Here is a 288,358-nt window from a genome sequence, read left to right as displayed (position 1 = left end):
CACATCAATTCTTATCTATTTTTGTCTGTCATAAACTGTAGAACAACAGAAACTGACATCAGCATTAAAGTTTGTTTGAAGTTGCAAGAGTAGCTGCTTTAGCATTTTTTAAAGATATATTGACCAAATTTTTGGTCAAACAAATAGCTGATTCTATAGCCATTAGGTTCTATAAATTCTCACTACTGAGATGAAAACAAAATTAAAAAGGCTCTTGACTATAACCTTGACAGTCAAAGTTCAACAATTTTTTAATTCTATAAAATGCAGAAGAAATTTCTCTAGTGGCAGGACATTAAACTTTAAGGTAAGAGAGCCGGCAAGTCTGAAATTTTATGAACCAAATTATTTGTTTGCTCATGCAACCTTATTTTGCATTAAAAAAAAAAACAAACATTTTACACATGTATAAAATAAATACTGAAGTCACAATTAGTAATACAAATAATACTTGTAATTTTTGTTTTCCGATTTGTGAAGAATTGCTAATTTTCACAGCACCAATATGTTTCATTTTCCAGTATTTTCTGTAAGCTTCTAAAGGCAAAATAAAAGCACAAATCATTAATTTCAAAAAAAAAAAAAAAAAAAAGTGATTCAAACAATTAAAAGAGAGAAATAAAAAAAAAAAATACCTTTGATTTCATCAGGGGCGATTTTAATGTCTTCCTGTAAAAGAAAAATGGATGTAATAAAATAAATAACATATTTACAATTCTAATAAATCTACTATATTTTAAAGAAAATATTAATAAACTTTTATTATAAATGAATGAAAAAAACTTTAATAGCTTATCATTAAAAGCAAAGATTCAATCAGTTGTGAGTAGGGGCTAGAGGCAGTTCTTTTGCAAATGCGCCTCTGAATCCCCAAGGAAAACAAAGAAAATAAACTGATTAAAAGTTGCAATAAAAGATGACTATGAATACACTACCAGATAGATTTTTGTTAATTTCCAAAAAAAAAGGGCGCCTTTTCTTCTTTTTACTTTCAGTGTGCAAATATATAAAGTAATGTTGGTTATTCATTAAAAACTCTTGAACTTCTATTGCACATGTAGTCTGGAACTCTACTTGAAAACAATTTATGGTTGCAAAAGTCAAAAAAAGCATACTGGAAGGGAAAAAGTACCATCGTACGATGTTCCAAAGGAATTATTACTTCTTTAGTAGGGTCACGAGCACTTGGAACAGCTTAAAGGAAGAGGTGGTAATGAGCAAGGGGGTGGATAGCTTTAAGAGGGTTACTGAGCTTCATTGGGGACTTATAAACTGAGTAGGACCAGCCTAGCTGGGCCCAGCAAAGCCTGTTGCTGGTAGTCACATTTGTATTTGTATATTTGGTTACTTAACATAATCTTTTCACATTTGGCTCTCTACTAAATTTTGCCATCAAGAGTGAGTGCATGTTATAGAAGTAGCTCAATGCATGTTAAATGAATTTGAAGCACAAGTTTTAGGTTGCATAGATTGCCTTCTTTTCTAGTTTTAATTGACAGCCATAAAAGGACTGATATTTTCAAGAACCATTGAGTGAAGCAGTTCTAATTTTTTTTTCTTCCAATAAGAAAAAAAAGCGTGAAATAAAATGCTCAAATTTTAAGAAAATGTTACTGGTTGTCTCCGAATAACTAAATAAAAAGTAGGTTATATTCAGTTGGCTTATAACGACTTCTATAATTCAGATAAAATTGGTCACTGTAATGAGCAGGTTTTTATAATGCAAAATTTAGAAGATATTGCATGTTTTTCAGTCATATTAAAAAAAATATTTAAGTAATTTCTACAAGCTTTGCTTTCTTTCAAAAGAGAATAAAGAAATGAATGAAATTATAAATACTTGCCCACATGATACTTTAAAAATACATTTAACCACAAAATTCACAGATCGACAGATTTTTAGATTTAGAAATGATGGTTTACCTCAACTTCGTTATTATTATTATTATTTTTTTTTTCAAAATGTCAGTCTATCCTCTTATTTAGGTATTGTAGAGGCTTTCCACTTATTCCACGGGTCTGTCCAGGATTTTTCACAAAGTCCGTTTTTTGTGAAAAATCAAGTAATTTTGTGAAAAATCAATTATTTTTGTGAAAAATCAAATAATTTTGCAAAAACAAAATTTTTTTTTTGTAAAAACGTAAGTTTAGACTTTTGAAATGGTGGAAACTGAATCATTGACACTTAAAGTTGAGTGTTTTCTCTCTTTTCTGTTAAGAATATCATTCTTGAGTGTTTTTCTAGTATTTGGGGAGAGGGGGGGGGGGCACCCCTCAAGTATCAATATTTATCTACCATTCTACATCATGTTAAATTATACTAGAAATGTTATTTGTATAGTATTTAAAATAACTGTAAGAAAAAAAAAATTCAGGCAGGGGTTCAGCATTTAACTTTTTAACCCAAGACACTGTTTAAGAGCAGAGTTTCATTTAAACCTTATAAACTCTGTGATTTTTACAAAAATAAAAAAATATTTTATTTGTTTACCTCTTAACTAAGCGTACTAAACATTGAAAATTCGAAAAATCAGATTTCCACAGCGGATGCAAAGAGATTGCAATCCTTAAAGTGAAGGCATTAAAAGTATAAAAACGGCTTGTAAAATAAATTTTTTTGATAAAATTATTTTTAAATTGCATTTTAGAGTTCTATGATAAACATATCATTAATATCTGGACACAGTTGAAGGAAAAATAAATAAATAAATAAAATAAAAAACAAACCATCGATTCAGCATTTTAATTATTGACTCATAAAAGAAAATGGAATTCCACTTTAAAAACTTGAAATAAGCTTTGTTACAAAAATAAAGAGATTTTCCATTTATTTGCATCCTAATAAAGCGAAGTTACTGGCTTGAAAAAAAGAACAAAATATGATTCTCATATTGGATGTAAAAAGATTGTGTTTTTCAAAATGTAGGCATCTATAGAAAAAAAAAAAACGGTAAATAAAAGTTTATTTAAAGTTAATTATCCTTTTTAGCATCGAAAAACCAAACCCATATAACTTTCTCCCAAAATAACAGTTTAACATTGCACCACCAGACACTAAGTGGCGATTGGCGATAAGTTTGAATTTTGTAACCCTATCTGAAGTGATCACATCCCCCCCCCCCCACCCCTACTATCCTTTTCAGTTCTAAGTTTCTTTCACTGTACATTATTGAAGATTAAATTATGAGTGGGGAGAAAAGTGCTAACTACGCCTATTCAGAGAATGTTGACGCTTTTTCAAAGAAGTCATCAACATCGCTGCATTAAACAAACAAGCAAAATTATAAACCAAACTGACTTTCAGCTGTTAATTTCTTTCAAAGAAACCAACAACAGGCATTATATTTATTGGCCGTAGTGATTATTTATGGCTTGCAGAAGCATCACAAGAGTGCCGATATTTTTTCTTTTGCAAAATTAGCTGAATTTGTACAAGTTGTTTCCTCTAATATAACTTTAAAAAAGGTTCCAAACATTATCGTTTTTATACAGGAAATATGCTATATTATTTTAATTTGAGATTTGCTCTTTCAATAAACAATTTGTGAAGGGTCCATTTTTGTTTATCAGAATTTTGTGAAGGGTCCGTTTTGGTTGATAGGGATTTTGTGAAAGGTCCGTTTTGGTTGATCGGATTTTTGTGAACGGTCCGTTAACGGACCCAAATTTGCTCTGGCCAGACCCCTGTATTCCAAAAATTATTTTCATGAAATCTATCCATTGTCTACATAGGTGGCTCGTACAAGGGCCATCTATTCGCTTTTTAGAGTTAAAAATTAACAATTGATTAAAAACTTGGTGGATTGATTTATTTCACGAAAATAAAAACTAACCCAATTGTTCTTAGAAGATAAACATCCCTGAAAAAAAAAGAAAAGAAAACATCTCGCAAAATAATAAGAACTTGAGGAATACGATAATTAAGAACAATTAAAAATCTAAATGACCAAACAAACACAATAAAAATAGTTTAACTTGAAGAGAAATTTTCATTCTATTTTTTTTATTAAACATTGTTTACAACATCTGAAATAAAATTCTAATTGTTTCGTTTGTTTTCAAACATAAATAAAAATATTAAAATAGAAAATAAATCTATTCAAACCTTATCTGGCTTTTTCGAGTTAATTTTATTGAAATCAGTTTCCCATAGCTTAATTTTCATTTTCAACTGATTTATTTGTTCTTCTTGAGACATATTGAAATATACGCGTCTATTCAATTCATTAAATGATCAAATTATTTTATCGGAAAATGGAAAGTTTGAACTGAGCGTATGTTGTCAAATGTTGCTGAGTAAAATTGAAATGTTTAAAAGTTTCTGCAAGCAAAAAATTTGATTCAGAAACAAGTTCGTTCAATTTTAGAAAACAATTATGGGTGAAATCATTAAAGGTTTGAAACATTATCGCTAGCTATATAAAAAGCATATGATTCTTAAAAAATGTAAACAAACAAAAATAAAACGCGCGCCAAATTAAAAGCTGTCAAAGTTACAGTCAAAGTTGCAGTTCTTTCTTTTTGTTATTTAAAATAATATTTTCTGTTCAAGTCCGGAATGTTCTCTTCAGCGTAATAGTATGAAAAAATATGTTCATTCAGTCGAGCAAATTTTCCAATATTATTGAACTTGAAATAAATGAAAGCAACGATAACCTGTGAATTTCAACGCAAGAAGAAGAAACAATCTCACTTGTTTACGTTTCCCTCCCAATTTTCGGCATGTGTTTCGTCTGGTTGATAGGAGTACGCCTACTTTTTTAAATATTTTAAATGTACGTCGGACATAAATAATGTCCGAAAATCAAGAAGCAAATAAATTTTGTTTTGCTATTGACAGAGGTGGAACGTTTACTGATATTTTTGCCCTTTGTCCTGGTGGAAAAGTAAAAGTCTTAAAACTTTTATCAGATGATCCTGCTAACTACAGTGATGCACCTCGAGAAGGAATCCGACGAATTCTTTCTGAGGTAAAACGACTACAGCTTCGAAAATAAATTCACACTCATTGTTTTCGCGAACATATGTTCTCATTTTCTAACTTGAAAATTCTTATCCATACTGTTAAAATTTGTTCTCGTCTGTTTGTGTGTCAGTAACCCTATCTGCTCAGGACTGGCAACGTCTGCCAAGTCAATACACCCCTGCATATCCTCGGGACATCCAAGTAGTAAAAGCATTAAAAACATCAATTGTCACCCTCTGCAGGTGGCGGGCTAGCACGCAGGGGTCAGTGCCTCTAGTATCTTATTGAAAATATTAAAATTAATGAAAATTTCTTTGATCGTAGAAATAATATTTGCAACAAGGTGTTCCTTGTCCAATTTCAAAAAAAATGAAAAAATGCAGCGATTGCTGAGGCCCCAAATTGTATCATAATTAAGGGGGGATGGGGACACGTTGGTCCGCGTTTTTACTTATAATTTTTTATCTCATCAAAAAATTTTATGAGCAGTTCCATTTTTTACAATAAGTTTCATTGAACACTTCTCAACACCACAGATTTTTTTTTGGAAATGTTGAATTGATAAACTTTTTTTGTATTAATTTTTTAACGGAACCTCGTAAAGTGAACCAACGTGCCCCACGGGTGGGGTACGTTGGTTGTAATTGCTAAATCATCTTTAATTAAGAACAGCAACCAAGCATTCACCATTAGTACACAACTAATTTTTAAAAATCAAAAGAAAAATCAATTATTGAATATTCAGGAGACAATTAAAGTTAACTAAAGATGCAATGGCGCCCATATGCAAAATTGTAAGGGGGGGGGGAACTTAGATATTTTCTACATGTTTTAACAGGATATTTTCCCCATAGAAACTGATTTCAATGCCGATTAGAGTTATTAAAATATGACATTTTTAATAACTTATTCATTAACGGCAAAAAGAGAAATGCTTTTACATTTTTGCAAAGAAAAAAGTATAGTAAGGAAGTTTTAAATTCTAAGGGGGGGGGGTGGCTTGAGCCTCCCCTTGCTCCCCATATGGGCACCCTTGCGAAGATGTGTTAATTGATATCTGGGAACATCAAAGTGCTACTTCCAGAGCTTTGGAAATAACACTTTTATTGAACTGGGTTTTTTAAATGATATAAGTCATATGTTACTTTTATGCGAAGTTGCATCAATGTTTGTTAGGGGGAGAAAGCTCTTTTTTTCTTCAGTGCGTTGCATGAAACAACTCCAAAAAGAAAAGAATCCTGTTATACTAATACCATATATTTCAAAGAAAACGTACAATAAAATTCACAGCTTTAGGTTAGCATAGCTTTGTGTTCTAAAATCAAACATAAAAAATGATATTAGATAATCTATAATAAGTAAAAGTATACTTTTTTATTCCTTTAATCCAATCATTTGCTTTATTTTGTTTCTGGGTAGAATGCTTGTTTAGCAAAAAAAAATTTGTTTAATACGGGAACTTTATTATAGCATGTATTGCATATTTTACTCTTAGAAAACAATTGTTTGCAAAATTTAGAAGTATATTTTAAAATATAAATAACAAAAAATTGCAGATATGAAATAAACCTTTTGGTAAAATAAATTTAGTATATAATTTTTTTTTATAATTATGAAATATATTGCTTTTTTGCCCTAAGTATTTATTATTATTTTGAAACATATGTAACTTGAAATCAAATGAATCCTACTAACACTTAGAGTATTGTTATAACTATTGAAATTTAAAAGAAACAAAAAGTATTTAAATTATGTGGGGTATGTTGGTCCGATCTAACGGGCTCCACAAAGAGTGGACCAACCGACCCCACGTACTTGGTGTGAAAAATTAGTGTCATAATTTTTTTCTTTTTGACAAAAAATGAAAAAATTGCCAATTATTGTGAACTGAAAAAACTTACTTTAAGAAAGGAGTTAATTTTTTCCCCCACAATCTTGATGAAAATTATTTAAAAAAAAGTTATACTGAAAATTACTCAGGACTACTGTAATAACGCTTTATGGAATAAAATTTGTTCAATATAACTGTACCATGTGATTTTATTATAGGATTTGTAGGACCATAGTGTTATTTGTTGCTCATAAAGTAAAATAAAAAATATTAATAGCATCAAAATAATTGAGACTAGTCCAATGTGCCCCACACGGTCCAATGTACCCCGTCTCCCCTAAGTGTTCATTTTGTCAATCGTAATGAGCCAATCTATCATGTTTAACCGTTTACCCGCCAATGTTCCAAAAATGGAACATCATATTTAAGCGAAAATTTTCCCAAGAAATAACGTTAAAATAAAAAAGTTTTTTTTAACACAGTTTAGTCTTATTTCAAAGTATTTTTTGATTTCCTGCTTGATTATTTATATGTTTTCAATTATTTATTGCGATTTTTCAAAGATGAGTGTTTTTTTAGCTTTTTGCAACTTTTTCTTATAAAATTTACCAAAAATTGTTTTTTTCAGAAAATGTGATGATATTTATTATAGTTGTGAAAAATACTTCAATGTATGATTTTAAAATGCTTGTAGAAATGTACAATGATATTTCCGAAAGGTGTACCCCTTCAAAATAGCATGTTCCAATTTTGGAACATTGGCGCTTTTAGGGAGTCAAATTTCCAAGAAGTAAATCGTTCGACTTCCAAGGGGAAATTTCATTTTTCGTAATATATGTTTCTTTTTTTTCTCATTTTGAATGTACTCTGATGTAGATGTTGGCAAAACCAAAAAAGTTTATATTTTGAAAGGATATGACGTTTCGTTAGCAAAGAAAATAATAAGTCTTCTGTTTGACGGACTATATGGCTCCGAATCCACACCTGCTCGGACAGCTGCATTGTCACGTAATAATAAAAAATAATATTAGTGAGAGTTTTATTCTTCATATTTTAAATGCAGTTCAATAATTCGCTAACTTTGTTTTCGGGCGAAACGAAATTCTGTTTGACGTATACCAACTGTTCATAAATGTTAAAAAATGTCTACAAGATTTCTTACTGCAGAACAAGCTGTGGCTTATTTAGAGACATTGTCAGATTCGGATTTGTCAGATGTAGATATATGCCAATTACCCCCTGATGAACTAGGCAATATCACTGAGGAAGAATAGATGTTGACAGAGATGAAATCCTACAATTTTTTGGTTTGTTGCTATTGAGTGGGTACCATTCTGTTCCTTCTGAAGATATGTATTGGAGCAGTGCAGAAGATACATCTGTGCCAATTGTACTAACAGTTATGCCTCAAAATCGTTTTCGAAAAATAAAAAACAACTTTCATTTGATGGACAACCATGAATTAAAACAAAATGACAAACTAAGAAAAGTTTTCCTTATTTACGAAGAATTGTGTAAAAACCCTCAACAATTTGGTGTATTTCATGAAAAATTAAGCATAGATGAATCTATGGTTCCCTACTACGGTCGGCATTCATGTAAAATGTTTATTAGATGAAAACCAATAAGATTCGGCTTCAAAATTTGGATGCAGTGCTCTTCAAGTGGATATCCATATTCCATGGAGATTTATTCAGGCAAAAAAGAAGGATCCCCTGATGTGCAATTAAGGATCCAGAGTTGTAAATGATCTATTATCAGTTTTGACTGACACGTCTAAGCATGAAGTATACTTTGATAACTTTTTTACATCATATGATTTAATTTCTCAGCTATCAAAAAAAAAGTGTACGAGCAACAGGAACAATTCGTGAAAACCGAACTGGCCATTGTCCACGGAAATCCAAAAAAGCCTTTTCTAAAGAAGATCGAGGAAATTTTGACTATCGATCTGATGGATCAGTGTACATGTGCAGCTGGAAAGATAATGCAGTGATTACAGTAGCATCTAATTGTTATACACATAAGCCACTTGCATCTGTAAAATGTTACTCAAATGCGCAGAAATGCAAGATAGATGTGCCACAACCTCATCTTATCAAGAGATACAATGAAGGAATGGGGGGTGTGGACGTCTTGGATAAACTTTTAGGGAACTACAGACCTCATTTGAGGAGTAAAAAATGGTGGTGGAATCTTTTTAGTAATGCGCTGAATATTTCAGTTGTAGCTAGTTGGTTACTTCATTGTGATTTACACGAAGTCAAGATGAAGTATTTAGAGTTCCGAAGAGAATCCTCCAGGGCCTCGTTGTCATTTACATAAACGGTCTAGAATGTCTGACGGACATTATATTGTATCTGCATCCCAAGGATGTTGCGCGGTGTGCAAAAAAATACGACTAAGAAATGTTTCCATTGCGACAAACGACTTCACCAACAACGCTTCCTTTCATATGATGGGCATTAGATATTTCTGTATTGGATTTTCTGAATTCTGATATGTACACAAATACAATTTAAAATATCAATTTTTCCGCAATAAAGTATGCTAAGATAAAAACCGCATTCAAAACCTCTTAGTTTAAAAAAATTCTCCGAAAAAAAAACTTCATGCAAAACGCCAATGTTCCAAAAATGGAACACACTGAAAATCATAGTAAAAAATTTTTTTCTGGAAATTTTATTTTATTTCTGTATTTACTAGACATAAATAGACATAATTTCAAAAAATTACTCAAATTTGATCATCCGACAATAGTTCGGCGGTTAAACGGTTAATAAGTATACATTTCAAAAATGTAAGTAAAAGTTTATTAGCTGCATTACTGTGCATTGTTAAATTTGCTTAGCTAATATATTGTTTGTTTCAATGATTCACATTAATATATCATTTAATGGACTAATTAAATCATGGATTGTTCAATCTTTTATATAGGTTACTGGAAATGAATATGATCCATCCAGTCCAATCAAGACTTCAGAGCTTAATTTCATTCGCATGGGCACAACTGTTGCCACAAATGCACTCCTGGAAAGAAAAGGTGAACGAATAGCCTTGGTGATAACTGCAGGCTTCAAAGATGTTTTGCACATTGGGAATCAGTCGAGGCCAAAGATATTTAGCTTGGTGAGTATGTTATGCTTCACATGGAAAGAGTTGCTGATGAAATTAACTGAATTAAATTTATTACTAATATCAAGTTCAACAGGGCCATCCCAAGAGAGTACGTCACCTGGGGCAAATATTTTCTGACGCCCTGTACAGAATGGTGGGCGTTATTTGGAAAAGTATCGAACAATTTTGTATCAATTATTACATAATTAAACATGTAATCTGAAATATAATGTGTTTGATTTTGAAAACTGTTTTTTAAAAAAGAATAATACTAAAAAGAATGAAATATTGTCAGAGCTTATTTTATGGCACTCCTTCATATCTTGGCGCCCGGGGCGATTGCCCCACTCGCCCCCTCTTTGGACAACCCTGAAGTTCAAGTTTGCCTGAATCCTTCTAATTTACTTTATTAAGCATTTTCTTTCTGTAAAACATGTTTCTCTCAACCATTTGCCAGGACTGAGGTTGCTAAACTTAAATATAATTAGGACGTGATACTCAAAAATCAAGTTTTCCTTTGAATCAAATAAGTAATTTATTTTCAACTAAAACCTTCGGTACAAACGCTGAATAGGGATATATCTGTTCTTTCAGAGTTTGAAAAAAACCCCAGCCCTCTCGTTTTTAATAAAATGCGTGTTTTTTTTCCCCGCAATATTTGCTGAAAAATTAGGCCCTTTTTTTTCTGAAATTATTTAAATTATAACCTCTATTTGTATAAAACTACTGCTTTGCTACTTGTATTTCTCTTTGAGATATATATTATTTTAAATCATGCATCTACTTTTGATCAAATGTATTTTAAAAATGTTAAAATTAAAGGGAAAAAAAAAACAAATGAATGTAGTGAATAACCTTTTGAAAAATGTTCTCCTTGTAACCCCAATACACATCATGTCGCAATATATTTTTTGTAGTTTGTTCTCACATCCTATGATGTAGTTTTAAGATAAAGGAAGCAGCATAAATCATAAATTTGAATAATACCTAGTTTTAAAAATTTACTTGTAGGAAATTGTTTGTCCAGATGATTTATATGAAGAAGTAATTGAAGTAGAAGAAAGAGTTGTTTTACAACAGGACCAATGTCAGATCAAGAAAACATGTCCTGTTTTGATTGGAACAACTGGAGAAAATGTACGTGTTGTTTAATTAATTTTGCTTGTTTGGTTTTTCATTATTCATATCTATATTAAATAAATTTATTTATGATTTTGTTTCATCAATAATATCTACATTTTATTTTCATATGAGGCAGTGAAAAGCATAGGGATGTAAGTTCCAAAATGAAAAATTTAGAGTTGACCAGTATACATGGTAGATGATTCTCTCCTCTGTTTTAGGGCAGGAGATAGTACTAGTAGCCCAGGTCGGTGCTGTTAAACAGCATAATTTAGAAACACTTTTCAATGAAAGACTACCTAGGACCGAAGCTTTAACATGTTTTACTCAAAACTTGAAAATGTCCACTTACATCCCTTTGCTTCTCAGCACCTCATATACAAAATAAAAACTTATTTTATATTAACTTCTTTACTAATAATAAAGCTGAAAGTCTCTCTGTCCGGAGATGTCTGTAGGATGTCTGTGACGTGCATAGCGCCTAGACCGTTCGGCCGATTTTCATGAAATTTGGCACAAAGTTAATATGTAGCATGGGGGTGTACACCTCGAAACAATTTTTCGAAAATTCGATTTTGTTCTTTTTCTATTCCAATTTTAAGCCCATTTTTCACAGAAATTTAATAAAATGGGAAAGAATCTTTATCTTTATCTTCTTCTTTACTAATAATAAAGCTGAAAGTCTCTCTGTCCGGAGGATGTCTGTAGGATGTCTGTGACGTGCATAGCGCCTAAACCGTTCGGCTGATTTTCATGAAATTTGGCACAAAGTTAGTATGTAGCATGGGGGTGTGCACCTCGAAGCGATTTTTCGAAAATTCGATGTAGTTCTTTTTCTATTCCAATTTTAAGAAAAATTTCATAAGATGGACGAGTAAATTACAAAATTATCATAACGTGGAACCGTAACATGTGCACAAGCCAATTGGCGAGATACGAAATTACCATAACGTGGAACCGTAAGATGGGTACAAGCCAACTGACAAGAAAATTCACCATACATTATTTGTAAATATACAGGCGAACCAAAAAATCTTTTAATTTTTCTATTACGGGCAAAGCCGTGCGGGTATCACTAGTAATAAATAAATTAGTGCCTGCACACTAAAGCGTTTTTTATGTAACTTTTGTATTAGAGTGCAGAGAGGGAAAAAAGAAGACATTTTTATGTGCAGATAAACTACATAGAATTTTTATGCCTGCATTTAGTTAAAGATGAAAAGTTTAGTGTTTTGCAGTTGAAGTTAGTGTTTCGAAAATAACTGTCATTAATCATTTGAATTATTCCTACATTCATTTTAGTGGACATATTTACTGTAATTTTCGTATTATTTAAACATATTTACTGTGTATATTGCATACAATTTTCTTCTGTAGTAAAGTCACTGAAGATTAATTTATGTTGATCTTATAGATAGAAATCTGGACCTCTTTAAATGAAGACAAATTAATGACTGATCTTCAGAAAGTTTATGACAAGGGCATTAGGAGCTTAGCTGTTGTTATGATGCATTCCTATTTGTAAGTGCTATTTAATTATTCAAAGTTGAGGTAGGTTTAGTAATGTAGCCAAGTAAAGCTGATGTGGAGGGTTAAAATGTACATTTGTAAGCTTCCTCTTAAGAAGCTTAATTAGAACCAATGATTAGTCAATTGGGAAAATCTGATTAAAATGGATGAGTAGCAAGGACAGATCCAGGAATCCTTCAAGGGAGGGGCGAAATTGCATTTTTAGAACTTCAATTTTGAAAAAATTGCTAAGTTTCCAAATCCTCTCCCCTAAAACAATCCAATATTGTTTAAAATTGTGTTTTTGGAACTGCAGTTTTGAAAAATTAGCAGAGGAAAGAAAACTTGAATCTCATTCCTTCCTCTAACATTACTTAACAAGGTTTAAAATCACATTTTTCGGACCTCAAGTTTGAAATATTCCAAACATTTTCCGGTTGAGAGTTCCCTGAAATTCTTTGCAAATTGACTGAAAATTACTTTTGGAACTTTAATGTCTAAAAATTGCCTGTAAAGCCCCTTGAGGGAGGGGTGATCATCCCCTGCTCCCTTGTATCCATTCATGATGAGTAGAGGGGCGTGATAATAAGTAAAATTATGTGATTGAATACTTTTTCTCTCATACTTTTTGTGATTTACAATGGAAATAATCAAAAATTGCTTTTTGTTTTTGTAAACAAACAAACAACCTAACAAAAAAGTGAGTACCATAAAAGGTACTACTTGATAAACTGATGTTTGTTTTTAAGTTAAAGAGCTAGATTTTCTGAAAATGGGATAGCCAGTAAAAATGAAGATTCAGTTAAGGCAATGCTGTTTAAAAAAAAGTCGATTTAATATGAAAATTTCACAAAATATGTTTTTAATTCATAAGGTTTCACAAGCATAAATAAAAGTTCATTATTAAGGAAAATATTTATATCTTTATCTTTAATAATAATTGTTCCAAACTTTTTTTGATATAAATAAAAAGTTGATAAAATTTAAAATCCTTAACTAAGACCTTCTATCTTTGAAAGTTTAGCATTGAGCTCTGTAAGATGTTTATCAGTCAACTGTGATTTCACTAATATTGTTGTGGTGTATAAAGGTTCACTAAAATAAAATGCACCAAACATTTAAGCTATATCAATTTTTTTACTAAGAAAATTTTAAATTGATTTTATTTTGCACAATTTTGATTTTGCAGAAGGAATTCTTTTTTAGCATTCAATTTTATTTTTGGTTGAAAATAAATGTAAATCCTAATTGTTTAAAAGTATAGATGATAGAAACATTTATATAAAAAAAAAAAAAAAAAAAAAAAAAAAAAAAAACTTTTTGAAAAAGTTGATTTTCAGTAGAGAAATGAAAAAAAAGAAAAAAAAAAAAAAGAGTTTAAAGCATGAAAACTTTTAAAGCTAAATAGTGCTTTTAATCATGTTTCCAATTAAAATGGTTACAAAAAATTGAATATATTGTCAAAAGTATATACCTAATGATGAGTTTTATTATATTTTCTCCCTAAACTAAAAGTAAACGGTTTCATGAATTAAAAAGAAAATATATATGCATACAGTGATCACTTATACGCGACCTCTGTTATATGATGCATTTTTCTCATGGGCACGGTCATCGATATAGGAAACAATGTTAACTCTTATTAATTTAAATGCAAAATCTAAAATGAACCTTTCACTTATGTGCAATAAATTTGTTTCAAGTTTTGGTTAAATTGCCTATTTAAGCTTTGCTAATAGCAAGAATGTATCCTTCTTGTTCTGTCTCTTGAAATGCATTCACACACCCTTAATCCATTGTTTGGATTCTTCGGAGAAACGCTTTCTTTGTGGAGTGGCTTGTGATTGACATTGAGAGGGGAAAGCGGGTTACATACGAAAAGGTTGATGTTTCTATAAAAGTCGCTGCCAAGCGGTAAGGCCAGAGATAGCCTAGGAGGATCTGTTATGTCCTCATAGACTACAGCACAGATTTCTGACCATGCTTTAGGTTTTTGAAAGTTTGTTTGCATACTCCACAATGTATAAAAATAGCGAAACGTACAACTTCGTATTTTTACATTCTTATTAAATTAGGATACATAAAAGGGTATTACGTGCATATTTATTCATTAGTATCGGTATAAGTAATGTCAACTTTTCGCGTTTAAGCATTTTTTTGGATTTTTCCCTTCTAAGCAAAAATTTGGTTGTCCCGTTTGGTTGCGTATAAGTCAGAGGTCACTGTATATAGATTTTGTTTTCGTAATGTAAATTTAAATAATGAAAAAGAATGTCTAAAAGTAAACAGTAGGTAAGAAAAACATAATGAGAATATGTATGAGTAACTGTTATTGACTCCTGTAAAGTAACCGCAATTTATACTAAACAAATTTTTTATTTGGTTTTTAAGTGACATTCTAGCACAGTGCCAACCACTTATATGAATCACGTTTGGTCTAAACAGTTTTGATTCCATAAAGCAACTGATTCAATAAAGCGACTAATTCAATAAAGCTGGATTTTATTCTGTTTTTAACAATTTGATTCATTAAATGGGTTGATTCAATTAACCACTGATTCCAATAATCGGCATCCACTGTATTATTTCTTTTGAAGGAAGGTTGTAGTGCATCAGCAATTTAGTTTACCTAATGAGCTATTTTATTTAATTCTATCTCACTAAATATTTTGTAAAGCTCTTAATTAAAAGAAAAAAAATGTCTTAGATTTCCAGATCATGAGCAGTACGTTGGTAAAATCGCACAAGAAATTGGTTTCGAGCATGTGTCCTTGTCTTCAGAAGTTATGCCAATGGTACGCATGGTTCCTCGTGGGCATACAGGTATGATTATTCCTAAGAACATCTGTGATTGTGTATGATTGGCTCTGTATTGATGTTAGAAAGTTTTGTAGCATAATATATTTTATTTTGTTTTAGCTTGTGTGGATGCATATTTGACACCTTGTATTAAAAGATATGTTGAAAATTTCTCTTCAGGGTTTGAAGAGAAGCTGAAGGTATATGTTTTACTATATCCATTGATGAATTTCACTTTCAAACTTTAAATGAGTCATTTTAAAGTGTCCAATAATTTTATTGATATTAATATGCTGTATACAAAAATTTCCCATTACAATAAATGTGTAATATTTCTTTTACCAATCCTATTTAAAATTTGCTAATGAATTCTATGTTAGATTATTATAATTACATTTTTCTTACATTAATATTTTGCCTTCTTTTCAGGATGTCAATGTTTTGTTTATGCAATCAGATGGAGGTTTGACACCTATGAACTTGTAAGCATAAACTTTTACCTTTATTTTGTATTAATAATGTTGGCAACATATTTTTATGATTTTAACATGTATCTGTTTTAGATTTTTCGGTTCCAGAGCTATTTTGTCAGGCCCTGCTGGTGGAGTTGTGGGTTATAGTAAAACTACATATAACAAATATTCTAATTTGCCTATTATTGGTTTTGACATGGGAGGTTAGTACAAAATTTGAACTGATTATGTTAGTACCTTTCTTAGAACAAAAAAAAAAAAAAAAAATGCAATGAAGGAATTGAAAACAAGAAATAGAACTTTATTACTTGTGTAGATAGTGTGGTATGTTTTTGTGATCAAATTTTTAAAACTGCTCTTTCTATTCTGGCATTAACATGACAATTTTTATTTGCTCTACTCTAAATTCAGTCCATTCGCGATAACTCGAAGTCTGATAACTTGAATATTACTATAACTTGAAGTTTTTATCAAGTTCCAATCCCTTTGTCTTTAATTCCATGCTAATTATTCTCCATATTTCAAAGTTAACTTCCTTAACTGGAAGTTTTTTCAAAGATGACTCGAATTTATTTCCGAAGATTGTAAAAAAAAAAAAAAAAAGAAACAAATAAACAAGTGACTATGAGAGAAAAATTAATTCACCTTCACTTGCAATTGCTGCACATTAGACCTCTAAAGCAAGACCGCCTGTTGAGCAAATGTGCGATAAAGGAGTTACATGTGCGGAAATGAGTATAGCTTGTTTTCTTTTGTTCTACTGTACTGTTCACACTTAGACATATTGCTGGGCTATGAATCTGCTTTTAAGTTGTCAACTCAACTGATTATACCTTTATTCAAAGGCTGACCTAAGTTAAGATGTGTTCCCTTTCATTCTTTAGTTCGATCACTTGCTGATGAGTTGCCGAGAGAGAGAGAGATAGAAAGATGTCTTTACTTTTAAAGATGTCTAAGCGAAAGCTAAAATCCTTAGATTTAGAAAGTAAAGTAAATCTTATTTATGACATTGAAAGGAATCCGACAATCAAAAGGAAATAATCTTCAAAAGCGGTACAAATTCATGAATTCAAATTTGAAACGAATGAAGATGAGCACCTTTCCTGAAGTAGAATCAGCTCTGTTCAAGTGGTTCCAGCAGTATCGAAATCAAGACCATGCCATTCCTGTAAGTAGGTCTTTGTTGGGCTAAATGCCTTTATTTTTGGTTCTTGAAGGATTTCACCAATATTGTTTAAAAGAAAAATCATTTTGTGACTTACCTTTTGCCATTCCGAGAGAAAACTTTGCGCGAAGAATCCCATCCACCTGCCGCCAACACTCAAATGTCCGAGTTTGAATTGGAAGTGTTTGGAAAACATGCGGCATGCTATGATTGGTTGTTATTCGGCAGATGTCGGTAAACTTCCGAAAGAGCACGTGTCAATGACGTGATGAAATCATGTTGAGGTGTTAAGTGCTGAATGCCAAATTAAATAAGAATTGTGCAACCGGCAAGCTGTGTTTTCTCCGGGTTGTGTTGTTTTGGCAATATGCAAATTAGGTAACGTCACATTGTTTCTGGAAAGGCCGAATCTGGCTATAAATACGCAGACCGGCAGGAGCTCGATCGCTTGGGCTTCGCTTCGTTTTTTTACTTCTACTCGTCTCCTCGTCTTGTGTTGTCTGTGTCCCGTGAACGTGTTCGTCAAATGTCATCCTAAATTTTTGTTATTGGCCTCTTGGTGAGGTCTGGTTTTTCCTGGAAAAGCACTGATGATGTTTTGAGTTTGGAACCCGCGTGTTGTGATGACGTCTACAAAAGCAAAGAGTTCTAAGTTTCCCTGATGTGGGTCTTTTGTTCTCCTGCGGAAGAAGATCGCGTCCATCCCTGGTATACCTTTCCCTGATGTGGTGAACTGTTGCTCACGCGGTGTGAATCGACCTGCCTGCAATTCGTGGAAATTGCCATGCTGTCCAACGACCGGTGAGGCGTCACCTTGGAACACCAACAGGACTTTTAATCCATGCATGGACTCATTGTAAGATCTCTTTTTCTAATTTTTCCCGGGGAACAAATCATTGTGTTGTAACCAATTTTCAATATGTGTCAAATAAATGTTTTTCAGTGTAAAGAATGATTCATGTTTTATTTTCTTCGGGCAGACCACTACCTCAAATTTTTAGTTGGAAATGAGTTGCCAAATTTTCAGCTTAGCTGTAGGCCATAAACCTCAAATTATATCCAACAGGTGGTAGCAGAGCGTGGTTGATCTGCCCGGAGAAAATTGAATCATTTCTTTATTATGGAGAAAGATTATAGAAACGTTGAGAAGTTGGGCTCCCATAATTGGGCTACCTGGTCCAAAGATATAAAAATGGTGCTCATAGAAAGGGATTTATGGGAGATTACCCAAAAGAAACCAGAAGGGGAGTTAACTAGTGCTGACAGAAAAAGATGTGGCCAAGCTTTAGCCATCATCTATTTAAACTTGGAAAAAGATACAAAAAGGTTAATTGATAATTTGGAAGATCCTAATGAAGCCTGGAAAGCCCTTAAGGCAAATTTTGAACCCCCATCTTTGGCCAGAGTAGCCGCATTGTGGGAATCCTACTTCTCTTGCAAAATGCAAGAAGGTGAAACGGTGGGATTATTCGCCGCAAGGTTGGGGGGAATTTTTAACCAATTAGTCGAAAATGGATATATTATGGAAGAAAAACTCAGGACTTTTCAATTGATACGGTATCTACCTCATAATTTCAGCAGTATTGTTCAAGCCATCTACAGATGGGAAGGAGAGAGATTTACTTTCTCGAAGGTAAAAGATGAACTACTAGCTGAGGAAGGTAGGATTAGGTATTTGGCCGAAGAGCCTAAAATAGAAAATTCGGCAATGTTTTCAAAACCCGGAAACTCCGGAATGGCAAATGGTAGGGGTAAATTTCTTGCTAAAAATAAAGTTTGTTACATTTGCAAAAAGAAAGGGCATATTGCGTCGAAGTGTTGGAGCCGTAATAAAGTAAAACAGGATAGGAATTTTAAATTTCAAGCCAAAGAAGACCCTCAGGCAGGAATGTTTTGTTCAGTAAATGAAAACGAAATTTCTGCAAACACTACCTACCCAAAATGTGAGGATACATGGCTATTGGATAGCGGCAGTACATCTCATTTTTGTAGAGATAAATCGTTATTTGCCGAGCTAGAGCCTGTACAAAACACACAAATGGAGGTAGCTGTAGGAAATGTGAAGAGCCAGGTAGAGGGCATTGGGAAAGTGATTTTTAAAATTGAATCAGATGGAAAATTAGTTACCATCACATTGAATAACGTTTTCTATGCTCCAACACTGCGACGCAACCTAATTTCTGCTTCTTGTATAGATAGACAGGGCTATAAGCTCAAATGGTTGCCCGGAAAGATCTGTGTCTTTAATCAAGAAAATGTTAAATTATTTACAGCAAATTTAATAAATAAACTTTATCATGTTAAACCAAATTTTTATATTGATTGTGAACATGTTAATTATACCAAATTTTTTAAGACCAAGGACCCGTCTGAAGGGGCCAATATGGTCAGTATTGATATGGAAAAATGGCATAGGAGATTTTGCCATATAAATATGGAAAGTATCACCAAAACGAGTAAACTTGGTGCAGTCCAAGGACTGGAGATTAAGAAGGGGCAAAAACCCAATTGTGACCCTTGTCAATTAGGGAAAATGAGGAAGTGCTCGTTTAAATCTATGCCAGAAAGGCGTACTAATTCTGCACTTCAATTGCTCTACATGGACCTGATGGGACCCCTTCAGACCGAGTCCTTGGGGGGAAAGAAATATATTTTTATAATTATAGATGATTTCTCAAGAAAGTCATATGTTTTCTTTTTAAGAACAAAAAATGAGGCATTTAATGTTTTTGTAAATTTTCAAAAAAGGACTGAAAGATTCCTGAATTCAAAAATTTTGGCTATCCGTTCCGATAATGGAACAGAATTTGTTAACAAAGATTTTGAAAACTATCTCACCAATCAGGGAATAAAAATAGAGCGGACCAATTCCTACACCCCGCAAATGAACGGGGTAGTAGAAAGGTATAATTTAACCATAATGAATGGTGTGAGGTCTATGCTCAAGGATTCTGGATTGGGGGATGAGTTTTGGGCTGAAGCCGCTCTTTGTTTCAACTATGTAAGGAATCGGACTGTAATAGGAAATATGGACAAGACCCCTTTCGAGCTGTTTTCTGGACGTAAACCTTCAGTGAGGCACCTACGTATTTTTGGGTGTACTGCCTATGTAGGTCAGCCTAGGTCCAAACTAAAAAAGTTAGATATGAGGGCTACCAAGGGGATCATGGTCGGATACGCCTTACGTACCAAAGGGTACAGAATCTGGGATCCTGAAACCAGAACAGTCACAGAAACTATTAACGTAAAGTTTAATGAAAATGAAAGATGGGGGGAATTAAAAGTCCAAAATAAAAATGAGAGAAAATTTAACTTTATCAGGCCTATAAGTGAAGTTCAACTTGAACAGGAAATCCAGGAGAGCGTTGAGCAAACTCCCTGTGAAAAGATTAAATGGGTTAGAGAAGCCAAAAAGAGAAAGACCGGGGATAGGACTGATATTTATTATACAATTGCCGGTAAAAATAAAGTAAGATTAAATTCATTAAAACAGGTTCTAAAATATTGTAGTGAAAATAAAATAGAGTATAAACCAAAACTTTTTGACTTTTCATCTAAAAATCCAACAGTAGGGGAAATCTGTGACGACAATGAAAGTTCGGGAGAAAGTGAAGAAGCAAGTTTGGTAGAAATTATTATACCGAATTCGTATAGGCAATGTATGGCTACCCCCGAGGTGGACAACTGGAAACTGGCCATGGAGTCTGAATTAGATGTCATTAACCAAAGAGAGGTGTGGGACCTTGTACCCCCACCAGAGGGGAAACCAATTTTGGGAAACAGATGGGTCTACGACCTCAAGATAAATGACAAGGGTGAAATTGTAAGATACAAGGCCAGATTAGTTGTAAGGGGGGACCGTCAGTCAATTGAGTCATATTCTGAAGTTTTCAGTCCAGTAATTGAGTTTTCACTTGTAAGAGTTTTCTTTTCTATTTTTATATGTCTTTTAAAATGGTGTCACTCACAAATTGATGTAAAAAATGCTTACTTGTATGCTGATTTAGAGGAACAAATCTACATGAGACAACCAGAGGGTTTTGTCAGTAAAAGCCACCCTAATTTTGTCTGTAAATTGAAGAAGTCTCTCTATGGACTACACCAGTCCGGAAGAAACTGGTTCTTAGAAATAGACAGTGTTCTTCGTGGTTTTGGTTTTCAAAAATTAAAAGGATGTAATTGTGTATACCATAGAGACAAAAATACTTTTCTTCTTATTTATGTAGATGATATAATAATTCTAGCAAAAAATGAAAATTTAATTAAAAAGGTAATTAATGAAATTAAAAGTATGTATGATATTAAAGAAATGGGGAAAACCAGAAAGCTCCTGGGGATTGAATTTGTGGAAGATAAAAATAATCTTTTTATTCACCAAAGCTCTTATATTTCGAAGGTCTTGGAGTTATTCTCTGATTACTATGTGCCAAATTCAACCCTCCCAATCTCAAAGGGTACAGTTTTGTCGAAGGACGACTGCCCGAAAACCGAGGAAGAAAAAAGGGAAGCAGAAAAGCTCCCATACAGAAATTTGTTGGGTTGTATGGCATACATAGCGGGGAAGACCCGACCTGACATTTCGTATGCGGTGAATATTTTTTCCCAATTTCAAGCAAATCCCGGAAGAAAGCATTGGGATTTTCTATTAAGATTGCTAGGGTATTTAAAGTATACAATATCATACAAACTAAATTTAAGTTCAATCAATAGTGTAAATCTACGGGGATTTTCAGACTCCGATTACGCCGCTAATCGGGAGGATAGGGTCTCAATGGGAGGATCAATTTTGTGTATTGATCGGGTCCCGATTAATTGGAGGACATTTAAACATAAATGTGTTGCGTTATCCACAATGGAAGCAGAATATATTTCACTTGGTGAAACTGCAAAAGAAATGGTCTGGCTGAAGAGGATAATCACAGAAATAAGTGAATTAAATATTGAAAACCTCCAGCTTAGAGATACAATTATTTATTGTGATAACACTGCAACAATTGATTTTTCTAAGTCTCCCATTGAGAATTCCCGTACAAAACACATTGATGTAAGGTACCATTTTTTAAGAAATTTAATTGAGCAAAAGATTTTTTTGATTAAATATGTGAGGACAAATATAAACATCGCGGATATTTTCACTAAACCCCTATCTAAGAATTGTTTAAATAAACTTTGTAAAATTATATTTAATTGGGATTAAATGAGGGGGCGTATCAAATTTTTGAACTGTTTTTCAAATGTATCTTTTGTAAATATAATATGAATGTAGTTAAATGTTTTAATGTATATACTGTGTTTTTTTGATGAAATTCCTTCAAGAGGGGGGAACTTGTTGGGCTAAATGCCTTTATTTTTGGTTCTTGAAGGATTTCACCAATATTGTTTAAAAGAAAAATCATTTTGTGACTTACCTTTTGCCATTCCGAGAGAAAACTTTGCGCGAAGAATCCCATCCACCTGCCGCCAACACTCAAATGTCCGAGTTTGAATTGGAAGTGTTTGGAAAACATGCGGCATGCTATGATTGGTTGTTATTCGGCAGATGTCGGTAAACTTCCGAAAGAGCACGTGTCAATGACGTGATGAAATCATGTTGAGGTGTTAAGTGCTGAATGCCAAATTAAATAAGAATTGTGCAACCGGCAAGCTGTGTTTTCTCCGGGTTGTGTTGTTTTGGCAATATGCAAATTAGGTAACGTCACATTGTTTCTGGAAAGGCCGAATCTGGCTATAAATACGCAGACCGGCAGGAGCTCGATCGCTTGGGCTTCGCTTCGTTTTTTTACTTCTACTCGTCTCCTCGTCTTGTGTTGTCTGTGTCCCGTGAACGTGTTCGTCAAATGTCATCCTAAATTTTTGTTATTGGCCTCTTGGTGAGGTCTGGTTTTTCCTGGAAAAGCACTGATGATGTTTTGAGTTTGGAACCCGCGTGTTGTGATGACGTCTACAAAAGCAAAGAGTTCTAAGTTTCCCTGATGTGGGTCTTTTGTTCTCCTGCGGAAGAAGATCGCGTCCATCCCTGGTATACCTTTCCCTGATGTGGTGAACTGTTGCTCACGCGGTGTGAATCGACCTGCCTGCAATTCGTGGAAATTGCCATGCTGTCCAACGACCGGTGAGGCGTCACCTTGGAACACCAACAGGACTTTTAATCCATGCATGGACTCATTGTAAGATCTCTTTTTCTAATTTTTCCCGGGGAACAAATCATTGTGTTGTAACCAATTTTCAATATGTGTCAAATAAATGTTTTTCAGTCTAAAGAATGATTCATGTTTTATTTTCTTCGGGCAGACCACTACCTCAAATTTTTAGTTGGAAATGAGTTGCCTAATTTTCAGCTTAGCTGTAGGCCATAAACCTCAAATTATATCCAACAGTCTTGCTGCATGAGAAAGCAATGAATTTTATTATATTTTTGAACATAGATAATTTCACGCCAGTGCAGGATGACTGGAGAAGTTCAAGACCAGACGCAACTTTGTCTTCAGAACTCTTTGCGGAGAAACTACACATTGTGCCAAAAAACTTTTAAGTTCTGTAATTTTGTCCGTTAAATGTACATATTAATTAAAATATTTGATGGTTTTTGATATTAAAATATCAAAAACCGAAACTAGTGGTAAGTCGCACTTCCGATAAGTCGAAGTTTTTCATTGGTCTCTTGAGATTCGAATTATTGCGAATTGACTGTATTTTAAAATGAGTTGTAATTTTCATGCACTCGGCTGTCGAGAAAATATTTGTGTCCAAAATTTGACTTTTTCTTTGATCAGATAAAGTAGCTAAATCATATCACCTCTATAGTCATAATTCTTGTAATGTTGAATGTAAAATTTTTAAAATAATAATAAATCTAATAATGAAACAAATTGCTTTATCTTTTATATTTATGAGGTGTTGTACCCTATTTTTGAGAGTACATTTTATTTTAAAGGTACTTCTACAGATGTGAGTCGTTATGATGGACGATATGAACATGTTTATGACACAGTTGTTGCTGGTGTTAGTGTTCAAGCTCCACAGGTAGGTTAAGTTGTATGAAATATTCAGAAATTTATATTTCTTCTTTGAAATTTCTGTTGTTACAATTAATAGAACGCATATCCATTTTACTATACAGAGAAAAAATCAGAGAAATAGAAAAGTTCTAATTAACTGTGTGCATCTAATCTTGTACATTGTTCAATTCAGATGCAAGTGTTGTGTAACAGCCAAGTGCACTGTTAATGTATTGCGATGTAGTTTGTTAGCATGCAAATGTCTCCAAATGAAACATTCTACAAATTAAGATAAATATATAAAATTTATAGTTTATTAGAAAAAAAATCTCCTTTAATTTTTTTTATTTTCTTATGATGAAATCTACTCTAATGAAATATGTGTAAGTGAATAGAAATCCTATTACAAGTGATATTTTCAATCTGAAGTGAAATAAGCTCAAAGACAATTTTGCGAGTAAAATGTTCATGCAAATTTTTGAAATAGATTTTCAGTATGTCATGTATAGGCTGTTTCAGTTTTGAAAATATGTATCTGACAGTATATCTTTCAATGTGTATTTTTTAAAATCTAGAGCCGGCCTTAAATCATTTTTATTTTATTAATTGTATGCTAACTTTTCTTAATAGCTAGATATTCATACTGTTGCGGCAGGAGGTGGTTCTATGCTGTTCTTTCGATCAGGACTATTAGTTGTTGGACCGGAATCTGCTGGAGCTCACCCTGGACCCGTTTGCTACAGAAAAGGTGACTCCTTGCTATAATAAGTTGCATTAAAAAAAAAATGCATTCCAAACTTTAATGCAAACTAGCTATAAGATCAGGCAATCTAGTTTACTCATCAGGTTTGTTTTGAAGCCATTAGGTTGAAGTTAGTTCCCTGATTTTGGTTACTGCATGTCACTTTTTAGCTCTGCTCAACTGCAGCAATATTGTCAATTTTTTAAAAGTAATTTGCTTTGTATTTACAGCCTCTATATTTCTTGTGTTTTCTTTTTTTATAAAAACAAGTTGTTGAATGTGCAAAATAAGAAATATACTGAGAGGAAGATGCCTGGTGGCTTAGTGGTAGTGTGCTTCCACGCTGCAGACCCGTTTTCAATTTCCGGGTTTGGCACGTTCCAACTCAGCCTTTCATCCCTTCAGTGAGTCAGTAAAATGCAAATCAAGCATGATTGCATTTTATTGGCCCACTGAAGGGATAAAAAAATCGAGCATGATTGGGAACTAAACACTCTGGTTCTGCGATCAGTTGACCACCTAACGGAACATTGGCTTTGCACCTCAGCAGACTTAGATAAAATGAAAAGCTTTCTGCAAACACAAATCCTAACTGGAAAACTTTCTGCAAATAATTATTTTGCCTAATTCACCCTTGTGAATCAAGAATTAAATTTATATTCAAATATGAAAGAGACAAAAAAAAAAGTGCTTTAAATTATTTAATATTTTTTACAATAACATATAGTTAGTTCTTATTTTTCACCAACTGAAGAAAACTGCCAAAACCATTACCTTTTTCACACACGTGCTTTAAAAGGCTTTAGGAGAAAGGCTTTAACAGAAATGAACTGGGATTTTTTTTTTTTCTAATTTCTTTTTTAAAAAATTATTTTTTTATTAACGTTAGCAGTTTCAAAAAAATTTCTGCAGACCCAAAAATTTTCTGCAAACGCCGTTCGCGCGTTCGTCTATATTATGCAAGACTGCACCTCAGAGCCTTCCGTCATGAAAACTGAGATGGGCACAGTAGATTTTGGCCTCCTTGGGCTGTTGTGCCACTGATTTTAGTTTATACACAGGAAAAGAATTTTGATTCTATTAAAAATTTAAATATGTTCGTTGACATGAATTGACATTTCGTTGTTGACATTGGAAATAAAGTCCCAACCAAAAAGGATAATTTCTGTAACAACTGAGCTGGCGGTGTATTTTATGTCTTTATCACTAGTGTTTAAAAATTTTGACTGCCTATTGGTGCCGTTTTTAATGAGAACTTGCTAAATCGATATATTCTGATTTCATTGAGGGGGAAAAACTATTCTATGTTCAAAAAAACATTAATCTTATTTTCAAAGACTAAATTTTATACTCATAAGTAGGAGCGATGAGATAAAAATGTATGTTTTGTGATAAGTAAGAACAGTTCCATAGTTTTTGATGTGTATATAAATATAACGTCCCTCCCCCCAGCAGTTATGTCTTTTAAATTAAATGTATGTAAAAAGTACTTCAAAAGCTTAGTTGAAAGGAATTACATATACATTTAAAAACAGTAAATAATTTTGTTTCCAAGTTTCAATTCATTCTTATTAATTTTGCAAATAATTTAGGTGGCTTCCTGACTGTAACAGATGCTAATCTTTGTCTTGGTCGCCTACAGCCTGATTTCTTTCCAAAAATCTTTGGTGAAACAGAAAACTTGCCTCTTGACAAAGAAGCTACAATGGTAGCATTTGAAAAATTAACGGAAGAGGTATATTTTGATAAAAATGTAAAACTTTCTTGTCTATGTGTTATATGCCTAAAGCTTTTAAAAGGTTATAATTACAGTAGATCCTCATTTCACGCTCAGGTTACGTTCCATTCAAATGCCATGTAAATTGAGACCTAATACTAGTATTAAAATAAGGGTTTTGTTCCGTAGATAATAAATACTTCATTCCAGTAATGACTAATTGTATGATGAGCTTAATGTGTACTTATATCAACTTTTATGCATAACATGCATAAAGAAAACAAATTAATTTCGTGTTCTGTTTATAAAGAGGAGCTGGCAATGATAGTCTTTTGGCAGTCATTAAGAATTTTTCTCTGTAATTCTTTGCAGAGCATTAATTCATCCATGATCACTTGCGTCATTTCCATGATAGAATCTTCCTTCACTAAAAAATCAGAAAAATCATTTCTATTGTCTAGGAATGGCTCAAAATTTTCAATGAGAACGTTTTTGGTTGTGCGTCTCCGACGCCAGTATCCTCATTGGTTTTGGCCTCCTTTGTCACTCCTAAAAACTCTCCTTCCAGTGAGTTTTGAATTGTGTGAATTTAATAACTTTACTTCTGGAAAGAGCTCTGGAACCAATCACATGAAATGTCTCAGGTGGCCCAAGCTTGATTATTAGCATGCAAAAATGCAGTTGATTACGCATAATATGCGATATTTAGGAGTTTGGATTTTGAAAGAGGGGAAAATTTTATCTGTTTGCATTGCGGCATTCGCGTAAAACCGAAACTCATCCGCGTAAAATAAAATAAAGGTGTCAAATCTTAAACCGTGTATAATCAAAACCGCATAAAATGAGGGTCTACTGTAATTCAGTTGTGTTCCAAAGACTCATTATCTTAAAGAAGAATAACTAATCAGATTTGTTTTTAGATAATACTTAAAGGTGTGACACTCATAAAAAAAACTCTTTCAAAATATTACTATGCAATATTCTCTTCGTAATAATGCACTAATTGAATAGAATAAGAATTATATTCAAATGAGTATGCCAGGTTTAGACAACTGTATGCAGAGCAATCTTTGCATGGGACAATGACTCTCATTTTGCAGTTTTTGAATTTCTGAATCATCACTTAAGACTGGGGATTTTTCTTTTGGAGTGCATATTTTCTACATTTTAGTGCTCAAACCTTTTTCAGAGCAGTGTACTGTTGCTATTCTCATAAAACAGCTTCACTAGCGTCTAGCATAACCCGAACTTTTAGTGACTATGTCATAATTACTTTTCAGATGCAAAATAAGGAAATTGCATGTACCTCATATCTTTGATTAAAGGACCGCCATATGAACTGCACATCACATAAAGTGCAGTTTACATGTACCCCACTTAAAGTTTTGACTGCTCTATCTTAGCTATATTACAGCTGCCAACTCTCTTGATTTGTTTGCAAGATTCCCGAATTTCAGTGCCTTCTCCTGAACTTCCTAATAAAGTAAATATTTCGAAATTCCCTGAAAAGAGATTTTTTAGCTGTTAGTATTTTGGGAAAGATCCGTATGGGAAAATGATTGCGATCACAAAAACGAAACCATTTCATGCATAAGTATGAAAATTGTATTCATTGTATCATTTTTGAAACTTATTTCATTTTCCTTTTTTTAAAAACTTTTTTTCCTACAAATGCGGGAAAAACATTCCTGTTTTTTCTCTGAACTTCCTAATCTTGTACTTGCTGCAAGGGAATGTTTATTGTCCCTTGTGAGAGAGAGAGAAAAAAAAATGCCTCCTGCGAAATTAAAAAAAATTTTTTTTTTTTGAAACCTAAATTTTTTTTTCTTTTTTTACACGAAAAAAGTAAAATCCAATTATTTGCTGTTTTTAGTACCGATTTCATTTGCGATGACTACAAGCAAAGCTCAGGGACAACTGTTACAGGTCTATGGATTAAATTTGGATAGTCCACTCTTTGAATCCGCACATCTGTATTTCACCTGCTGGTGTGTCAGAAAACCTTCTGATTTATTTGTGTACTGCCCTAATAATAAAAAAAAGAACATTAATCTTGCAGCAATTCAGTAAATAAATTACAAGCACTTTATTTCTTTGGGTGACCTTGCAACACATGCCCAGTACAGGTTGTAATTTGAAATATGCTACATACATTTCATAAAATTTTATCCACACATTTAGAAAAAGATTTACATTTATATTGAATATTATCTTTTTGTATTACGTATTGAATATTAATAATACATGAATTCTTTTTTAGACATACAATAACCTAAAAACTTCTTTTGGCTTTGCAAATAGCTCATTAATAAGAAACTTAATTTTTTAAAACAGTTGTACGGACATTTCTGTATCATACAGTTTTTATCCCAGTGATTCAATATAGTAATTGGCATGATCTATTTTAGGTCAACAGTTTCAGAAAGTCTCAAAATGTAGACCAGAATATAGCTAATCTAACAGTCGAAGAAGTTGCCTTGGGTTTTATTGAAGTTGCCAATGAAGCCATGTGTCGACCTATTAGAGCTTTAACACAAGGAAAAGGTTTTGACACGTCTCAACATATCTTGGCTTGTTTTGGTGGCGCAGGTAGCCAGCATGCATGCTCTATTGCTAAAAATCTTGGAATATCTACCATTTTTATTCACAGGTATGTTTTTTTTTTAACTTTGCTTTAAATTTTGTACTTTTTTATGTTAAGTGTAATTTGAACAAAGAAGAATTTGAACAAAAGAGCTAGAATGTCGTGAGGCTTTTCAAAAATGAAATGTTTTATTTTAATGAATTCATAAAATTCTGGACTTTTGTAGGCTACTTAGCATTTATTTAGAATCACAGTGGTGTGTCTAGCATGAATGACACCTGGGGCGGCAATTTTTGGTGTCACTCCCCATCCCATAGAGACACAAAAGAAAAAAATATATAAACATGAAAACATGCAATTCAGAAACTACATTTGTGTTATAACGAAATTTTAAGTTGGCTAATGTACGAAAAATAGATAACAGTGGGAAGTCTGGGGGTTTACTCCACAGAAAATTTTTAAATTTGTAGTCTTAAAAATGCATTTTAGCTTCATATTTTTCAAAAACTTGAAATTCCACTCAGCGCGTCACCCCCCAGGCGAGTGACACCCCGGGCGAATTTCCCCCCTCCCGTAGTGATGCCACTGGTATTAAAATTATTAAACTCAAAAGCACGTTAGGGTTTCTTCTTGTTCCTATGCTAAATGAAGGAAATTCAGAATGCAAGTAAAGTGCGGCATGTCATACTGTGCATTGTGCAATTGAACACAAAATGGTATTCCTATTTTAATAATTTATTGTTCATTTTTATTCTAATTTGGTATTACTTTGGTACATTCTTTGACAAAAGAAACATATTTGCATAGTGTATGCTTAACAATATGATGCAAACTTAATAAAAAGCAGATGCAACTTATTTGTTGTATACACGTAAAATTGTGTCAATTTCAGCCCATAACCCCTCCCAAAAAAGTATTTTTTTGAGTCGAGCATTTTTTACAGGATTTTGGACGCTTTTGAAGATGAGAATTTTAAGTTATTTTATTTAACAAAACACTTTTTTTTTTTGCCAAAAGTATGTGTATTTTTTAAGGATTCATTTTTATATTTATATACATAACACATGTGTAAATGCTTTGGGAGGGAGGAGCTGAAAGTATGCCTTATATAAATTGAATAAATACCTTTGTGCTTGAAAAGTAAAAGAAAATGAAATGGCATAAAAAGGCAAATTTTGTTGGAAAACTGCAGACATGTGTTTTGGGATTTCAAAGAACCCCCCTTTTTTAATGCGAAACAAAGTGAACCTTTGAATGTAAAGACATCCGATAAAGGGCTTTTTATCAAAAGGCACTGATGCATATTAAAATAAATAGCAGTCATGCCCAAATTTTCCCTTACTGACCCTAGTTCCCCGTAAAATAATTCTATAAGAATTTTAATAGTTGTATAAAAGGACTAATTTATTAGTAGGTTTTTATGTGATGTAGTAGTTTTTGGCTAATGGATAATCTACTTATGTCAGGGACGGATTTAGGGGAGGGCAGGCTACCCCGGGGTCTCCACAACATAGGGGCCCCCACAATAAATTCTTAACAAAATATCCTAACTTTCATAGGCCAAAAGTATAGGATATATACATATATATCAAAATGTTCAGATATATATCAAAGTATCAGATATTTTTGAAAATATGATCTTTTCGAACTCTGATTAGGGGCCTCCTCTCCTTCGTTACCCCTGGGCCTCCACACTTCCGGCCCTGACTTCTGTACTGTTGATATTGTCTGATGTATCTAATTAAGGAAACATTACTTACATTAATTGCCATTGTGATGATGCTACTGTTAGATAATTTGTCTATCTCATTAAATTTCATAACAAAGTGCCTAAGAAAATGTGACTCTAATGCTGGGATTTGTAACTGCAACAGTTGTTATTGAAACTTTATTGACATATTTATATAGCTTTTCAATGTGAACCAGCAAGTGCTATTATTTTTTTTCTTATGAAATGTCATTTACAATTCCTTTTTATTTGCAGGTATGCAGGCATACTTTCAGCTTTTGGGATGGCATTAGCAGATGTAGTGTCTGAAGCTCAAGAATCATGCGCAAAAATTTACTGTGCTGGTAAAATATATTTTAAAGATTTTTGCAGAATATTCAAAGTTTTAGCTTATGCCTTATGCACAGCCTGATTTACTATTGAACTATGAGGATTTGCCTAGAGACTTCTCAGCTAAGTGGCCCTCAAAATATTTAGACCATGAAACAAAATATCATTTAAATTTGTTTATTATGAAACAAGGGGGCTAATCCCCCTAATTGCTGCTGATCGCCGATCCCTCTGAACTGCTTTCATAATTTCTATCAGATCTCTTCTTCAGCTCACTTTGCTCACTTATCAGACACTACATTATTTAATGTTTAAATTGTTTGATTTAGCACCAAGTTGACACAGTGGCTCAATGTTCTGAGTGATGACTTGGTACATGTAAGGTGGTCAATTTGACTCTGAGGGATTACTGAGATCGAGCTTCCTCGTTGTTTCTGAAAATTTCACACTGTATTCAGGAAATTTTACTTGAGTCCACTATCACCCCTGTTTACATTGTAAATTACCTGTATGAAGCAAATCCTCATATTGACTTACTTCAAAACAATTTCTGGGTGTTACAAAACTTAACAATTACCAAATTTTAGATGAAATTTTAATTAATAAAATAATAAGCTTAGAAATATTGATAAAAAATTTGTAACTAAATGGGAATTTTATTTAGTATATAAAAATATATTTAGTTTTAATCTTAAATGTTAATAGTTTACGTTTATTATAAAATTGTACTAAGTTAACACACTGCCTTCATCAACTACAATTTCTCCATAGAAGGAATACCGCTATTTAAGGGGCAAAATATGCACGCCCCTTAGTGTCCTTTATTGTGAGGTTCTACTGTATTAGAATTGTGTTATTTAGCATTAAACAATTTTCATTAAGAAAGCTTAACGTCTAGATTTACATGGGAACAATTGGTGCTGAACAGTTTAATGTAGAAAAGTCAAGGAAAGATAATATTTTTAATCTGAAAATTGTTTTGGAATATGTATCAATTGAAACATACTGACTGTTTCCCCTTTATTTAAATAAGTTCCCATTTGAATGCTTTTTGTTCCAGAAAATTTTGAATACATTGATTCAAGAATTGAAGAATTATCAAACAGATGTCGGGAAGCATTACAGAGTCAAGGATTTTCAGAGTAAGAAATTCATGATTGGTATATAATATAATTACTATTATGCTTATTCCTTCTAAAAACTTGAAAACTGTATCTTAATTTGTTTTCTCACCATGAGAGATTCAATATATGAAGGCTGTGACTTTGACCATTTTCATTTCTTTAATAATTTTCTTTGCTTATTTATTTTAATGATTGAAAAGAAAAATTGTTGATAATAACTGCTATTTATTTTGTAGAAAAGAAATCACCCTGGAACTGTTTCTTAATTTACGGTATGTAAAAACTGACTGTTCTCTCATGTGCATTGGACCCTCTGTTACCTCTCCTCCCTATTGCTTGAAAGAAAACTTCTTGACCTGTTTTCTGGAAAGGTATTTGAATTTATTTTTTTGCATTATCAAGTACGTTCTCTTATTTGACTTTGAGTAAAACAAAGTATCTTCACTTGCATAGAGCATTTAAGTTATTAGCTCAGTTAAAATGTAAAGAAAATAGATGCTACCTTGTTGGTGTATACTTCAAGCGTAACATATTTTTTGCACTACATATTCAAAGTTTTGTGTTTGAATGAGTATTCAAAGCGTTTTTTTCTTTTTTTACAGTGAGCAGTTGTTTACAGTTTTAAGTAAAAGGGTTTGCTTTATATAAATGCCATTATTTTAGCCTGATTTCCCAGTAAAAGTCAGAGAAAGAAGAAAAAAGCATGAAAGAAGGCTTAATGCATCTTAAAAATATCGTTAAAAAAAAGTCGAAAATAAATAAAATAATTAAATAAATGTCAACAAATTAAAAATTGGAAAGTAGGGTATTAACATAGGGTAAAATTACTGCTGGTCTGTCTGTCTCCCTCCCCCATAGATCTTTAAAAGGGATAGATAGGCCTTTCTCCTACAGCGCAGCGTATTTCGCCCGGAGAAAGTGGGGTCATCATGATTCTGCCGAGAATCACGTGATCAAGGGACATCGTGTCTCCCTCTTCTCGGGCAGCAGTGATATAACAATGCGAAGCGTCGTTAAAAGTCTAGGATTGTCTGAAGATTTTCATTATACTTATGTGAGAAATCTCTATATGTGTGAATCTGAGATTTTCTAGCGAAAGAGGGTTTGATGAATTTTATTAAAAAATAAAGACATAGTGAGTAACAGAAATCTTTCTTTCTGTTAAAGGCAAAAGAAGTCCCCATGCTGAGTCGAAATTAAAAATATTTTAAGCAATTTACTATAGATACCGAGCATTATATTAAATTACTAAAAACAAGCTATGGAAAATTAGTTGTAGTACGTCTGCGAAAAACTGGGTTTTTAGGTTTCCTAATTTCTATGAAAAGTGTGCTGGGAACATATGAAAAGTATGTAGGTGCCCGAATTCCAGTTCTAAACTGCGTAATGACTTATAAGCTTACTCAGGATCACCTTGAAACTTTTTCCAGTAAGATCAGGTTGTGAGGGGGGATTCAAAAATAATCGTCGGATAATTTCGAAGTGCAAAAAAAAAAGATTATTCATTCGTACGGAAATTAAAGAGTCCAGTTCTTCAAATTGCGCTGATTTTGACAATCTTCAAATGATAAGATTAAATTTTAAGCGTAACAAAAATGCTTTGAAAGAAAGCCTTTTCTTCCGATTCCTTTGACGACGATTTGGAAAATTCAGAAATCATCTCGATTAACATGACGCAGTTATATTAATGATGTTTCTGACTACGCTGGATTTTTTGTCCGGCAAGTGCTGCTGTCCGGAACTGCGACGACTGCAACGCAGTCTTAACTACAACAAATCAAAAAATAGACCTAATAAAATTTAAGAATTTTGGGACACATTCAAGTATGATAACTTATTGCAAGATTGCAGCCATTGACCACAAAAATATAATGTTACTCATGAGACCACAAGAGTTATGCGAAAAATTTCAAATTCCGTTTTTCTAAGTTTAAATAAGCATATGTTGGAAACAGAAGCAGCAGATTTTCTCGTTAAAAAGTTTATAAAATTAATCGTTACTAAATATTTAAGCGTTAGAATGTATCGCGCAGTCAATTCAAACAATGAAAATAATTCACAAAGACCAATAAGTAGGAAAGTAACAAAATTAATATTGTTAAGGGACAATAATCACTAGTTTTCTTCACCCTCGAGTTTAAATTGTCAAAATTATCATAGTCTGTGGGACGAAAAAAAAAAGAAGAAAAGAAAAATTGGGGAGGGGCGGAAGTCAAATGACCATTCATGTAGTTTATAATTGCAAATAATTTATTTTTTGAGTACTTAAGAAAAAACACTGAAGTTGCTTAAAAATTAGGAACAAACAAAAGTTATTGGTTTGGCTAATATAGTGTTGGTGCGAAATGCATGCGAATATTAGAATATTATTTAATTGAGTTGATATTCGATACTATTTACATTTGTATTTCTAATTGGTTTATGGTTTTAGATCGGGTTTTATGTTAAATTGTTGCACTGGCTTCAAAAGTTGTGGGAAAAAGCACGCATTGAAACTATTTATCTGTATTTGAAAAATTTGATTGAAATAAAAGAAAATTTATATGGTCAATTTTTGTTTAAGATTTTTGAAGATGTCTTTTTCTACTCAGTATTTAAAGCACTTGAAAAACTGTTTAAATAGCTTGTGCGCCTGCTTCAAAAGTTATGATGGGAAAATATCTAATGGATCATTCCATGAAAAAGCTGTCATTTTATCCCGCATTTCATTAAAAAGTAATAACTTAAAAAGGTAACAAAAAACATTTTTTGTAAAAGTACAACAAATACATTTGCGATTTCTTAATGAAAAAAAAAATGTTACCTTTTTTTAATTATTACTTTTAGTGAAAAATATGAGGTGTTACGTGAGGGACAGAGTGTTCTGTTTTTCTTTAATAATGGGTAAAATGCTTTAATTTAACCCATGCTTAAAGGGGGGTTTAACCCATGCTTAAAGCATTCAACCCATGGGTTAAATGCTTTAATTTCCCTTAATTGTGCAAATGATCGCGGCGCAAAGTTATTCTCTTCGATAAGGGAAAGTTTCTTATGAGGGGAGTCCCTTGATCACGTGATGTCCAACGGGGGATGTTGACGCGCGCTCTGAGGAGAAAAGTGGGGAGAAGGCACATCTATTCTATTTTAAGATCTATGCCCTCCCCCCTCCTAATAATTTTTGGTCCAAAATTCTTTTTTTGTTTTAATCATCTTGGCTAGGACACCTTATTTTCATATTTCATTTTTTGTTTTGAATAATTTTTTGTTCCATTTTGAACAATTCAAAAAAACTTAACATTAGCGTCTCTGGCTCCTACTCCGTAGCTTTGTCAAAAATTTAGACATGAAGGAAAAATAACTGACTCTGACTCTTGGAATTTTAAAGTCTTTGACTCTGACTCCAAGGTCCCAAACTAATTATGACTCCGACTCCGCGAACATTGGCAGTGTTGCAGACTTTAAGGGAAAATGACTGATTCCAACTCGGAGCCTTTGAATCAAAAACATTCGCTCTTGTACCCCAAAATGAGAATGATTCTGATCCCGGGTTTGATGCCAGCCCGTGAGGATCTTCCATGTTCGTTAAGGATGACTGGGGAACATTTAATATGTCATGGTCACAAAGTCCTCCAAGGGAATCCATATCTCTTGGAGTGCTGGACCAGAGATTGCTCTGCATCTGGTCTGGATCAAAATTAAAAAAAAAAAAATGTGCAGATCAGTTTTCAGGGTCAATCCAAGTGGTTAAATCACAAATAGTGGTAGGTACGGGAGACCCTGGAGTGAGATGTGATGTAAACCCATAACTTTCTCTATTTACATATTTGCCCATGCCTTTTAATTATGTATCATGCATGGGTTTTCAACGAATTTTGTCATTTCATAATTTTAATTTAAGGCATTGCACTCTTCAGTTTTGTTTATTCTTATGCAAGGTTCTTGATTTTCTCTTTAAGTATTGATGAAGATCAATTTGAAATATCATAGCTATAATCTTTCTTTCTAGGTATGAACGAGAATTTGGATTTTGCATTCCAGATCGAGACATTGTTGTCGATGACATTCGTGTGAGAGGTATTGGTAATCAACATTTTGATTTTAGCTGTGAAATTGAAAATGCTGTAAATCCACCTGAACCTAAAGTAGTGAGTGTTCAAAACAATATTGTGATTTATATTCTTTTTATCAACAATTATTAAACCGAAGTGTAATAGTGCCCCTTTTAAGGATACCACTATTTAAGGGACAAATTTTTCTAGTCCCAGTCCCTTTGAATAAGAACTTTGAATCAACATTTGCCTCTGATTAAAGGACACTCCTTTTAAGGTAGTCACAGAGAAAAATTACAAAAAGTAATGCATAAAAGATGAATAAAAAATATTGAATTTGCTGGAATTCAAGGTTTATTTTTTGTCTTATCATCAACTGGTGAAAATTTGACATTAAGGTGTAAAAAGAAGCAGGTATATACAAAAATTCTTTCTGAAGTTTTCCTCATGATTAATTTATTCATGTGAGGTCAGTATCAAATTGTGCCCATTACAAGCTTTGTATGGGAAACTTTAAATGTGAACTCTAATTAAATTTAAGTTGTATTGCATTCTAAACTGCATGACATCGGACAAATCCATGAAAGAAATTTACATCAACTTAAAATAATTTTGAAAAGTTACAAAATTAAATATTACTAAATTTTTTATTAAATTATATATTTTAAGAATGAATTTTTAAATACAAATAAGTCTGAATTTTATTTAGTACTGTGTATAAAACATAATTAGAATATGATTTTTAATGTTAGTAGTTTCTGTTCATCATATAATCATACTGAGTTAATACATTGCATGAATCAATTCAGATTCCTCTAAAGAAAGGAAACCCCTATTTAAGGGGCAAAATGTCTGGTCTCCATATTGTCACTTATTAAGAAGTTTTACCATTTTAATATAGATCAGTCATAACTAACTTGTAACCTATTCAGCTCCAGTCAAAATTTTGGCAATCCAAGTATGTTGTTCTTGGGTCCATCAAGTACACCCTAACAAAGCTCTTTGTTCTTTTTTTTGCAAGCAATTGTAGTTTGGTTTGATCCTAAAAAAAACATTTCTTCCATTCATGATAGGAATTCATCTTGAATTTTAGCCTTTAAATGTTCATTTCCCCTTATTTGTTATCTCAATTTAATTTATTATTATTATTTTCTAAACTAGAAATTGTTGGATTATGAATGTTGAATACGTTTTTTTTTTTTTTGTCAATGCTGTAGCGCATAAATGTTTTTTTTTTCTTTGTGAAGGAAAAAAAAAATCTTAATTTTACTGAGACAACTAGCATAAGATAAATTTATTCACGTTTTCAAACTTGCCTGACTTTTCTTTCCAGTGTTGAATAATCATTGAGGTTTTTATGTTTACAGGTTGAAAAATGTTATTTTGATGGTGGCTACCAAGATACTGCTATTTATATGTTGTCTGATCTTCGTTGTGGGCATGAAATAATTGGACCAGCAATTATAATAGATGTTAATTGGTACAAAAAGGATTTTGTTGACTCTAAACAATTTATTATTATTTTTTTTTTCCTTTTAAGTTGTGCATATTTCATATTGTAGTATAAATGACATTAAATATGATTTTCTGTGCATTTGTTATAGAAATTATAATTTTCTATGTAATCTGTTTAGTTGTAAACCTTTCTTGATCTTGAAACCTTTCACTTCATTACTTTTCAAAAATCATATTTTAATTTTGAAAGAATTGAATTTCAGTTTAGCCAATTACTTTATTGTTATGTTATTTTAATGAAATGTATTATTTTTAATATCATTACTTTTCTGAAATTTCAGCACTATTTTGGTTGATCCAGATTGTGTGGCCTCTATTACTAAAGATGGTAGTGTTCTAATTCAAGTAAGTTAATATTTTTCCCATATGCTTTGATATTTTTGTTTATAATCAAATAAATACTACTTAAACATCTATGTTTTAACGAGTTTGCTTCCGGATATCACTATTTTACTTAGTAGAAATGTTTACTGAAGTTTAAAATTATAATTACTTTATTTTTAAGGCATTTAAATCAGTGGTGCCCAACCCAGGGTTGCCAACCTTGAGGAAACAAATTGAGGAGCATCTGTGTTGATTTTGAGGAACATTTTGAAATTTTGCAGAGCAGCTCAGTATTTTGCATGAAATTCATTAAAAAAACCAAAACTACTTATTCAAAATTTTTTTGAGCTTTAAAAATCATTTTAAGCACTAGCACAAAAATCAAAAACAGCTTTAAACATTATTTCATGATTGAAAACGCTTGGCCACAAAATGCGGAGCAAAAGAACTTTTTTGTGGAGCTGTGAAGTTTCTCTATTTTTGCAGAGCAACTCCATAAAATGCGGAGCAGTTGGCAATCCTGCCAACCTTTCTTTTCTGGATAGTAGGGCTCGACCTATGGCAATTTTTGGCTGATGGGCTGATGCAGATTGTTTGCGATTGTTCAAACTCAGGCGGATGGCTGATTATTTCTCGTTTCATATGGCCGATGGCAAATGGCGATGGGCGATGGAAAGACTTTACTAAAGACGGCTGATACGAAGGTTTCAAACAATTTTAAATCATTAAGTACGATGTAGAAATCAATGGCAAGTATATATTTTTTAATGAATGGATAAATAATTATGATGGCTGAATAGGAGCTTCTGGCATATTTATCTCTCTCTCTCTCTTTTTCAATGAAAATATTATATCGAAAATCACAGAAAATTAGAGAAAAACACATGGGCCGTAGGAATATGTTTCTAACAGAAGAAAAGATAAAAGAGAAAGATAGAGGAATTTAAATAACAATGAAAAGTCACACTAGTGAACTAATAGTTTAATATTCAAATGTAAAATTGCAAGTCAAACAAAACTTTATCTAGAAATTTATTGTTTTTCAATTATTAAAAATATAAAGAGAGAAATCAGAAATATTTGTATCAGAAAATATAACTTTTAAATGTTTATAGAAAAGAAAAGCCAAGGAGAGTGAAAAGAAGCTATGTTTGAAATCATTTCTTTCCTTAGTGGCACCAAACGTGGCCTGTAATTGCATTTTTGGAACTTCTTACTTAAAAAAATCTCTGGAGTTACAAACAAAGGGCTGCAATCGCATTTTCAAGCCTATAATTTTGAAAAAAATCCAGAGGAGAGCCCATAGGCCTCTCTAGGTAACACTTCCGAAAATCGTTTAAAATTGCATTTTTGGAACTTCAATTTCTAAAAACTGACATGGGAGAGTCTCCGAACTCTGTCTTTTCACCTAACGCTACAAAAAGATGGTCTACAATCACAATTATAAGCCTTCAATTTCAAAATGTTTCCCGGGAGCGTCTCCAAACTTCCATCTTCATTCCCCCCCCCCCCCACGCCTCCAACATCCGCCGATGCCTAAATTTTTGAACAATGGGCTTGGCCCATGCATCGGTTGAGTCCTACTGGATAGTTGCACCTCATATTAAAATGATTCTTGGTACATAGATTAAATTGACACATATAAAATCTCAAAACATTTAAAAGTTTGCTAAATAATGTAGAAAAACTTGGAAAAGGAAAGAAAATTACCAAAAAAAAAAAAAAAAAATTTAATATCATTACTTGATGATTGTTTTACTAATTGTATCTTTTCAGAAACCAATTTCTAGATATTTGAGTCAAAGTTTGTGACATTGAGACCAATTGTGACTTTCGATTCATAACGTTGGACAAAACAGCAGACCACATGAGTCAGCCATGTGAACTATAATGTGACTCATAGGCTGTAGATTGGGCACCACTGACACATATATTTTATTAATTACATAATGAAAATTTTGATCTATTTAATTAGAAATTTTCATGCTTTATTTACAGAACAAATATAAAAAATGTATAGTGTACAAATTGGTTGAATATTAGAGTCAGAAATACTCATGATAATTAGTTTTGTAAAATGAAATATAAAATTAAGCTTTTTATTGTTTAGTTTTTCAAAGTCTACTTATTATCTTTTGCTTCAGCATGGAAGTCAACTTTTTATCTTTTGTTTCTACATCAAAGGACATTCAATTTGTCTATACTAAAAGTGACACTTTATTTACTATCAATCTCATTTTTTAAAAACATTTTCTTGTTTTAATAAAGGTATTATTTGATTCTTTTCTCATGTTTGAACTAACTTAAAAGAAGTCACACTTTGAAAACTACAGGTTTGAGCTAGTGCACAAACTTTCTAAGCAGTTATAATTAAAAAAAAAAAAAAATGATGAAAATAATTGTAATGTTATGCAAAGAAAAGGAAAAAAAAAGGCTTTAAAGTAAAACTTGTTCATAAATTGAACTGTTGCTTGAAGGAAAGTTTTTAAAGCATGAGCAGTTGAGCATCAATGTGTTCACTTCAGTGCAACTTGAAACATTTTGCTTGTATTCTTTTTAAATGGATTGAATAATTTCCGTTTTCTTCTAATTAATATATTTATTAAATTGCAGAGCCAAAAAAATGTTGATTATTTTTCTCATTATAGGTGTTAAAATCTGAAATGAAATGTGTTGGTACTGAGCTTGATATGATTCAGTTGTCTATATTTTCTCATCGCTTTATGAGTATTGCAGAGCAAATGGGAAAGTAAGCAAATGTATTTCATATTAATTTCATATTATAGTAAAGTATTGAAAATCGAGAATAATTGTCTCACTCCACTTCCAAGTACTGAAAATTTAAGTTATCCGTAAAATTATTTGTCATTTAAGTTTTACACTATTAGGGAGAAATAAGAAAGGGCACCTTTTGCTTTCTTCTTCAAAGAAAAGGAAGTATTGTCTTCACCAAAAGTTTATCAATTAAATTGCTTTATTAAGTTTAAATTTAATTACCCTTGAATGAATTTTGACTGTTCTTTTCTTTCATACCTCACATAACAGAAAAATAGTAAGTCATAGAAGGTTTAATTTCATATATACAACTTCTACTGCATCAAGTGGACCTCATTTTTGATTGCAACTAAACATTCCAAGACTTGTTTCACATTCTTTGTGGCAAATTAATGTTGATTTCAAATCATTTTACATTTCAAGTTATCTTCAAGGTTATTATCCCCTTAACTAACATATGTTGTAATAAACATTTTGTTCCACTTGGCTAGTGTTGTTGACGTTAACCACTGAATACCTTTTTGTTACACATTTCATGTAGATAAAAAAGTTTTACACTTTTTGCTGTTGAAATGTGCAACTTAAAATATAAATAAAGCACCTCAAATTGAACAAAAACATATACTTTCAAGACTCGTGTTTTTGAGACTTTACTTCATCTGCAACATAGTTTTTGTTAATTCATTAATCAATTGATTTATGCTGTTATTATTTTGCTTCTTTTAGGGTGCTTCAGAGGACATCGATATCAACTAACATAAAAGTATGAAATTGTTTTTATATCATACATTATATATTTCCTTATTAATATAAGTAACTTTAAATTTGTAACATGTTATTGAAAGAAAGTTATGCATTGTTTGAATTTTAGATTATGTTGGTAAACAAAAATTGAACGAAGCCTTTCAGGTTAGGTTGAGTGGTTAGGTCTGAATATAAAAACATTTTGTTTCAGTCATTGTTTTGATGTCGGGAACTGATGTTGAAGAAAAATTTCCAACTAAATCAGAGGTATTGCACCGCCATCAATTTAACAAAAAAAAAAAAAAAAAAAAATCATTCTGCTAAATAAACTAGGGAAATCAATTTTGTCTTTCTACATTATTAGCATTTTTTCTTTCAATGTAAAATTTTGAGAGCGTCTCTAAATTATATGTGTGCTTGATTGAACTACTAAAACTGAGAAAATATTTTGAAAAATGATTTGGTACTAATTATTAGTAGATTTCTGAAGTAAACAAGTGGAATAACATTATAATCAATAGGAACGTTTAGACTTCTCTTGCGCTCTTTTTGGTCCTGATGGAGGATTGGTCTCCAACGCTCCACACATTCCTGTGCATTTGGGAGCGATGCAAGAAGCCGTTCAATTCCAGGTGAGCCAAGCCACTTAAGCGTGTTTCTTTGATACTTTATAATGTTCATTGTTTTAACGAAAATATTATTATATTTTAGCATGATTGTTTAAAAGCAAATGTCATTTTCAATGATACACAATTTTCAATGATACAATGCTTCTAAAAACTATTTCAAATTCCTACAACCCTATTGAAGCAATAACTTTTCTTCATTTCAGAACTAGCTTGCGATTTGAATTATTAGAAACAGCAAGGTCCTCATGAATGACATGAAAAACTGCAAGCAATGATGTTTAATGAAGGCCCCCTATGAGTTCTGCCTTAAATAAAAAAAAAAAAATTGCGCATGAATATCTTCCTTTTCAATAAATTAAAACAGCTGTCATGTCTCCCCTGATTCATCTTTGCTCAAAAATGCATATTAAGCCCTTTAATCCTGGAATTGTGTTCTGAATCTGAAATCTCCTTACTAGGTTAGTAGGTAGCTTTTGAACCTTTTCCAATCAAGCAATATATTTTGCTAGATAAGGTGTCCTAAACTAAGTAGTGTACTCAGATTAGTTTTTATCAAACTACTGTACAATTGCAGAAGGCAAGAACTTAAAATTATTTGAAATTGATCTTTCGATAAATACAAGCACTCTTTAATAAAGAAGTGAAATAGTTTAAATGCTTTGTTCAATGGTTGAGTGAGTTCTTTCTGTATTTAATCAAACTGGAGTTGTGTCAAAGATGGTTATTGATAACTATGTTTTGTTTATTGTTCTTTAAGTTTAAAAAGAAAAATCTGCTTTTTTGTTTTACAGATGCATTATTTGGGAGACAATATTCATCCAGGTGATGTTTTGTTAACCAACCATCCCTGTGCTGGAGGAAGCCACCTTCCTGATTTAACAGTAATCACTCCGGTAATTATCACCTTTCAGTCGCATTATGTTAACTTTTTTAAAAAATGATCTTAATTTTTTTTAATGACTTTTAATATTTATTAATATTTTTACATTAATTTTTAAAGTCAATTATTGTTTTAATGCTTTCTCATTTATTTTTTTGTTTCAGTTTTTAGTCCATTAGCAGTCAAAAATCCATTGTAGGAATATTTATGATTTAAGCTTCAGTAAAAAATGAAGTATCATTAGCTGTGAACAGATTTCATCTTTGTTTTTGAATTGATGTGTCTTAATTAGGTTACTTTTAATCAAGTTTATAATTTTTAAAAAATCAATATATGTTTGCGCCCGTACTTGCAAGGAAGAAATATAAATCTTTATTTGTATTATGTGTGACTGGAGAACAACATAAGTATTTAATTTTAGTTTTATTGTTCATTGTTTTGAGTTGAAACACTTTGTTGTATTCTTTTTAATGCTTTATCCTCAACTGTTTCTATATAAAGACCCAACTGTTTCTGTATATAAGTATCAATTGGACTATACATGTATTTATTTAATTATTTATTATTATTTTTTTTGTTATAAATATAACACAATTATTATAATTTTGCAAACTCAAAAGTTTTAATAGTTCTTAAATAAAACTTGATTGTGTAATGAAGGACGTTACATGTTTGAAACTGGTTATTTGAACGCTCCAAAAAGTTCAAATATTGTTAAATTATGTCTGAGGACTCGATTCATAAATTTATTGTTTAGCACATTTTGACAGACCTCTATTTTAGAGCATTATATTTACTGGACTTATAACCAATGACAGTGCTAATATTTGAAGGACCTATTCAGAAAAATGTTTGAAGGGACGTTTTTTCCAGATGTTATACTTTGCACTTCATGCTGTTGCAGCCTTAACAGTCATTATAACCTACGTATCATGTAGCCTGTTGGTAAGAACTGTAGTATTTTCCCCTTGATGACCAAAGTTCACTCTGCAATATGGGAGGAAGCCAGGGCTGCAGAGCTCGAGTCAGACTGATTTTGGGATAAACAAGTCATAGTCGGGAGTGGAAGGTTTAAAATCTCTTGAGTCAGAGATTTTCTTTCAAGATCAGCAACTATGCCAGTGCTGTTAGAGTCAGAGTCAAACTTATTTTGCTGTAAAGTAGGAGCAAAGCTGGAGTCAAAGGTTCTAAAATTATCGGAGTTGGTTATTTTCACTCCTTCTCCAGAGCCCTGGAGGAAACTAAAATTTTCCCCATGCTTTATGGCAATCCTAAAACTACAGGTGAGAAGGAGTTGTAGAAAAGTAATGATAGCACAAACTATATAAAATTAGAGAGAGAAAGATAACTATCAAAATACTCTTATGTCTGAAGAAAGCTTACCAAATTGTGTAAGTTGTTAAATGTATCAATTGTTTAAGCATGGAAGTTTTTTAAGTTTTTAGTCACTGACTTGTACTTACCAAAACCAATGCTGTATTTACTTTATATTTCTTACTGTTCTGACCCCTGGAAAAAATAAAATAACCACTGTGGTTTTTATTGTCTTACAGGTATTTTATGGAGCAAATTCCAAGCCAGTATTTTTCGTGGCCAGTCGAGGACATCATGCTGATATCGGTGGTCTTACCCCTGGATCTATGCCTCCTCATTCAGTATCACTGCACCAAGAAGGAGCCACTTTTGTGTCTTTCAAATTAGTGAAAGACGGAACTTTTCAAGAAGAAGGCAAGATATACATTAACTTTTTATATGACCTAATTTTGATCAGTTATGATTTTGTTAGTTTATCTGAAGCAGAACGTTATTATTTGAAATAACATGGACATTGCACCCAATGAAGTACTAAATTTGTGCAAGTACCAGAAAATAACAATTGTAACTTTCATAATGCTAGCAATGGCTAAATAAGTTTAGGAAACAGTACAAATCATGTTGCACCATAACAAGGAAAGTGACACAACTCAAAATTTGGGAAAAGATACTAGCTATCAATTAAGAAACTAAATTTAATGCTCTCTCTTTCCTCAAAACTTGCACCAAGTTAGCTTACATAACTGCTGCTTGATGGTGAAAAAATGGTATAATTAATAGTGACACTTCATTAAATTTTCATAATTCAGGAGAAATATTTTCGAATTTTAAGTATGCATTTTACATTTAGACAATAAAATCAAATAAGTATACATCACATTATAAATTTTTATGCATATTGTAAAATTAAGGAAAAAAACTACAAATGTAATAAAACTAAATATTGTGTTTACTTTCGTAAATGTAAGTAAGATTCTATCTTATGCAGTTTGTTTTCAGAAACCTAAATCAACTATATTCATGTGTATTCTATCTACTGATGTTAAGTAATAAACAAAAAGGATTTAATTTTCTCAAACTATCTTGAAAATTATTCAGAAGAACTTAATATTACTCATACAATAACACAAGACAATGATAACAAAGAAATATTAAACGTAGTTCAACTTCAACATAAATAGATCATCAGTAAAAAGAAAGAAATTTTTCAAATTCAGCTTTTTTTTCTGCTCAAAAAGTTCTTAATGAAAGGATGAAAGTTTTTTAAAAATATTTTTTAAAAACCCAATGAAAAAGTTATTTGCTATTTTGTTTTGTTAAAAGTACACTTTAATGGCATTAGTTGTACTCATATTCAGGCTTCTTTTTTAGATTGGCCAACTGAAGGGTTTGCAGCAACAAAGAGTTAACTCCATGTTTTGGTTGTTTGGTTCAACAATTAGTTATCTCCGGTTGATAGTTCTCGAGTTTGTTTGCTCCAACAAGGAGTTATCTCCAGTTGATAGTTCTCAAGCTATAGTGAGCTAGCTGCTTCATTTGCTTGAGGCAACATAGAGTTAATTCCAGGAGATTTCCCAACAATTAAAGAATAGAATTAACACCTTGTTGCTGCAAACCCTTCAATTGTTAAATTTAAATACTGATATTACATTTTCTTTCTCCTATAATTTTTCAGAAGTTACTGAAATTTTAAATGCCCCTGGTAATCTTCCTGGCTGCACTGGAACTAGAAATCTAAAAGATAATCTTTCAGATTTAAGAGCACAAGTGGCCGCCAATCAAAAGGTACCTTTTATAATTCTGTCAAGGGTTTGATATTAAGTTACTGAAACCCTTCATTAACGGATATTCATTGGACAAATGAGTTTGTACCAGGGCATAATTTAGTTTTTAAAAATCATGTTCAAGATTTGCTAGTGCCAAAAAAGTACTAGTGGCAAAGCTGGAGTTTATAAGAGCATTTTTAAAGCAGTTACACATTAGTTAGCAATGCAGAAATTATCAAAAATAATGTTACTGTCTAATAAATCACAGTAAAAAATGGTTACTTTAAAATATTCATCTTAATATATATATATATTACTTTTATGCAGACTTTTGTAACCATAAGGCTTTTAAACGACTGGACTGATTTTGATCACATTTTTTGTGTGTAATTAAGTTTTGGCAAGCATGGTTTAGAAGCGCAATGGATCAAATCGGAAACGTTTTTCTTAATTAATTAATTTAAAACATTAGATGGTTATATCTCTCAAATGATGAATATTTATTTTAACCTATTGTTGAGCGAGAACTGAAATAAACATTTAACCCGTTGCCAAAGGACGATAAGAATGCCAGCTCTGCTTTTTGTAATGAAATTTCCTGCTGTGATATATCAATTGAGGATAGATAAAATGTAGAGAGAGAGAGAGAGCGAAACCTTCATTTCTGGAAAACAACTATTTTAGGTCCTGTGATATATTTTAAAGTAAAGTACTGGAAGGTTCACGCAAAACATGTATTCTGTCATCGTAGTTGAACCATGTGACTGAATCGGTTCTTTAGGTTTTCCTAACCAAATGATCAGAAAGTGCCGTACCTAGCAACATTTGTTTCTCGGCTCAAATCCATCTGAGTTTTGGCACCAATGTCAAGAATAATTTAAGAATTATCAAACTAATCTGTACATTATTAAAGGAAAAGATGATGGAATTTAAAGACAAAACAAATTTTATTTTCATCCAGATAAATTACAACAGGGTAGTTCTGTACACAAAAGATCAGTGCAGTGGAAGATCTTTATCTTTGGTCGAAAGAACAAATTAGGCAATATATGAACTTTTAAAAGTTTTCGTTCAAAAGATCGGACTGCTAATCTGCCGGAGTTGGCTTCGCTCACTGATCGGCTGGATTACAGTAACGTTGTGGCTTGGCGACTTTGGCTATGAACAATAGAGTTGCGTGATCATTTGTTTACATTTTAAAGCTGCTGTTAATGTAATTTATTGTATTTTTTGTTTATTTGGCGAAATATTTCAAATTGCAAAGAATTGCTTTTCTTTTTTAAAGAGTTTTTAGTCATTTTAGTTGAAGAATGTGTTTATTTTGCATCGGAAGGAAGGGGGAAGGGAGATATGAGTGATTTTCGCCTATTCAGAGAACTGTTTTTACCTTTATCATTTTTTTAAAACGATATCCTTTCGATTGTTTTATTCTTTTTCATATGGGGAATGTTGCAGCAGGATTTCCCATTTGTTCTAGATGGGTAGTTAGTTTTTTACACTTAATATGTGAGGACACTTTTTATCCTTTGAGTATGGTGAAGGAACAAACCATCAAGTACAGGAGAAAAAATAGTTAATAAAACAACTAACTGCTCAGTGGGTATTAGATGAATCAAGTTGTAATAAATATACACATTGTGACACCAAGCAGCTTAAAAATTTCTTTTTACTTATTTTTTTCAACAAAATGGTTCAAACACTTGATAGTTTATTGAAATCTTTTAACTTTTCAATTTACAAATTTTGAATGGAACAATGTCTGTCAAGTCCTCTAGTACTTATATATAAATTGAAGCATTAAAATAGTATGACCATTGGTTCATAGTTGTACCATAAGGAGAGGGAGGTTGTTGAGGTCAACCCCTCAGAGTCCTTGGTTTTAACACTTATGTCCCGATGACAGTATGACAGTTAAAATAAAGCCCCCCCCCAGCAGAAGATCAATGCTCGCTGCTCTTTTGTTGGTTCATACAGTTTCCATGTTACAAGATTACAAGTTACGTATTATTTCGTTAAATGAAAATCGTATGCTAAATTTAGCACATTTGACAAAATACTGCCTTACAGTTTTGTTTGAGAAAGTTTTATTATTGATGCAGTTTTGGTTCAAACAACTATTATATTAATTACACTAGTGGCACCCGTACGGCTTCGCCCGTAATAGAAAAATTAAAGGTCTTTTGATTCGCTTGTATATTTACAAATAATGTATGGTGAATTTTCTCGCCAATTGGCTTGTACCGACGTTACAGTTCCACGTTATGATCATTTCGTATCTCGCCAATTGGCTTGTGCCCATGTTACGGTTCCACGTTACGATAATTTCGTAATTTATGATAGTTTTTTTTTCTTAAAATTTGAATAAAAAAAGAACCACATCGAATTTTCGAAAAATCGCTTCGAGGTGCACACCCCCATGCTACATACTAACTTTGTGCCAAATTTCATGAAAATCGGCCGAACGGTTTAGGCGCTATGCGCGTCACAGACATCCTACAGACATCCAGAGAGACATCCTACAGACATCCTCCGGACAGAGAGACTTTCTGCTTTATTATTAGTAAAGAAGATGAACAAAAAGACATTATTTTAGCAGTGTCTGAACGTGTTACATCACTCTTCAAAGGTGCACTTTTAGACCCTTAAAGTTTGAACAAGAACTTTTTTAAGTGATTTGTCATTTGTGGAAACTAAAAACTTCATCTGTCATTGAAGCAAACAAAGTATCAATGGTTTTCAAAACATCATCAATAACTGCAATTGTATTTAATTTCCTTTTTCATTTTTTTCTTTATTAAAAAACACTATATATCTTTGAAATCCAAAATGAATTAATTAATAACCACAATTCTTTTCAAAAGTAGATAAACCATGAGATTACTATCAAATTTTGTTACTTCAAAATCTTATAACTATCATTTGATTTTTCAACTATCAATTTGCTTCTTGCTAGTCAATAAAATTGCCCCCTGTTTGTAGCCTTGGGACGCCCATAATAAAACAGCTCCTCTAGAGAAAAACTCAACATTCATTTTGTGTTATTTTCTAACTATAACTTGAGTGCATTTGAAATTTAATTTACTTCCTTTTTATTTATTTCATTTTGGTCATTATTGTGATTTATCAATTTTGTAATTACTCTCTGGCTTTTGAATAGGTTCTAGTACTAGTTGTTATAAATTGAGTTCTTATATATTTTACTCAAACTGATTAGAAAATGAGAAACCTTTTTCATGCCCATGTTTCTTTCTTATTCTGTATGCTTAATATCAAACAAAGAAAGTTGAATGCTAAACAACTTCACATCTTATGTAGTTATGTATCATCCGTAGGGCATCAACCTTGTTCAAGAGATGATTAAAGAATATGGGCTTGAAGTTGTGCAGATATACATGCAGTACATCCAGGTAAATATTTATGCTAAGTTAAAAGTATTCTGAGCGCATTCTAGTTGTTGACTATTTGTGATTGGTAGTGCTGTAGAACCTGTAAAGAGCTGTGGGGGCCTGATCCGCAAAGCGTCAGACTCTTAACTGGAGGCCCCATATTCGATGCCAGCGGGGTGAAGAGCTTCGGTGTTCATTAATGATGGCAGGGGCACATTAAATATGCTCAAGGACAAAGATTTTCAAGTTCCCTTTCCAAATCAATACCTCTGGAGCTGCTGTTTGGGGAGTTGATCGGCTCCTGATCTGGATCAAAAATCAGAGCTGTCTTCAAAGCTCTATCCAACCGGTTAAACATTGATTAATGGTAGATACTGGAGACCCTGGAGTGTGAAGTAAAACCTGTAAAGGTGACTACCCTTATAAGGGTGGTCTCCTCTCGATCTTGACCACCAACATGCACCAAATATGGCTGAGAATCTTGTAAAAAACCCTATGTAAGTCCACTTGTCAAAGTTGACTACTAAAGTACTGCACTGCAAGAAGTCAACTTACACAAGTTTCACTGTAATATAATTTAATACTTATCAACATATTAACATTCTTGTGCCTTTTAAATTTATTAAATTTCGCTTTAAAAATTTTATAATGCTTGATACAGTTAGGGAGACTGCTGTAAGCAGGCTATGCTGATGATGGCTCCAATCTTGTTACCATGTTTTGGCTGCTCCATTGAATCTGATACTCTTATATTTCTATGCTATCACTCTACTTTTCAGCAGTTTTTTTTTTTTTTTTTTTTTTCAGATTTTGTCAAACTTGCTAATAGTAATGTGTGAAATGTTACAATTTTGTTTTAAATTCTGACATAAAACTAATTTAGCAAATCAACAGGATGTAATGTGTATAACTTTTTACTACAGTTTCTCCTTGTTGATTAAACTGGAATAAAATTGCATTGTTTAACTGCTACAGTATGCAGATATACTGTTACAGTTTGTATTGACATCTATGACATATCTTTATATTCATTTTTATTTCTTTGCTGGGACTTCAGTATTAGTAAATTAAATATTGTATGGCTGTGATATTTTTCTATAGCCATTTTTTTTTCTTTAAGCAAAATGCGGAGCTTGCTGTGAGGGACATGTTAAAACAAATAGGTCAAAATACTCTCCAAAAAAGTGCAACTACTACCTTAATGGCTGCTGACCACATGGATGATGGCACGATTATTCAATTGAAGATTGAAATTGATATTGAGGAGGTATCTTATTTTGCCACCTTGGAATAAAATATTAACTTCTATTGTATGTTAAGACCTTTAATAATCTATAAAATATAACTATTTTAATAGTAGCAAGTTCTTAAAATACTTGAATATTGCTAGCCTTGGTTCTATTTTTTGCAGGGCTTGAAGTAATTTATCAGTAATGTTGTACAATAAGTTATTTACAAGAAATGTCTTAAAACACATTTCTTTGAAGAAAACATTTTTTCCCTTCAGTCAATCACTTAGTTTACTTACACAAAAGTAGTTCTAACGTGACTTTTTGTTTTATTGCCTTTCCCTAGTGCAAAGTGTACAAAGATATACCTTTTACTACTATAGGACTAGTAAGATATGTTAGTTTTTTTTTAATTGCCAAGGAAATAACGCCTAGAAATTCGGAAGATTTTTCTTATGGTATAAATTTAAAAATATTTTATGTTGCTAATGGTTCTAGGTTTATTCTTTATGTTAACGTAAAAGCAAAATGTAATTACTATGCTGACACTAAGCGTTATAATAGATTAAGAAAGAAATATTGGTTTAAATGTGATTGAAAAATACTGATATTAATCAGTTAATTTGAATCTTTAGGGAAGTGCAATCTTTGATTTTGATGGAACTGGATATGAAGTATATGGAAACTGCAACACCCCTCGTGCTGTAACTCTGTCTGCAATAATATATTGCCTTCGATGCATGGTTGGCCATGATGTTCCCTTGAACCAGGTAATTTAGAGAAATATGATTTCTATAACTAAGGTTTGCTATTGTGCTTTTCTAATTAGGATCTTCATATCATTTCATTATATTTAGATGCAATGTAAAATTTAATTTTTGTTTAGCTTTTTTTATATGGTAAATGAAGCCTGCCTAATTTCCTAGATGCAAGGGTTCAATTTTTATTAGACCCGTATCAAACTTTTGAGATAAAATATTTTAAACGAAATCCTCAGTTGCACAGAAAATGGACCTTTCTTGCAAACCTTGATCCTAAAAACTGAAACTTCCAAAATTCGCATTTTTCATCCTTAAAACCAATTTATATTGCTTAAAATACCATTCTTGTAATGTTATTCTATGTAATAAATTTCTTATGAGCTAGTATTTAAAGTATGTTTTATTTTATTTTATTCTCAGTTCTTAATCCATTTTTTCTTGAAAAAAATAATAAAAAAATACACAGGATTGTATTTTCTTAAAACAAGTAAAAATTCCGAAATTCATCCAAGTAAAATTTTCTCACATCTATGAGGAATAGGACATTTTCAATATTAGTTTTTATATCTTGATTTTTGAAAATGAAATATGGTTACAAAGTTATTACCCCATTAATTTCTAGTAAATATTTGAAGCCTAGTAATAATAATCATAAGTGGATTTATAGGGTAGCAGGGATAGCAAATATCTCAATTCTTTGTGCTGCATTTCCCATTGTTTATTCATGCCCTTAATAAGTCAGTGATATAACTTATTAGCATACTGTAACTCTCAGTGCTTTTATTGGAAATAGTTGGATATTCCATGATAATTATTCACTTGGAAAGTAATGAATTTAATGTGAATTGGAATGTATGTTTCAACTCTGTCTAACTGGCTTAGTACTTGGTTGCTATTGCAAGGTGTATGTTTCTAATGTTCTTTAATTTAACAATCTTGAAAATCTTTTTTTTTTATATGGATGATTCGTAAATTAAAAAATAATTTTCTTATGTTTCTTAGGGCTGTCTAGCTCCAGTGAAAGTGCTTATACCCAAAGGGACCATTTTGCACCCCTCAGAGACTGCTGCTGTTGTGGGTGGAAATGTTTTGACGTCCCAGAGAGTTGTGGATGTCATATTTAAAGCATTTAAGACTTGTGCAGCATCACAAGTAAGACATTTTGTTAGCCTACTACTTTGCTTTTTAACCAACTTCCTTGCTAAAGATTAAAAGAGGAAACAAACAGGAAATTGAGCTTAATGTATCAGAAAAATATCATTAAAAATAAGTCTATAGTTAATTTTTTCTAGAAATATTGAAAAATAAAAAAATTCAAAGAAGATTATGAGAGTGGGAAATGTTTGTCTGTGTGTGTGTCATTTTGCCCCCCCCCTCCCACCTATAATTTTTGAGGAATGAGAGACATTTTATTTTAGTTTGCTTAGATCAGTGATCTTTCATTTTTCTCTCCAGCAGGTCTACAAATGAGAAGAAATGTGTTTCAACTAGCTTTACTTGTCATGTAGAAAATTACTAACAACATTTATTTATAAAACTAACCTTCTCAACTTTTTTATTGAGATGCAATTTAGTTGTTTCTATTATCCCGTAAATATTGTACTCTGGAGTAAATGAAATTAAAGATTTTCTTTCTTTTTATGTTTTGGACGATTAAATTTTGATGAAAATTACACTTTTGTGTGGATTTTACACAATTTCATTGCACAGTTTAATTTTTTGTACGACTTTTCTTTTTAAATGAATTGAGACTACATTTGGAGGATTCCGTGGGTCTCATGAAACCTATGGCGTATAGATTGAGCATTGTTGTAGTAAAACTTTTTAAGCTTCTAAACTGATTTTAAAGCAAGAAACTAGACTTAAATTTATAGTTTAAATGATTGAACCGTTTTATTGAATTTGTATCGATGGTGATCATTATCTCAATATTTTATAAGTAATTCATGCAATTGTTTACTCATTTAGAGCTATTTTTGTATGATTTATTTCTTCAGTTCCAACCAAGTTGGTTTGTTTTAGTTGCCTATCTCAATATTTTTCTGTGTAAAACTCTTGCAAATATGTTTTTGAGCAAACAATTTGTTTTGACTGGAGAAAATTAACAGAATTGTTTAGAAGCAGGCAGATTACAGAATTGTTTTAGCATCATGCAAAAACCTTAGTTGAAATAAAATGTCTATGTGACACCAATAATGGGTGGCATGTTTGTAACAAAAAGTGCCATCTTCAAAATGGTAATGCAGTTGATTATCCATTTGTTGAAGCAATTTGAAACTTTGGGTTGTTGAATGCTGATTTTTTGTGCTTACCTTTCAGTCATCAAAACAAATTGTCATAGTGTCAGCTTGAAACAAACTAATGCTGAGCTCAAAAGTCTATCATCTCCCCCCCCCCCACATCTTAGACAAATAATAAAGGCTAATTTCAGTCAAAAATTAAAAATAGTTCAAATCTTATTTCGCTTCAGACCTCAGACTACCGTAATTTGTACATGTTGCACAAATCTAAATTCACCAACTGGAGTGTTTTCAGTTGTTTCAGATGATCAGATGATTGGTGCTGTTTTGTAAAACTAATTGAAAAATGATTATAATGTATGCCATTATTTTGTTCTTCTAAATTGAGTGAATAAGAAGTAAAACCTTTTTTTCTCATCCAGTTATTTTGTGTTCTTAAAAAAATGTTTTGCTCAAAATTATTCTTAGCACTTAGCTTAGAAATTTTAAATCACTTAGCAAAAATTTATTTCATTCTGCAGGGCTGTATGAATAACATAACATTTGGAGATGAACATGTTGGTTATTATGAAACAGTTGCTGGAGGAGCAGGTGCCGTAAGTTCTCTTTCAAATTGTTGCAAAAATCATTATGAGTGCGTATAAATACAGTAATAATAACCTACAAAAATATACAGTTAAATGAAAAGTTGATGAATCGAAAAAGTATTTTTAAGAACTCGTTAAAGCTAACTTTTTGCTCTAAAAAAATCATGAACTCTTTTCAAATTTTAATGTGGAGAATAATTTATATTTTATAGAAATGGATTTGTAATATACATCCTTCAATTATATTTTGCCTGAATAAAACTATTTCTCGTTAAATATGCAATAATAATTGGCATCTGTTGACTTGTAATAAGTATTTTTGAATTTCAGATTGATTTTAGGATATCAAAGCCTGTTGCTGTGATGATTTCTTTTAGCACTTGGCAAAATGTTATTTAATTTTCTCTCTATATCAGGGTTTCCCAACACATAAGCCGCGGCTCACAAGTGTGCCGTGAACAGCGTGTTACTGGGCCGAGGATCTGAACCAAGATAAATCTTGGGGTCTTAATTTCTGTGTTTTGAGAAAATTCACTTATTAGACGTTTTGTCATTCAAAAGCTCTCCCCGGCTTATAGCCAATAGGGAAGTTTTCCATATTTCTTATGGAAGAATTTTTTTCGTATATCGTCACCTCAGAGCAACAGTAAGACATCTAATCCCAGGAGCAACAGTAAGATATCTTACTGTTGCTCTGAGGCGATGATATATCTATATAAAAGGTTTTTCATATTTCTTAGGAACTTTTCCTTTATTGAAGATGAAATGAATCAGAAACTCTTTTAAAGAAAATTGCCGAAGAAACTAGTATTAGCTTTAAGCTTCAAGTTAAAAATGCTCCTCCTTTGTTGAACTGACATGACTAATCAGTAAACTGAGAGACTTGAGGGGTTTTTCGACAACCTACCTATTTGTACGAGACTTTTCATTGCAGTAAAAAAAAAAAAAAACACACACACTCAGAGAAATGCATTGAATGTTGCAAGTTATTTGAGACTAAAACTATCTAATTTCAATCCAGATATCAACTCCCTCAGAGAGGAAAAACTTCAAAAATCCCATGGAGCTTTAACTTTAATGTCTTCTTTTTGACTTTTTTTTATAGCTATGCAGAGCCTGATTACCGCACAGGCCAACTAGGCCTAGGGCCCCATCTTCTTATGGGGCCCCAAATTTTTTAAATTCTTACGCATAGCATTAAAAAATTATGCATTGTTGCGGAAATAATAAAAATTAACGATTTATTAATTGAAAACATAGATATTTTAAATATTGTTAAACATTATTTTACCTTATTTTGTGCTCACTTACAATGATAGACTAGAGAGGGGGGCCTCCATAGCATTGTGGGCCTTGGGCTTCACTTTTAGTTAGTTGAGCCCTGTAGCTATGCCAGCTAAGTGATTGCAATAAAGTTATTTCCTTTCTTAAAAATTATTTTGAAAATTGTTCTTGTACAGTACTTTTACACCAATGGTGCAGCATGAGGGGAGAAGGGGATTAATATCTCCAGAACTCTTGTTTTTAACACAATTTTCAATCCTTATACGGTATAATATTTACACTTAAGGACAGTTATAAGGAGAAGCTCCCCACTTCTCTAAAAATAAAATAAAATTGGCTGTGCAAGTAATATATAGCAGTTAGTGGGCCTCATTGGTGTTTTCTACAAAACTTGTGGGCCGCACAACTAAAAAGGTTGGGAACCGCAGCTCTCTATATAAGCCATTGTGTCTGAACTTTTTTTTTTTGTCATAGTATACTTTTATGAATTTGAAAACTTGGCAGCACGGTTGAAGTGTAATATATATATATATTTTGGCTGATGTGCTCATAGTACAAAAAGAAAAAGAAAAAAAAAACATGCTGGAGTAACTTTTAATGGAATCTGTTTTAAAGTTTTAACTGAATTGAACAACACTTTACTATAGTATTTCTTGCTAATATAAGATATAATAAGGAAGTTGCAACCTAATAATACATCAAGTAGGCAACTATAGAAGTTAAAACTGTATCAGAAAAAGGATTGATTTAAAGCTTCGTTTGGGTTAAGCGCTGAACTAGTCCTAAAATGTAATTATAATGGGAATTGGTTCAGACCCCTTCCTCTGGCAAGTTCAAACAAATTGAAGTGCTAATATGTTTAATGTTGCTCTTCTGTGAGTGAGTGTTTGCAGTGGTTGCACACTTCAGTCAAGAATCTTGTGGTCCATTAAAGTACCATTAAGATAGTTAAGAGTCATTGAAGTGTGACAAATGCACTGAAGAATTTAGTCTATGTATCAATCTTCTAACGACTATTGTAAGTTTTAATAATGATAATTATTTTGTCTGTAAAGGAATAATAACAGTGAGGAGTTGTGAGTTGTCTGTTAGGTTATTTCATTCAGTATTCCATTCACACTGTATCACTGAAGAAAGAGCTCGTGATTCATCCTGACCGATTTTCATTCAGTGAATACCAATAAGTGGGTCTTTCTCTGTTTTATTCTGGTAAAAGAACAGCTTTGTTCTAGATGACCACGACCTTGACGATTGCCTTAATGAGAGGCCACTGTGACTGTGACTTCCCAAACAATTTCCTTATTTGGTGAATTTTGTTAGACGACTTAGCAAATTTGGAGACAGTATTGCAATTTTTTTTTTCAGATTGTTTTTGAAAAGCATGCCTTATGTCTGTTCTCATTAGGTGTGGTATGTTTGCATGCTTGTATTTTATCAATAGGTGAAATTCAGTGTTTTGATAAATTGAACATTTCTTCTTATCAAATGTTTAAGCCCAGGTTGCCTCTAGGTCCCTAGGCATGCTAAGAATCTACCTTTTCTAATGCACTATATTTAAATTTTGAGTAATATCTTAGACGTTATGCATATGTAATGTTGGCTGGTATCAACATATATATATATATATATATATATATATATATATATATATATATATATATATAATTTTGTAAAATTCATGCACCTAAAATATAACTCAAAATATGATCGTGTTTTTAGGGACCACATTGGCATGGCAGAAGTGGTATTCATACCCATATGACAAATACACGAATCACCGATCCAGAAATCTTTGAAAGAAGGTAGTTTTGATGAGAAATTGAATATTTCTTTAAAATTAACTACTATTTGTATATTGTAATGCCATGATATGTTTCTTTTTATACTGTTATTCTTATTATTATTATTATTGAAATGTCAGTGATACTTATATATAAAGCATTGATGAGGGCACTCTGCGTGTATGTATAGCACTTTTTTACCAGTCATGTGATGGCGAAGAAAATTTTCAGAACAGTCCTGTGTTAATGGTAATTTTAAGTTAGGTAAGTTGCACATCAGTTCTCTGCTAGGGCATATTTGTATGCAGCTTTACTCTTCCTTACTACTACTACTTACTTACTCAGCTTTTACTAAATGAAAGTTCTAAAAAATCTTTTAAAATTTCTTATGATTTCTAAAGTTTTAATTGGTTTGAATCTACTAAACTATTGTAAACTAATTACTGATATTTTAAGCGTATTAAATTTTAAAAGAATCAATGTATAAATATGTTTATTTATCAATAAATATGTATGAATCGGTTATAAGGTCACTCCACTTAAAAGGTCAGTTTCTTGAAGTCTTGAGGGGTGACCTTATATCGAGGTCCGACTGTAAATGCAAACTTATATTAAAGATAATTAACGGCTAATTTTAAACATAATTTAATACTGAACTCGATGCGAAACACAAAATTCAAATATTTGCAGTACAAAATGTATTTGATCTCAGATACGGAGCAAGCACAGATACAGAGTGGTTTGTATGTAAAACTTTCCTGGCCAATCATTGTTGTTGTTCTTGGAACCAATCAAATGTTAGTAACTGCTAGCAGTATCTCATGCATTTATAGTTAGAACAAGTAATTGTGCTTGCATCTATTGAAGTAGGACATTTTCTTTTGTAATCAAATTACAGTTATTGCTGCATAAGTTTTTTGTGTTGCATATATTTAATTTGAATTTTGCTCTACAAATTTGTATTTTGAGAAATTTAACTTTTTTCCCAAGAAAAATTTGAAATGTGAAAAAGTGTCCAAACATTACCACCACTGTAGTTAGGAATTATAAAGAACACCTTTTTTCTTATAAAAAAATTGACAATTCTCTGAAGTAGTAAAAATTATTTTGTATTAAAATTAAACTTTTTGATTTTGATTATGTGATTAAAATTTTCTGTAATTCAATGCTTTATGAAGGCTGGAAACATATCAGACAGTGAGAAGCAAAGGGGTATAATGCAATATTAAATATTTGGAGATAACCAGTACAAAAGATAAGAAAACCTTTCCTCTGCTTTGGGGCAAGAAATATTACTAGTAGCCCTAGTAGTTGCTGCTGCACAGCTTGATTTAGAATTTTTTTTAATGGAAGCTTACCAAGGATCTGAACTTTAAACAAAATTTATTCGAAACTTTGAATAGTCCACTTACATTCCTTTGCTTCCCACTTCCTCACATGGGCTAGGTAAAATTATGCAACGCATAATGTCAATAACAACCTAGGTATTTGATTTTTATTTTTTTGACTTAATAATTTCAATCACATACTAATTAGGCTTTAACTTTAATTCTTTAAACATTTTCTCTTAGTTTTAGTTATTATTTTGAAATATAAACTGATCTGATTTTTATTAAACCAAAAGTTGTGATTCATAATGAAATAAGGCTAAATAAGCACAATACTTCATTTTTTCCCCTGTGGAACTTGAAGCTCATAAAACTCTATACATGCTTTTATCTTTTTGTTTCTTGTAGATGATGGCTATAGTTTCTGTTTTGTTATTACTTATATCACAATAAAAACTTGTTAGATTATGTCTCTGGAGGTTAGGTAAAGTGTCCCCAAAAGTGTTCGTTAACATAAAAAATTGTATTGAAAGCTCTCAAATTCAAATGTTCAGAGTTCAGATAGATTTCGTAAACTGCCTAACTGAATTAGACAACTATAGAAAAACGCAGTTGCTTAATTCAATAAAGCAACTATATTTTTCGTTGTATCTTAAGAGAGTTTGAGTTTAGGTTTAATTTCAAATATGTTTTAAAAAGCAATTTTAAAAATGTTATGAACAAACATAGAGATAAATATACAAATTATATTATTGACACATAGTATTCAAACTAAGGATAATTAAATTTGATCATTTTCTAACTTTACAAACTTGAATGAAAAATAAATAGTATAAAATAAAGAATTGTTTAGCGCAGTATAGCCTTTAGGGGCTCTTGCGCCATTAAAATTTAATCAACCAACCAACCAATCAAATAAATGTTTTTAGAATAATTTTCTGCTTAGTTTTCGAATCAGTTTTTGCACCATTTATGCTTGAAGCATGCATGAAAAGTCAAGCAAACAGGTAGCGCAGCTGAGCAATGAGCTATTGTGGAGAAGAAAAGTTTTATGTTTAAAATATCGATTTTTTTTCTTAGGTATTTAAGTTGTTTATTTCATAAAAATACATTTTGCTATGAAATTTATCATTCAGAAATTTCTGCTTAGCTGAACTAGTTTATTTTTTAAAATATAGGAATTTTTCTAAGTTGTGGCAAAAAATTCATTATATTCAAAAAGATTGGTTTATGCTTTTGCTTATAATGTGAAAAGCATCAGGTTTGTTGTATTGCTCAAAAATAATTTGTAACACTTTTCCATTAACTAGAAATATTTTGACATCTTAATAACTTTTCTTTTTTATGTGAATGCGTCATAAAAAGGGAAACAGGTAAGCTTTAGGTAGTTCAGATTTTGAAATGTGTGACAAGCAAGTAAAACAAAAAAATATTTTTTGGTGCTTCAGCATATGATTTTTCAAAACTTGGAAATTTCAATTTTGAAAATTTGTACTAATTTCATTAAGTAGATTTTAATATTTAATTTAAACATAGAAATCATATACACGAGAGTTATTTTTATATTATTTGTTTATTAAACTCATTTATTTATCTTTTTTGAGAAAGAATTTTGTAAATGTGAGACTTCTTTTGTGGTTCAATGGGCAGGATCTTGAATAAAAAGTATGAGTATTCTAATGTGTTTTGGAATGTTTATAGTGCTTAACAAGTTGAAAAAGTATCTAATATTAAGTTCTTAAAAATCTGTTAAAATAACTTGATTTTTGAAATAGTTCTAACAGTTTTCTTATCAATGTTTCAGTGTAAAGATGTTAGAAATTTAAATCATAATGAAATATAAATTTGTTCAACCAACAAACCAAAAAATCTTGTTTTCTAAAATATCCATTTTTGTTGTTGTTGTTGTTGTTGTTAAACTGAGTTTATATGTACAAGATGTTCTTGGGAAGATGCAATAAACTTGCTGGATATCTAAGAGAGACAAAGATAATTCAAAATCACTTTAGACTGCAGGTTTGAAAACACCGTCATGTGGTAGTGAGCACATGGAGTACTACGGAATTACGGAGAGAGAAAAAAAAAATCTCTTCAAAGGACTGAATGCATTAGGAAAAGTTTGTTTCAATACAGTTACAGCTTGACTGTTAACACTGAACTTATAGAATAAAACAAACTTCTTGAATGTAAGTAAAACAAATAGGCTTTTCTCTCTTTAGTGATTGCTGCTGAGCATTGGGAGCTCAGACTTATCTTTTTCTTAATCAACTGACAGGACAAAGGGAGAAAGAAATATTCTTTTTCATTACTAATGGAAGTCAAAAACATTTCTGCCTTCTCCACTAGTGCAGCCAGAAATACGGTTTTTGATCAAAAATACCTTAAGAAGGGGATTTTTTAATACAAAATTCCGTTATAAAGGGGATTTTTTGATCAAAAATACTTTCTGAAGGGGATTCTTTGATCAAAAATACCTTCTGAAGGGGATTTTTTGATCCAAAATACCTTCTGAAGGGTTTTTCTTAAAATCAAAACTGTCCTTTCATATGGCAGAAACTACTGTATTATAATTTGCATTTATGTTAAAAACAATCCCTCTGGGGGGTGTTTTCACCCCCAAAACCCCCTTTGCTGCGCCACTGGCTTTCTCTTAAAATTTGTATTTTTGTTTTGTTAATTCCTTATCATAAGCTTAAGCCAATGTTAAATGAATGTTTGGTGTCATATATGTTGTATATTTTTTGTAATTCTTTATTGTTTGCAAAAGCTTTCAGGAAGCGTCATTTCTTATTTTAAGTAAGTTTCATATCAAAGTTTTGATTGCTCCATTAAACACACCACTGATTGGCTTAATGAATTCATTTTTATTTTCCTTCATAGGTATCCTGTAATTTTAGAATTGTTTCATTTGAATCGAGGGACCGGTGGTAGAGGCAAATATCGAGGTGGAGATGGAGTGTTGAGGAAGATACTGTTTCGAAAGAACTTTGTTTTGTCTGTGCTGACTGAACGACGGGTATTTGCACCTTATGGATTAGAAGGTAGTTGCTTTATGTGATCTTAAAACATGTAATAATGTGTGCCTAGGAAAGTATTTAACTTTTACGATAAGTGTCTGTTTTAAATTAGCTTTTATGTTAGAACATTTCAGGCACATATAAAATGCATATTCTTGTCAGCATATTTCATCTTTATTCTGGCTCTTACCTGATTCTACAAAGATAATATTAACTCTAGAACTACAAGCCCATTTTTTGAAAATGTTCGTAAATTTTTAACCCATAGGATTTTTTCTCTTGTAAAATCGTTCTGAAGCTGTAATCTGACTCATAAGAACATGATTTTTTTTTCATGCTGAAGTGAATGGTGACGAGCAAATTTAATTTTATCAAGGTTTAGTATGTAAATACGATTTGAAAGGCCTGAAAATCTTGTTAAAAGCGCTGAAAACCCAGTTTACCTGGGGTAGATATCTACCCCAGTTTGTAGTTCTAGAATTAATGCTGAAAAAGCCATATGAAATTATAATAAGTTATTTCAGTAGAATTAGGTATTTTCAATAGAGGTCGCAAGTGAAGTATTTAATCATATACTAACGATCAGGAGCTATCCCACAGCCAGTAGTGACTTAAAATGTAATTAGAAAACATTCTTCCCCAAACATCAATCAAAATAAAAGTAACTTATATTGGCATGACTCTCTTATTGGAAGGGGGGGGGGATGGGTTGCAAATGTGTCAATTGTTGCACAAGACACCCTACAAAGGCTTGACACCCTTGTTTTCTTGCATAAATTTTATAAATGTTATGGATTCTCGAAATGCGTTCACTACTGAGCCAAGAAATATTAATTAAATATTGTTTCTGAAAATTTTTTAAGCTTATTTGCTTTAAATAGATGTTGAGTCCAAATTCTTTATAATGTTGAGACAATGATAGCAATGACTCCAAATATCTTTTAATATATTAGGAGACTTTGTAGGATGTTTGTTTTATACAAAGGCAAATGCATCTTCTGGTTTTGGACCGAGTTATTTCAAATGGGGGGGAGGGGGGGGGGGGTCTGACCCTCATGATCTCCTTCTGGGTTCTTGCCTGGTTTTGTGCGACAGTTGATACGTATGTGTAGCATGAAATTGCATACTTGTTTATTGCATAGTGGTAAATGCATCAGATTGCTTGTAAAGTTTTATATATATATATATATATATATATATATATATATATATATATATTTATTTATTTATTTATTTATTTCTAAATCTTGATATAGGAGGAGATGATGGACGTAAAGGTATGAATTTATTGATTCGCAAAGATGGCAGGCTCATCAATCTTGGCGCCAAGAATTCCGTAAGAGTTGCAGCTGGGGTAAGAAAACAGTATAATTTTTAATTAAAAGACTTTTTAAAGGTTTTCATTTTATGTTTGTAAAATTAAACTTTTTTATTGGTCGAATAAATTCATTCGTGAAATCCCGAATCTTGTTCAGAAGCAACAAATTTTTCATTCTCTGCTTTAAAATTATACTGTTTCTCTTCAAAGAGGCCAATACATTTTACATTAATGACTTGTTTTTAGCTGTAACTGTATCCTTTAATTAATTTTACTTAAATTATTTCCTTTTTTATGTCAAATTATTTCTGGTTTAAAGGTTTTTTTAAAAATTATTTATTGAGCATTTTAACTTTCACTGTAGCATGTTTCCAGGGTTAGCCCCGAGCTAGTTTTTGGGAGGGTAGAAATTCTCAATTTTTTGAATGAAAATCAGAGTTTTACCGAGTGATAAGATACGAGCATAGATACATACATCTTATAAGAAATATTAGTCAGTTAAAAAAATAACAGTAACACTATCATCATCATAGTTGATTCGACAGCCCACTGTGGGCCTTGACCTTCTCATACTTTCCAACTCTGCTGGTTTTTTCAGGAGGTTCCTTCATTTTAGCATTCCTCTCAATTGAGTATCTAATATGTGGAACTTGCATTTAATTGTACTTTGATATATATTTAAAAGGTTCTATGTTTTCATAAATAACTTTAAAAAATGTGATATTGCTGTGTGCCTTGATCATCTGCTGGATTTTTTTCCAGTAGATGTTTACAGGTATGCCTTTTAAAGACTCAGCCGGGCTGTTCTCCTCTTGGCTGTGAACCTCCAGTCTTTGATCCTAATAACATTGAAATCTTAGTCCAAACAGTCGACCCATCTCTTTTTTTCGTTTTCCCCTTGGTCATTATGCTAACCAGGCTGCATTAAAAACTTTCAAAGCAGTAGCCAGCACTTTCCACTCTCATGAGATGGCCAGCCTATCTGTGCTCAAATCTGCCAAATCGTCAGAGAAACTTACCAAATAAGGTATTTCCGGGAGGTCACAGTGACCTCCTATCGAAGTGGCCCATATGTTTCTTTTAAAATTATATGGATTTTGTTTTTCAGGATGCATTTCTCTTACAAACTCCAGGAGGTGGAGGCTATGGTTGTGATAAATAAATCAAGAATATTGAAGAATAATATATTTTGTTACAATTTTTAAGAACTTTTATGCTTAAAGAAATATAGGAATTGTTATAAATTTTGGAAATTTATTAAATGTTATATTTAAAGTCATTCTTGTTTTGTTTCTTTCTTTAAAATATTGTTTGCCATCAAATATGAGTTCAGTTTGTAAACGAACTTCCATTGTGGCATGATTACAGTCAGTGGTGTAGTTAGGAAAAAACATTTGGGGAACTAACACAAGTGTTTTTGCAAGGCAGATGCCATGGTTGACAGATTTTTGTTTGGCTAAAAAGAAGATCAATTTAGCTCACTTAGCCAACTTTAAAAACCAGACATTTATTTCTGATAAAAATAGTGGTTTGAAACTAATTTTCATTGAACTTGCATTAATTAGACAACATCACACCAAATATTTTTGGAAACCAGAATTTTCCCATTGTACTCTTCCCCCCCCCCCTTCAATTACAGCACTGGTTAGTCTTTTTATAGTCAACAAACCCTCAAAAATTTCTGACCCCAAAAATTCAGTACCGACGGGGGGGGGGGGGGGTTCTGTCTCAAATCCTCCCTTTTGGCTGCGCTCCTAGTTATAGTTGTAGCAAGCAAATCACAAGCATTGTTACATCAAGCATTGTGTGTGTTTCACTGCGCTTGCAGCACTCTTACGAGTGTATGGTACTGCTACTGGTTTGCTGATAGGTTATATCATCACAAAATGTGATCTGCCTTCTAAAATCCCACCAAGTGCAAGGTATGTGATGGGATCAATTCTTTTTACCACTTAGCCCTTGAATGGAAGACATCTATCATCAATTGAGGCAGTGAGATGCAAATTAATGTTGAAGGACTCAAAAAGTTTTCAGAAAAATGCCTGCAAAGTTTAAACTTTTGGTAGGCTTTCATTGAAAAGTTATTCTAAATAGTACTGTATAGCAGTACCTACCAGGACTGCTAGTTCCATCCCTTGATCTAAAGTAGAAGATGGTGGGTGTCTCCTAAAAATTGTACTAGTTATGTCCTCATTTTTAATTTTGGCTATGAACAGTGAAAGTTAAAAAAAAAATATCTTGCTACCTGAAGTTCATAGTTTTTGTGCACGTGTCTCACAGCTGCCAACTCTTTTGATTCGTTCTGGAAACTCCCACATTTTGATGCCTTCAACGAATTTTTATCAAAACAGCAAAATCCCCCCCCCCCTTCCCAAAATGGGATTTTCAGTGATAGGAATTGAAGAAAAAATCCCTACATTAAACCAATTACAGTCGTAAAAATGAAACCTTTTCATACTTGAGCATGAAAATTATTATTGTCTTGTAATCTGTGAAACATTTTACTGTAATTTTCCTTTTAAAACCTTTTTCTCCGAAAAATGCAATAAAATGTTCCTGACCTTTAAAAATGTTTACATGTTGCAAAGGAATGTTCATTATCTTTTTTAAAAGTAAACAAACTTATATCTATTTTAAAACATTCTCCCTCTAAAAGTTGTAGATTTTGGGTCCTATTCAGGGTTAATCGAAGAAATCCCTAATTAAATTTTAAAAATCCCTTTTACATTCAAACTGGAAAATTACCCATCAAGGTATGATGGGTGAAAGTTAAATCTTCATTTGAGTGAAGCAACTGTCTGTTTGGGGATATTTTTGTGGTTGAAATTTTGAGTCCATAATTTTGGGTAATTCATTGTTCCTTCCTGGCAAAATCAGAAAGGTCAAAGTAGATAAACTCTTTTTGATGCCAAAAAATTGGCAAATGTTGAGACCCCCCCCCCCCCAAGAATCTCGGCTATTGAAATCTTTTCGTAAAAATATATACAAAATTCAATAAACATTCTCAATTGCATAGTAATTCATTTTAAAAAATAACATTGTTGCTGGTGATGTCAGAGCATTTCTTTATCAGTGATTTTGACTAATATATATATATATAAATATATATATGAGCCGCTCAGAAGCCAATGCGGTTAAGTCCAAATCACAAAATTTGAGAAAATTAATGTTTTTTGATACATTAGTTTTTAAAATTCTTGGTGTATTAATTTAATTAGAAAAGTGTATAAAATCTTTTTTCGAAATGAAAACTCTGCAAAAAAACAAGATACGTTCAGGATGTGTAAATAAAAACGTAAGTATTTATTGAAATAATGACAGCATCTTAAAAATTTTAGGACTTATACCTTTTGGCAGATGAAAAATATAAGAAATTTATGTAAAAATAATAAAATAACATTTATTGTCAAAAGTTTTATGTTTATTCATCATAACAAACACCATCTTCTTACGAGTTATTTAAATGTAAATCTTGATCTCCATCTGTTGTCCTTAATGTCCTGTAAAAGGTGTGTTTAATTGGAGGTGTATACTTTAATAAACATATGATGTCTTTTTTTTGTTTCTCTTGAAATTGTTCTGAATATAGGTTGAGTTATAATTTTTAAATTCACTGGCCACCTATTTTTTCTTTTTTTTAATATCAATTACATGAAAGGTATCATCCTCGTCAAAATTATGTTTGAACTTAATGCTGCTTGGGTTTGACCTTTCCAATTTTATGCATCTCATACTAAGCCAATTAATTGACTGTTAGTCCACTTGTTGATTTTTTTCTGTTGGTAATAGCTTCTTCCAATGGTTTTGTGGAAAGAAATTCTTCTGGATTCTGTCCTGAACATGAATCTGAATACATTATAATTTTTTGAAAATCCTTTGCGTACAGTCTAATGTGTTCAGTTAAACACGATGACACTTCTTGTGAACCCCGCGATGCTTGGGTTATAGGCCAAACATACATGTAGCCCTCGTTAGTCTTTAAATCATGGCAACCAAGTTTGTATATAAATTAGTTTCTCTTGTAATAAGCCACATATGTGGATAGTTTCGGAAATGGTAATGCTTTTTCTAAATCAAAACTAAACACGTATATTTCGTCTGAAGCTCTTAGTCGATCATTAGCCATACTATTCTATTACGGGCAATTTCTGCATTTCGCAAGTGTTTGTATGTTTAACTTCAGCTGCATTTTTTCTTCATCTATTGTAGATTGTTTTTTATTATCAAATAATCAGATTTTGCACAAGTATCTTTTGAAGGTTGCTTAAATTGTAAGTTAACTTTTGTCGCAAATAAATGGTAATAAAACTTTTCCTTTACTGCTACAATTTGCTCTTCATTACATTGTTCGACATACAGGTTATACATTTTTGCAATAGAGAGATCTGAATTCAAGTATCTGCCACTGGATTATGACTTCTTGTACAATGAATTTCTTGTTTTTCAGTGTTGCCAACAAATATCGAAGGAAGAAGAATAATTTAATTTTTATTTCAAAGTTTATGTAAAAAAACATTGATAAAAGGTGGACTTATTCACAATGGCTTCTGAAATTATTATACAATATGTTCAGAAGCTATTAAAAAAAGTGCTGTATAACCATGAAAAAAAATAACCAACGAGTAAATCTTTTAATAACTAAAAAAATTGATATTTATTTCGTCAAAATTTCCAAAAATCAGAAAATATCCAAAAATGGACTTAACCGCATTGGCTTCTGAGCGGCTCATATATATATGAGGATGCTTGTCTTTAAATGTGTTCATTCAGTGTCTCCCTAATTTTCATCTTTCAATGTTAGCAGCTGTGATGCAGGAAATCATCATGACAGGAGTATGGAAACCTCGGTCTAAGAAGGAAACAGGTCCAATACATAACAATTAATTTAACGTAGTTAACACATTTTATTGAAATGTCATTCAATTGCCTTCAAAGAAACAAATTTTAACAAGATGTCGATGCAAAATCTTTAAAAATAAATTTTAATTTAATTTATGTTTTGTGATTCCTGAAATTTTGTAAAATGGAGCTGTCCTCCTCTTGGACCATGGTTTTCATATGAGACATTTGGCATACATACAGGGGTTGTCCAAAATGATGGGAAAACCTCGCTAAAAATCATGATTTCCACATGTGCTGGTGCAAGATTAAATTAAATATGTAGTTTTCCATTTTTTGTACGACATTGTTGCTTATTAAAGTCAGACCAAACAACGTAAGTAGAAGCACACTACAATATTTACAAATTTGTGCTTCTACTTACGTTGTTTGGTCTGACTTTACTATTCAGCACAAAGGTATTTATTTTTCTTATTGTTGCTTATATCAATTATGTGCGTAAGTGTAAGTTAGATATTTGTTTGCATAATTTTGTTCCCGGTGAAGCCTAACTGAGTGACTCGTCAGAGTTCCAAAGAGGGCAGATAGTCGGAGCTCGTCTGGTCAGTGTATTGGGAACAACAGTGCACAATTGTTGGGGGTATTGATGAATACCGTGTCAAAGGTCATGAGTAGTGATTGCAATACCAGTATACCAAATACCGGTATTGTGAGCTATTTTGCAATTTCGTAATACCGGTATTTGCTGAGATAAAATACTGGTATTTTTGGTACTAACTGAAAATTATAAATAGTTTTTATAATAAAAAAAAAAATTCAATTGAACTATTTACTGTGCTTTCAATTGTGCATTTCTTTTTCGATGAGATAATACCAAAATCAATCTATTGATGCAAAAAATTGGCTTCAAAAGTGCGAATGAGCAGAATATTACTAAATAAAAGAAGTGGAACCTATATATAATGATTTTCATGTCTGGATGGTGTGATAAATAGCATCTTTGTGTTTTTATGTGCACCATATTTTTATTTCTTCCACTTCTTTAATTTCTTCATTTGACTTTTGGTAAAAGTTATTTCAAGTATAATTACAAATCAATGTATTCGTACTATGAATAATATATTCCAATAATCAAATTCAGGATTACTTTATGATATATATTTAAAATATTTGCCTCAACTATACTGAATTTTGAGAACCTTTTCTTGTTAGAAAACAAATGGTAATTTGTTTTTCCCGGCAATGGTGTACTGTCCTGTCTCACGATTTAACTGCATATTTGGCGAGACAATATTTAGCAAGTATATAGTATTTTGAAAATCTGCGTAGAGGAAAACTATAATTTTTTTTAAAAAATATTCATATTACAAAGAATATTGATAAGAAATCAAAAGTGAATAAAATAAACAAGTTCAAATTTAGTTAAATTTGTCGTTAATTTTAAACGAAAGGGTTAATATAAAGCTAACACAAATCTATCCTAATTAAGAGGAAATCGTTGATGATAATGTTAATATTGGAAAAGAATCGTGTTTCTAAGATAAATTGCAATTAGCTCTAAATAAATAAATTCTATACACAATACACACACAGAGATACACACAAAATGATGTAACCAAAACCAGCATGGAAGAGTTCGAATTATTTGAAATGAAGTGCAATTAGAGAAAGTGTTTCGCGCATTATTAACAATGCTAGCGGCCAGCGTGAATTCAGAAAAAGTATTTTCAACTACAGGAAATTTGAGCACTAAAATGAGTTCCAGATTTTGTAACAAGTCAAATGCATTATATTTTATACTAATATTGGTTTCTTATTATAATAGTTGATTCATCATTTTATAATTGTTTACAATAAATTTTCATAATTAATGCACGTTTTTCGCAAAACTATGAAATATGACATCAAACAATATGTGTTTGGAACCTTTGTTGAGAAATTTGCAATACCGGTATTACTACCGATATGCCGGTATTAGGTTTTAAAAATACCGAATATTGGTATTGCATTTTTGGTCCGGTATTGCAATCCCTAGTCATGAGAGCATACAATGTTCACGTCAAAAAAACATTTGCAAGACAAAACTGGAAAGCAAACTCGGTGAAAAAAACAGGCGGACATTAAGGAAGATTTTGACCAAAAAAAAAAAAAGACCACTGAGCTGAATGAACATCTACAGAATCCAGTATCAACCCATACTGTGCAAAGGGAATTACATAAACACAATATATAGGTGAAAAACACTTCTTTTTGCGAGAGTTTTCCATTATTTTAAACAACCCCAGTATATATCATTGATAAATCCATAAATTTTCAAGTACCGGAACCCCTATGAGAAATAGCTGAATCCTGACAGGTGCAACCAAGTGGGTTTTTAAGACGTATTGTCAATTCTGGTATAGAATTAAAGGTATGTGTAAGGGCAGTTATAACTACTTCCCATCCTGGGAAAAAAAAAGATGTCACTGCTAAGCCCTGAGATTTTAGTTGTAGATTAAGGGGCTCAGGCTATTACAAACAATTTCTCAGCTTCTGTAGACTAAAATACCCATATGTTAGTCTGTATAATAAGATGACGTTTTAACTTAATCATATGATATGTACAGCGAAAACCCATTTCAGAAGGTAGACATTTCTATGAACAAGTGATGCATCATAGAGTAAAGAAATTACACAGAGAGGCCCCGCTGTGCTACGAAATTGAAGCCAGAAGTTGCACCGCTGTATCCCAAGATGCTTAGCTTCTCACTAAATATCTTAAGATATATTTTGATTCAAAACATTCCATTACTGCATCGCAACTGGTTGAAAATTTAAACTTAGATATTGTTGCAAGTTTATCAGGCACGTTTTTGAAGTTGCATTACAACATGAATTAAAATGTAAACCAATCAGCCAGCTACTTTATTTGGATGGTATCATAACCCCACCCGTAATTGCACTGCTGTATCCCATAATTACAGCTTCAATTTTATCTCCTTTTTACCATAGGCGGGGCCTCTCTATGTAAATTTCTTTACTCTATGTGATGCATGCAGAAATAAAAATATCTTTAGTATTAAGGTGAAATTAAACTAGCACATATTTTATGTGAAAGAAAAAATTAATTTTCCCTTGAAAAGCAATAGTGGAACAGCGTTCCCTTGCACAAATTCATCCCTGGTATATGTGTGTAATGCGTTAGGTTTTATTGTAAATGTTCTCCTGTTCAAGTTCTGCTACCTTGAATGTTGTAAAATTCAACCTGATTTTTATAAGTATGTAAGTAAACGAAAAATTTTTGTACACACAAAAGGAGAGAGAGAGACATATAAAAAAGTATGTTCTAATTCACTATGAAACTTGTTTTGTACATAGAATTCTGGCAGTCCAAAAAGGATGAGACTTTGACTGACAGGATGAATGCTTCACCTGTAAAATTACCTATAAACATGAACGATTTTTCAATAATTTTCACTTTTATAATAACATCTTTTTAAAGATACTCTTGCTTGCTAAATATCGCTGGGGCTAAAAATGCTACAGATTTCCTCCTGCGTCAGCGAAGAATTCAAGGCAAAAAGAATTAAGCGAAGGAAACAAAGCTGTCCAAATCATTGACTTTTTAAAACATTTTTTTTTCCTCAGCAGCTCCGTCAATAGAGGATCCGCCATTGCTGTGTGTGGAAGACACGACCTTGACTGCTAATTCTCAATATATATATATAAATTAGAAATCATTGGAAAAGGAAAGGAAAAAAATGGCAGACGCACCATTTCTTCTTCTTGTGATTTATATTGAGCAGGGTAAATATCTTCTTCCATTTCTTTTAAAAACAGGAAAAGTTTTGTAAAATGTCTGACAACTACTTGCTTTTTGCGCTCAATCTAGAGAAGTTCAGTGTTTTGTCATTGATTCAGGTCGAGTAGCACCATTTTCAGATCGTGGCAATGGAAAAGCAGTTTATTGCTAACGCGCTGGGGTGGGCATTTCTTAGAAAGAGATAATAATTGAAATGTATAATAGTTAAAAGAAAATAGTCAGTCGTTGTTAAGAAACATTTTCCAACACACGGCATGTTTCTGTCTTGTACTTCTACACTTAACGTTCTATTTCAAATTCTACTTCAGTATTATCTACTAAGCCAGTAGGCTAATGTCCCCAAAATTATCCTAGTCTGTAAAGGAAACGCCTTAAAGGTCATGCAATTATATCGACTAGATGCGTCTAATCCTTCCTACGTTGAATGATTTGACAGGCTGATATGAGAGAGATGAAAACGTTACTTTGCGCCCGCAGTAAACAATACTAGACACTTAAAAGAAAATAAATATTAATTCTTGCAAACAGTTATGATATAGTTTTCTTATTATTTCTCAAGACTTTTCTCGTCCATATGCGCAGCAGTTAAATTTGACATGCAAGGTAATGGTATGATTTTCCCGGAAGGAAAGAGAAACATTTATATGTAAAAGTCTAACTATCGTGGCATTCATAGCTGAAATCGTAAAACTAACTTACTAAATATCAAGAATTTTTGAAACTTAAATAAAGATCGGTAGTTAGCTCATCAGTTTTTTTATATATATATTTTATTGTTAAAATTGCAATGCCACTGACTCTTAATCTGGTATCAGACTTTAGAAACTTAAAGCAGGTTAACTTTTTTTAGGGGAATCAGCTATTAACATTTTTTTCTGCTGACGAAGAAATATAACTAATTTTTGCTAATGGCGATCAGCCAAAAATATTAATATCACCAGCTCCTAATTAATAATTATCGATCTATAAAGTAATTTAGGAAAAATATGGATGTCTTGTGCTAACTAAATATGCTTTATTCAATTTATTGTATTTTGAAACAAAGCTTTAAATTGAATAAATTCACGAGTTTTTCTAAATGAAGGAAAATAAATGTTTTAAATTTGATTGTTGTCGTCACGAATTCTCCGGATGCGGTATTTGTGTTAAATCACAACCCGGAACCATTACCAATTCTAGATCTCTATCGAAATTTTCGGAAGAAACATCAGAAGCGTGTTGGATTGTCCCCTTTCCACTCCATCAACATGGATGCCACTGAACGGATGATTCTAGAGTACTGAGAACAGAGCAGCCGCATGCATGGAGATTTGATTGATCGCCCACCCGCAGCTCAAACGGAATGTCTTCACCTTCAGTCCTCAGGGTCGAGTATGTAAGTCGGAAGAAAAGATGCTACTTTGTGGTCAAAGGTGGCACGCATAGAACACACGCACGCACATCCTCAGCCATCGAAGATTCGTCCTGAAGAGAAGAGAGAGAGACTTTCCACTCAGGTGTGTGGTGATATGGACTCAGCGGTGCACGATGACGTCCGGGGCCGACCTCGTGCTGTCGAAGCTGGGAGGCCTGGAGTCGGGGGCCCCCACTTCATCCGGGGGGCCCCGGAACTTCTGAGACAAAGGCACCACGGTGAGGGGGTCGTCTTCTTCATCTGCCTCGTACCGGAAGCTCGGGTTGTGCTTCTGGCAGGGGGGATTGTCGGGCTGCGGGGTCCGCCTCACGTGGGGCGGTGGTGGGGGCGGGGGCAGGGGCGGCGATAGGCTGCCCCTGCGACCGTGCTCTCGGCATAGCGGGTTCACGCCATCCGGGTATGAGTTGCTGATCACGTGGATACCGTTATCGCGACTGATCACATGGCCACCATTGGGGCTCTTGTGGAAGATGCTGAGGTCCACCTGTAGGTAAAAAAACAAAGCATACTTTTGCCATAGGTCATGAACAGTAAAACATGATAATAGTTTAGAAAGCGATTTCAAGTTTTCATCATAATCCTCTAGTTATTACTCATAACGAGAATAGTGTGTACTAAAGTCGTGAATCGTAGAATGAAGTAGCGACACGTCCGCCATCTTGGGGCTAAACGATGCTTTCTCCCTATGTCTGCTGTGCTGAAGTAGCGTGTTTTGATTCTTGTTTGGGGTTCCTTATTAACTCTGTTAACCCACAATCAAAGAGGCACCACAATGAAGAAGCAAAACACGCTACTTCATTATATCAGACATAGAGAAAAAGTGGCATTAAGCCCCGAGATGTGGGACCTGTCGCTACTTAAGCTACGATCTAGGGCTGTAGATTATACGAGGGCTGTCTGGAATGTAAGTAGTGATTTGAGAAGAAACATGTAAAAGCATATTTTTGGAAACTAAATTTAAATGTAGAGGAAAGAGAGCATTGCACAGACTTTTGTTGTTAGCGGAAAACCATCTTCTGTATGCCCTCTTCATAGAATAACGCAGCCAGCGAAGACAGGCACTGTTGAATATCCTTTTTCTGCGTCGTCATCGCAGTTCTCTAAAATCGCGTTCCAAGAACAAGTGGAAGTCAAGTCTGAACGTGCGAGATTGAGGTTGTAACGCTCGAACTGCTCTTAAAAGCTTTGTGAATAAAGATGTGATCACTTATTGAAGTTTTAGATATTGGATGTGAGAGTCATTTGCAGAGTGAAAAGCTTCAAACAAAAACCTTAAATTAAGAAACTTAAACAATTATGTTGGCCAAAACAAGTAAGAAAATTTATGAGCTTAAACCGATCAGAACCGATTTTTGAAAAACAAATGCAGTTACTAAAATAAGCATCAAGTAATGTATCAGCTAACCGGTAATCTACACTGGTTAATTCTAAATTAAGGAAAAATCTCAAAAATGATGATTACTCAAAAGGTTATTTGTAGAACTTCATGAAACTTACCCACAGTATGCAACACATGGTAAGATATAAAAAAAAAATAAAAAGAAATTATCAGACCATTATGGCATTATAAAAATTAATACATCCCTAAAATGAACAAATCGAAAGTGTCAGTTTGCTATAGGGAAAAAAACCTTAAATATGAAATATGTTTCCCTCTAGAAGTAATACAGCACATACAACGATGTGTGATGCTGTCAATTATGAGGTCTATTATCTCCACAGGAAGCGGGAGCCATTGCTCTTGCAAAGCTGTATCAAGCGCAGCAAGGGTCTGAAGGGGCGGATTGAGAGCAACTAGACATCTCTCTAAAGCATCTCAAACGTGCTCGATAGGATTCAAGTCCGGGGATCGAATTGGCCACTCCATGCGGAGAATTGTAGCCTGTTGAAGATAATCATTTACGAGGGCGAGTTCTGTATGATCTTGCGATATCGTCCTGAAACAGGAAAGCATCACCTTTTCCCCCGGCATAAGCGTCAAGGATATCATCTCTAAAAACCTGAGCATTCGCGGTTCCCCTTGAAAGACATAGAGGTCTGTGCATCCACCTAAAGAGATGCCACTCCAAACAGACACTGCCTCTTTCATGTCCATCTCTTACGCGGATGTTTTACGGATGATAACGGGTTCCAGGTTATCTTCATATCAAATAACGCCTACTATTGCTTCATAGACTAAATCTAGACTCATCCGTAAAGAAAAAAATCCACCAATGATCAGGCGTCCAGTGGATATGTTGTCGTGCCCACTGTAAACGGCCCCTTCTATGGCGAGGTGTGAGTGGCACACAAAAGGCTGGTCGTCTCGCATTACAGACGATCTTCGTAAAGCCTTCTACGTACAGTTGACGTTGACACCAACCTTCCGATGGCTGCAGCAAGGGATGATCTGAGATGAGTCGGAGTAGCGGCTCTATTCCTGCTCGCACATAACCTCAAAAATCTGTCATCAGCGCTCGTCGTAGCCGTTGGCCGTCCTTGGTTGAACCTCCTGGATGCCGAATCTGTCGTTTGAAATTAGCTCAAAAGTCTATGAACCCCAAAAGGACTCACATTTAGCCATCTGGCGTCTTCTGTTTCACTTTGCCCTGCCTCTAGTCTCCCAATGGTTCTCCATCGTAGTTCTGCAGGCAAATGATGCCTGGAAGTCATTGTTACAAAATGGCCATCTCGGATTTGTTATGGCAGTATCACAGCGCAGTTTATAGACTTGCTCTCGAACATGGACTTTTTACGGTCCTCCCTGATGACCCACTCTAATATCAGCGCCACCAATTTGCATATTGCACTTTTATTGAGCAATGCTTACTCGGCAATATATTCAAATTTTACCCGGTTTGGCCTATTTTTGAGGGAGTTATCGCTATTTTTGTGATTTTTCCTTAATTTATGATAACCAGTGTATTATAAAACGCTCTTGAGTAACCGGTAAGCCCGGGTTAAACGGTTGCTATATGACAGTGGTACCCAACCACGATCTTCGGCCTGTGGGCAACATCCGGCCCGTGAAGCTGATTTGTGTGGCCCGTTGTTCTGTTTAATGTTATAAATCGTAAACCACGATAAGCGAAAATGTCACTAACTTGGAGCAAATATTCAGAAATCGATTTCTGAAAAACAGATGCAGTTAATAAAATAAGCATCAAGTAATTGATAACAACAACAATTGTTTGTAATTTTCCCTTCCTTTTCCGTATTTACCCATGTTATTTAGAGAACAATGAAATATTTTGAAATTTTAGTTTTGTTTTGGCCCGTGGAAATTATTTTATTAGGTGCGGTCCTAGGGCAGAAAAGGGTTGGACCCTCCTGCTTTATTGGAACATACCCTACGACGACCCCTTACGAGGGCGTTGTCCTAATATTGCTCCAATGGGGAAAACATGGGATATAAGGATTAAAAAAACGTCTCTGATAGGCAAAAGTCCGATAGGATAGAATCAGCGTTGCACCCTCGTAAGCTACGTTTTTGCCCGTTTAATTCGAGAGTAGTGCGTGTAATAGCAGCCAATATGGCTGCAGCTACGGAGTTGTGCATCCAGTTATAAGAGCCGCTGTATGTGCAAGCCGAAGCCATAAGCCATGTTGGTGTAGCATCCATTTGACGTTTAGCCGTTTTGGATCGGATTTTTCATTGTTGCGGAGCTAGGGTTACCAGAGCAAAGTGTACGATTTTGCCAAATTGACCAAAAATATATTTTTTAATAAACCACTCACGTGCCGCTAACTCTCAGTGAAAAATCACGAAACGGGATAACTTGCCAGAAAAGACAACCACTCAAAACGGTCTCTGATCCAAAATGGCTGATCTTAAACTAATGCGTCGGCTCGTACTGTTTAACCACGGATTGTATGGGATTGGCAAACGTGCAGTTAAGACGAGTCCATCTGAATGAGGGGGAAAAGTAAAAAATATGATGCGCGTGTTCCGCTCATTTGAATGGGACTCTGCTTAATTTAAAGGCTAACATACATCTTCAAAAGTTGGCATCCCTGAAAACTAATAGATGCGTCCATATCCGCCTGTAAAACGGATGTTTGCCTTTCCATACAATCCGTGGTCAGGCAGTATATATAGTAACCTTAAGTTATACTACATGTATGTGAATCAAGTCGTGAGGATCGAGTAGCAGAGCTCACCTCGGGCACGTAGCAGCCGTTGGACTCCTCTTCGTCGTGCATCCAGCGGTGGGGCGGCGCGGGCTTCCTGCTGCGCGCCGCCCCGATCTCGGCTGCCTGCGCGGCCAGGGCGGCCTCCAGCACGCGGTCCATCTCGCCCTCCATGCTGACCTCCTTGGAGCGGCGCAGCTTGTACTCGCGCTTCTTCTCGCGCCGGTCCTTCACCTTGTTGTAGCACGTGATGACGATGGACGCGCACATTGCCAGCACCAGCGCGAAGAACACCACCAGGATGGTGATCATGTGCTCCGATGTTAGCATGCGCGACGCCGTCATCGCTGCGCGGGAAAACAAACACCCGGTCAGGATTATTTGGTACCGAAAATTAGGGGCGCCCCGAACTTAAATGTTTGGAAAAGCGGGAATTCTCAATTTGTCGAATGGAACTCCAAATTATGCCGAATGAGGATAATTTTGAGGAATATATTTCCATATTTCGCCAATGATGAACATTTTTTCCGAAAGGAACTCCAAATTTCGTCGAATGATGATAGTTTTTCCGAATAGTCAGATCAAATTTGCTGATTTTTTTTTGGAGGTCACGGTGAGCTTTCATCGGGGTGCCCCTGCCGAAAATACATTCAGGAATTCATTGAACATCAAAAGCTCTGTCATTGGCAATGGCGAATTTACCAGTCGCAATTGCGAGCTGCCCCAAAGGGAACACAAAAATGCACATGATTAACGTTTTACATGTGAGAGACAGAGGGGCCCGTACATAGCGACGGGCCCCAAACCTGTAAATCCGCCACTGGTCATTGGTTATCGAAAAGAAGTACAGTCATTTAGGGTATATTTGCGCCAGTCTGGATAACTTTGCGCCACTTCATTTTTTGTTATAGTACATTATAGTATATTTTAATTATAATATATTTAATTATAGTATATTTTAATTATAGTGTATTTAATTATAGTATATTTTAATATCATTAAAAGCAGAAAGGTATCTTATTTCCTGACCTAGCGAGCAAGAATGTATCACCGAGGCTTCTATTTTTTTTTCCTTTCAGTCAAATAAATTTAAAAATGCGAAGTTACCCGTAGCTGGCTCAAAGATATCCTGAATGAATTTATGGATGAGAGTTGAAATGAACACTCAGAGAAAAGTAGACCAAAAATAAACAAATGAGTTGCCTGTTTTTTTGTTTATTCTCGGTATTTTTGGGAAATTTCTCTGCAATGAAAGAAGTTTATCAATATTCGTCGTCTGCTTGGCTCTGATTTGTTATTCCTGCGTATTATCCGTGGATTATATGTTAAAAAAGTAAAATTAATGAAGTGCGGATTACCTGCCCTTTTTTTTCTCAACACCAACGCATTGATCCTCAATTTTCTGCAGGATTCACCAATAGGGACTGTTTCCGTAGCCTGTATAGTTGTTTATTTTACAGAGACTGAGTTTTTCTCCTCCGCGTTTCAAGCTGTGTAAAATAAACAACCATACGGTGATACTGGAAGCAGTCTCCATCTGCTGCTTTGTCTTGACTCGTAATCACGATTTAAAGAAGAAATAATTATTTTTTAGATTAATTTTTATCATACCAGAAATACATTACTGCTTCATTTTTTAAATTTAGTTGCTGAAATTGAATGTTAAATCAAGACAACTTCGTATTATTCGCGGACTATAAGAAGAATTTTTTTTCTTCAGGCCGATTTTAGAGCCTGCGGATTATTCACCGCCACAGATAATACGTTGGTGGTAATTACGTAAAATGTTCTTAAAATTGAAATAGAAAAAGAACAAAATCGAATTTCTGAAAAATCGCTTCGATGTGCACACCTCATGCTACAAACTAATTTTGTACCAAATTTCATGAAAGTCGGCAGAACGGTCTATGCGCTATGCGCGTCACAGAAATCCAGGCATCCAGACAGACTTTCAGCTTTATAGTAAGGAAAAGATGCGCACTGTTGACGATGTAAAAAGTTTGAAAATCAGAGATCACTGTTCTGCAGTTTTGGCAGAGTAAAGGTTCAGAATTTCTTATTTTAAGCAATAATACTAGCACATATGAGGCGTTCGGGATAATAATAATGGCAGATCACAACAAAAATCCATTTTAAGAAAATGACTTTCTTAAAAAAAAAAAACTTTCTTACAGCTCATTTTTACTTTTAACAAATTTTAATGTGAAATAAAGATGGCAGGTATACTGTTATCTTTATCGTGAAAGAATGTCAACTAAAAAGCTTTATATGCAAATATTGACTTATATCAGTGCCAACAACCTCAATGTAAAGCAGCCTCGTTGCACTACTCAAGTCACACTGGTCAACAAAGAAATAATGCTTCTGTAGGGAAATATAATGGATGAATTGTGATGTGACCACTGAGTCCGTTGGACAAGAGGGTTAACCCGTAGTTGTCTAATTTGCCTTTTCTTTTCGTGTGCTGAACCTAATAGTCTGTTAGAAATTTTCGTTAAGTAAATAGTATATTTATTCATACTCTTATCATTGTATTTTTTATTCAAAGATTATTGTAAGTTCAGAAGACTATCATTCATTTCAACAGTATTGTTTTTTATGTTATGACCAAGCAATCAGATCATTTCAACGGCTGCCACTTAAAGAAAATCGCAGTTTAAGAAACATGACAACTGTTTTTTAATGCACGAATGAGGTTTCTAAAAAAGCTTACCATATGCTTTAGAATCAATAGTTATGATTCAACTTACCCGGTGTGCAAAGAGCGGGATCTTCGTCGTACCGGTATTTGCAGTTATACATCTTGTTGCATTTCAGAGATTTGTCAATGCAAGTTCCATCATCACAACTGAATTCTGTTGGAATACATTTATCTGTGGAAAATGAGAACAGTTTGATGAATTAGTAATCAAGTCGATAAGCTACAATCACAAGTTTGAAATTAAAAGTACAAGGTTGTTCTCTTCTATTTTTACCTCCGATTTTCCCAATAAAGTTGTCGACTACTATGAGAATTTTTTTTTAGATACACACACCCACAGAAATATTAAATGACATTGTAATTTCGTAGTATACGTTTATAAACTTATCGTTGTTAGTTTTTGCACCCGCATCCATTTGTATTCTTTCCAAGTACAACAACTTTCCAAGTACGCAATTGTAGTAAATAGTTGGAGGGATTAACACCTGTATTCAATAGACAGTTCAACTGATTCGACCCTTGGTCAGACATCCCAACCCCCAGTCGAAGTCTTTTCCAACCAATAAGAAGGCTCCAATCCACGGTTCAGGGTTCTGACCAAGATTCGTATAATCTGTTGAATGCAGGCGTTAAACTGTGCTGTTTGTCAAGTCTTGTGGATCCACCTGCAATTTGAGTCACCTAATTTCTCACACATTGAGGTATTCTTATGGTTTATTAGAAACATAGCCACCAAATCTCTTAAAACAATTATTGCTTTTTTTCGCCAGTGCTACTAAAATCTTGTACTTATACATTTCGTTGTATTGTGTTTTTGCAAAAACAACTACCTTTTTCCACATTATTTTGTGTCAATTCAATACGTACTCAAAGTTGCTTTTGTTAAAGAGAATGATTTCGGATTCTTAATTTACAGAGTCAAACCGTTGAGAAAAAATATAGATGTTGCGTGTCACCTGAATTTAGTAGACATTTTCTACAATAGCCCTTTCTTTGTTACATTCACTTTCTCCTCACACAATCTCTCTTTACTCTTCTTTCACACCCGTTTATAAAAATTTTAGCCGTTTCTGTATCAAAAAAGTGATCCTACTTGGAGTTAATCTTAAGAGCCCTAACACTTTATGCTTTTTTAACGGACAGCAGATATTTTCATTCATTTTTGGGAAGCAGAGTAAAAGAAGAAAGAAGGAATTTGTTAGTTTTAGAGTTAGATTACCATCGTAGGATGTTATTGGAGAGGAAATCGTAATCATTCATTATTTCTTATTGGAATCTTGTGTACTACGGGAGTTTTTATTTTTCAAATGTGTTTTATATACCAGAACAGTTTCTTTTTTTGTGTCTCTATTCCCTGAAACGTTAAGCTGATTTATTCCAAGGAACTTAGCATCTTAAAACGTTCTAAATGTGTTTGAAATCGAAGTGACTTCTGACAAGGGTAGTCCAGTCAAGTAGGTTCAAGCCTAACTAACCGCCATCTTTGAGATTATGGTGCAAACTATGTAAGCATGATCTTTCTTAAACCAGACATCTCAACCCTATTTTATCAAAGGAAATCGTTTCTCTCCCCAACATGTCAAGGCTAAGTTATTACAGGGACGTCACTGCGATTTATAATGGTTATTGTCACAAAGTGACAGAATTGTACTGTCTCACAGGAGTCAGGCTGTGACATATTTGTGACATGTTTCATGTGACTTCGTTGCAGCACTAAGTTTGTAATCGGACACTTTGTAAATTGTTATTTGTAAGTTGTTACATCCTGTTAATGACTTTCAGTGACATTTTGAGACCGGTCACTTTGTGAATTGTTTGTTGTAAGTTGTTACATCCTGTTAATGACGTTTCAGTGACGTTTTGTCACTGGTCGCTTTGTGAATCGTTATTTATGAGTTTCTGCAACTTGTTATAATGACTTCTCAGTGGCATTTTATCAGCGTAGCGCAATGAGAACCTTAATGTGGTCGTGTGCGACTAGAGCATAAGGGTTCTATTTTAGCCACCGTGCTGTTAGGGTAATCCTTCTTCTAACGGAGTTCATGTGATCCAAACAGTAGGAGTATAACTTTCCAGTTGTTCATGTAATGAGCCAAAACAATAAATCACTTTCGCGGCATGCATCAAAAACAGAGAAAGGGATACGATTAACGTGAAAAATCAACGTAAATAAAGCACAAATTCTCATGAAATTGCAGCATATAGCTATTTCAAGGCTACGATGGAGCATCTTCATCAGTGCAAAAAAATCACCACAGAACCAGAAGTTCGTGAGAGAACATTTCTCTCTCTTTTAAAACCTCACTGATGCTTTAAAGAACAGTTCTCTCACGACTTTCTGGTCATATGGTGAGTTTTTTGTACTGATTAAGAGGCTCCATTGTAACCTTGAAATAGCTATATGCTGTACTTTCTGGAGAACTTGCACTTCCTTTGCGTTGGTTTTTCACATTAATCATATTGTAGCACACAGCTTACAATCTAAAAACAACAATTTCAAAAATTCAAAGTACTCAAATTTAAACATATCGCGAGTCAAAATGACTCCGACTACGTGGTATTCAAATTTGAGACATTCAAATACACATCAAATACTCAAATCAACATGTGTGCTCATTTTTGAGGTATTGGTGCTCATTTTTGATTATGTAATAATTTCAAAACTGAGTATTATGTACTCATTTCTGAGTATGAAGTAATTCAGCACACTATTTGAAAACATGGGTGAAACAAAATTATTTGGAACAAACAGTTTCAAGAAAATTTGAAAGCATGAATGTACTCATTTTTGAGAACTTCATTTTTCTCAGTGTATTTGACAATTTCTCATTTAGGGAAAGGGACTGCTCATTAGGTCATACCTGACTCCCTGAATGCTGTGTAGACGATCTCGAACTTCCCATCGAGCGCGTCGTTGTGGGCAAAGTATCGGACGTAGACCCGATTCCCATCCGACTTCTGTGGTTCGGTGGCCGTGCCGCAGAACTGTGCCATGCGCGTGTCGTCGCTCAGCTCCTGCTCGTAGATGTCGATGAAGTTCAGATCGCAGTTGTTCGGGTGCTTTAGCTCGTACTTCTGGAAATTCACGTACATCTGGCGAGAAGAGATTCACTGGATTAGGAAGGAGATTTCTCAACCTCAACATTATATGAGGTGCTGAGAAGCAAAGGGATGTAAGTGGACATTTTGAAGTTTTAGTAAAACGCGTTTAAAGATATCATCCTAGGTAGGCTTTCATTGAATTTTTTTTCTAAATCATGCTGTATACCAGCACCTACCAGGGCTACTAGTGCCATCTCTTGCCCCAAGACAGAGGAGAGGTTCACCTACCATGTGTACTGGTTATCTCCAAATTTTAATTTTTTCCACTTACATCCCTCTGCTTCTCACTGCCTTATATGATCTCCAAACAAAGTGCATTGAAACCATTACATGGGTGAAAGTTGCAAAAATTCCCAAGAAGGAGAGTTTCGAAGTAGAAAGGGGACTTATGGTGGTTCAAAAATACATGTAAAAAAAAAGTTTCTCCTAGATATCAGGACACTTCTCAATATTTTTAAACTTGCGGATAATAATATACAGGAAGAATTTTAGCTTCCTATTTCAACTGAAAGAGGGTGCTCAACCCCATCCCCCAAACTTCATACGCATGGGTAGGGGGATTAAAAAAAATACATTGAACTGAAAAATATACATGAAAAATATAAATTGAAATAAAAATATCTAATTGTCTCACTTTGATCAAGAGTAATTTGTTTTTATCATTGGATAACGAATAGTGGTTCTTTGTTGCAATTATACAAATCAAATAAAAATACCCATTCTCTGAATTTTATCCATACTTTAACTCATTTAGATTATTTATTGCTTTGTAACTTGTATTTTGTTCCGTCTTACTCCGTTTCAAACTGAAAACTTTCATCTATGAACCGTTATTTAGTAGACACTGCCGACACAAAATCCCTAGTAGCACAACGTATCTCTGCGAGTCACAGCTGTCACCAGTCACTAAGTGACGATTGTCCAATTCTGATGTCTCACAGAAGTAACGCTATGGCGCATTTGTGATAGTGATATGTTACTTACCTGCAAGAATCAATTTCTGACCAGTCACGTTGGGTTACTTTGAAGAAGGTACTGCAACGCCACTTTGCGATATCGCTCCGAACTGTCAACAACCGTACTGGTTACTGCAATCTGTTGCTGACTTTACAGTGACAATCAAGCGATGAAAACACTTATGTGGTCGTCACGAAATTATTACACGCAGAATGCAAATAGAGTTTTAGTCACTGTGACACAAACTTCTTGGTGACAGGACATGTCCAGTCAATAGTCAATGCTATGTTTCATTGTCTAGCTCCGAATATTTGGTATTGCTGCAAGAGGGTAAATACGAAATAGTCTACTTCACATACGAGTTGAAGAACCAGTATATCATACTTCTGCACAGACCATTTATTTATGATTTTTATAGATCGAGCCAGTTCCATCTAGCGCTTTCCATGTCGCTTCTTTTTATCAACTTTTATTGTACTAGCTCTCTCTTGGGTAAGTTGATGGGACAAAGTTTGTAATTGTTGCCAAAAGCAAAAATGAATAATAGCAATTACAAACTTAATTGCTGAAGATATTAGTAAATTAATTTCAAGGTTGAAAAGCAAGCACAGATTAGTGGGATAGGGGCATTTGGAACCTAGCGAATAATACCGGTTTCCTTTTCCTAGATTCACTTCATCCCTTTAACAGCTTTTTTTTTTTCACCATATCCTTGTTTTACCTATTCGTTTCCACCCCCCAAACTCATTGTTAACCTTATTCCTTTTTTAATATCGTTCTACAAGAATTATACCTACTTTTTTGCATTAAGTCTTATGACTGACATATAGCAGAGGGAAATGGCAGGTTTTGCCTCTGTACCGGGTTGTGTGAGTAAAGGCAATGACTTTTACCACCGAAGCGCCTTTAACACACTGAAATTATTTTAATGCTTCAGTGAATGTCAAATGTGACTTAAGATGTAGGAGGGAAACTTGACCATGTTACAGGGTGAGAAAGGTCAACACTAGAGACGTTTGACAAACTGGTCGTATAAGGACATTACAAAATAAATACCTTGGTACAGCAAAATAACAGTAGGAAAAATTGTGAACTTCTAGGTGTAAAGTCATCCGAGAAGACTTTACATACAGAAGCTCACATTTGAAAAACGGGTTACTTGAAAACCTGAAACGCGTTTGCATTATGGTGCTAATTTATGCTACAACAATTTTATAACAGTTTTATAACAAAGCAATAAGTTTTCCTTAATATTAATTCGACTATTAGATATAAGGGCAGTTTTCAACAATGGCATGAATATCCCTTTTGCCCAGCACCCCGAGTAAAGTGGATTCGGTACTAGGGCAAAGCGAACAACTACATTATTTCTCATGGAATTAAACATTAAAAATAAAATAACCATCGAAAAGTAAAGGAACATATCCAAAAAACGTTTCTTTACAACAATACTAAGTATTGTAGACTACAATAATTGTAACTACAATTTGTAATTATTACAAACAAAGAAATTGAGTTTAAAAATAAAAAAAATTAAAAATTAATTTCAATTGTGACATCTGGAATTCAAGTTATGTTTTTCGCAATCACGAGTGTGTGTGAAGGCGTGTTTTGTGTCTGTGTGCAGGCATGAGTGTATGTGTGTGTGTATGTGTGTGTAGGTGTGGGTATGTGTAGGTGTGTGAGTATGTGTGTGTGTATGTGTAGGGTGTGTGTGTGTGTGTGGGTGGATGTGTATTTATGTGTGTATGTGTATAGGATAGGATATGGACGCAACCTAGAGACTGTTTTCGCTAGAGGAGCATCATCGGGAGGGGCCGGTCGACGGTGGTGCTGCAGAGGGAGGCAAGGAAAATAAAATCATAGGAATTTAAAACAGTCAAATGAGAACAATAAGCAATGTGATTGCTCAATAAACATCGAAAATTAAACGAACATACTATGAAAAACATTTTTGCTACAAAACGAAACGAATTATTGCAGTTATAATTATAACAAACAAAGAAATTAAACTTAAAAAAAATCAACATCCAAAATTATTGGAGCATATTAAAAAAAAATATTTTTCTGCTACAATACTAATCATTGTAGTTATTACAAACGAAATCATCACCGTTTTCAAATGCTGAAGAATCTTCATAATACCACTGAGTACAAATACGACATTGTATCCAGTTTTCCGTTGGCTGATCATCTTTTTCAATGTACATTTCATCACAGAAAATGCACCTTACATCATCATATTTCTTTACTTCCTTCTTCTTATTATTCTCTTTTGCAGTCTTATGTTTTGTTGATTTAACAGTCTTTTTGCCAGTAGTCTTTTAAATCTTCTGAGAAGCTTTAGTCGAAATATCTCCTAGTCCAATGACTTCATGTCAGTCTTTATTGTTTTTTTTTTTCAAATTATTGTTTCTTATCTTCCTTCCATGGAGTAGGGGAGACCGGGGCAAGATGACTATGTTAACAATTTTCGTTGTTTATTAATTTATTTTTAAGGATGGTAAAATTAATTTTACATGAGCTTTTACAATAGTCCTTTGCAGCATTAAATATATTACTATTTAATTTTTAAGATAAAAATAATAAAGGATATTTTTACTTTCTCATAACCTTAACAAATCGTCATCTTTCCCCAATACTGGGGCAAGATGACTTTGACGTTGGGGCAAGATGACAACATTGAAAAACATAGGCTTGGACATAGTTTATGATTTGAATATGTTATCTAGTTTAACAGATGATAACTGTGTTTTTACATCTTACAAAGTATCAAATTAAGCGTAATACATTGCAGAGTAATGTTGAAGTATTAAGTTGTGCAGCTAACAATGGGCACAAATAAAAATTGCCGTTGTCACAATTGGAAAATTCCTCATGCCACCACTCTTGGCTTTTACAGCACTGGATCCATTCATCTGTTGGATAGTCACAATATTCCTCTGGACAAGCAGGGCATATTATAACACCATCCTTTGAAGTTGATGCAACTGGATTGCTTGGCACAAATAGGGAAGTTTTCGATTTTTCAATTTTATTTTTATATGATAGAGTAACATGTATGAACATCATAGGTGAAAAGATTTTTGCGATACTAAGTAGTTTTTTTTTAAATTAATTTTTAAAGTTCAAGCGCTTGTGACGTCAAATGGCATAGGAAGTGACGTCATGCGCTCTTCCGATAGGGGAGAAGCCGAAGGTCACGCATTCGACTTCGAAGACGAAACGTAAAAGGTTTATCTCCTCGCATTTAACTCCTCGCGTTTCTGGAACATTAAACCTCTCATCCTCTCGGAAATATTCGAATATCATCATTGATGTTACATGAGAAAGATTATTTAGATAGTGCTTTAACGAATCCGGTCTCCATAGTGTGTTCAAAAGAATTATTGAATACACTATGAAAAATAAAAATATTGAAAAATAAGAATATCAGCGCGCTCAAAATGTCCTTGGCGAAAACAAGGGATCTTCGGCGGAAGGCTGCCCATTCGCGCCCTGTGACGTAGGCGCGTGACAATACAGAATTGCGCACTTTTGCGCGTAGATTTTTAAAAATTCATTAAAAATCAACCACGGTGTTTTAAAATTCGGCGATGGTGAATTTTTTTAGTTTTGAGGGTCAATTAACAATATCCAATAGCCAAAATATGAACATTTAATAGGTTGCAACTTCCCTATTGCCATAAGTTCTGCTTCGTCTGGAGGGTATATATGTTGGTTCTCTACTATCAAGGTCTGAATATTAGCAATATTATTCTCAGTTTCATCGTCATCTTGCCCCGCGTTTTGGCCCGTCATCGTGCCCCGGACTGCCTGTTTGAACGGATTCGTCTCTATTGCCATAAAGAACGGCGATTAATTGGCATATATTCATGGTAATAGGTAGTATTTAAACTAAGTTACTCATAAATACTAAAGAAACACGAGAAATCTTATCTGTATCTATAGCAGAGCTTATTTACATATGCATAAAAGTTATATCGTGGCATCTATAAACAATAACACCTTCAGAACGAACACAAATATGGCGATTTCAGCGTCTCTATACTATTTCTGAGTGAACAGCGGATAGGAGAGCCAGTGGTATCCAGTTGATGCTGTTACCTTCTGGAAAACAGAAAATCAAGGTATTCGTCATCTTGCCCGGCTCGTCATCTTGCCCCGGTCTCCCCTACTTGTCAGGAGTGTAGATCTTTGTAGCTTCCGTTTACGTGTTGTTATTGGTTTAGCAGGCTGAGGAATAGGTCGTTAAACTGAAGGATTATAGTAGTTCTTAGAACATCCAGGTTTGGGCGAGGCGGCGGGAACATCATTGCCTTGGACTTTTTTTGTAGTTTTAGATTCAATGGGGGTATAGGGACGGTCTTCAATGGTAACACTGTGTTAAGATCTTAAAATTGAAGGACTTTCAGGTCCGGATGAAGTGACTTGTCACGACAGGGCAAAGTGAATACAGAATCCACTTTGCCCTTCAGATACATTTTTACGCTTATCTCAAATTACTAAAAAACCAAAACATCTAAACTCGTCGTCTGCGGATTAGGGGTGCGACATTGATGTCGATGTTTTGCAAACATCGATGTTTTTGTTAAAACATCGATATTTTTAACATCGATGTTTTATTTTCGATGTTTTTGGAACATCGATGTTTTGGGTTCGATGTTCTTTCGATGTTGATGATTTTGTATTTTAGTTGAAAATTGTAATAAAATTTTTTACAGAGAAGCGACATCGATTGAAAAACATTAATGATTCCAAACATCGATTTTCAAGGTATGAAAAAAAAAAAAAAAACCCCGATGGTATCTGTAAATTGACCCAAAAGCATTGAACTCTCGGAAACATCTACATCACCTAAATTTGAAAAATGTAGGAGCTGAGGTCCTGTCAGTTACTATGCAAAATAAGCTCAAACATGGATGCCAACTGCTCCGCAAAAATTGCGAAACTCCTGAGCTCTGCAAAAAAGTTATTTTGCTCCGAATTTCCCGGCCGAGCGTTTTCAAGCATGACATAGTGCTAAAAGCTGTTTTTTATTTTTATGCTAGTGTTTAAAATGATTATCAAAGCTCAAAAACAGTGTAAGACAAGTGGTTTTCGTTTTTTTAATTGAATTTTATGCCAAATGCGGAGCTGCTCCGCCAAATTTCAAAATGCTTCTTAAAACCACCACATATGCTTCTCAAATTGTTTCTCCAAGGTTGACTCAGAATCCTCATTGCTTGGAAAGTAAGCATAGAAAAATTCAAAGGAAGTAAATTCGCTGCTGCCGGTGTTTAGATTATCTGAATTTTCCCAAAACTATTTAAGCTTCAACGGAGTATAAAATGAATGCATTCAAAATAAACATGGGATTTTTTTTCAATGTAACATAAGCATAGACGGTGACAGGAAAGCTTCCTCTGGTCTGATTTGTTTATTTTTTCTGTTGACTTTCAAAATGTGGTGTTGTACGTAAGTGTTGGAGAATATATGCATATAATTTAATATTGGCTTTACTTAGAAATTTCTGAAAAAAATAGCTATAATTAAATGAATTGACGCAATGCCAAAAAAATTTACTGATCCACTAAGAAACATTAGCTAGAGATTATCATATATTTAAGTCTGTAGTGTTGTGCACTTAAAAATAATATGTTGTATATTGATAAAAATATCGATGTTTTGAGTCGATGTATCAATACCATCGATGTTTTAATTTCGAACATCGATGTTTTGCCATCGATGTCGCACCTCTACTGCGGATATTTAAAAGCTACATAGTCATGCATCAAATCCTACTCATAAAAAAGAACCTGCCACAAATAGTAGCATAGTTATATACAAAACCCTTATATCTGTAAAATAATATTGTTTTCCCAAAAACACACTCTGTCTGCTCACTGGCACCACGCGACACGAACTCGTTGGAACCAAACAGCCAACAGGTGATCTTTGCTATGACAACGCGGCTGCCGGCCAACCAACAATTTGGGAGTTACAGCCAATCTTCGCTTTGCCCGGGGTATTCACTTTACCCGAGTTTCTCCTACTATATCACAGCTACGTTTTAAAATTTTTCTTAAGAGTATCTTTTATTAGCTGAGATTGTTGTACAAAATCATGAAAGGTTGAGAGCAAAAAAGAGGTCGTTTGAACAAAGATGCAACAACACAATGTGTTTGCATAGATAAAGCGTGTTCGAAGTAGAAACTGAAAAAAGTAATGGAAAAAATAAAACACGGACTTCTAGAATACAGGATTGCATAAAAGAATGTCCCGGTTTTAAAAATTTATTTTTTATAAACTATTACACTAACCACTATAAACGATACATAAAAATGAAGTTAAACTTTTGAACGTAAGTAACTACTTAAACGCACACGTTCCGCATTAGCGCAACCAGAAATATCTTCCGGAAGGGGTTTTTTTGTCACAACAGTCTTTACACATGCATTATCTACTGTTTTAGGATTGGCAACAATTTAAAAATCAAGACCTCTAGAACCACCCCCCCCCCATAAGCTAACTAACCCTCTTCGCTGCACCCCTGATGTTCCGCAACGCTGGATTGGCTGTGCAGGTGATGATGATTTACCCTTTATGCGTTAGCCAGCCAGATCCCCAAACCTAACCACATGTGATTTTTTTTAATGATTTTTCGTCAAAGACAGTGTTTATACACCACCATTGCCTACAGCAATGCAAGAATTGAAAGATCACATATGTATAGCATTACGAAAAATTGACAGTGAATCACTCCAAAATCTATGTTATAGATATGTATTGTGTGTCGCGTTACGAAAGGCACACTAACATTTGTGTGTGGAAAAAAAAACTCAGTTTATTTATATCTTTATGTATTATTTATAGTGCTAAGCATATAATAGTTTATGAAACATAAATTTTTAAAACCGGGATATTCTTTTATGCTAACCCTGTATTTTATTCGGTTTTGCGTCACCATACCAACTGCAGAATGAAACAATATCACAATATTTTGATTTAGAAGTGTATCTATAAGTTAAGTGGATATTTTATTCGGAAAAATGACTTCCTCTTTCGAGTCAAGTTTACAAAACCTTAGATACTGGCACAGCACGAAGGCAAAGAAGAGTATTTGGTTGCTCAAATGTTTTACGAAATAATTTTCATAATTTAACCTCGAAGGGACCCAACATGCTTATTCTTTTCTTGCGAACAATTTTATTAAATTTTATGGAGCTTAGGAGTAGGTAACTTTCCGTTTCGGTTTCCACAATCTCCCTTCGTTTTCTACATATTTTCCTAAATCCTAATTTAATAAGAAAAGGAATGCTCCAGGATCCGGTTTATCCTTTAAGGCTTATCGAGGCAGAACCCACATGCAGCTCAACTCCGTCGAAATCGGGAGCATCGATATTCGATGTCTATTCAGATACTCCAACTCTTTATTGTTTGCAAATCTCCCTCCCCCGCTGGCCACGCCCCCCGGGATTCCTATCGCCGAGGAGGGGGAGGGGCCAAGCCGAAAATGCGGACGGGAATTTGCAGACCGTCTGGCATCGCTCCAAAGGGGGATCAATACGTCTGCAGCTGGCGTATGAAAGCCCTTTTATCTACCACTTTACAGGGCGCAATTAGGCTTACCATTGGCGCCCCCGTTTGAGAGTGTAACGGTTCCTTCATTAGGGTGCTTCCAATCGGTTGCCACACTGCCGCAAAATTAGTTTTTTTGTTCCTCTGGAGCTGGAGAACTTGCATTCAGCCACATATTATACAGAAAATAATACAATATGCTTAAATGATGTTATAGTTTTTTTTTTCAAACCGTGTAAATGAGATTCGAGCTATAAATAAATTCATCATTATAGCTTCAAACCCAGGAATTTGCTAACGATTAACTGTAATATTAAAAAATGTGTGTTTTCATTTTTTCTTAAGGTAGAGAGAGAGAGAGAGAGAGTTTCAAATATTTTTTATGTATGAATTCGAAAAGTTGGAAAGAGAGCTTTCGAGGCAAATCTTGAGCTCGTCCGAATGTTGTTCCTAATTTAACTCTAGAATTTCCCATAAGTTTGGTAAAAAAAACATAAATGAATAGAAGAAATTGAAGGAATATTTAAATTAAAGCAGCAATTATTTTAAAAAAGATCTCTTTATAGATTTTCTGTTGAATTTTAAAGTAAGCATAAACAATCTTTTCTTTTTTTGACACTTGCTGCTACTTGTTGGAGGGGAAAATTACTTTGTGTTCCGATTTACTATACAATTTTAAAAAGCTGAATATCTATGTGTCGCTTCATATTATATATTTGAGCGGACTTTATTTGTGTTGACTTTAAAAAGTTAAAGCAAAACAAATCAACGGTCTGGATTTGTGTTATAAATCCGCAGTACAATTTCAAATATTTTAAACGCTTACAAAAAACAATAAAAGAAGAATTTATACACTTGAGAAGGTTTTGTTTATAATGCAGTCTTTCAAGAAATCAAGGTAATTAAAATTTGTGTTACAAATTTACAAATTCATGCCGAAATTACAATGCCCCCTCTCAATTAATGCTCATTGCCCCTCTACACTACAGGTTGACTGGCACCTATCCTTCCCTCCTTTCTTCCTTGAAAAACCATAACTTGGCGCTGGCGGACATTGAGATTGTTAAAAATATAAAAACCTAATTTTAATTTGAAGTAAAATGTACGCAATAAAGCTATTTTATCCAATCACTCTAAAACTAACAAATAAGGAGCTGATGTGCGTACCACTTGACTTCTTTTTACGCAAATATAATGATAATAGTGCCTTGGAGTATGCAAAGCAACACTTTAAATATTTTCACTCCTAGTTTGTAGTGGACTGGTGCGAAAAAGCGTTTTACAGGGATTAATTTTCCCAATATCGGCAATTTTAACATGATTTAATTGATGCCAGTAGAGCCAAACTAAAAAGATTCGAAAAATTGTCACCAAGTTGGGGATATATTGCCAAGTTGGCGACAAAACTTGGCGATAGATTGCCATATGTTCGCCAAATTATAACATCACTTGAGTTAACATTGAAATTGAACACCGATTTTCCCCATAAAGGTGAAAAACACTCCTTTTGGAACATCCGAATGCAACCAAAAGGGGAGGTGCACATCTAGACCAAACTAAATTTCTACATACTGAATTTCAACGTTTTACGCCATTCCGTTTTTGAGCTATGCGAGATACGTACGCGCATAAGATATCAACTCGTGGTAACTAATTCGGGGATCGTCAAAATGGATATTTCGGGGGGTTTTAGATGCAAATGCACAACGCACATACGGTGAGGCCAAAAAAACAGCTCAACACTCCTTCGGGGTTGAGCAAAATGGAAATTTAGGCCGATATTTGAGTGAAATATTTTTTCAATGAATACAACATATTTCCTTAACTATGTAAAAGGAAGTAAAAACTTGCAAGCTGTAGCCATTACGAAACTTTCCACGATGGGGTTTTGAACAGTAAAGTAACAAGAGCTCTGACGTGTGCGGAGATTCTCTAAGTGAATAAAAATCGCACTGAAGATAACGAAGATGTTCAGAGCTTTCAAATGGTACTGGTTGATAGAGCTGGGACACTAACAAAACAAAATGTCTCTAAGGAGATAGCTGCTTTAACAGAAACATGTTCCACCATTGAAACAAGAAGTGTGATTAGATTTTTGAGTTGGTAGGCATTGGATCATCCTCCTTATAGTCCCAACCTTGCACCAAGCGACTTCCTTCTCTTTGGACCTTAAAAAACATTTGGGAGGGGGAGGTCAGCAGTTCAAACCGATGATTTGGTTCAGCAAGCGATCTTGATGTGGTTTCACATTCTTGAAAATGATTCCTCCATTCCGAACCTTAAGTCAAAACGGTCCGTTAGTATAGTAGGTACGTCCTTCCAAGCAGTAATTCTGAGCCACTCTTCTAGCCCTCCCCCCACACCGAGCAGATTCCGCAGTAGCAGTTACAAAATAAATAAATAAATAAATAAATATATAAATAAAATAATAAAATAAAAAAAAAATAAAAAAATCAATATTTGAAATAAGTTAAAATTACGAAAAAGTTGGGGATACAACTGAGTGCTTTTAGAAATATTTAAAAGGGAAACTATTGCATTGTTTTCAGAATGGTTTCGATGATATTTCAGATTGTTTAATTTTGAGCCTAATTATCAAAGAACTAAATTTGTCATAACATAAAATTGCAAAGTTACAAAAAAAAAGTCTACTGCGGTGTTTTTCAACCGGTGTGCCGCGACAAGGTCCTTAGTGTACCGAAGTATTTTCGGAATTGTAGACTAAGGAAGAACACCTGTTTTACTTGCGCAAGAAATCATACATAAGGTACCTAGTTTCATCTATTGTGTTTTGCTAGTTTCATTAAATTAATACATTTATTTTACCAACATGTAAAGAAATCGTACGGCGAACGATAGGTTCCGATGCAATGAATGAAGTGGTCAAAGTGCTTATTCCAGATGATGTTATCAGACGACTAATAAGTGACATGACGGAGGACATTAAAAACAGTCCGCTTCTTAAAACTGGGGTTAAGCGCCTTTGGACGTACATTGGTTGTTAGTAAAAAGAATATACTTAAAAATTTCGGATCACGTGATCTATGAGCTGTTACTGTTACCATTATTCTTAGCATTGACACTTTTCAAGAACAACAAAATATCATACCTAGATCCTCGACTAAAAAACTTCCTGTAGCTCTTATCATAGAGCTGAATAAAAAGAGTCACTTTCCTTCCTGACAGGCATAACTTTCTCAGTCGTGTTAAGTGAAAGTTTGGGACTTCCTGGTCATAAGAACCACTAAAACTCATGATGAATTTGAATTCAATTTGTAAAGAAACTGAAATATTTAAAAGATTAAATGTTGAATCCATATGGAAATGCTGTTACTTTTGTTTTCCTTCTTTGCTTCGATTGGTGAACGTTTAAAACATTGCCCATGTTGAGATATGAAATTTGGTTCAGTGTGCCGCAAGAATCGAGCTAACTATCAAGTGTACCGTAAAGTAAAAAAGGTTGAGAAGCACTGGTCTACTGGATAATAAACATGTTACGTGTGTTCAGTAAGTTACCGCCTTATAGCCAGGGCTAAGGCAGAAATACATGAAATACACCGTCAGCTCAGTCAATTGACTGAGCTGGCGGTGTATTTCATGTATGTTACGTGTGTTTTTTTTTATATCGTTAGATCGTCACTAATACCATCAAAAGAAACTGTTGTAAACAAGAAAAACACTTTGTGCTACAGTGAAACCTGTTTAAGTTGACCACTTGCGGTGCAGTACTGTGGTGGTCAACTTATAAAGGGTGGAAGTTATTATTTTTATTTTTTTGTCATTTCTTGCATCATATTTTCATTTTTTGACTAATTGACACTTACTCTTTCTGTTTAACTCACTCTTATTATTTAACATTACTTTGAAACAATAATTAAAAATGTTATTCAAATTTTTTTTTGTTTTTTCCCCTTGTATTTACTATATTAGATACTAGTTTTAGAAATTCCATATGTGTCTGCTAATTTTCTGTAGCTTTCTCCCTTTTCAATTAATTTTAATATTTCATACTTTTTATCAATCTCAAGTTCAACTAACTTTCTTTTTAAAGACATTTTATGTAAAACTTATAACACAATTAGCAACAAGCTGTACTCTCCTAGTTCATAAAGGCAGCTGAAAATGAAAGTGTCATATCTCTTAATGCCTTGCACCGGAAATAAGTAACTTTACTCTTTAGCACAATTCCTGTGCTGCCACAAAACATTCCAACTGGAAGAAAATACTTCGCACTTTTCTACTAACACTTGTTTTCATTGAAAAGCGAATAAAAAGGCTACCTCAAATAGAACAACAAAAGAAAAACAAGTTTGGAGAATAAAGAGCAGTATATGCTGATGTTTTATTTAATTGATAAAATGCTAGTCTGGCATCAAAGCATTAAAATTATTCTTTGAATGCTATAAAAAAATAATTTGCTTAATTAAGTTAAAAAAATAATCAAGTGGTCAACTTACAAAGGTTTTTTCAGAATACGCCAAACCGAATTTGGTGTACATTAGTGGTCAAGATAGACAGGTGGTCATGTTACAGAGGTTTTCCATTATTATATAAGATAGGACTGATTCCGCTCCCGACAAAAGTAGTCAACATAGGCAGGTGGTCAACTTTACAGGTTTTACTGTATTAAATTAAAACAGGCACAACTACATTATTTAAAAAAATAAATATAAATAATACTAAGAAGCACTAAGAAATACTTGGCAACCTAAATCCTCATTGTATTATGATTGAAGTACTTTATTTGAATATATCTTTTAACTATAAGACTCTTTCCGTACTTACATTTAGACAGCTAAATAAATAACTCTAACATTAAGAGTGCGCCATCTATTGGAAAACTCACTCACCCTTTAATGCACCAGCATCTTAACAAGTCACAACAATTACATCTTTCCGCTGCTCTTGATCAATTACCTTCTTAAAGAGAGAATTAACTTTTTTTTTATCTTTGTGTCACTTTCCCTTTTTTCAATAGATAATTTCTTGGAAACATTTTTTTTTGAAATCATCATTGCGTTTCTGTATATTAATCACTTTAAATAAATTTGTTTCTTGTGATAATTCTTTTTAGATTCACGAAATTTTCCGCATAACTAAATTAACACTTTGAAATTTTATATAATTTAATTAGTTTCGAATAAAAGCGTTAGTGATTTGTTTCCAATCACGACTAATATGGAACTACTTAACATCATCTAGGCTAGGGGTTCTCAATATTTCAAACCCAGTGCCCTCCTTAGAAAACCGACTCGAAGCTACGCCCCCTCCCACTACCGTATGGGGTCAGTACAAGAAGAAGTAGTACAGTTGGAGAGTCTTAATTTTAGGGTTGCCTTCAAAAGTTTGCTTCAAAATAGTTGCTTTAGTAGCCTGAAATTAAAAAAATAGTTGCCTAAATAGTCCTTTTAAAGGAAGAGTTAAATTACATTTTGAGTCCGTAAAGTTGCTTTACCAATATTTTTTAAAAATTTGCTAGCTCAAAAAACACATCCCGTGACTCAACCACACAATAAAACATCTTAAAAAATGACTACACTTAGTAGATACAAAAAATTCAAAACTCAATTTCTCAGATTTAATATTTGTTTCAACATTTACTTAGTTAATTTTTAGCATTTTTCAATGGAATTACTGCTTTAAAAAATGTAAGTTATCTTTTCACCTCTTTTATGAGTGTCACGAAGTGCAAGGAAATTTTAATTAAGGAACTCTTATTAAGTGAATAGTAAATTAAACATGCTTACTCTGGTTTTAAAACATAATGGAGTTATAAATCGATTTTGTGTGTGATCGAGTTTGTGTTGATGACAAAATTCAAAACTTAAGACATTTCTACTTCTTTTGTCAACAACAAAATTGAACATTGTTTCTTTTTTTCCCCTACTGTTTTTCCCCTTTCTTGTAACTTCTCTAAAACTTCTATCATCCTTTTTGCTACTTTAATACCAGACAAATCATTCTCCTCGATAGCTGACTTTAGTCATTGGTTTGCTAATTTTAATAGAGAATCTGGAGACTCTTGATGCAGTTTCATACTAATAATGCAGTTTCGCACCGAAGAGAGCCCAGGTGACTACATCTAATGGGAAACTGGGCGTGAAAATTATCTGCGCCATTGACATCCACGCCTTAGTGGTGGCACATGAAAATCTGGATGCCGTATCGGGAGATCGCACTACGTCTGCAAAAAGGCTAAACAGCCTAACGCAGCCGCATCAGGAGAAAAAGAATGAAAATGTAAAATGAGTACAAATAAGATCAAATTTTACAAAGACTCTCTTTGGATGTTGAAAACGTTAGCGAACGTTTTGTAACATACAAGAACATAGAAGAAAAATATGTTCTCTTTAAAAATACTAGGATGAGAAATTAATCTCATCAACACCGCTATTTAATCAACAATGAGTTAAAAACATCAAAGAAATTAAATTAAAAAAAAAAAACACTACATGGTTCGAGCATTTTATGTTCAGCATGTATTTTTATTTTTGAATTACAAATAGAGTTTGGAGAAATAGTACCTATTTGAAATTCCAAACGGTGTGTATCAAAGGATGGAAGATTTTGGTTTAAATTATTCCTGCTCCAAGAGTCCCTATTTTTCTATATGCCATTTTTCAATTCCCTCAGACAAGTTCATTTTTATTCTATTGAGAGTGACCCGCTTTATTTTCCACAGCGGTGAAAACAAAATTACCATTTCAATGAGATCTGTATTATTTTTACTTCATTATTATTCAGCAATCAAAGCGGAAACATTTTATGCATTATTTCGTTGCTCTTAATGTAGTCGTCTTAGAAGATTGTTTTGTTTAATTGTTTGTTTCTGAATCTGTTTTCAGGTTGAAGAAGCAAATGTTGCTGTTTTTACTTTCAGCTAATGTGAATGATCTGTGGCTGAAGTGACTTTAAATCGAATATATTTTTTAATGCTATTTTGTGTAATAATTTTAGAGTTGCTTAGAATTTTTACTTCTTTTGATGTCTTATTAATCGAAGAAAGTATTGGATTCATGAAAGTAGATTAAAATACCTTAACCTACTCACGGCAGAATCTACAACATCATCTAGTGTAACATAAAAAATAATCTAGCATGATTTTTATATTTGAGCTTTTCTATCCTTATAGACCGTGACAATCACTGAAACTCATGGCAACAAAGAGGGCGCTATAGAGAACCCCTGTTTCCTCTAAGTTGCCATTGATTGGTGGATGCAGGGGTTCCCTGCGTGCCTCTTGCGGACAAATTGGGCGACGTCAAATCAAAAATAAACAAACTTTGAAACGTTGACATTCGCAACTCCAGAGCTCGAATACGCTACAGTGTGGTGATTAATAATACTAAAGGAAAAGGTAAAACATTCCATTCCAGGTTTTTTTTTCGAGTAAATTACAGGCTTCAGACAGTTTGTGGTGTAGTGTAATTTCAAAAGAATAGAAAAGAAAACTTCCCACAAACGCGATGAAAAATTACTGCCATTCACTAAGCGTCAAAGCAAGTTATAAGTTACGGGGCATGTGTTTGTTTTACCTTTTTCATCCGCCATTAGACGTTGACTGCAGCGCCCGCTATAATTTATTGGAGTTGCGAATTTATTGGTGAATGCATGAGCTGCATCGGTTTAACACAGAAAAGTCATTAATTGTCAAGCTCCGTTAAGCGTCAGCGCCATCTAGTGGAGCCATGTTTGAGCATATGTGTTACTTATACTTAAAGTTGAGCAAGAATGTATAGTATCGGAATTAATAATTTTTAACACTACTCAAGCTCTCCCACAATCAATATTGTTTTTTGGAACAGAATGCGGAGCACAACTCAATTCTTTACATTGAAGCAAAAAGACAAATAGGACATTCGAAGAAAAAAAAAGATAAACTTTTCTCTTCATTCTTTTTTATGAAAATACGAAATGAACTTCCGTTGAAAATGAAATATCCACAAAACATTTTCTGGCTGTCGGACTTTTGATTATGCTCAAAGATTTTCCAAATTCCATTTCCTAAGTGACATTCCCTTACAGGCATCCCCTCTAGAGTGCATCATTTTATCCTTTTTGGTTTCCTTCTTTTCCCCGAAAACAAGAAATTTGACGAACTCGCCTTCACGCATGAAAAGAAATAATGTCTTTATTTTTATTGGAGATTCCGCCATTGATTTTGCCGGTTTGTTCAGTTTAGGTTTTTATGTTTTTTATTTTGTTGAGTTTGGAGATATCTTGAACATGACGTGCGGGTATTTACTTTATCTTCGAGTGATTACTTAGAATCTGAAAACTTGCTGAGCTTTAGTTTAACGGTAAATAACTGCGAAAGTTTTTTTTTTTTTTACCATTCCAGTGAAATATTTACATCAGTTATTGGAATGAAGCATATTTAGGTAGTTTTTGCATTTCCCGCGGTTCATCCAGGTTCGTTTATTCAAAATTTTCCAGGTGGCAAAAGATCAGCACAGCGTAAGAATGGAACAAGAGCTCATTTCTTGACTGTAAGGATGGAAGTGGTTTTGGCCAGTACTGTTTGGCTAGTGCAATTGGTCTAGCTCTATTGCCAAGCGCACAATTTAGTTAAAAAGTACTATAGAGAGAGAGAGACAGATTTTGATTCTTGAAGCAGAGATCCTAGCATGGCCTCATTAGATGGCGCTGACGCTTAACGGGCCTTGACAAATTGTAGATAAGCCTTCAAAAGAAAATCCATTGTTGATCACGGTCATTGTTCAACAATAATTTTAATAAAATGTATCTTAAATTTTAAAAGCAATAGAATATGACTTCCACTCACATACATTGATGTTCGGTATAGATTAGCGGGATTAGACTATTCCAGTTCAACTAAAACTAAAAAAAAACTAAAAAAAAACTAAAAATTAAAAATACATTAAAGAAAATTAATTTGAATTTTTACATTTTTAATTCAAATTACGTTTTTTGCAATCACGAGTTACGACAGGACCCTACTCATTGGAGTTATTATTTCTAGAAACGGCTTCTGTCCCTTCAAGCCTGCCCCTCCTCTTGGGCGGTTACTTGTGTGTAGTTGTATATGTGTTGGCTTGTGTGTGCGCGTAAACCTGTGTGAATACACGTTGGCGAGTATGTGTGTAAAGGTACGTGTGTGTGTATGTGTGTACGAGCGTGCATGTGTGTAGGACATGGACGCCATCGACCAGGAGAAGCGGATTGCTCAGGACCGGAGGAGCCATGCCTGCACAGAACGGTGGAGGTTGAAAAAGGAACCAAACATCAAGGACGGTCAAATGAAAACAATTAGCAATCGTGATTGCTCAATAAAATAATAGGTTAAAAAACTAAAAAAACACGCTTTTGTAGCAACATGAACTAAAAAGTGAAAAATAATCTTTGGATGTTAAGTATGATGAAATAATTGACCAAACAATTAACTTTAATGTAAAACAGAAATTTTTAAAAAATACTAAGCACTTTTCATAATGCACTCAAAAGGACAAAAAAACTTTCCTGGGTCATCAAGAAAAATTAGAGTATTCCTGTAGTTTTAAATGATTCCAAGAAATTGACAACTGCAAACAAAGAAAAGTGCGGCTCAAGTGATGTAAAGAATTCCTTATCATTATCTAGCTTTCAATCCATTGAAAACTACAGGAATACTTGAATTGTTCTTGCTGACCCAGGAGAGTTATTTTGTCCTTTTGAGTGCATTATAAAAAGTGCTTATTATTTAAAAAAAATTCTGTTATTTTATTCTTTTTAGTTTAAATGTACTTCAGAAATAAAATAATGTTACCATCACGAAACTTCACCTTATTTTTTTTCATTTAAATGCTCCATACTAAAAGAAAGAAAAAGCTAACGTGCTCGAAACTTTAAGCAATTGGCACTAAAAACTAATCCATGTTCCTCTCTGGGATTTATTTGTGTGCTAATTCATTTAAATATTAAAGGTTTCCCCAAACTAATTTATGTTCCACAACATACAAGTTAGTCCCGTGATCGATCATTGACGTAGGTGAGGATAAAAATAATACGAGAGCAATGCAGCGTACATGCTTGCTTCAGAGAAGCCTTGATTCAAAATTTTCATTATGATTACTATTAACATTACTGTTGCAAGGCAATAAAATTTGTAACAATGGGTTTTATATTCAAACGTTTAATAGGGAAATTACATGAATTTACTGTTTTTCATCCTAACCGAAATAATCCTTTTATATTAGAGTATTAATTTTTCAGCGTTAAGTTGTACCTTAAGATTAAGTAAATCATTTAATGAAATCCCAAAATCATCTCTAGGTGGTCTTTTGCTGAGATATAAGCAAAAGCAGGGCTCAGATTACTCCGTGACAATCAGGCCAAGTATAATATAAGTGCTTAATAAGAAGCGTTGGGGACTTCATATAAGTTGTCTTAAATTTATTCCGTTTGTTGTCCTTGCAAAAATGTAAATAGACAGCTCCCCGTGGTTTTTTTAAAAATATTGTTCAATCATATTTAACATCCAAAGATTATTTTTTACTTTTTAGTTCATGTTGATACAAAAGTGTGTTTTTTAAGTTTTTTAAACTTTTTTTTAATTATTATTATTAAAGAATATTTTTCTTACTTTACATTATCTTACTACTATTAATATGTGAAAGTTTGTAAGGATGTTTGTTACTCTTTCCCGCAAAAACTATTAAATGGATTTTAATGAAACTTTACAATAACCTTACTACTGTTACATATTAGAAAATCACCTGTAAATGTATGACGGGTGAAAATTGCTTCTACATTTGAACGAAGCAATTGCCTGTTTGGTGATATTTTGATCGTTGAAATTTTAACCCTAACTCCAGTGGATTAACTCTGAGCTCCAGTAGATAGCGTTCATTGTTGACCACTTTTTCGTTTCTTCATTCCCCTGAAATGACACCAGTTACCAGATCCAGCTCAGCCTTGTCACAATAAAGCCTTTCACTGCATGTTAAACATTACCAAAATATATTATCAAATTATCATGCCGCGGCGCGAGTTTCATTGTTACGGACATCAGGAGCGTTACTCGCTCATTGTCTATTATATATATGAGGATGTAAAATTTTGTAAGGATGTTTGTTACCCTTTCACGCAAAAACTAGTGAGTGGATTTTAATGAAACTTTACAATAATACAGCTTATACATCAGAATAACACATCGAGTAGTTTCTGTCCCGTTATGGGGGGGGGGGGGGCAAAACTCCCATAGGAGGGCATTAAAACACAATTTTTCCATTAATTCTCTCATATAGGGGTGAAAAATTACTTGCGCTTATTGACATTATATGTCCATCGAAAGCTCTGATTTTTCTGCTGAAGATGGCATCCATTCGAAATTTTTAAGTAAAATTTAGTGCATCATCTCAACTATGTCGATAGCTAGAACTTTTTAAACTGTCGTTTTTCTAACTCTTTTTACTTAAAACCGGCAGTAAAAAGAATTTTTTTTTTTTTGGTTTAATATGCAGATTTAAAATGTACAAGGTGACTTTTTTTCATTTCTACCAATAATTTGAAGCAAAATAATTGCTGGCAAGTGTTTTTTTTTTTCACCAAAAAAGGCATTGTGACTAACGTAACATTTTTGCAACCCTGAGAAAACAATGCTTATGTTACAATTCAAATTTTTCTGAAAGTTACGCAGACCTTTTAAAATTGGCTGATATATTTGTAAAAATTAAACAGTCTATTTGAAAAAATATAATACAGTTTTATCAAAGCTGAATCTTTTTTGGCCCTTTAAGGTACTTTTACGAAAGTGTGTGTTACTAACATAATCATCGAATAACAAGAAATGCATTGCATACATGTAAAAATTTTTGTAATTAATCTCTTGCTCTTATATTTTTTTTACACATTTTGGGAACCTTTTTTATGTTGCTTTACGGTATTTAAGGTTATTTCTTAACTTTTTTTTTGAATTTGTGTAAGAAATTGAAAGGAATCATTCAGTTCAATTAACTCAATTTGAATGTGCCAAAAAAAAAAAAAAAACTTTTACTAACTGAATAATTTCATTTTTGGGCTAGTTGAATCCTAAGTATCTCTATTTTAAAAAGCTAACTTTATACAAGTCAATAGTTTCAATCAATTCTAGTATTCTGCCAAAACACTAGTTACTGTCGTAAGAAATTCCGTAGTACTTTTCAACGACATGTTATTCTTCAAGGTTTACTGATTCATCGAGCGAATATTGTTGTTAATCGTGCAATTATACTTATCTGCTTTAAGCAAACTGTTGTAACAAAAACACATTAGAGCAACAAATTTGATGGTTGATTTTATGAATTGGACATTTTGGAAAATGTAATAAAACTGGGGGAAACTGTTGATTCTTTTAGCAATCAAAGAGTTAAAATATACGACATGAGTACTATTACCTAGGAAATGTGACCAAGCTCTTACTATTACCAAATTCGTAGTTTGTTTAAAAATACTTTGCCATTTATTTTTCTAAATCTCACATTATACTTATCTGCTTTGAGCGGCCTATTGTAGCAAAACCATATTTAATGCAACAGGTTTGATGCTTAATTTTATGAATTGAACCTTTTGGTAGGTGTTATAAGATTGAAAGTAACCGAGATTCTTTTAGTAGTACTCAGAAAGTCTGAAACACATGATATGATTACTTTTTCCAAGGTAACTTGAATCTTTTCAAGCAAAATAACAATATGAAGCAGATTAAAATTGTGTTGAAAGAATTGAAAAGTTCGGTTAAAAATTCTTTGCCAGATTTTTCTAAATCTTGCAATTGTACTTATCTGCTTTGAACGGCCTACTGCAACAAGAAGAAATTTAGAGCAACAGGTTTGATTCTTAATTTTATAAATTGAATATTTTGGGAAGCGTTATAAAATTGGGGGTAGCAGTAGACTCTTTTAGTACTTAGAAAGAGTGAAACATATGACATGATTTCTTTTCCCAAGAAAACTTTAATCTTCCCAAGCAAAATAACAATATGACGTAGATGAAAATTGTGTTGAAACTGTGGCAGAGTTTGTTTAAAAATACTTCAACAGTTTTTTTCTCGAACTCACAATTATACTTATCTGTATTCAGTAAATTCCCGCAAATTATTCAGTAAATTGTAGCTACCAGTTTGTTTGGCACTCTTGGCTTCCTTAAATGGTTTTCTACCTTCAGCTCAGTCACTTCCTAAGCCGAGCTGATGACTGCTAATAAGCACGAAACTGCAGCCCTCGGCTGGAATTAACTGAGCTGGCGGTGTTTTTTTATACTTATCTGCTTTGAGCGGCCTATTGTAACAAAAACACATTTACAGCAACAGTTTGATGCTTTATTTTATGAATTGAACATTTTCGAATTCTTATAAAATTGGGAGTAACCGTAATTTTTTTTAATACTCAGAATGTATGACCCCATTATGATACGGTTACTTTTTCCAAAGAAACTTGAATCTTTTGAAAAAAAAAATGACGCAGATGAAAATTGCTGAAAGTCTCGGAGAGTTCGTTTGAAAACACTTTTCTAGTTTTTTTTCTCAGCCCTGCAATTTTACTTATCTGCAGTATGTGGCCTATTGTAACAAAAACACATTTACAGCACCAGGTTTGATGCTTTATTTCACGAATCGGGCATTTTGAAAAGTTGTATACTGCGAATAACAGTAAAGTGTTTTAGTAGTCTGAAAGCTAGAAACGTCCGATATGATTACGATTTCCAAGGAAAGTTTAACCTTTTCTAAGCTAAATAACAATATGACGCAGGAGAAAATTAAAATAAAAGTCTGATATTTCGTTTAAAAATTCCTCAGTTTTAGATTCGATCCTGCCACTACACTTATCTGCTTTAAGTGGCCTATTGTAACAAAAACACATTTACTGCAACAGGTTTAATGTTTAGGAATTGGCAGTTTTGGAATGTGTAATAAAGAGGGGGGGGGGGGATAGCTGTTGACAACTTTAATTGACAGAAAGTCTGAAGCATTTGATACAATTACTATTTCTAGGTAAAAGTTTTTACTTTATGATGTAAATAACAATATAACACAGGAGAAAATATGAGTTGAAAGTCTCGAATAGTTTGTTTAAAAATACTTCGCTAGTGTTTTTTCAATCCTGCACTAATACTTATCTGCTTTGAGCGGTCTATTGTAACAACGTTACAGCAACAGGTTTGATGCTTTATTTTATTAATTGAACATTTTCATAGTATTATAAAACTGGTAACCGTAAAGCTTTTTAGTAGTCAAAATGTTTGAAATATTTGATATGATTACTTTTCCAAGGAAACTTGAGTCTTTTGAAACTAAAAAAATAATCTGAAAACTGTGCTAAAAGTCTCGGATAGTTCGTTTAAAAATACTTTGCCAGTTTTTTCTCAAACGTGTAATTTTACTTATCTGCTTTAAGCAACTATTGTAACAAAAACACATTTACAGCGGCAGGTTTGATACTTCTCACGAATTGGATATTCATTTCCGGGTAACAGTAAAGTCTTTTAGTAGTCTAAAAGTTCGAAACATACGTTATAATTACTATTTCCAAGGAAAATTTAACCTTTTGTGAACGAAATAACAATATGACGTACTAGAAAAATCAGACGAAAGTCTCTGACAGTTATTTTAAAAATTCATTAGTTTTAAACTCAATCCTGCCATTACACTTATCTGCTTTAAATGTCCTGTTGTAACAAAAACACATTTACAGCAACAAGTTTGTTTAGGAAATTGTAATTTTGGAATCTATAAAAATAAAATAAAGAATATATATGTGTGTATGTATGTGTATGTTTTCAATACAAATCCACAGCTTATGTCAGATCTTGACCAAATTTGGCAGGAGGTACTTGGACACCCGAGAAGGAACGTAGGGGGTTTTTCGACGCCGAATAAGAACAGAACCGTATTGTAGGACCCGAAAAGAGCGATTTTTTTATAATGTAAGGGCTAAAAAATTCTCGCAAAAATTAGAATAAAATATCCATAGAAACCCCTCATTTTTCTGCATCAGATAAAATTTGTTCCAATGTTCCACGGCAATTATAACGTGAAGCATAACTGTTTTTAATTAATTTCATGTTAAAATGTGGGTAACCCTTCAATTTCAAGATCATAGTTGATCACAGTCACTGTTGAACAATGATTTATCGAAATCTGCAACGTGAATAAAGTCATTGAGAAGAAAGACCTGTTGCCAATTTTTTCTCGAATGTGAACAAATAAAGTTATGACTTTTGTTTTGAAGCTTTTCCTGTAAGCGGGAGATTTAATTTTTTTTCCTTTTTGGTCATTTTTCCGTAATCTGTAGGGAAATTTTGTAGATTCATTTCGCTCAAACCTGATTGTTGAACATGCGTCACTTGATATAACATTTATTTGCGAGGTAGACCGTGCAAAGCCGAGTGACGCAGATAGTGGGTAATCAAAAAGAGGGGAATAACTGTTGACAATTTTAATTGACAGACAGTCTGAAACATTTGATTTGATTAAGATTTCTCAGTAAAAGTTTATATTTTGTGAGGAAAATAACAGTATGACACAGGAGAAAATGTAAGTTGAAAGTCTCGGAGAGTTCGTTTAAAAATAGTTCGAAAGTATTTTCTCAATCCTGCAATATTATAGGGGAGGGGGGCCCAAAGCGAATAGGTTTTCAAAGAACGCTCAAAAATTGAAGTTTTTGGATTTTTGTCGTAACAATTTCGGTTTTATTTCCTAGCAAGGTTCTTGAACTTCAAAGTAAAAAGTGGTTTTTGTATTATTTCAAACCCAATATTCATTTATTATCAAACATTACAAACACGTGAAAAACCCGCTTGCCCTACCAGGGGCCCAAAGCGAATAAGCTTAACGAATTGTGATTTGGCACATTTGCCAATCAAATATAAAGTTATATATGATTAAAATAATTGACTAGCTACCTACCATTATAAAATATGTATAAAAAAGTTGTACTTATCCAATTTAAAGTAAGCACATTTGTTTATAAAACATGAACTGATTAATTCAACAGACTAATTAATTGCCATCCTTTTTAAAGTTATACTTATCCTATTGAAATAGAGAATCTTATTCAGCACGTGTGTCAAGAAATTGTACATAAATATATGATTATACCTTGTACCCGCTTTGCCCGAAGGCATGTTTTTTATTTCAATAATTATAACCTTAAATTAAATAAAAAAACCCATCGAAATGACTATCGTAGTTTGTAGGTGGAAGGTGTCAGAAATGCATAATATTACTGACAGTAAAAAAATTGGCCGGTCTTCGACTAATCACAAGTTACAAAACTTCATTTTTTTTAAATAAATGTATCATTTTTTTAAATTTTAAGCCTGGTTGCGCCATGTCGCTTCACTACTGCTTCGCTGGGACTGATTAAAACTCGGGGGCGTTCGGGTAAACAAGACATACGTATGCATCGACGCTTACACACCATGGGGAAGGGAGGGGCATATGAAGGCCTACCCGCTTTGAGCGACCTACCCGCTTTGAGCCACCCTCCCCTACTTATCTGCTTTGAGCAACCTATTGCAACAACATTTACAGCAGCAGGTTTGATGCTTTATTTTATGAATTGAACATTTTCGTAGTCTTATAAAATTGGGAGTAACCGTAAATTCTTTTAGTAGTCAAAATGTTTGAAACATTTGATATCATTACTATTTCCGAGGAAACTTGCATTTTTTGAAGCAAAATAACAATATGACCCAGATGAAAATTATGTTGAATGTCTTAGATAGTTCATTAAAAATACTTTGCCAATTTTTCTCAATCCTGCAATTGTACTTATCAGCTTTGAAAGGCCTATTGTAACAAAAACACATTTGCAGCAACAGGTTTGATTCTTTGTTTTATGAAATGAACATTTTGGAAAGTGTTAAAACCTTGAACAATATTGCTTTTAAATTCGAGCATACAAAACAGCAATATTGAAAAAAAGTCAATGGAAAAAATCTATTCTTTTTTTATGCGCAATACATTTAGATTAAAATGAAAATCCATACCGTTTTTTTCAATATTTTTTAAAATTAGGATAGGTAACAAAAAATATATTTGTACTCCGAATTTTTTTTACCTCAAAAAATTTTAAAACCCAAAAAATTTGAAATAAAATATAAAAATATGCTTTTTAATTATAAAGACTATTTGTATAAGCTTGGTTTGCACTTATAAGTATGAAATAAAATAATTATGTGGTTTCTTGATTGAAACACTAAAAAGTTGCAGTTAATTTTAACATATTTATATTTAGAGAAATTCTAAAGCAACCAATAAAACTTAAATTAAAAATTGATAGAGAATGAAATAAATTCGGTATAATAAAAGCTATTTGTAAAAATTATGGATACCATTTTTTTTCTTTTCAGCTCATAGAAATAAGCTTTCAAGTTTAGAAATAGTCTTTAGAATTACAAAAAAAACGATTTTTTTTCTATTTTATTTATTGATGTTCACACTCAACATGTAAAATGTCTACATGTGATGAAATTTTTAGCGATTGAAACGAGACGGATAAACATCTATATTCAATATATATAAAACGGTTTTTTAAAAGAAAATTACGTAAAAAAATACATTTGGGTCATTTCATGTCAAGTGATCCAATAGTTTGATAAATTTTTCGCTCACATTTTTGTATTTCTTTGAAACTTGACTCATCGATTGCATCCTTCAAGGTCATCAAAAGTCCGAATTGTTAGATATTTATATCTTATTATTTTATTTATGAGACTTTGAATTTTAGAAGAACCCTCTTTTTTTCGTGGATGATTGAACATAAACTGGACAATAACTCAACACGAAATATAGATAGGAAGATTTGGTAAAAAGCATTTTAAAGTTCATTAGTTGCTGTTTCATATCATATGCAACATGACTAATTTTATAAAAATTTTCAGTAAAAAATAATTAATTTAAAATTTAAATTTCTCGGAAAACGTACAGTGAATTTTTTTAAAAAAATTCTTAAAAATGTTTGTGTATTTTATCTTTGTTTGTGCAAAATTTTCAGTTGGGATCTCGATGGGAACATATTTTTATGAATTTTTGAATTAAATTTGATAAAAGAAATAATGCTATTTTTCAGATTCTATTCAGTTAAATATGTGGTTCTGTTGCTGGGGTGTGATGGTCTAGTAAGTAGTAGTTAAACATGATTATACTAGAAATGAGCTGGTATGAACTTGTAGGTTGATAATCCTCCCCCCCTCGCACCCCATCACTTTTTATCTCTCTTTTTTTCAAAATTTTTCAAAATGTAATAATAATAATAATAATAATAGTAATAATAATAATCTTTACTAAAAATAAAGCTGAAAGTCTCTCTGTCTGGATCTCTCTCTGTCTGTCAGGATCTCTGTGACGCGCATAGCGTCTAGACCGTTCGGCCGATTTTCATGAAATTTGGCACAGAATTAGTTTGCAGCATGGGGGTGTACACCTCGAAGCGATTTATAAAAAATTCGATTTTGTTCTTTTCTTATTCCAATTATAAGAATATTTTCCAGAGCAAAATTATTATAAGATAGACGAGTAAATTACCAAGTTATCATAACGTGGAATCGTAACAAGGGCAAGCACATTGGCAAGAAATTCATCATACATTATTTGTAAATATACAGCTGAACCAAAAGACCTTTTAACTTTTTACTGCGGGCAAAGCCGTGAGGGTGCCACTAGTATTAAATAAAATAAAACAAAATGAATAATAAACTTATTAAAAGTTGTTAAACGTTCTTAGTACAATCTTTTGCCCCAAGACAGAGGAGAGGTTCCCCTACCATTCGTACTGGTTATCTCCAAATTTTTAATTTTGCCACTTGCATCCCTTTGCTTCTCGCTACTTCATATGTTTTATTTTTTTCGGACTAAGTGTCCGAAAGTGTCTTTTTCTACCCTAACTTCACAAAGTGTACTTGATCAATTCAATATCTGATAAGGAAAATAATGATTCATTTCATTCCCTACCCGAGCACCAACCTTCAAATTTGGAGGGAGGAAAGAAATAGTTTGCCCCAAGACCATAGCAAAACAGTACTGTTTCCCCCATGTTGTTTTAATGTTTTTCCATTCTTTTCACACAAAAACTAAAAATAAATCAAAGTATCAGATCATATGTCTGCACACATAACTGTCTTTCTACAGCATCTAGAGTGCAGTTGTTTTTTATATTCTTTATTGCTTGTTTTCTTTTTAATTTCCGTAGTAAAGGAGGATTAAAAGCAGTTATAGATCAAACAAATTTTGCTCTTTTGAGCATAACCTTCCATGCTGTTAAACTTCATTCCAGATTGCGTCCCCCTCACTCTACCGTCCCGATTGGATAGAATAGAGAGAAAAAAAGCTGCAAATGAATGTGGCATTTGTGGTGCGGAATTTATCTTTAACAGTTTTCCCGACTTATAGGTTTTAAGATTCCTCCCCCCCTCCGCCATTTGTAAGTTTTAGCCGCTACTGATGTTTGGCAGCGTCTCAGTTTGTTAGATTACTACTCTTACGTAACAGTTTTTTTTTTAAATTTTCGAAATAAATAAATAAAAATTCGTGGTGCGGGGTGTGTGTGTGGGAAGGGGGGAGGGGCTTACCAATCTGCAAGTTCATGCCAGTTCATTTCAAGTACAGTCATGTTTAGTAACTACTTACTAGACCATCAGCACCCCAGCAAGAGATCCCTATATTTAACTGAATCGAGTCTGAAAAATATCATTATTTCTTCAGTTAAGTTTTGTTCCAAAATTCATAAAAATATGATACCATTGAGATCTCATTTAAATTTTTGCACAAACGAAGATAAAATGCACAACAATTTGTGAGAATTAAAAAAAATCATGATACGTTTTAAGAAAAATTTAAATTTTTAATTTAAATTAAATTTTTTTTGATTAAAATTTTTATATAATTAGTCATGTTGCATATCATATTAAACAGAAACTAATGTACTTTTAAATGTTAGTTACCAAATTTCTTTCACCTATATTTGGTGCTGAGTTATCGTCCATTTCATATTCAAGCACCCATGAAAAGAAGAGGGTTTTCTAAAAATCAAAGTGTTATAATTAAAAAAATAACAGAGATAAAAATCTAAAAATTTGGACTTTTGATTACCTTGAAGGGTTCAATCGATGAGCCAAATATCAAAGAAATACAAAAATATGAGAGAAAAACTTTGGATCACCTGACATGGAATGACCCATTTGTGTGTAAATTCACTTTTTTTTTTTCATATTTTTAAAATTTTTTGATTTAAGATATGGAATTATTTTGTTATTATTTTAGTACTTTTGTTTCTCAGAGGCCATACAATCCCTTTTAATTCAACCTGCGAAAAATCTAGCACCGGTTCTAAGTACTTGAAGTTAAGTTATGAGCTTATTTGAAGTCTCACTGTATAAAGTCCACTATAGACAACTACACTTTTTTTTTAATTTTTAAAACGTTCGTATGTCCATTCGTCATAACGAAATTTTTCCTGTCAAAATTTTGCTGTATATGACAACTCCAGAAATATTACACATCTCAGTAATTGAAATCTACAAACAAAAATTGTTCTGAGAATAGCGACTAAATTTTAAATTTTCATAATTTTTTCCGATTCACGCGTCAAGAAGGGGTTTAGAAACGCTAATCTAAAGTAAAGTTTTAACATTATTTAAAATTTTGAAGTATTTTTTTACCACTTTATTTAGATAATCATCGGCAAAGTACATATGGTTCAAATAAATTTTAAAAACAAATAAAATCATTTAGAAACCTAACAAGGTTATCTATGTTTTCTGTTTTGTCTTTTTCGCGGTAAGGCGGTTTGTTCTTTTAGAAAAAAGAAAGAAAAAATGTTGAAATTCTATTTTGTCCCATAGTCTAAGAACATTATCATTAAAAAGAAATGCTTAAATTAAATAAAAGCTAAAGTGCTGTGAAAAGAAGGAAGAGACCGTGAAAGAGGATACAAGAACTGTGAAGAAAGGAAAAAGAGAGAGGAAAAAATCCAGCAAACAAAAGCGAGGGAAAAATGGCTCCAGAAGAGGGATAAAAATGGAGAATAAACGAAAAGAAATTCCCCACGCTGAATGACAATGAAGTAAAAATGGTGACGAGTTCATTCAAATGATAATTCCCTTTTCAGAATCTTGGAAAAAATGTGGCACGTTGAAAGAAATACTTTACTATCGAACACGGGGGCGAAGCAGTGAAACAGCAAGTCAGATAGCTATTGGGGACAGCGTGAATAAACGCGAAGAAATTCTTGCCGAATTCTTTATCTCCTGACTTACTGGAAGAATGGTATTTCGAGATTAAAGGCTTTACATAGAGATGGCGAGTCATCTTTGAGAAAGATTCGGCCAGAGTATGAGACACCTGTGAGAATTCAGTGGAGCTCGGTAGGTTTATTTACAAAACGGATAAGGTTATGAAAAATTTTTGGATACGTTTCTTTCACGGAATGTGTTTGCATTATTTTTCTCCAAAAACAAAAAATGCCCATACACGAGATGCGCCATATATAGGGACAGATAAAGACTACAGGGAAACCTGTGTAAGTTGACCATTTGTGGTGCAGTACTTTAGTGCTCAACTTTGGCAGGTGGTTAACTAATAGAGGTTGATATATATGATATAGGATTGATCTCGGCAAAAGCGGTCAACTTAGAGAGGTGGTCAACAGGTTTTACTGTACCAGTTTATGGGTGGGTGGGGGTGGGGGTATGCTGAAGAATGTGACCCATCCCCTCCTCCATAAGCGAAGCTACGGTTTTGGGCACGAAAAATTTCTGTAACTGTTTGCGTGTCAATTATTAGCACCAATCGGCGGCTCCTTTTAGGACATAACGTTACGGATTAATTTCAAAAGCAATGAAAAGTAGTAGTATTTCAAATGTTTACTTTCAAAAATATTTAATGAATTTAAAAGACTAAAATTATTTAAGTTTTAATGACAAAGTGTTTAAGCACAATGTGGACGGATACTATTGCCGACTGTTTGGAGGGGGAGGGGGTCATGACCCTAGTGATATCCTTTGTATCCACCCCTGATACACGTGCAACTTGTTGGTGAGAGATAGGTAATCACAGTATTACGACGCTCCCAGGTTAGCTGTGCCCCGTAAGAGTTGTTGAGTGATGAAACAGTGAAATACCGTTACTACAAATACCAATGCAACGAAATAAATTTTCAGTCTAAATTCATTATCTATTGAATTGCTTGGATTCCATTACAATGTTCTCGTTACAGCGAACAAAATTTTCTGTCCCATGAAGTTCGTTAAAACGGGATTTCACAATATATAAAAATTTCAGCTACAATGTAAGCTTTATCGTTTTGATTGTAAATGATCTGAAATTAAAAATGTTTCAGGTAAAACAAATAATCAATAAAGTTTACCTTCCAGCCGGGCTCCACTTCTATGCTCCAGGTGCAGTCAAGGGGAACTTTCCAGGTGGTAGAATAGTTAAGGATGGACTTGCTGACGTCCGAAGGGCTGATTAGGCCACCTGCGCCCCCCACGGAATATACGCAATCTATAAAAATAGAGGGAACGACAAAATTGGAAATTTCAGCGAAGAGGCTAATATGAACTGAATATTGCAGTAACATCATTAAAAATTTTTAGGTTGAGCAAAATAACAGTAGCACCCCATGTCATTTCTTCTCCCATTTATTTGGTTGACGATATATTAACTGATCTCATTTCAATGATTCCAGTTTTCTGGAATCTGCTTGTAGCAAGGCACACTGACTAACCGGGGGAATAGTGAAGATTTTCCGGGGGGAATTTTTCTGGTCGGATATATCTACACCAGAATGCGTTTATGAGCTAAAGAAAACCCACTTTGATTCTAAATAAAATTTTACTTAGTACGCGTGTTACTTTTGTGGTAAACTTATCATTATATAAAAAAATTGGTCTTGTAACATTTCTTCATCGATCACCAATTGTCAAAATTCTATCTGGAATAGGTTGCTAAAACTGTTGAAATTGCGGTTGGCTTTCCAGGTAAAGTTTGGATAATCTTAAAAGCATATTGCATGCAAGGAAGAACAGCATCTGTCAGAACAAGGGCGAACTTTTCACTGGATGTAACACAGTCTTGGTCAGACATGACCGTGGATAAAGCATAAGCTGATGGAGGAAGACTATCAAATATGTAAGCTAAATACTACACTCCCCTTCTCCGTCCCTTAAAATAACACCAACAGCTGCTGACAGCGCGACTGAAGAACTAAATAAGCACCTGCAGATTCTCTATCATTGATTATTGTTAGAAGAGAACTGCAGGAAAACAGCTAATTTGTGTTGGAGTAACTAATCTCAAACCATTTGTCGCAGCTATGAATGCAAAGAATCGTCTTAAATGCTGACACGGACATAAGAACTGGTTAAAAATAAAATTATGTAGAATGGTCACATAGAATCCTCATCATCCTCTCATGTCATCTTAAACATTAATGAAGATGCAAAATTTAAACTCAATGACCAAACATACAAGACTAGATATCTAATTGCAAAGACTGTAAAAAGCCTCAGGACGAAACACAACCGAGGAATGAAATTTCAAAAGGATGGCACAAGAACATATCAGAACTGTAGGTACTGCTCCGAGTACGAACTAAACCTGGCTAGCATCTCTTCCTACACTGCCATCCAAAGGAAGCTACAACAAATTACTGAAAATACATATGCAGACCTCTATGAGGATAACAGCATTGAAATTTCCCAGGTTTTCTAGACCATCTTCGATCCAATTTAGACCTTCCACGGACAAGCCAACAACAACCACAACAGGATGCATGTACGTCTAGAAAGCTCCTGTAGCCTCGTTCCTACTGAAGGGGGCTCTGTTTTATGATTTGAACTTGGATGCGATTACGTGGTTCTCTATAAGAATTATCATAAAGACCGAGTAACTGATGAAACATGAGGGAATTTAAGACAACCAGGTGGGCTGCATGCTGGAAACTTTGTTTCCATCAAGAGATGCTGTTTTCTTGGAGGATAATCCGTCCAATCATTGTACACGGATTTGTTTAGAAAACGTTTGAATGAAATCACACCATCTCTTTTGTCTGCTTCATTTCCGAACCAGTATTGACTCTCCAAGCTCTAGAAAACGAATTGGTAACCAGTCTCCATTATCATTCTCTTTTTAAATGCTGACATTTCTTCATGAAGAATTTTATAACGTTTTTTAAAACACGATACATTATTTGTACAACTTTGTTCTCAGACGTGTTGTTGTTGATGGTCCTTATTTGTTAGCAAAGCTAAAGGAAATCTTCGGCTAAAGTGATTCTGAGCATATCAAGCACCATGTGATTCTGAGCATAGTGTGCACCCATATATAGATCCTTTTCAAACAATTCGAGACACGTATTCAGTCTCAGTATGAGTGACAAAGTTGATCCTAAGTCTCGTTGGTTAAAATTTTCTAAACGCCTTTTGTGGTGTTTACGACATTTTTATAACTACTCGTGAATAAAACCGCTTGACATTATTTACATTTTTATCAATAACTTCACGGGTTTAGTTGAACAGAAATATACATTTTAACCACTATGCTCAATTTGCTACCAACACAAAATATAACATTAGAACATCTTTAAAAATAAATGAAGAAGTGTGATAACCGGATCTATATAATGCAGCAGGCGCTCTCAGTTGTTGAATTGTAAAAGCTACATAAATTTCAGACGAAATGCGGCAGATCTAATTGCTGTTTTATGAAGATGTAGAGTAAAAAATTATAAAAAAAAAAAACAACAAATACACACATAACTATTGGGGACAGACGCATAAATACTTCAACTACTAAAAATTAATTACCTATTTAAAACTACATAAAATGCAGTTCGCAATATTTCTTCTATATTCTATTGTCGGAATGTATGATATATTAATATTTGGAGCATCATGTTATTGTTATTTATACTTAAATTTGTTTAATTACAATTAATTTGCTCTTTTCAGCTACAATTTTTCTCAATTGTGAAGAGATTGTTTTTTATAGTCATGAGTATAGAGGTGCAGAATTTTGCCTTCTATCGGCGCGTTTTTAAGGATAAGCATAACATGCATTAAGGCAGCATAAACATGCTTTAGAGCAGCAAATACACCTAAAACCACCTGTCCACATTTAGTTAGATGTAGCTAAAATAAGAATGGATACTTTGTAAAAGATAAAAGAAGGCTTCAAAATGGCACCAGCAACGGTTTTCACCATCATACGTGTTGCCAAGAAGGTGAATAAAATATCTCAAATTCGGTAAGTGCTAAGAATTGTAGGAAACTGTTATTCCCATCATTGTCTCACTCTAAGTAGTAATTCCATATGCAGACAGTCCCTTTAGCCTCGTTCCTCGGGGAATGCGAAGTTGTGGCGCGGAATTTTTATCTCCTCACAGCACGGGTTCTCTCCAGAGAAAGAGAGAAGCTCGTTGCCTGGAGATGGTTACTATTCCGGTCTGTAGAGCCACTCCTCCCGAGAAGAACTTCCTGCCCATGGCAACGTTCACTAATTGGAATTTTCCATCCTGGGGTCTTTGAGAATGGATTCTTCTTGAGCGTATCTTCGGAACCAGATATAAACTGAAGATGAAGTCGGAGATTTTGCGGAGACATGCATTGTTCCGGATCATTTTCAGTGGTGCTTTTTTGTTTCTCAGATTAGAATGACTTAAAGCAACTAATAAGCTAAGGATTAGGTTGATTATTGAAAACTGCTGCTAATGAAAGAGAGTTTAATTGATTAATTTCTCATCACGGAAAGTCGGTGATGTGATTCCAATTATTTAACATGCTCATTAGATCGTTAAAGATTTCGATTTGAACTAATTATGTTGCTTTGCGTGCAATAAAATTTTATTTTTTTACTTGTTTTGTCATCAGTTTTATTTTCTCAAATGAAAGTGAAGAGGAAATGAAGAAAAGATGATTTACACATTAAATTCTAACCATTAAGATATAATAATAATAATAAATGCTTAGATAAATACAGTCGACTCTCGATACCTCGAAGTACGAGAAGCCAAAAAAAAAAAAAAATTGACATAGCCGAAGTTTGAGATACCAAAAATTATCTTTTATTTCCCTTTTGAGACAATTTTAACAGTATTTAAACAAAAACATACGCAAACACTCTGATAGGAGAGAAAACTTGTACCATCTTCCTAAAAAAAATACAGAAGTGATATTAGCTGTAAAATACTGTACATGAGCAAAGGTAATATTACTAATAAAAAATTATATTTCTTACTTCACATTTACTAAATACTGCTCTATGCTTGATTGTTTTTTTTATTTGAATTAATATTTCTCTTATCTTACGTATGAAATCATTAATTTTAGACATGGCATTGAACATATCCTTTAGAATATTTTCCCGACTTTCTATCGAACGATGAATAATTGATAGTGCATTACTAACGTCTGCATTTGTTGGCAAATTATTGTGAGCTGTTAGTTAAGCCTCAGTCTTCAAAGCCCTAATAAAAAGAGCAGATGGTAAAAATAACAGCTAGAATTTTCTCAGTCATTTTACGGTAAAGTTGGTTTCGCTACTGCAAATCAGGATAGTAAATGTTTAGAGATGGCTGTCTGAAACTTCGAGGTAAGCAGAGTGGACTACGAGTTAACGAAAAAAAAATCCAATATAGAACATTTACACAAGTTTGGGACCATCCAAAAGCTTCGACATAAGCAGAAATTCAAGTTAGCAAAGTCAAGATATCGAGAGTCGACTGTAATTTTTCTCCTTTCACAGGTGGCTTTCAGTGGAGCTCGCTGTTTCGTTTTCAGATTAGAGCAATGTGAAACATTTCAAAACTTCATCTCGCAAGAAATATTGAAAACTGCTATTGGAAACAAACAATTGACCGCTTTACTGCCTTATCAAGTCACAGATAAGTGTGATTAAAATGCTTTTTTCAAACATATGTTTTGTTTCAGCTTTTAATTCCATGCCTAACTTTGCTAAGCGAAATACGTATGAGGCAGTGAGAAGCAAAGGGCAAAATTAAAAATTTGGAGATAACTAGTACAAATGGTAGGTGAACCTCTCCTCTGTCTTGGGTCAAGAGAGAGTTCTAGTAACCCTGGTTGCTGGTCATGCTGTTATACAGCATGATTTAGAAACACTTTTGAATGAAAACTTAACCAAGTACGTTATTTTTAAACGCGTTTTACTCAAAACTTGAAAATGTCCACTGACATCCCTTTGCTTCTCACTGCCTCATATGTACATTCGAACCTCATTAAAGCGAAATTGCTGAACATGAAATATCGCTTTTAGTGCCGTGAGTTAATAATGACTGAAAAACTTACCGCTTAACCTAAAATATGGTTAACATGAAATAAATCGTGTTGTGAATTTCACTTGAATGAGGTTCGATTGTATATGAATACGGATCTTTATCCACATTATTCTTCCGTGTTATAATGTAATTTTTGATACCACACTAAATAAATGGAAAATATTGACACTTTTTATAATTAAAAGAGAAATTTGATTCAATATTTAGTAAGTATTTAGAAGTGTAACTGAAGCATATATGAGTCAGTGAGAAGCGAAGGGATGTAAGTGGACACTTTCAAGTTTTGAGTGAAACGCGTTTAAAGATAACGTCCTAGGTCGGCTTTCATTGAATCTTTTTACTAAATCGTTTTACAGCAGCATCTACCAGGGTTACTAATGCTTTCTCTTGTACCAAGATAGAGGAGAGGTTCACCTACCATTTGTACTAGTTATCTCCAAATTTTTAATTTTGCCGCTTTAATCCTTTTACTTTTCACCGCTTCATATAGGAAACAATTCAATCCCTTTGTTATAAAATCATCCTAGGTTTGGAAAAATTTAACTAGATCATGCTTCTTATCCTAGACATTTTCATTTTAATATATGTATTTATATATGTTTATATAGTAATAGCTTGTCATCTTCTTGATTTATTAGGAAAGTTCCAAAAGCAAATATGGTCGAAGCTAAGACAGAATTGTTATTGAATCCGGAACAGCTTATTTGCTTGCAGTTTCCGCAAAACTACAATATCCAGAGACTGCACTTCGCCTAAGCTGCCATGCTAAGCACAGAAGTCGTATCAGCACTTTTTATCAAAATTAAGTTATGTTCACCAGGTGATTCTTTGCCACATATTTTGCCCAAATACAATGTTTTATAGTCATTTGTGAATGGGATATATTTTTGAAAAAACTCTCAAAAAGTTGCATCTGAATCAAATTTATGGAAGTGCAAAACTTTAAACTGCAATTTCTCATTTTGAACTCATATGCAGATACGACTTTTGTGCTTAGAACGGCAGTATGTTTGAGGCTCAGTCTGAGCTGAGGCGAAACACTTAATAAATAAGCAGAATATATTTTTACATGGGTGTTTTTTATAACAGTGGGAAATCGGCATTTATGTAACTTGTAGCGATTCAGGAATTTTTTTTGCAAAAACACTTGTTTGACACAGGAAGCTGGAGCAAACCCGTGAAATTCCGGAACGTTGCCCCTAAATAATCAGCGACGTTTCGAAACTTTTGCGCAGTACATATATTTGTATACAGTACATATTGGTTTAAATAAAATGCAATCCGATGAGTGAAAAGTCAGAAAGCAGTAATGAGAACCTTTTTTAATGTTAATGCCTTTGAAAAGGAAATAGTGCAAATATATGTTACTGGATTCGGAAAAATGATCATAGTTACATAAAACTTCTGTAATATCGTATATTAGAAAAATATTACATGGCAAAACTAATACATACCTTCTGCCTGCGGTCTGTCGAAATCTGAAAAGAAGGAAAAAAAGAAATTACAAAATTGAAAGCTTCATGTTAAAAAAAAAAAAAAATAAAAATAAAAAATAAATAAAATAAAATAAATAAACAGTAATGAAAACCTTAAAACACATTTTTTTTTACTTGAGTTATTTAAAAGAAAAAAGTTGATGAAACGCAAAATATTTTTTTTTGTAAATTCAATGAAAATGAAAGCAATAACACTAAAAATGAAAGCAAAAATCATCGTTGTACTAAATCAAACGTTTTTATTCTATTTGAAATTCAATCAAAATGGACGCAATAACTCAATAAAATGATACTAAAGAATCGTACTGAGATGAAATAAACATTTAAAGTTAATAAAAATGAAAGAGGCCTTACAAAAAGCATTTAAAAAAGCCATTATGTTTAGTAGTTTTAAGTTCGAACATCATCATTTTCACGAAGCGAAAAGCATTTATCATTCTTTAAGTCACTCAAAATGAAAAGAGGTCTTTGGAAAACGCTTAAAAAAGTCTTCATTTCAGTTGAGGTAATTTAAGCTCGAACTCTGACTAATAATATGCAACAAAGAATTTTTATTGTGTTGAAACAAAAATATTTATTTTAGTTATACTTTGCTATTGAAGTTAAATTTTTATACAAGAATTCTGCAAAAATTATTTTTTATAAAAAAAAAATAATTAAAAAACTTGCAGATTATCTTAAAATCCTCTTGTTCTATAAATTTAAAGACATTTTATTTACATAGTTTATAAATTCAAGACGATTGTATAAGCGTTACTTACAAAATAAATAACTTCGAAAATAACATTGTGTGTTGAGTAGTGGTGCAACATCGATGAAAAAACATCTATGGTTCAAACCCTCGATGTCTAAAATCAAATCATCGATGTTATCGATCCATCGACCCATAAACATCGATGTTTTGAAACATCGATTTTATGAAACGTCGAATTTTTTAGTGGATACATCTGCATAATAAACTCTAAAAATGTTTTAATTCTAGAACTACATTCCCATTACTCAATTTATTAATTAGAAGATTTGTAAACTGTTTATGAAAAGCTGATAACAATAATGAAAATTAATTATTAACATTCCAAATTAAGTAATTCAAAGAATTCTGTATTTATACTAATAAATTAAAAACTTATTAAATTCAATGTTTGATGTTTAAATTGTTTGTATTTGTTAAATTTAAACATCAATACAATTTTATTGATATGATTTTGTAATATCTTTCAAATTTCCACCTGAATATTACAAAAACTGAAAGTAAGTTATTTATAATTAATGCGAATTAATTAGAGAAATTTGTAAAATTTTTCAAAGTTGCAAACATGCACACCCCCCCCCCCCCAAATAATAAAAAAAGAGAGAAAGAGAAAAGAAAAAGAAATAGCAGAATAGGAAAAGAAATATAATACGTTATAAATGATTGATGTTCCACTCATTATGTACTTCCACGAAATTACATGGAATAATTGCACAAAATATATTAAAACTCAAATTAAATTTAAAGATTATGGCGACTTGAAATGCATTTAAATAGGGCAATGTGAGGCGAAGTGATTTAGTTAAAATAATGCTTTTTTCAAAATGAAAAAATTGAAAATTTGTTTTGGAAATTGTAGTAAATAACGAAAGAACAATGCACCCTCATATGTATTATAGCCAATGATCGAGTAACCCGCAAGTTTTAAAAATAAAACTCGCGCCACTGCATGATGATTTGACAATATGGTTTGATAATGTTTAACATGCAGGGAAAGGTTTTATTGGGATAAGTCTGAACTCGATCCGGTAATTTTTTACTGGTACTAAACTATTTTATTGGTAAGACTGTCATTTCAGGGAAATGAAGAAACGAAAAAATGGTCAACAATGAACGCTACCTATTGGAGTTTAGGGTTAATCCTCTGGAGTTAGGGTTACAATTTCAACTAGCAAAATATCACCAGACAGGCAATGGCTTCGTTCAAATGTAGAAGCAATTTTCACCCATCATAACTTGACGGGCGACTTTCTAGTTTTATAACAAAACTTGCATTAAAATGCTATGGGAAAAAATGAAATGGGAAAAAAATGAAAAATAACAAATTTTTCTAATGAAATGTCTTCTATTAAATTATTAAAAACACTATCAAATGAATTAGTAAAGAATGATTGAATAAATGAGCAGATAATGAAACAATAAACGAATAAATTATCAAATCAGTAAATTAATATATGAGAAAAAAATAAGTAAATAAAAGTGAATAAATAAGAAAATAAGCGAATGGATGTATAAATAAGTTAATTATTAAATAAAGGAGTTTACATGAATTAATTAATAATTGATTCCGTAGGTGATTTAATAAATTATTGAATAGGTAAATGGAACGAACCATTTAACTTTACATGAAATACACCGCCAGCTCAGTCATTTCCAGCCGAGGACTGCAGTTTCGTGCTTATTAGCACTCATCAGCCCGGCATAAGAAAGTGACTGAGCTGGAGATGGAAAACCTCAACCTACCAGTTTGTTTGGCACTCTTGGCTTCCTTAGAGGTTTTCCATCTCTAGCTCAGTCACTTTCCTGTGCCAGGCTGATGAGTGCTAATAAGCACGAAACTGCAGTCCTCGGCTGGAAATGACTGAGCTGGCGGTGTATTTCATGTATTTCTGCTTTAGCCCAGGCTATTGGGCGGTAATTTACTGAATATACATTTAACTTTGTCTCGCGTGCAGTTGACTAATTATACAAAAAGAAAAAGAAAAAAGCTTAACATTAAATAAATAAATAAATGCTTCCATAAATTATATTAGTTCTCAAATAATATTTAAAATATTAATAACAAGAGCTTTGCCATTAAATATAACATTTTTTTTCACTTACAATAAAATATTACAATATGAGTATCAATTTTTAAAAATTAATTGTATTATCATATTCGTTAAGCTTCAAAGGTAACTTTTTCTTGACATGAATAGACTACAGGTGTTACTACATGGTTAAAATATTAACAGATAGGTGGCGCTAGAAACGGAGTAAATATTTCACAATTTCACTCTGCCTCATATTCCCGTTCATATTTAAAGTAAAATGAAACCTTTTTATATCTGCGATATTATGGCTTATCAATGACTTATTTGAAGCAAGGGATAAAAATATAGGTTCATATATATCTTAGAGGAAAACTAAAATTGAAAAAAAAAAAACCATATGTTTATATTTAGGGAAAACTTTAAAAACACTCAATATTCTTTTAACAATGTACTAGATAAAAGGACTGCTAACTTTTCTGAAATATGTCTACTTCTGTAGACGACTTACAACAGAAAACTATTTCCGATATGATAGCTCTGGTAATAACAAACAAATCACAAAGCTTTCATCAAAATTTAAACACATTCACATTTTTTAAGGATACTAGAGGACCCGACAGACGTTGTTCTGTTCAAATTTTGTAATTTGAAAAGTTAAAAGTTTCAATGAACTATCAAGTGTTTGAACCGTTTTCTTGAAAAACATAAGTAAAAAAAATGATTTAAGCTGCTTGGTGTCAAAATCTATTTAAAGATTATGGCGAATGTGTCAAAATGCGTATATGTATTACAACTTTAATTATCTAATACCCACTGAACAGTTATTTTATTAACTATTTTTTCTCCCGTACTTGATGACTTGTTCCTTCAGCCATACTGAAAGGATAAAAAGCGTCCTCAGATATTAAGTGTAAAAAAACTAACTACCTATCTAGAACAAACAGGAAATCCCGTTGCAACATCCCCCATATGAAAACGAATAAAACATTAGAAAGGATATCGTTTAAAAAAAATGATAAAGATAAAAACAGTTCTCTGAATAAGCGAAAATCACTCATCCTTCCCCCCTTCCGATGTAAAATAAACACATTCTTCAACTAAAATGACTAAAAACTCTTTAAAAACGAAAAACAATTCTTTGCATTTTGAAATATTTCGCCAAAGTCGCCAAGCCACCACGTTACTGTAATCCAGCCTATCAGTGAGCGAAGCCAACTCCGACCGATTAGCGGTCCGATCTTTTGAACGAAAACTTTTTAAACTTCATAAATTGTCTAACTGCTCTTTCCAACAAAGATAAAGATCTCCCACTGCACTGATCTTTTGTATACAGAACTACCCTGTTGTAATTTATCTGGACGAAAACAAAATTCGTTTCGTCTTTAACTTCCATCATCTTTTCCTTTAATAATGTACTGATTAGTTAGATAATCCTTAAAGTATTCTTGACATTGGTGCCAAAACTCAGATGGATTTCAGCCGAGAAACAAATGTTGCTAGGTACGGTACTTTCTGATCATTCGGTTAGGAAAACCTAAAGCACCGATCCAGTCACATGGTCCAACTACGACGTCAGAACACACGTTTTGAGTGAACCTTCCAGTACTTCACTTTAAAATGTATCACGGGTCGTAAAATCGTGCTTTCAAGAAATGAAGGCCTCACTCTCTCTCTCTCTCTCTACGTTTTATCTATGCTCAATTGACATATCACAGTAGGAAATTTCATTATAAAAAGTAGGGCTGACTTTCTTATTGTCTTTTGGCAACGGGTTAAATATTTATTTCAGTTCTCGCTCAACAATAGGTTAAAATAAATATTAATCATTTGGGAGATATAACCATCCAATGTTTAAATTAATTAATTAATTAACAAAAACGTTTCGAATTCGATCCATCGCGCTTCTAAACCATGCTTACCACAACATAATTACACACAAAAAAATTGATCAAAATCGGTCCAGCCGTTTAAAAGCTTTATGGTGACAAACGTCGGCACAGAAGATTTTTATATATTAAGATATTTGGTTTAAATATAAAACATCGACATCGAAAAAACATCGAAAGCAAAACATCAATGGTCGAAAAAACATCAACCCACAAACATCGATGGTCGAAAAGACATCGACCAACAAACATCGATGGTCGAAAAAACACAGACCCACAAGCATCTATGGCCGAAAAAACATCAACCAACAAGCATCGATGGTCGAAAAAACATAGACCCACAAACATCTACGGTCAAAAAAACATCGTCCAACAAACAACAATGGTCAGAAAAACATAGACTCACAAACCTTTACGATCGAAAAAACATCGACCAACATACATCGGTAGTCGAAAAAACATAGACCCGCAAACATCAATTGTCGAAAAAACATCGACCCACAAAAAACGGTGTTTACAAAACATCGATATCGATGTCACAAACTAGTGCTGAGATATAAGTACTATAGGTAATGCCTGTTTTAGTTAAGCATATGTGTTTGTACATTTATTTTATTTTCTTTGCATGTAATAAAGAAAATGATACTTAATAAGTCCGTTTAGTTACTGAATACACATAAAAGATTATACTCCGAAATATTTTATTAAGATGCTTCAGCTCACTCGTACAAAGTGTTAGGAGAGTTGCATCAGAGACGCAACATGATACTCCAAACTGAATTCTGTTTTCCTTTTTCAAAGTTTCAAACTAGAACGACATTGTTTAAATATACACACATAATTGTTTCAAGTAGCTTACTAAAGTGCCATTATGCTCATTACTTTAATTACTTTGTAATTGACGCAGCAATTATAAATCAGCTAGTAATTTTGGTTAATTAGTTTAAAAACAATATTAATGAAATGCTTTACTGAGTGGCTGAAACAGTCACAACTTTTATATGAGTTATCCTAAAACTACATTAAAGTTCAATGCTAATGAAGTTTAACAGAATAGCTAAGTTACTGAAAATGAAAGCTTTAATTAAAATATTTAAACATAAATAAGAAAAAGCAAAAATAAATCTTATGATATAAACATTATAAAAAACAATTAACATTTCATGCAACACCGTAAACAGTAATGCAGTTTAGAAGCACTTAGCCTTTCATTGCACTTAGTAAAAATCATCGATTAAACTATAATGTTAAAAGAGCCATCCATTTAAACAAGATAATTTGATGTTAAGAAAATATTGCGTAGATCTGTTTATATCTTAAAATTTGCAAAAGTGAGATTTCACAGAACTACTAAATAACTTTAACGTAATGGCATTTTAGATTCCAAAAAAGAATTTTAAAACATCATAGATACCCACTTCAGTTATTTTATACGTAAAAATCTGATAACAATTGTGAGAGTTAAAATAGACTAAGCTGTGAGATGGATTTTCTGCTGATAAAATAAAAGAACAATTGTGCCACGTTTGTTTAAAAAGTTCTCCACAAAGACTTTCCCACATAACGAAAGTACTACAAGAAGTATTCGTAATGAGAACAGTATTTCATAAAAGGAAATGCTATATAACATAATTCTAAGATTATAATAGTGTTGATCAAATGTATTTTCAAAAAAAAAAAAAAAAAATGATCTGAACATTACATTACTTACCTGGTGGTCACATTCACTCGCCGATTTGAACCTCCACCAGATACCCGAACCACCAGTTGAAAATTTTCGCCGACAAGAAATCCCCCCCCCCTGGTTTTTCCCTTTCAATTCTCCCGTTTTTGATATTTAGGGATTTCATGTCAGCGATACGACGGGAACTAGGAAAAAATAGAGAAATGAAATTTTGCGTCGGCAAAACGGCCGAAGCAATTAAAAGCAATGGGGTCGTTTTCGAAATTTTAAAAGTTTTTTTTCTGAAAAGCATGCTTAAAAACATAGGATTTAACCATTTTTTAAATAGTTTGACAAAGTTTAATATTTTTAACAATTATTTTAAACGGTGAAATTTCATTGTTTACACTTCTGCAGATGACATCTCAAATGATGAAATGCCATTCACTGGTGCCATAACGCAGAGCGCAATATTTAATTCGCATCTTTACTTACGTGTACTGGCAACGGTATGGTTGATAGCAAGCGTAGAGTGTAATATTTAATTCGCTTCTTGATTATCATAACGTGGAAATGCGGTAGTAGAGATGCGCCAAAGTACATCATTTGTGAAGTCATAAAGACCACGTCTTTTTTTCAAAATCGGACATTGATAAAAATAATTAAAAATTAAGCGTTGGGAGGATGAAACTTTTTTCTCGCTCCATGCTATTTTTTGCTTATTCTATCAATTTCAGTGACCAAAATTAGCACTTTTGACTGAAAGAAACAACCCCATTAAATATTCCTTACATATCTAATAGCGAAGTTACTATTAGTGCAAAAAATGAACACGTTTTTATCAAACAGTTCACATTATGCTAGCAAATATATCCTATAAGCCGAACATTGCAACTAGTAAAACAATCATTTTCGCCCCTCACACTTAACTTCTCCAGCCCATTACTCCTCATACACTTTGGCCTCTTCCCAAATTTGAACCCTACCTCCCCAAAAACAGAACAGGGCCCGTTTTATATGATCCAATTGCAAACACATTAACGCTCGAATGCCGCTGGTGGTAAGTGGGGCTATAATGACCTCGTAATACAGATTCATTTCCATCGTATTTTTGTCCCTTGATTAACCGAAACCTCCTAATGCGTTTTTGATGAAATTCGGCTATTGCACCGGAATTAAAGCGGCATTCCATCGTGCCGATGGAAGGGGTGAGAAGGTGTTTGCTTGGGATCGATTTCCCCCACGCGTTTCTGCGGGATGAGTAGGAAGCTATTTAGAGTTGGTGGGGGGACCAATCTTTCCACCAAAATTTGGAAATAGAACACGTGGTGTTTTCTGTCATTTCTCAAAATACTTCTTAATACTTAACTGGTGGTGTGGGATGTCTTACACCCCAGAGAAATTTAAATTCAATAATATTATTTTATTTCGCTAGATTGATCTGTGAGTTCACCAACCCTTTTTTTCGAGTCAAATCCAATGAGAAGAGATAAAATAGAGGAATTGAAGACTTTCATTCGCAAAGCACAGATCCCAAGTCACATGATAGATTTTAAAGCAAACCATTGGAAGAAATCAGGTTTTTCACCCCTCAAGTTTCACGCAAAGCGTGTCAACTATTCGTTGTTGTTGAGTCACGTGACTCGAGGTCTTTGCCTCAGCTTTTGTTAAGCCAGTGATTAGACTTACTCCCTCCATTCACTAATTCCGGCTCTAAGGTCAAATCACAAGTGGCGAAGTATAACAGAGTAAGTTATCGTTGAATGCAGTCAATTATATCGCGGTCTGGAGTGTAATAAACCCCACATCACCAAAAGTGAAAAAAAAAAAATTCACGTTGTAATTTTTACTTTTGTAATTTTTTTCGTAGTTATTGTTATTCAATTCCTACTATTAGTTCACACTCCCCCTAAATATATATATTAATATTTGTACCTTGTTCAAATTGAACAACTCAATTTTCACCCACTTCCTATTATCGGATTCTTTTAAAATTTGGTATGCGACCTCATACCCAATGACAATGCAATATCTTTCAATTAAATTAGTTAACCAACCATTAACTGTTTGTTTATTCCAATTTGAATCAATATTTTTGGCATAAGTCTATATGAGGTCTAATATGAGGACGAAAAATGCTCGCACCAAATTAGAATTAAATATCTACAGAAACCCTTATTTTTTCTGCATCAGATAAAATTTGTTCCAATGTTCCAAGATAATTGGAACGTGAATTATAATGGTTTTTAACAAATTTCACGCTAAAATGTCGTGAGCCTTTAATTGAAAGTTCATTTTAGATCACGGTCATTGTTAAGCAATGTTTTTATCAAAATGTATCTCAAAATTTTAAAGCAACATAAATAGTAGGGTGGAAGACCGTCCTATGGTTAAAAAAAAGGTACCTGTTTTATTTAATAAAAAGCAACTATAATAAAATTTTTCTTTATTTACCGAAGTAGGAATGGAGTTGAAAATATTTTCTAGATCACTTGTTTCAAGCAATTTGATGATAGAGGGTTATTGACGAAACCGATTTAAATCAAAATTTTCTTTATTCAAAGCATATTCCGCAGCGTAGTACAACTTGGATTCCTTGCGATAATACAAACCCTTGGAGGAGCTACACCATGATCTTGACTAGAATACAATTGCGGCAATAGAGCATCAGGCGCGAGTTTAATAAATATTTGCTTTAAAGCAATTGGTGATCGTACTATAACCTTCGATAAGACACGAGTTCAAATGCATAGAGATTTGTTGACGGCACAAGGTGTTTGTCAGCGGTTACTATATAACGTGGTGAAATTGCATATCAACGCGGTCAGTTACGGCATACATTAAACATGAATCTCACAAAGCTAGGAATTGCCTTTCAGGGAAACTGAAGGCTTTGGAAACGGTTGTACTTGAAAACCTTTTTGTCTGAAATAAGTTAATTTTATATTTTATGAATCAGAGATATTTTTTACGTTTTTCCAAGCGTTTTTCACGCAATGAAATACCTTTCACGAATCAAGTCAATCGCATTTCACGCTTTGTGTTTTAAATAAACATTTAGCATCGTGTGAAATGGGGGGAAAAACCTATTGGACTTTTCAAAATATTACAATTGATTATATTTTTTAAATAACTACTTTTAATTCAAAATGTCAAACAGAGTCTGAAAGTTAAAAATTTGTCAATTCTTGTCTAAATTCAAGCCAAGGTTTCTCTATGACCAATTTGAGCTCCTCAACTGCAAAGTACGACCCACCATTTTAGTTAAGTTTTTGTAAAAGAATGTCCCATACATGGTAATATGGTTCATAATAAGATTGGCGTTTAAAGGAATGAAAATTTCTGAACAAGTGGAGTTAAAAACTGATAACTTGATTGATCTAAGTGAGGGCTTCCCAAACTTTATTGCAAGCGGACCCCATTCATGGATCAATAATCAGTGTCGCCAGAGTGTATAGATATTTGTAGTTTTTAATTAATTTAACTTAATTAAACTTACTAGCACTAATTATAGCGAAACATCACTAATTGAAACTAGTATGTTGTGACCATCACGATACTTTCTTCTATGTATTTCTTACGAATTCTGACCCCTCCCCATGCTTGAAGAGAAAGCAATATTCCCCGCAAAAATAAAATTACACGCACAAAGACTTTACGACCGTCCCAATTTTCAAATTGTCGCAAAAGAAAAGCAAAGAGACAAAATTGAAAATTATTTTCAAAGCCTTGCTTGAATTAATTACAAATATTTCATTTGTTAACAAACATAAGATGGCAACAGTTAAAAATTTTAAATCATTGAGATAATATTTCCGATTATTTCCATACAATTGTCGACAAATTTTTGTTTGATTCCGTTCATTATTTCTTGAGATATAACAGACACAAGTGACGACGAAAAACGTTATATAGCTCCGTCCCTGTTTGAGTTATTGACACCAAAATTGAATCGGCACCTGTACACGTTAAGAGAAACATGTGGACCAAATTTTGTTTTATTGTGCCAGTTACTTCCTGGAGAATAGCAGGCACGCATAGCTCAGGAAATGTTCCGTTGCTCCACCCCCCTTTGAAGGAATTCGCGCCAAAAATCAATGGGCACAAATTCACATAGGGGCACATAAGTGTACCGAATTTCGTTTGATTTCGTTCGGTAGTTTTTGCTGTAGAGCGGCCACAAAAAACCAGTCACACTCATACGGACATACACACACACATACATTATCCAACTAGTATGTTTAGTATGTTGTGGCCATCACGAAACTTTCTTCTATATTTTTCTTTTTTTTTTCTGATCCCTCCCCATGCTTGACGAGGAAGCAATATTCCCAACAAAAACAAAATTACACATGCAAAAACTTGACGACTATCCCAATATCTGAATTATTGCAAAAGCAAAGCAAAGAGCGAAAATTGAAAGTTATTTTAAAAGCCTTGCTTGAATTAATTACAAATATTTTATTTGTTAGCAAACATAAGATGGCAACAGTTAAAAATTTTAAATCATTGAGATAATATTTCCTATCATTTCCATACAATTAAAATCACGAGAAATACGCAGACGACAATCTATTACGATTAATCTTTCTTATTGTTGCATTAATAAAAATATTTTTATTCGAAAAAAAAAAAAAAAAAAAATCAACACCTCTTGGAGCGATCGGCGTCAAAATTGAACCAGAGCCTGTTTACATATGGATTCACATATATTCCAAATTTCAACCAGAACGTAGCATTACTTCTTGAGATAGGGCACTCAAAATGGAAAAAAAGAACGGGTGATTGCGCTACCCCCTTTTTAGCTGTTGACACAAAAATAAAATCAGTTCTTATACCCACTAAGGGCTACTTGCCGATAAATTTTTCTTTCATTCCGTTCATTATTTCTTGAGATACAGCAGTCACAATTGACGACAAAAAACGTTCTATAGCTCAACCCCCGTTTGAGTTATTGACACCAAAATTGAATCAGCACCTGTTCCTGTTAATACCAACATATGGACCAAATTTTGTTTGATTCCGCCAGTAACTTCCTGAGGAATAGCAAGCACGCGTAACTCGAAAAACGTCCCATTGCTCCACCCCCCTTGGAGGAATTCGCGCCAAAAACTAATGGGCACAAGTTCACATAGGGGCACATATGTGTACAAAATTTCGTTCGAATTCATGCGGTAGTTTTTGTTGTAGAGCGGCCACAAAAAACTGGTCACACACAGACGTGACACACATACATACACACACACACACATACACACACACACACAGACAGACAGACATTTTCCAAAAATGGTCGAAATGGACTCAGCACACCTCAAAACGTACGAAACCGTCAAAATTCGAAATTCGAAAATTTGCACGAATCCAATACTTTCTTCTATATATTAGATATAGAAGAAAGTAAAAATGGTCGAAATGGACTCAGCATGCTTCAAAACGTTCGAATCATTCGAAATTCGAAAATTTGCACGAAACCAATACTTTCTTCTATATATTAGATATAGAAGAAAGTAAAAAGCAATAGATAGATAGTTTACAATATTTTACTTTACTTGCAAAATCTGGAGTACAAAAATCAAATATAACAAAATGTTCATAGTTTAATTGAGGTATAGTACAGTAAAAATAGGGGTCGGACCCAAACATCCAAAAAAAAAAAAAAAAAAAAGCTAAACCTGGTGCAAATTGTTTATTACTCTCCCAATAAGAACAGGTAAGAAGTCCCACCCCATTGTGCGTCGGGTTTTGGAATGGAGGGCATCTAAAAATTGCTGTTTTGGGTATTTTTCCAGAATTTTTAGAGTAAATTTAAAGTGAGAATATTATGTTATACTAAATTTAAAAGCATGAAATTAAAGGTGTTCAACCCCCAAGAGGGATGACATAACCCACCAATGCACCAATGCTACAGAGCCCCCCTATCCCCGTAAAACGAAGCAGTACCCCCGAACCCGCCTCCATACATTTAATATGGAAACATTATTTTTTGCTAAGTTAAAGTTAGAAATCGAGTGTGTCCATTTTCCAAGATTGATGGTGCATCTCCTCTCAAAGCTACAGCACCTCCCCCCCCCCGTCTGCCAAATAAAATAAGTCCTCACCACCCTTTATTTCAAGTAGAAGTATTATTTCATGCAAATCTAAAATGCATTAAATCAGGACTGTCCACCCCATAAGAACAGTAGCTCACCTCCCAAAACGAAATTACTTACTAAAAGATTCCCTCCCCCCCTCTGATGGCGCACATTTGATTAAATGGTCAAAAACATTACACTGAACTGTTTTTTGCTTTCAAATGATTTCTTCTAAGCTTGTCACAAAACTTCTTCGTTATCAAGATCTTTTTTGGAATCTAGATCCTCAGCAAAATCGCTATTGTTGCAGCTATGTCTGACACAATTTGTGCATATAATTGAGCACTTCAGTCCACTTTCAGACTTTTCAATCACTCACTATATCCAATGAACCCCTCAGCGGAAGCACAAGATTTGAAGCGCAGAAAGTCTTCTAGAGCAGAAAGCTTGGCTGTTGTAATGGGACACAGATTATATTTCTCTGATGCTTTCTATGTACCCATCAGAAATGACACTAGCTTTCCTATAGTTACAAGTGACCTATACACAACATTGCTGGGATATTTCCTTGAAGTTTGCAGATCATTACCAAAAATATGATCGAGCAGGTATCTTCCATCTATTACATATGAGGCAGTGAGAAGCAAAGGGATGTATGTGGCAAAATTAAAAATTTGGAAATAATCAGTACAAATGGTAGGTGAACCTCTCCTCTGTCTTGGGGCAAGAGATGGTACTAGTAAACCTGGAAGTTGCTGCTATACAGCATGATTTAAAAAAAAATCAATGAAAGCCTACCTAGGATGTTTTCTTTAAACGCGCTTTACTCAAAACTTGAAAATGTCCACTTACATCCCTTTGCTTCTCACTGCCTCATACATGACACCAGCTGTCCTTTCTGTGATGGTGGATGAATCTTTTGCTTCAGATAATAGCACTTTAACGATACAAGATTTCTTTCCTTCTGAAACCAGATTCATCGAATACTGATGGAGGATCAGCGCATAACTCGTACTAGAAGTTTTTAGCAATTTGTTATTCCATCTTTACTGTTCATCTCATTCGGTGTAAAAGATGGTTTGGGCTTACACATCTTTACAGATAATAACTACTCTCGTAACAGAAGCTAAAGACATAACTGCTTACCTCCTTTACAAAGAAATGCCACCAAATTATTTGCCTTCAATATCCTGTAATGTTGCTACCCGAACGTTAAAGGTCTCATCGCAACTCACCTTATCACGAGCAAGCAATGCCACTACCAACTTAAGAGGGAAGAAACTTCTGGGGGCTTTAGAAACGGATTGTGATTTCCAAACTGGGAGACAAAAAGATGTAAATATTTAGCATTCTATTGTTGTATTGCTCATTGCTCTCATCAAGACTTGTTCTATCGTTGAATCACTACAGGTTCTAGACCACCTGAACTTGTCACTGCGTTAGATCGTTGGATAGCTGATGTTTCAGATGATGTTTGATGTGATCAAATTTTTTTTTATCGCATAATGTACTCAAAAGTTTGAGATAATGTTGAAAGTATATGTCCACATATTTAGCATAATTCACATAACCAGCTGCGTAAAAGAGAGGTACCTCGGTGTTTGCAAATGAGAACCCCTACCGACTTAGAGGGTGCAGCATTGCCCGTCTCATTATTGGCAATTTCGGTTTGTCCCCCCTTACGGTGATGGCAAAAGATTGTAGAATAGTTGAAGTTTGTTAATCAAGAAAAAGTAGGGAAAACTTCACAGCAATAGTTGATTTTAAAATGTAAATTCAGAGTCCCCCCCCTCCAAAAAAAAGCGATGGCGCACCCCTTAAGTGTGACGGAGTATCCATCCAGAATAAAAGCTCTCAAAAAAGAAAGAAATACCCCTTGAAAAAACTGCCTTAAAAATTCCAATGACGCAAAGCTGCTCTATGACCCCCCCCCCCCGCCTGTGCACCTCTGTCAATTAGAATTTTTTTCTGTGAGAGTTTATTATTTTACTATTATAAAGTAGTTTCTGCGAAGTTTGAGAATTTTTTTTAAGTGATAGAAATTATTTTTATTTAGATAGAGGATTATTTCGTCTCCCCCCCCCCTTTCCCCCAAAACCCGACGCGCAAAGTGCTGGGACTTTTTACCCCTTCTTGCTGGAAGGGTAAGAAGTAATTTTCAACAGGTTTCACCTTTTTTTTTTGGATGTTTGGGTTTGGCCATTTTTTGGCCTAGTTTTACTGTACTAGTATCTCTACATAGTATAAAATGAAGTCTCCAAAAACCGTCTGTGGGTTTAAACTCGCAAAACTCGAGAACTACCACGCCGATTTCGCTGAAATTTTCACAGTTTGTTCATTTAAGTCCTGAAAAAGTTTGCAGACCGGTTCGAAAAAACTTCGATGAATAGTCCTTTTTTTATTCCAATTTAGGTCCAATTTTTACATAAATTCCTGAATATGAGGGTGAAAAATTACTTGCACATATATTAATATTACATATCGTTGGAAAGGGTAGAATTTCCCGCGTTCTAGACAATTTCTTTCAATGCTCTAACTTAATTACGGCGCGAGTTATTTGCCTTTTTAGCTCGAATTTTTTTAGATTCAGCTGAAATTTAGGTACTACTTCGCTTCATCAAATATATCAATAAAAAGTGAAGGAAATATCCCACAGTTTTCTTTTTGACACCATTGGAAAAAGCGATATTTTTTACTCCAGATCCATCTCAACCTATGGTCGAAAAAACTAAATTTCTATCTCCAAAGGAAAAAAAAAGTTACAAGCCTTTTTAAATCAAGTTCAAAAAACCTCATGTACATTCAAACTGTTAATCATTTTCTTTCGCATTTTAATTCTTTAAACTTATTTATTTTGTGTTTCCATGGTTACACTTTTTTAAATCCATCTTTATAAATTTAATTTCTTAAAAGTATTTTAATTTCTGTCGTCATTGTTTGGAAGGAAACTTTTGCATGATTTTTTTTTCTTTTATTTAAGTCTGATTGTTGAATATACGTCACTTGACACAACTTTTATTTTCAAGGTAGATCGGGCAAAGCCGGGCAACGCAGCTAGTGGTTTATTAATAATTAATCACTTGCCAACATCGGGTTTTAACTGAAAAAGCAACAACAAATAATTTAACATCGAATGCCCCAAAACATTGTTAAAAGTTGTAAAAAGCATTACTACTTAAGTAGTACTAGTAAAACTTTATTCTTAATAGAATTAAAAGTAGACGTTTTCAAGAGCATTTTACTTTTAAAAATAAGTCCTACATTTGTGAATGCCGAAAAAAGAAATATATTTTTGTTTTTCATCAGATTGGTGGTGTATTTACAAGTTTAAAGTTGGTTTAATAGCGTTTTCAGTGACTATTTTCTTGATTACTGGCAACTATCTGCACAGAGCTTTACTTGGTTTTATAGTATTTTAGAAGCCTTAATTGGGTATGTTGCCAAATGGCAACATGGTGCATTTTAAGAGTTAAAAACAAAATACAGTGATTCTCTATAACTCAAAGTTTATAACTCAAAGTTTTCATTGGGTCCTAAACTCTTGAGACTGTCGTGGAAACTTCCCATAACTCGAACGTTTTAGCCGGTCCCTTGGGACTTCGAGTTGTCGAGAGTTGACTGTAGTTGGAATTTTTATTGAACATATTTCGTACAAGATACTGTATTTTCAAGCTAAGGAAAAACCGAGTTAATGTAAGCAACATAAAGAACTTGATATGTCTTAATCCGTCGTTAATATTATTAGTCGTAAACAGCAACACGTGATCGGAAATGTTTAGAGTCATCCTCAATTTAAGAGGAAATAACATTATACTATAGAATATTGAAACAGCCTGCACTCACGACCGCATCGGAAATTAAACAACCACTCGTCATAAGTGATGCGGGCTTGTTCCATGTACCGGAACATTAAGCTTCCTACAATTCTGTTGACATTTCTACGCTATGTTTGTTGAGTTGGCGACTCCTTCGAATTACGGACTCAAATCAAACGATAATACTTACCCGCATATTGTTTGTGTGGATTGTAATGGATGACGGAAGATTTCGTTTGTATAAGGCATATTGGATTTATGTAATTTGAATGATGAGTGCTATTACGTGGAATGTTTGCAAAAGGATTATTTCAGGGAACTCTGTTTTAGCTCACATAAATGCACCCATTATGATTTAACTGATTACGTGCTAAAGTGTACTTTTGGGATGAAATAACCGAAATAAATGTGTATGAATTGCGTAATATGTCTTTTTTTTATAACTTTAAAATATTATGATGCCACCAGTTTCACTTATCCCTAAAGCAAAATATGGACCAAATTTTGTTTGATTCCGCCAGTTACTTCCTGAGGAATAGCAAGCACGCGTAACTCGAAAAACGTCCTATTGCTCCACCCCCCTTGGAGGAATTCGCGCCAAAAACTAATGGGCACAAGTTCACATAGGGGCACATATGTGTACTAAATTTCGTTCGATTTCATGCGGTAGTTTTTGTTGTAGAGCGGCCACAAAAAACTGGTCACACACAGACGTGACACACATACACACACACACACACACATACACACACACATACAGACATTTTCCAAAAATGGTCGAAATGGACTCAGCACACCTCAAAACGTTCGAATCCGTCAAAATTCGAAATTCGAAAATTTGCACGAATCCAATACTTTCTTCTATATATTAGATATAGAAGAAAGTAAAAATTGGCGCATAATCTGATGTCCTTACTATTAACTAGGAAAAATTGCATGAGAATTTGGTTTTTGAAAGAAAGATGTTCCGTTCTTGATTCTAAACAAATTCAAACCAAATTCAAGAAGGTATTTTCTTCAACAAATTTATCGAACTTTGGCGACCAAAAGCTGGCGATATATCACCAAGTGGTAGCCAAATTATAACATCACTTAAGTCTTCATTGAATAAACACCGATTTGCTCCCGAAAAAATGTAAAGGAGCCCTTTGGAACGCTCTAATGCAACCAAAAGGGGAGGTGCGCAACTAGGAACTACTCAGAATCAACATACAAATTTCAACCTTTTACGCCATACCGTTTTTGAGCTATGCGAGATACATGCGTACCGGTACCTACATGCATACAAACATTCGTACAGTACATGCGCACAAACAGACCTCACGAGAAAACTCGTGGTGATGATCGTCGAAATGGAAATTTCTGTCGTCCATTGCGTTTTAGGTCGAAAAATCCCTCAACATTCATTCGGGGGTGAGCAAAATATCAATTTAGGTAGAAATTTGAGGGAATTTCTTTTGCGATTACGATACTTCCTTTACTTTGTAAAAGGAAACAAAAAGGAAACGATAGCCATGTTTATGAATCGTTTTGGAAATTATATCGATCGTTCTTAGTGGACCACTAAGCTCGTCTCTTGAAATTATGCAACTCTACATCATCGCAGAGTGATTATTCGGTGCAACCACAACCTTGTTTCAAGGAGTGATGATGTATCTCTGTTACTTAAAAAAGCTAAACAGTGAAGTTTAGCTGTTTCAAGGGGATCTTGACCATTTTCAAAATAATGAAAATGGTTTCATTTATAAAAAGAAAACGAGACGTATGGAAGTGAACAACTGGAAGGGAGTAACCATGATGAATGGTAAGAAAGTTTACTCCTTGAAACACCATTATACAGATTACCTTTTTCAAGGCTGGCGCAGTATAGCCTATTTAGGCTCTTGCGCCATTAAAATCAATAGAACCAACCTTTTTCAAGGCTGATATTCCTAAAAAGGGACAAAAGAAATGTTTGGCTCCATAAATGGAGCAATCAAGAATTCCACTTTTCTGAATGTTAACATCTAATTTTAGCCCTTCGCGAGGGATGTATATGTGACTCTCGAAACACCGCGCTGCAATTAAACCAAATCTTGGTTTAAAAATTTATCAAAAAATCTTTGTGTTACAACATGAGTAAAGTGAAAAACCAACGATAATAAAGCACCAGTTTTGAAGAAAATACAACATATAACTACTTCAATGCGACAATGGAGCCTCTTCATCTCTAATTCCTCATGAAGATGGTCCATTGTAGCATTACCGCACTAATCACCTTGAAATAGCTATATGCTGTGCTTTATTTACGTTGGTTTTTCACTTTAACAAATCTTGGTTTACTGAAGAAGCTATAATTATATTCAAATTTTCAGGGTAAGTGATGAAGAAATTTCATTTATAAATTGCAATACTCAAATATATATATAAAGGTGACGGTGTTTCTTTGTTTGTACCCGATGGCCAGAAGACCCCATAGCACCTACAGCCCTGAAACGTGGCACAGAAATTCGAACGTATCCCGGGCCCGTGCACCTCGAAACCGAAATTCTAAATTTCGAATTCGTTTTTTTCTAATTAACTAATTAAGCTAAATTTTGGCTAATTAGGGGGGTAACCCCCCCCCACTTACAAACATCATCTATCGTTGGAAAGGGTTTTCCTTCTCAAACAAGATGATGTTTGTTCCATTTTTCTCAATTAACTAGAACAGGAGATATAAGAGATTTTTATTGAGCCAATTTTCAAGGCTTCTCTTTCGAGAAATTGCTATAACATTAGGTCCACTTTTCAGACAAGTTTCAACTATAACCCTAGGTCTATTTTCCACATAATTTTTCAATTACTTTCTTTTTAAACATTTTGGAGGAACTTGCCTTTGTTGCTTATGAATATTTTTCTGTTATTTCTTTGTTTTAATTCATTGTGCGTATGTTAATTGATTTTTTTTAATTAGAAAGTCGCTTGGTGAATTTGACGATGAATTATGGAGTTTTTTACATTTGAAAGCTACTGCAAATGTAATTTTTAATGTAATTTGTTTTTCTTTAATTCAACGGATTTTCTTTAAATTTTTAGCACAGGCATCGCTGTGCGGGTACTGCTAATATATATATAATAGCGAATGATCGAGTAACGCTGATGCCATCAACAATAAAACTCGAATGATAATAATTTTTGGTAATGTTTGACATGCAGGGAAAGGCTTTATTTCGACAAGGTTGATCTGGATTCTGTCACTTAACTATTTTACTGGTAAGACTCATTTTAGAAAAGTGAAGAAATGAAAAAGTGGTCAACTTTTAACTCTATCTACTGGAGTTTAGTGTTAATCCACTGGAGTTAAGGTTCAAATTTCAACTGTCAAAATATCACCAAACAGGCAATTGCTTCGTTCAAATGTAGAAGAGTAGAAGCAATTTTCACCCGTCATACCATGACGTGCGACGTTTTAGTAAAGAAGAATAGCTAGTCAAGGGGATCGGTGAAAAAAAAAATTATATCTCTGAGCAAAAATATCCAATAATTAAGCACTAATAAGATTAAAAAAAAAAGTGAATGATCAGGAACGGTTCAATGAAATTGATTTAACTTATCGATAGGTTAGAGAGAACGCATGACCGCATGCCCAAGAAAAAGTCAATTAAATTACACTGAACAATAATTTCCCAACAAGAAAAAATTCCCGTGTAATCGTTAAATGATTCGTAACAAAATACAACCACCCACCATTAGGTAGCATCCGAAATTCCCTCATTCATCACATTTTCAATCTCAATGTATATTTTTAACGAAACCGAAGATTAATATTACTTCTTTCTTTGAAAAGTTTTGATTAATGACGAGATACGGGAATTGTCTTCAGCATTGCGGGATGTATTTTTGCATTCTTTTCGGAAATCATTCGAGTCATTCATTCTGCAAAATTCTAATTCTGACGATAGAATGGAATGTAAGATTAATGTATTCAACTCAAATACCATTTACGTTGGAGCGTTATCGGAAAGGAATTTTCCGCCATTGGTTATTATTTTACGCGTTAATTATTATTCTTTGCTATCAATGAGTCCGGGATGCTTATAATATGGATAACAATGCTTGTTTAGTTAATTTATAAACTATATAAAGATGGTGAAACGGATGTGTCGGTTTAAAAAAACCAATAAACATTTTCTTCATTTCTTTTCGGGCAGAAAATGTAAGTTTACAGTGAAATTGTTTGATGACCACTAATGCAATCCTTTAAAAGCAAAAGATGTTGTTACTAAGCACTTTTATTATACTTGACATGTTTGTTACGAAAAAATTGGAGGCCTGCTTTTGCTTATACCTCAGCAACTAGACCCACTTAGAAATTTCAGGATTTCACTAAACGATTTGCTTAATCTTAAGGTACAACTTAATTAAAATTCTAAAATAATACTATAATTTCGGTTAGGATGGAAAACCGCAAATTTCATGTAATTTCCCCATTAAATGATTAAATACTAGCAAAAATACCCGGCGTTGCCTGGGTCAGTAATAATTATTAGAAAAAATCGTTACTTGCTTTTGTTTTCTGTTTTAAGTGAAAGAATTTAAAACATCTTTTTGACGTGATTAAAAATCGAGTTTCTTCCTTACCCATAAAAATAAAATAGCAATAAGTATAAAGAACAAAGTAGTATTGATTTAGAAACGAAAGCACTATATTTAAGCATATACAAATTTAAGAAACATGAAATTAATCATCTCATATTTAAAAAGATTAATCTGTTGATACTTTTTTTATAACATGGAGTGTAAAAACCTTCTCTGTATGGCTAATGAAGTACGAAGTGATTAAAAAAAAGTAGCTGCGCTCGTAATCCCCTTATACTTGCTTTAGTTATTTCGGGAAATTTCAATCATTGTGGCTCTTGGTGCGATTTTACCGAATTTGCGAAAGTCGTTTCGGGGTACCTTCGATGATGCTCCCCCATTCTTTCCTTACTTTGTAAAACGATATGATATTAATTTTCGTTACAGAGATATCGTCGCCAGATGCTGAGATATTTTTGGTCACCATAAAATGGCGCTAAACAGTTTCATCCGAAATGTTACCAAAATAAGTAATACAATTTCGTGATTGTTTGAAATTGTGCAAAAAGGAAAATTAATGGAAGTTTTTGTGCTGTTTATGGATTTGCCTAAATTAGTTGCTTACACAGTAAAAAAAGTCTTTTGAAAATTCTTTGATTGGCGATATTTTGTTTACATGGTGAAAGCTGAGAAACATTATGACGTAGTCTTCGGCTTCAAAAACAGCAACGTTGAAAAAAACTGCCAAATGCATCAGCTACGGAAATCTTTCTGCAAAAATTTTGGCGATCTGCTGGTTGTTTGGATAATGAGTAAGTGTTCGATCAGCATAAATAATAATAAAAACCATTAATTACATTAAAGTTCCGTTTAAATGGAAAATCATCAGCCAAATCATGTATTATTTGCCAATCTTGTGCAAAAATCTTACTTCAAGATTTGACTTGAGAAAAGCCTTGAACAATCACGAAAAGCAAAGAAAGTCAACAATACAACAATTGTCGCTATCGACAGAGAGTTGAGATGATACACTAAATACTGGGTGCTTATTCCAAGCTCGAAATTCACCTTGCGAGATTAGTTCTGATCGTCTCACTAGATGGCGCTTTAAGGAAAATCGCAGTCTCGCAGTATAAATCTCGCAAGTTCGTATTCTAAGCTCCAAAAGAAGGAGAAAAAGTGACTTTTCGCGCCATTACTTGCGAGCGAAATCTCGACTGCCGCGAAGTAGGTGAGATTGTGCGATTTTTGTGATACAATTATGGGAGTTTGTTTTTCTGAAAGGTATTGGATCGAGGAAAACGAATTTGGATGATGCCAATTTTGGAAATGGTTCAGGAAGGGGGAGGGGGGAGGGTTAAAACTGCCCCGGGGGGGGGGCAAGTGGTTTTCTATTCAATTTGTGATACAATTGCGGGAGTAAGTTTTCTGACAGGTATTTATTGGCAGGAGGATAACAAATAAGGAATTAGGATTTTGCTGGCGCCGAAAATGGTGCAGGGGGCAAGGGGGGTCGTAACTGTACAGGGGGAGTGGTTTTCCGTTCCATTTTCGTGCCGCAAAAACGGGAGTTAGTTTTCCGCTTGCCAATACATTTCAGAAAAACTAATTTGAATGTTGCGAACACCGAACATGGTGCAGAGGGGGGGGGGGGGTGCAAATGGTTTTTAGTGGAATTTTTTTGATAAAATTACAGGAGTTAGTTTTTCTGAAAGGTATTGGCACGAGGAAAACGAATTAGGATATTGCCAACCCTGCAAATGGTGCAGGGAAAAGGGGGGGGGGTCATATAATTGCACTGAGGGGCAAGTGGTTTTCCGTTCAATTTTTGTGACACTAAAACGGGAGTTTTGCAAAAACATTTTGCAGGGAAGAAGGGGTGGGGGGGGGCAAAGTGGTTTTCGGCGAAATTTTCGTAATAAAACTACGGGAGTTGGTTTTTCTAAAAGGAATGGTATTGGTACGAAGAAAACGAATTAGGATGGGGCCAACCCCAAAAATGGTGCAGGGGGGTAGAGAGGGGGGGAAGAGTTATAACTGCAAACATAAAATAGGTATATATGCAACATTTCTCGCTTTACAACAAATTTTCAATGCTTAAAAGACTTAAACCCACTTACACAACATTATAATACACAAATATCCGAATTAAATTGCAGACACGTGTTTTGGAGACATTAAGAGCTCCTTTTTCAATGCAAAAGATGTCAGTTTATGAATAAAAATGCATTCTCGGCTAAGGTTGTTTATTTCCCTGGATTTCATTTTCTTTTAACCAAATCCATCACTTAGGAAATACGTTGGGCGGGGGGGGGGGGGGATCGGGGGACTTCCATTTTCAAGAAATAATGCATTTGAAAAAATTAAGGAGCGATGAATTTTCTACTCCCCTTTATTGGTTTTGACCGCTTGACGGCCTGCACAAATGCGTCTAGGGCAAATTATATAAAAAGCGTTCATAATTTTTATTTGTCTTTTGTACATTATCCCACTTAAAATTTAGTTGTTTCACAAAAGTACTATTTGTTTCTGAAAATTGTATGAATTTGAAGTTTACACAGAATATACAATCCCCCTTTTTTTTTGCGTTTAAGGGGGGGGGCGGTGACATCACAAATTACCGCCCCGTCTGTCACCCATGCTAGGTACACCACTGACGAATGTAATTTTTTTTCTGTCTTCTTTTGCTGTAAAATCCTCCTCCCCCTTTTTTCCCCTAAATTCTTTATTTGTTACCTACTGTCATTATTCAATTTCAATTGAATTTAATTTGTAAGAATTTTTTTTTTCTTTATTGAAATTTGATATTGATTAACTAATTACAAAAAAGTACAAAGCCTGGTAATTTCTGGGAAATTGTTTCCAAAATTTGATTTTCCATTTCGCCCCGATTGCTCCTTTTTTCATTTCTTCTTCAATTTAGAATCTTTCCTTTGGGTTGAACGTTTAAAGTTCTTTATCAGCTGAAGTGAAACGATGATTAAAAAATATTACTCCCTTTACGAATATTTTTCAATATACATTTACAGAAGCAGAGTATTTATTCATTTTAAACTGCTCTTATAACCAAGATTGCTGTTTTGACTTTTTAATCTTGAAGATAAAGATGAAATTATGTAATCATAGTTACAAGTTGCTTGTTTTGAAAAGGAAATCTAAAAAAGTACTGTTTTGAAGATATCTTAAGATTGGGTCTTGGAAAACAATACCTAGAAAAAATGGATAAATAAATAAGGAATAATGAAGAAATAAAACTTTTTATTTAAGCATATACTTATTAAATTATAATTTTAAAGAAAAAAAGAGAAAAAAACTGGAATATGTCTTTGATACTGAGATTGTTGCTATAATTACAAGTTACAACTGAGCGGGGGGGAAAGGGTGGTTTTTACATTACCAATCCTAATATGGAAGATTGTATACTCTGTTATGACTGCTCTCATCCCCAAAAGCTCAATTAGCCCAACAAACCTTTTACATGTTGCAGGGGTGCCCCTCCCCCCAAATATCGCAAAGACTCCCCCCTACAAAAGCAAGAGCCCCCCCAATAAACAAATACCCCTCAAAACACCACCACCATCCCCTAAAAATTTCAATAGCGCAGTCAGCGCCATAACCTAGCCCCCCCCCCCTGCATTTTAGTGTTTTATATTCAATTTGAATTACCAGATTTTTTCATCAAGACTTTTGGATGCAGCTAAACCTTTCGCATTCGACACGAGACACGACAACAACATAATATACAATCCCCGATTACGGACTATTAATATTCGTCTGCATTTATGACAGTTAGGATTTTTTTTTTTTTTTTTGATATCATGATTTTTTCTAAAGTTATTATTATTATCATTATTTGGATTATAGTTTCTCGGGAAAAATATATTTCATACAAGACGTTCTTACTATTATAGATGGTTTTATATTATAAATCAACAAAATGTACGGTTATTTTTTTTTCTCATATATGTATTGGCTTTTTTCCTCTCTTCAATTTTTGTTTTAGACACTGTAATACTGAAATACTCGTATGCATAAAATATGACTTACCTTTAGCCCTCGGCTCATTTTTCTTTTGTGTACTATTTTGTAAAATTTTCGGTGAATTTATTTTTATGAATTCTGGATTTGCTTCTAGAAAATCTAAAATTATTTCGATGTGATTCTTTGCAACGTAAAACGTATTCTTTGAAGTATGAGCCATTAGCGTGCCAATCGTCAAAATTCGCGCCTTATCTTGCACGGATGGAGCAAAACAAAAAGTATCTGCGCCTAAAGACCATTGGTTGGAAGAAATCACGTGCCTCCTCCCCTCCCCCCGCGCCGCCAAAACCGGCGAAAAACTCTTCCTCCCCCATCGCGGCTGGAACTTGGACTCGTCGCCACATCGTGATAACAATTTTTTTATCTCAGAATTCCACTTTGCGAGATTTCTCGTCACGTGATCGGCTCTGACGTAACGTTTCGAACTCGAAGGTAGAAAATGCTTGGAATGACCTCCCTGTATTGAGTTGAGGAAAGCCTTCGAACATGGATCTAAAAAGCTCATAACTCGTTTTTTATTCTACTTAGAAATTTCGAACAGGTGCCATCTTCAGCAGAAAAATCAGAGCTTTCGATGGACATAATGTAAATATGTGCAAGTATTTTTTCCTCCCAATATTAGAGAATTTATACAAAAATTGTGTTTTATTGCCCCCCTAAGGGGGTTTTGCCCCCCATAACGGGACGAAAACTACCCTATGTGTTATTCTGATGCATAAGCTATATTATTGTAAAGTTTCATCAAAATCCGTTCAGTAGTTTTTGCGTGAAAGAGTAACATACATCCATACATCCATACATCCACACAGACAAACTTTCGCATATATAATATTAGTAAGATAAAACCCATTGTTACGAATATTCGTTGCCTTGCAACAGTAATTGTAATCATAATGAAAATTTTGAATGATGTCTTTTTTGGATTAAGCAATGAAATGTATTCCCTATCATTGCTCTCATCTATGCCAATAATCGATAACGGGGCTAAGTAAAGAGACATATTAAGATCTTTATCACGAGTAACTTGCAAGTTATGAAATATAATTTAAACGGGAAACCTTTAATAGTTAAATGGTTTTAATTAAATTAGCAAACAAATAAATCCTAGAGAGGATCAAGGATTAGTTTTTAGTGCCAACTGCTTAAACTTTTAGACACGTATACAGTTTTTTTTCCTTTTAGTACGGAGCATTTATACGAAAAAATTAGGTGAAGTTTCGTGATGGTAACATTATTCTATTTCTGAAATATATTTACATTATAATTTTTTTTTAAATAAAAAAACCGCCTTCAAAAACACCAAGGAACTAAAAAGCAAAAAACCGATTACACTTACATACTATTTACTACCCAAAACTAGAAATGAAATTTATTTTACAAATCCAGTACAAAAATCAACTAAACTAAACACCCAATTCTAAAATAAACACTGATTTTTATTACTATACGATGCATTACTTTAAATACCTAGCTAATTATATACAATCTCTTAATTTTTAATAACCTTTTGAAGTAGGGGGCCTCCAAAAAAGTACTACCTAACGTAACTGAGTAGATTTAGCTTTAAAGACTAATTTCGTGTTTAGTTAAATTAGTGTTTAATTCAGGATTCGGTGGGTTGTCAGGTAAAAGAGAAGGACGAGCATGGGCCAGAGCTATTCTAATTGCTTTAACTTCACCACCGAATGGTGTCTTGACCACTGCCAGTGAAACACAATGAGCAAAATGTTCACAATGGATACCAGCTCCGGCTACACCATCCATCTCAAGTTTTGATTCATCAGTATATATGTGTAGCCATGCTTCAGGAGGGCACAGATTGTAAATAGTCTCCATTCTAGCTCTGAAAAAATTGGCTGTGCAGCCCTGGGATTTTTAGACGGGGCTCAAGAGATCTAGGTGATTTAGAATGTTACAAGCCTCCTGCGGGTTAAGTGGAGGCATCAAAGGTTTAAAATGGGATGGTATGCAGAAACCAGCCATCTCATTTATTACAGCTTGAAGAAAGCCGTCCTGAGTCTTCAGCCTACGAAGCCCAGATAGGGCCCATACATCTCCATGTGGTAGACGAATTAATTGCTGATAGAGCCTCAGAGTTGATTTCTTTATTTCATACCGCATAAGGGATTTCATTGGTACATAACAGGAGGGCGTCAATAGGCGTGGTCTTGACGCACCAGTGACGAGCCGGAGAACATTCTTTTATAATCGTTCGTCTATTGATACCTGCTTCAGATGTTATAATAAGAAGAGCGTTACAATACGTCCTGATCGGTTTTATGCGTAGCAAGCAGAGTAGTGGAAGCATAGCCCCATTTAACTCCTGCAAGACGTTTCAGCAAGAACGTACGCTTTTCATCCCTTTGATTTATATCATCAATATAAATTTCAGGTGATTTTGCGATCAAAAATGACGCCTATGTACTTGGTACTCTCATTGACAGGTAAGGATATATTTTCGTACGACATTTGCAATTGTAAGGGTTGATGACATAGTGTAGAAGTTTGATAGGTTGTTTTATCAGTGTTGACAATCATATGGGTTTCTAGACACCAATAATGGAGTCCTGAAACTTGAAGCAGCGATTCAAGGAACCTTTTCGCAAAATTCTTGCTTTTCACAGGAGCTTAGTAGAAACTCGTGAAATCTCTGACGTTGCCCCTAAGTAACATGTGACGTTTCGGAATTTTCTTACAATGTAAACCGCGAAGACGGTCGCTTCTTTAAGGTTTCAGCTTTTAAAAAATACCTCCAACAATTATTCTCCATTGATGAAGTTTTCCTAACTTAATTATGGTTACGTTGACCGTCATCTTCGGAATGTAGACGGTATTTCAAGCATTTTTCTCTCGTTGTTTGAGCAAATGGAATTGTCAAATTTAACTTCTAATGGAAGGGGGAGAGAAGGACAGAGAACTCCACAGCATTTTCAGTCCTAGAAGTAAATTGAGCACTTCAACAGAAGTCATTTGAGAAAAGCGGCATTTGGAAAAGACTAATTAGGTTCTTTTTTTGGTAATTGATACTGAAATACTTCGAAACTTGAAGCATTGCTCGACGAAATGGTTTTTGTAAAATTTAGTGTTGAGTTTTTCCCTCAATGATAAATACAACTTTTCGGTGGTGTGGAACGAAGTACGAAACCAACTAAAGTATGAGTTTGAGACAATTTTTGCATCATTTTGATGTCCTTAAAACTTGGCATAAAATAAATTTTTGTTGATGATGGTACGACATTTAGACTCGTCTAATTAAGTCAAGTAAGATTTAAAACAAAGGAAAATTTCATAAGCTTAACAAAGAAACATAAAAAACTCGCGTCTTAAAACGTGAGTCTTAAAATTACTCACGATTTTTCAAAAAGGATAAAAATTCTATCCTCAAAATTACAAAATAAGAATAATTGAACACATAACTTGAAATGTCTCTAAACACTCATATCAGATTGGGAAACATCACTAGTAGCTAATCTGGTATCTATAAGCAACTTGTTTTCATGAATAAATAGTGCCCGTCTAAACCTCCGGGAGTCAACAAAAACTAGCAGGCGACAGCTATTCTTCGATAGACCACGCAGAACAGAAGAAAATAACAGGATAAATGCAAACAGGGTGAATGCGTAGGATGCAGGGCTAGACTACACGTACGAACAGACAATTCCATCATTTCAAAGTACAATTTGTTGCTGCTGAAATAAGCTAGAGGAGTTTTTTTTTTAATCGCACTGAACGGCGATTAGCATGAACTGGCAGTTTAATTCAAATCAGATTTCTTTTTTTGCAAACTAAACAGAAAACAATCAGCATTAGAATGAATCAAATTAAGATACGTGTGGGCAGAATGAAAAAGAAATTTTGTTTAAAAGACCCATTGTACAGCGAAAGCGATCCTCTGGGGATGAATTTAAATTCAAAGCAAGTTAATTATGTCTTTAATGAATGCTTGAGGTACAAATGCTCGAATTAAATTTTTGAAAAAGACAAAAATAGCAATTTTTACTAATGAGTTGTTTTTAAACAGTGCAATAGAAAGACTCAAAGGCTAAGTTGCAGTGAGCTACGGAGCGAAATTAACGTAAAAAGAACCAAAAAAAAAAAACACTTTTTTTGCACCAACATTTTAAACGCTGATCGTGTGTGTAGCTGATCAAAAGAACAAGCTAAAAACTAAAGGTAAAGTTTTATCTTTGTGTTCGAGGTACAAATTTTATCTTTATCTGAGCTATAACAAAGCAGCAAATGTCATGAGCCTTAAAAAAATATCTTTTATACCAATTGAGAAAAGATTAGTTTCGGCATAACACATTTTTTCAGGATTCTCACACGATGACATTTGTTCCACTTCATTAAGGGCTAATACAATGATGTGGAAAAAAAAAAGGACAGGAATGTTAGTTGAAAATATAAGCATCCGTAACTGTTTTTTAACTACAAACTTGTCTGAAATAAATAAAAAACGGATGCAGTTAATTAAATGGTGGGAACTCATTAAATAAGACTTTTTCAATAATGCAGCAAAATCACAGAGGAAAAAATCACAAAGAGTTAAAACTTGGTGGATAGCATTGCAATAGCAGTTGTAGAAGGACCAATCTAGCGCTGGAATTGACTATGAAGCTAAATGAATCACCTACCGTTCTATGCCACATTTATGTGGAGGTTGTTTTGCAAAATGTCGTGCGAAAATGTCCCTGAATGACGATAAACAATTATTTTTTGGTGCATTTCTGCACACAGTACACTTTATCCTGACGTTATTTTGATTAACATTGATCATAGCGGCGATTTCGTAGCTGAGAAATTTGCAACTCCTACTTTTCAAAACTTGCATGATTGTTGCTTCAGAATCTATTTGCTTCGGCTAAATGAATCAATTGCAGAATTCGTACTACGCTGTTCTTTCGTCCCATTCAACAAAAATCACCGTGTATAATAGTGAGCAATACCATGCTCAGCTTTTCAGTTGGATTATTTCTGTAGTTCAGTCGAAATCGCGCACCCAATATTGCTTACTTAGTAATCAATTCTCTAACTGGTCACCAAACAGTAACAGAAGTCAAGGACTAAGTTGGAGTTAAATACATTATCGGTAGAGAATATTCTGAGTATAAACCACATATATTGTTGTCAATCGATTATTATGAAATAACAAATGCCTGAGGGACCATACTGGCGTGTTAAGAGCTGGATCTAATTTGTCTCAGATCTTCAATTTGTTTTCCCGCTGTTCAGCTCTAAAGCGTGAATCATAGTTGAATCTTCGTTGTTAAAGTAAGCTGCTCTAACCAGGAAACCACACGATAGTGTAATAATGGTAAAACGAGCTGATGTGTGCATCACATGACTTCCTTTTACACCAATTTAATGTTTTCCCTCCATTATTGACAATTTTAACTTGATTCAGTTGTTAACTCTCAAAATATCACCAACAGTGGCCACTTGAGTTTGCATCGAAATTAACAGTGATTTACCCCCAAAAAGGGGCAAAAGTCCCCTTTAGAAACACCCGAACGCAACCAAAAGGGGAGGTGTACAACTAGAACCCACTAGGAGTCTGCGTACCAAATTTCAACTTTCTAGGACTTACCGTTCTTAAGTCATGCGACATACATACGCATATCTGCACATACATACATACGTGCATACAGACGTCACGAGAAAATTCGTTGTAATTAACTCGGGAATTGTCAAAATGGATATTTCGCATGTCTATACGTTCTTAGGCACTTATCCACGTGTGGTCGAGTCGAAAGAAAAACTCAACGTTTATTCGGGGGTGAGAAAAATGGAAATTAAGGTCGATATTTGAGTGAAATTTTTTTTGCGAATACAATACTTCCTTTTTTGTAAAAGGAAGTAAAAATAAACAAGCAGCAGTCAACAGAGCATCGTAAAACAGGTTTCTGATCACATGATTTATTTGCCCTCGTGTTCCCATTACATAGATTTGAGGTCCTAAAGCCTGCCAATTTTTTTCAAAAAATCGCCAAATGTAGCGAGTTTTAAAGAGTAATGGAAGACACGTGTCACGCGATGTGTAGATGGATTCAGACGATGAAATTGTGTGATCGATTTCTAGACAAGTCTTTAAATTTGACGTTTAAAAAAAATCGACAGATTTTATACCATATATCTCGAAAACGGGCAGATAAGGGCAAAAAGGTTTTTCGTCGAAAATGTCTTAATATGCTCTTTCGAATGTAACCCATTTAAATGTTTTTCGCTAATAACTTATTCGGGTGGATTCCTGTTGCTAAGTCGGTTGTGTGCTACTGTGGTTGTGTGTGTCTATTGTGGTGCTAAGTCGATATGTCAGACTTGCAACGATTAAGAATGAATTAAAACTGCTAAATGCTAAAAGGTTCCTACTAACGCGCTTGTTCCTTCATTGTAATTATTACAGCCTAAGATCCCATTGCAAATTTACTTCTCCATCTCTCAGGTTCTCTATCAAAATATGGTGGGAAGTAGGAGGAAATTACGAAGCGAGCTTGGATTTTAGGTGTACTTTTTGCAGTTTTCGTTTTATAGCTTAAAAACTATTTACTATTGAGTAAAACCATTCATTAATTAATTGAAGACCAGAGTTTTTTTAAAAGAATGTTTTTATTTTTTTGTAGCTGTAGAAGGTGAAAGAAAGATATTTGATTTCCAAGTTCATGAATTTTGAACCAGAGATAGAAATGGAAAGAAAAGTTATTTGTAGATCTTTCGCAGAGTACCAAAAATAAAACTAGGCGGGAAAATGGTGTTTCAAAATTCACGAACTTTGAAATTTAATATTTCCGCATTTCTTATGCTATAATAAAAATAAAGACACCTTTTTAAAGGTAATTTTATATTCCTTAATTTATCGAAGAATGATCTTACTTGTCAATAAATAGTGTTCGAGACTGCATGTGGGCGTGAATTTTGTTGTTTTCGTTATAATATGCATCCTGTTTGTATTCTTTGACCCCCTTGCCCTGGAAAATATCGAAATGACGGGCCTGATTTTAGGTATGAAATGAAAACTGAAAAAGAGGCACCTCAAATCGAAGATGGTGCCGGGAGTTTCTACTACTTATTGCCATATTTCGATAGTCTACATGTAGAAAAACTTCTTCCAATCATAATTACGCATAAAATTGTGTTTTGTTAAAAAAAAAATGATGGAGGTAGAGCTTGGCAGCGGGATCTTTTACTATTAGCACATAATTCGGATTCAATTATACTATTTTGCTACAACTTTTGTTTTTCTTTCTCCACCAGTCATCATGGCGTAATTATATCCTCAAGTGATACTTTCTGTTCCAAAGTCGAGCTCTATTATTGGCTTGTAATGGTATAGCTTGGGGCTCAAATTGCTTCTAGATTGATCTCCATTAATGGCATGTATTAATACTGTTTTATTGCCGTTCGTTTCTCAATCGATCTCTACCACCGGCGTTAGATGATATAGTATGTACCTACGATTTTCTTAATGAGAAGTTTGCCCGTTTTTGAAGTAAAGTTGATATACGTATCTAGTGGAGCTGTCTCATTTTGTTTTAGAAGCGTAATTCCTCTTCATACTGCAACTTAGTGTCATTCTTGTTTTCCAGCTGATATCCATTATCAGTACATACTAATTCTATCAATTAGAAGCAAGCTGTTCAGTGGGAAATCAATAAATAGCTTTCTGCTTTGTGCTAAAAAGCAAAGTAAAAAAAAAATCTACAACTCAACAAAATTAAAAATCACACATTTAAAAAAGACACGCATTTCAGAATTAAAAGAAATCCCTTTTTTAAAAGATAAGCTTATGGATGTAAAGACACTGTACAAAATGGCTCCTGTCGAATGTCATCATATACTTTTGATCACATCTTTTGGGATCTAAATGGATTTTTTTGTTACTTCAAGATACGCGTCCAAAACATTTTCGGCAAACACTGTTAAAAATTCAGGAAACTTTTATGGTAAACACTACTGCAAAATGAAATGTTTACAGTACATAAAAGGTTTACAGTAAATTCTACCGAAAAAAAGAAGCGATAAGATTGTTAAGAAGAAATAATTGCAGAGCCAATTGATACACCACGTGATTAACAGTACGAAGCACATAATACCGTATTTACTTTCTCTCTTGCCTACTGATAGCAATTTACTACTTACTACTTTACTACTATTACTTTACTACTATTACTATTACTTTACTATTACTTTACTACTGATACCGTATTTGTCAGCAAAACCACCTCCCAATACGAAGGTCCCGAAATCGAACCTGTTGATCGCATTTTGCGTTTTTTAACTCTCGTATATTCTACTGTAAAACTTAAACTCAACGGTAAAAATAGTTGGCAACATGGATGCCAGTAACTTTTACCCTCAAATTTCAGGATTTTTTAAAACAGTGACTGTGTGCTTTTTAAACTTTGTTGCTTCCTTTTTCGATGATTTCTATTCTTAAACCCCGACACACAAAGGAAGGGGTTTATAAGTTTAACGTGTCTGTGTATCCGTGTGTCTGTCTGTGGCACTCTAGCGCCTAAACGGACGGGCTGATTTTGAAAAACAAATTGCTCGAAAGAAGAGTTGTTAGAGAGTGTTCTTAGCTAGGTTGTGTCTTCGGATAACATTAATTAACGAAGATATTAATTTAAAATCTCTGAAAGGTTTTTCGCGATTTGTGCAGTGAAAACATAGTTAAAAATTTTAAAATTTAATACCAAAATAAAAAGAATTTTTTCTGAGTCTGATGGAATGTATTTGCAATTTTAATGTTCCATAGAATTTGAATTATAACATTTTTTAAAGCAGATTTTAATAACGGCTAAGCCTTTATTCACGCGATTGACAACCGAATTCATTGCTGGCCGACAAGGAAATAAAACCATAGACAAATAATAAGAGTAGACCGAGCTATGGCAACCCTTTTGCTGCTCACAAACGAAACCATGTGATTAGTGGATATCCTAGCAACGGTGAGTGTTGATCGTAGCAGACGACGTCTTCCATATCAAAAGAAATCATGTTTGCCAAGCGCTAAGTTTATTTTCTCATTCATAACACCCAAGTGCAAGAAAAATGGTTCACTATTGCTGCGCATTTCTTTCTATAGAAAAATATGTAAAAGGATTACCTGTAACATTTCACAAGTAAGCAGTACTATTAATATTACATAATATTTCATTTCTTGCAATTATTCTTTTCCGAGCCGTATTTCGATATGAAGTTCATAACTATTTCTATTAAATACTAAGTTATATCAGTGAAACTCATAGGAATACAATTTATACACTATTTTGCTAGCTTCTGGAAGTATTTTTATCCTCAGAGAAGTGAAATGCATTTTGAAAAGTTTTTTAGTGTTAGCAAGTTAGTCTTAATGTTGACAACAATTTTTTTCCGCCAATTTGAAAGATCCCTTTTTAAAATGAAAACAATCTTGATTTTTAGTTTTCTCTTTTATGTACACATACTATCTTTAAATAATTCGTATTTCTATTTTTAAAATTTTCGAGATTGTCAAATTTGATCCCACTTAATTTGTGGTGATATCCGATTAATAATGGTTCGACAGTTTGAAATACCAAACTCGTTTTGAGAAGACAACTTATTTTTATCATATTGATTTAAGAATATAAAATGGGAAAATAATTCAGTGTTTAGTTTACTACAGTGACGGATTTCTAAATTGGGCTTCTATACTATAGTATAGCTTAAGGCGGACAACTTCCGTAGACAGCAACTTTTTTAAATTCTAAATTCCTTCGGCATTCATTAGAAACGCACTATCCCCTAATTTCTTTCACTGTTGCAAGAAATGTAGTATAGGCTTCTGTCAGGGGATTAGAGATGCCCAAAACAGGAAACCGACTAATCATACAATCGCGGTCTTCCTGGACTTGTCAAAAGCATTTGACAGAGTCTGGAATAATTTACTAATTATAAAACTATCTAAAAAATTTGAAATTGGTGGTAAAGCTCTTCCCTGGATATACGATTTTTCGAGAAATAGATTTATCAAAGTGAAGTATAACAATTTCCTCTCCAGGAGTTTAAGGATCTCTCAAGGGGTACCTCAAGGGTCAGTACTGAGCCTAACTCTGTTCTCACTTTACTTATCAGGCATTGAAAGAATTATTAAGGAAAAATGTGAAGTTGGCGCTTTCGCGGACGACATTGTCCTCTGGAAGTCCGATTCTGACTTGAAGAGCTTGGAGAGTGTCATTAACCAAGTCTTAGAAGACATTCGGAATTTTTCTGATGATCACAAACTGTGTTTCCAAATAAATCTTTCGTAGCCTTCTTTACTACAAACAGAAAGATTTATAATTACCATCCTAATATCTTACTGAATGGTCAGTTGCTGAATGTGGATAAACATCCAAAATATTTGGGATTTGTGTTGGACCCTGAAATACTGGGAAACAGTCATATTGATCATCTTGTGTTTAGGGCTAGAAGGAGACTAAACATCTTGAGGTACATCTCTGGGCTGATTGGGGGTCTGATGCTGGAAGAATCAGAAACACGTGTATCTCACTAATCAGATGAATCTTAGAGTATGGCATCCCAATTTATTGCTCTTCCTCTGCTACAAATCTACAGAAACTCGAAAAGGTCCAGCTCAGCGCTGCTCGGATTATTACCGGGCTGAGAAACACTTGTCTTAGTGATATTGTGCTTTACGAGGCAAACCTTCAGCCGCTAAGTCTTAGGAGACGAGCATATCTAACAAAATATTACAACAAGCTCAGAGCTCTTGGAACACAAAATCGTACCTCTATTTACTTCGAAAATTGGCGTGATAATCAAAGGCTCAGAAGGAACAGTCCCTTCAGCCAAATAGCCTCTATTAATCTAGTCGATAGTACTGTGGAATCACATCATCTGATACAATGTCTAGACCCAGCGGATGATCTTGACGGCGTCTTTTTCCATCCGGACTTACCGGTTCAAGTGAATAAACAAACAGATCTTCCAGCCCATTTAAGACAAATAGCTCTAGAGAGAATTGGAGAGATTCCAATTTACGCTATTCGAGTCTACACGGGATGGCAGTAGATACGATAATAACCACTATATTAGTGGAATTTACATCAAATCGCAAAACCTTGACTTTAGGATTCAGAGGAGAAACCCTAATTACTGCTCTGTGTTCCGTAGTGAGCTAATAGCCATTGATGAAGCCCTAGAATCTCTGGAGCTTCTCCCCCACGGAACCGAAATTTGGATTCTATCTGATAGCAGAAGTGCAATACAGCACCTGACCAGATGGCAACGTGTGAGAGATAGTGTAGGAGTTTCAATACTCAACAAACTAAAACAACTTTCCGTCTCTCATCAAATTCATATGCAGGGTCATTCCATAGAAATGTGAACCTCAACCTCAGAAATTTTTTTTCAACAAAACCCTTATTGTGACTTATCATTTCATTCAGCATACTTTCTAGTACATTAATCCAGTAACAGTTTGCAAAAATTTCATTCGGTGTTTTTCTTCTTTCTCTAAACGTGCGAGGTTGTAGAAAAGGCTTAAAATACGCTAAAAACATGCGTCTAAGTTTTCTTGTGTAACGTAAAATTTTTTGCAAATTTTTAAAAGAACTATTTTTATTCTAAAAGATTAGATGTTGGCCCAATAAAATTGACTGTTCTTTTTGCATACATTATAAGATAAGTATTCCAATTAGTTTGGTTATTTCACTGAAAATATTTACGTTACGTTAGTCACGAAAATGAACTATTTTCTGCATAAAAACTAAACCAGATGATTGAACCAATTATCACTTTTTATTTTCTTACATCTATGTCATATCTACTTAAAAAGTGCAAAATATTTATTTTTGTATCAGTAGATATAAAATAATTAGTGTGACTAACGTAACATTTGAGATGTGACTAACGTAACAGTTTGCATGTGACTAACGTAACATTTTAAAAATGACTGCTAATCTTTAAAACTTATTTAATTTAATGTACATTTTCATGAACAATTTTGAATAAGTAGGCATTCTATATTGATAAAAAATATAAAGGGTGAAAAATACCAGTAATATTACATTGTAGACCTTCTGTCTATTTAGAAAAATACTTTTTTAAAGGTCTTTAAAAATATACTTTCAATTTAAAGAATTATTATTTAAAAAAAAAAAGGGTGAGTAAAGCGAAATGAGTACTCTGCTGAATGTGCGTGCATTCAACACAAGAATCCAAGCTGAATAATTAAGAAAATAGAAAAACAGTTTTAACAAAAAAGAACGTCTACTTTTTAGAAAATACATCTCCACCTATTATTAAAATGAAGTAATGGCAGCTCGTTGGAAAACATTTGAAGATGTTACATGATACAGTGAGAATAAGCACTGCTGCCATATATTTCAGAAAATGCAAGAATGATCATTTAGAAATTCAAACATTTGCGGTGATATCCGGAATTAAAATTCATTCTGCAAAAATGTTTGAATATTTTTTTTCAATGTTACATTTTGATTCAGGATGCACAACACTATTCGTTCGATGAATCAGTATACCTTAAAAAATAATATGCCGTTGAAAAGTACTACGGAGTTTCTTATGACAATAACTAGTATATCGGCAGAATACTTGAATTTGGTGAAACTATCAACCCGTATAAAGTTAACTTTTTAAAAGAGAGATATTCAGAATTTAATTAACCCAAAAATGAGGTTATTCAGTTTGTAAAAGCAGTTTTTTTATTTGTTTATTTTTTTTCGCACATTCAAATTGAGTTAATTGAACTGAATCCTTCCATTCATTTTTTTACACTAATTTAGAAAAAAAGTAAAGAAAGAACCATAATGCAACACAAATGAGGTTCCTAAAAAGTGTAAAAGTAATATAAGAGCAAAAGATTAATTACAAAAAGTTTTTTATATGCATTCATTGCTTGTTATCCGATGGTTACGTAAGTCACGTTACGTTAGTCACACACAGTTTTTCGTAAACACACCATTAAAGGCCAAAAAAGATTTATGTGTAATAAATCTGTAGTATATTTATAAAAATAGACTGTTTACCTCTTACAAATATATCGGCCAATTTTAAATCCCTGCGTAACTTTCAGAAAAATTTGCCTCGTAACATAAGCATTGTTTCTCAGGGTTGCAAAAATGTTACGTTAGTCACGATGCCTTTTTTGGCAAAAAAATACCTGCCAGCCACAAATACCTGTTGCAAAAAATTTGAAGCGCTCATTTTGCTTCAAATTCTTGGTAGAAATGAAAAATAGTCATTTTGTACATTTTAAATCTGCATATTAAATCAAAAAACATTTTTTTTTTACTCCCGGTGAAAGTAAAAAGAGTAAGAAAATCAGCTGCGAATGTCACTATGGAATGACCCTGCAGTGGATCCCTTCCCATGTAGAAATAGAGGGTAATGAGATCGCGGATACCTTGGCGAAAGTTGGGGCTGCTGAGATCTCAGAGCCAGCGGCATCACTCACCTTTCAGGAGATCCACTCAAAGATTAAACACAGGGATAATATCACTTGCATTGTCCAGCCAGAACACCATTGGTACTGATGTTCACGACCTGGAGGCTCCCTGACCCCTGGGTTTGACAGACAGGAACAAACTACTCTTCCCCTTTTTCGTAGTGGACATCTTAAAACTTTAAACTTTTCGGAGGGGTCGAAGATCTTTCAGACTTGTTCCAAGTGTTCTATTGAGCAAGCTTGGCCCGATCATTCACTGACGTGCCTGGGGCTCTCCAGGAGGGATTTGACTGAAGACCCAGTGACGGTGATGGATTTTTTGAGGGTAAACAAACTCATGGACCTGGTCTAGCACTGCTGACCATGGGAGCATGCAACAACAACAACATGTTGTATAGGCAGTAAGTTTCAGCATAATATACAAGGCAACTTGTTTCAACTTGTTTGCAGCGAATACTTTTAGTCAACACATAACATTACACTAAAAATGATCAGTTCAAAATGAAATAAAAATTACTGAAAATTGTTATCTACAACTAATTACTAATGTCAAAATAACTCATAGCCTAAAGAAAAACAGTTCAATCTCTGCACCAGGGAAAGAAAAAAGAAACTAATGAAAGTCGATTCCGTCTTAAAATAAATGTCGAGTGCCAAACTATAGAAAATGTTGCCATCTAGCAACCATGCTGCCAAAGTTTTCGCCAACCCCCCACACTAGTCACATGATACATGTCTGAACCAATTTTCCTCATCAGCAAGAATGAGAAAGCTCGATCTACTCTTATTATTAGTCTATGAATAAAACACAAAGATTTAAAATTTTTATCTGTTGCCAGTTTCTATTTAATAGCAAATAAAATACTTGAGATTGATTTTTAATAATATAAGGCTTTTAAAATTATTTTCAGTTTTCCCTCTTGATTCTACAGTTGCGAATCAGTGGGGTTTTTTTAATTTTTTTAATTTTATCGTTGCTTGTGCATTTCATCTCTAGTGTAAGAACACAGTCATATCTCTTGTCGACTTCTGTCTATCTCCATTCTCCACTTGTATCTTTACCGACAATCTACATTCGTCAGTCGATTTTCATTAATGGAGTATAATTACACTGTATGGTGGCAACTTCTGCTTTGCGATCGAATTCCATTAATGGGGCACAAATTTTAAGACTCAGTTTTGTTTCATCACAAAGGCTAAGCACCCGAAGCTTTTGCTTCTGGAAAGAAAGTAGCTAAACTTCAAGAGAAAAATCTTCCATTTTTGAGAAAAATAAATTTTAAGAAACGAAAACCAACGAAGGTATTTCTCAATGCTTCCATCAAGAGAAATACATCATTCGTCCCTCTAAGACGACCAACTCAAATCTATTTCCATAACTGGAGGGAAAGGGAATGAATCATTTTTGAGGAAAAGAATCAGCAATTCACGAGAATGAATCACTATCCCTGGGGATAGATCTTCGAGGCTGTGATCAGATGAGGGAATATTCCTCAGCCAACACGTTCTATCTTAGTTTATTACTTCGCTTAGTTTCTACAAAACTTGCACTGATGGGAGTTTAAATGAGTTACATTTGTCAACGACTAACCAAAACGGCGATTATGTTATTCCAGTCTGTTAGTATAAACCCCTTGATTCTTTTGCAATTAGTTGGCGATTGTGCAGTAGGTACAACTGAAAAATGTCGTTTAGATGAAATCATGGGTTTTTTGTGCAATTTTGGCGAATATAACAAAAAATATATATTTTTTGGCGTACTATCCACTATTTTCTCCAAAATCCATTTTCCTCTTTTTTGCTCCTAAATTATTTTTTGATTTTGTCATTTATAACCCCTTTTCCTCTAGGTAGAGGAAAGTGGCTCGAAGAGAAATACATAGTTAAGATAACTTAACTTTTTCAAAATGAGCAAATTTGAAATCAGTTTTAAAAATTAGACTACATAAAGAAAGAGCGATGCATTTTATCATAAAACTTTCATTGTTTTTTTTTTCTTATTTTTAGCAATAAATTTGTACCAATAAAAAGTTTTTTACTTTTTGTTTTTATGGGGCAAAGTGAAAACTCAAATATTTTACTACTGAAATATTTTATATTTGATTGTTAAAAATATTTTTGATCAAACGAATGAGTAAACAAAATAATGAATGAATATATAAATAGACCATGAAACAATTAAACAATAAATATAAATTAGTAGTATGTTAGAATTAATAAATAGTTGAATAAAATAATGAACGGGTAAGAAAATAAGTGAATGAATGAATAAATAAGTGAATTATTATATGAAGAAAATGCAAATGAAATATAATTAGTAAATAAATACGTAAGTGATTTAATAAATGGTTGAGTAAGTAAACAATATTAGCTATTTCACTTTGCCCCGCATGCATTTAACTAATTCTGCAAAACATTTAAAATAAAATAAGCTTAATATAAAGAGAATAAATACTACACCGAACATCAGTAGGTCGCAATTAATATATTTAAAGTGTTAAAAACATGAACTTTATCATTATTTAATAACAAAAATTGTTTTTGACTTACAACGAAATAGTACGATAGAAGTATCAATTTTTTAAAATTGGTTGTGTTATAAAATGCTTTGATCTCTTCAGAGCGTTTTTGTGACTGGAATAGACGACATGTGTTACTACATATTTAAAACTTTACCAGATAGGTGGCGCTAAAAGAGAATAAATATTTCGCCATTTAACTTCGCTCCCGTGTTTCGATTTGCTCCACAAACTCCTATTTCAATTTTGATTTTTCTCTGATAAACGGTTAATAAATTATAGACTTAAAATAAAAATGTTGCATGGATAATCCACAAAAACCATACAATTAAGATTTTTATATCTCAAGGATAATTCCACGTATGAATAATCTGCGCACTCACTTATTCGCAACTCCAGAGCTCGAACACGCTACCTTGCGGTGGTTAACAATACTACCGGAAAAGGTAAAACATTCCATTCCACGTGTTTTCTTTGGGGTAAATTACAGGCTTCAGACAGTTTGTGGTGTAATGTAATTTCAGAGGAATAGAAAAAAAAAGCTTCCCACAAACACGATGAAAAATTACTGCCATTCACGAAGCGTAGATGCAAGTTATAATTTACGGCACTTGTTTGTTTTACCTTTTTCATCCGTCATTAGACAGTGGCTGCAGCGCCCCCTATAGTTTATTGGAGTTGCGAATAATCAGGAGCTCAGTGCAAAAACTTTTTACGTGCAATCGTCAGCTGTACAATCCTATAAGTTTGTTGATTCACGCAATTTTTGAAACGAAAATTAAATTTACACGCCGTTCTGTAAAAGCAGTGGTGACGTAAGCTGTGAAATTACTACGATTCCTGCGCAACAAGAGGGTACTGATGACTTCTTTCATTCCTGAGCAAGAGAATGAAAGTATAAGAATAAAATAAAAAAAGCAACAACTAACTAAATAAGTAAAATTCCTTGTTCAATGTTCTTTTTCCAGAGTGAAGATAAGTTCTTGTCTTTACATTCTTCCAAAGTATCATCAAATGTAAACGAGAGTAAAAAGAATGAAAACAATGAAACACGCTATTTAATGTCTCGGTAAGTCTTTTGTGTCTTTATCTTTTCTTCCCTTTTCCGTGGAATCACTTTCGATCGAACTTCATTGTTGTCTGTTCTCCTTTTCGAAATTTATTGAGAAAACCTAGTTTAAATACTTTCCATAATATTTTTTACTATTTTTGAACCACTTTCGCTCTATTTTTATCCTATTTACCCCATAAAGTTAGATTAAAAAAGCGAAGAAAGAAAACTTAATGTACTGAAAAAATGTCGCTAAAACAGAAAAAAAAAAGTCAAAAGGAATTGAATTAAAAAACAGGTAGTGTTTAAAGATGAGGAAATGTGTCTCTGTCTTGTCTTGTCCAGTCTTAAGTTGGATGTCCCTCCATAATAAATTTGTAGCAAGCAGTCCGATTCTGGTCATGGACCAGAACACTTAGCATATTTCATTTGAGCAGTTTTTGATTTGAACTCTTTTTCATTTAGTTTCGAACAGTTTAAAGCAACTCAACATTGACATCTATTGTATCAAAATGAAACGATTTCTAACAGAAAGCCATAACTTATTCATGTTTATAAATGAATATTGAGATGAAATGCCTTTATTTTAGAATTCCAAATTTACAATGGGGTTGTTTCCATCAGTGACTAAAAGTACTACTTTTAGTCACTAAAGTTGATGAAATAAGCAAAAAACATGGTACGAAGAAAATCCCTTATTTTCAAAACGTTTAATTTTTAATTAATTTTTAAAAATGACTGATTTTTCAAACAAGGCATGATCTTTATGACATCACAAGTGATGAACTTAGGCATGCATTTACACTGGTGTGCTAAATCAGAGTGGCGACAGGAATTGTGAAAAAAAGTTCCCTGACTTTTCCCTGATTTCCCTGATTAAGTTCACCAAATTTCCCTGATTTACGTTACCAATGATAATGGTTTTCTTTCTTTGTTTTACTTGAAATCCATTGTATGTTTGCATAAAATGCAGTATTTTAAACATTTTAAGTTGTGTAAAGTTGTTGAACTAAAGATATATTTTAAAAAGATGCTACTTTTTTAATAAAATGGTTAAAAAAACATATCAAGTTAAGTTTTTTGGAAAAAAAACCCCTACAAAACAGTATATTAAATTTTTCTACATGGAAAGATTATAGAAATTTTTTTCAAAAATATTTTAATTCCAGGAACCACTTAACATAAGAATTTTAAGAAACTATTAAAATCACTCTTAAAAACATGTGTGTATTTCTGATAGAACTAAAATGTAATTGAATTTATTTTGAACTAGATTTTCAAACAGTATAATAATTGTTGCAAGAATAAAAAGTAATAGTGAAAGCATAGAAGTAATGTAGTTATTCTTATATAACTAATTGACATATTTATGCAAAACAGATGAAACCACTTGACATCCATTCAAAGGGAGCTTTTCTCTAATCAAGAACATCGGTTTTAATGAATGAATACAGCATTTTAACAATACAAAATAAAGATATTTACTTAAGCACACAAATGATTTTAATATGTAACGAAAAAAAATCTTAGATTGCTTTTGTAACAAACAACTTTGAAATGCAAGGGAAAAAAAAGAAAACAGAAAAAAAAGCACTTTGTTAATTTCAAAACATATAAAAGAAGACTACAACTTGGTTATAAATTAAAAGAATCATTAAAGTCTGAAGAAAAGAAAACCTTTATAATCTGCGGCGGCAACAAATAGCATAATGGCAAAAAACAGTTTTTTTTACTAAAAGTTCAATTTTAGCAATTAAATTAAAGTTGCGAAGAAGTAATAACTTTTAAGCTTTTATCAGTAATCATTCAAAAACCAAAGATTTCTTCTTGAAATCATAATTACAGTAGGATAATTACTACAAGACAATGGAATAAAGACAAAGGAGCTAAGGCATTAACCAAGGTTTCCTGTTTGCCTGTATGGTTGTTTATTTTTACGTAGCCTTGAAAGCGTGAAAGGAAACTTCAAGCTAGGTAAAATAAACAACCTAACAGACACTAATGCAATCTTAGGAAGTTCATCCTGTGGTTAATAAGTAAGTTTCAATACTTTGACGTTGAGAAAAAAAGATGCACCAACATGCAGCAGTGTATAATCGCACCTCATTAATTTTACTTTTTTTTGAACAGATAATTGGCGGAAAATGCGTAGGGAATTAGAATACTTAATTTTGTAATGCAAAAAAAAAAAAAAAAAAAAAAACTTCATAAAATCAATTTTCCCTGATTTTTTGATATTTTTTCAAATTTCCCTGATATTTCCCTGATTTCTCCCTGATTAATAAAGTTCCCTGACTTTTCCCTGATCTCCCTGATTTCCCTGATCTGTCGCCACCCTGTAAATGCTTACGTTTGCTGTCTACCGCGCTTCTACAGTATGATAATTGAAAAGCGAATTAAATACTGCGCTCTACGCTTGCTATACACCATATCGTTGCCAGTACATGTGAATAAAGAAACTAATTAAATATTGCGCTCGGCGCTAATGGCATTAGTGAATGACATTTCATTACTTGTGATGTCATGTGCAGAAGCGTAATAAATGAAATTGAATCTGCGCAGCGATTAAAATAATTGTTAAATATTAAACCTTGGCAAACTATTTAAAAAAAAAGGTCAAATGCTATGTTCATAAGCATGCTCTTTCAAAAAAAAAAAAAAAAAAACTTTTATAATCTCGGAAAAGACCACATTATTCTTTTCTGCTTGGCAGCGGAAAAAAAAGGAAAAAAGACTGCACTGTATTTGAAGTGCTTTGCATTTTACCCAAACGAAGGCAGCAAACAATTTTATTACTGATAGCAATTTTGCATGTTTTCCTTTCTTTAATCTTAATTTTTTTTGAAGTTTTCTTCTTCTCAACAATTAAATACGTATTTTAACAGAAAGCTAAAAAATGATCAGCATTAGGAATCACATTAATGAGTTTCTGAAGTGAACTGACCATATGTCACAGCTAAAAAAACAAATGTATGTCAGTGATAAAAAAGAGGTTTTGACCAAAACGAATGTAAAGTTCAAATCATACGGTAGCCTCCATTAAAATGTTTTCTAACTCATGAGAAAGGAAAAGATAAACTTAAAGAAAAGGTCTTGTTAGTTACATCTCTACTAACTGCATCTCTTGCCACAAAACATATTGGTGTTTCTTCTATGATTTTCACTATGGCCGTGGTGTCCTGATCAGTAAGGTTTCGTACTCGTAACAGAAGGGTCTTGGGTTAGATGCCAGCCAGTTGAAGATCATCCGCGTTCGTTAATGGTGACTGGGGCTCGTTAAATATGTCGTAGTAACAAAGTCCTCCAAGTGAATCAATACCTCTAGGGGTGCCAGACTAGGGAGTGCTCGACTTCTGGTCTGGATCAAAAAGCAGAGGTGTCTTTAGGGACCCATCCGGTAAATCCACAAATAGCGGGAGGAACGGGTGACCCTGGAGTGTGATGTAATATCATTTTCACTAATTAACACCACATTTTCATTTTTGTTTCTTGCCCCCTTTACAGCTAGGAAGGAGCCTTCCACTGGACAATGAGGTTGCTTCCATCAGTCAAAAGTACTACGTTTAGTCACTGAAGTAGATAGAATAAGCAAAAAACATGAAGCGAGGAAAAACTTTTATCTTCAAAACTTCAAATTTTTTAAAATGTCCGATTTTTCGAACAAGGTGCGATCTGACGTCACAAGTTATGAACTTAGGCGTGCTATTCTACCGGCGCGCTGAATGCTTACGCTTGCAGTCTACCACGTTTCTACGATATGATAATCAAGAAGCGAATTACATACTGCGCTCTATGCTTGTTGTCAACCATATCGTACATGTGAGTAAAGAAGCGCATTAAATATTGCGCTATGCTATAGCTATGGCATAGCATAATGCTATGCGCTATTGGCATCAGTGAATGTCATTTCATCACTTATGGAGTCATCCGCAGAAACGTAAAAAATGAAATTGAACTGCACAGCGATTACAATGATTGTACTTTGTTAAATTATGTAAAAAATGGTCAAATGCTATGTTTTTAAACATGCTCTTTCAGAAAAAAAAAAAAAAACTTTTAAAACTTCGGAAACGACCCCTTTGTATTGCTGCCAACCTACATTATTGCTGCATAAAACAGATCTAAGAATCACTTAACAATAAAACAGTGTTTTGGATTGTTAGAAAAATGAGAACATTTATTTACTTAAATGCCTTTTCTTATCGATAACAAGAGGATATCCAAATTGGTTTCTCACGTTTAATTTAATTTCAGGAAATGGCGTCCCAAGTTTATTTATTTAACAGCAGGAAACGACACCTAATTTCATTTGCTTTTCAGCAACTCTCTTAAAGTATCTGTTTATCATTAAGAGGGAAACGTTACATACGGTTACATTAATTTGGTCAGAAAGACAAGCGTGACGAAAATAAGTGGCGTACTTCCATTACTTTGAGCCAACTGAGCTCAACAGCCTTTAATGCATTCATATTCACAACTAAGAGCACAGAAAATAAATTTCCCTTTCTGCCTTTCATGATTAAATTTGCTGAAGGAATTGGGGCTCTTAGTACTGAATTCTTTTCTTCATTTGGGGAAACTAGACGTTTCAATGTAACTCAATTAAAGCATTGGAACTCATTAATTTACTTTAAAACTCATTTTTCAGCGTAAACATACGTATTAATAATTCAAGACAAGTTTTTATATTCTTATTAAAGGAAAAAAAAAACCCATCTGCGTGTTAAAAATTTAAACGCAAATAACGATTGTAAATATTATTGTAGAAAATTTGTGAAAACTTAAAATCATTGAACATGGTATCCCCCCCCCCTGTTCCTCTTAATTTTTGTTTTAAAGCACCCTTATTTTTTACTTAAGTACATGAAGATTTCAACTTTTTATTACCCTTAAGTAACCGTTATAACTTCAGTAAGAATGTAGCAAATAAACGTTAACTATGACAACGCATTTTCGAGGTTTATTCCGGAACGAAGGTCCTTAAGGTGGTTCAAAAAAATTTTTTTTTCTGTTAGAGTCCAGGACAACCCGTATTTTTTTTTTTAGACTTACAAATAGTATTATGACGTAAAAGTTTTAGCTTCTTACTCAAATTTTAAGAGGGTGCTCAATGACCCCTTAAGCCGTAGCATAAAAAAGACCACAAATTTAGAAACATTTAAATTTCCCAGCTGTTTTTCGGTAAAAAAAATATTTTATTGCAGTGTATATGCATGTTACTCGCATATATTATAATATGTAGCATTGTTTTTTTCAGTTCGATGTACTCTTTTGGCTCCCTCCCCATACGTATGAAATTTAGGAAGGGGGTTGAGCACCCTCTTTCAGTTGAAATAGAGGATAGCGAAAACTCTTCCAGTATATTACTATTCACAAGTCTAAAAATATTGGGGGATGTCCTGTTGTCTAACAGAAACTTGTTTTAAACACGTATTTTTGAAACATCCTAAAGGTCCTTTTTCATATTAAAAAAAAGAAAAATTAATTTGAATTTTGACATCTTGAATTCAAATTATGTTTTTCGCAATCACGAGTGTGTGTGTGTGTGTACGTAGGCGTGTGTGGGGGGTATGTGTGTTTGTGTGTAGGGGGTATGTGCATGTGTGTAGGCATGTGTGTTTGTGTCTGTGTGCAGGTATGAGTGTGTGGGTAGTTGTGTGTATGAGTGTTTGTGTGTGTGTATGGGGGGGAATGTGTAAGTGTGTAGGCATATGTGTCTGCTTCTGTGTGCTTGCATGAGTGAGTGGGTAGTTGTGTGTAGGTGTGTGAATGCAATTAAATGTACATAAATTATTTATTACTTCCTACACTATATCATACAACATACCAAAACAAAATAAACATACAAATTACACACACACACACACACACACACACAAAAAGCATGAATTACTATAAAGGAATTCAGAGATGAGAAGAACAAAAAATAAAAACCTCAAACACATAGGATACCTAGAAGCATTTGAAATTTAAGAACTACAAAATTAAAAAAAAAAAAAGTTTAAGTTAAACTATAATTTAGTTATCTCCGGAACGGTAAGTCCTATCGAGTTGAAACTAGTTTTTTTTAACCCTCGACACAGAAAGGAAGGTTGATCATAAGTTAGACGTGTCTGTGTATCTGTGTTTCTATCTGTGGCACTCAAGTGCCTAAACGGATGGACCGATTTGGAAAAAAAATGTTCAAAAGGAGAGCTGATCGAGAGTGTTCTTAGCTAGGTTGCGTCTTTGGATGACATTCATTAACGAAGATATTAATTAAAAACCTCTAAGTTTTTTTGTGATTTTTGCAGTGAAAACATATTTAAAAATTTAGTACCAAAATAAAAAGGATTTTTTTTTCTATGGGGGTCTGATAGAATGAATTAAGAACTTCTTTGTTATAAAGAATTCGAATTATAACGTTTTTTAAAGCAGATTTTAGATCTGACTAAATCTTTATTCACGCAGTTGATAACCGAATTCATTGTTGGCCGACAAGGAAATTAAACGAAATGATTGAAAATTTTTATCTGCTGCAAGTTCCTATTGGTCAAAAAAAAAAAAAAAAAAAAAAAAAAAAAAAAAAAAAAAAAAAAAAAAACTTGCAATTGATTTTTAATAGTACAAGGCTTTTAAAAGGATTTTCAATTTTCCCTCTTAATTCTTCATTTGCGACCCAGTCGGTTTTTTTTTGAGCAATCAGGATTTGCTTATTGTTCTCACTCGACAGTTTTGAATTCCTATCATTTTATTTTCCCACCAGCACCACCGTCGCGTCGCGTCGACCGACCTCACGACGCTGCTCCTCTTACGAAAACCATTTCTAGGTTATGTCCATATCCTACACACACGCATAACTCACACCCCTACACACACGTACACACACTCATGCCTGCGCACAGACACAAACACACACTCCTATACACACACAAACACACACGAACGCCTACACACATATGCGTGTACAAACACAGCACTGCATACACACCACTTACACACATGCATACATACACACACACACACACACGCGCACCCACACACATGCGCCTACACAAACACACACGCGCATTCATACACACACACGTTCGTGATTGTGAAAAACATAATTTGAATTCAAGATGCCAAAAATTCAAATTAATATAATTTTTTAGTTTTAATTTTTTTGTTACTTGTTTGATTCAGCGCACTAAAAACGCATCAAATGCGCATACAAATGACGAACTCTGAGAAATGAAATAAATTCCATCAATGCAACGCATTATTCTGCCGCTTTTTTCAGTTTACTCCGGCCACCACGACATTCCACAAGAAGCATAGCTTCAAGAAACCCCTGCAGATATTTTGATATTCATGGTAGTTTAATTATAATAATTAATAAAATGGCATCCCACGATGTCCCCCAAATCTACCCATTTAATTATTTTATCGGCTTTAAATGCCTCCGTGTCAAGTGGATGACTGAAACCTCCACAATTTCGGCCCAGTTCTGTAGGAGAAGGAAAGTTTCCAATACTCAGCACCCAAGGTAACAGCAAGCGACCAACTCCATGACTTTCGAAGCCATGGATTTCACGAGCACACACTCCGCGTGTACTCGGTTCCACTCTAAAATGAATTGATGAGTTGTCTTTGTCTCATTTTAAAGAGTTTTCAACATTTGATTCTTTCTCTCGACTAGTGAAGAAACAGTTGTTTCAAGCATTTTTTAAATACAAAATCAAATATAAACAAAAGCATATCGCACTCCGGCAAAAAAAGGGAGAAAATCGAGGTTTTTCGCAATAGTAGTTTTAAGCGATTTAGTCTCAAATATTATAATACACGCAAAAAATGTATAATGTAATGTTTACTGGTTAATTTTTGTTGTATTAATTATTAATGCATACTTAAAGTTTGAAAATTTTTCTTCTAAGTTACAAAATTTTTTGTGCGTCAATATTGATCATATAGTTTTTACGCCACTGTGCACCAGTTGTGTAAGCTAACTTCGTGTGAAGAACTTTTAATTTAGATTTTAAATCATTAAGAAGTACGTTTTTTCCAAACTTTAAGTTGCGTCACTTTTCCCACCGGTGTGCAAAACGCTGTACAGAAGTTAAGTGTCAGAAAGGCATATTTATGGCGTCAGTATAAAACAATAAGTTACAACTTATTGGAACAAACCGCCATTTAGTACTGAAATGAGCTTCTATTTAGTAGATCAAGAAAGCAAGTAAAAGCAGTATATGTTCTTCAAAAACAATGTACTATTTGAAATCTTTACTAATAATAAAATTGAAAGACTCTCTGTCTGGATCTCTGTGACACGCACAGCGCCTAAATCGTTCGCCCGGTTTTCATGAAATTTGATACAAAACTAGTTTGTAGCATGGGGGTGTGCACCACGAAGCGATTTTTCGAAAATTTGATTTTGTTCTTTTTATATTCTAGTTTTAAGAACATTTTACTGAGCAAATTATGACAATGTGGACGATTAAATTACCAAATTGTCATAACGTGGAACCGTAACATGGGCGAGAAAATAGCCATAGCAAATTGGCGGGAAATTCATCATCCATTATTTGTAAATTTTCAGGCGAACAAAATGACTTTTTAATTTTCTACTACGGGAAAAGCCGTGCGGGTACCACTAGTTTACAATAAAGCTTTTGGTAGCGCGCGTTTCTGCAGCATTTGCTGTCACTTCTCGATAGCCGATTAAAGAAAGAAAAAGTAAAACAAAATCGGTTGCGTGGGGGTTGTTTGGAAGGATAGTGTGATGGATTATCATCTGCGCTTCTGACACTCCCTTTTAAATTCTAAGGATGAGTTATTGTCTGGCACAACAATCACCTGCTGAGTTGATATATTTCATACCCAGTTTACGGAAGATTTTTTTTCCTTTACCTACAAAAATATAGTATCAATAACTTTCGCCAATAGCTTGATGTATTGTATGGGTCATTTATAAGAATAGTTTACCAACACTCTAAAGTGTTTAGAATCTTCGTGGAGTAAGCCTTATTTATGTTCAGTGGAATGTTGATGTATGTGGAGCTGTTGAGTGATAAATTTTTGAATGGAGAACCTAGTAAAAATGGGATTGGGAAGTTACGTATAATGCACGGTAAACCTCATTTTTATTGAAGAGTATTTCTGGTTAAATAAATTTTTGGGAAGTAGAAATGTTTCGGATGAACAGCTTTCAACTACTTGCATCATTAGTTCAAAAATGATGTATTGAATCATGTAAGCGTCGATTTTTTTTTTCTTGGGTTTAAAATATGTTGGATTTATGTCTAAAAATTGCGCTACCGGACATCTTAGTGGCGTATAAAATGTTTAATCCATAAACAAGCGTTCCAAAAGGCCATCACAAAGCTTAAGAGGTGCACACGAATATCGAGCATTTTTTTGGGTGCTGAGCTTTTAACTACTTGCATGCAGGGCTTGAATGAAATATGGCTAAAATTACTCGGTTCGATTACAGGGGGAATCCGGAAAAAATGTTTGGGCAAGAACCCCTCGATATCTTAATCGGGCCCTGCTTGTATGTTTGGTTCAATGTATGTATATATGCGATTTTTCTTGCATTATTTCAACAAATCACACACTAGTAGATCTTTTTTAACCATTGAAAATATGTAGGATTTATGTTAAAAAATGCAGTATTGGATATCGTAGTAAATTGTTATTGAAGATATCATCCATAAATGAAAACTTTAAATGCTATCTCTTGTTTTGGAAGTTTACATGTATATCTTACATTATTTTCGTTTCAGCTACAACTTGTAAAAAAATGGCATTTAGCTTCGAAAACTAACAAATAAATTTTAAACCATTTTTTAAAACTATTTTAAATGCTTCTAATACGTATTTCAAATGACTTTTGTCAGTTAACCAATTTCCGATAGCTAGGAAGTTGCAAAGTGATTGATAAAGGAAATTGACCAAAAAAACTGAATTATATTAAATAAAAAAAATAAAGAAGAAGAAGAAGAAAGGAAGAATGAAAAAAAAAATCTAGCAGGATCTCAGTTTTCAAGTAAGTTAAAATCTTATTTTGTTCACAAAATAAAATTATATTGGGCCATTCGACGGAAAAGAGTTTTAGCTTGCACGTCATAGCTCTTTGTTTCATATTAAAACATGCAATAAAAAAAGTTTTTGTTTAAAAAATCATTGAAGTGTGATTTCTTAGGAAAAAAAGTTTGTTTATTGCAATATTTAGATGGTACTTCTCTATTTCTACTAATAATAAAGTTGAAAGTCTCTCTGTCTGGATCTCTGACACGCATAGCGCCTAGCCCATTTGGCCGATTTTCATGAAATTGGGCACTATTTTATTTTGTAGCATGGGGGTGGGCACCTCGAAGCGATTTTTCGAAAATTTAATTTTGTTCGGTTTCTATTTCACTTTTAAGAACATTTTACCGAGCAAATTATGATAACGTGGAACACAGGCGAGCAAATAAACATAGCGAATTGGCGAGAAATTCATCATCCAATTTTTGTAAATATACAAGCTAATCAAATGACCTATTAATTTTCTTCTAGGGGCAAAGCCGTGCGGGTACCGCTAGTATGAAATAAAATATTGAGCTATAACGTGCAGAACAAAATGTCTGATTTTAAATAGAATGGCCCACTGTGAGTTTATTTTTGAAACTAAAACTAAAATATAATTAGAAAAGTATCTATCCAAAGCATTGGTATCTATAGATTTGGAAGATGTTTTATAGAAATGAGAAGACTAAAACCGATGTCCAAAAGTGTGTCCAGCACGTGACAAGTAAACTTTATTAAAATAAAATATATTGTTGCTTAACAAATCACGCTATTTAAGACCTTTCACTAGTTTAATTTTCAACTTTTATCCCTAAATACTTTATACAGGCGTCTCTCGTATAACACGGTACTTGTACTCGTACTACACGGTTTCAATATTACACGGTGAGAAATTTGCGATTATTATAACACGGTTTTCAAACTACACGGTACGAAACTTGAATTTAATACTTCATGGTTTTGATATAACACGAATGTTATCCTTATAAAAGATGTAATTTCATTTTTGTTTAATACATTCTCTAAATGTTTGATAACTCTAATAAGTTTTTACTTTGTTTTAGGAAACTTAGTTTCGATAAAACACGGTACACATCCCTTGATTTACATCATTTCTAAGACTCGTCAATATAACACGAAACACGGTTTCGATACGACACAATACACATTGATATGATTTTTACTATGTACATGATTAATTAGAAGCGTAAAAAATAAGTTAAAAAGTTATTTTTAAAAAAGTCTCGCATAACACGGTTTCGATACTTCACGGAACGAATTAACTGTGTTACACAAGGTGCGCCTGTATATATACACGAACTGATGTGTGCATCACATGACTTCCTTTTACCCCAATTTAATGTCATTTCCCCATTACTGGCAATTTTAATGTGGTTCAATAGTTTATTCTCTAAATATCACCAACAGTGGCCAAATCGAAACCAGATTTAAAAAAAAAAAAAAAAAAAAAAAAAAAAAAAAAACCGCCACAAAACTTGGCGACTAATAGAGCGGCGATATATCGCCAAGTGACCGACAAATTATAGCACCACTTGAGTTTACATCGAAATTAACAATGATTTCCCCCCCAAAAAGGAACAAAAGACCCTTTTAGAAACACCTGAATGCAACCAAAAGGAAAGGTGCACAACTAGACCCCACTAGAAGTCTACGTACCAAATTTCAACTTTCTGGGACATGCCGTTCTTGAGTTATGCGACATACATACACACATACGTATATACAGACATCTCGAGAAAACTCGTTGTAATTAACTCTTGAATCGTCAAAATGGATATTTCTCGTGTTTATACGTTCTTAGGCACTTATCCACGTGTGGTCGAGTCAAAAAAAAAAAAAAAAAAAAAAAAAACTCATCATTCATTCGGGGGTGAGTAAAATAGAAATTAAGGTCGATTTTCGAGTGAAATTTTTTTCGCGAATACAATACTTCCTTTCTTGTAAAATTAAGCAAAAATGTAAAAAAAAAAGTTTAATATGCATTGTCCCACGCGTGACGGTAAAAACACCCTATAAATAAGTAAAATAAATAAACGAGTTAAAAGGCTGCTTGGGCTAATAATATTTAAACTCCCGAATTCATAAACATTGAACGGTATGGTATAATGACAAAAAATGTTTTGAAGCATCATAACAAACTTATCTCAATTTAGTTTTTAGTAAAACGCTACTGGGAATCCTATAATTGCCTTTGAAGAGAAATACGACTGTCTAAACTTCAAAAACTTCCTTTCCTTTTATTCCCGAGAGTGGAATGGGATCCTTCATCGCTTTCTCGACAACGTGCTTAATCAAGATCTATTAGGACGTAACATTTATTAACTTTCACATTAACAGAATATTAAATATTTATTCATCCTGCACTTAGGGTTAATATTGTAATGCTTCTTTGCATAATTGCAGGATGAATGAATAAATCCATGAATTATACTCGACCTCGCTCTTTGCTCTCTTACAGTTAGATCAGATGAATATGATTAAAGCGTTCTGACCCATATCATTGAAAATTATCATATATAAAATTTTGTCATATTCTTCGGGGATGAATATCCATTTTCCGGACATTCGGGACTTATGGACATTTCAAAGCAGCCGATTCTTTAGATGAGCCCATTGTGATGGAGAACAAGAAGTTATTGTCCAATTGTTGACATGGAAAATTGATGGCAACCAACATTTTTGCAAATTTAGTGAGATTGATAGAAAAAAAAGGAAATTCAAGAGTGATATATATTTAAAATAATAAGAGTTTGCTATAAAGCTAAGTTTACAATTATCTCGGGGTTGAAGGAGTATTGTAATGTCTTGCGGCTGGAGGGTTTGCATTTTGTTTTTAATAGAAGCGTGCATGAAAAAGTGTGGCGATGAAAAGTTGAGCCATGACCTTGACTATTCTTACCTTTTCTTTGGGGGGTAATAGGGAAGTGTAATTGGTGCTGAGTTGAGCTGGGTTACTTTCAGAGCAGTGGTGCAGCGAAGGTGGGTTTAGGGGGTAACCCCCTCCCCCAGAGTCATTGGTTTTAACATGATTGCAAATTTTAATACAGCATTTTATGCATATGAAAGGGCTGTTTTGATCAAAAACTCCCTTCAGAAGGTGTTTTAGATCGAAAATCCTCTCATAAGTTATTTTTGGTCAAAAACTCCCCTCCAAGAGGCATTTTTCATCAAAAAACCCCCTCCAGAAGGTTTTTTCATCAAAAACCCCCTTCAGAAGGTATTTCTGACTGCGCTACTGTTTTAAAGTATTTGTGCAAAAGTATTTTATCTGAAACCCGTCAAAATATTGCGTCCCTTTTTGACTACACTCCCCAAAAAGAAGTAAACACCGCCAAGGTTATAGCTCAACTTATTAGAGAGCATAAGCGATATCACGGTCACTCACCCTTTATATGTACAAACTCGTAGATGGCCTTGAATCCCTCGTACTCGATGCTGTCGTCTGAGGAAAACTTGAGCCAAAGAAATCTGTCCTTGGAGACGAGGAGCGGGGGGAACTCGTGTCCGCAGAATCGGTCGATGAGGGGCGAGTAGCCGTGGGGGCCATTCCGGATCTCCAGCCAGTCGTACTCACAGGTGGGGCTCTCCTCCAAGTGGAAGGTCTCCCGGAAATCCAGTTGGATCACGTGACCGTGCGGGGCTGAAATGCACAAAGAGTTGAAGTCAGTGGCGCATACAAGAATTTTCCAAGTTCGAAATCCTCATTTTCATATCCTACCCCAATACGTCGTCAAACATATTGACTTGATTTTATCGATTCCCGAGAACGAGGAACAGTGAAAAATAAACCATTGAATAAATAATTAGTATTATTTAGTGAAATATACTTAAGTAAATGACCAGAAAGAAAAATAATTTACGCTTTTACTTTTCTCATAATTAGGAAATGGATTCAATTTCATAGAATCTCTTTTTAATCTATAATTACAAGACTAAAAACATGGTGATTACAGTGTATTTATTAATAATCACCATTCTGATTCTTATAGGCAATTCGTTGTAGGAAAAGTGCACGACATTTTAAAAAATCTTTTAGCATGAGGATTTTATTTTTTCACTTACTAGAACTGAAATTACTGTTACCTTTGTTGGAAATGATTCTACGTACAAGATACATAGAATCATAATCAATCGAGAGAAAATTCAAGGCTTATAGGAGGGGTTCGGAGCTCCTGGACTCCTCCCTAGTGTGTGCCACTAGTTGAAGTTCCGTTGTAGAAGAGTAAACCGACAAGAAAATGAACATTTGAGCGAAATTAGATTTTCGGAAATTCATATCATCGTTAGAAACAGGAGCATCTGCCATGCAACAGTTAAAAAATTTTCACTGATGTAGATTCAGTTGGGGTTTAAAAAAAGTCTTGTCCGAATTGGAAAACTCACTCAAAAATTATTTTTTGAACTGTTTGAAATTGAAAAAAAAAAAAAAAAACTGTTCAAATCAAAAAGTGAAATGTATGAATGAGGTGTGTCCACGCTAAGATCTTTTAAACAAAGAAATTTTTACTCGAATCGGACTATTCACTCAGAAATTACTAGGGAGGGACAGACAGATAGACCGACGCAAACACATTTTCCCCATCTCAAAACCTTACTTTCTAACACTTAATTTTTCGATATTTATTTAACTACTAGAAAATCGCCCGTCAAGGTATGACGGGTGAAAATTGCTTCTACTCTTCTGTATTTGAACAAAGCCCTTGCCTGTTTGGTGATATTTTGATAGCTGAAATTGTAACCATTGTAAGGTTACTGGATTAACCCAGTGTAAGGTAGTGGATAACCCCCGGTGGATTAACCCTACACTCCAGAAGGCAGCGTTCATTGTTGACCATTTTTTCGTTTCTTCCTTCCCCTGAAATGACAGTCTTACCAGTAAAACAGTTAAATTACCGGGTCGAGTTCAGCCTTGTCACAATAAAGCCTTTCCCCGCATGTTAAACATTACCAAAACATATTATAAAATTATCACGCCGTGGCGCGAGTTTCATTGTTGAAACACGCGGGTTACTCGATCATTGGCTTTTTTTTATTTTTGACTTTTATTTGTTTTATTTTAAAGTTTCACTAAGACTTTTTTCTCCTTTCGTTTACTTTTACGGGAAAGTAGGCTAGAAGTACTTTGACAGATGTTCATATCAATAAAAGAACTGCAGAAATAGTGCATTCGTCATCATAATCTCCTTTTCCCTACACTTTTGGGTTTATTTTACATAAATTTAGCGCATAATATAACTTTTTTTCATGATTTTTCTTTTAAAATGATTTTAGATTATTTTGAGGATTCAGCGGATTGCATGCGACGTACGAACCAAAGACTAAATATTGTCGGCGTTGTACGTTTTAAGTTTCTAAGCAGATTAAGTGTATCGTGCAGTTATGTACCAATATAAATCTCATGGGGATATAAAAAGGATGCTTCATTTAACTGAACCTATTTAAATATTAAAAACAATTCGAGAACTTTTACGGTTCTGAGTGAGTTTTTTTATGGGGGTCAAAATGAAGGAACGTGTACCATATAGGGTGCGTCTTACTTTTGAAGATGTTATTTTTTCATGAGGCACCCTCTCATTTTGTTCCTTTGGATGAAAAAAAAATTCACATATCATAAAAATAAAAATTGAATAAAATTCAGAGGTTGCTACCATTGCTGCAAAATTTGAAATATATTTTTTTTCATCGATTATTATAATATTTATTTATGTTATATTTTTGTCATTAATTTTAATTAGTAATAAATTAGATTGTTACTGACTTTGTAATTATTTCATATTTTATTAAATCATGTTAATTAACTGTAGCTACAATCAACTCTTAACCACTTAACTAACTGCTGGTTAGCAGCTCAAAGAAACACAAGTTGTCAGTTAAGAACTTAAAAAGAAAATTAAGAGTTATATTTCAATAATCAAAAACAAGACTATTGGAATCCATCATTAGATATTTGCTTGACCTTGCTCTTGCTGATGATACTTTACGCAAGATTTCACTTCCAGACGAGAAATTATTTCTAACTGAAAGAAAACTAGCTTAGGAAGACAAGACGAAATTGGTAACATATAAATCTCTATTTAAAAAAGCAACAGAACTTGAGTGAAAAGAAGAAATTTTGAAAGAAAGAAAATCATGAGGAATCTGAATCAACTGTAGTGAAAGTTTTTTTTTTTTTTTTTTTTTTTTTAAGCCTCTGTTGTAATTGAATGTATTTTGACTGATTCTGAAGGACAAGAATTTGCAATAAAGTTCATCTAGATTTGGTCTTTTGTTGTTGAAAAGCATTTTCATTTACAAGAAGGAAACTGTTGCTTCAAGTAAGTTTATTTGATCTACGTGTCATTTCTGAAGGGACAAACTCCAAATTGGTCTCTTTCTTAAAAAAACCTAAAAGAACAACTCATCCAATGAAACACTGAACAGCAGATGTTGTAGAACTAAACCAAAGGGAAAAAAATAGAGGATTTCATTACTAAAATTCAGATTTTTCACCATAATGGTTTTTCATCAAGTTTTTTCAAAGAGATATTACCAAATAGTTTGGATGACGAGTAGCAATCAGAAAAAGGTTTGTATATTCCACATTACTAGGAACAAGGAGGGGGGGGGGAATAACAATATTGGTGAATGTAAAAGACTGAAATTGTAAACCAATGATATGAATGGCATAGTGTAACTTTTGCATGATTTTTGTTTGACATTATTACACAGAATAGAAAACATGAAATGCTTGTTTTTTTTTTTTATATATTCATACGAAATAAGTATTTGGGTTATATTTCTACCTTAACCAACTCAAATTCATGTTGATGTCAAATATTGCAATAGAAAATTGGGAATATATTTTTACTCTATTTTTTCACAATGAACGTAATTTTAATTTCTGGTAGCAACCTTTAAATTTTGTTCAAATTCTATGAAACTTTTAAGTGGGTGTTTTTTCATCAAAAGGAAGCAATTAAAGGGGTGCCCCATAAGAAATTCAAAATTTTTTCAAAACGTGCATTATAAGATGCACCCTATGTACCAATTCTGTGAACGAACACTCCAACAAGAGCACTAATAGCAATTTACAGTCGTTTCCTTTTTGGAAATTTATAGAGGGAAAATATTTCTGCCAATGTATTTAAGAAAAGTATTTTGAAGCCATATTAAAAAAAAGAAAAATTAATTTGAATTTTGACATCTTGAATTCAAATTATGTTTTTCGCAATCACGAGTGTGTGTATGTAGGCGTGTGTGTTTGTGTGTGAGGGGTATGTGTGTTGTGTGTAGGGGTATGTGTGTGTAGGCATGTGCTTGTCTCTGTGGGCAGGCATAAGTGTGTGAGTAGTTGTGTGTATGAATGTGTGTATATGGGGGGGGGATATGTGTATGTAGGCATATGTGTTTGTGTCTCTGTGAAGGCATGAATGTGTGGGTAGTTTGTATGAGTGTGTGTATGTGTTTGTGTGTTTCAGCATGTCTAGGTGTCTGTATGTATTTGTGTGTGTATGTGTTTGTGTATGTAGGTGTATGTGAGTGTATGTGTGTGTATGTGTTTGTGTGTATATGTGTGTGCATGTGTGTGTGTGTAGTTGTGTATGTATGCGCGTGTATGTAGGACATGGATGCAACCCGGAGACGGGTTTCGTTATAGGAGCAGCATCGTGAGGACCCGGTCGACGGTGATGGTGCGGAGGGTGGCGGTGGGAAAATAAAATAACAGGACATCAAAACAGTCAAGTGAGAACAATGAGCAATCGTGATTGTTAAAAAAAATAATCAGCCCATTCACAAGGGAAAGGGTTGTTTAGACACTGGTTGATCTACCCTATAATAGTTTTTCTAAAGACTAGAAATAAGCTATTTTCGAGAAAAGGAGAAAAAAACATGGTCGCACTAGATTAAAAAAAAAAATTAATTTGAATTTTGACATCTTGAATTCAAATTATGTTTTTCGCAATCATGAGTGTGTGTATGTAGGCGTGTGTGTTTGGGTATGTGTATGTGTGCGTAGGCATATGTGTTTGTGTCTGTGTGCAGGCATGAATGTGTGGGTAGTTGTGTGTATGTGTGTGTGTATGTGTAGTTGTGTATGTATGCGCCTGTGTGTAGGACATGGATGCAACCTGGAGACGGCTTTCGCTATAGGAGCAGCATCGTGAGGACCCGGTCGACGGTGATGGTGCGGAGGGTGGCAGTGGGAAAATAAAATGATGGGACATCAAAACAGTCAAATGAGAACAATAAGCAATCATGATTGCTCAAAAAAAAAAAAAAAAAAAACTCTTGTTGGGGCTAGGTACATGTAAAGATGAAATGAAAAATGATTTCCAGGTAAAAACTAAAATCATCAGTGAGATTCTTAGCTTTATATCAATTTATTTTTCGAATACTTGAAGGAAAGTGAAATAGTTCTCTTCTGAAATCATGGCTATGTCTAAAGCTGTTTTCAAAACGAATGAATAATAGAAAATTTTTTTTCTGAAAATATTTAAGAACCTATGGTTTATGACATGAGGCTAACTGAAAGCAAAAATTTAATGAAAATGCAAAACCTTTTAAACTATGTCTTTAAGAAGTATGATTTCGTTGCTGAAAATTGTTGCGTATTTTCAGCTCAAGCAACAAATCGATTGCAAGTCAAAGTTTTCTGAAGCATATACACATGCAGTTCATTATTGTAGAATATAAAACTTGGACATTGTGGAGTAGGGTGGGCCGAATTTTTTTTTTAAATTTCGATGATGGGTAGTGCGGAAAAGGTGCCATTGATGGAACAAAGTGCACACAAAATTTTTTAAATTTTTGGCACAATTTCTTGATCTGCCGAAATTGGGTTGACGTTTTGAAAAAATGCTGTTTTTCTATGTTTTTATCCAAAATTAGTAAAAATAGTATGTTTCTATTTTCGATGATGAGTTGCGCGGGAAAGGTGCCATTGGTAGCACTAAACTCCCATAAAAAATTTGAGGTGCGTGGTATAATTCTTTCCTTTGCCACAAATGAGTAGAAGTTTGCCAATTTTTAGTTTTTTTAACGTTTTCAATAAATTTACTCGAACAGTAAAAATTTTGTTTTCACCATATTTCTCTGCCATAATTATATAGTTTTATCACATGTGATGCATTTTTAGATGCGAGGTTTGTTACTACTAAATTAACTAGTTATTGCGTATAATTCTTTTAACTTAAAATATGCTTTTAGAAAACTTAGTGCAGTTCTCTGTTTGGTTTGCGTTCAAAACCAACGGAAGTAAAGCAGAATTCGTTCGTAATCACTGTTAAGTCTTTTTAAATAAGTACAAAGTTATTATCTCTTAACTAAAAACAGTCACGTCAAACGGCACTCCCGTAAGAACATGAAAAAAAAAACTGTCATTGCAGGTGTTAAAAAAAGAAGGAAATAAATAAATAAAAAAAAAAACTGCAACATTTGGTGTAAATTTTTTATACGAACGAACTCCAGTTCTGATACCTGATAAATAAAATAGAGAAAGTAAGGAACTGACGAACTGGCTCAATTAAACCCAAGCTGATGGCATGCGAAAACCTACTTATGTTATCATTCTACACTGTAAAAACGATTCAGAATCGTTCCTGGAAAATAATGGGCAGCTGATGTGCCCAATTTCTTCCAGTAACGTATCTTGGAAAAATCAGGAACACTTTCCTCTAAAAGTCAGTAACCTTTCTGAAATACCTTTGAGACTTTATGAAGACGTGCGAAATCTGCCCTGTTAAAGCCAGTCATGTCTCTAGAACCTTCTAGATAAATTAAGTAGGTGTAGTGTAATTATTTAGAACCTTCCTAATTTACGAAGAAGGCTCCATAAAAATCAGAGCAACCACGGCCAGAGCTATGCAAGAAGGAACCAAACATATATCTTGCCTGCACTTCCTGCCTTGCAAAGCTGCATCTATCCATTGACATTTTCGCTCTCGTTGGGAGCTTAGTCAATCTGGATAGGCCGTAAGCAACCTAAGGCCGATACACTTAATAAACACGCTCATTCAATCTTTAAACTGGTTGCTAAAAATATTTTCCACAACAGTGAAAAGTCTGCACGCGTGCAACTTGTAGCGAATCAGGAAACTTTTTGTGAAGATACTTGCTTTTACGGGGAAATAGGTGAAAACGTGTGAAATCCCGAGACGTTCCAGGGAAATAACCAGTAACGTTTCGGAATTTTTTTACAGTGTAGGTTACCTCTGTCATGTATTTCTACATTGGCAAAAAAAAAGGAAACTACTGAAAATTTGAGCACAGACCAAAAACACGTAATTGATATCTGTGCAACTGTTTCAACTAGACTGTGCTCTCCAGAGTTTCAAGATAGCCTACCATCAGGGCCTATAACGTAGTCTAGGTGGCTCACACAGCTGCCAACAGAACTCTTTGCTTTCATTTAAGTACCTTGAAACCCTAAGATGCCTCACGATGTCTTGCACTGTTCGTAATATAAATTAATTTGTCCATATGATTTGCCTAAAGAAACGTCCAGGGTACGCAAAAGGGATTTAAAAAAGTAAATAACATGGCCATCCTAAGAATTCACAACACTGCTAATTCAGAAATGGAAACTGACGAAAATCAAGGTATCAAAACATTGTAATGAATATTAATTGAATAAATAGATATCAATTGAAAGAAGATACAAAGATCAAAAAATTCGAGTGTTAAAGTTTTAGGTCTCTAAAATTAAAATTCAGGTTAACTGAATACGACGATATGCTCCGGTTTGGTTCTCAACCAATATCAGCCAACCTCGAATCACGAAATGTCTTTTGTCACAAGAAACTGAAATTAACATAGTATACGAAACAATTTTGAAATCTGCAGTCTTACGCCAGCTGTGTATAATAAATAGAAATACTCTTAAAATAGCACGGAATTCGCAGATGACTACGAAGGAAAAGATGCTTTCAATGTAGCAATACTGTAACAGAAGTAAAAGCGCTAAAGTGCAGAAATTCAACTCAAAAAAAAAAAAAAAAAAAAAAACTTTTATTACCTAAAACAGTGACGATAAAAACTCTCTGAACTCTCTGTTGAAAGTACAAGTAGAAATTTTCTGTTAATCCACACTATATTTAGCTCTTTGTTGAGTTCTGTGCTGTTTAACCTTAATTTTGAACGAAGCAGCACAAAGTTTTCGAATAGCACATTTCAAATTTTATGTGCAATAAGCAGTTAATTTATGACACACTACGAATCTAAAAATGCACAGATGCGATAAAACTATATAATTATGGCAGAGAAATATGGCGAAAACAAAATTTTTACTATTTGAAAAAAAATATTGAAAACGTTAAAAAGACTGAAAATTGCCAAACTTTCTACTTATTTGTGGAAAAGGAAAGAACTATACCACTCCTCAAAATTTTTTATAGGAGTTTAGTGCCACCAATGGCACCTTTTTTGCTCAGCATATCATCAAAAATAAAAACATACTATTTTTACTAATTTTTGGCTAAAAACATGAAAAAAAAAAACGGCATTTTTCCGAAACTTCAACCCAATTGCAGCAGATCAAGAAATTGTGCAAAAAAAATTCAAACATTTTATGTGGACTTTGCTACACCAATGGAACTTTTTCCGCACTACCCATCATCGAAATAAAAAAAAAAGTTGTTATCAGCCCACCCTATTGTGTAGTCATGAAAAATTCTGTTGTGATACTTGATTAAAAATATTTTTTAAATCATACAAACTTATCGTCATCCCTAATGGCGAAGTTTACTTTTTAAGAGTTATAAATTTATTCAGGAAACTAAACGTCACGAGTTTTTGAACAAGATTAAAACACCTAGATAAAAGTCGGTGCAAAATTTTGAAACTTTGAAATTTATGGACAGTCTGCCCCATCCATTTCTAACTTGATCATATTCCAAAACTCGTTATTGTTTTACAACGATCTCACTTCGGATTTATGATCCATTTATTTCCAATTGCCATTTTTATGGGTGGGAGTATTATTTTCAATCCATTTTCTCCTCCCTTCACTTTTATTGCATTTATTTCGAGTAAATTCATAATACATTAGAGAAGATATCAAGAGAGTAGATTAAGAAAATATGAATTCCATTGAAACGTATTCCATATTCGAAGAAGTAAAACAAAGGGTAAATTTTTAATGAGAAAGATATTTGCACCACGTTTTTTGTGACATTTCCAAGATTTACCTTCTTTGGCCTCTTGGCGCCAATTTGGCAAACTCAGATTTTCAAATCGTCGATTTGTTTATTTAACAAGTTTCAATTTCCTCCAAGAGTAAAACACATTTCTGCGACAACATAAGGTTTGTGACTCCTATATATTCTCTCAAGCAGAGAGCTTCATGTACTTAGCGAGAGGTTGAAAATATTAAACTACTTTTGAAGTGAAAGAAGTTCTTGATATTAAAACCATAAATTTATGATTGTCAAGTTCTTTTTACCGAAGTTATGAACGCATGGGCTTTTAACGTTTTACTATTAATAGAAAATGATTTTTCCATCAATGGTTTTAAGAATTTATCATCGAAAACATGTATTCTGAAATCATGTGATGTCCTTTTTTTGACTGAGAATACGTGCTCACAATTCAGTGGTTCGTTGTCGTGTAAAACACGCTCATCGAAGGTAGCGTTAGAAAATCAGAAACTGGTCACTGAAGTAAAAACACTAACTTCTAGTTCTTAGCCTCATTATTGACAGATACTGGAGTGATAGTTTGACTTTTTAGGAAATAAGATCATTAAAATTATAATATTATGGAACCATGATGTATAATCACCCGACGCGCTTTTTATACTCATGCAAAGACTCGCGTGCATTTCCCCCATACAAGAGCGTAAAATATGAATGTCAATGATTTAATTAAAGAGACCGTGTTACAATTAGTCTAGGGTTAATGAAAACGTTTTATTTATTCCAATTTTTGTCTAAAGATAATTAAGCTGAATTCCTCTCTGCACAGTAAAAATGATTCAGAAACTTTCCTGGAAAATAATAGGCAGCTGATGTGCCCAATTTCTGCCAGTAACATATCTTGCAAAAACCAGAAACGTTTTCCGCTAAATTTCAGTAATCTTCATGAAAAATCCAGAAATATTTCCATTTAAAGCCAGTCGTGTCTCTGGAGATTAAAATTAATCTTAGGTAGAGATAATATAACAGCTTAGCGCCTTCCTGATTTATCTGGACAGTTCTAAAAGCAGTATTGAATTCATGGCTAAAGATAAGCTAGAATTGCAAGTAAGTATCAAGCATCTTCCTTTATTGCAATTCTTGCGAAGCTACCTACGTAGTCCATACTTATTCACTCTCATTAGGAGTTTAATCAGCATGGACGAGCCATAATCGAACTGAAGCCGATACATAAATACGCTCAGTTAATATTTAAACTGGGAGCTAAAAATATTTTTTACAACAGAGAGAAGTCTTCATTCGGACAACTTGTAGCAATTCGGGAATATTTTTGACAATGATACTTGATACTTCCAGGAAGGTGATAAAAATCATTGAAATCCCAAAATGTTACACGGAAATACTCAGTAACGTTTCGGAATTCTTTTACTCTGCGATATAACTCCCAAATACACACATAATGGAAGAATAAGAAATACGAATGCTTTTTATCTCTCAAATATGTAAGAGAAGATTTTTGGCTGCACTAGGATTAGAAAGATCTTTGTTTGCTCTATCAATAGTTTTCCCGTCGATTCAAGTGAAATCATTTTTTCATATTTTCATGGATTTACCCATTGAAATTTTTTCCCATTTTGTTTTTTTTTTAAAAACATTTTTTCAAGTTTAATCATTTGCGCGATTAGTTGTTTAGCTAATTAAACGTTCAACATGTGCAAACAAATACAACATATATGATCCTTCATTGAAATCTACCTCTTCATCAAACGTAATTTTCTGAAAAGATTAGATTTATTGAATAAGCAGTCAGGGCACCAGCTGTAGAGAATATAATTTGCATCAAGAAAACTGCAGCATTTACTGATATTAAAATAAATGATGTTTTAAAAGTTCCATCGCTGAACCATAAAGTGATCCTTTAATGACTCTTCGAACAATGAGCAAAGTTCAAGGCTTCAAAGAAAAATGGATCACATAATTTAATGCTGTTCCGTAAGAGTAAAGAGAATACGAAGATATCTTGGCATATTTATGAGAATGGTTTGGCATGATTTAATGAAAACATGGCAACCCTAATCGTGACTTAACCACGAACTTCATATAATTGCCATTTTCTTCTTCGCTGTGAACAACCGCTTTCCCATTAAGGGAGGGAAGAAATGACAATAGTTTCCTCCGAACAATCAACTTCCAAATAACAGCCTCTGGTCATAAATGTTGTACAACTGTTTGATCACCGCAAATCGCTATTAGAAAACGCTAAGAATCGCTAATAAGAAAGAAATTTAAAGAAAATGAGGAGAGAAAAAGTATCCGCCTTATGGCTTGAAATTACCTTTAAGCTGCAATTCGCACTTGGTGTTGTTAGGATAATTGTTAGGAAAACCAGGTGAGTAAAATTCCCTTTTTTCTGAATTTCCGATGGTGAAATTGAAGCAGATTTTCTCTTGTTCTAATTTCGTTAGATCTCCACCGTGGAAGCCTTCGACATCTTTAGCTGAAAGAAAAGGAAATGAAAAGAGTTTAATATTCGCAACAATAGTTTTATTCACTGTCATTTTTTTACTCTTCAATTGAAAGCTTCCAATGACTTCCATTAAAACAATCGACTTCTGTTTCCAAAATTAGCTGTTTTGGAATGAAAGTAAGAGACAGGGGTGCAGGTTGTTTCATTTTTAAGGCAAATCAACACAATTTTTGTCTAACTGATTGATTTAAATAAACACAAGCATGTTTGAAATAGTAATTATTGTAGTTTTTAATTTAAAAGGAACATTAGGTATTAGTCTATTAGAAAAAAAACATAAGCAAATTAGTTGTAAAAAAACAGTCGAAAACTTTGTGGAATAAGAAAAATGACACAACGTGTATAGAATACAAATAAAAGTATTTAAATGAGAGTTAAAAACACATTGCAAACAGCTGTTTCGGGGCTATCAAATGCAAGCCCCTTCATCAGTGCATAAAAAGAAGAATGAATGGTTCACCAATGCAAACCAAACGACAAATGAACGGAAATGAAAGAAAACAAATAAGTAGACAAGGAACTGGAAAATATATTACGTCGATAGTCCGTCGTAATAAAAAAAAAGCCCTCCAGTGTTTGTCCGTGACGTTTTTCTTAACAATGTAAAAACGATTAAGAAACGTTCTTGGAAAATAATGGGCAGCTGATGCGCCCAATTTCTGCCAGTAACATGTCTTGCAAATCCAGGAACGTTTTCTGCTATAATTCAGTAACCTTCGTAAAACTATCCTGGAAGCTTTCTTAAAAATTCAGAAATTTTCCTGTTTAAAGCCAGTCGTGTCTCTGAAAAATTAGAGTAAACTTAGAAAAGTATAATATAATAGCTTTGCTGTTTTTTGATTTCCCAAGGAAATTCCAAAAGCAGAATTGCAAACGCGGCCAAATCTGAGACAGAATTGCAAGTAACTATCAAGATTTTTTTTCCTTCCGCAATTCGTGCAACGCAGTTCATGAACTTATCGCTCCCTTTGGGAGCTTAAACAGTCTGGAGGGGCCGTAATCGTACTGAAGCCGATACACTTTATAAATACGCTCAATTAATCTTTAAACAAGAAGCTAAAAATATTTTTCACAACAAAGAAAAGTCTACATTTGTTCAACTTGTAGCAGTTCAGGAAACTTTTTGACGATGATACTTGATTTTTCCAAGAAGTGGATAAAAACCATTGACTTCCTAAAATGTAACACGGGAAATACTCAGTAACGTTTTGAAATTTTTTTACAGTGTAGTATGTGTGATTGCTATTCTGGTGACGTACTAGTTTCCGGTTCCTTGTCTATTTACTTTGCTTCCTTTCATTTTTCGTTCATTTGTCGTTTGGTTTGCATTGGTGAACCATTCATTCTTCTTTTTATGCACTGATGAAGGGGCTTGCATTTGATAGCCCCGATACAGCTGTTTGCAGTTAGTTTATAACTCTCTTTTAAATGCTTTTATTTGTACTTTATACACTTTGTGTCATTTTACTAACAAATTAGTTCTGGGAAAAGTGCAGTACAACTTTTAACCTCGCCTGCGGAGTTGATTGATACATTGATACATTACCGGGGGTAAATTGCTTCAGCAAAACCCACACTGAATATAAAATTTTTCTTATAGAATAATCGGTTTCTTTGCTTAATTTAAATGAAAAAAAAAGATTTTGAATATTTGCATAATTCATAAAAAAGTATCATGCTTCTTTGGTAAAAACATTTTTAACTTCTGGCTGGAACGAAATTATGAATTTAATTTAAACAAAAACTTTGTTATGCTATTTTGTTTTGGTTCGTCTCCTCACAAAACATAGTAGGTAACTTTTGAACTAGACGCTAATTATAGCAGTGTTAATCAAGTGAGAGAGTAAGAAAAAAAATTAAATACATGGTTTATCCTTCAGTTGAATCAAGTGGTTCGAAAAATTATAGGATAACTAAAATTATAGGAGTATTAAAAGATGAAGAATCTACATGAACATTGTTATATTTTTATTTCACTTTTATAAAATATTTTCATCATCATGTGCACGGTTTTGCAGTAAAATACTCTTTCGAAATATTTTTAGTACAATTTTGTATTTGAATCCTTTAATAAGGTTACAATACCACATTTGTCGTGTATAAATATTTATTTTATGGACTGATTGACCAGTAAAAGGCAATTGTAACAATTGATAACAAGTTGATTAGAAACTTCTCTGAATTGCTATTGAGAATAGTTATTTACACTTTAGGGTCATGCCCGGTTTTATGAGAAATTTCAGCTTTAAGTGCTTCAAATACATTACATGAACCGAACACAATCCCCTCGTTTAAATTTAATGTAAAATAAACCGGATAGTTTCCGAAGTCTAAAAGGCCATAAGAAGCAATGAGAAGCAAAGGGATGTAAGTGGCATAATTAAAAATTTGGAGATAACCAGCAGAAAAAGTCAGTGAACCTCTCCTTTGTCTTGGGGCAAAATATATACAGCACTAGTAGCCCTGATAGGTGCTTTTATACAGTATGATTTAGAAAAACTTTTCAATGAAAGTCTGCATAGAGCGTTATCTTTTAACTTGTTTTACTTTAAACTTGAATGTGTGCACTTACATCCCTTTGTTTTTCACTGCCTCATATGCATTTGCCATATTATTTCTCTCCCAAGTAAGACTGATGCAAACACAGCAATGATTAATTAGAATGTGAATTTTTTTATAAAACTAGAAATATAGTAGCATTGAGAATCAAAATTTTATTTAGTTTAGTTCAAACCTTTTTAAAATATCAAACTACAATCATAAACGACGAAACAAGTAGAGGCTATCAAAAAGTGGAAGCTTGATAGTAATTCCAAGTTAAATCAGTTGGGCACAAATTTGTTTTCGAAAATCGCTCTCAGAGAATATTTTTATTTTTGGATAAAATTTTTGAAATTTGAAAGTATAAAGCATAAAAAAAACCAGTTAGATAAATCATTGATAAAAATAGATTATAAAGCATAATATAAAAATATAAATGTATTCTTTCCGTGAATTTTACCAAACTATAGAAAATAGAGTATTCATATAGCATTAGAGAGTATTAACCACATTTACAGCATAAATATGCAGTTAGATAAATTACGGATGTAAAAATTGAGACTATAGGAGTTATAAATGTAAATATAAATGTATTCTTGCCGTTTATTTTACCAAACCATAAAAAAAATGTGGTCATATGGCTATGAAGTGTTTTGTTGTAGAGGTAGAATGAGAATACCTTAATCATTGAAAAGCAGGTTTATTTCAAAACAGACGAGCGATCAGCTGGCAAGATTGCAATTTGCGAGACAGATTTCTCTCAGCTAGAGGGAGGCTTTTTATACACAACTGAAGAATAATCCAGAACAATGCAGAATAAATTTATTTACATACTTGGAAATTTTCTAGAAATTTCGCGAAAGCAAGTAAAGTAAAAATAGAATGAATCAAATGCCGAGCCTGAGGCTCGAACTCAAAATCTCTGGGTCTGCAGTCCAGCGCTTTAGTCATTCGGCCAACCTGACGTTCGCTAACAGGGTGATTTATGGCAATATGACCAGATATACAGCATAAATATGAGTAGCAAGATATACAAATATCTAGCATATATGCATGACATGTACTAAGTACATATAGGGCATAAATATTCACTGTACAGAAATATACAGTTAGACAGATTATCGGTTTAAAAATACAGACTATGGAAGTAATAAATAGGAACATAATCTGTATTCTGTCAGTCGATTTGACCAAGTATACATTTTCATTAAAAAAATTATTTTTTATGAATCGTTTAGCAATACAAAATACAAATTTATTTAAAAGCAGATTTATGAAAAGAAAAATTACTTTTTAATTTTTTTCGTATTGTTTCACCGATTCAAAAAATTCGAAAAAAATCTTTAATGTAGAAGATTTTCTGACAAAATTTAGTGAGTGACTTTCCAGAAAAGCATTGAAAAAAATATTTAAATTTTATTTCCGTCGCCAAAAATCGGCTTTTCATTTAAAAATTATGACCATAATATTTTTTTATGTATTTTATTCCTAAGAATAAGGAAAAAATCATCATTCATTAATTTTGGATTTCACAATGGAAAAAAAAATTAAATCGAAAAAACAGTTTTTCTTTTTTGAAAAACTCGAAGGTCGCCTGAGATAAAGCGCTGAAAATTTAGCTAATTAATTTTATTCGACATCAAAATGATCCCCTAAGTGCGAGTCGAAGAAGCCGCAAGAGCAGTTTTGACATATAAACACGGCTATTGTCTTTAGAAGAAAATTTTGAAGCCCAGTGGCTCAGTGGTAACGTTTCACGGCCGTAGAACCGGGTTCAACTCCGGGATCAGGCACGGTCGACAGACAGTGGACTGTTCATTCCTTCAATGGGTCGATAATATTAGTACCAAGCTTGCTTTTGAATTAAACTTGTTACAATAAAAAAAAAAATCTAGATGAGAAAAGAAAAGTTATGTCGGTCATTTATTGCAAAATGAATAAATAAATAAAAGAAAAGGGGGTGGGGGACTATTTTTTTTTTTGGACTGGAAATTGACCATCTTAAAATGAATGGAAAGGATTCTGGTGAAAGTATTTTTTGAGCAATCACGATTGCTTATTGCTTTCATTTGTCTGTTTTGATGTGCTATCATTTTATTTTCCCGCCAGCACCCTCTGCAGCATCACCGTCGACCGGCTCCTTACGATGCTGCTCCTATAGCGAAAACCGTCTCCAGGTTGCATCCATATGCTACACACACGCGCATACATACACAACTACACACACACACACACACACGCATACATACACACACCTACACACAACTACCCACACACTCATACCTGCACACAGACATAAACACCTATGCCTACATACACATACCCCCTACACACAAACACACATACCCACCACACACATAAACACACACGTCTACATACACACACACACACTCGTGATTGCGAAAAACATAATTTGAATTCCAGATGTCAAAATTCAAATTAATTTCTTTTTTTTTAAAATTTCATCTAATTATTTATTTTTACAATGGAGGTCGTTTCCAAAATTTTAAAAGTACTTTTTACTGAAAGAGCATGCTTAAAAACATAGGATCTAACCATTTTTAAAATAATTTATTTAAGTTTAATATTTTTAAAAAATTTCTTAAATCAGTGCACTTTTATTGTTTACGCTTCTGTCGTGTGACATCACAAATGATTTTATGCCATTCTGTGTTGTCATTCACAGAGCAAAATATTTAATTCGCATCTTTACTCACGTGTATTGGCAACGAAACGGTTGATAGCAAGCGTAGAGCGCAATGATATATAATTCATTTCTTGATTATCATAACGTGGAAACATGGTAGAAAGATGCGCCAAATTGCATCCTTTGTGACGTTATAAAGACCACGCCTTGTTTTCAAAATCGGACATTTTGAAAAATTAATTAAAAAATAACTGTTAGGAAAATGAAAGTATTTTCTGGGTCCATGTTATTTTTTAAACTCATTCTATGAATTTCAATGACTAAAAGTAGTACTTTTGACGGAAGGAAACAAATCCATTTTGCCTATATCGCAGGAACGATGCTTGTTTTGAATTTCTATTTGCGACAAGAAAAAATAGTCGCAAAATCATTAGAAAGAAAAATTTGTTTAACCTTTAGAAAAATCGTTGAAATCATAGCTTTGAACTAAATCTTTACAGCTTCTTTGCCTATAGCGCTTCTTTAAGTTCTGTCATTAGAAAATATTTAAAGTCGTCAGATTTGCTGAAATTCTACGAATCTAGGAACTGCATATCCATTCGAGAGTCGACTTCCCAAGAGCCTCGTATCGATTTGAAATTCCCTCACTTCAGCTTCCTGAAATATCTGTCAAGTTCTCTCTCCGTACACAATCATCGAGCATGATTGTTATTCGCGTTGTTGTTGGCTTTTCCTTACACTTCTCTGGATGACAGCTTTACGGAGGGGGTGGACCAGAGGATGTTTCCCGCGCTTCGAACGAATTTCTTCCCGGAAAACTCAGTGCAACGCGACTCTAGTAGCTACTGTTAGGATAATGAGGGAGGTAATTACCGAGGACGTGGAAGATTTTAAGGGGAAAATTATGAACTATACTTCGGCTAGAGTTGAAGTAATGATTGTTAGGGGCTATTTGGGATTGTTTCCTGAGCTCGCAGATCAATAATGAAATCACAGACTTTAGTGTTTGAGATTATTTTCAAAATTTAACTGATAGAAAGGACAATTTAAAAGAATTTGAATGTATTAGATCTTATGTTTTTTAAAAAAATTTTTATGAATCGTATAATCTGCTTTTTCATGCTGACCATACATTTTATTGGCTTGAGAGATGAAGAAATATTAAAATGATATGCGGAAAAATCAATAAAGCAAAGTATGAAAGAAGAAAAAATCATACAACGTGCAAGAGGGAACCAATTTCGTGTTCAATGAGATAATTGATAAAAAAGAAAAATTTCTACTCGCTCAAAAAACATTTTTTGAAATAATGGGCAGCTAATGTAACTAATTTTTGCGGTAACATATTTGGCAGAACACAGGAAAGGAGGTAAAAGTAAGAAACCTTTAAAAGTAAGAAACTTTCCTGAAATTTGTATGGAATTTTTCTGAATAATTCAAGAACCTTCCCAATAAAAACAAGTTTCTGGAATACACCAGGAACTTTACAAGAAAATTTGGATTTGCTTATAGCAGTATCTTGGAACCTTCCTAATTTACCAGGAAAGCTCCCAAGGCAAATTTGGTCGACTCTAAGACAAATTTGCAAATTCTGAACAGCTTACAGTCGAGCCCGATTAATGGAATTGCTAATTTTCCACGAAACATTTATTCTAATAAGCGGGATATTCCATTATCCGGGATCCAAATAACGAATTTTAACGGTAATATTAATCTAATTATTTGGGTTCTAATATCTTTTGCTTTATTTTTCAGAAAAAAAATGCCATAGCTTTTTTCCCCAACAAAACCTAATCTAGAAAATTTTTCTAATAGCCGGACTAAGAAGAAAACTGTTAACCTGTTGCTATTAATGTTTGTGTGCTAATATAAGCCGTTTAAAGCATATAAGTATAATGGCATTCTCAATAAAACAAATGTGGAAATAAACTATCCGAGACTTTCAACACAATATTCTTATGCCTGACGCTGTTATTTAGCTTACAAAAAGTTAAAGTTTACTCTAAAATAATAATCATAACATTTAAAGTCAGAACAAACAACGTAAGTAGAAGCACAAATTTGTAAATTACAGCTGTCTGTAATCTTGCTGTAATTTACAAATTTGTGCTTCTACTTACGTTGTTTGTTCTGACTTTACTATTCAGCACAAAGGTATTTATTTATCTTATAATCATAACATTTGTTTAAGACTTTCTCCCAAAAATTGCAAATTAATAAATTATACAACTTGTTGCTGTAAGTGTATTTTTGCAACAATAAGCCGCATAAAGCTGGGAATTACAATAGTAGGATTTTAATATTTTTTAGACGAACTAAAGGAGACTTTCAACACTATTTTCTATTGCATGATATTCTTATTCAACTTATAAAAGATGGAAGTTTACTGAGAAATTGTGATCATATTATAATTTTCAGAATTTCGAACTTCAAAAGTCTGCTGTTATCCCCAGTTTTATAACACTTTCAAAAGTTTAGCAGTGAGTTATCATCCCTAAGCCAGGGCTAAGGCAGAACTGCGTGCAAAATACCAGGCTGCTCGGTTATCACATAGAGAGACTGCAATTTTGTTCTTAATAGAACTCATCAGTCTGGATTAGTAAATAACCGAGCAGGAGAAAGTCGAACCGCATCATGCTGCAGACACTCGCTTGTGAGATAAATTTACTTTAGCTACCAACTTGCTGGCACTCTATGCTTCAATGACATAACATTCCAGATAGGTTATTCACTAATCCAGACTGATGAGATCTGATAAGAACGAAACTGCAGTCTCTGGATGTGATAACCAGATTGTCTGGTATGGTGCATGTACTTTCCAAAATGTTCAATTCATAGAATAAAACATCAAACCTATTGCTGTAAATATGCTTTTGTTACAATAGGCCGCTTAAAGCAAATACGTATAATAGCAGCATAGGTTAAAAAACTGGCAAAAATTTTTTAAACGAACAATCCAAGATTTTCAACACAATTCTCTCCTTCATCATGCCATATGTTTCAGATTTTGTGACTACTAAATGAGTCTATGGTTACCCCTCCAGTTTTATAACACTTTCCAAAATGCTCAATTCCTAAAAAAAAAAAAAGCATCAAGCGTGTTGCTGAAAATGTGTTTTTGTTATAATAGGTCGATTAAACTCGATAAGTATTGAGAAAAAAACTGACAAAGAGTTTTTGAGTAAACTATTCTAGACTTTCAACTTATTTTTTCTCCTGTGTGATTATTTTTTTATTTGACTTACAAGTTATAGAAGTTTACTTAGAAATAGTAATTATATCAATTGTTTCAGACATTCTGTCAATTTAAATTGTCAACACTTATTCCCCCCCTTTGTTATTACACATTCCAAAATTACCAATTCCTTAACGCAAAACCTGTTGCTGTAAATGTGTTTTTGTTACAACAGGACACTTAAAGCAGATGAGTGTAATGGCAGGATTGAGTTTTAAACTGTAAGGAATTTTTAAACGAACTATCAGAGACTTTCGTCTAAATTTTTTCCTGCGTCATATTGTTATTTAGCTGACAAAGGTTTAAATTTTCTTTGGAAATAATAATCATATGGTATGTTTCAAGCTTTCATACTACTAAGAAACTTTACTGTTATCCAGAAATGTAAACCCAATTTGTGAAAAGCATTCGTGAAAAGCATCAAACCTACTGCTGTAAATGTTGTTACAATAAGCCGCTCAAAGCAGATAACTATTATTACAGGATTGAGGAAAAACTAGCGAAGTATTATTAAACAAACTCTCCGAAACTGTAAGAAATTTTTAAAAGAATTAGAGACTTTCATCTGAATTTTCTCCTGCGTCATATTGTTATTTAACTTACAAAAGGTTACATTTTCCTTGGAAATAGTAATCATATAGTATATTTAAAGCTTTCTGACTACTAAAAGATTTACCCGCAGTAGTGTTACCGCTGTTTTATAACAGTTTCCAAAATGCCCGATTCGTGAAATAAAGCATCATATTGTTGCTGTAAATGAGTTTTTGTTACAACAAGTCGTATAAAGCAGATAAGTAACATTGCACGGCAGAGAAAAATTCAAAATGTTTTAAAACAAACTCTATCCGAGACTTTCAGCACAATTTTCATCGGCGTCATGTTATTTGTTTTGCTTCAAAAGATTCAAGTTTCCATGAAAAAAAGTAATTATATCATAAAGTTTCATACATTTCGGCTGCTAAAAGAATTTAGTTATTCCCAGTTTTATAAGAATTCGAATCTGTTCAATTCATAAAATAAATCAAACTTGTTGCTGTAAATGTGTATTTGTTACAATAGGCCGTTCAAAGCAGATAAGTATAATTGCAGGATTGAGAGAAAAAAAAAGCGAAGTATTTTTGAACGAACTCTCCGAGACTTTCAATTTATATTTTCTCCTGTATCATACTGTTATTTACCTCACAAAATATACACTTTACTAAGAAATATCAATCACATTAAATTTTTCAGACTTTCTGTCAATTAAAAGTGTCATTATTTATTCCCCTATTTTTTATTACACACTAGCTGCATTGCCCGGTTTTGCACACTCTAGTTTAAAAAATAAATAAATTTGTGTCAAAAATATGTTCGACAATTCGGCTACAATTAGAAGAAAAAAATACTATAAAGTTTCTCGTCAAAATAATCGCTCTTAAAGGGAAAAAAAATAGTAAATTGAAAATTCCCGAATAAACTAAACGCAGCCCTCCATAAATACAACTAACGTCCTTGATTATCTTCATTGCCAAATAATAATCGAAAAGGGAAATTTTTACCTCAAAACAAAAACAAAATTTAATTTAGTCACAGTCGAGAAAAAAAGTGGCAACTTACTGAATGGTTTGTTAACGCTAATTTAAAATGAGAGCGAGCAAACGATAATTTTCCAATATGGAAATGCTTTCCGTTAGGCTGAAAAGTGTTTTCAATTTTTCCCCAGTGATTTTACAGCTTTGTTTTTTTTTTTTTTGAAATTCAAAAGAAGCAAAACAATTTCAGCGGTATGTTTTACAGGCTTTCCAATGATACCTGAATTAAGAAAATCTGATAATTATTCGGGTAGAAAGAATCATTTAATGCCTTTTTCGGATCCTAAAATTAAAATTCGGACGGTTCGGTACTTTTTTGGCTCTCGAACCCCCCCCCCCTACGTTTCTTTTCGGGTGCCCAAGTACCTACCTGCCAAAGTTTAGTCGAGATTCAACGTAAATTGTGGATTTGTTTAGGGAACACACACACACATTTATATTTATTCTTTGTTTTATTTATATAGATTCCAAAATCGCCAATTCCTAAACGTTGAACTTATTTCTATAAATGTGTTTTTGTTACAACAGGACAATTAAAGCAGACAATTTTCATCTGCGTCATATTGTTATTTTGCTTGAAAAAACTCAAGTCTGCTTGGAAATAGAAATTAAATCATATGTTTTAGATCTTCTGACTACTAAGAAAGTCTGCGGTTACCCTTAGTTTTATAACATTTTCCAAAATATCCGATTCATAAAATGAAGCATCAAACCTGTTGCTGTTAATTTTTTTCAGGTATAAACCATTTAAATCAGATAGTTGAAACAACATAATTAGGAGAAAACTGGCAAAGAATTTTTAATTCAACAATCTTACACTTTCAATACAATTTTCTCCATGAAATTGTTATTTTACTTACAAAAGATTAAAGTTAACCCAGAAACAGTAATCATATCATTTTAAAAAGACTTTCTGTGAATTAAACTAATCAAAGGCTACTTCAAAAATCAAAAATTCCGAATTCGTGAAGCTTTAAACCTGCTGCTGTTTTTATGTGTTTGTTGAGATTGGTCGCTTAACGCAGATATAGGGATAACAGGATTAAGGGGGAAAAAATTCTTAAGGGATTTTTTTAACCATTTATCATAGACTTTTAACGCAATTTTCTCCTATGTCATATTGTTAGTTAGCTTACAAAAGTTATAGTTTGTTTGAAGATGCTAGTAGTATCGTGTGTGTTCAGCATTTCTAACCACTAAAAGAGTCGACGGTTACCCAAAGTTTAATTATTACACTTTCCCAAATGTCTCACTTTCAAAAGTCATAAAATAAGGCATCACATTTGTTATTGTACGACAAAATGTATTTCTATACAATAAGCCGTTTAAAGCAGTTAACAGCAAGATTGTGACCTGCAAACATCGTTAAAAAAATTTTAAACGAACCACCTCAGACTTTTAACATACATTTCAACTATGTCATACTGCTGTTTATCTTCTAAAGGATTAAAGTCTTTTTGGAGATGGTAATTATACAAAATGTTTTTGCTTTTCGGACCACCGAAAAGCCGACGGTTGCCCCATATCGCTTTACATCCCTACCTTACTAATTTATAAAACATGAAACCTTTTCTGTTAATTTTTTTTTGTAGCAATACACAATTAAAAGCGAAATACGTATCACCGCAAGATCTATAAAAGAGCGGGGAAAAAATTTATAACAAAATAAACAAATCTTTCAACTTGACTTTCATGCGTGTTATATAGCTTTGGAAGAGTAACATTTCCATAGAAATGATAATTATTAAACTTGAAAACAAAATAACGTAGAACTACATGCAAAACACCAGTGAGCACGGTTATGGCTTCCGAAGATTGCAGTTTCGTTCTTGCTATGGACTCATAAGTCTTAAAAATTGATTTGTTTGAAAACAACAACAACAACAACATTAGTTTCCGGTCATCCTAATACACCGCTCTCCCAAGGTCCAACTTTTTTTCCCCAGTGGGCCTGTGTAAGAGGCCATTTTGCCATAACCAGACCTAGTGTGCTCCCCGACAAGGCATCTGATGCATGACATAAGTAGTTTTTGACGCTCACTTTCCCCCTGGCACCTGCGAAATTGCACAAGGAATTTAATTTTACCGAAGGAATTCTAAGCCAAACAAATACCCAAGGGATCTTTTACATGCCGCATAATCATACGACATGGGCGTTGACGATTTTCTGCATCTCAAAAATCCACCAACTGGAAACCTCATTCAAGGCCAGAACCCGGGCCCAGGTGTAAAAGGACAAAGCCTTACCATCACGTCACCAGTCGGCTATATAGGTCCAAGCAAACTTGTACCAAGTTTCACAGCTATATGTGCTAAGGGGCTCTTCAGCATATCATAACGGCCGCTTGACGTTTTTTCTCTTTTCATCATAACGTCGCCTCAAAGCAACAGTAGGATATCTTACTGTTATTCTTCGTATTAGATGTCTACTGTTGCTATGAGGCGACGATATAGAGATTTCTTTAAGAAGTGAAAGCATTAGGGAAGCCTAACATTTTCCAAAGTCGAAACAATGAAATCAAATAAAACAAATCAAAAAGTCTATTCTAATCAGCATACATTTTCTGTTACTTATCCAAACACTTTTGTCCTCACATTGACCAGACAACTCCACCTCTCTGGAATAAAACATTTGTTCTCGAAACTAACTGAGTTTTTATTTTGGATCATTTATTTAGGAAACAGTAAGACATCATACTGTCGCCTCAAATCAACAGTAGGACGTCTTACTGTTATTCTTGGCATTAGATGTCTACTGTTGCACTAAGGGTACGATATAGAGATCTCTTTAAGAAGTGAAAGCATTAGGGAATCCTAACATTTTCCAATAAATGTGACACTACAAAAGTTTTAAAAGTCGAAACTACGAAATCAAATAAAACAAATTAAAAAGACTATTCTAATAAGCATACATTTTCTGTTACTTATCCAAACACTTTTGTCCTCAGATTGACCCGACAACCCCACCTCCCTGGAATCAAACATTTGTTCTCGTACCTCAGTTTTTATTTTGGATCATTTATTTAGGAAGACAGTTTTAGGGTGGGCAGAATAGAAGGATTTTTAATGATCTTCTCTTTACAAAATGTGTCCTTGCTCTTTTTCACTTCGTTCCAGTAAAAGTTGAAGCGGGATAAATTATGTTCGCCAAAGTCGCCGGAGTCATTAGGAATAATGAAGTCGAGTTCCAACAAGTTCTGAGATATTTCAGCTACTAGTTTTATTTATTTCTGTTCGAAATTCAATTATTTTTCTGTTGAAGTGTGTGGGTGTTAAAGATATCTACCTGAACATCTCGTTGCTAATGATTTGTGCAAATTTTTTCCCCCATCAAGGCAACGGGAAGAAAAAGCAATTAGCAATGGAATTGGGCTTTTTCACGCCAAACGGAGAAAGTTGCAAATGAGTTGATGTTTGACTGCATTCAAAAATCGATGCATTGATTACATTTTTTTAGTTTCTTGCTGGAATTTTAATGAACATGCTCTTGCTCGAGAACATCCATTAAAGTGTTTGGGAATATATTTGTCGACACAATACTGATTTTAAGGAATTATTGAGTGAAACTGCAATGATTATTATTAATGGAATAGGTTGCGTAGGAAAAGATGCATTTCCAGACATTATTTATCAGAATGGTGTCGTTTCCATCAGTCAAAAGTACTACTTTTAGTTACTGAAATTGATAAAATGAGCAAAATAATAATGATAATAATAATAAAAAACCCATGGAGCGAGGAAAATTCCTTATTTTCAAAACGTTTAATTTTTAATTAATTTTTAGAAGTCCGATTTTTCAAACAATGCGTGGTCTTTATGACGTCACAAGTGCTGAACTTTGGCGCGCATGTACACTGGCGAGCTAAATGTTTATGTTTGCTGTCTACCGCTTTTCCAGGTTATGATAATTCAGAAGCGAATTAAATCTTGCGCTCTACGCTTGCTATTTACCGTATCGTTGCCAGTACATGTGAGTAAAGATGCGAATTAAATATTGCGCTTTGCGCTAATGACATCAGTGAATGGCATTTCATCACTTGTAATGTCATGTGCAGAAGCTTAAAAAACGAAATTAAATCATTGCACTGATTGAAGTAATTTAAAAAAACACTAAACTTTGTCAAATTATTTTAAAAAATGGTCAGATCCTATGATTTTAAGCATGCTCTTTCAGTAAAAAATACTTTTGTAATTTCAGAAGCGATCCCATTAATCTTTAATTTGCTATATCTGCCATTTTCTTGGTGTTTGTGATTAATTAGGATATTAGTATATGCAATATTTCCATAACAGAAAGAGTTATTTAACACGTTAACTGTCGCCCACATTTATGACAACATTCCATTCAGGCCACACTCAAAGCGAAGGTATCGAACATTCTCTTTTTATTTAAATTGTTTCAACAAAATCCGTTGAAGTTTTCAATAAGTAATATTTAAGTACATTAATGGTACGATCCTGACATATTTCGTACAATGTAATGTTTAGTTCTGAATCGCTTTTTATACTGTCAGTCACTGATGAAATCCTCGGCCTGAATGGACATCAGTGATAAGATTCTGATATTACTAACAATGTAATGTTTAGTTTCGATGGACATTAGTGATAAGATTCTGATATTACTAGAAATGTAATGTTTAGTTTCGAGTTGCATTTTATACTGTCAGTCACTGATGAAACCTTCGGCCTGAATGGACATTAGTGATAAGATTCTGATATTACTAGCAATGTAATGTTTAGTTTCGAGTTGTATTTTATACTGTCAGTCCCTGATGAAACCCTCGGCCTGAATGGACAATAGTGATACAAAGTACACCAGTGATGCGATCCTGATGTTACTAAAAATGTAATTGATTAGTTTCCAATCCCATTCATATTGCCAGTCACTGATGAACTCCCCCCAGCACTTAATGGAATGTTCGGTGTTAGTCACCGGTGACAGCTAACGTGTTAATCTAGTGGATTAAAAATTAAAATCCAAGTTTTATCAAGCCTAAAACAGAATGATACAAATCTAGAGCCTCTGTATCAAAAGATAAGCACTAAGTGAGTTTTAACGTTCAGCATCTGAAGGTATTCATAAATTTATAAATTATCTGTCACTTTTTGAAAATCGCTAAATTTCTTTTTACTTTACTACGGTTGCAAAAAACTGACTATAATATTGATAGAAAAAATATAATATTTTAGGTATCGAAAAAAAAGTTTACTTCTTTTTTAAACATCATACATCACTTGAATTTTTTTTTATTTTTGCTAACGGCAGAAGCAACAGTGGGATGTGCTCTTACGTAGGGGAGGGTGGCACAAAGCGCGTAGGTTTTTGAAGAACGCTCGAAAGTTGTAGTTTTTGGATTTTAATCGCAACCATTTCAGTTTTATTTCCTAGCAGGGTTCTTGAACTTCAACGTAAAAAGTGCTTTTTGTATTACTTCAAACCCAATATTTATTTTATATCAAACTTAACAAACATAAGAAAAACCTGCTTTGCCCTACCATTGAGCCCAAAGTGGCTAAGCTTAACTAATTGTGGTTTGGGACACTTGCCAATCCAATGTGAAGTTATAAATGATTAAAATAGTCCACTAGCTACCTACCATTATATAAAAAAAACATAAAACAGTTGTACTTAATCCAATTTAAAGTCAGAGCATTTGTTTATAAAACATAAAGAAATAACTGAGTTAATTAATAGACTAATTAATTGCCATCCTAAAAAATAACTTTTCAAAGTTATATTTATCCTATTGAAAGAGAAAATCTAAGTCAGCACACGAGTCAAGAAAATTTAAATAAATATATGATTAAATCCTATACCCACTTTGCCCAAAGGAACGTTTTTTATTCCAATAATTATAACCTTAAATTAATAATTTAAAAAAGAAAACGGAATGACCATCGTAGTTTATAGGTGGATAGGGTCAGAATTAAGTTAATATTTTTGACGATAATAAAAAAATGCTGGTCTTCGACTAATCACAAGTTACAAAACTTCATTTTTTTAATGTATCATTTTTTTATTTTATGCCTGGTTGGGCCATGCCTCTTCACTGCTGCTTCGCTGGGACAGTTCGGGTAAACACGACATACAGTGGATTCCAAAAGTGTTCGTACACCTACGACTTTCAATGAAATAGGCCACTATGCATTGGTTAGAATTATTATTTCGGAATGGGTATTTAATTATAAGATCTATGATCTATTTGTAACAAAACTATACGAAAATTTTTAATAAAACATTAAAACTTAATTTTTTAAAAATCAAAAACCAAAAAGTACCGGAAATTTTATCTCAGAAAAATCTTCGTACACTTTGAAAAAATGTCAAAAAATTAGTGAATAATATAACTTTTTACAAAATTATTATTTAGTAGAATATCATGCAGTATCAACAGCAGCTTTTAAACGTCTGGGAATAGATTTCATTGTTTTTTCTTTCTTTCTTTATGCAATTTCTGAATAAGTGTTCAGCCGCACTTCGAGTCTTACTGTTTCTCGTTCGCTTTTCGTTTCAATGGTGTATTTTCGTAATCTAGCTGCCAGATATCTCCAAATATGTTCCATTAAGTTTAAATCTGGCGATTGAGGAGATATTTGTAAGTTTAAGGACAATTTTTTAGGCACCAAACGCAAATGTGTACTTCTTATCGTTATTTTGATATAAAACAAAGTTGTTTCAGATTGCCAAATTTTGGGTTAATAGTTTAAAATTGTTTTTTGAAATATTTAAATGAACAGCATAATTCATTATTTCATCAAAAAATTCCAAGTTTCCAAGTCCTGATGCTGTTATGCACCCTCAGACAAGAACACCTTCACCGCCCTGATCAATTGATCCAGCTAAATTCTTAAGATTCAATTCCTCATTTTTCCTTCTATTGACAATTATACAACAATTTAACTCGAAATATTGAATTTATTTTCATCTATAAGTAAGACGTTCTTTCGGAACGTTTTGAGCTTATTTATCATTGATTTTACGAAGGAAAGCGTAAGCTTACTGTTTTTCGCACGAACAAGACAATTTCTGCGGGAAGAGATCCCCTTTAATCCAGCTAATCAGAAAATTTGGCGAACAGTTTTAAGTGAATATTAAACGTAAAATGTTTCATTCAATTCAGCAGAAACTTTTTCAGCGCTCAAATGTGTATTTTTCATAATTTTTTCAACTGTAAACCTCCGATCACGCTTTGTTAACTTTGCCAGTTGACCTTTTCTTACCTTGCTTTCGATCCGATTCTTGTCTTTAAAGCATTTTATCAAGCACTTCACTATAGAATAGTATACATTACCTAATTTAGAGACGTTTCAAACCAATTAATGGCTACTGTGAGGGAAAAAAATCGACTTCCGAATCGTGTTTATTGTTTTCTACGCATACCTAGCATTTTAAAATAATGAGCAGAATATTAGGAATAAATAAACAAAAAATTAAAGGCAAATGACTTTACAGTGTTATTACAATGCAAAAATAATAAAAAAAACCCACATATGATAATTTTAATCATGAATTTGTTCGAAAATATTTCAGTGTACGATGACTTTTGTAGCGTATTTTTTCCCTGTCTCATCGTTTTTTGACAAATTTCAAAAATAAAATCTGGCAATATTTTGAAAAAAAAAAAAACTGCTGCGTTTTATTCAGAATGGCATAGGAATGGTGTGAAAAAAATTGAACTTCATATTCGAATTCAGTTTTGCGTTATTTTGGTTTTACTACAAAATTTCAAGGTGTACGAACACTTTTGGGAGCCACTGTACGTATTCATCACCGTCAACACATAATTAGGGGGCATACGAAGGCCTACCCGCTTTGGGCAACCTACCGGCTTTGGGCCACCCTCCCCTATGTGTTTACTCTTTCTCACTCATTACTTATTTATTTCATTAGATTGCTTTAATCATTTATTTTAATTAATTAATAACAGTGGAATTGCAGCTTAATGTAGGTTCTCAAAGAAGCACAACCAAGATTCTCCAGAAGGTTTCGATTTTTTTTCTTTTGAATGAGTAATACGAAACTAATCTAAGTTCTGAAATGGTTTGTCTGGGACTAACATATTCTTATCTATAAAATCTATTATTTCTAAGTTCATAAGGACAATATTCTTCAGAAAAGAATATCTAGCGACTTATACATTGAGTTATTCTCTAGTTTTCATTGTGAAACATGAATAAATTTATATTTGTAAGAAGAATGAGATACCTTAAAAACAGAAAGAAATATTAAATTTAGTTCTAATTTAATAGTTGAGGCAATGAGAAGCAGCAATGCAATGAAAGTGCCAAAAATAAAAACTTGGAGATAACCAGTTCAAATGGCAGGAGAACTTCTCTCTGCTTTAGGTCTGGAGAAAGTACTATCAGGCTTAAAGCAGTACAGAATTGATTCAGTGAGAGGCAAAAGGATGTAAGTGCCAAAATTAAAAATTCGGAGATTGTTGGAAATTAAAATGAAGAATTTTAATTGCAGAATATTCTCAATGTTTTGTGTTCTTGTTTAATTACTAACGTTGTTTATTGATTAATGTTTACGCGAATTAACCTTGTTCTTTTTTACTAATACCTTTACTATTTGCGTGGCAACAGTGTTGTCCAATGTATAAAACTGCTGGTGTTGTGGCGGTCAGAAACTTTTGCTTCATTTTTCTACACACGCACGTGTGAACCTGTAAATAACAGTAGTTTACAACAACTGTGGAATTTAGAAAGTTTGGGTATTTCTGATTCCGTTGCAGAAATGAGTAGGAATAAAAAGTATGCCAAAGAGTCTGTTAAATTTCAAGTTAAGTTAACTATACTTCCTTCTGGAAGATCTGAGTTAGAATTACTGTGGAAAGATTATAGTGTAGAACTATCTGATAATAGAAATTTAGCATTTCAACGCAATATGAAAACGATAAAATGGTTAAGCAATGATAATTTATTAAAAGACTATTAACATATTTTTAATGAATGGGAACAAATGAATATTATAGAAAAGGTACCCGAAAGTGAGTTAAATAAAAAATGTCATTTTTTGCCGAATAGACTTGTTGTCAAAGATAGTAGTGCAACAACGAAAATGAGGCCAGTCTTTGATGCTTGAGCTAGGAAAAGGGAATGATTTCTTTAACTCAATGTCTACTTAAGGGGGTCCAAATCTTATGGAAGTGATACCGGATATTCCAGACAGATTTAGTATGTACCCTAGTCCAGACATTAAAAAGGCGTTTTGGCAATTAGGTATCTCTGATAGGAATAGGGATTTTTTGCGATTTTTCTATCCTTCTGATGATGAAATTGTTTACCGCCATTGTCGTCTAGTCTTTGGAATTTCACCAAGCCCTTTTTTTCTCAATGCCTCGATAAGGCACCTTTTGGATTATTCTTCTCTCGAGTGCAGATGTTATTGAAAAGTTAAAAAAGTCATTTTACACTGTAAAAAAATTCCGAAACGTTACTGGTTATTTCCGTGGAACGTCTCGCGATTTCACACGTTTTCACCTATTTCCCCGTAAAAACAAGTATCTTCACAAAAAAGTTTAATGAATCGCTACAAGTTACACTCGTGCAGACGTTTCAATGTTGTGGAAAATATTTTTAGCAACCAATTTAAAGATTGAATGAGCGTGTTTATTAAGTGTATCGGCCTACGGTTGCTTACGGTCTGACCAGATTGACTAAGCTCCCAATGAGAGCGAAAATGTCAATGGATAGCTACAGCGTTGCAAGGCAGGAATTGCAGTTAAGAGATATGCTTGGTTCCTTCTTGCATAGCTGTGGTCGCTCTGATTTTTATGGAGCCTTCTTGGTAAATTGGGAAGTTCTAATCAATTGCACTAAACCTAATTATTTTTTCTAAAAGGTTCTAGAGACATGACTGACTTTACCAGGGCAGATTTCGCACGTCTTCATAAAGTTTCGAGGTTAATTTCAGAAAGGTTACTGACTTTTAGCGAAAAGCGTTCCTGATTTTTCCAAGATATGTTACTAGAAGAAATTGGGCACATCAGCTGCCCATTATTTTTCAGGAACGTTTCTGAATCGTTTTTACAGTGTATGTTGATAACTGTATTACCGATGTTTTTGATATTAATGAAGAGCAGCATTTTTTTATTGAAAAGGCTCAGGTTATTTTATCTAAAGCTTGTCTAAATTTACGAAATTGGAAAAGCAACGCGTCTTATAAATACACAACAAAACATACCGGTGACATATCACTTTTGGGAATGTAATGGAATTTAGATGCAGACTCTTTAAGATGCAACATCAACTTGAATGTTTTAAATTGTGATATGAAACTCACAAAGAAACTTATTTCATCTGCAGCTCAATCTATATTTGACCCTATTGGTCTGTTATCTCCAGTTACATTAATTCCTAAATTTATGTGGCAAAATAACTGGAAACTTAAGATTTCTTGGGACGAGATATTGCCACCTGATATTGAAAAGGATTTTTATAAGTGGATTAGTGAAGTTCATTTGTTGAAAGAAGTTACAATACCTCGTTATATCGGCTCCAATGCAACCATTGAATTGCATGTTTTTGTTGATGCGTGTAAAGATTCTTATGCCGCTTGTATGTTTTTGAGAGCCGTTGAAAAATCTGAAGATAAGATTACTCTTATGAGAGCAAAAGCAAGAGTTGCTCCTTTGAAAAAAAAAAAAGTATTCCGCGGTTGGAATTAATGTCTTCTTGCATTGCGGCTGAATTGGCTTTTACTGTATGTAATGCTCTTAATTAACCTGATAGTAATACAACTTTTTGGTCTGATTCTACTGTAGCCTTATGGCGGATCAAAGTGGGAGGAGATTGGTCAGTTTTCGTGTCAAATCGTGTAAAAGAAATAAATTCATTGACTCGATCTCAGTCTTGGCGATGGGGTCCAGGGAGTATGAACCCTTGTGACGTAGTATCCGGGGGTTGTTCGATTAAGAAAATGGTAAAGTCTGAAAGGAGGAGCGAACCTTTGTGGCTTATGGAGGATCCTGAATATTGGCCAAAAGACAAAATCGAGTGTCCTTCGGAGGAAATTAATTTAGCAAGAGAACGTGTCAAATTGATAAATATTAACGCATCTGACACCTCTCCCCCTTGGTACGCCATAAGAACATTTGGCTATGGTAAAATGATTCGGATAATTGGTTTTACGTTATATAAATAACTGTAAAAAGAATCAATATGCCAATAAAGAGACATTTCTGTTGATGAAATAGAAAATGCTAAGAAAGCACTGATCCGTTCTGTTCAAAAAACTTGGTTTGCCAATGTTGAAAATGTTAAAGCTATTGAACTAATAATTGATAAAGATAAACTTTTACGATTAAAAACTCGCATTACTAAGCGTAAAGATAAATTGAACTTTTTGTACCCTTATCTGTTACCTGGTAATTGTACTTTCACAAAAATGCTAATTAAATATACCCATAGGTAAAATTGTCATGCAGGAATTCAAATAATGCAATGTATTTTGAGAGAGAAGTTCTAGATTCTTAAAGCTCGAAAAACTATTCGTAGTGTTTTGCGTAATTGTGTTAAATTTCACAAGTGACGCGGATAAACCGCAAATGGCAAAATACGGTAACACCTGAGGTAAAAATTGTCCTTCCTGAAAAACTTGGCTACATTGATCCATAATACTTTCAAAAAACAGTACAAACGTTTTGTATGTTTGCACAACAGAACTTAACATCAATAAAAAACAAGTATGTAAGATGAAGAAAGCACGAAATCATAAATAAATAAGTAAAACATAAACAACTGAGTTCAAATTTACTATTTTTCGACAAAAAAAACAGCTCTTGGTATTTGAATTTTGCTGCGAAAATACATGTTCCTGAATGTCGATTGAATCGAGGACATTCCGTTCGGCGGATAATCTCCTCGCGGATAATCGTAGCATGATTTATAAAAACCTTTCAATAAAAGCCTACCTAGGACCGTAACTTCATCACGTTTTACTCAAATTGAAAATGTCTACTTGCATCCCGTTACTTCTCACTGCTGCCTCAATTGTAGTTTTGTTCCAGTATTGCAATTACTAAGCTGAAATCTTCACGCTTAAAAGATGTTCAAAGCTGTCTAGGCGAGAAAGCAATGTCTCTTTGCTTAGAACAATCAGAAACACAGCAGAGAAAATAATCCCGCTCATTGCAAATGCTAATGTCCATGACGATATGCAGAGGAGGAACAAAGGTATATAAGTCCTCATCTTCATTAAACCTTTTTTTCCCAGATCAGGTTCAAGTTTCACAAAAGCAAATATCCACCACAATGTTGGCGGACAAATTGCATTTAATTTGCGCTAAAAGAAAAGGAAACAAGCTAATTCAATTAACATCCGAACGATACAAAAGATAATGAGAAAATAATTACCTTGGAAATTACTAAGAAAAAAATAGTTAAATTTGGATTATTAAATAGTCTTGTAAAATATACTATATTAAAGATCAAGATAATAAAACGCTGTTGGGCGAACACTGTGGTTAATCCAATTTATTCAATGTTTGTCAACCGACTTCTCCAACTTAAGTGGATTACCACTCTCAGCTTTTCCTACTTCCTTCGTTAAGATTGTTAATTAATTAAAGAAGGGCAACAAAATGTTTGTAAGATAAATTGGCTTCATTGAGACACGAATAAGAAAAATGCGCCTTGAATTTATGCACTATTGCAGGACAGTATTTACACAACATTGATTGCATAGATTGCTGAATTTCACAGCATAATTTTCTTTCAAATGAAGTAAAAATGTGATGCAACTTAAATAAAACGTTTAAATTTTAATCCAATGAGAGTTTCAATATTTTTGAAAACTGCAATTGATTCTGGTGAGCGTTCAAGCCTTCCAAGAAAGAGCAACATGTTTTCAGCCTTTTTACCTGAAGCTACAAAAAAAGTACAATTAACTTTTTATCGTTTTACAAGCGTATACGGCATTTATCATAAAAAAAAGGGGCTGTTATGCAAAGTTGATATTTTAACAAATTGATGTAAATAAAAGTTTTGTCTCTTCAAATAAATTAAGCTTACATAACATCAATAAACTAGGCAAACCTTAAAAGACAAGTTTGTGAAGGCTACGCAGATGCCAAAATGGAATTACAGTTAATTGATGTTACGTCAATATCAATTATATTAAACTAATAAATTACATTATTATGTAAAAATCAATTATTATGTAATTAATATTATGTTATACCGATAATGTAAACATGAAAGAACTAATTGCATAATGTCAGTCAACTAATTATAGTTAGTTCAATATTTAAAAACTAGCATAAATACGCATTATGAATTTTATAGAAAGAAAACCGAAGGAAATAAATTCCTATGAAGAGATTCGGAGTGCCAGATAGCGTGTCACAACACAACACTTCTCTAAGCAATGATAGCACCATTGGGATCAAAACGAGAGACCTTTCAGCTCCGAGCCAAACTCGTTACAACTCTTCCCGAGATTCGGGTATATATTCATGAAAATAATATAAAAAATTGCATTTCTTGTTCGAATACAACTTATTTAGGTTTTCATCAAATGTTTGTTTCGATATTGCTAATACTTCTCATTTAATAACCTGCATGTATGACAAACTTGTTTGTCTCTTTTAGTAACACAGTAGATTAGAACAGTAAAAAGTTATGATTTTATTAAATAACAATTTCTTTCGATTCGTTATATTTTTCTTCCTTAACTACTAATACGCAATCTTCTGGGAAAATGCCAGTAGGCATGAAAGCAGTCCCGCTTTTTTTTTCTTCTGAAAAGTGTAACATTATTCTTGCTTAAAATTCAACTAATGCAAAACACATTAAAACTTGAAAAAAAAGGCAAATTATCAGTTACTAGGTTAACATTTATTATTTGATAGTAAATAGTTTGTAAATTGTACAATGTGAAATAAGAAATAACGTTCAGTTGCAATGTTATAGACTATTGCATTCACGTGCTTCGGGGTCACAAGGAACCGCTTTTCGATGCAAAATAAGTGAGCTTATGGATGAAAATACATCCGACACAGATGCCTTTTCATTCAGAAGCTCATCTATTTTGCATTGAAAAAGAGATTCCTTGTAATTAAAAAACACGTGCATGTAGTAATCTGCAATTTCGTGCAACTGAGTGTTTTAATCTCTTATTTCACTTTTCAAACACAAAGGCGTTTATTAAACTTAACTTTAGTTTGCACATTGGTTTCAAGGAAAACCTCATGCTACACAGATTACTCAAAGAAGAAGAAAAAAAAAAAAATCCTTCCTAAGAGGATCCCCTCTTTGGGGTATTTAGGCAGTGCATAAAAATTTGAATCATCCGGAATTTCGATTCTGCTAATTTAGCCTTCATCTTTCCTTAGCCACCGCTCAATACCACCGTATCTCTTGAAAAGACATAAAAATTAACGACACATCATACTTGGCTTAAGCTACATCTCAAACAAGTTATGTCAAAGGAAATAATAAAAGCATAAAAAATAGCATTAACTCAGCAGTCCGGAGGCCAACGTAATCCGTATCATGCACAGATCATGGAGCAAACAAAAGTTCTGCTCTGTCGAGACAATTTCGATTCGTGGGATCATTCCCTTTCTCTAGAGGTTGAGGGGGGAAGGAATGCAGACGAAAAGATAGAGGAGAAAACAAATGAAACGCTCTTATCTTTTTAGTTATTAAGGTCAACGTCACTGAACACGGAAATATCTTTTGGAGAAAAGGGATATGTAAGGCAACTGCAGATGCAGTTACAAATACGCAGGTGCGTGAATGAAGAAGATTGAAATGTGTTATAGGATAATTTAACCCTCAACTAGGTAGGGAGTAATCAAACTGATTTTTGAAGTGAAGCTTTTTGTTTGAGGGTTTTAAAATTCTGATCCGCAACCTTTTTGGATGACGAAAGTGACGTAATTGTTGCCAAAAAATAATGAAAAATAATGGTAATTATAAAGTAAAAATACTTTTGCTTTTTAATTGTTGCCAAATAGAATGAAAAATAATAGTAATTATAAAGTTAATTTCATTAATAAGAGTTACAAACAATTAAAGGGCTTTGAATTAATTCATTAATTTACTTTCAAGGTAATATTCCACAAAGCCGCATTTTTTTTTTTTTTTTTTTTTTTGCAATAAAAATTCAATTCCAAATTTTCTAGTCAGGATACATTTTACACAGCATCTGAACTTACATTAAGAGAGGCAGGAGGTATTATCTTTTATTTTTTGTTGACATAAATGTTTTTTCTTAGAAATTTTTGTGTGATACCCCGACTTTTAATGTCAATCACGTTACTTTGAAAATTTTTTGGCTGTCTGATAAAACAACTTCGGACAATACTTTGCTAATATATTAGCTGTAATACAACGAAGGCGTAACATCTGATGGTTCGAATGCTTCAAGATTGTTTTAGCCTGCCGAACTTTAAGCCAGATCAAACATATTTAAAGCTATTCACGATTTCGGTCTATCTTGGACCGATTGCAAAGCATGCACGAGTAACACTTTGAAAATTAAGCGAAAAATCCCTCCAGAGCAAGTTTTTATCTTTTACGTAACTTGAAGGGGGCGAAAATAATCTTCTTTCTCAGCCATGACTTCGTTCCAACCGTAGGTCAATTTGCGAAAGTGATCAAAAGCATAACTCATTTTCAATTGCAATAACAATCTTAAGCATCCGTAAAAACTATTTTTTACAAATATTCCTGCAACCTCACTGTCAAAAATGAAACGCTCAATTTTGACGATTCGGCAATCCTCGAGCACTATTTCGTTATTTTCGACGATCCTTTCGTCACCGAATCACGTGATATTTGACGAAACCAGAAATCTCAAATTTTTCACGAATTTATTTCGTCCCGATTTCGTCACATTGCAGTGCATTCTGGGAGTTTTCGTTTCAATCTTGTACTTGCTCGTTAAATTATCTTGCCTCAATTATTCTAAAGGATTCATAAAAAAAGGTTAGTATTTATTGAAATTTTGTAAGTGCAATGTGCCTTCTTTTATGTATTGTTACATTTTTGTTTAGTGTTGTGTTTATAGTTGTATTTAAAACACATTAAAATTGAAAACGAACGGTTCGATTAGGTTTAGAATTCTGTGTATGTTAACTTTGAGTTATCTCCACGTTAGGCTTAGCTAGCGTTGTTTTTTTTATTTGCAAAAGAAAATGTTGGTTCGTTGACATTTGTTTGCAAAAGCGTACTTCCTTTATTTCGTTAAAAAAATTACAAACATGACTAAAGAGTTTGTATGAATTTAAACTTACAAAAAAAAAAAAAAAAAAAACCTCCACCGTAGCTTAACTAACACAGATGATAAATACAGCGCTTTTATGAAAGGCATAGAACTTTGAAGCTTTTAATTTCAACGTGGAATAAATTACATGGTTATGTGTTTTCATTCTTCTCCATGAATTTTACAAAAATAATTCTGTTAAACGAAGTGTATTTTTTAGTTTAATAGTTCAAATTTGTTTCATTCTGTATTTTTATTTTCTTAAACAAATACTATACACCAATCCCCCAATATGCTTACCAGCTTACCCCGTGTTGTTTATATAATCTCTTTCCCTGCGGCAGATGTTTCTAGCAATAAGTGCATATGTTCATTATTTGTGCAGCCTTTTTTTTTTTTTTTTTTTACTTGCATAAAACATGAAGTAAAGTAAATATCAATTTGATAAAATCATTTTAAGATGGAGAAAATATTAATTTCCATAAAGAACTCTATCTTTGTGCTATATATTTCAGCCGAATATGTTTAATATTTTTTCAAATTTTCCGCAAATTAAAATAAATTATTGAAGTGAAGTTTTAATGTTTAACCTCGATTTAAAAAGAAAAAAAAGAAAAGATAGTATAGCATGTTTGAAAATTGTAATAACAATAATAAGCATTTTTTGTTTATTTTCCAACTTCATGCACTAAATTTATAAGTTTTTTTATGTCAATTTGTGTTACATGATTTGTCATAATTATGAATTTTTCCATTATGCATAGTTTCTTCAGCTAAAATAAATGCAGCATTAATTTTATTGCCATATTTGCCGCCTCAAGATATTGTCAACAAAAAGTGAGAAATCCTGGTCTGCATTAAATCAGACTAAGAAGCATTTTATAGATGAACTTCCAATAAATCCAAATCTTTTAGTTGGAGTTGTGATTTTACTGGATGTAAAGTAAAATGTCTGAAAATTTAACCGAACTTCAATTGAAAAATTGAAAGGATAATGAAAATATATGAAAAATCAAAAGGCTAATGAAAATATATGATAAGCTTTATATATGTAACAAGCTTTGCTCACCACACTAGTCCCTATTTTCATTATATACCTTTGAAAAAAAATCTATTGATATCAGTCAATTAGTTCTCAAGACACAAACAAACAAGAAAATACACTTTGTTATTGGGTTTCCCCTATCTCTGGCAACTCTTCTCCTTTGGCGTTTTTTTTTTATTTACTGCGTGAAAATTGCATATTTTAAAAATCAAATATGCTTAGTTAAAAGGTGATACTCCCTTCGTCTCCGTCCCAAACTAGTAGAGGTACGTTTGAATATTTTTGTACTAGTGATTGATTCTGATGATTTTATGATTTTGTTCGAATATTTTTTAAAGATTTCAAGGTACTATACTATCAACTAACAACTTTACTTGGCAAGCATTCCCTCTTAAAATCATTACCAGCTGAGTTAAAAAAATCCGAAGTACACACGCCCTTAAGCTACGCCCCATTTTGTAAGTACTCTACCCCCAGTATAGCAGAAAAATCAGTTTTTTTCCTACTAAATCTCTAACTATCAGCTAGAAGATAGCTTTAATTACTAGTTAACTTATGAAATGGAGCGTGGCTTCGAGTGTTGGAGCCCTGGGTTTTTGACTCTAATTTGATAGTGGTTTAAAGAGGTAAAGCTCGGTAAGTAAATGTTGTTTATTGATAACATAGCACAATAAAATCTCTGAAAAAAGTGCGAATAAAATCATAATCACCAGTTTCAGTACTACTTAATTCATAAGTACTTTATTGGAACTAATTTGGGTAGGGGGGGGGGAGTACTTCCGAAAACATTCGTGAAGAAAACGGAACACGAAAATCGGAAAAAAACGGTGCATTTTGGCTATCGGTTAAAATAAAAAATAAATTTTAAAAAAATTACAGATCAACAATTTTCGCACCCTTGATTTTTTTTATAGCTCAAAAAAATGAAAATTCACGACTTGATGTGCAAAAGAATTAACACGTTTAATGGCTAAATAATGCTGATTCTCGATAAATTGAAGAAACTCTAATTCTAGAATATTATTCAGAAATTAATTTCAGAAACTAACTGAGAGTCTAGCTGCCTAAATAAAAATTTTGTTCATCCGCTGTAAAAATAACTCATTCTTGCAATCTGCCAGAAAAAAAGCTGTCAGCATCGAAATAATCATATATTTTGAAAAATATGAAAATTAAATCAGATGCTTTTCAAATTCACAAGCGAATCGCAGCTTTTTAACTTATGAAAAAAAAAAAAAAAAAACTCAGATTTTGAAAGAAATCGTAAAAACATGTTTTATTTCAGAAATAAACTGCTGAATTTAATCGTAACTTTCCTCGAAATAGAAAAAAGATCCATGTGCATGAGGGCATACACCCATGGATTTAAACCTTTACTTGTTCTTGTTATGTATATATTCTCTTTTTAAAACTTTTTTAGGATGGATCCATTATCACGGAGATAATCAGAACAAGGACAGATGAAGACTTTTTCATAATTATAACAATATTCTAAATGTTCGTATATTATACATTGATTTCATGTTACACATGTTTGGAAATAAAAATAAAAACTTAGGGGTAAAAAGCAAAGGTATATTTTATAATTATTTAACAAACATTGCACTAAATTAATTTCACCAAAAGATTTATTTCACATTCGCATTTTTTTAAGATTTATATTTTCAAATACCTTTTGCAATTTTGGCAGAGAATTGTTTTCAAACTATGAAGTATGAAATGCATGCAATAATAAAGTTCCTGTATTAAACATAAATTTGGCCAAATAAACATTCTACATACAAGCAAAATTAATTAAACAAATAATTGATTGGAAAAAGAAAAAGGTAAGCTTTTTCTTAAGATTATCTAATTTTATTTTCTGTATATAATTTTAGAACAAATATATACTAACTTAAAGTTGTCCATTTTATTGTACTTTTTCTTTGAAATTTGTGGTATAAGTTGGATAAAAATCTTTTTTTTTTTGGAATTTTTTCATGCGATGCAATGAATAAGACACTTCTCAGCAATTTTCTCCCGAGCATATATCGATCTAACTGTGCATAAAAGTGGCACATGATTTATTTTTACAGAACCCAATGTCTGCTGAGGAATTAGCACTTTTATATTCCCAGTAGAGCAGGGCGATGTAGGAATTTCTACATCGTGATGCATCGCCATCCTTACATCGCGATGTAGTTCAAACAGTTTGACATATTCTTTCCGCTTTAGGGACACCCCTCCCCCCATTAGGAGAAGTTTCCTTACAAAAATCCAGGCTTTTGTCAGGTCTTTTTCTAATTTGGCACATAGGTTCTTTAATCACATGAGGTAGTACCCCATATGAATACTACCCCATGGGAAACTATCCTATGTGGATTTCCAGCATCAAAGGACATCTGGGCTGAATCTGGAAAAGATCCGATGAAAACTTGATTTTTATAAGGAAAACTCCTATGGGGTTTGCCACACATAGCGGGAGAAAAATTACACTATGAGAATTCCCAAGCATCAAAAGACAAATGTACCAAATTTGGAACAGATCAGACAAAAACTGGGTTCTTATAAGACCCCCCCTCCCACACACACACGTGGTTTCCCACTCCATAGCGGGACGAAAACGAGAATTCCCGAGCGTCAAAGGACATCTGTGACAATTTTGGAAAAGACATAATAAAACTGTTTTTTTTTTGTAATAAAACCCCTCATTTGGTGGTTGTCCCCCATAGCGGGGCGAAAACTACCCTATGAGAATTCCTGAGCATCAATGAACGAACCTCTATGCCAAATTTTGCAAAGATCCGACAAAAAATGAATTTTTTTCAAGGAAAACCCCCCATCGGGGTTGCCCTTCCCCACCCATACATTGACGAAAGCTAGCTTCCGTGAATTCCTGAACATCAAAGAACCTCTATGGCAAATTTAGAAAATATCGGACAAAAACTTTTTTTATATAAGGAGAACCCCCAATGCGGGGTCGCTCCCCCCCCCCCCATCATGGAGGGTTGAAAACTACCATGTGTGAATTCCCGAGCATCAGAGGACCTCTTTCCAAATATGGAAAAGATATGATAAAAACTGGTTTTTTATAAGAACCCCCCGGATGGGGGTTGCCCCCCATAGCGGAAAGAAAACCACCCTATGAGAATTCCTGAGCATCAAATAACGAAACTCTGTGCCAAATTCGGAAAAATCCAACAAAAACTGTATTTTGTGTAGGAAAACTACCATAGGGGTTGCCCCCCCCCCCATGGAGGGCCGAAAACTACCCTGCGTGATTCCCCGTGCATCAAAGAACCTTTGTGCCAAATTTTGGAAAGATCCGACAAAAATTGGATTTTTTCAAGGAACCCCCCCCTCCCCCCTCCCTTTATAAAGTAATGAAAACTACCCTGCGTGATTTTTGAGCATCTAAGAACCTCTGTGGCAAATTGAAAAAAGATCGGACAAAAATTTTTTTTTAATACGGAGAACCCCCAATGCGGGGTTGTCTGCCCCCCCCACCTCCCACATAGAGGGACATAAACGACCTTGTGTGAATTCCCGAGCCTCCAATAACGAACCTCTAAGCCAAATTTGGAAAATATCCGACAAAAATTAGATTTTTTTGAAGGAAAACCCCCATTATGGGGGGTTTAATTAGATACCAATGGGAGTTTAATCTGCAATGATTTGTTTTACCTTTTTTAAGAAATAGTTTGTTTGCATTTTTACATAAATAAAAATTTGCTTGACATATTTTATGTGCCTCTTTTTTTTTAACAATTGCTTGTCTTTTTTTTTGATGGGGGGGGGGGGGGCTGCAGGTCCGTTGTTTCAATTTTTTCCCAAATATGACAGAGTCTGTACTCAATAAAAATTTTACAGAAAACCAACTAAAACAACGGCCAGTCATGTGTAAAAACATGAATGTTCAAAAATCAAGACGGGAGGGGGGTTCAATTGACCCCCTGACCCCGTAAATGACTGGCCTGTGAAAGTGACTATACGCAATAAAGTGGGAAACTACGGTGGTAAGATTCTGAAGTTAGAATTTGATCACACGCACACAAATCTTATAAAATACAGTCGAACCTCGTTATAACGAACTTAAAGGGACCATTAAAATCGATTATTATAAAACGTGGTTCGCTTTATCCAAAAAAGAATAAACAATAAGACAAGGATTGCAAAAAAGTTTATTTGAGCAGTTATTTGTTTTAAGCGTGTTCGAATTAACAAGGTTCAACTGTATTCTCAAAAATTAAAAAAAAACTAATGTGCTCAAAGAAAAAAAAGGAAATAAATTTTCTTAAAAATTTACGAAATTAACGTCCTCATATATGACGAAATTAATTTGACGAAGCTAATGCTCTCAAAACTACGAAAATGATTGTTAATTTGACGAAACTAGAATGAAGAAATATTTCGTTACATTTGACGAAATTCGCATCCTCAAACCACTAACAAAAGCAGTTTCTTCAATTTGACGAAATGTTCGCTCGGAGCATATCCCTGGAAGTGGTTTCGTCAAAAACGAAGAAAATTTCGTCAAATTTGAAAGTCCATTTCTGAGAGTGCTGTTAATAACAATCTAGGATCATGATGTGATGTGGTAAAAAATGAATAAAATGACGTTCAAAAGACAGACTGTTGGAATTTTTTGTTTTCACTCAACTATTTTTAAAGTGAGTTTGTACCTTTCCTTGCATCCAACAAACTCACTTAATATTCGCAATGAAAACAAACTGGCGCCGTTCGATTCCCTGGTAACGACTTAGAGATAGGGCTCACATCACGTGGTGTTAATGATCTTACCACTATGAGGATGATCTCCGGGCGCATCCGGTCTCTCGCTGCACCCCTCCGACATAGACTCTTCTTTAAATACCATGAGGACAATTCGGCGAGCGCATTTATGGAAATAGGGGTAGAAATAAAGAGGAGAATGTGTAATGACCTTTAGTGAGAATAATTTTAGAGAACTCGAAAGCAAGAAGTCGATTCATTTATTTGCATTTGCTGTTGTTTATAAAAAGTTGCGAATTAAAATATTAAAGATGGACAAATCCCGAGAGAGTGGGTAATAACTGAAAAATCAAACCTGTGATTAAAAATAAATAAATAAGTAAGAGAACGTTAAGTCTGGAACTTTTTGACACAATCCATAGTTTTCAGTCGTATGTATTTCATACAATTTCATGAGCTACAGCTCCTGTACATTATATGTGTCATTATCAATATTTTAAAAGAAACGAGCTGATGTGTGCATCACATGACTTCCTTTTACTCCAACTTAATGCAATCTCCCCATTACTGGCAATTTTAATGTGATTCAACAGTTTACTCTCTAAATATCACCAACAGTGGCCGAATTGAAACCTGATTTGAAAAAAAATCGCTAAATTTGTCGCTAAGTTGGCGACAAAACTTGGCGACCAAAAGACTGGCGATATATCGCCAAGTGTTCGCGAAATTATAACACTACTTGAGTTTACATCGGAATTAACGATGATTTCCACCCAAAAAGGGGCAAAAGACCCCTTTAGAAACGCTCGAATGCAGCCAAAAGGGAAGGTGCACAACTAGACCCCACTATGAGTCTACGTACCAAATTTCAACTCTCTAGGACATACCGTTCTTGATTTATGCGACACACATACGCATATACTCACATCCGCACATCTGCACATACATACGTCACGAGAAAACTCGTTGTAATTAGCTCGGGACTCGTCAAAATGGATATTTCGCTTGTCTATACGTTCTTAAGCACATATCCACGTGTGGTCGAGTCGAAGAAAAAAGTAAGCATTCATTCGGGGGTGAGTAAAATGGAAATGAAGGTCGATTTTTGAGTGAAATTTTTTTAGCGAATACCGTACTTCCTTTTTACTTCCTTTTACAAAAAAAGAAGTATTGTATTCGCAAAAAAAAATTTCACTCAAAAATCGGCCTTAATTTCCATTTTTCTCACCCCCGAATGTTGAGTTTTTTTTCGACCCGACCACACGTGGATATATGCCTAGGAACGTACAGACACCAGAAATATCCATTTTGACGACCCCCGAGTTAATTACAACGAATTTTTTCGTGACGTCCGTTTGTACGTACGTATGTGTGTATGTATCTCGCATAACTCAAAAACGGTATGCCATAGAAAGTTGAAATTTGGTACGTGGACTCCTAGTGGGATCTAGTTGTGCACCTTTCCTTTAGGTTGCATTCGGATGTTCCTAAGGGGGCCTTTTGCCCCTTTTTGGGGTTTAATTTCGATGTAAACTCAAGTTGTGTTTTAATTTGTCGGACACTTTGCGATATATCGCCAGTCTTTTGGTTGCCAAGTTTTGTCGCCAACTTGTCGACAAATTTGGCGATTCAGTTTCTTTCATTTGGTTTCAGTTTGGCCTCTGTGATATTTAGAGAGTAAACAATTGAATCACATTAAAATTGCCAATAATGGGGAAATGACATTAAATTGGAGTAAAAGGAAGTCATGTGATGCACACATCAGCTCGTTTGAAAAAGGAAGTAAAAATAAGCGTCAGTAAAAGCTTGGTATTTTCTTTGCGCTTAATTTGTGGTCCTAATTTTATGGCGTATTAAACTACACCCTCCCCCCTCCCGAATTGTCAAACAGGAGCCATACAATCCTAAGAAGGAAAAGCGATATGCAAACATATATATATATATATATATATATATATATATATATATATATATATATATATATATATATATATGCAAATTCCTCATATATATGCAAATTCTTTCACTTATTTTAACTCACACTTGTTTGAGCAATTAAATGTTCATGAATGTTTTTGTTGAAATTACACCAATTATAAATACTACCAATAAAAACAAAGTACAAGCAAATAGAAAAAATAAAAGAAAATTGAATCTTTGTTTTCCATGTTACCCAAAAAGAGTTCAAAAAGAGCCAAACATTTTGTTTCCAAATAGTTCTTTTCCTATAAAAGAAAATCCCATTTTATTGCATTTTACTACACATGAACAATGCGACTTTCCCAAGGTCAGTTTCAATGATGATTGATTCCATCTATAAACAGGAAACAATTTCATCCAACCATCAGCATTTCGCTCCAACTTTCCGGAACACAGAAACAAAATATAATCCTTCAAAAGTAAAAACTGAACGAAAAGAAAAGGAGATAAGGAAAAGAATTTTTCCTACAATAAGGAGTTTTTCGCCGAGGGGATAGAGCTCTCGGGGATATACACAGAGGCAGGGCTGAGAGCTGGCCTCGTTCCAAATTTCTCCTGCTCTGCGGCTCTTAGATAAAAGGTTTTAGAGTTACCGTTCTCTTAAGCGCTGCCTGCGATTATCTAAAGCTTAACCTCCATAAACATGGAGATGAATAAACAATTCCGACGCAGAATGAAATGAAGAAGCAGAGACGATGCCAACGTCTAATTGTAGTAGTTTCCACCAGATAAATTATTTCATTCAGACGCTTTGACAACACCAAAATGGCTGCAAAACCACCAGTTTCTTTTCTCGTTGCATAGAAATTGCTATTGGGATTAATTCAAACAAAAATAGAGGAGTTGACAATGAAAAAGAGTTAAGTGACAAAAACAAATTTTGTAGGAGAAGAAAAAAACATTTTCCGAAATGAAGAAGCAGAGACGATGCCAACGTCTAATTGCAGCAGTTTCCACCAGATAAATTATTTCATTCAGACGCTTTGACAACCCCAAAAGGGCTGCAAAACCACCAGTTTCTTTTCTCGTTGCATAAAAATTGCTATTGGGATTAATTCAAACAAAAATAGAGGAGTTGACAATTTAAAGAAGTTGAGTGACAAAAACAAATTTTATAGGAGAAGAAAAAACCATTTTCCGAAATGAAGAAGCAAAGACGCTGCCAACGACTAATTTCCAGCAGTTTCCACCAGATAAATTATTTCATTCAGAAGCTTTGACAACCCCAAAAAGGCTGCAAAACCACCAATTTTTTTTTTCTCGTTGCATAGAAATTGCTATTGGGATTAATTCATACAAAAGTAGAGGAGTTGACAATGAAAAGGAGTTAAGTGACAAAAATAAATTTTATAGGAGAAGAAAAAAAACCATTTTTAGAAATGAAGAAGCAGAGACGATGCCAACAATTGAAGCAGTTTCCACGAGAAAAATACTTAAATTAGACGCTTTGAAAACTTAAAAAGGATTCCAAAGTCACCTGTTTCTTTTCTCGTTGCATAGAAATTGCTATTGGGATTGATTCAAACAAAAGTAGAGGAGCTGATAAAAAAAAAAGAGTTTAGTGACAAAAACAAATTTTACAGGAGAAGGAAACACCATTTTCCGAAAACAAGAAGCAGAGACGATTCAAACGTCTAATTGAAGCAGTAACCCAAAAGGGTTAAAAAAAACCATCAGTTTATTTTCTTGTAGCTCAAAAAGAATGCAATTCGAATTATTTCGAAATAAAAATATTGAAATTGAAGTTAAAAAGGAGTAAAGTAGCAAAAAGAAAGACAGACAGAAGGAGAGAAAGAAAGAGAGAGAGAGAGGGGGGGGGAGAAACCTATTCCAAAACTATCTCCCAATAATTGCCCTTCCTTTCAACTGAAAAATCTTGTCTTGTTACCCAACTCCTTTTTCAATGTCGACTTTGCGATTGTCAAAAGCAGCTTAACAACTATCTGTGATTATCGAAAGCTTAACACCTATTAACATGGAAATGACTAAACAAGTTCAATGCAGAACAAAAGGAAGAAGCAGAGACGATTTCATAAGTCTAACTGCCAGCAGTTTCAACCAGATAAATAACTTTTTTCACAAGCTCAGCACCTGTTTTATTACAGCATAAAAATTGCAATTATATTTCATTCGAAAGAAAAATTGAGGGGTTTACATTGTAAATGATTTAAGTGACAAAAAGAAAATGTTACAGGAGAAGGAAAAAACCATTAGGAATCTTTAAAATAACTACCAAAACCATACTAATGAATCATTTTATTTTCAGAACAAACTATCTACATTAATTAAAGGATTCATTTGAATGGCTTTAACAGATATTTTAATGACCCCTAATGTTTTCTTTCCTTCTACTCTAAAATCTCGTTTTTCTCGCATAATTTATTTTCAGTGTCAACTCTTTAATTATGAATAAGCAATTGAAATCGCAGTTACTTTAAAGTCTATAAGCTATTGCAAAACTGTCAGTTACGGTACCTAGATAGTGCAACTTCTCCTATGTTAGTGAAAACCAACCTGGAAGAGCCATAACATTGCTCGAGGAAAAAAGCTTCTTGTAGAAGCTGAAACGCACACGTAGTTATTAAGCACAGCAGCGAATTTTCTGCATTTTAAAGAACTGTTTCAGGCTAATGATCTCGAAAATGGGTGAACATGCATTTTCTGGCTCACGTAGGACATTATTTGGTACCTGCTTGTAATGTTGTCCAAGCTAGACATCTAATTGAATGAAAAGTAAGGCAATACAGGAAAGATAAACTTATTTATGCAATTTGTAACCATTGCTTCGAAACCAAGCGGTTCTTTTCAACAGTAAAACACAAATGCTAATCATATTAATTTTTTTTACAATAATTTCCAAATAGATCTTATTATCCGCTTAGAGTTAAAACCTCAACTGCTAGAAACAGAATCATAATTGCTTACACCAATTCCAAGTAATCGTAGTACAAGTTCTAAAAAAAACTTCATCGTACGCAACTTTGATGCAGAATTAACTATTGCAGCTTTTTTTTTTCAAATAAAAGTATATCAGAATTTTTGAATGCAAACGCAACAGTGATTTCTGTAAAGAAATAATTTAATGTAAAATCCTACCAAACTCGACTAAAGAGTGTGGATTAGTATATAGCTCAAATAAACAAAGAAAACAACACACACAAAGAAACAAAAAAGCTAACAGATTTGTTGCTATACATTCATATTTACACAAAGGTAAAGACAGCTGAATTTTCTCCCTTTTTCTTTGACTAAGACAACTGCAACAAATAAAGAGCATTCACAATGAAAACACTGACTTTCAAAATAAGAAGAGAATGTCACAAAAAAGAAGCAGAGAATTAAGGTCACGAATTAATAATAGAAGACACCATTTAACGAGGAATCATTGCAGACGAAAGCAAATTAGTGAGTTCTCTTATTAATATATTATATTAATAGGAAATCTTTTAATATAATATTTATTGGAAGACTAGCTAATTTGGTAGTACTGCCTCCAAAAAATATATGTTCAGATAAGGGAAAAAACGTTTTAATCATCCCCTTATACCAGTTGTGAGCTTTTCGAGACGATTAAATTAAGTGAATAAATGTACCAAGTCATATTTTTATAGGATACGGAGAATTTTTGTGGATGAACTAATTAGTGTTTTTATGCATAGAAAGCGTTTCACTGGTTATGTAGTTTCTCAGTGGTACAGTATCGCATCCGAATTGAAGAAGTTGGGTTGAAAAACACTACTATCGTTTGATTGAATATATTTTTATGCAATGGATTCATATAAAAATGTATTAAGAGTAATACCTTTTTAATATTGTTATTTGAAAAAAGATGTATTCGAGAATAACAACCTGCTGCTTTTTTTATTTGTAAAACGTGAAGAATTTGAGATCGCTGTTTCAAATTTCACACAGTATTCCTTATTTATCGAAGAATTAATGTGTTTCGATGGAGAACTTTTATTTCTCATCACATAAAAGTATCAAAAATATTAAGAAAATATGTTAATTTCCCGGCCCAAAAAAAAAAAAAAAAAAATGACGCAAAAAGTTCAATTAAGGTTGAAAAAATGCTCTTAAGAAATTTTGACAAATGGAAAGGTATAAGATCAGAATTAATCTTAATAATTATCTTTGTTTCTTGTTAAAATCTTAGCTTTTAATAAGTAATAATAAAAGCATCGTACAGTAAGTTTCATTAAAAAAATTACAACCAATAACTACTAAACAATTTTTAAAAAAAGTTTAATCTATTTCATACGAGCAAGAAACTGAATTGCAATAAAAATGTAATACTTTATTACATTAATGAAATTGAAGGATTCCCCGTTATCCGAAAGCAAGTTTCTGTACCTAAATAACTTCTTTCAATGATTAAAAACGTATTCGGGGCACATTTGGGAAAAAAATGTAGTGTCTTTCAGCTATTTTATTTCCATACTCACTGTATTTTCTCCATTTAAAACACCAGTTACTTCTCCCTACTTCCGTTTTTAATGTCCACAGTGAGGATTATCTCCACCCACTCGTGGAATAACACTGCTGCTAAGGTGATAGTCCTATTTTTGAAATTGGCACTGAAAATTTTTAGTTTAAAATCCTAAAATTTAATGAATAAATCAAATTTAATTTAAATCAGAAAATATAAAATTAAGAGAAAAACTAAGGCATTAAAATCGTCCTGAAATGTGAGAAATAGTCTCACAATCTTAAGCCCTGCAATAAAAATTTTAAAAGTGCCTAAAAACGGGCGCAAGTCAAAAAATACTTAAGCATCGATTTCCGGAGCCTGATTATAATACTATTGAGCATCTATTGATGTTTGATTGGGAAATATTGTGTTTTCTAAGTCGTGTATATTTTATTTCCCGAATTCTAATATGGCACCAAAACAGACGATGTTTTAGAAACAGTTAATCGAATTTAAAATCTAGGTACCTTGTTCACATGATATAAGCGTAATAAATGAATTTAAGTATTTGATACTTACTAAAATTGAAGAGAATTTTTGTCATGCACTTATACGCTATATATTTTTATAAATTCAAACTTTTTATCATTTTTTAAAATTTTTTGAAATTGTACTTGTATTTTCTGGACGAACGTAAGTTTACAAGGACGTTACACGGGCTTAACCACACTCAGCGGCATGCCTGTACACTCGCACATACATAGTTTACGAAGAAAATATGTATTAGTTGCAGAACAAGAAATAACTAGGAACAAATCCGAAATTTGTGTAAAAGAAAACGCAAGTAATCAGAGCTCGATCATCGCAAACTCAGCTGTTTTCTTTGCAGAATTGTTAAAAAGAAACATTATGTTTCGCTTGACTGTGCTCTGTCAATATATTCCTCAGTCGTAACAACTGTCTCTTAGCTTACAGTTTCGAGAAATTCTCTGCGTACTGTCAACAAATGTAGCAGAATTTCTGTATCAAACATTTCCAAATTAACCACCTTGATCTGTTGAGCAAGCTCATTTTAATGAAACGCTGCCAATTTAAAAACATAAATTGTGTTTCAGAACAGCAAGACGTTTGCCTCAAACTGAACAAGCCTAATTTCCACTTACACCATTTTAGATATCTTCAAACCAGCTAAGTTATTTTCTTTAGATTTTCTTTAGAGAGCTGCAAATTATTTCAGATACCCACCGTTTTCACAAATACAACATATTTTTTAAAGCAACATATACCTCTCATGTAAGAAGAAAATAATTAGTTGTAAAAAAGGTATCGAATTTATTCCACTGTCGCAATATTTTAGCAAATACTAGCGGTTATGAGCTTTAGGTATGTAAATTAAGAGACGTCGAGTAAAAACAAACTAAAGGGACGATTTATTTACACAAGGTTCTGCATAAATCAGGATTTCTTTAGAAAAACACTCTATATAAGTGATGCCCATCCTTTTTTTAACCGAGGGCCGCACCTCTTACTAAAATTATTATTACGTGCCAGAATACAAATAAAATTTCAAAACATTTGAAATGTTTCTAAATAGCATGGGGAAAACATGGATGAGGAAAGAAAATTTATAAACAAAGAAATGTTGTTATCATGATTAGATGCTCATTTTAATAGTTCTACTGTTTTCCAGAAACCAATTTATGAATATTTGTAACATTGAACAAAGCAACGAGTTACTTGGGTCAGCTTTGCGTCCAGATATGGTTCGCGGCACGCAAAAATATTCGTTTCTGACAGTGATTGGAGAAGGTTACCGTCAATGAGCCACAGAACGCTTTTGACCTTTTTTAGGAAGTAGTTCAGGCTCAAACTTTATATTGGCGATAGGAATAATTACTCAGTATACTTCTCCTTTAATAAAAATAATCACTTTTATTTTAAATCTATTCAATAAAGAATGAAGCTCAAAAAGAAATATTTTAGCATGTGGTCCATTCATGGGACTCAGTTGCTATGGATGGACCATTGAGTTTCCATCGATGGACCTCATTCTAAATAAGAAAATCAAACCGTAAAATATAAATAGTGGTTACAAGAGATAAACAAACACTACAAATAATAGTAAGTTATTCAAAAAGTGAAAATTGGTTTTTTAAAAATTACTTTTTATCACAGGAGAAACATAAAACCCCCTTAGGACTCACACAACACAGCTGTTTTTATCACGCATGGCTCAGAACTTGATATTTTCTAACACGTGGCTTACTCTTCTAAGCTAAAATTTCATGTGGCCTCTTTTGAACAAATGAGAGTCCTGTCTTATCCAAGTTCAAAAACTTTGATCCACAAAGATTTTACTTGACGACAAGGATTTTGCTATAGCACGTTGCACACCCTCAGTTATCCACTGGCTTTATTTTACTTATTTTGGTATTTTTCTCAAACAATAAACGTACTTGAAACTGTATCAAAATTACTTTAACAAATACTGAATCGACTACACAAGTCTTTAAGTTGAAAATATAATAACTAAGGGAGTTTCCAAAACTTATTTTAAAAATATTTTTCATCATTATCATACTTATTTGAAAAGATTAATCAATTGTTAAAGATAATTGAGCTGAAACTTGAAAAATATTTGTAATACTCCATGAATGAACCACTTTGTTAGTTGGTTCATTCATGAAAACACCTAGCGGTTCAATAATAGCAACTTCGTCATTTTGAATGTTTTCATAGTTGTCACTGCTGTGACGATTCATCATGAAACTTTAAGCATGACGAAGTGTACTTGAAAATGAGCTCTTTCAAGTCAATGTTCCCATTTAGTTGTTCAGTAATATTCAAAGCAAGTAAAAACAAAATGTTAATGTCAATCATTAGTAAGTGAACAGTAGAAATCTTATTTGGGCGTTCAACAATATGTTGTATTGATTCAAGCTCCTTGAAGACTCTACATTGGACAGTAGTACAAAATAAGAGACTAAAACTGATTTCGTGCCTGAGAAAACTCTGACGGGGAAACCGGTTCATTGACCGCAACCTTCCCCTAATTCTAAAGAAATTCAGAAGTCTCTAGTATGCTTTTAGAACGTTCTTTACATATCAAAAATAAGCTCCAGAGGCATACTTACGCTGATACATTCAAACGCTGTAACTTAATTAATACTTTCTAAAGCTGCAGCACTTTTTCATGAAGAGTGAATGCTTTTAAAGCAAAATGGATTAGCTGTCAGAGAATCAGTGTTGAAACTAATCCTAAATGTCAGAAATGTGTCTAAAATGATGTATAACCGAAGTTAGTTGCGTACGTAGCAATCTTTTTCATCATTACCATAATTTCAAATGAAGTGAGTTTGATAAAAACCGTATATATGGTAGACACACAAACTGTGATTTACGGTATACTATTACAAACATACAAACAAATTCAGGGTGTCTTAAAATTAGTTGGCGAAAAAGAATTATTTATTGAATTTAAGATAAGCAGTCAAGGTTGATCATTATCACACACGAGATTTACTTTCGTTACTCGGTCCCATCGGCAAATCAGTTCTTGCCACATATTTGTCTGCATGTTTCTGTCGATCAAATTAATTTCAATGCTGATTCTGGATTTCAGTTCATTCCATAATCCAATGACGTGTAACCGAAGTTATTTTCTTACCAGCTATCTATTTCATCATTACAATAGTTACAAATGAAGTGAGTTTGATAAAAAAGCATATAAATAAGATACATATAAACGGTGCTTTCCGTTATACTATACGTAAAAATGTATGTACAAATGCAGGGTGTCTGAAAACTAGTTGAGAAAAGCATGATTTATTGAATGTAATTTACAGGAAAAATTGGAAGTGAATATTGCTTAAGATAGATAAGCATGTCCAGTTTACCATTATCACAAAAGCTCGACGTGGATTCCTTTCGTTACTCTGCAACTGTCGAATTTACAAATCAGTTCTTGCCAAATATTTGTCCGCATGTTTCTGTCGATCAAACTAATGTCGATGCAGGCTCTGGATTTCAACTCGGGAATGGATGTAGGAAGTAGCTGAGCGTAAACTCTCTTGGTATCCAGTCAAAATGTCGCGTCGACATTGTCGCCATGCAAAGATGTCATTCCAGAATGTCACCAATCCGAAATGGTGACAATATCATTACAATTCAAACAATGGCGAGTTAATTTCCTTCAAAGTATTTTGGGACTTTTTAGCTTACGAAATTGCTCAACTAATTTGCAGAAAGAGGGTAACTTTTTTGTTAGAAAAGTGCATTTGTGAACCTTTAAATTGCGCTCGGAGTTAAAATCTATGACTTTCCCATGCTTGATGGAAACGTATTTAAATGATCTAAAGGCCTCATCACCCTCCAAGCAGAAACACCTTTATAATTCTAATTATATCTGCCGTTTCTTATCACTTTTCCTGAATGTATTTTCACGTCCCTTGACGTTGACCTTAATGACAAAGAGATAAGAACATTCCATTTGTTTCCTCTTCTATCTTTTTGTCTGCATTCCTTTCCCCTCGAGAAGGGAGGGTGCGATCCCAAGAATCGAAAGTGTCTCAGAAGAGCGGATCTTTCGTTAGTTCTGGGATCTGAGCATGATACGGATTAAGTTTGCCTGGGGCTCTCCATGCATTTTTCTCTCCTACTATTAAATAATAAAGTGTATGCGATGTAACTTAAGTCAATGATAGTATGCCATTTAATTTTTTGAGAACAAAACGTTACATTGCATAGGGTAGACCAGGCAATGAGTAAGTGGATTTTAATTTTTTGGAAAAAAAAAATTTTGATGAAATGGCAACGGTGACTTCCCTCTATAAAATTCCAAAGGAAACGACCATTAAAACAATGTTCTTCGTGAACAAATGACGTGTTTGTTTAGAGAGGAAAATGTTAGACATAATATACTTATTATGTAGAACCGGTAGACATGCTCGGTAGACGGAGCAGTGAATGAGAAGGTCGAAATTTGTCGTTAAAGATTTAAATTTTTTTTCCTTTGATAAATTGGCAAAAGTGATTTAGTTCTATAGAATTCAGAGAAAGGAAACGATCAGGAAAACAACGTTCCTTGTAAACAAACAACGTATTTGTTCACAGATGAAAATTCTAGACTCAAGAAAGTAGACTGAGCAATGAATGAGCAGATCGTAATTTGTAGTAAGAAATAGAGGGATTCAAGTTTTTTTTACTCTATAAATTGGCAACAGTGACTTCCTTCTATACAGTTTGAAAAGTATACGACCAGAAAAGCAACGTTCCTCGTGAACAAACGACGTGCTTATACACAGATAGAAATGTTAGACTAAATAGGATACTCTGGCTGCAATTTGGGAGGGGGGGGGACATGCTCCTTTGTATTTTTATTTCACCATATTTTTATTTCTAAACAGCATTCTAACATAGTCTTGATTTTATTTTATTATTTTTATCAATTCAAATAGCCTAGGAAGCCTACACGGGGGGGGGGGGTATTAAAATTAAAATACGTAGGAAAGGAAAGGGGACAATCTTAAAACTTTTTTATAAAAACTATAATAATAATTTACTTTGAAGAGCCTTTGGCTAACCATTATGGTACTCCCGTTAGAGGAAGTCACATACCTCATACAACAATACAACCATCTTCTGCGTCAAAATAAAGCCACGTCCCCAACCAGGGAAATATCAACATAGCACACCAGAGGATAAGGGGCATGGCCCCAGGCAGAGGCGGACTGGCTGACTTTGGCCCAGTCGACAAAAGAATATTTTGACCCACTTCTGTAAATTAGTCGAGCAAATACATTAAACTACCACTAGTTCCTATTTTTCTTTAAGTCTCTAAATCAAGATTTCAAGTTCTAAAATAGAAAATTGTGAAACGTAAAATATAGCTAACACTGACACATTTTTTATGTGCCTTGAAAGGATACTTATGGTTATAAGCCTGAAAAGGCCCATCTTTAGGCTTCTATACTGACAACATAGGAAGGACACGAGGAAAGAGATGAGGAACCAGGTAAATCCCCCCGGAATTTTTTTGAAATTGGTTGATCAATATAGGCCTAATATAAGGAAAGAATCGGGACACAGGGTTCTAGTTCCCTTCCAAGCGATATTTTCATAGTTGATGTCAAAAAACGCAATTTTACAATTTTCGGTAGCGTTAAAGGAGAAGGAAAACAAGGAGTTCCTCCACAATTTTAATTTCCTATTTTTTTTTTTCAAAATTGATATTTATTTTAGTCTATCGCTGAATGTCGGGGGCTTTTCCCAGAAATTCTCTGAAATGGGAAGTTTTAGAAATGCAATTTTAGGCTACCCTTAGTAAAATTAATGGAACAGCATAAGGAGCTCTCTACAAAAAACGTTTAGAGTTTGAACTATTAAAAAACGCAAAACTAACTTTGGTCACGTTTGAGAGAATAGGAGGATCAGTGATCTCATTTGGAAGCATAAAAACTGAAGTATACTTGAGTCAATTTTAAACTACATTTCGTTACTATAGGGAATCTGGCGACTCCCCTTAGAAATTTTCCGACATTGAAATTTTAAAAATATAATCTTATAATATGTTTGGAAACATTAAAAGGAAAAGAGAAAGGTTTCCCCCCAAGATTGTTTTAGAAGTGCACCGTGCCCTTCCGCTTTTGAGCTAACCTTTGACCCCTGTCCTTGAAACGTCATTCTTTCGTTTCAATCATTTATCCACTTTATCTACAATAATCTGTTAGAATATATCTGAATGTTTTTTGCATTACCTTTAAAACTAAGCATCAAAAAGCTTTTTAATATTTTAAAAATAATTACTATCGAAAACACTTGAACTTTGTACGTACCTAGTGTACCAAAAAGTAAAAGAAACACCTTTTTTATTCAACAAAACTTCTCTACCCTTTTATCCCTTTTATCTGAAAGCGCAGTGCACCTTTTTTGGTCTGGAGGAAACACTAGTTCTCTCTGGGTATTTTTTTTCCCGAAACGGAAATCAATTTTTCGCTATAGTGCAAATAAAAGGACTCTCCCATGAAAATTTCTATAAGTGAAATTCTAAGCTATCTTTAATGACTTTAAGGGAATGCCTAAGGTTCGAAGACTTTGTCTTGCAATTTTTCGATATTTAAGGGGGTCCGAGAAATAAAATGTGTTAAATTTTGTCTTTTTTTTTCTTTAATTATTTTAAAAAATTTCTCCATCTTTATCTGTTTAAAAGGACGTTTGAATCTTGTTTCTATCTTAATTAGAACGAAAGATATAATTATTTTTGTTGCATTCTTTTAACTAATATTATATTTAACTTTAAAACTTCAAACGCGTTTCTCTCCATGATGCAATTTTTCTCGATTTCTCGCATTCAATTTCTTATAAGTCAAGAACTGATAAAGATAAAGTAATGACATTTGGAGCATATCTTTTTCAAACAGTTTACTTTGATTTTTATACGGTAAATTTGAAAAAAAATCATTACTTCAAAAAATACGATTTTTTAAAAAAAAAAGTATCTTTGAATTTTTCGAAATTTTTCTTCAAATATTTTCTATATTTATTGAATTAACATTTTTAAATCGTCGAATAAAAATTAAAACTTAGATATTTGTGCATAGTTTTTTGAAAAAGAATTTGAAAATTGACCAAGAATATTTTGAGTTTTAGCAATTTAAAGCAACCCCATTTTTTTTTAGAAAACAAAAACTAAATTTAATTTTTTTTTATATTTATGTTATGATTTTGCGAATCAAACTGATGGTGAATCAGTGCAAAAAATTTCAAAACTCTAAATTTTTAGTACCATTTTTTTTTTTTCAAAATGTGTACCGGACCAACTTAAATCTGTAATACACTATTTCCTTCTTGGGCCTTGATGCAAAAACCAAGAACCAGGTAAGTTCAAACTCACTCATTTTTGGTAAGACCAAGGTAAGTCCGGACTCACTCATTTTTTGGTAAGACGAATAAACAACATTAGTGTCCGATCGAAAGGCTTATATCTTTCCCACATTATTTATTACAAAGCAGAGGTCTAATCTTACATTTATGACCCGTTGTTGCAACAATCGGAACAACCAACTCTCCACACGCAAAAATGAATTTTTAAAAAAGGAAAAGTTTGGACTTAACTCGTTCCTGCATTAAAGTCCTCAATTGTAGACTTAACACTATCGTGACCTTAGGACTACAAAGGGACCTCCTACCTGAAATACCATAGAGACCCATGGTTGCCAACTGCTCCGCATTTTGCGGAGTTACTGCGCAAAAATGGCGAAACTCCGCGGCTCCGCAAATAAGTTATTTTGCTCCATATTTCCCTGCCGAAGTTTTCCATTTTAAATTTTGCTATTTCATCATAACAACCATGTAAATATGAGGAATTAAAGATGCTTATACTCAAAGATTGAAATTGTGTATAAAGCTGTTTTATTAATTAAGAAATAATTATTCTCATACTAATGCTTAAAATAATTATTAAAGCTTTAAAAAAAATCAGATAAGTGGTTTTAGTTAATTTTATTGATTTTTATACAAAATTGCGAACTGCTCCGCGAAATTTTAAATTGCTCCTCAAAATCAGCACAGATGCTCCTCAAATTGTTTCCCCAAGGTAGGCATCTCTGCGGACCCCGTTAAGTCTAAGTCTGGCCCTGATTACAACATTACAACTAATGTTGCTCAAAAAAAAAAAAAAAAAAAACTTTCCCCCTTTCCCCCCCTTGCCTCCCCTGGAACTCAGGTCTAAATCTACCTATGTTCAGGAACTGGCCCTTATATGTTGAAATTTTGTCCTCTTTCAGATTCAGTTTATCGTAGTCCAGACTTGCTTTCCCGATGCGATTCTGAGATGAAAATACTCGTATAGCGATAAATTACGTTAGACTAATGAAATCGATTGCCAACTGACAGCATTTAGTTGAATCTGCCGCAACCAGTGAATATCAGGCCAGGGGCATGTACAGAAATTTTTGAGGCCCGTCACAAATGACTTTTACGGGCCCCCTCCAATTTGTTTAATACTACGTCCCTACTGTATGTTTCACCCCTCATTTAAAAAATCTCGGGCCCTCTTCTGGCTCGGAACCGGGCCAACAGATGTTCCTTCTCCATCCCATCCAACCTTGTGCATGCCGCTGCTCATGTATCAACACCTCAAAGCATGGCCCACACATTTATAGCAGGGCCGGAGCCGCTTTGTCTAGTGGTGCAGGCCAATTGTTGTTAATAGACGTACTAATATGAGATTTAGTTATGTTATAGATTTATAAAAATGACATCGTCTTTAAGTTTTTATTCACATGTCAGACTACACTACTTAGCAATAGTCAAAAAATATGAAATAGTTAATAGTTGTTAATTGGTTGTTGTAGTTAATGAGGTATGTTTCCAAACGCTGTTAGATTGATCATGTATTGTAATGAACATAGCTACATTTTATGTACTTTTTACACTCCTAAGAAGTAAGCATTCAGAACTATAACCAACACATATAACTACAAATTCCTGATGAAAATAGTTGCATTATGCGCGAAACTCCGAATTCTGAAAACTCTTCAGTTTTTATCCCCTTTTACATCACAAAGTGCTAAAACTCAAATATTTCATATGTTGTTCTCAACTTAAATGATCCCAAAATACAGTTAGAGTAAAAAAGCATCATATAAGACTCATCACGTTGTATGATACTCAAGGGTTTAGTTGTTCAAACTACTCACCTATTGATTTGCAATATTCCAATCCAATTGCAGTTAATTTATTAAATCTCTCTTTTTTTTGTTACATAAATAACACAACTCCACGGATTTTGGATTTTGTACTTAAATGTATTAGCTAACTCAACGTTTGCTACCAATAATTTTAATGTAAATTTTGAAAACATCGTAGAACATGGAAATTATCTTGACATCGAGTTGTGAACATAATCATTGAAATTATCGTTCAGTTACTTAAGCAAAAAATTCAGACCATTCGAAAGTTATTTTCTGTTTTTTTTACTGATCATTATAAGAATACATTCAATAATAATATAGATCATAGGAAATTATATTGATATCGATTTTAGTTTAGAATCATCGAGATAATAGTTCAGGTATTTAAGCAAAAAAATCAAACCGTTTAAAATTTAACTGCTCGTTATAAGAACATATTAAGCTATACCATAGATCTGGACAATTATATTGATATCGGGTTTAGCATATAATTATTGAAATTATCCTTCAATTACTTCAGGAAAAATTCAGACCATCCAAAAGTTTTTTGTTACTGCTCATTATAAGAATGCAATCAGATATAGGCAATCATATTGATATCGGTTTTAGTGCATAAGCATCGAAATAATCCTTCATTTGTCTAAGCAAAAAAAAAAAAATAAATAAATAAAAAAAATAAAAAAATAAATAAAAAATAAATAAAAAAAAATAAATAAAAAAAACAAAAAATAAAATAAATAAATAAATAAATAAATAAATAAATCAGACCATTCAAAAATTAACTACCCATTATAAGAATATATTAAACAATACCAGAAATATAGGCAATTATAATGATATTGATTTTAGCATATAATCATCGAAATTATCCTTCAGTTACTTAAGCAAAACATTCAGAACATCCAAAAGTTTTTTTTGTTACTGCTCATTATAAGAATGTATTCAGATATAGGCAATCATATTAATATCAATTTTAGTGCATAATCATCGAAAAAATCCTTTATGTGTTTCAGCAAAAGAAGTCAGACCATTCAAAAATTAACTACTCATTATAAGAATATATTAAAAATACCAGAAATATGGCAATCATACTGATATCGATTATAGTGCATAGTCATCAAAATAATCTTTCATTTATTTAATCAAAAAAAAATAATTTGAACTTTGACATCTTGAATTCAAATTATGTTTTTCGCAATCACGAGTGTGTGTGTGTATGTCGGTTTGTGTGTTTTGTTTGTGTGTGTGGGGGGGTATGTTTCTTTGTGTGTGGGGGGTATGTGTGTGTAAGCATGTGTGTGCGTGTGTGGGTAGTTGTGTGTATGTGTGTTTGTGTGGGGGGGTATGTGTATGAGTGGGTAGTTGTGTGTATGTGTTTGTGGGTGTATGTGTAGGTGTCTGTATGTGTTCGTGTGTGTAGGTGTATGTGTGTAGATGTATGCGTGTGTGCAAGTGTAGGCAAGTATTTGATGCAACCTGGAGAAGGTTTTCGTTAGAGGAGCAGCATCGTGAGGCGGCCGGCCGACGGTTGTGCTGCAGGGGAGGGGAGGAATAAAATCATAGGAATTCAAAACTGTCAAGTGTGCTGTCATAAGCAATCGTGATTGCTCAAAAATGAAGTAAAATAAAATAAAATAAATAAATAAATAAATAAAAATCAGACCATTCAAAAATTAACTGCTCCATTACAAGAATATATTAAACAATACCAGAAATATGGGTTATTATAAAGATAGCGATTTTAGCATATAATCATCGAAATTATCCTTCAGTTACTTAAGAGAAAAATTCGACCATACAGAATTTATCTGATCACTATAAGAATATATTAAACAATACCAGAAATATGGGCAATTATACTGATATCGATTTTAGCATATAATCATCGAAATTATCCTTCAGTTACTTAAGCAAAAAATTCCGACTATACAGAATTTAACTGCTCATTATACGAATATATTCTGCTAAACTTGTAGGAAAATTCTACATGAATCAAGATGTTGCACGCTTGCAAACACCAGGAAAGTACACATAAAGCCATGATTGATGGTGCACTTAAAAAAGGCTGTGATCGTTAAACTACGGAACTCCGGAGACGATCCTTTTACATTTTTTTACAACCACTCTTTTTGAAAAGTGTTAGGAATATTGAATTTCTAAGTACATTAATCTTGAGAGATCCGTAAATTTAAAAAAAAAATAATGTAGAAGCATAATTAAAATATAGTTAATGCGTTATTAATGCGCCTATTATGTTTGATAAGAGGAAGGAAGAGTCTGGACGATGTTTGTTGACAACTAAATGAGTCTTCTTTTCGCAAATATATGAACTATTTTATGAAATGAAGCTCATCACTTTGTTTTTGAAGCGAAACTTCATAAACAAAGCTATGCTAGGGCTTTGAAGTTACGATTCAAAAGCTTTTTGTGTGACGGAAGTGACGTAGTTGGTTTTTAATTGTTGCCAAAATATTGAAAAATAATAGTAATCGCCAAGTTTAAATACTTCCGCTTTTTAATTTAAATTAAAAAAATGAAAAAATAGGAGTAATTGCAGACGTCCCTCGTACAGTGCTGCCCAAATTATTAGACTAAAGAGTTTTTTTTTTGTTTTTTGTACTGTTTGTACTAAAATACTATTTGTTTCACTGTTAAAGTACAGTACATACTGTAGACTGATTATTACGTTATTTCAGCATAATTTAATGTTTGCAGGTGGCAGCACTGTCCGCTTTGTTTATGTTCTTTGTTTATCAACCTACCAGGAGTATAACCTCAATCAGCTTAAACAGTTCACTAGTTCTTTTTATTAGTGTGTTCTGTTATATTTAAAGTTAGTTTTAGGTAATTAGTCAGTATGTGTATGTGAATATATATAATAGTGAGTATAAACAATTTTTTATCTCCTTTTTTTTAAAAGTTAAGAAATGGTGTAAACCTTGTGAAAAGTATGCCAAAAAGACTTAAAATGCTCATCAAGAGCAAGAGAATGCATACTAAATATTAGATAATTATTTCACTGTTCGTTAATGTGTCTATAGTTATGTAATCAATAAAGAATTTTCTTTTAAAACAGTCTTAGTCTAATAATTTGGCCAGCACTGTATAACACGGTGCTTGTACAACACTGTTTCGATATTACACGGTGCCAAATTTGCAATTATTATAACACGGTTTCGATATTGCACGGTACGAAATTTGTATTTAATACTTCTTCATGGTTTTGATGTAACACGAATGTTATCTTTAAAAAAGATGGAATTTCTTTTTTGTTTAATACATTCTGTTAACGTTTTATAGCGCTAATAAGATTTTACTTCGTTTTTGTGAAACTTGGTTTTGATGTAACACGGTAGGGGAGATTAGGGATGGATGGGACAGTTCTCACAAAAATATTTCTTATAAATTACTTTCTACTGGTATAACACTGAAAGTTTCAGACATGAAAGTTGAAACATTTTAATATATTTAAAAAATATATTAAAATGTTTCAACTTTCATGGTAATTATTAAAATGGTCATTTCTGAAGACAATTACAATAGCAGTAAAAATGTCCCATCCCTCCCTCATGTAAGGGAGGGATGGGACATTTTTGGAAGTTAAAATACATATACATAGTTTTCAAAAATATTATGTAAAATGACAAAGACAGTATGTCATTTATTTATGCAAGGTTTATTGAACATTGAGAACATCTATTTTATCTAGCATTATACTTTAATAAATCAGCATCAAATGAAAAAATTTTGTGCTCGACTAGTTCCACCAAACATATTTGGTGGGGGCAACTTGGCAATAATGTCTATTTTATCAATCACAGAACTATCTGTTGTTTGTGGAAAGATAAAGTTTCCTTTTTCATTTTTCCTCATAAAGAGTACTTGAAAGGTCTCATCATTATCCTTGCTTTCAACTCTTCCAACATAATTGAAATTCTTAGAGTTCTATTATCAGGGCCCGATTCAATTCATAAAATACATTCATCAATTGTTTTTATTTATTAGTGTTTTAAAATGTCTAATCAGAAAAACAAAATTAATTAGTCTGAAACTTTTAACACGAGTCATTAAAAAGGTACTTATTTTATGGTTTATATTTGAGTAACTGGATGTTATTTTCCAATATAAAACTTCATTTTACAAAAATACACTACATTTTGGTAAACAATATGTTTTTTCTTCGCATAATGTGCTTCATGAGAAAACAACCTGTAATGAAACCACTGTTATACTTCTTACAAAGAAGTACAGCTAACCAATTGATTGAAAGTATATTATATAGTACATAAAAGTAATAATTACATTGATAAATATTACAGGAGTAAGCAAAACTTAGTCATACTACTGTAAACTTTCAATGTAAAGAAATTAGTTTCGAAAAAAATCATAGAAGTTGATAATATTCTTATATATCAAGTTGATAATTTCAATGGCTTTTTATTCTGCAATTCAATTCCAAAACAAGATAGTATGCCAAAAATAAAATATTAAAAAATTTGGACAATCAGTATAATTATTTAGCTGCAGATATTAAAAGGGAAGGATGTCCCATCCCTCCCTAAACCATACTGTCCCATCCCTCCCTTTACACAACATTTCAGTAAAATATCTTGTTACTAGAAGCATGCTACTTTTAGGTTTAACTTAACTATTACTTTATAAAAGCTGTATTATTAGGTGTATAAAACAGCAAAAAGAATTATGTTAACATCAATAAATAAGATTGAAAACTTACCTTGAAAACAAAGTAGTTATTTACTTTTGGTGCTGTAAAATAGCTTTTTTCTGGTATACATTCATAGAACTCTGCAACTAAAATGATTTATAGCAACAAACATGGTTTTATGGTTGCTCCATTTAGTGGAAGAGTCGGAAATCGAAAACAATGTTTATTTTAAGAATAATTGAAGGAGTCCCATCCATCCCAGTGTCCCATCCATCCCTAATCTCCCCTACACATTCCTTGATTTACATTATTTCTAAGTCTCGTATAACATCGTTTCGATAAAACACGAAACACGGTTTCGATACAACATGATACATATTGACATGATTTTTACTATGTGCATGATTAATTAGCTTAAAAAATAAGTGAAAAAGTTATTTTTAAAAAAGTCTTATAAAACACGGTTTCGATAATACACGGATCGAATTAACCGTGTTATACAAGGGACGCCTGTACATACAAGTTAAGTTTGGTTAATAAATTTAACAAATTAATTTTAAAGTTGAACTTAAGCAAGCATACATTAGTGAATAACTTTTCAAATAATGCAGGTTTTCTAAGATTGCTTTGATTTCAGTTAAGTAATCAGTTTAAAAGCGTAATCCGCAATGCTTAAGTTTAGCCATTTTTTTTACATTGTTTTGGCAACAACTAAAAACCGGATTTTGAGTTTTGTTTAGTTTTGTCGCTTATACAACTCTTTTATGAACATGCCTTGACCTAGGCGCAAAACAAATAAAAGCGTGGCGTGAGAGAAAACATGCAAGTAAAGTGACAGTTCAGGGTAGAATTACGGTAACCGGGTCGCGGCGATAAATATTTCATTCTGGTAACCCGCTATTATAGTAATAACTTATTCAGTAAGTTAGAATTATAATTTTAGTTATGATAACGTTCTCTGAAAGAATCTTTTGATGTGATTTAACTTATTTCGTAGATCGTTTAAGTCTTAATTAAACAGTAAGTACTTTTAATGGCTTTTTCTCAGATTATTTCAGACTAATGTCGTGTTCTATCAAACTTTTACTATTGATAAATTTCGGTAGAAATTTATGTTTCATTTAATGTTCCTTAGGAAATTAAACATGTTGATAAAAAGTGTAACACCATACAGTGGCTCCCAAAAGTGTTCGTACACCTACGACTTTCAATGAAATAGGACCTTATCTATTGGTTAGAATTAATATTTCGGAATAGGTATTTTATTATACGATCTATGATCTATTTTTAACAAAACTACATGAAAATTTTTAATGAAACGTTAAAACTTAATTTTTTAAAAATCAAAAACCAAAAAGTGCCTGAAATGTTATCTCACAAAAGTCTTCGTACACTTTGAAAGAATGTCAAAAAAAATAGTAAATAACCTAACTTTTTACTAATTTATTATTTAGTAGAAGATCATACGGCAACAACAACAGTTTTTAAACGTCTGGGAATAGATTTCATTGTTCTTTCTTTCTTTTTTTGTGCAATTTCTGAGTAAGTGTACAGCCGCACTACGAGTCTTACTGTTTCCAGTTCGTTTTCGTTTCAATGGTGTATTTTCGTAATCTAGCCACCAAATATCTCCAAATATGTTCCATTAAGTTTAAATCTAACGATTGAGGAGATATTTCTAAGCTTAAGGACAAGTTTTGAGGCACCAAACGCGGACGTGTACTTCTTATCGTTATCTTGATAAAAAATAAATTTGTTTCCGATTACTAAATTTTGGGCTAATAATTAAAAATTGTTTTTTAAAATATTTAAATGAACAGCATAATTCATTATTTCATCAAAAATCCCAAACTATTAAGTCTTGGTGCTGATATACACCCTCACACAAGAACACCTTCGCGGTCCTGGTTAACTGCTCCAACTAAGTTCTTAAGATTAAGTTCCTGATTTTTTCTTCTATTTGCAATTATACAATTTAACCAAAAATTTTAAATTCATTTCTATCTGTAAGTAAGACGCAATTCCAAAACGTTTTGAGCTTGTTTATCATTGATTTTGTGACGAAAAGCGAAAGCTTTCTGTTTATCGCTGGGCCAAGAAAATTTCTGCGGGAAGAGGTCCCATTTAATCCAGCTAATCAGAGAACTTAGCAAACAATTTTAGGGGAAAATTAAGTGTAAAAATTTTCATTTAACTCTGCAGACACATTTACATTACTCAAATGTGTATTTTTCATAAACTTTTTAACTGTAAATCTCCGATCACGCTTTGTCAACTTTGCCAGTTGATCTTTTCTTGCCTTGTTTTCGGTCCGATTCTTTTCTTCAAAGCATTTTATCAAGCATTTTACTATAGAATGGATTAAATTAATTAATTTAGGGACATTTCAAACTAATTTACCGATACTGTGAGGAAAAAATTTAATTTTCGAATGGTGTTTGTGGTCTTTTACGAATACCAGCCATTTTAAAGTAAAAAGCACAATATTAAGGAATAAATAAACAAAAAATTAAAGCCAAATGACTTATAAGGGTCAACACAATGCAAAAATAATAAAAAAACGACATATGATAAATTTTAATCGTGAATTTATTGGAAAATATTTGAGTGTACGAAGACTTTTGTGGTGTATTATTTCTCTCTCTCTTCATTTTTTGACCCATTTCAAAAAGAAGATCCGTCAATATTTTGAAAAAACTACAGGGTTTTATTTAGAATGATATAGGAATGATGTGAAAAAATATTGGACTTCATATTCGAATTCAGTTTTGCGTTATTTCGATTTTACTAAAAAATTTCAAAGTGTACGAACACTTTTGGGAGCCACTGTATGTATATGTACGTCATGAACTTTTCGTTCACATACATCATGAATTATGATATTTTATTTCTTTTCCTACACCTCCACTTCTAAATATTTTTTTTTATTTAAAAAAAATAATCAAATTACAGGAAAAAATGAGTTTAATATTACTGCAATGGGAGCGTAAAGAGCAGTATCGACAAACTTTTATTTAAAAATTTTTTTCGCATTTTGACAGGCGTTGTACTTTTGCTTTCTTGTACAAGCTTGCTTATTTGCTTTCCACTGAAAAAAAAAGGTCAAATTCCATCATTTCGCTATTGTTAGTATCGAATCCAAAACTCGTTTTTTCTAATGTCTCAAAAATTCATCTCTGTAGATACTGCGCTTTATCTTCCCACGTTTATGTTCACATCTTAAAAAAAGTTACCTTTCATTTGTCTATTTTGCCAACTTAATTTCAAAGTAAATAAAATAACATAGTTCTATTTAAAAAAATAAAAATAGGCTTAATTAACTGTTTCTTTCCATATTTTACAATATTTTTAAAAGAAAAAAGAATTTTAATGCTTTTTTTTTTCTTTACGGTTGCGATCAGAGAAAGAAAAAGGTTACTTAACAGTTGTAGTTACCAAGGTGATAGCTTGAGCAATCCGAAGCTCCGCCCCTTTTCTTTGGGTCTACTCTCATTGGATGATTTCCTTTGTCTACATTGTATCAATTTGTTTACATTGAGTCGTAGGTGCCAAATTTGGCAGTTTTTGAAAAAATACGGTTACCGCAATTCTACCCAGTTCAGAAGTAAAAAAAAAAAGAGAAGAAGATAGAAGTTTCACTTCTATGGTGTGTCTTAACGACACACAATTTTTTACTATTCAATGAGTCATTAGAAAACAATGTTGACAAATAAGTGAATCAGCATTTTTCAAGTATAGTATTATTTTATGCCTTTTGTTTCTTCTAAAAATTTTACAAAATGAAGTTTTCATTATTCTAGGATTTGTTTGAAGAACATTATTCATATCCAAATGGGTCTAACTTTTCTCACTCATATACACTACTTTTAATGAAATTGTGTTCAGTTACTTCTTCTATTTCTATGAATTTAAGTTTTCATTTTTCATTGATTCACTTGAAAACATTGTTAACTAAATGAGCATATTTTTTTTTCAAATAATGCACAATTTCATACTTTTTATGTCTTCTACATCTGGCAATTTTATACTAAGAAGCTTTCATAGAAGGTGGGTTTCCATTATTCAGTGAGTCACTTGAAAACAATTTCGGCAACTAAATGACGTAATGTTTTTCCAATATACGTTTATGTTTATTTCCTTTAGTGGTTTTATTAATTTCGGTTTCGTTATTTAGATACTCGATTAAAAAAACCTCTGAAGGAAATCTATGTTTTAACATTCGTTTTTTGAATTCGTCAGGCGTTAAACGTTTTGAAGCTATTTCATGCCATCTACGGCTTTTCAGCAATGTACTCCCATTAGTTTAACAATGCAATAAACTGCGGTCAATAATAGCACAATAATATTCGCCTATGCATATTTGAAATGCAAATTCGTGCACTTCACTTTATTCAAAGGATTTCGCTTATGGCCGACAGCGTAAATTTTATTATTTATCCTTGCATTGGCTTAGCGATGAAGTAGACGGTCTGTACAAAGGCTCATTTAATTAGCTGTTCTAAAGCAATTATTTTACTCACTAATGTCATAACTCTGTATGTTAATGATAAGAAGCAGACACATCGGTTGCAGTAAGCTTCACTAAGTGTATTATGGCTTCTCATTAAGATAAAATAAGGAAACATAAATGGAACGCAAAAAAAAAAAAAAAAAAAAAAAAAAAAAAAAAAAAAAACATTATTACTTCCTTTTACAAAAAAGGAAGTATTGTATTCGCGAAAAAAATTTCACTCAAAATCGGCCTTCATTTCCATTTTACTCGCCCCTGAATGAATATTGATTTTTTTTTCAACCCGACCACACGTGGATACATGCCTAAGAACGCATAGACACCTGAAGAATCCATTTTGACGATCCCCGAGTTAATTACAACGAGTTTTCTTGTGACGTCCATATGTACGTATGTATGTGCGTATGTGTGTATGTGTCTCGCATAACTCAAGAACGGTATGTCCTATAAAGTTGAAATTTGGCACATAGACACCAAGTGGGGTCTAGTTGTGCACCTTCTCTTTTGGTTGCTTCGGATGTTCCGAAGGGTTCTTTTACACCTTTTTGGGGTAAAATCATTGCTAATTTCAATGTAAAATCATGCGGTGCTATAATTTGGCAAACACTTGGACATATATCGCCAAGCTTTTGGTCGCCAAGTTTTGGCGTTTTTTTTTTTTTTTAAATCTATTTTCAATTTGGCCATATTTAGAAAGTTAACAATTGAATCACATTAAAACTGCCAATATTGGGAAAATTATTCTGTATAAAACCTTTTCTTTGCTTCGGTTCGCAACAGACTTGGAATGAAAGTATTTAAAATGTTTTTTTGCTCACTCCGAGGCACTATTATCTTTAAATTGGAGTAAAAGGAAGTCATGTGATACACACACATCAGCTCGTTTTAATTTTAGGGCTTGGAACACACGTTTCAGCTGTTTTTTCAAAACTTTTTTTTCTATTTTCAATGGCAGGATACAATTAAAAGAAAATGAGAACATCAAGAGCTGTGGCGTCACTACGGTGGCGCGGAAGGGGGAGAGGTAGCGCGGTCCGCCTCGGTTGTCAATCGTCTAGGGGGTGACATCCTAAGTAGAATTGCAAGTTTTTTGAGAAATATAAAGCTAAAATGCATTTTTAAGACTACAAATTTGAAAATTTTCAAGGGGGGGGGGGGGGTGACACCACACTTAACTGCCCGGGTGTCAAGTAAGCCACTGCAACAAGAATGGAGAAATTTTTTTTAAATAAATTTTTCCAAAAAGTTGGCCGGAGATTTCCCTATTATATAGTAGGAAATAAAATGAAATTCAGCTGTATATTTAGAAAATTGAGTGAATTTAATTTTTGGATTTAAAAACTTAAATTTCTTTGATTTTCAGTTATGTTTTATTTTACTTATTATGCTAAGAGTACAATAGAAACAAGCAACGATAAAATTAAAAATTTAAAAAACCCCGATTGAGTCGCAATTGTGGAATTAAGAGGGAAAATTGAAAATCCTTTTAAAAGCCTTTTATTATTAAAAATCAATGTCAAATATTTTATTTGCTATTAAATAGAAACTCCAACAGATTAAATTTTGAATCATTGCGTTTTATTTCCTTGTCGGCCAACAATGAATTCGGTCATCAATCGCGTGAATAAAGGGTTAGCCGTTATTAAAATCTGCTTTTGAAAAAAACGTTATAATTCGAATTCTATGAAACGTGGAAGTTTCAAACCCATTCTATTAGACACGTAAAAAAATCTCTTTACTTTGGTGTTAAATTTTAAAATGTTAAAACTACGTTTTCACCGCAAAAATCGAGAAAAACCTTTTATAGGTTTTTAATTAATATCTTCGTTAATTAATTTCATCCAAAGATGCAACCTAGCTAAAAATACTCTCGATCAACTCTCCTTTCGAACAGTTTTTTTTTTTCAAAATCGGTCTATCCGTTTATGCGCTAGAGTGCCACAGACAGACACACAGATACGTCGAACTTATAACCCCCTTCCTTTGTGTGTCGAGGGTTAAAAACGGGGGCCATAATTTTGGAAACGTTTTCTCTAAGTGATAGAAAGAAAACTGGTTTCGGATTAATGAAAACAGTGCCATGGCTATTAGCCAATTTTTATCATATTTGTATCTACGACCTGGAAAATCATTTTATATTTCAACATTACGCCTATGGCATTGGCGGAAAGTTTAAGAGATATCGCAAAGTTGTCAACATTTTTTGTGACGTATTTTTGGTAGTAAATTTGGTGAGAAATTGCCTAAGGTTGCCAAGCTTGTGAAAAATGTGCTAATGGCCAAGATTGCCATTGACGGCCGAACTAAAACTGGTGGCAGTTTGAACCTAAAAGCAATGAACAAGAGCATTCATGTTTCAAAAAAAAAAAAAAAAATGTGTTATAGAAATGTATACAAATGAAATGCGTTTTAAAAATAATTGTTTGACCGCTGGAATTACTGCGATCTTCGTGTACCTAGATCCTTTGAATTACAGAAGGGGTCATTTTGATCATCTGAGGTTAAGGGAGATTTAAGCTATTAATTCAAATACAAAGAGGCAGTTAAGAAAAAGAGTTGGTTTGGGGTCAAAATGAACCCTCCCGTAATTTTTTGGTTAAATAATTTCTAGTTAACGGCCATTATTTCTCTTGATGGCAGTAAGGAGTTTATGTAACCATCTTTATTGATATAAAAGGTCATATTACAACCGTCAATCCAGTTTCAGGAATGTGAAAAAAGAAAACCATTATATATAATAGTTATTCAAAAGACTTTAATATGCTAATGAAGCAGTTTTCGATAAAAATGCAAGAGAGTATCATTTTTGAAAAGCATAAAAACAAAACCTTTTCATTTTTTGCCACATTTTTTACAAAACGGCTGTTGGGACAGGAAACAAGATTTTAACGATTTTCACTTGCAAAAGAGTATTGCCAGACGTGGTTAAAGAAACTGCAGTTGTTGGGGACTTCACTTGTCTGCTGCATTATTCATAAAAAAAGAGAAATATCGCTTCATCTTTCGGTCGTTAGTTAGGGGAATAAAAACTAGTTCAGCGGCGAAATGCTTCTTTTATTCTTACACAAAATGATTTTCAGAAAAAATAGTCGTACTGATGGTAATATATGACAATTGATTAACATTTTTCTCTTCGGAAGAATTCCTGTTAAATATCTGGTTTTTAGGGATTGTCTCCAAGTATCCATTTTGTTGTCGAATTTTCTATTAATTTTGTATTAAAAAATTAAATCAATTAGAAGTAAGCAGACAAACTTCAAGTATCATGAAATATCTCATGGATTGCTTATTTTTTGTGTCTCATACTTTTCCCGAAAATATATGTAACTTTTCGGATTTTTTTTTTTTTTACAGTGCAGAGTTTGGCAGAAAAATAAATCGGTTTTCTTCTCCTCAAATAGTAAAATAAACTAAGTGCTGATTTCTCCACTGTTAAAGGTTAAATTGCCGTAGGCAGGTAAAGAGCAGTAACTGCAAATTTTTCATTTTTTTTTTGAGCAATCACGATTGCTTATTGTTCTCATTTGACTGTTTTGAATTCCTATCACTTTATTTTCCCACCAGCATCCTCTGCCAGCACCCCCGTCGCGTCGACCGTTCTCACGATGCTGCTCCTCTAGCGAAAACCGTCTTCAGGTTGCGTCCATGTCCTACACACACACACGCATACACTCACACCCCTACACACACATACACACTCATGCCTGCGCACAGACACAAACACACACCCCTACACACACACATACACAACACACTCTTGCCTGCACACAGACACAAATACATATGCCTACATACACACACACACACGCGTACACACCACGCACACACATGCATACATACACACCCACACACGCGCACCCACAAACATGAGCCTACACAAACACACACACGCGTTCATACACACACACATTCATGATTGCGAAAAACATAATTTGAATTCAAGATGCCAAAAATTCAAATTAATATATATATATATATATATATATATATATATATATTTTTTTTTTTTTTTGCCATTTTGTTATCTTTAGTAAGTACGTTATCTTTATTGTACAAGCTCGCTTATTTGGTTTCCGGTGAAAAAAAGACGCGAAAAAGACGTCTAATTCCAACATTTCCCTGTTGTTAGTATTGAATCCAAAACGCGTTTCTTCGAATGTTTCGAAAACTCATTTCTGCAGATACTCCGTTTACCTGCACACGGCAGATTACAGATAAGGAATGCCTATAAAAAGAACAACAGCTGCCTGGGCTACACAGCTACTTTAAAGGAAAAGAAAAACCAGTACTTAAATTTCCTTGAAAAAGGAACCTGTATGTTTAGTATAGAATAAATGTAAAAATGCAAAAATCAATGTCTGAAGTTGAGAGAAGATTCTATCATTGTAAACGGCAATGTTAAAAAAAGAACAGCTATCGCAGACGGCTCCGTTTAGTCAAACTGTCTGTTCAAAAATACACCCCTTTCAGAAAAATACCCTGCTCTCTCTCTTTCTGTTATCCGAAAAATCTTTCTATTTCAAAATGCAAATATCTGGCCACTACTATCATGACAGAGACTAAGAGAGTGAGTTGCTGATTTAATGAATTCCTCCAAAATGGAAAATCTCGCCGCCTGAAAAATTCTGAGAAATTAGTTTGGGGGTATTCCGTTTCGCTTTTGATGGTTGGAAAACAAATTTCAATTCCAAACAAGCTTTGTTTTCTTACGGTTCAAAATTAGAACCGCTCAAATCCAAATTTTGTGCTATAGCTTTTGCGATTTCTATGTTTATCAAAAACATACTCGATAAAAAAAAAAAAAAATTGAAACGGTAATACTGAAAAAGTAAATATTATCAGGTATGTTAAATATTATCAGATGCATACTAAATAGAAAAATATCAAGAGGAGTCACTTATTAACATCATTATATTTTAAACAAACTGATCAATACTGCTGCGGGCAGGTAAACAGCAGTATCTTCAGAAATAAGTTTTAGAGATATTTGAAGAAATGTGTGGTGTATTCAATACTAGCAGTAGGGAAATGTTGGAATTAGATACTTTTTTCGTGCCTTTTTTACTTCCTTTTACAAAAAAAGGAAGTATGGTATTTGCGAAAAAATATTCACTCAAAAATCGACCTTAATTTCCATTTTACTCACCCCCGAATAAACGTTGAGTTTTTTTTCGACTCGACCACACGTGAATAAGTGCCTAAGAACGTATAGATATGCGAAATATCCATTTTACCGATTCCGGAGTTAATTACATCGAGTTATCTCGTGACGTCTCTATGTACGTATGTATGTATGTGCGGATATGCGTATGTATGTCGCATAACTCAAGAACGGGATGTCCTAGGAAGTTGAAATTTGGTACGTAGACTCCTAGTGGGGTCTAGTTGTGCATCATACTCTTTTGGTAGCATTCGGGTGTTTCTAAAGGGGTCTCTAGCTCTTTTTTGAGGGGAAATCATTCCTAATTTCGATGTAAACTCAAGGGGTGTTATAATTTGGCAGACACTTGGCGATATATCGCCAGTATTTTGGTCGCCAAGTTTTATCGCCAACTGGTGAAAAATTTGGCTATTTTTTTTAAAATCTGGCTTCAATTTGGCTACTGTTGGTGATATTTAGAGAGTATTCTATTGAATCACATTAAAAATGCCAATAATGCGGAAATGACATTAAATTAGAGTAAAAGGAAGTCATGTGATGCAGACACATCAGCTCGCTTTCAGTGGAAACCAAAAAGCAAGCTTGTACAATAAAGCCAACGTACAACAGGTGACAAAAATGCAAAAAAAGAAAGAAAGAAAGAAAATTAATTTTAATTTCGACATTTTGAATTCAAATTATGTTTTTCGCAATCACGAGTGTATGTGTGTATGTAGGCGTACGTGTGTTGTGTGTGTGTGGGGGCGTATGTGTGTTTGTGTGTAGGCATATGTGTTTGTGTCTGTGTGCAAGCATGAGTGTGTGGGTAGTTGTGTGTTTGTGTAGGTGTCTGTATGTATGCGTGTGAGGGTATGTGTTTGTGTACGTGTGTTTAGGTGTATGTATGTATATATATGTGTGTGTGTGTGTGTAGGTGTCTGTATGTGTGTGTAGGTGTGTGTATGTGTGTGTAGGTGTGTGTATGTGTGTGTAGGTGTGTGTATGTATGTGTGTGTATAGTATATGGATGCAACCTGGAGACGGTTTCGCTATAGGAGCAGCATCGTGATGATCCGGTCGACGGTAATGCTGCAGAGGGTGGCGATGGCGGCGGGAAAGTAAAATGATAGTACATCAAAACAGTCAAGTGAAAGCAATAAGCAATCGCGATTGCTCAAAAAAAAAAAAAAAAATGCAGTAACTGCCGTTTACCTGCCTAACTGTAGAATAGGTTTTACAAATTCTTAGAACAGTTAAAGTAAGCAAAGTTTAGAAAGGAGAGCAGTGAAGAAACTTGTTCTGCTTAGAAACGATAAAAACAACATCGGGATTTTTGTAGAAATTTAAAATGCCACGAAAATACAAGTTCGTTGCTTGAGGCACCTGGGACTTTGCTCCATATTCTCTGGTGTGCTATGTTGATAGTTCCCCGGTTGAGGATATGGATTTATTCTGACGCAGAGGATGGTTGTGTGGATGTACGAGGGCAGGGAGTCTTATAGGGGGTATGTGGTTTCCTCTAACGGGAGTGCAATAATGGTTAGCCAAGGGCTCTTCAAAGTAAATTTTAACTAGAACTTTTTAATTTTAATGAATAAAAATAATAAAACAAAATTAAGACTATGTATAAATGTTTTTTAGAAGTAAAAATATAGTGAAATAAAAATAGAAAGGAGCGTGCTCTCAGCCAGAGTGCAGTGAAATAACTAGTGACGAAACGAGGTGAGTGAATACCACGTGATATGTGCACGTGGTGGAGTAGAATTCCACGCCCACATTCAATTCAAAGAGTAAATTCTCTTACTTCACTAGGTAACTGGTTGTGGTATGTGATTGTATTAAATAAATTTTAGGGAGACTAAACTTATAAAAAAAAAGTTTACTGAAATGTCGTTAATTTGTTGTAATGTCGCTTATTAATTTAAAACTAGGGGGCTCTGCATGCTGCTCGTTTCACTCGCCAACTTGCTCAGTTAGGCTCTTTTTTTTGTATAGCATTATATATCGATATTATTCCTACCTTATTTGATTTTATTTTGAAGGAATCTTTTGCTGTTATTTTTCTGTAAAATATTTTGTTCCCATTTTTTTTCCCACTCAGGTATTAAAAGGAAAAAAAATAGTTTTAATTAGAAATATTCCAGATTAGGGGGAAAAAAGTAATAGTGAAAGTTTACTAATATATGACTAACGATTTAGAAATATGAATTTAATATTAAAAAGATATTTTGTTTTCTTTTAATTTATTTCATACATATTTTAAATTATTTTACCTCACAAAAGATAGATTTTAACTTAAGACGATGAAGAGTGCATTGAACAGGTGCTATTGAAAAATCGGTGTTAATATGCGGGATAGTGTGCCTGTTCAGTTCTGGACGACTATTTTGTAGATTTTTTTAGGGATATCCAGTTCTTTGTCTAGTCTGATGAAATTTCTAAATCATTCGAAACGAGAATAAAATAACTACTATGCTACATTAAAAATTCACAACATTAGGATATTTCTTGAAAGTTGCGAGAACAGATCGATACTCCGTTAACACATTTAATTAAAAAAAAAAACTTTTCTATCTTATTGTGGCAATACAGTAAGAAATGGACAGCAAATATAAGAACAAATATAGATATTATTCCCTTGAAAAATAAACTTGACTAATTCAATCTATTCCCCCAAGATATCCTCTGATATCGCACTCAAGAATGTCACTCTCCAGAAAATGGCACCCAACTGCTCTACCCGTAAAACCTCTCGCCCGCTTTGAAAAACTTTTCCTCGATCTTTTTAAATTGCAAAGAGCTCTTCGTCCTTTCCGTAGTATGCACTTAAAGAAACTCCAGCTGATTTAATGAATCCATGAAATAATGGAATATTTCGTCGCCAGCAGCATTCCTTGAATGCATTTTAGAATATTCCATCCAGGCGCTTTTTTGGTTCTTGAAAAGGAAGACCGTCCTTCGCAGCATGCTGCGTAAAGGAACAATTGCGTTGGAGAAAGGCCTTGGTATGGAACCGAAGAGCTTCAGAAAAAAATAGTTTAAAGGCTTTTTCAAAACCTTTCCACTAGATTTTTATATCCCATTCCTTTCACAAAGTCTTGGTTGTATTGCAGGTACAATGAAGTATTGTTTTTTTTTTTTTTTTTTTGTTTTAATATCGAGATTTTTTGTTGGCAATTCAAAAGTTTAAACGAAATATTTTAAATGAGTAGTATCTTGTTAGTACAACAAGTATGTAGGAAAAAACGCTTTAAAAACGCTCTGAAACTGCTGATTTAAATCAAAGTAAGCATCAAAAGCTGGTATTTGAACAGTTTCAAAAGCCCAAAATCTACAGTTTTCCATTCTTGCTTAAGTACAGCCTTGAAATTAACTTGTTGATGTAATTAATTTATTGTTAGTATTATTAATTTTTGCTTTCAGCAACGGTTAAAAAGTTTACTCCATTCACTTAAGACCGCAAGACCTCCTCCTTAATGCTAAATGCCTGTCGCATTCTCATTTTCAACACAAAGCAAAAGTGATCCCAATAAGTAAATTTTGGTACAACTGCTACTGTCACCTAAGTAGGCATTAGAAATTAATAGCGGAGAATTTAACAATAAACAATTTAATTACACAGAAAAAAATACACAGAGACAAAAATAACATAAGAGATTCAAAGTGAGCAAATGTCTAAAAGCAAAAAGCAAAAGATAAAACAATTCTAAAAATCAGACGATATTAAAGAAGCAAATGTTTGAATTGTTTCGATTCACCTTCATAGCAACGCCATCCTAGTATTGCCGCCAGGTAGCGTTGCCAGTTGTACCGGCGGATCACGTTTAAAGGTAAATGTTATAGGCATTTAGTATTCAGGGAACGCTGGACAGAGCAAGTGCAATAAAAGTTAATGAAAACAATGTAAATTAATTGCATCTAAAAACTGTTCAGTTTGAAACCGTTTATGCTAAAAATGTCCACCCTTAAGTTGTTTGTCAGGTCTCGTGTAAAATGTTTTTTAAAAAGAAGATTCTAATATAAAGACAATTCTACAGACAGTAAATTTATTTTTAGAGCGACAAACAGTAAAAAGAATATACAAGTGTATTAAAAATTTCTTTTACTTGTGGGAAATAAATAATTTGAAATGTCTCCAAAACAGCAAAATTTGATACGTTCGGGAATTTTAACTCATAAGCAGGGCCAGCGAGAGGCCATATCAGCCTAGTCGTAAACTAGGGGTCCCGTCTTCAAGTGAGCACACCTCGGAATCGGAGTAATATAAATATTATAAGTTACATTTGCGGTGGAGGAACCGGCGATCCTGCTAATACGAAATCATTTCGCTTTTAAAACAGTAAACGCAATAGAATCTTGAATAACAGTTAAGTAAGTCCGACATGAATGGTATTGAAACAGGAAAGATTTTAAAAATACTATAAGTACTTTTTTAAAACCTCCATAAGAACACTCGGTATTTTTTAGAGAAAATTTGAAAAACTTATTTCACGGCGAGGAAAATCAGGCCCATCATTCCAAAGTTTCTGAGAGATGGGGTGAAAGAGTATATACTCAATGCAATTTACAGGGGGAGGGGGGAATACACTACATATATAATGCTTTCAAAATAAAATGCGGGAATTATCCCCCTGATTCCCCAAATGCGGATAGTGTTTGGAATTTTATGCAGAAAAAAAGAAAAAGCTTAAATTTCAGAAGAGAAAAAAAAAAAAAAAATCAAACTTGATTTCTTCGATTACATTCATTTTATTTTGATTGACCTTAAGTTTGAACCACGCCTCCCAAATACACGAAGAAGCAGATATTTACTTTGGTACAGTGACCACTGCCAAAGATGAATCACGTTTTTTCTGAACAGTTCTGATCCCATAAAGCGCCTGATTCTATAAACACTAAAAAAAATTCCGAAACAATACTGAGTATTTCCGTGTAACGTTCCGGGATTTTAGTGGTTTTTATCCACTTCCTGGAAAAATCAAGTATCATCGTCAAAAATGTTCCTGAATTGCTACATGTCGCACGAATTCAAACTTCTCACTCCTGTAAAAATTATTTTTAGTTCCCAGTTTAAAGATTAACTAAGCGTAGTTATAAAATAATCGGCTTTAGTTCGATTGCGTGCAGTTCAGCGTCCAAAGGGTGCAAATCTGTATGAACTACGTGGCTTTGCAAGAAGTGCAAGTGAGTAAAATTCTTGATACTTGCTTGCAATTCTGTCTTAGCTTTGGTCAAGTTTACAAAACTGCCTTTGGAGGTTCCTGAAAACGCAGGAAAGTGCCATGCTATTATAATATACCTACCTAGGTTTACTCTTAAGTTTCAGAGAGACGACTGGCTTTAAACAAGAATTTTTCTGAATATTTCAGGTGGTTCCCTGGATAATTTCAGGAAGGTTACTGAATTTTAGCGGAAAACGTTCCTGGCTTTTGTAAGGAATCTTACTGGAAGAAATTGGGCACATCAGCTACCCATTATTTTCAAGGAACGTTTCTGAATCATTTTTACAGTGAAGCGGCTGATTCTATAAAACGGCTTATTCAATAAAGCAGAAAATTTAAAAAAAGGTGGATTTTGTTGTTTTTGACAATTTCATTCATAAAAGCGGTTGATTAAATTAACCATTGACTCATTAAACCGGCGTCCACTGCGTATGAAAATGTTCTCGTCAAATGCTTTAATGCAAAATAATCGAAGCCCACGCCGCGTTTAAAAAATGCCGCATTGGCGCAAGTCATCAAAATGTATATTTTTCCACACTTTTGAATGCGGAAACGGAGCGAGAAAATGACAAATGCGTCTCGTGACTGACGTCTCGTAATTCCCGCACTTTTCATTCGGTCGTCGTCACGCCTGGAAACATAGCAGAGAAAATGACACCCCCGGATCATCCATCAGCAATGTTTGCGGAAGTTTTAACAATTTGCCGCTCGATGGGCGCGAAACTCTTTCAAATGGTTTCTCTTGTTCTCATCGCTAAATGTTTTTAATTTCTCACTTTTATTTGTCCTGACAAGGGATTTACTGTGTGTATGTCTTTTATTGTGTTCGATGAAGGCCTTGATTTTTACTTGGATTAGAGACCATATTAGACCGGGCGAGGATCCGGGGTTTTGATTTGGAGGGAGTGAATCCTACAGAAGTCTGACATGAGGTTTGGGAATGGGGGGCAAAGTGAAATTGTTAAGATGAACTAGCTTCTTCGAAATGAACAAACTGGAAGTTTGTTTTGACAAGTACATCCTCATATAAGTAATAGTCGATGATCGAGTAACCGGCGAGTTTCGACAATGAAACTAGCGCCATGGCATGATAATTTGATAATGTGTTTTAGTAATGTTTAACATGCAGGGAAAGGCTTGATCGCGACAAGGCTGAACTGGATCCTAAAACATAACTGTTTTACAGGTTATTTCAGGGAATTGAAGAAACGAAAACAATTAACGCTATCTACTGGAGTTTAGGATTAATGTACTGGAGTTACGGTTACAATTTCAACAATCAAAATATCACCTAACAGGCAATGGCTCCATTCAAATGTAGAAGCAATTTTCACCCGTCATAACTTTACAGGCAATTTTCTCGACTTTCTTTCTTCATAACGAAAGAGCAACGGATTTTATAATAAAAGTTAAGTTGGAACATTGTTAAAAAAAAGAGGATAGTTTTTACTTTTTTCATGGAGCAAACTAAAAATAAAATAATTTTTATAATGAAATAATTTCTATTCATTGCAAAAAAATTTTGATCAAATTAATGAGTAAATAAAAATATGAATGAATAAATGAGAAAGTAATGAAGCAATAAACTGATAAATGAATAAATTTATTAATGACTATACGAGGAACAATAAAAGAGTGAATAAATAAGTAACTAAATGAATGAATTAATAAATAAGTAATTTAGTAAATGAATTAATTAATAAACAAATACGTAAGTGAATTAGTAAATAGTTGAATAAGTAAACTGAATGAACTATTTTACTCTGCCCCATCCACTTTGCCCCAACACATACTCGACTAATTGTACAAAATATTTAAAATACAAATAAGCTTAAAATTTATTAACTAGATGAATATTGTACCTAATATATGAAGGTCTCAATTAATATTGAAAACGTTAATAACAAAAACTCGATTTTTTTTAAAAACAAAAATATGTGTGTTTTTGATTTACGACAAGAAATAACAAAAATGCAAAAAAGAGAAAAATGATTTGTAGTTACTTCTCTTCACCTCCCAACGGCGGTATTCATTCAGCCTACTATCCCATTTTAAGAACCCAAGAACGAATATTTTTCTGTTGTCAAAGAACGCTTGGTAGCAATAATTGGTAGTTTGCCTTGTGCAAAAAAGTGTGTCGAAAAATCAACATGAAAAAAATCTGAAAACAAAATTTACTTCTTGAAGCAAAAAGAAAAACATCGATCGTTTTCTGTTCACTAGCTGAAAACTACCTTTGGAACCCATTGAAGATGTACCGGCTGGCGAAAAAAAGAAGTGAATTACTCTTCCCAAATTTATTAATCGGTGAACAACAGCGCATAGTAGGCTTCTTTATTGTATTGACCAAAATCATAACAGCCAGCCATTTTCGGGAGCAGCATTTTATGGGGGCATAAAATGGTCCTCATTCCGATGTCTGTTTTCTTTTTCTTCAAAGGCGAGTGTCACATGCTGCGACGCCATCTCTTTCACGCCACATACAAGAAACGGCGCTATCGTTGTTCTCATCTAGTTTTATGAACAATAGCATCCGATATTACACATTTATTACTTTTTCGCTGCTTCAGTATTGCAAAAATGCCTACTCAGTAACAGTAAAATTATGACAGAAGAGTTCTGTTTGCAGACTATATTCCGGGAGAACAATGTGCTAACTAGTATGTGGAAAGGTAAACTGAATTTTATCTTTTAACCCGCTGTGAATTGAGTAGTTATAGGGTCGTTCAGTTCATTGAATGAAATATTTTATTTTTCAGATTGGGATGCTATTTGCAAAACACTTTTACTTTCCGGATCGTAATTTTTAGGGTAATATCTGTATCTCAGAGCCAGAGGAACGGAAGTAACATTATGATAATTTTACAGCAGAGAGGAAAAACTCTTTTTCTGGCGCATGCAAAGATGGGACGCGCGCTCTTTTAGCCCTGGTAGCAGATTGAAAAGGATATTTTTTCAAAAGAATTACGTTCACATATCTCGATACGAAATAGACTTCTACATACAATGCACTAATAAACAGAAATTCGCAATTTTAGGACTTACGTCATTCTGGCTTTGAGGTACAGGTATAATCTTTCTAAAACTTGATGAACAGTGCACTTATGTTCATCGTAGGGGCATGATTTGGTCAAGAATAACTCGTTGAAGGTCGCTGAAAAATTCCCAAATCAAGTTTATGAATGGAGAAAAAAAAAGTTTGAAAAATCGGAGCTTTTTGAACTTTTTGATGTCGGTTTCCGTAAGGGGGATTGAGTCCAAAAATATTGTGACAGGAGAAGGAAACATCTATGATAAAAATTAAGAAATCGATATTTCAAAATTTCTAACCGAGTCCATTTCCACCTTTAAGATATTAAAACTTGATGTGTTACGCGGTAATAAAAGCGACCATAAATCTTTCTGTGATGTACAGTCACTCAAAATAATAGCCGAACAAAAATACCATTGCATGGTGTTTGATAACTGAATTAGTTCCTAATTTTTCACAAAAAATAAATCATGTGAACTATAATAAAAATGTCATGAACTGATTTTAATAGAATTAGAATTATTGTGTCTTAAGATTTGGTCGGAACCTTGGGGGTTTCTATACTGCACTATGGTAATGATTTATATGAGAATATTTTTATTTGAAAATGAGAATTAAAAAAACAGTTTGGACCCTATTCAGAGAGCCTTATATAAATAATAACTAATGATCGAGTAACCCGCGTGTGTTTCAACAATGAAACTGACATGATAATGTGTTTTTGTTTTTGGTAATGTTTAACACATGCAAGGAAAAGGCTAAACTGGATCCGGTAAATTAAAAACTGTTTTACGGGTAGTATCATTTCAAGAAAATGAAGAACATGTAACGCTATCTACTGGAATATAAAGTGGGGGGGGGGGGGGGGGGAGAGTTTCTATCAAAATAGCAGGCAATGATTTAGTTCAAATGTTACAAGCACCCGTCACTGGTGACTTTCTAGTTTTAATATAATTGTTGTATAATTTTCAACGATTTAAAATAATTCTATTGCTTTCCCTTAAATAATAACAAATAATGTTTTTATACCCATTCAATCCCACACCTGATCCTACCTCATTTTATTGGAAAAAGGCTTCAAATGACTGTTTTATGAAATAGTGATAAACTCAGTCAGAGGTTTAAAAAAATAATAAATTAATTAATTAATAATTATAAATAAATAAATAATATATTTTTTTGTATGAATTATTTTGTTTTCCCGTTAACACAAAAATATAGTAATCAGATATATTTAATAGCAATATAAGCCTTGTTACGATAAAGCCTTTCCCTGCATTTTTAAACATTACTAAAAAAAAAATGTTATCATGGCCGTGGAGCGAGTTTCATTGTTGATGCGGTCAAGAGCGTTACTCGAGATCATTAACTACTACCTCACATCCTTTATTTGTTTGTTTCAGCAGCAGTTTCATTTGGGTACATTCATATATATATATATATATATATATATTTTTTTTTTTTTCTTCTATCTTCTAGTTCCATTTTTCCGAATAATTAAATACTATATAATATTCGTGCATGTGCTTCATTTAGCAAAATTTTTCGACAGTGGAAAAAAAAAAAAAAAAACTGCCAAATGCATCAGCTACTGAATCTGAAAATACAAAGGAATAAAAAATTAACTAAAAAAAACATAAAAGTAAAACTCTAAGCTAGGACTAGAATTTATCTATATAATCTTCTTTACTAATAATGAAACTTAAAGTCTCTCTGTATGGATGTCTGGATCTATGTGACGCACATAGCGCCTAGACTGTTAGGCCGATTTTCATAAAATTTGGCACAAAATTAGTTTGTAGTATGGGGGTTTGCACCTCGAAGCGATTTTTCGAAAATTCCATTTTGTTCTTTTTCTATTCCAATTTTAAGAACATTTTCCCGAGCAAAATTATCATAAGATAGACGAGTAAATTGTCAAGTTATCATAACGTGGAACCGTAACATGGGCAAGCCAATTGGCGAGAAAGTCACCATACATTATTTGTAAATATACAGGCAAACCAAAAGACCTTTTAATTTTCTACTACGCGCAAAGCCGTGCGGGTACCACTAGTCATATATATAATAGCAAATGGTAGAGTAATGCTCCTGATGTCATCAACAGTGAAACTCGAGCCACGGCATAAAAATAGGACTTTTTTTGATAATGATTGACATACAGGGAAATGCTTTGTTTTGACAAGGCTGAACTGGATCCTAAAACATAACTGTTTTACTGGTAAAACTGTCATTTTAGGAGAGTGAAGAAACGAAAAAGTGGTCAACAATGAACGCTACCTACAGGAGTTTAGGGGTAATCCACTGGAGTTAGGGTTAAAATTTCAACTTTCAAAATATGACCAAACAGGCGATTGCTTCGTTCAAATGTAGAAAAGTAGAAGCAATTTTCTCCCGTCATACCTTGACGGGCGACTCTCGAGTCTTTCAATCAAGAGCTGCATTAGAAAATTGAATCTCGTCGCAATCAATGCTGTGGGGCCCTAGTCGGTGTTGGTCAATTCTCCGCAAAATCCACAACTCTGCCAGTGTCTGCGAGTAGAAGTCGGAATGATTTGGGGGTATAGGAAACAGAGTCGGAGCTAAAGATTCCAAAATTTCAGGATTTGGAGTCGGAATCGGACATTTTTCTAACTATTCCGTAGCCCTGGTTACAATACTGTGTGAGCACAAATGATGAACTAGATTTCAAAAAGTCATACTTCAGAAACAATAGTAGACCCTCGTTTTACGCGGATTCATTTTATGCGATTCCGATTATACGCGATTTAAAATTTGACACCTTTGTTTTATTTTACGCGGATGAGTTTTGGTTTCACGTGGATGCGGCAATGCAAACAGATTATAAGATTTTCGATCACACGTAATAAACTGTCTTTTGGTGTGCTAATTATCGTGCCTGAACGTTAATAGTTAGTCTTAACTGCGATTTTTGATGTAAATTTAGAATATTTCTCCGAGATAGGCGCCTAACACCCCTCCTCTTTTTCTTGTAGGAAGAATACGAATTAAATTAGCTTCCATTTTCTTCCTTAAATAAAGTTTTCAATTTGTTCAACAATTTTCTTCGGGTTAATGTATTAAATGTCTTAATGATGTGCGGCAGAAACTAGCTACGCCACTGGATACAGCTCGAAAAAAAAGCTAAACACCAAAATTTCACCATAGTATGGAATTCAAAACAGGTGTCTTCAAATGTCTCAAAACTGCGAAGTGCAAATACTGCTCTTTGCGTCCCCACGGTAGAATACTGCCTCGACAGCAGTTTGACCAGCTATGATGTAGTTCGTAGAGAACGGAAAGTCCTCTTTTGGCTATTCTTCAAAATTTATGCTAGTGGAAAAGTGCTTAAACAGTCAGTCTCTTTCTCAAACTGAATTAACCTCATTCTAACCAATCCTATTGACCTTGAATACACCTTGCCAACAATTCAAGGTCATGAAATGCGCGTATGCTCTCGATGAAACGTTACTGATCCATTCCACGGAAAAAAACCCGGACATTTTGTCTTCGAAATTCCAGCTAATATATTTCATTAAAAATAATAATTTTAAAAGGAAATGAGCTAAAATTTAAAAATCAAAACACGAGTACTGTAATTTCTTAAGATAAAAAAAGCTCATTACCTTTCAAACTTATTGTTTTTAATGCAATATATTAGCTGCTTCGTGCATTACAAAATGTCATTTTTTTCTGGGATTGTCCCTGTTGATGCTTCCGAACATTTAACTGAAGTTACGATTTTGAACAATATTCAATCAAATAAAATGACGCAACGCGTATAAAGTACAAATAAAATTATTTAAAAGAGAGTTAAAAGCTTAGCAAACAGCTGTTTCGGGGCTATCAAATGCAAGCCCCTTCATCAGTACGTAAAAAGAAGAATGAATGGTTCACCAATGCAAAGCAAACGACAAATGAACGAAAAATGAAAGGAAGCAAAGTAAATAGACAAGGAACCAGAAAATATATTACGTCACCAGAATAGCATGGACACCTATGCTAAGGAAAAGCGTCACGGACAAACATTTTTTAAAGATAAGATTTCCAAACACTGGGGAAAGGGGCGTACTCGACAAATTATTAACTACTGAAGCAGAATTTTTCCAGGTGTAATACGACTCAGAAAAATCTAAATCGTAAATCGAAGATCACCCATGAATAATTTTGGCAGAAGAAAAATAAAAAATATGATTGTAAGACCAACAGTGTGGCACATGAAGAGGCTTGCATTTGATAGCCCCGAAACAGTTGTTTGCTGAGTTTTTAACTCTGTTTTAACTGTTTTTACTTGCACTTTATACGCGTTGTGTCATTTTACTTATTCCACAGTACAAAGTTTTCTACTGTTTTTTTACAATATTCCATTCATACTCCAAAAGTATTCAAAATTATTTAGAGACCCATCTTGGTAACTTACACAGCCATAAATAAACAAAAAAGTTAATTTTTTCGTTCAATACACATCGCTCGAAGTGGCACGCACGATGAATAAAAAACGACTCATTTTATTCTAACGTCTAACACCCATTCCACACATCGAGAATGATGAAAGTGCAAATTTATTAATCGGCGAACAAGAACATGCATTCGACTTTAATATTTTATTTAACCAAAATCATAACAGCCGGTCATTTTGGGGAGCAACTTTTTATAGACGCATAAAAGAGTACCGCCAGCAATTTTCGTCCTTTTCTTTTCACGCGCTCGTTTAAAAGCGGATGTCGCACAATTTTCACAATTCCCTTCGCACCGCTACCAAGAAGTGAGCAACCGCAAGGTGCATTCACTTTTATGGGTGTTGGTAGATAGCAGAGAGTGATAATTTTAACTCTCATAATACTTCAAAAACTAATAACAATTCATTTCATCCGCGTCAGAATCGTTGAGATGCAAAAAAAGTAGTCTCGGCATAGCTGATTTGCAAGGAGTAACGTATTTCAAGCACGAGCTTAAAATGCAAGCTCCTAAGAGATGCATTCCGGTTAGGTAGAATATATTTTTTGAGGAGTTTTGTAAATATCTGCATTCTTGTGAAAATTGTGTTCAGAAGAATAGATTTGTAAATAAATATATCTATATATATTTATACAGACAAAATAACTTTTTTTCCAAAATTTAAAAAGTATTTTTTCTGAAAGAGGATGCCTAAAAACATAGGATCTGACAATTTTTTAAATAATTTGACCAATTTTAATATCTTTAAGAAATTACTTTAATCGGTGCGCATTTATTGTTTATGATTCTGCCGTTGACATCACACATGATGAACTGCAATTCAGATTCCATTGACGGAGCGCAATATTTAATTCCCATCTTTTCTCATGTGTACTGGCAACAATATGGTTGATAGCAAGCGTAGAGCGTAATATTTAAATCACTTCTTGATTATCATAACGGGAAAACGCGGTAGACAGATGCACCACAGTACACTATTTGCGACGTCATAAAGGTCAAGCCTTATTTCAAAAATCGGACATTTAAAAAAATACTTAAGGGGTCTAAGGACCTTTAATCTTCAGAATTTTCGATTTTCTGGAAAAAATATATGTTATGCATAATTTAATTCTGAACAATTTGATACCTTATTTATTACCATACGCCAAAAACTTTTCGAGTTATTGCAAAAATGCGTAAACGTTCCCCGTAGAGATTTATGTTAACAGCAGCTGTTTAAGCCTCTTTTTCTCAGGTGCCGATTTAAAAGGTTTTCTCGTTTTACGCGCATGATATTTCAGAAAGTTTCTTATATATTTCCGTAAAACTTTTCATGCATATTTGTCTGACACATCTTAACGATCTAAACCTAAATTTCAACTAAAAAATTAAAGTTAATATTTAAAAATAAATATTTTTTTATCCAAAATTTTAGAAATTTTCGATATTAACTTACCAAATTTCAAAAAAATAAATAATTAATTAAAAAAAAATAATTTAGGTTCAGGTCATAAATATAAACCAGATAAACATACATTAAAAGTTTTTCGGACATATATAAAAAACTTTCTGAGATATCATGGGCGCAAAACGAGAAAACCGAAGAAACCGGCACCTGAGAAAAAAAGGCTTAAACAGCTACTGTTAACATAAATCTCTATGGAGAAAGTTTAGACATTTTAACAATAACTCGAAAAGTTTTTGGCGTACAGTAATAAATAAGGTATCAAATTGTTCAGAATTAAACTGTGCACAACATATATTTTTCCAGAAAATCGAAAATTTTGAAGTTTAAAGGTCCTTAGACCCCTTAAAAATTAAGCGTTGGGAAAATGAAAGTTTTTTCTCGCTCCATGTTATTTTATTTTTGCTTAATCTATGAATTTCAGTTAATTAAAAGTAACACTTTTGACTGAAGATAACAACCCCATTGTTAAAGCCTCTGCCTATTGGAAGTTAATTTATCAGAGGCAAACTACACGCAACACGTCACCGCTGGTAGTTCCTGCAACAGATTGAAATCGAGGTTAAATGGTGAAACGAAAATCAAGAACGCATAAATGCCGGGAAGCACATTCAAACGAGCTGATGTGTGCATCACATGACTTCCTTTTACTCCAATTTAATGTCATTTCAACATTACTGGCAATTTTAATGAGATTCAATAGTTTATTCTCTAAATATCACCACCAGTGGCCAAATTGAAACCAGATTAAAAAAAAAAAAACATGTCACCAAATTTGTTGCCAACTTGGCGACCAAAAGACTGGTGATATATCGCCAAGTACCCGCCAAATTATAACACCACTTGAGTTTACATCGAAATTAACAATGATTTCCTCCCAAAAAAGGGCAAAATACCCCTTTAGAAATACCCGAATGCAACCAAAAGGGGAGGTGCACAACTAGACCCCACTAGGAGTCTGCGTACCAAATTTCAACTTTTTAGGACTTACCGTTCTTAAGTCATGCGACATACATACGCATATCCGCACATACATACATACGTACATACAGACGTCACGAGAAAATTCGTTGTAACTAACTCGGGAATCGTCATTATGGATATTTCGCGTGTCTATACGTTCTTAGGCGCTTATCCACGTGTGGTCGAGTCGAAAGAAAAACTCAACATTCATTCGGGGGTGAGAAAAATGGAAATTAAGGTCGATATTTGAGTGAAATGTACATTGCTTCCTTTTTTGTAAAAGGAAGCAAAAAAGGAATGAGCAGCAACTAAGATACTGGAAACGCATGTGTTTCCAGACAGCAGCACGATTCATTTAAGGATTAACTAAAGATATGGATATCATCATTTAATTGTAGTATAATAATCATTTAATTGAGTATGAATAGTTACCTCTATTATGCTTGTAGTAAATACTTCAAAGTATATTCCTTATACCCCTCTTGTTTTCATATCCCCTTTTAGTTTTATTATTTCCTTTTTCAATATTAATTAACATTGAAAAAAAAAAAAAAAGCGATAAATAGAAGATAAACCTGGCAATCTTTTGTCTCATAAAAATAGTTCTTCTCAAAAATATTCAGAATTTACTTAGTCATTGAATCCGATCCACAAACATTTGAATTCTTGAAGAGAGCATGAAGTACCAGACAATATGAAACAGACTCAAAAAATAAACCAAAAATCAGAAACGCTATATCAATCTAAAAACCTCTCCAGTGATATATTTTTAAAGTTATGCAATTCCATCATAATCTTAAATCATTCTGCTAATATTCTTTTCTTAAATGCGTCGGAATGTTTAGAGTCTTCAAATAAATTTACTCCACGGCAAGAAGATAAAAGTGATTCCGCTTCTCAGACGACATTTATTAATAAAAGCAGGGAGAGGGAGCATCCCATTGTACGCACCGAAATCATAAAGCAATCCATTTTGGGGAAAGCGTTTTACGGTCGCCATTCTTAAAAGAAAAGAAAGAAAAAAAAGTCCAACCTTATGTTCGGTCGTGTTTTGTTTCCGATTCCTCCGCTACAGCTTATGCAGCACGTAGAAACCGTTCCTTTTATCTTTTCCCGCTGTAAGAAGAGAGAGTGGCTTTTCCAATTCCACGTATTCCTCCTCTTTCTGTTTTTACTTGTCGTATTTTTGCTCGGAGAAGTTTGTATTTTTATTAGGAACTCTTTTGTACCGTTTCTCTTAAGTTCCCAGCTTGAAGCAGGAAGCGTTTTATTTTTCGTTAAAACTTGATTGCGATAAATGAAGGTATTAGAAATTAGCCGAGCAGTGTTCCTGTTCCATTCTTCCAGCTCTGTTTTTACGTACTCTTTACTGCCTAGCGACTGAAGCAGGTAGAAAATGACTCCTTTGAAGTCGCCCTATACACACTAGCCATTCAGAAAATTATCATGTATGCATACACAAGCGTATTCGCAGAAGGAAAAAAATGAAAGGTTTGTGTTCAAGGGAGTCTATCCAAGGTTGGTAGGGTTGATCGATCAGTGAATGAATGACTAGTATCTTTTTAAAAATAATGGTTTTAAAAGTTTTTTGTGAGATGAACTGAGGCAGGGAGAAGCAAAGAGATGTAAATGGGCGTTTTAAAGTTATGAGTAAAATGTGTTTAAAGTTCTGATCCCAGGTAGAATTTTTATTGAAATTTTTTGCTAAATGGATGCCTCAGTTGCAAAATCGATTAACTCCACTTAAAAAAATCTCATTTCTGCTTTGATAGTGCTTGATCAATGCTTACAATGTGAAATTATATTAAACTTTTTGTTCAGTACGTTTCTGGTCCTGCGATGGCAGAAAATGTAACACAAGGCCCCATTCACTCCTACGAATAACACTACAGTAGTGGTAAAAAAATTGCATCACCCGCGCCGCAAAGGAGAGGAATATCATCCCGACTGCATTAAACACACAGTCAAGCAGATGATTTCAGAGCAAGGAGTTGATGGACTTCACTTTGTGCAAGGAACAGTAAACGCTCAGGTGTATATTGGCATTTTGGAGGATAAGTTGCTTCCTACTAAACTGAATCACTTTACTTCCGTTCCAAACGTCATTTTCCAGGATGACTCTGCTCCGCGCCATAGGGCAAAACTGGTAAGTAACAATTTAAAAACCTTTATCCTGCCATTAGACTTAAATTGACATGGGATTAAGTAACTTTTTCTCTCTAAACTCACACGCAGGTTCAGAAATGGAAAAATGAGCATAGGATCAGCAGTTTGCCTTCGCCCGGAAACAGCCTTGGTCTACGTAAACAATTATCGGATTCTTGCTGTTAAATATTTATTTCATAAGTTTTGCAGAATTTCACATACATTCATTGTTAATCGGTCGATCAAAACTTCTCACATAATCCCGTTGTTGTGAAAGTGCGAGGGGTGATACAATTTTATTTACCAGCACTGTATCTTCTTCATCACTTTTCTCGACTTTTTGTTTTATGGAGTTAATCGATTTGGCAAGTGAAGCGATTGTTGCATTTGTTTTTCAGTTAAATTCCCTCAAAAACCTTAAGATTGAAAAGTTTTCCCAAGTTTTAAAACTAATTACATATCAAAGCCTCAGAGCAACAGTTAAGGAGCTAAACCTTAAAACAACAGTTAGAACTCCTTACTGTTGATTTGAGGTGACGAATCAATTAATATGTTTTTATTGTCATGCTCTAAGTTTTTAATGACGTTCTCGATTTCTGAAAAAAGAAATTGTTCAAAAATGTTCATTCACTATTTGGTCTACCCGACTGCTACACACATATATGCTGTACACACACATATATATTTTCCTTATTATGTAATTGCGGGACCAGCACGGCTTTGCTCCTAGTAGGAAATTAAAAAGACATTTGGTTCGCTTGTATATTTACAACTAATGGATGATTAATTTCTCGCCAAGATGTGATGTTAATTTGCTCGTCCATGTTATGGTAATTTCCTCGTCCATGTTATGGTAATCTGCTCATCCATGTTATCGCAATTCACTCGGTATTGCTGCAGAGAAATTAAATTTACCAATGGTGGCTTAAAATTGGAATAGAAAATGAATAAAATCGAATTTTCGAAAAATCGCTTCGAGATGCTCCCCTTTATGCTAATTTTGTGCCAAAATTTCATGTCACTCGGCTAAACGGTTTAGGCACTATGCGGGTAACAGACATTCAGAGGCACATACTTTCAGCTTCATTATTAGTAAAGATAATATATATGTTATGTATCAATCTACGTCATGCTTCATATGTTATAAAACTGTGTTTCTGTCTATGTGTAACCTGTAACTTCAAAATTGTTCATTGTAAAAAAAGGCTGTTTTTTGTTCTACATAAATAAATTTTCCAGAGACCCATTCCAAAACTGTTTGTTCCAGAAACTAGAAAGTGACGGGAGTCTCTGGGATGCTAATGCTAATACCCGATTGCTCAAAATCTAATGAGAGAAATAACATGAAAGAAAATGAAAGTAACCCTATACAAGTCCCCATACTTTCAATAAATTATATATGACATAATTATATGTGTAAACATTAATTACATAAATTACATATGTAAACAAACGCATTTCATGCAAAAAATAGATGAAAGTTCTGTCATCAAAAAAGTCAATTAAAGGTTGGTATGAAGAAAAAACAGGATTCGATCCCGCTATGTACAATATAATACATATTAGAAATGCTTTTCCAAATTGCATAAACGCATTTATCACACAACTAGAAAGTCGCCCGTCAAGGTATGACGGGTAAAAATTGCTTCGACATTTGAACGACGAAATTGCCTGTTTGGTGATATTTTTATAGTTGAAATGTTGGAATTTTACCCTAACTCTAGTGGATTAATTCTAAACTCCAGTATATAGGACCATTGTTGACCAATTTTACGATTCTTCATTGTCCTAAAATGAGTCTTACCAGTGAAACAATTGAGTTAGCGGATCCAGTTCAGCCTTATCAAAATAAAGCATTTCCCTGCCATGTCAAATATTACCAAAAAATATTCGGAACTCCAGCGCTCGAATACGCTACCTTGCGGTGATTTACAAAACTGCCGATGAAACTAAAACATTGCCACGTTGCGTTCCACGTGTGTCTGTTGACGTAAGCACAGGCAGTTTGTTCTGAGTATTTATTAACGCAATCGATGTGTCTTAGTTTGCTTTCAGCTACAGAAATTAATTCGTCCCTCAGTAGTATTCTCGAGCTTCTCAAAATAATGTTAGTTTTCCTTATTTCTTTCAAAAAAGTATTAAATGGTGGAAGCGTAAACAAGAAAACTCTGGATTAACAAAATTGGATAACGTTATACCAGGTGAAATTTTTTATTGTTTTGTATGAATTTGTAAGAATATGAGTTTTTTTTAATCTTAAATTAATTTAACTAATCATATTTTACAGCAGCATTTAGTTGGAATGGACAGTATGCAAAATATTTTCTTGAATTTATTATCGTAGAACAAAATGAAAAATGTTTAACCTAGAAAGAATTTACTTTATTCCTTTTATTCTCAGCTGAAAGGTTTCGCCAAATTTGTTTAGGGTTATAGTTTTAGTATTGTGCGAGCAAAGTAGCCTTGGCGAGATTTCGCGTTTTTAGTTAAACCATTTTTAATTTTTATCATGAGTGGAATAAAATGATAGTAATATTACAGAATTCGATAAGTAAAAAGAAATAATGGTCAATCAACTGAAAAGAAAACTACCACCATATATAAACTGTGAGTACACATTTTATTTATTTTGTTCTGAGTGAATTTGAATAAATATCAGTTTTTCAATTCGATGAAAAAAAAAAACGAACTTAACAACATTGACTGGACACTTTTCCTTAACCTAATTCCACATAAATGATTTAAATAACCTTTGTTACTACAGTATCCTACTGAAATAGAAAGTATGCAAATAAATTTTCTCGAAAATATTAATCGCAGAACAGATTGAAAAATCCAGAAAGAACGTTAAGAATTTGAACTATAAAAAATAAAAGTTCGCCAAAAATTTGTTTATAGGGTTATGGTTTTAAAATTGTGTGAAAGAATAATGTATCTTGACAAGATTTCGCATATCAGGTAAATCACTTCCATGACGAATGAATTAAATGCATGATTTCTTTGGATATCCAATCATATAGTCATAGAAATAAATTATCTAGTGTTAAACGTTACTCTTGACAGTCTGCCACGTATGTGCACTATGTGACGAAAATGTCAACAAATGCTGGAAATGTCACGAAACTGAACTTAATATGTACTAATGTATAGAAAAAACGGTACAAAATGAAAATGCCGTTCGAAGCGAACCAAAAGTTTATGAATTCCGAATTCAACATCGTGAAAATGGCTGCTTCAGAACAACTTACTGTGTGTTCTGCATTAATTGTTTACTTTCGTAATACTTTTTGGTTTCTAATCTCTTTCTATATGGGTCAGAATAACCAAAAGACTTTGAAAAATCTTTTCAAATGAATAAAGCGAAAAAATCATACATACGAACAAAAATCACAACACTTTTAGCATTTTCTTCGTTACCACATGCGTTTGTTTTAGTTTTTAAGTCGGCCATTAGACAGTGACTGCAGTGCCCCCTATAGTTCGTTGGAGTTGCGAATTATCAAATTATTATGACGTGGCACGAGTTTCATTGTTGATGACATCAGCGTTACTCATACAGGGTGTTCCATTTTAATCTGCAAACCTTTATTTTCACAATCGTTAGTCCTAGGTGTATACTTCCAATTGCAAAAATGTTCAAAATCAGATGCAGAGTTAAGGTATTGAAAGTTTGAAACAAGAATAAAAATGGGTCAAAAAATACAAAGTTTAACTTTTTATATTCCCCCTAGGTCCCCTAACTTATGTTTAGGGAAATAATCTCCATTGAAAGACATTAATCGCACAAAAAGCTTGACATTTGTGCGACCAAAACTCAGGGAGATGTTAACAGTTAAATTTTGTATTTTTGTATTTATTTTTATTTTCACTTCAAACTTTCATTATCTTAACTCTGCATCTGATTTTAAACGTTTTTGCAAATGGAAGTATACTTCTACGACTAACGGTTGAGAAAATAAAGGTCTTGCATGTTAAAACGGAACACCCTGTATATATGAGGATGCCAGTCACACTAATAAAATAACAGTGGAAAGTTTTTGAAAATAATAAAAGCTCTATATTCGTTAGTTCAACAGAAATACAACATCTCCCGGTTGGTACGCATTAAGTCCACTAAATAAAATAACATATGAAATTTCGATAAGCAAAAACTAAAAGCAGTTTCCTACATAAGTTGAAAATTAAACAAAGATTTTGAAAAAGCAATGTAATACGACAAAAGCATTTTTGTTCGGAAAAAGTGATGAATGACTAATACGTGGACAAAATGCTGAATCAGACGGTAAAAATGGGTTGGTTGCTGTGGTCTGGGGCGAATTCGAGTAAATGAGCTCTAATGAAGTAAACAAATATTTGTTCTTTGAATGGAACAAAATATGGGTTTTAAAATAAAAACCACAAAGTAGGATATTACTTCAAAAAATTAGGAGATAAAAATATGCCAAATCAGACGGCCAAGAACTTAGCGAATTTCTTAGTCTACTCGTAAACTAAAAAAGAAGACATCACTAGAGGATAAATTGTTATTTTTAGTAGAGTCTCGAGAACCCGAACGAATTCAACTCCGCCGTATTGTGGGCGGACGAGTAAACCCTGTGCAAAAAAAAAAAAAAAAAAAAAAAAAAAAGGGGGGGGGGAGAGAGAAAAAGAAAAAGAAAGAAGAAAAACCCCTGTTGCACGCAATCTAGAAAAAACCTCACTTTTCACAGCTCGTCAACTTTATGTTAAAAAAAAAAAAGAAACCTTGTTGCGCGCATTCTAGAAAACAGCCCACTTTTCACAACTCGTCAACTTTATGCGTCCCATTAGGCATATTTTTTGGGAGTCTGCTGTATATGTTACTTTTTTTTCAGTTGCTAAAATTAGAAGGTAGTCAAAAAGTTTCACAAAAAAAATGAATTGTGATGAATATAAAATGTACCCAGAAATAGAGCAATATCTAGCTATCAGAAATAACAGGTAGGTCTACATGAATTAATTTGTGTCTCAATAAGCTCAAAAAAAAAAAGAGAACCCTTTACTCTCAGCATAAAACTACTACAAACAGAACCATGCAAATAATGATAAAACTAATGTTTTGTTATTTTGCCTTTAATGTTATATGAACGAAAGTAGTAAAATGTACATTTGTTCTTTTTCTGAAGACGGGAATCAAGAGTTGTATCTCTCAGATGTAAACATAGAGTAAATATAGACCTATTTTCTGTATGCAACTACAACTACAATCTACATACAGGGTTAAAATAATTAAGTAACGACGAGTAATAATAATTAAAAACTGTATGTACTTTTGATTGGAGGTATAGTTACATGCAAAAACTATGTATATTTGCTGTATGTTTATATCTAAGAAAGATAGCTCTTGATTCTCAACTACAGAGGTAAAATAAATGCACATTTCACTACTTTCGTGTACTAATAACATTAAATGTAGGATAAAAAAACGTTAATTTTATCATTTATTAATCCCTATGGTCATTCTGATAAGTCAATATGAAAATCTGCGTCATTTTTAAAAACAATATTTTGGCTTGAACATTATTGGGGCAATGCAAACCGAAAAGGCACATTTGTTTGTAGTTGAACAAACCAGAAACGTAACAAAATAAAAAAGAAATAACAACGTAAAATTGCACAAATTGCAGATTACTGTATTCATGCCGTAGTCTGCAGTTTGTTCAGTTTAACCGTATTACTTTCTTACTTTTCAAGCCCAAACGTATTAATTCAACTTAACACCAGAAACTCTTTGCATGTGATACACATTTTAGAAAACAGAGGAGAAAAATGTACGTAGTGTTTAAATAACGTTTATAGTCGCCTGTTATCTACAAACAACAAATTAATGAAGAAAATGTGAACGAACTCCGACAACAAATTCACAAAATAATCAATTTTACAGGAAACGCTTTGCGTTGGAACCCTTGTAAAATTCGGTTGGGATTGAAAACACCAGAAAATATTTGTACATGATATAGATGTTAGATAACAAAAGAGCAAAACGTACATGGCGACTTAAAAATAACGTCCATAGTCGTCTGCTTTTTGCAACAGGTTACTTAATGAAGAAAATGTGAATAGGACTGTTGCCTTGGGCGAAAAACTTGAGAAATTATCAATTTTATGGAAATTTGTTTAAGTTGGTATCCTTGTAAAACTTGGAACTAAAAACATTAGAAAATGCTTGCCTCATGTGACACACATTTTAGATGACTAAGTAACGAAACGTACATCTCTACATAGTATAAAATGAAGTCCCCAAAAAGCGTCTGTGCGTTTGAACTCGCAAAACTCGAGAACTACCCGGCAGATTTTGCTGAAATTTTCACTGTTTGTTCCTTTAAGCCCTGAGAAGGTTTGCAGAACAATTCAAAAACAACTACATGAATAGTTCTTTTTTTTATTCCAATTTACTTCCAATTTTCACATAAATTCCCGAATATGAGGGTGAAAAATTACTCGCAAATAGTAATGTTACATATCGTTAGAAAGGGTAGAATTTTCCGCGTTCTACGCAATTTGTTTCAATGCTCTTACTTTATTATGGCGGGAGTTATTTGCGTTTTTAGCTCGAATGTTTTAGGCTTAGCTGAAATTTAGGCATTTCTTTCTTCATTAAATAAATCAATAAAAAGTGAAGTAGTTGTCCCACAGCTTTCTTTTTGACGCCATTGGAAAAAGCGACCTTTTTTACTCCAGATCTAACTCGACCTATGGTCGAAAAAATGAGCTTTTATCTCGAAAGGTGAAAAAGTTACAAGCCTTTTTAAATCAAGTTTAAGAATTCTCGATTCCATTCAAATTGTGAACCATTTTCCTTCGCATTTAAATTCCTTAAGCTTATTTTATTTTGTGTTTCCATGGTTACGCATTTTAAGTCCATCTTTCAGGATTGAATTTCTTAAAAGTATTTTAATATTGTCGTCATTGTTTGGAAAGGAAATCATGATGTTTTTTAAATTTATTTTTTACGCCTGATTGTTGAATATACGTCACTTGACACAATTTTTATTTTCAAGGTAGACCGGGCAAAGCCGGGCAAGCAGCTAGTAGAGACTAAAAATAACGTCCACTGTCGTCTGCGTTTTGCAACACGCTAATTAATAAAGAAAAATGGAACTATTGTCTTGAACCATAAACTTAGAAAATTAGTAAATTTTATTGAAATTTATTCACATTGGTATCTTTGTGAAATACATTTGGGATAAGAAAAACCCCAGCAAATGATTGCACATGATACTCATTTTAGTTAACTAAGGAATAAAACGTACATAGAGACTAAAAATAACGTCCATAGCCGTCTGCGTTTTGCAATATGCTATTTAATGAAGAAAATTTGAATGGGTTTACTGCCTTGGGCCACAGTATTTGCAAATTAGTCAATTTTATAAAAATTTGATGCGTTGGTGTTTTTGTAAAATTCGGTTGGAATTAAAAAACACCAGAAAATTCTCACAAGTGATACACAATGCAGAAAACTAAGTAGTAAAACGTACTTTTAGTGACTAAAGATAACGTCCCTAGTCGTCTGCTTTTTGCAACATGCAAATTAATGAAGAAAATGTGTTGCCTTGAGCAACAAAAATGCAAATTAATCAATTTTATGGAAAACGTTTTACTGTGGTATCCCTGTACGAGTCCAAACTCATGCTTTTCTTCGCTTTCCTCAACGTAAACTATGCAGCACGTAGAAACCATTCGTTTTATCTCTCGTCTGCAAGAGAAGAGAGTACCTTTTCCGATTCCAAGGATTCTACTTTTTTTAGTCTTTCTTTCTTGTGTTTTGCTTGAGACATTACGCCAGTATTTTTATTAGATTCTTTATATTGTTTCTTGTTTGTGTCATACAAGATTTTTTTGGATGAAACGAAGTCTTTGTATTTGTCGTTTTTGTTGGAGATGTTTGTATTTCCATTAGGTGTATTGATCGTCTCAGAATTGAAACGTTTTCTTCTTTTTAGCGAATTGGAATTGAATTCATTTGTTATAAAAGAAAACTAACCTGGAACTATTTATTCTATCTTTGTACGTAGTGATATCCAAGTAGCTTAAGTTAATATGTTCTTTTCCATAATGTTACTGATATTTAATATTTTGTACGAATTTTATCAAGTTAAAATTTTAATGTAATGCCAATGTAGGATAAAGGCACCAGTAACAGACAAAGGTTCAGTAACAGACAGTCGTAAATTTAATTTTAAATAATGAGAACTTTAGACGGCTAAAACTGATGTTGATGTGGCCCATGAATACGGTGCAACCATCTAGTATTATCAAAGTGAATTTCATGAGTCGGTATTTACAAGGCAGTGATAGAAGGTTATCAACAGCCACCAGGAGATCTGCTGGTGTTTCATGTTCATTTGAATTTAGGTTTTAGATCTTAAAATAAAGAACTTTTGCAAATTTTGAAGAGAAAGGAGTAATTTTGTCCATTACTCATCCTATCTCTTACTGGGTATCATCAGAATTGTCGGTGTCTGTTACTGGAGGGGGAGGGCGGATTTTTTTCGAAATTGAGCAAATAAAAACTAATTCAGAGGATCTAGAAGCAGCCAAACGTTAAATGCGATGTAGTTGCACGAAAAAAAAATAGTTTTAAAAGTCCAACTGCATTAATAGCCTCAGAAAATTGAGTTGACCTGAGAGCGATGTCTTAAGCAAGTCTGTTACTGGTGCCATTACTCTATACTGGAAGTTAATGAGTATGACAGATTAACCAGTGAAAAAACACATATGCGTAATTTTATTTTCAAAATTTATACAAAATTTATAAAATCCAATATTTAGCACGCGGAGAGTTAAAACATTTCAACTTTTATAGGTAACTAACGGTTGGTCGGTCTATTGCACATAGGAATTTGTAAATAATGCGAACCACTAGATAATTCTCATTCAGGGAGCAATGTCTTGAAAATCTTGAAAGGTAAATATTTTTTTTGCTTTAGGATATGCTATATGGCTTAAAATCATTGGGTCTGGAAAGGACCTCCGTCTCTCAACTGCTCTTGATGTGCTCCTGACGCCAAATGAGGCAGTGAGAAGCAAAGGGATGCAAGTGACAAAATTAAAAATTTGGAGATAACAAGTAAAATGGTAGGTAAACCTCTCCTCTGTTTTTGAGCAAGAGATAGTACTAGTAGTCCTGGTAGGTATTGTTATACAGCATGATTTAGAAAAACCTTTCAGTGAAAGCCTACCTGGGACCTTATCTTTAAACCCCTTTTATTGAAAACTTTAAAAAAGTCCACTTACATCCCTTTGCTTCTTACTTCCTCTAATGTTGTTCAACGAGTACCGCAAGAAACATTAAGTTCAACTCAATCTGTATGCACATGCCTTCCAGAGAATAGAAATCCCTTCTCTAGGTCTATGCAATGAAAGCAACCAAATCACAGATGAAACAAGTCCTAATATTTACATAGAAACTGTGGATCAATGCGCAACCAATATGAGAAAAGCACAGAAAAAAAGAAAGAAAAGAAAGAAAAAAAAAAGAAGTGAACAAACAGTTCAGTATTCACACGTTGCTTCCAGATACTCCAAACGGTTTTGAGCTGAAAAAGCGTTTTCTATGACCCCAAAACACGTGTATGCTATTATGTTTTGCAACTGCTGTTAAAACAACGCTGTTTTATTCATTAACATTTCTGATGTTCTTTCAAGCAATTTCCGAAATCTCACTCAGCATTTTAGATGATACAGCGCCGTGATAGAACGAGTTCTGCGAAATCCAAAACGGATGTATTCTTCGAAGTTTACAAACAGAAAATTACTGATCAAGATTACTGAAAAGTAACAATACCCATATAAAAAAATACGTTGATAATTATTTTAGTACTTTTTTGGACAACTGTACCTCCTTTCATAAGAAATGAATGGGAAAGTACATGGTTATTGTTTTAGCCCTAGAATTGTTGTTTTTTAAACTACATCATCAAATATTATTTTCGATCAGAAGACCATTATTTTCTAACTACGCTTTCTAATAACTAAGAGCAGATAAATCTCGATTTTGGTTTGGTCCAGCAGTCTTTACTTCTAGCCTAAAACTAATTAGTTTGGTACAGAGGTGATGCACGACACATTATGCCGTTATTCAGAGAAATAAAATAATGAAAGGACGAATGCAAGAAAAAGGTCGCAAAACAGGTGTTCATGGGTTATGCAATTTATGCACCTAACTCTGAATCTACTTCAGATGTTCTATACAATTTTCAATAATATTACGGGTACTTAATCGGCTGTGATTCATCTTTTCTTGCTTCTTAATACCCAGTGGCTTGAAATGTGTGCATTTAAAATTATAAATCACATCTATTGCTGTGCGGAATTCGTGCGCGAATCACAGAATAAAAAAGCTCACCAGTTTTAATTTTTAGTAATAACATCAAACTGCTAAATCTCCAAGAGTGTACTGCGATTGAGCAACAGAAAACATTCTGAATATTTTTTGAAAAACTTCGAACAACGAAATATTTCGCTACATAATGTCCTATTTCTCGTGCCCTACCTTCTTTCATTAGTATAAAATTATTTTTCGAACGATGAATCATAAAAATATTTTTCAATCCTCATACAAATAATAGCCGATGATTGAGAATAATGCGTTTTTCAACAATGAAATTTGCGCCACGCATGATAATTTGATAATATGTTTTGGTAATGTTTAACATGCAGGGAAATGCTTTATTTTCACAAGGCTGAACTCGATCCGGTAATTTAACTGTTTTACTGGTAAGACTTTTATTTGAGGAAAACGGAGAAACCAAAACAATTAACGCTATCTACTGGAGTTTAGGGTTAATCCTCTGGAGTTAGAGTTAAAATTTCAAATATTAAAATATTAGACGATGAGAAGCGCTTTTCAACCGTCATACCTTGACGGGCGACTCTCTGGTAACTAAAGAAAAAGGATAAAACATCTGCGATTTTTTCAACTTCAGAAATATATACTTTCAGTCTGAAAAATACAAATCGTACTAAAAAAGCGCCTTCTAATGCTAAAAATCTTTACCACAAACGACTTCATTTTCACCTCGTTCTATACTCTTTTCTATTTTCATAGATCTATTCCACTTTTCTTTTCTTCCTTCGAAGATCTGATATCCTCCAGATATCCCGCCCTTTCCGATGTTTGGGGGCGTTGAATGAAAAGGCTCAAATCACCGACGATTTTTCATGAGTTTTCTTGCTTTTTCAGATCTTTACATCGACTGCATTCCGTGGGCAGAAAATCGGTAATATCATTCCTCGAGATACGATCAAGCTTACTTAATATTCACTTTTTACGTAACTATTAGACTCATTAAAATATAAAAGGTTTATTAATCAAGATGTCTTAAACTTGCATGTACAGATCATAGTCGGAGAAAAAAAGTATCTAACGAAAAGGCAGCGCAAATTTTCAGTAATCCATTCGTCTAAATCTTCTCATAACTATGAAAGGTGCATGCGTAAAATTGTATCAACATCAGTGTTGCCAGATGGTCAAATCCAGATTTCCCAGATTCCCTTCCAACTTTTCCCCAAAAAGCCATGTTTTCTAACAAAATTCCCCAAATTCCAAAATTATTTTTCCACTAAAACCCATTTCCCCAAAATTTCCCCAGAAAGCACCAGATTTCCCCAAAATGGGGAAATTTCCCCAAATCTGGCAACACTGATCAACATTGCGGAAAAAAAAGAAGTATAAATGTTGAAATGAAAAAAGAGATTATTTAAATCTAAAGTAGTGTTTTTTAAAAATGAATGTTCTTTATCAGTGATGATTTTATAAACACCCTGAATTATGAGCGAAATTACATGAAATACTTATGAATCAAATGTAGAATATACACCACATAAATTATTTGCTACGCATAAATAAAAATAGTCCTTTTGAAGGTAAAACGTTCACAATTTTTTTTAATATTTCGTTTTTTAGCTACATTAACAGCCATTCAATTTTGAACTACAAAAAGGATATGTAACTTTTTTAAGGAGAATTGAATGAAATCATAAACCTGATATAAACACTGGAGTCCAAGCTCCTTTATCGTCAAAGCAGATAATTGTTCTCTACACGAGGAAAAGAAAGAAGTGGTCAAATAAGCGGAGGGCAAGGTGATGGTGAATTACATGTTTAACTAAATTTGCGCACATGGCTGAAAGACCGTTCCATACCTGTTAGGAACGAAATCTTAACATCCTTCATCCGTACAGTCAAAAAAGAAAAAAAAAATTATATTAATTTGAATTTTTGGCATCTTGAATTCAAATTATGTTTTTCGCAATCACGAGCGAGTGTGTGTGGGTGCGTGTGTATGTGTGTATGTATGCATGTGTGTGCGTGTTGTGTATGCAGTGCTGTGTGTGTAGGTGTTCGCGCGCGTGTGTGTGTGTGTGTATGTAGGCATATGTGTTTGTGTCAGTGTGCAGGCATGAGTGTGTGTATGTGTGTGTAGGAGTGTGTGTTTGTGTCTGTGCGCAGGCATGAGTGTGTGTATGTGTGTGTATGCGTGTGTGTGTAGGATATGGACGCAACCTGGAGACGGTTTTCGCAAGAGGAACAGCATCGTGAGGCCGGTCGACGCGACGGTGGTGCTGACAGAGGGAGGTGGTGGGAAAATAAATTCATAGGAATTCAAAACACTCAAATGAGAACAATAAGCAATCGTAATTGCTCGAAAAAAAAAAGAAGAGAAAAAAAATCCAACATATGCACAGGCACTTTTGTTACTCTATTGGTAAAATTACCTGGAATGGGTTTGAAACAGAAATTTTGACGTTAAGAACATTTCGAGTTAAAGCATTAATTCTGTACCTCAGAGCCAGAAGGACGTAAGTCACATTATGGTAATTTTACAGAAACCTTTTTTCTGGCGCATGCACGCTGAAAAAATTGAAAAGATTTTTTTTAAGGAATTACAATCACATGGCTCGATGTGGAATAGGCTTCAACTTAAATGCAGTAATTAAACGGAAAATCGCAATTTTTGGAATAACGTCAATCTGGCTCTGAGGTACTGAATTAAGAATCAAAATTACGTAGTAAAACAAAAACCAAGCAAAAAAAAAAAAAAACCGTTTTTGATGAATTAAAACCATGTTAGTATTGTAACTTCCGGGGATACTTTGAATATTATTTCATCAGTAGAATGATAGCTGAGTAGCTTATTGCACTATTGTGTAAAGCTAATCGCCTTACTTCTTTTGTTAATTTTATTCTGTTGTTTCCTCTGCCAAAACTCGCAGGAAAGAAGGGTTTCGGAAGCAATAGTCAATAGAGAAGGTGGGGGGGGGGGAGAAACCGGCGAATGAGTGATTAGCTATCGACCAGTACTCAAGAAGTAGTTGTGTTTTCGGAGAATAGTGTAATTTTTTTTCTTCATTCGATTGCTTTGCTTTCCATCTGGCAAGTTTCTGCTCTTTCTCTGCACTGGTAAAGAATACAGATGCAGCAGCTCATGTGATGCACAATTCCTACACTTTTAGCCAAATAATGTACATTCTCGAATGGTCAATTCAAGATCATCCATTTGAAATTACTAACTTCAGAATCACTTTTGGCAGAGCACGCCTACTTGAGTTCCGGGGAGCCTTAGGGCTCCCAAAAAGTTTGACAGGGGTTCTGTAATTGATAATTATTTGCCTAAGCAAAGCGTCAACATGAGATAAAAATTTGATTTTTTAGAAAAGATAGAATTTTTAAAGGCGGTTTGCTTGAAACTTAAATATAAATGAATATTTTATGGATAAAATGAAAGTAATCGAAACGAAAAATTGCTTTGCAATAAAAAATAACTGAAAATAAGTCGCTAAAAAAATTCTTTTACTAATTTGTTGTAATTTGAAACATAAGTGTTTCAAATTACAACAAGATCTAACATTCCCTTATTATTCATAGATTACATTTTTGAAAGCAAAAGCATTCCGTTAGAAGCTTCATTGAAACTTTTTGTGAGCAGCTTTTTGAGTCTTTTCCTTTTTTTTTTTTTTCATGGAGTGTCATTCTAAGACGGGGGCAATATGTGGAGGTGTGACATCGCTCTTGGAGGATGGGACCAGACACCCTTGTATACTGCCAAATATTCTAGAGTCTAAATATCGTCACAGAGAGAAATTTTGTTAGAAAAAGAAGGTTTGACCGTCCGAAGTCTCGCTGTTACAACGCAAGCGTACATTTCATTTTGAATTATCTTCTTAATTTCCTTTTCTTTCTTCCTTTTAATATAAAATAATAATAATAATTTTATCATGTAAAATTAAAAAGAATTTGAAAAAAAGAAGTAAATGTTCTGAATGTTACTAATATCAAAAGAGCCCGACAATTTTCTTGATATAAAATTGAAATTAAATAAAAAATAAATGTTCTGCGTTTGGCAGAAGAGCACGTGGTTGTAGCTGTTGATTCTTTATAAAAATATATAAATTAAGTAAAATATACCGATATATAAATAAAAATAATTGACGTACCTCCACTCCAACGTAACTAAAAGGCAAATTGGAAATGAAAATACATTTTCTATTATCGTAAATGGCATTCTTCGTTAGTTTCATGAGGTGTTATTTATTGTTTTATTTAAGGAACGTGATGTGAAAAATGCCGAGTCCGTTGTTTCAGTTACTGCTTCCGAAAAAATTGCATTTTTTCCCTAAAATTCCATCATGAAAAGTTTCCATTTTAAGAGTGTTGTTTAGTGAGTCCTGTGAGTTGTTTAAATACAGGAGAGTGACTACAAAAGATTTGCGGCAGTTTGAAAAACCATGTCGAGTTAACGCCATGAGTTCACGCCGGGCAACTAATTGTGAAGAAATCAGTTGTGCATGAAATTTTGAGGTATGTTGGATTTTCTTTTTTCAACACTATGTAGAGAGGATGAACTGGAAACTCGATTCGGCAACAAGTCTATTTTAGAGTCATGGCGTCTTTCTCAGACTCCAAGCAGCCCTTAGTTGACTCCAGAAGACTTTTTTAGCGTCAAGAATAATGTCCACAGTGAAAACATTCAGGAACTAAGCCATCTCTGGCAAGGTATGATCACCCATATGGCAAACAACACTACCGTCATGCTGGCAATGGCGTGCACCATTCGGATGCGTGTCGCGTCATAAACGGGTCACACATTGAAATATAGTAGATATTTAAAATCTTGATAAAATAATCTTTAAACACATACATATAACATTAAACCCAATTTAATAATTGTATTAAAATATTTGCTTCAAAACCCAGTATTTCTTTTATGGACATTTTGTATTTTTTTTACTCTTTTATGAAACCTTATATTGAAAAATTTCTTTATAAAATGTCAAAATTAAAGTGAACATATGATTAAAATTGTTGCCTATAAATAAGAAAAACGGTTTTAACTGTTAATAGGGTTTTTGATTTTTAAGTAAACCAACCCGATTTGTTGAGCAATTAAAATAATTCCCCACCCCCCTACTCTCTGATCATTTGGAGATCAAGATCAAAGTCCTTAGTAAATACCACAACACAGTCAGGAGATGAAAAAAAAGCCATATCTATCAAAACTGTTTGCTTACTAATCTCATTTTCAACAATATTCATATGAGAAAAAAAAATGTCGTCAACACACATATTAAGCAACTTCATTGTGACATAATTAACTTTCCGCTTCACGAAGACAATAAAGAAGATTTCGCTTTCCACGAAGCAAAAGGAAAAGTCTCTTAAGATTTTCATGAACCAAAAGGGGAACAAAGAAAAAAAATCTCGAAAATCCCGAAAGAAAATTCCGTTTCCTTGGAAACCCAGCGTCGGCGGCAAGAAAGAGTATGTGTGTGTTGATTCCAGAGGCATCTCAGCTAATGAGAAACAATAGCCACATTGCTGTCAAAGGCACGGGCCGGCGAGAGTCGGCCCCCTTCCATCACGTGATTGGATAGCCCAATACCTTTACGGATTTCACAAGTTCTGGCAGAGGTCGTTTCTCCCAAGTTTTTTTTTTCTTTTCTGCATACTTTTGCGCCGATATCCATCTCTACGATACGTTTCAAACATTCCCTTTTCCTAGAAAGCTGGTGTTTCAACGAGCTATGTCAGTATTTTGTATAAATAAATTTATTTTTCGAATCCAATGTAAAGTTGTTACTTTTCGTTTTTGAGTTTTACAGGAAAAAAGGGAATGGGAGGAAGGTTCTAACAATAACGGTATTAAATCGATTAAATATATTAAATTGACAAATAAAATGAAGAAAAAAGAACGAAAACTAGCACTCAATATCCAAATACAAAAACCAATCTCGTTTCTGACCCAAAGGGGTGTAAGTACGCGAAAAAAAAAAAAAAGCAGATGACTAGCACAAATGGTAGGAGAAATTCACCTCCGTTTTCTGGCAAGATATAGTAATAGTAGCTTTAGCAGGTGCTGTAATACAGCATGAAAAAAAAATACAGCCTACTAATGGTTTGAACTTTGCACGAGTTCTTAACTCAAAACTTAAAGTAGTGCACTTACATCCCTTCACTGCCTAAAATGGTAATAGACATTGAAGAGAACTGACTGATTTGAAGAAAATTGATATGAGCCCGTTCACATTGACAAAAGGGCCGACTGATTGTAGATATAGTTTCAAGCATTGAAAAAAAAAAAACCTTTTCATAGAAAGAAAAAGTGAACCATTTCAAGAAACTTTTTTGACCTCATCCTTGTCAAGATGAAAACTAGGCTTGAACACAGAGAAATGGCGGATGACCTTGGAACAGAAACATCATTTGTAGCATTTGCCATAGGTCTTTTTTTCTTTTTTTTTGTAATTGATGGGATCAGCAAGAATGCGCCTCGGCTCTTTCTGGCTGATTCTAACAAATGATACATGCTTAAAGGTCGTTCTCCATCTCTCCGTATTTAAGCTTTAGTATTAGTGAACTACGTAGGTTGTTACGTAAACAGATGTTATCGAAAATCTGTGTTCCAAATAAACGGATGTCATCGAAAACCTGCCTTTCTACAAACGAGTGTTATTGAAAATCTCTTCTGGTTTTAACCCTTTGATTTCTAACTGTTTTAAGTTAAAAGCGTTCTTTTAAATACTTTTTCGAGCAATTTGGATCTTGTAGGCGGCCTATTAGCACATTATAGTAATGTAAACATTCCAATTATTACAACTTCATCGACTCCGAAAAGGATTCCTTTTTTTTTTAAATATGAGGTGTTCAGAGCTAAAGTGTATCCAATCCATTTCGACTTCATACACTTCACACATTACACAGCTCTGAACCCCGCATTTAAAAAGTATATTTTCGCAACGAAAAACATTCTTAAGTACAGAGTGGAAATAATGATGATAAAGTTTATATTTCTGATAATGAATAATAAGAATGTCATATTATAGACCTTATTTGAACATAAATCGCATTTTTAAAATATAAATGATGCATTCATATTTCAGTTTTGCGAAAAATAATTATAAAGGTTTAAATCTTGTGTGGGGACAGTTTGAGAGAGTAACAAATGATTAATTTGAATTACAGTATTAATTAATTTTATAAATATCTAAATTATAAAAACTGCCAAAATAACTTCTAAACATCATATCATACACGGCTGATGGATTTATTCTAAAAACAACGATAAACTAATGAGATATCGGCTTGGGACATTAATTAAGCCTATTTGGAAAGAATCACCCATATAATGAGTACTGGCACAAAGTACAGTCAATTAAACTGGATTTACTTCAAATTAACTTTTTGTTTAATGTTAGAGAAAGTAGATCCTGTGTTAATATGCTTAACAACACACATTAAAAATACAAATGTGTTTTAAAACTTGCAAATGAAGTGTTTAAAATGTTTTAAGGGGACGGCGGACCTTGAATTCGGCAAAAATTGACTTAAAAAAAAAATCAAAATTTTGATTTTTGTGTTTTGTTTTACTTCAAACATTTCACTTCCTATCTCCGAAAACCGCTTAGCGATTGAGCATTTTTTACCAAAATAACGATTGCTTAAAGTTTGCACACAAAACGATTTTTCATGAGATACTCCTGTCAAACTTGTCTGTTCAGATGTAAACAAAGCAGGAAAAAATAAATTTTAATAATCTTTCCTATTATTTTAATTAAAATATTATTATAAATCTCGTCCTTGTGATAAAACATGCTTCAACGGCAAATAAAACACTGAAAAAGAGGTTTCGCAAAGTACATTTTAAGGTAAAGACAAAATTATACTTCAATTGCAGTTGACTCGAAGCGAAATTTTCTCGATTTTCGTACCTAAAAAATGCTCCATGCGACACAATTTTCCCTCAAAGTACACAAAATTCAAAATTTAGCCTCATGTTTTACCAAATAATAAAACTTGGTATGCATTATAGAATCAAACTTCAGGAAGGTTTTAAAAAATTGACTAAAAATCACTAGCAAGAGAAATTTTGCGGAATTTTTATCGAAGTATTTAAAAAGAATTCTCAAAAATTTTATTTTAAAGAAATTTACTAATTAATACCAATTTTTCTTTGTAATGATTTATTATGTAATAAAATGAGAAATATAAGCAAAATCATAAACATTTAAATGGCATGGAGCATTTTAAAATTTTCAGAAAATATTTAAATTTTTTTAAATTTTAAAATAAGTAAGAGCTGGTTTTTCTTTTTTTTTGTGTGATACTCTATATGTTTATGCTTAAATACATATGCACACAAAACCTTAAGTCTCTAGTATGAAAACTAAAAAAAAAAAGTAACTTAAAGTCCAGCGTCCCCTTAAAGGCTTAAATATCATTAACTTAATACCGCTTAAAATTTTGTCCTATAAAAGCTTTGTTTTAATGTTTATACATATTTCAAAAATATGCTTAGTCTTTGAAAAACTTGATCGTGTGAATTGACGTAATTCTAAATTAAACATCATCGGAAAAAAATTATGAATACCATGCTTTTAATTAAAAAATAAAACCAAATAAATCTAAACATTAGGTATAGCATGTATTTAATGCATCTATTTATGCACTTTTCCTAACGTTTGAAGTACATTAATATTTAAAACTGATGAATTGAAAATGAATCATAATAAATTTCTTATTCATAAAAAAAATTACAATCGTATGTGTGTACTCTAAGTACATTCTCTAAAGCAATTTTCAAAAAAAAAAAAATGCAATTTAATAACCGTACAACGTGAATTCACACAAATCCAATTTGTTAATTTTAATAAAGAAAAATGAAATTCAGATTTAAGATCTGTAACAATTTTACTACGCTTGAATATTTTTCTTACAAAATTACCGGCAAGATTTTGTAATTTTTAGTCAAAAGCAAAAGTCCTTCAATTTCCTTGTATATCAACGGAAAAGAATAATCCCTCGAAAAACCTGGTAAGAAAATTTCGTTGCCATAGCAACCCAGTTTCAGCGGTGTGAATATGTGTGTGCCTTATTCCGGCGGCATCTCAAGTAATGAGAAACAATTGCCACATTGCTGTCAAAGTCAGGCCCGAATCAAGTTGGTCGCCGGCACAGCCATCACGTGATTGGTTGGCTATAAATCCTCAGAAAATTTTAGGCTCTGGCTAAAGGTTATTTGCCCCTGTTTCTACTAACCATGCTTATCCCAGACTAACAAAGGAGTATTGGAGAACTATTTATTGAAAACACCTGTATGAGAATGTGGGACAAATAACTGATATTTTTTAAATAACTGTTCAGATAACTGATATTTTTTATAAATGAGCAACTTGGAAATTTGTTCTGAAAGATACAGTAAATATAAAGAAACAATGAATTTTGTTATAAAACTTCCATTTAAATGTTATTTTTCGTTTCTAAAAAAAAGTGGAATATTTCACTATCTTTTTATATTTTTATGGGATAAAGTGAAAAATATTTTTTTTTTGCTATTGAACTATTTTTGTTTAATTATTAAAATTACTCTTATCAAATGAATGGAAAAATAAATGAATAAATAACGAAACAATAAAACAAATAAATAACAATTAATATATGAGAAAAAATAATTACGTAAATGAATGAACACATAAATGAATAAGTACTGCCTTGGATTTCAGTAGAACTTAGTCATATTTAAAATGTTAATTACGAAAACTTTATTATTTTCAATAAATCACAAAATATTACAATATCTGTATCAAACTTTGGAAATGACTTGTATTATTATATCCTTGTTTTTTACTGTTTTTTTTAATTTTTGAATCAAATATATATTTTATAACATAGTTAAAATATTGCCTGATAGGTGGTCCTGGAAAATTTAAAATTTTTAACCATTTCACTGTACTCTACATTCCCCTACAATAATACAGTTCTTTAATCACTTATTTATCTTTACAAAAAATTGAAGAATTAATTTATGTTCTGAATGTTCATCAATATTTATATGTATTACCGAAATTCTTTTAGACCAAAGTTACGTAATTATCCATTCAAGTACAAATAAATAATAAAAATGTTATTGCTTGGTGCTGATGGTGGGGATCCAGCTAAAATCGTTAACTGTGAAACATTAGCACATTGTCACAAAAAAAAAATGTTTGTTAGCATTTTGACTATTTCCAAAAGGATAAATAAATGACCAAAAGTAATATAAAGTAATAAAATACACTCACCATGAACTTTCTGAGAGCTGTATATTAAGATCACTGTCACGAATGCTGCAAAAAAGAAAAAAAAATAATTTAATACAGTAGCTTCAATTTATGCAAAAGGCATATAATTGTATTTTAGTTTTGGAAGTTAATACTGTTAGTTTAGATATTACTGTACTTTTTTTTAAGAAAACAAACTGTGTGATGTTAGCACTGATAAGAAAAACTAAAGAAAAAAACCCTTCTAATTTACCATAGTTCGCTTTCTATTTTGATCCTCATCTCAAAATATTTTGTCACAGTGTTGATACGTGTGCAGTGCACCTTTCGTAGTTCTGAAAAGATTAAGATTGTTTTTAACCTCCCGACAGGCACCAGCGCCGCTTGAATTTACCTTCTGTCCGATTTGAATAAAACAGTTCTTCTATAAATATAAACTCATTTTAGAATTGGCAAATGTGTGAAAACCAAAGGTCGGGGGGGGGGGGGCGAATCCTCGAAATATCTCTCTGAGCGCTCGGAGAAGTTTTTTCTTTCATAGACACCCTTTTCCCTTTTCGATGTCAGCGCCACCTTCGTGCTTTTTGCTAATATTGTACAAAAGGGGGAGACTCGATGAGATAAGGCTCAAAATAAAATAAGAATTTTTGGGAAAATCTTATATTATATATATATATATAAATATATATATTTAGTAAATTTTCTCCATCAGTTCAAGACTTTATAAGACTCAATTACAAGCGTTAGTTATATTCACAAATAGTGTAGTTCCGAATGAAAGTGCCCCCAAATACGAAAGACAGTTAATATGTACCAGGGAAAAGGAGTGTGTTTTGGAAAAAAACAACAACTTCATGGTTTAAACTAAAACTTCAGCACTGCTACTAATTTAAGAAAAAACAGGCATCACTTTCACTGAAATGGAGCCAATTTTCTTGAGAATGCAATGTTTGAAAATTTGAAAAAAAAAAAAAAAAAACTTTTATGGTTTAAATTAAAACTACAGCACTGCTACTAATTTAAGTGAAAACAGGCATCTCTTTTACTGAAATGGAGCCGATATTCTTAAGAATGCAATGTTTGAAAATTTGGCCGAAAAGTTCGAAATAAACAACCACAGCAATGGAGGTTATTATTTTTTTTAGTGTATATGTACCTACACGTACGTTTTCTATACAAGCTGCGCCAATTTACTGATTAAAGTGAAATCTGGCAGTAAAAAACTAGGTAAAACACGTGACTTTTACGAGCATTATTTAAAATAAAAAATGACAAAGCCCTACAAAGAACTGCTAAATTTTATTAACAAGGGTAAAACAAAAATTTAAGTG

At 33.4% G+C, this 288,358-nt stretch overlaps 2 protein-coding genes across 2 annotated transcripts; one reads left to right on the top strand and one right to left on the bottom strand.

The window, feature by feature from the left end:
* Window positions 1–4,708: 4,708 nt before the first annotated feature.
* Window positions 4,709–64,391, top strand: LOC129227232 (5-oxoprolinase-like). The gene is made up of 33 exons (XM_054861741.1): window positions 4,709–4,970; window positions 9,735–9,926; window positions 10,926–11,051; window positions 12,451–12,557; window positions 15,253–15,368; window positions 15,465–15,544; window positions 15,774–15,826; window positions 15,908–16,020; window positions 23,917–24,005; window positions 24,611–24,728; window positions 26,315–26,457; window positions 28,848–29,089; window positions 31,008–31,096; window positions 32,143–32,224; window positions 32,443–32,577; window positions 36,192–36,330; window positions 37,602–37,714; window positions 38,031–38,094; window positions 40,722–40,822; window positions 41,575–41,611; window positions 42,114–42,224; window positions 43,013–43,114; window positions 44,655–44,829; window positions 46,091–46,200; window positions 49,514–49,588; window positions 50,688–50,834; window positions 51,432–51,566; window positions 52,560–52,709; window positions 54,319–54,393; window positions 57,388–57,470; window positions 61,658–61,818; window positions 63,051–63,148; window positions 64,221–64,391. Exons 1-33 carry the CDS (start codon window positions 4,794–4,796, stop codon window positions 64,272–64,274), a joined length of 3,792 nt encoding a protein of 1,263 aa, XP_054717716.1. The 5' UTR covers window positions 4,709–4,793; the 3' UTR covers window positions 64,275–64,391.
* An 8,876-nt stretch (window positions 64,392–73,267) lies between these two features.
* LOC129228480 (neuropilin and tolloid-like protein 2) lies at window positions 73,268–218,957 on the bottom strand. Its single transcript, XM_054863160.1, has 9 exons — window positions 218,882–218,957; window positions 186,656–186,817; window positions 175,596–175,850; window positions 120,318–120,341; window positions 113,938–114,074; window positions 82,840–83,071; window positions 80,028–80,150; window positions 77,308–77,624; window positions 73,268–73,651 (listed from the first exon to the last, which is right to left on the bottom strand). The coding sequence occupies exons 1-9, from the start codon at window positions 218,955–218,957 to the stop codon at window positions 73,268–73,270; spliced, it is 1,710 nt and encodes a 569-aa protein (XP_054719135.1).
* Window positions 218,958–288,358: the final 69,401 nt, after the last annotated feature.

Source organism: Uloborus diversus, chromosome 8 (genome assembly GCF_026930045.1).
Source record: "Uloborus diversus isolate 005 chromosome 8, Udiv.v.3.1, whole genome shotgun sequence".
Classification (NCBI taxonomy): Eukaryota; Metazoa; Arthropoda; class Arachnida; order Araneae; family Uloboridae; genus Uloborus; species Uloborus diversus.
The sequence above is the reverse complement of the archived record's forward strand: the minus strand, read 5'-3'. Positions and strand labels throughout refer to the sequence as shown.

Coding starts and splice junctions, on each gene's coding strand:
- LOC129227232 (XM_054861741.1), top strand. CDS start 4,794: ATGTCCGAAAATCAAGAAGCAAATAAATTTTGTTTTGCTATTGACAGA. Junction 61,819..63,050: donor TGCACCTTATGGATTAGAAG/GTAGTTGCTTTA, acceptor ATCTTGATATAG/GAGGAGATGATGGACGTAAA. Junction 63,149..64,220: donor CCGTAAGAGTTGCAGCTGGG/GTAAGAAAACAG, acceptor TTTGTTTTTCAG/GATGCATTTCTCTTACAAAC.
- LOC129228480 (XM_054863160.1), bottom strand. CDS start 218,957: ATGGTATTTAAAGAAGAGTCTATGTCGGAGGGGTGCAGCGAGAGACCG. Junction 77,625..80,027: donor TCCCGCTCTTTGCACACCGG/GTAAGTTGAATC, acceptor TTTCCCGCGCAG/CGATGACGGCGTCGCGCATG. Junction 73,652..77,307: donor ACGGCTGCTACGTGCCCGAG/GTGAGCTCTGCT, acceptor TTTTACCTACAG/GTGGACCTCAGCATCTTCCA.